Source organism: Aotus nancymaae, unplaced genomic scaffold (assembly GCF_030222135.1).
Source record: "Aotus nancymaae isolate 86718 unplaced genomic scaffold, 86718_ANA_hifiasm-v0.15.2.pri h1tg000016l, whole genome shotgun sequence".
Classification (NCBI taxonomy): domain Eukaryota; kingdom Metazoa; phylum Chordata; class Mammalia; order Primates; family Aotidae; genus Aotus; species Aotus nancymaae.
Genome location: NW_026988428.1, coordinates 18,748,980 through 19,037,337, shown reverse-complemented (window position 1 = coordinate 19,037,337; position 288,358 = coordinate 18,748,980). Strand labels below are relative to the sequence as shown.

Below are 288,358 nucleotides of genomic sequence, written 5' to 3'. Positions count from 1 at the left end.
TATCCTAGCTGATTATGATGAGCATATGCAATCAGTAACAACAGCGTAGAAGTTGCCCACTGTACCAACAGATATTGAACATAAATAATTAGGAGTTTCACTGGAATGTCTCTAGAGGGAGCCACCTATTTGAGCCCCTCCCGAATGGGCCTTTGTTATTTCAGAGCTTTCCTTGACTCTTGTCCTCCAGGTCATTTCTACCTTGAACAGAGGGTCCTGATAAGTATCCTCAGATTCCTGAATGATGCATGTTCTCTTTTCTTCTTTCTCTTAGTCTTACTGCTTAGAGACTGGCCTGTCCCCATTTTTCCCTTCTAGCTTTCAAAATGTCTATTATGGGTTGGGGATCTTTCCAATATTATCCTTCTAAAATCATCACGGTGTAGAAACTCAATCCCGAAAGTTCTACACCATTTTGACACTTCTCTGGAACCTTTATATTTGCCAGAAAATAGTCCAGAATTGACAAATACCTATTTAAATCAAGTAACATGATTAGCTCCTTCACTAGGATTACTGTTTCTGCCCTATTTTGTTCTACATTCTGTTAATTCCCCATTCTCTCTTGTTGAGCCATTCTTTACCTTAATTAAATGTAAAAAACAGTATAGAATACTAGTCAAGAGTTCCTGGGCTCAAATTCTGATGTGAACATTTACTATCTGTGGCTATGGGGAAATTTCTTAAGCAGTAACTATTTTCTTATCTGTAAAATGAGGACCGTGAGAACATCTAATTGATAGTGTTATTTGAAGAAGTCAATGAGTTAATAACTGCAAAGCTCATAGAAAATAATCTGGAATGTAGACAGTGCTCAATAATATTACTTATTAATAATTTAATATAACATGAAGCCACTTAAGACAAACCTAGGACAAAAAAGTCATAAAAATTATTTTTACTATGGGATACCCTTAGGAGAATAAGGAAAGAAAAAAGAGATTCCCAATGTATGTAACAGTGGCAAGAAAGGCAAGAAATGGGACAAGAAGTCAATAAGTTGAAATTCACCTATTGAAATTGTTGTTTTGCAGCTTAAATATTGATAATTTCTTATAGAACAATCAAGCCAAAATTAAGCCAAAAGAATGGCTGAAAGATTACTGAATAAAAATGTCACATTTATGCCCAAACCATTCTAAAACTAAATAAAGATTAAATGACAAACACCTGAGTGAGAAGAATTATGCTGATATAGTATAAAGAAAAAGAATTGTTAAATGCCTTAACTCCAATAAGACAAATAGAAATAGAAGGGAGGATGGTTAGCTGAATTCAGGTCTGAGTGCCACATTGTGGGTAAACATATGTAAGTTCTTGTTAGACTGTAAAATCACTGTTTGAGATTATAATTACTTCACTGATAAGGTGCTAGTAATGCAATTCTGTAATAAGCTAAAATATGATGCATAGTAAGCCTTTAGATGCAAAGTTTATTCTTACTAAACTTCTAATTAATTAAAAGTATTGGAAGAGTCTGGGAGAACATCATAATTACTGCCATTATTTTTTATGTTCAAACTAGAAACTTACTGTGTTAATAGAATATTCCAGGCATAGGTAAACTCAAACTTGGCTCAATTTCCTGCACTTCAAATTGGGAGAGAAATAGCTCTTCCCTAGTCTCTCTCTTCCATAGAATCAAAACCCCTTACCCTCACCTTCAGCATCCTTCATATTTTGGCTCCTGCCTCCCTCTCTTACTTTATTTCCCTGTCATTTACCACCATTAGTTGGAGAGACATCATCATTTATTATCTGAACTGAAGCAACTCCAACAAGATAAACATAGGTCTCTAAAATAAACTAGTATAAATATTTGAAATAATATTTATGTGGTAAAAGTTTGATTTTATTATACTGTGGACCTATACAATACATTTTCTTTTTTTTTTTTTTTCTTTTTTTGAGACGGAGTTTCGCTCTTGTTACCCAGGCTGGAGTGCAATGGCACGATCTCGGCTCACCGCAACCTCCGCCTCCTGGGTTCAGGCAATTCTCTTGCCTCAGCCTCCCGAGTAGCTGGGATTACAGGCACGTGCCACCATGCCCAGCTAACTTTTTGTATTTTTAGTAGAGACAGGGTTTCACCATGTTGACCAGGATGGTCTCGATCTCTTGACCTCGTGATTCACCCGCCTCGGCCTCCCAAAGTGCTGGGATTACAGGCGTGAGCCACCGCGCCTGGCAATATATTTTCATTTAAAACCAATTTTAAAATAAAATTCTACTTAGAAAGTAAAAATAACATATATAAATGTACAAAAAGGGGGAAAACTACTTTATCTTGGCTATCAGAATATTAAAAAATAACATAAGCAGTGTAAATCTTATTGGTACATATGCATGTAATTTTAATCAGCTTCTTAGTTGTGTCTGTCCCAAAACCATGTCACTGGCATTTTTCCAAATATTGTATTTCAATTGTCTTATATATCTATTTTTTTCATAAAATTCTCTGCCATCTTCTTCAAAACCAAATATAATGTGAATAATTTGAAATTGTTGATATCTTCAATAGAATATTTTCTGTAATTACAATGATTTTTATCAGAAAATATTCTTTTTACAGGGCTAGAACAACTGAAACACTCAAAGTAAATTCTACCAAATAAAGGATATTCTTAGTTCAATATTTTGTATTTAAATGAGTAATCATAAATATTTTGCAAGCACATCTTTTTTACCTGCAGTCAGAGAATTTGCTTTGAAAAATATTTTACATAAAAAACTGATGAAGTAAGTCATTGCTATTTATAATTGTTTTAGATGTTTTGCCAAATTTAGATCTTGCTAAATTATAGGCCTTCTTAAGCTTCATTCTATTCTTGTACAGAATCTAAATTAGTCCAAGAAAATGGGAGTTCCATCAAAATCGACTTATTCCAAACGCAATTCTAGAATTTCAAACTAAATCTTACATGCTGCTTGAACTCCTACTAACTTGTTCACTTATTCCTCTGCTTTTACATTGACAAATTTCCAAATGATCCTGCTTTAAAGCTTTATTTTCAATAATTCTGTTTAGAAGAATTATTTTCACTTATTCTTCAAAAGATGGAGACTCTTGGCTTTCCATTTGTTGAATATTTAATTCAAGATTTCTCATTGATTTTCAGGGAAATGCAACCAAGATTTAGAGAAGTCATTATTTAAAAGTTTGCTACCACAGTAAAATACTTAGGTTGCATGACAAGGCAGTTCCTCAAAGACTGAAACATTTCTAAAGTCTGTACAATGCTGGACAGCAAAGAGAAAAAAACTCATTGGCATGTTGAAGGATTTAATTGTATACAACACCAACTTTGTCACAGACATCTTATAGTTGTTACTCTAAGTGTTTATGCATTTAAAATATTCATCAAACTTTGACAAATTAATGTGTATCATAAAATCACCAGGTAAATTTTCATTTTGTAGTTTTCTTAATTTAGTTGTAGCTATCTTTTAATGACAATACTGTTCTCTACCCAAAAAAATTTAGTTACAGTATCGCTGCAATAACCATTTTAAATTGTTTCAAACTTATAAACTAAATTTACAATAGCAATATAATAATGTTAAGCATATCAATATCAAACATATCAACTTTGAGAGAATGAGTCTCCAAGAGATTTACTTTGAATCCATAAAATTGAGTTTCTTAAAAGGAAATCATTATGGAAATTAACTGATTTTAAGCATCTAATGACTTTATGTGAAAACCAGCATCGTTTAAATGCCTGCAAAATTCTGCCAAATGATCTGATACATTAACACCTACATTTCACTTTCTGTATATGAAAAAAAGCTTGGGATTAAAAGTAAGCAAACAGTTTAAAATAATAATTTTTAATCTAGATTTGCCTTCTGGAGCTTCAAATATCTAGTAAAGTTTTGAATACATGATAATTTACGTTTTTTCAGGATATTTAGATTTTCAAGTTTCCACTTAGTCATAGATATATTACAGCCTCCATGATGGATGATAAATATTGACAAATATTTGTATAACTTACATACTCTTTGTCAACTTTATTGAGAGACCATAAGATTTCATTATACATGTTCTTTCTTTCTTTTTTTTAGTTTATTGCTACTGATAATGTTATTCCGAAGTAAAAATGTCTCACCAAACAAAAAACTAGAGATATATACCATATGCTTAATGACAGAGGGTTATTGAGAGAAATCTGTATGCAAGGTATGTGAGGATACTCTTGGTGCTTTCAAGATAACTCCTTGGATGTACCAGAGACCTCCAAGTGGAATTTTGTAAAATTTTACTTCATATTACTCACAAGATCCAAGACAGATTGGCCTTTGTACTCAGTCAATGCTTGGTTAGAGGGAGGGAAAATATTACTGACATTTTTTAGTGTGTGTCTGTTGCCTATCTTATCTGTCACCAATTTAATCATGGTAAACTGTAAGAGTAAGACACCGTCAAGAACACAAGTCTCCCAATCCCTTTGAACAACTCCAGATAGGTTTCATATTGAGTTTTTAACGAATATTTAATATGTCCAGATCAGCGATTATTCTCAGGACGTAATGAAGGTGTTCCTCACCAAAGAACTGTGGCTCAGACAGTAGCACAAGTTAAACTAATATTATGTACCCAGCACGGGGAATTCCAACTTATCTCTCCAGTGATAAAAATATTCATTTCCTTGGGACTGTTATTATAGAACTTTAAAGTCTTTGCCACATAATTAAAAACTTTATGGTCTAGATCACTCTCAAACCTCAGGAAAGTAGAAAGTATTGGTATCTTTCTCTAAGTTTGGGAAGCACTCTCATACTATCCCTTTAAATAAACTTTCTACCCCTATCTCTTTTTCTACCCCTTTAAGGCCAGTAACTCTTAGATTTGCCTTTTTGAGACTATTTTATTAGATCCTGTAGTTGTACTTCATCGCTTTTTATTCTTTTTTCTTTTGTCTCCTCTAACTGTGTATTTTCAAATAGACTGTCTTCATGCTCACTAATTCTTTCTTCTGCTTGATCAATTCTGCTATTAAAAGACTCTGACGTGTTTTTCAGTATGCCAGTTGCATTTTTCAGCCAGAATTTCTGCTTGACTCTCTTTAATTATTAATCTTTTTGTTAAATTTATCTGATGGATATCTGTGTAGCCAGGTGTTAGGAGAATGGTGATGCCAGCACTTTCCTAGCCACCTTGACTGGCATCTCAGTAGGTCATGTGCTCCCTAATCCACTGTCTCTGGGCCCAGTTTAGGCCTAGGATTCAACTAGATGTTGCAGTCCTTGTGGCCTAGACTGCCTTTTAAGTTTATTTGGAGCCTCATAGCACTTTAACCTGCAGTGGTGAGGCTTGAGGGAACTCAAGTTTCAACAGCTGGTATCAGTGATTTCTCTCTGGCTGGGGCTAGTTTAACTTCTCGCTCCATGGCATGTATCAGTTGAGGTTGGTTTTGTTTTGCTTTCTGTTTTAAGGGCACTACTGAGTTCAAGCCTCACAACTGCTGCACTCTCCCTCGCCCCAGGACACAGAAATGCTTCCCTCCGTGACACTGCTGCTGCTGAGGGATGGAGGAGGGGTGGCATCAGCGATTCAAGACCATTTTCCTACCTCTTCAGTGCCTCTTTCAGCGATATAAAGGCAAAAGCAGGTACTGTGAGTGCTCACCTGATTTTTGGTTCTTACGGATGTGCTCTTTTTGTGTCAACAGTTGTTAAATTGGTGTCCTTGTGGAGGGGACAATCGGTGGAGCCTTCTATTCTGCCATCTTGCTTCACCTCTTTCCCCAAATTGCTTTACTTAAAAACAAACAAACCTAAAAGCAATGAAAATATAACTTCCACAGGCTCCCACCCCAAAATCTATCAGCGTACCTGAATTTAGACCCAAATGTTTTGCATTTGTCTGTTTTCTTTATTAGAGCAAACCATCTACTTTTTCTTCCCAGCCAACTCCTCCACATATGCGCTGGAGATCATCTCATCTCATGGAATTAAGAACGTTCCATCTATAATTGTTTCCTTTCTCTTCCTGCTTCATCAATACATCTCTCTCTAATGTCATTTTTCCATCTGTCCATATAAATGAGTGTCAAAGCAAAACTTGTGCCCAAGCAAGTCAAACGGAGGGTGGGGGGAGGGAAGACTTCATTCAGGGATATTATGATACGGGAGACAAATTCATTTAGACTAAACTCCCTGAAACGAAGGATGGTAGAATTTTTAAGACTTGGGCTGGGCAATTATAGGCCATTTGTGTTTGCTAACTGGCTTTGGTTAAAGGAAAATGAACTTTTTTGTATCTTCATAAAAGGAGCTAGTTTTATAACTTGAAACCGAGCTCTTTGAAGCTAGCCACTTATCCTTTAAAGACAGGGAGATAGGGATGCTCTCATCCTTGATGATTACATTACAACAGGACGCCCTGGTGGAAGGGGGAGCATATATTCAGGGCAACTTGGATCTATGTCTTCTCTTGGATTGCAGTCTTCAAACTTGGCTCAAATAAACTGTCTACTTATAATTTTTATGATAAAATAAAAATTATTTTTAAAAAGAATGCCCCCCTGGGTTCTTGTAAAAAGACATTTCTCAGTTGCAAAACTAGCTTAAAAAAAGTTTTAAAAAGTTTAAAAAGATGTACATTTTAAAGGAACCTCCCCTACAAAAAAATTTACATTCCCATGGGTGTGTGTTTGTTTTTAAGTAAAGGTATTGGGGTCACCACCTGCAGAGGTCTGTCCTACTGGCTATGGAAGAATAACGTACACTCACACACAGGATACAATTAAAGTGAAAGACTGAACTGGGGTGTCCAGGCCACTCATTGGAAGGACTTAATGGCAGACAGCTTCCAGCAGCCCCTACTCCAGGCTTTTATTTAGTATATCAGAGGACAAGGGTCTTTGGATAAACACCATTAGAGGGTAATTAACTTCTGGTGACCCCCTGAGTAGAAGGCAGTTAAGCACATGAGGATGATCAAAGGTTTTGCTAATGGAGGTGGGGATAAACAGACTCATCTGGAGAAACTTTTTTTACAATTTCTAGTTATTTACTCTACTGTCCTAATGCCCTAGGGTAAGAGAGGGTTGCCTTCGACCCATTCAATCATTACAAGCTCTGTAAAACTTTGGTATTCCAAAAAGGTTTGTGACTATACCCTAAAGCTGTTTCTATTATTTTTTCTTAAATATTTTTGCCACAACCGTGAGTGAACCCCGACATAAAGGCTCTAAGAAAAGGGAGGTCAGGGACCCAGAGTCAAAAGTTTGTCAAGTATAAGGAAGTATTAAGGTCATCTTCTTCATGAGCCAAGATATTTAGCATTATCCAAAACTCTTCCAAACATCCTCATTAACCTTCAGTGTCACCAGCTATGTTTCCCTGCTCTGCTTTAAAATGTCTCAAGCCTTATACTCAGTGTCTCCACATTCTCTTAACTCCTTTTCTCCTTGTTACTTTTTCATTGAAATATTTCAAACACACAGAAGAATGTATAAATTATAAATAAATATATAAAGAGCAATAAAACCTTTCTGCTCACCATAAATTTTAAGAAATAGAACATTACAAATAATTTTTAAGCCCTCTTTTGAAGTTCTCCATCTCACTGATTTGGCTCTAATGAGTGGAGGAACACCAGGTTCTTCATCTCAAGTGAAATTAGAAAAACTGACATGGACACACATGGAGTAGTTTTAAAGCGCAGAGAGTTTAATAGGCAAGAAAGCAGGGGGAAGAAAGAATCAGATCCCTTGTACAGAGACAGTGCAGGGGGGGTGCTCCAAAGTTAAGAGACAGAACGCGCTTTCAGAAAATATCAGCCAACTATATTCGATGGCTAGAGAAGGTAGAGTCTGATCTGCATAAGGCTCGGGATTGGTTTGACCAGGCATGTCATTGACGTAGCCCACAAAAAAAACTGGCACTCCCATCCTAGTCTTTTAATATGCAAATACAGGGCACCATGATGTTCCATATACGTGAGGATATGTGGAGGCAGCCATGTTGCCAGGCATATGTGGGGGCAAAGGCAAGAGGAAAATGGTGGGAATCACCATATTGGGTGGACCCAGTTTCTAACAGTTGGTATTTGCATATCAAAATTTGTTGGCCCAGCTCTAAGACCCAGGGCTTTCATACTAGACAAGAGCTGTGAAAAATCTTCCAAGGACCCCTTTATGACTACCTGCCTAAAATAATTTCTTAATAACTCCTACCTCATCCCCTGCCTTCTTTTTGGCCCCAATCAGGGTAAGCATTATAATTATTATGTTTTTATAATTTACTTTTACCACAAATGTATGAATCACTAAATAATCCATTTTTTAAAATTATGTTTTTGGACAATAAAGTTCAAATGATATTAAGCCATATATATTATTCCACATATTACTTGTTTACAATCATAATTAGGTTTTCAGATTCACCCATCGAAATACATATATTATAGTTTAATTAGTTTTACTGAACATTTTTGTACTTGTCTCCTTTGACATTTGTGCAAGATTTTCTCTAAAAGGAAACTGCTGATTCTTAGAGAACTCTCATTTTTAACTATATTAAATAATGCCAAATGATTTACAAAAGTGATTGCTGCCTCACATGTAGTGTAAAAGTGTTTAGATTATTGTACATGCTTGTCATCATTTGCTATTACAGTTGACCCTTGAACAACTTGGATTTATACTGCACGAGTCCACTTATATGCATATTTTCTACCACCTTTGCCACCCAGAGGCATCAAGACTTTGAACTGTAAGTATCTGAGGCAGGACTCAGTTAATTTACTTTTTTGTTTGTTTGTTTGTTTCATTTTTGCCAAGGTTGAGGGTGCATGCCCATAACAGAGCCTCAGGAATCCTGACAACATCTGTCCTAGGTAGTCAGAGCACAGTTTAGTGTTAGACATTTTAGGGAGACATGAGAAGTCAGTCAATATATGTAAGATGTACATTGGTTCCATCCAGAAAAGCAGGACAACTGAAAGCAGAGAGAGGGCTTCCAGGTCACAGGTAGGTGAAAGACAAATGGTTGCATTCGTTTGGGTTTCTAATTAGCCTTTCCAAAGAAGGCAATTAGATATGCATCTATCTCAGTGAGCATAGGGATGACTTTAACTAGAATGGCAAGCAGGTTTGCCCTGAGCAGTTTTCAGCTTGACTTTTCCCTTTAGCTTAGTGATTTGGGGTCCTAAGATTTATTTTCCTTTCACAAGACCAATGGTTCCTCTTATTCCTCCTCCTCCTCAGCCTACTCAACATGAGGATGATGAGGATAAAGACCTTTGTGATGATTCACTTCCACTTAATAAATATTAAATATATTTTATCTTCCTTATGGTTGTCTTAATGGCATTTTTCTACCTTATTTTATTGTAACAATACAGTATTTAACACATACAACATACAAAATGTGTGTTAATCAACTGTTTATGTAGTTGGTAAGGCTTCCAATCAACACTAGACTATTAGCAGTTAAGTTTCCGAGAAGTCAAAACAATTATGCAATTTTTCAGCTGTGTAGGGTGTTGTTACCACTAGCCCCTGCATTTTTCAAGGGCCAATTAGCATTTTAATTTTCACAAATTTGACCAAAATAAGGTGTCTGATTTGCATAGGGCCCAGGAGATTGATTTGACCACCAGTGCCATTCACATAGCCCATTAAACACCTGACCCTCCCACTTTAGCCTTTTAATATGCAAATATGGGTCACCCTGATGTCCTGCACACTTGGTGACAAGGTTAAGAGGGTGGGAACCACCACACTGAGTGGACCTAGATTCTAATTGTCAGCATTGCATATCAATGCTTATGGGTCTGGTTTTTCAAGTCACATTTTCTGTTAGAAAATAAATGTTCAGGCCATGTGAGGTGGCTCACACCTGTAATCCCAACACTTTGGGAGGCTGAGGCAGGCAGATCACCTGAGGTCAGGAGTTCAAGACCAGCCTGGCCAACATGGCAAAACCTCATCAATACTAAAATATACAAGAAAATGAGCCAGGCATGGTGGCGGGTGCCTGTAATTCCAGCTACTTGGGAGGCTGAGGCAGTGAGAATTGCTTGAACCTGGGAGGCAGCGGTTGCAGTGAGCCAAGATTACACCACTGCACTACAGCCTAGATGACAGAGTGAGATTCTGTTTCAAAAAAAAAAAAAAAGAAAGAAAGAAAGAAAACAAAGAAAAAAAGAAATGTTTGGGGATTACTTAAAAAAAAAAAAAATCCTCTGAGGACTTTCACTCTAACTGCCTAAAAATTATTTCCTAATAACTCCTGTATTAACTATATAATGAGACTGCTGGCAAGATGGTGGAATAGAATTTGCCAGTGATCATCCCCTTCCAAAAACATCAATCTGAACAACTATCCACACACACAATAAATACACATGCTAGGGAAACAAGATAAGAGGTTATGGTGCCTAGATGTAGCAAAAAAGTAAAAAAACCCATTGAAGAGGGTAAAAAGGAGAATTTTACTTAAGTAACTCCTTCTGCAACCCCAGGCAGCACGATGCAGAGTGAGATTCTGTTGATTGCTGGAAAGAAAGGGAAGTGAGCACAGGACTTTGCCTTGGACCCCAATATCACACGGTAAAATCCAGCACCAGGTCAACCCCATTGGCCTCAGACTCTAGATGGTACATGCAGACTAAACTTCCATGCCCACAATAACACCAGGCTGAAATCCACAGCCACTGGCTTCAGGTCAAGTGCAGCAGATTTAATCTCTGGACTAGACCACTGCCAAATTAACGTTTTCTGCCGCCTCTGGTTTTAGACATTCCTTGGCAGCAGGCTTACTTCACAAGCTCTGGACTTATGGACCTCCCCAATGCCATGCAAGCCTCAAAGGACACAGGCTTCAGATTGGCCCCCAGGGATACAGGCTTTAGGTACACCCCAGAATGCTTAATCAGCAGGTCCACTCAAGTTGGTCCAGGTTCTAGGTCCACCCATCTGCTGACACAGGCACCAGGCCAGCCTCTTCAAGGAATCTAGGAGCAAGCCTACCCATGGACCATGCCAGACAGCCTGTTTAGAATCTCTGGGCTTTCCTAGAGAATGACATATGTAGAGATGGAAATAAGTACCAACTTTTTCAAATGTGCAGGCACCAACATACAGCCACAGATTCAAGAACAATCAGGGAAACATAATATTGTGAAAAGGACAAAATAAAGTGCCAGTGACTGACCCTAGAGAAAAAGAGATATATTAAATGCCTGCCAAATAATTCAAAATAACTGTTTTAACAAAGCTCAATGAACTTCAAGAAAATATAAAGAAACAATTCAGTGAAATGAGGGAAACAATAGATGACTAGAGTAGGAACTTTAAGAAAGAGATTGAAATGATAATTTTAAAGAATACAAATTTTGGAGCTGAAAAATTTATTGAGAAAAATAAAAAATACAATAGAGAACATCAACAGCAAAACAGATCAGTTAGAGGATGGAATCTGTAAACTTAAAGATAGGTTTTTGAAAATATACAGTCAGAGGGAGAAAAGAAAAAAGCATAAAAAGTCATGAAAAAAATAGAGACTTTATGAGAAAGCAACAAATAGCAAATGTATGAGTCATAGGTGTTTCAGAAGAAGATAAAGGGGTAGAAAGTTTATTCAAAGAAAAAAATAGCATGAAACTTTTCAAACCAGATGAAAGAGATACAATTCAGTGCATCTACACCTTAAACTAAAGTAAAAACTTTAAAAGACTGAAAAAGAAGTTAAATTATTTCTGTTTGCTGGCATTATTTGGGAGAGGGGTTTGGGGAAATGTTTGTCAATGATACAAAATTTCAGTTAGGAGGAGTTAGGTAGGAGGAGTAAGTTCAAAAGATTTATTATACAACATGGTGACTGTAATAGCAATATATGATATTCTTAAAACATGTTAAAAGTAGATTTTAAGTGTTCACACAATAAAAATGATAACTATGAGATAATGTACATGTTAATTGGCTATATTTAGCCATTACACAAGGTACAAATATTTCAAAACATCATGTTGTACATGGCAAATACATACAGTTTTGTTTGTCATGTGAAAGGAAAATATCTCTGGCCCCCAAATTACTAAGCTGAAAGGAAAATTCAGGCTGGAAACTGCTCAGGGCAAAACTGTCTCCTATTCAAAGTCATCCCTCTGCTCACTGAGATAGATGCATATTCTGATGGCCTCCTTTGGAAAGGCTTATCAGAAACTCCAAAGAATGCAACTATTTGTCTCTCACCTACCTCTGATCTGGAAGCCCCCTCCCTGCTTCAACTTGTCCCACCTCTCTGGACTAATCCAATACACTTCTTATACATATTGATTGATGTCTCATGTCTCCCTAAAATATATAAAACCAAGCTGTGCCCCAACCACCTTGGACACATGTGGTCAGGACCTCCTGAGGCTGTATCACAGGCACATGTCCTTAAACCTCCTCAAGTGATTAAGACTTGTCTTGTCATTTTTCTCAATTGACAGTCAAAGTAAAATAAAATAAATTGTTATATAATTAATTGGCAAATGTTTTCCTACTAGCAAAGTTAAAGAAACTTTTTCTTTGTTCCATCTATTTGTTAAGAGAACAATAAAGAGAAATTATTTTCTAATTATTTTAAAGAGTCTGAGATTGTGACTGTGAAGGGCCTGAGATTTACCCATTTGCAAGCCAGCAAGTTTGCCCCTTAGAATCACAGATGCTGACATAAGACATAAGATCCCTGATCAGAGACAAAGGTTTTTGTTGCTCACAGAAATGTCAAAATGAAAATAACAATATTTGAGCCAGTTCTCTAAACCTCAGTTTCTACAGAGCGACATGAAATGGGCCACCAAGTGTCTCCACATCATTAGTGTATTGCACTACAGAAAAGAAAAGCTTAGAGACCTTGAATTTCTTTTATTTATTTTTTTGTTTACTTTTTTTTTTTTTAACTTTAAGTTCTGGGTTACATGTGCAGAATGTGAAGGTTTGTTACATATACATGTGCCATGGTGGTTTGCTGCATCCACCACTCCATCATCTACATGGGGTATTTCTCCTAATGCTATCTTAACCTTAGCCCCCACCCCCGACAGGCCCTGATGTGTGACATTCCCCTCCCGATGTCCATGTGTTCTCATTTTTCAACTTCCATTTATGAGTGCGAATATGTGATGTTTGGTTTTCTGTTCTTTTGTTGGTTTTCTGTTCTTTTTTTTAGTTTTCTGAGAATGATGGTTTCCAGCTTCATCCATATCCCTGCAAATGACATGAACTCATCGTTTTTTATGGCTGCATAGTATCCCATGGTGTATATGTGCCACATTTCCTTTATCTAGTCTATCATTGATGGGTATTTGGGTTGATTCCAAGTCTTTGCTATTGTGAACAGTGCTGCAATAAACATACATGTGCATGTGTGTTTATAATAGAATGATTTATAATCCTTTGGGTATATACCCAGTAATAGGATTGCTGGGTCAAATGGTATTTTTAGTTCTAGATCCTTGAGAAATTGCCACACTGTCTTCCAAAATGGTTGAACTAATTTACACTCCCACCAACAGTGTAAAAGCATTCCTATTTCTCCACATTCTGTCCAGTATCTGTTGTTCCCTGACATTTTAGTGATCGCCATTCTAACTGGCATGAGGTGGTATCTCATTGTGGTTTTGATTTGTATTTCTCTAATGACCAGTGCTGCTGAGCTTTTCTTTTTATGTTTTTTTGGCCACATAAATGTCTCCTTTGAGAAGTGTCTATTCATATCCTTCACCCACTTTTTGATCAGGTTGTTTTTTTTTTTTTTTTTGTAAATTTGTTTAAGTTCTTTATAGATTCTGGATATTAATTAGCCCCTTGTCAGATGGGTAGATTGCAAAAATGTTCTGCCATTCTGTAGGTTGCCTGTACACTCTAATGCATGTTTGTTTGTTTGTTTGTTTGTTTCCTGTGCAGAAGCTCTTTGGTTTAATTAGATCCCATTTGTCTATTTTTGCTTTTGTTGCCACTGCTTTTGGTGTTTTAGTTGTGAATTTCCTGGCCATGCCTATGTCCTGAATGGTATTTCCTAGGTTTTCTTCTAGGGTTTTTATGGTTTTAGGTCTTACATTTAAATCTTTATTCCATCTTGAGTTAATTTTTGTATAAGGTATAAGGAAGGAATCCAGGTTCAGCTTTCTGCATATGGCTGGCCAGTTTTCCCAACACCATTTATTGAATAGGGAATCCATTTCCCATTGCTTGTTTTTGTCAGGTTTGTCAAAGATCAGATGGTTGTAGATGTGTGGCATTATTTCTGAGGCCTCTGTTTTGTTCCATTGGTCTAGATCTCTTTTGGTACCAGTACCATGCAGTGTTGATTACTATAGCCTTGTAATATAGTTTGAAGTCAGGTAGTGTGATGCCTTCAGCTTTGTTTTTTGGTTTTTGGATTTTTTGTTGTTGTTGTTTTTTTTTTTGTTTGTTTTTTTGTTTTTGTTTAGGATTGTCTTGGCTATACAGTCTCTTTTTGGTTCCACATAAAATTTAAGGTGCTTTTTTCCCACTTCTGTGAAGAAAGTCAATGGTAGGTTGATGGGGATAGCATTGAATATAGAAATTACTTTGGGTAGTATGGTCATTTTCACAATATTGATTCTTCCTAACCATGAGGATGGAATGTTTTTGCATTGTTTGTGTCTTCTCTTATTTCCTTGAGTAGTGGTTTGTAATTCTCCTTGAAGACATCCTTCACATTCCTAGTTAGTTATATTCCTAGGTATTTTTCTCTCTTTGTAGCAATTATGAATGGGAGTTTGCTCATGATTTGGCTCTCTGTTTGTCTGTCTTTGGTGTATAGGAATGCTTGTGATTTCTGCAAGTTGATTTTGTATCCTGAGACTTTGCTGAAGTTTCTTATCAGCTTAAGGAGATTTTGGCTGAGGCAATGGGGTCCTCAAAATATACAATCTTGTCAACTGAAAATAGAGACAATTTGACTTCCTCTTTTCCTAATTGAATGAACTTCATTTCTTTTTCTTGCCTGATTGCCCTGGCCAGAACTTCCAATACTATGTTGAATAGGAGTGGCGAGTGAGGGCATGCTTGTCTTGTGACAGTTTTCAAAGGGAATGCTTCCAATTTTTGCCTAGTGAGTATGATATTGGCTGTGAGTTTGTCATAAATAGCTCTTATTAATTTGAGATACATCCTATCAATACCTAGCTTATTGAGAGTTTTTAGCATAAAGGGCCATTGAATTTTGTCAAAGATCTTCTCTGCATCTATTGAGATAATCATGTGGTTTTTGTCTTTAGTTCTGTTTATGTGATGGGTACATTTATTGATTTCCATATGTTGAGCCAGCCTTCCATCATAGCAATGAAACCAACTTGATCTTGGTGGATAAGCCTTTGATGTGCTGCTGTATACAGTTTGCCAATATTTTATTGTGGACTTTCACATAGATATTTATCAGGAATATTGCCCTGAAGTTTTCTTTTTTAGTTATCTCTCTGCCAGGTTTTGGTATCAGGATGATGGTGGCCTCATAAAATGAGTTAGGGAGAATTACCTGTTTTTCTACTATTTGAAATAGTTTCAGAAGGAATGGTACCAGCTCCTCTTTGTGCCTCTGGTAGAATTCAGCTATGAACCCTGCTGGTCCTGGACTTTTTTTGACTGGTAGGCTATTAATTGCTGCCTCAATTTCAGACCTTGTTATTGGTTTATTCAGGGATTCAACTTCTTTCTAGTTTATTCTTGGGAGTGTGCATGTGTCCAGGAATTTATCCATTTCTTCTAGATGTTCTGGTTTATTTGCATAGAGGTGTTTATAGTATTCTCTGATGGTCATTTGTATTTCTGTGGGATTGCTGGTGATATCCCCTTTATCATTTTTCATTCCATCTATTTGATTCTTCTCCCTTTTCTTCTTTATTAGTCTGGCTAGCAGTCTATCTATTTTGTTGATCTTTTAAAAAAAACAGCTCCTGGATTCATTGATTTTTTGAAGGGTTTTTTAATGCCTCTATCTCTTTCAGTTCTGCTCTGATATTAGCTATTTCTTGTCTTCTGCTCACTTTTGAATTTGTTTGTGCTTGCTCCTCTAGTTCTTTTAATTGTGACATTAGGGTGTCAATTTTAGATCTTTCCTCATTTCTCTTGTGGGCATTTAGTGCTTCTAAACACTGCTTTAGCTATGTCCCAGAGATTCTGGTACATTGTGTCTTTGTTCTCATTAGTTTCAAAGAACATATTTGTTTCTTCCTTCCTTACATTATTTATCCAATAATCATTCAGGAGCAGATTGTTCAGTTTCCATGCAGTTGTCCAGTTTTGAGTGCGTTTCTTAGTCCTGAGTTCTAATTTGATAGCACTGTGGTCTGAGAGAGTGTTTGTTATGATTTCCATTCTTTTGCATTTGCTGAGGAGTGTTTCACTTTCAATTATGTGGTCAATTTTAGAATAAGTGCAATGTGATGTTGAGAAGACTGTATATTCTGTTTATTTGAGTGGAGAGTTCTGTAGATGTCTATTAGGTCCGCTTGGTCCAGATCTGAGTCCAAGTCCTGGATACCTTGTTAATTTTCTGTCTCATTGATCTGTCTATTATTGACTGTGGGGTGTTAAAGTCTCCCACTATTATTGTGTGGGAGTCTAAGTCTCTTTCTAGGTCTCTAAGAACTTGCTTTATGAATTTGCATGCTCTTGTATTGGGTGCATATATATTTAGAATATTTAGCTCTTCTTCTTGTACCATTATGAATGTCCTTGTTTGTCTCTTTTGATCTTTGTTGGTATAAAGTCTGTTTTATCCGAGACTGGGATAGCAACCCCTGCTATTTTTTTTTTTGCTTTCCATTTGCTTGGTAAAAATTCCTGCATTCCTTTATTTTGAGCCTATGTATCTTTGCACATGAGATGGATCTCCTGAATACAGCACACTGATGGGTCTTGACCCTTTATCATCCAGTTTGCCAGTCTGTGTCTTTTAATTGGGCATTTAACCCATTTACATTTAAAGTTAATATTGTTATGTGTGGATTTGGTCCTGCCATTATGATGCTAGCTGGTAATTTTGCCCATTAGTTGATGCAGTTTCTTCATAGTGTCAGTGGTTGTTTTTGCAGTGGCTGGTACTGGTTGTTCCTTTCCATGTTTAGTGCTTCCTTTAGGAGCTCTTGTAAGACAGGCCTGGTGTTGACAACATCTCTCAGCAGTTGCTGAGTCATAAAGGGTTTTATTTCTCCTTTTCTTATGAAGCTTAGTTTGGCTAGATATGAAATTCTGGGTTGAAAATTATTTTCTTTAAGGAGTGTATTGGTCTCCACTCTCTTCTGGATTGTTGGGTTTCTGTTGAGAGATCCTCTGTGAGTCTTATGGGCTTTCCTTTGTGGGCAACCCAACCTTTCTCTCTGGCTGCCCTTAGTAGTTTTTCCTTCATTTCAACCCTGGTGAATCTGACGATTACGTGTCTTGGGGTTGCTCTTCTCAAGGATTATCTTTGTGGTGTTCTCCATATTTTCTGAATTTGAATGTTGGCCTGCCTTCCTAGGTTGGGAAAGTTCTCCTGAATACCATCCAGTAGGATGTTTCCAACTTGGTTTCATTCTCCCTGTCACTTTCAGGTACACTGATCAAATGTAGATTTGCTCGTTTCACATAATCCCATATTTCTTGGAGGCTTTGTTCATTTCTTATCACTCTTTTTTCTCTAATCTTGTCTTCTCACTTTATTTCATTGAGTTGATCTTCAATCTCTGATGTCCTTTCTTCCGCTTGATTGATTTGGCCATTGAAACTTTATGTATGCTTCACAAAGTTCTCGTACTGTGTTTTTCATCTTCATTAGGTCATTTATGTTCTTCTCTAAGCTGGTTATTATAATTAGCATTTCATCTAACCTTTTTTTCAAGATTCTTAGCTTCCTTGCATTGGGTTAGAACATGCTCCTTTAGTTTGGAGAAGTTTGTTATTATCCACTTTCTGAAGTCTGTTTCTATCAATTCATCAAACTCATTCTCTGTCCAGTTTTGTTCCCTTGCTGGCGAGGAGTTGTGATCCCTTAGAGGTAAAGAGGTGTTCTGGTTTTTGGAATTTTCAGCCTTTTTGCATTTATTTCTTCCCATTTTTGTGGATTTATCTACCTGTAGTCTTTGAAGTCTGTGACCTTTAGATGGGGTCTCTGAGTGGATATCCTTTGTATTGATGTTGAGACTATTTATTTCTGTTTGTTAGTTTTCCTTCTAACAGGCCTCTCTGCTCCAGGTCTGCTGGAATTTGCTGGAGGTCCACTTCAGACCCTGCTTGCTTAGGAATCACCAGCAGGGGTTGCAGAACAGCTAAGATTGTTGTCTGTTTCTTCCTCTGGTAGCTTCTTCCCAGAAGGGTACTCACCAGGTGCCAGCCAGCTCTCTCCTGTATGAGGTGTTTCTTGGTCCCTACTGGGAGGTGTCTCCTAGTCAGGATATACAGGAATCAAGGAGCCACTTGGGGAGGCAATATGTTTCTTATCCGAGCTGGAACACTGTGCTGGGAGATCCACTGTTCTTTTCGGAGCTGCCAGGCAGGGACTTTTAAGTTTGCTAAAACTGTACCCACAGCAGCCTCTTTTCCCAGGTGCGCTGTCCCGGGTAGGTGTGGGTTTTATTTATAAGTCCCTGATGGGCTGCTTCCTTTTTTCAGAGATGCCCTTCCCAGTGTGGAGGGAGTCTAGTGACACAGTCTGCCTTCAGAGGCCTTGCTGACCTGCTGTGGGTTCCACCCAGTTTGAACTTCCCAGTGATTTTGTTTACACTGTGATGTTATAACCGCCTACTCAAGCCTCAGCAATGGTGGATGCCCCTCCCCACATGGAGCTCAAATGTCCCAGGTCGAGCTCAGACTGCTGTGTTGGCTGTAAGAATTTCAAGCCAGTGGATCTTAGCTTGCTCATCTTCGTGGGAGTGCGACCCACTGCACTTGGCTCCCTGGTTTCAGCCCCCTTTCCAGGGGAATGAACTGTTCTGTCTTGCTGGTGTTCCAGGTGCCACTATCAAAAAAATAATTGCTGTGGCTAGCTCAGTGTCTTCCCAAATGGGTGCCCAGCTTTGTGCTGGAAACCCAGGGTACTGGTATTGTAAGCACTGGAGGGAATCTCCTGGTCTGTGGGTTTTAAAGATTGTGGGAAAGCCAGAGTGCAGGGGACGATCCCTAATGGTTTCCCTTGGCTAGGAGAGGGAGTTCCCTAGCCCCTTGTGCTTCCCAAGTGAGGCAATGCCTCACCCTGCTTCAGCTCACCCTCCTGGGGCTGTACCCACTGTCCAACCAGTCCCAATGAGATGAACCAGATACCTCTATTGGAAATGTAGAGATCACCAACCTTCTGTGCAAATCTTCCTGGGAGCCTTCTCACCAGAGCTGTTCCTATTCAGTCATCTTGCCAGCAACCCCTGAGATCTTCAATTTTTTTATAATGGGCAGTAAATCTCTCTGACTTTTCTCCAAAGGGGAGGCATTATTATACTAGATAACAAACAAACCTGCCCTTTGCTCCAGAGGAAGACACCATCTCTATCTTTTGATGCTGCTCACCTTACATACATTCTTGAAAAGATAGACTAGAAATGGTAGTCAATGCATCTGCTTAGGAAATGTGCAGAAATATGAGAAACCTATAGAGAACTGACTCTCTACATGCACAGTCTTGATATTGATTTTTAAACACATGTGGAAACAAAGTTTTTAATGCACCTTGTGAGCTTGTCACCAAAGATCTTTATTTCCTTTTCCAGCACCCCTCCACCAGCACCATTTGCCTTTCTCCTGATTACATTTTAGAACTCAGCTTATAAATTGCCCCCTCTGGGACACCTTCCATCATGCATTGAGGTTAAAATAGGTATAGTTTATTTCCACAGAATTCTAAACATCATCTAACTACCATATCACTAATCACAGTGTTTAATGGCTCTTTTAATTATCTTTTTTCCCCTTTCAGCCATAAGCTTCTTGATAGCAGGAACTGATTTATTCATTAATGTACCACTGGAAATTTAACAGAGAGCTTGACCTATTGTTCATATCATAAAATATTAGATCTTGAGAGTTTTAAATATTTGATATTTTTATAAATTATATATTTTTTAGTGCTTTGTTAGTGTGAGGCATTGTGTAGAATAATTTGTGACATGTATCTTCACAAAGAGGTGATATTTTGGTTAATTCAGAAAGAAAAAGTTTCCAAAAAATTAAAGAAACCTGGTAAAAATGATGTAACCAAATTAATTCTTCAGATTAGCTTAGTCAAACATCTTTTAATAATCTGTCATTATCTTCCATTAGGTATCTAGGAGCCCTAGACAAGCAAATATAGAGACTGAGAAAACTGACTTTCAACACTAGGAAAATGTGATTATTATTACATTAAGGGATAATCTGTTCAGGAACCAGCACCATAGGACAGTGTTATAATTATTAGGAATTACAAGGTAAAGGCGTATTTTGTCTCCCACTGCTTTGATATTTCAGCCAAGTCTAGGCAAATATTCTCTCTTTTTTTCTGTTTGTGTGTCTGCAAACAGAAATCTCATTAAAATGTCTACCAGAAATACTATGGAATTAGTTGCTATATTAAAGAAAAGAACATTGAATTCCTAAGTGCTGTGGAAGATAAAGTTTTAATAATAAAAGTAGACTCAAACCTATGACACATCTTATTTTATTTTTAAAAACTTAGGATACCATGACAACAAAGTAACCTGATGAATCCAGTAGTTCATTATTTCAATTAAGTTTTTTTTTCTTCCAAGAAAACAGAAGATTTTGTTCTTCTTCAAGAATTTATAAACTGCAGGGCAAAATCTGCCATAAAATCATTTAAAATGAAAATCTCCAATTAAAGCAGTGCATCTTTTAGAAACAACATCTGCCAGAAATTTCAAAATCCAACTGAGTCTTGAAATTATTAATTCCTCTATTTAATCCCTAGGCATCTGGAATTTCAATGATTTTAAATAATTTCTCTGACAATACCAAATAGAGCTAAGTGTAAAATGACAACAATTAGCTACGAATTAGCATTTTGAATGCCAATGTAAATGCTCAGTGTTATTTGGGATGCAGCCAAAATATTACAGGATAGAGAAGTGACGTTCTTTCTTTATTAATTAGGTGGTTCTAAGATTGCACACTATAGGATTTTGAATAATTATTTTTCTTTAAAATGTTCATGCAACTGCTAGTTTCTAAAGTTATTCCATCAATACTGCTTCAATAGCAAGATTATTCTTCAATCCAACCATGTTAAGTATTACATATAGCTTAAAATATAGTATATTTTAGCCTATCCATTTGTGTTCCTGACAACAAAACATAATGTGAAGGTCAATCAAATCATGACAACTGAGGAGAATATGAGAAAAATCATATTTTAAACATTTGTGTGATTCTCACTTAACTAGTTAAATACTATCTTATTTTATTTATTATAAACAAACTTTTAGGTTCAAGGAGCACATACACAGGTTTGTTACATGGGTAAATTATGTGTTGCTGGAGTTGGGTGTACAAATGACTTTATCACCCAGGTAGTTGCACAGGACCCAATAGTAGTTTCTCAACCTTACCTTCCTCTTACCCTCCACCCTGAAGTAGGCCCCGGTGTCTATTGTTCCCTTCTTTGTGTCAATGTGTTCTCATCATTTAGCTCACATTTGTAAATGAGAACATGTGTATATATGAGAAAAAATTTAAAAATTAATAGAACACACGCTTTTGGATGCTCTTTTCTTTTCTTTCTTTCCTTTTTTTTTTTTTTTTTTTTGAGAGGGAGTCTTACTCTGTCACCCTGGCTGGGGTGCAGTGGTGTGATCTCGACTCACTGCAACATCCACCTCCTGGGTTCAAGCAATTCTCCTGCCTCAGCCTCCAGAGTAGCTGGGACTGCAGGCAGGTGCCCCCACAGCTGGCTAATTTTTGTAGTTTTAGTAGAGACGGGGTTTTGCCTTGTTGACCAGACTGATTTCGAATTCCTGACCTCATGTGATCCACCTACCTTGGCCTCCCAACGTGCTAGGACTACATGTATGAGCCACCGGGCCCTGCCTCACTTGAAATTCTCTCTTTCCTTTGTGTATTATACTGCTTTTGCTGGGTTCTGCTATATTACAAACAACTGCAAAGTCTTATGACTTAAAAAAACTAATAACTACTTCTGACTCTAATTACTTGTTTTCTGTGCTTCATGTCTAGTTACAAAGTTTCTGTGCCCTGCCTGACATAGCTTTGCTCCAAATTATGCACTTGTTTCATACATACAGGGTCCCAGGATAAAGGAGCAGCTTCTCTCTGGGACAAACCCTTCTTTTGGCAGGGGAATCCAGAACAAAAACCCTGGTAGAAATTTGCAGTGCTTCTAAATCTGCTCATATATGGTGCGCATCATGCCTGCAGACGCTCCATCGGCCAAATCATGTGACTGAGCCCAAAGTCAATGGGGTATCAAAGTATGCTTCTCTGCAACTTACTTGGCAATAGGCAGGGATGAATATTATTCAAGATAGGGAGAGGTATTATGGACACAATATTAATATCACACTTGTAGCTTTTCTCCGTTCATTGGCTCCTTCTTTTTGATCTTTTTGGTTGTTGTTGTTCCTTCTCTATCTTTTTAATGTTGAAGGATTTCTCAAACTCCTGACCTCAGGTGATCCCAGCCTCCCAAAGTACTGGGATTATAGGCATGAGCCACTGTGCCTGGCCCTTAATGTTGAAGGAGTTCTGAGATTATTTCTAGACAGCTTTTTCTTCTTCTATATGTGTGCTCTCTTCCTACTTTATCTCAGCCATTCCAATTGTGAAAAACGTGCTCACATGTCCAAACCCAGGGAATGGACCAGAGGCATGAAGAACAGCAGAAGTGAGGCTTTTTAATAACAGTCTTGCAAGATCAGGTGTCTGGTGAGCAGGCACATCTCAGGCAGTCATAATAAGTAATTTACCTCCCAGCCTGCAAGGCCCTCCCTCAGTTCCTCATTGGTCAAGTACTATGGAGTTACAATTTTCCTGGACTTAGCCTAAGTTTCATTATTCCCCTTATAAGGTTATGCCTCTTCCCCACTTAAGTTTCGATTTCCGCATAACAAAACTTTCTTTCCTTTTATGAGCTGACTCCCCCTCTACATTCTGTTTGCCTATTGTGACCTTCTAGGTGCGTGAGCCATGTGATTTGTTACATTTGCAGGCTGGCTGCCAGTGCTTAGATTTATCATGCCTTGAAAATGGACCATTTAAAATGTTTTCTCACACAATCGTTCTTAAATATTAACTCCATTTTCATGACTCCCAAATGTACATTTTATTTTTGATTAACTTCTTTGAGATGCTTCAAGCAGAACTCTTGATTCATGCCACACACACACACACACACACACACACACACACACACACACAGAATCCCTTAAGTTTCCATATTGTGCTAGTCTAACTTGTGCTAGCCTAACTGACTCCATCTTAGCTGTAAACTCCATTTTAGCCTCTCTCTCCCTGCCATTTCTCCCTTGGGTACACAGCCGGGTCAGGCTGTACTCAGAGCCCTGTAGTTGTAACCAGATCCTGCTTGGCAAGCACACTTGCTATTGTGAATACCTCTCCTTGGACCCCGACTTTGATGATTTATTGTATGGAAAATCCCCGCTGATACCCGCCTTGATGATTGTATGGAAATACTCTTAGTAACCAGCAACTATGGGAACCTCCTGCCTCCTGGTTACCAGCTTTCCCCTACTAACTTGCTTGTTTTGCTTCTATAAAATTCTGCTTCAGCTAGATTCCCCCTCCCCTCTCTTCTAGGTTAGGTATAAAAGGAAATCACACCCCCCTCTTTGGGACTGAGAGATTTTGAGCATGAGCTGACTCTCGGTCACCAGCAATAAAGGACTCTCAATTGGAACTCAGAGTGTGGTGCTTTCCTTCTAACTTGCTCAGTTATAACAATATCACATTTTATTAGTCCATTCTCACACTGCCATAAAGAACTGCCCAAGGTTAGGTAATTTGTAATGAAAAGAGGTTTAATTTACTTATAGTTCTGCTAGGGAGGCCTCAGGACACTTATAATCATGGCAGAAGGGGAAGGGCATGTCTCACATGGCAGCAGGTGGGAGAGACTGTGTATTTGAAGGAGGAACTGTCAGACACTTATAAAACCATCAGATCTTATAAGAACTCACTCTCTATCATGAGAACAGCAAGGGGGAGAGGTATTATGGATACAATAATAATATCACACTTCTAGCTTTTCTCTTTTCATTGAAGCTCCAGTCACCTGCCACCAAGTCTTTCTCTCAACACATGGGGATTATGGGGATTACAATTCAAGATGAGATTTGTGTGGGGACACAAAACCTAATCATATCACTTGCTAAATAGTTCCAACTGTCCACACCAAAAACAAAAGTTCTGTTCTGTTGATCTATTTCTCTCATCTGTTACATTTAATCCATTAGCATTTTCCAACAATTTTGTCTTTATTATATATTAGAAATTGTTTTCTTTTCTTCATCTCTGCTACCTCAACCCCAATTTATCTACAAAGAACCAAAATCATGGGAGATTTGTTGCCTATATAAAAAAATAAATATAGTACCAAGCCTCAAAGAGCACAATTTAACAACATGAACCAACACATGCATTTTTAAAATGGTAAAGTCACATGACACATACTAAATTTAAGGAAAGTATTTTAGTTAAAAAATTCATGTAAGAAAAAAATTCTTGTAGAGAAAACCATAAATTAATTATGGTTTTGGTAGTAACAGAAATTAACAAAAATGAGAAAATTCTCCCTCAGGTTTTTTTGAAAATGAGATTAGTGGCATTTTACCAGGCACACTCTGAAGATGAGTGCTTATATGTCAGTAGGGAAGATTTAGGGGAAGTGATTTTAACCTAAAGGACGGGAGAGAGAAGAAAAGGTTGAAAAGGCAGATAATCAGTTAGGAAGTTGGTGAGCAATTATGAGAACTGAATTTGAGTATCGAATGTGGAGATAAAGAAGACAGAAATTCTATAGTTTGGGAGTTCTTCTTTCACATAACTCAGTTTTAATTGTTGGAGGAAATGGGTGCTTGCTTTTACACTAAGATATAACAAAAAAGAAATCTCTCAGGACATTTATAAATTTTGGTGATGTTCTCTATGCTGAAATTATGCAATGTATTTCAATGTCTGTTATTAGCTAGATCTACCACACCCCAAAAAAGTGGGAAGTGAAAGCCAAAGTAATTTCCAGAAGGAAACAGATATATTGCTATTCTAGTATTATTGTATCCTCTTCTCATTTTTAGAAATATTTCAACATTTAAAAAAATGGAAATATGTCATTTAGGTATCACAACTATTTACTGAAGTAAGCATTATCTTAGTCTCAAAAACTCTTAGTTTTGTTTCAAATTAAAATCAATGAAAGCATTATTGATCTAGCCTCTTAATATAAAACATTGCACCTTCATCCAGGCTATAAATTCAAAACTCAGAGTCTGATTGCTCTATCAGTCCAAAGAAAAAGGCTGTTGGAGGAATTTAAAAATAAAATATAATGTATACAGACATCCAAGATATGACTTATTCATGCTTTTATATTTTTAGTGTCAGCAGTGAAACTAAGGTTTTCACTACTTTATGTTAGATTTATCTTGGATGCATTTTAAGCATTAAGAATGAAAGGACAGAGTGTATCACTTATATCAAGGTTACAATCTATAAAGTGCGCTGTGAGTTTCCAAATATGTCCATAGAGTAATACATTATGATAAGTATATATTACATATGATTCCCTATTGTCTTCTGCCAGTCCACTAAGCAGCTACATCTCTGATCCCAAGGGGCATATGTAAGGTGACATGTTTATATATGTCTGAAAGTTTCCATTTGGCAATCCTTTCTTTACACTTCTAGCCAGAGGACAGGTTGTGCAACTGGAAGGAGTAAAGCAGTGTGCTGAGATAAAATATGAATAAATCCCACAATAGCTCTCCTGATTAAATCCAGTTTCCTTTCCTGAAACTTTGCTTAAATGTTATTCATTCTGATGACAGAAGACATCTGTTTTTGTTTGGGCTTTTAAATAAACATTTATAGAGCCCTTACCATATGTTAGCCACTGTTCTAAGTGACTTATATGGATTATCTCATTTAATTTAATTCTTCTAAACACCTAGTCAAGTTTGCGCTATTATTATCCCCATTTTACTAGTAAAGAAATTAAAATTTAAAGAGTTAGGAAGTTCACAAACCTAGAACACAGAGGCTTTGGTTGAGACTATTTTTTACATAATAATTTTTAAATCAGAAGGGTCATGGAAACATATAATCAGGCATTCTTTTCTTCCAAAGCTAAATATTTTTCCCACTTAAGTTTAAGATTTACTTCTTTTCCAAGGAAACAGAGCTGGGTAAAGAGATAGAGTGGGAATTATATCTCTTTAATTTGAGCATTAGGCAATTGACATATTTCTTTTTCTTCATGGAAATAAGTCACCATCCCTTGAAACTGATGGGTCATCTTCATATTTTAGAAAAGACAATTTAATTTATGATGCAATTTACCAGACACTATACAGTCATTTCATATATTTTAACTATTTTATTTTTGTATTTAAGTCCTACTTTATCACACAAATAATTGAATTGTTCATACAATATTAATTATAAAATAAAACTACGTCCCTCCTAATATAACTATAAACTATAATGTTGAAAGAAACTTAGGCTATCATCTCTGCCAACTACACATAAAATATTTCAAACATTTATTGTATCCTATCTAGGTTTAAATATCTGGAGTAGGGAGAAACTCACCATGTACAGTGTCAGATTGTTCCATCAAAACTCATATACCTAGCTTTTTCACATATATTGAGACAAATAAGTCTTCCTGTGCATTCTATTTGTTGAACCTAATTGATCTCTTGGGGACATTCTTTTTTTTTTTTTTTTAACAGTTTATCAAGATTCACATACCATAAAATCCATCCTGTGTACAGTTCAAACTTTTTGAGTATATTCACAGAACTGAGCAACTATCACCACAATCAATTTTAGAACATTTTCATGACCCCAAAAAGAAACAAACACCCTTCCAATCACTCTCACCATTGCCCCAATCTCTCCAGCTCAGGAAACCACTAATCTACTTTCTGTCTCTATAGCTGTTCCTATTTTGAACATTTCGTATATATGAAATTACACAATCTGTAGTCTTTTTTGATTGGCTTCTTTTTCTTAGAATATGTTTTCAAGATTCAGCTGCATTGTAACATGTGTCAGTACTTTATTTCTTTTTATTGCAGAACAATATTACATTGTATGAATATGCCACATTTTATTTATCTATATCCCAGATGATTGATCAAGCTGTTTCAACTTTAACACTACACTGAATAATTCTGCGGCAAATGTTTATATACAAAGGTTTTTTGGGGTGAATGTATGTTTTCAATTATCTTGAAATTTCATATCTAGGAGTGGAATTGATGGGTAATATGGAAACTCTACCTGTAACATTTTGGGGAACTGCCAAACTGTTTTCCATAAAACATAAAGTGGCTGCACCATTTTATGTTCCCACCAGCAATATGTGTGAGGGTTCCAAATTCTCCACATATTCATCAGAGATAATCTACCTTTTTTTAATTTTATTTTTTGAAGCCATTCTTGTAGAAGTGGATTAGTATCTCATTGGTTTTGATTTCATTTCCTTAATGCCTGACAGTCTTGATCCTTTTTTCACGTGCTTTTGGCCATTTGTATATCATCTTTGAAGAAATGTCTACTTGACTCTTTTGCTCTTTTTAAAATTGGTTTATTTAATTGTTTTAAAGTTTTATTTGTATTGTCTATATTAAAGATGTGCAAGATGTTTTGAGATACACACACATAGAGAAATAATTACTACAGTAAAACAAATGTACATATCTGCCACCTACCATAGTTATCTGTTGTGGGGTGTGTGCATCTATGTGGTAAAAACACCTAACATCTAGTCTCTTAGCAGATTTTCAGTATACGGCAGAATATTATTAACTATAGTCTTCATACTGTACATTAGATCCCTGGATATATTCATTCTACCTAACTGCAAATTTGTACCCTTTGACCCACTTCTTCCTATTTCCTCCTCCTCCTATAATTACAGTTCTACTCTCTGTTTCTATTCATAAAACTTTATATTTTAGGGCATATAAGAAGGGTCATAGAATTGGCTTATTTTACTTAGCATAATGTTCTCCAGCTTTATCCATGTTGTCACAAATAGAAGTACAGTCAGTCCTCCCTTTCTGTGGGTTCTGCATATGCAGATTCAACAAACAGATATTAAATAGATAAATAAAAATCTATTTTTATATATCACAGATCATTAATTATTTAATATCTAAGATCACAGATATTAAATAGATAAATAAAAATTAATAATAACAAAAAATGCAACATAACTATTTATGTAGCATTTACATTGTATTAGGTACTATAAGTAACCTAGAGATGATTTAAAATATATGGGAAGATTTGCATAGATTATATGCAAATACTATGCCACTTTATTTAAGGGATTTAAGCATCCACAGATTTTGATATTTTCAAGGCATGCTAGAACCAATCCCCTGCAGATTCCAAAGGATGACTATATCCATTTTTTGAAAAATGGAATAATATTCTATTGTGTATGTGTGTGTATTTTTCATCCATTCATCTGTCAGTGGGCACGTAGGTTGTTTCCACATCTTTGCTACTGTAAATAATGCTGCTGCAATGAAAATGAAAACACAAATATCTATATGAAGTTCTGATTTCACTTCCTTTGGATATATTCTTAATAGTGGGAATACCTGATAACATGACCACTAAGAAAACACAGTGGAGAAGGATAATGTCTTCAAAAAGTGATGTGAAAATTAAATATGCACATGCAAAAAAAGTGAAACTGGACACTTGTGTGTGGTATCTTACACCATACACAAAAATTAATTCAAAATGGACAAATGACATAAACAAAAGACCTAAAACCATGAAACTCCTCAGAGAAAATATAGAGGGAAAGCTCCTTGACATTAGCCTTAGCAATGATATTTTGAGTATCACATCAAAGCTCAGGCAGCAAACCCAAAAGGAAACAAGAGGGACTACATCAAACTAAAAAGTTTCTGTACAGCAAAGGAAACAATAAAATGAAAATGCAACCTACAGATTGAGAGAAAATATTTGCAAACCATAAATCCGACATGAGAGTAATACATAAAATATGTGAAAAAATCAAGCAACCTCAATATTTTTTAAAAATGAATAATCCAATTTAAAAACCGGCAAAAGTCCTGAATAGAAATTTTTCCAAAGAAGATATAAAAATGACCAACAGGTTCATGAAAAGTGTTCAACATCACTAATCTATAGGGAAATGCAAAAAAACAAAGTGAGCTATCATTTCAAACCTGTTGGGATGGATATGTCAAAAACTCAATAGATAACAAGTGTTCCTGAGACTACTGAGGAAAGAAAACTCTTATACATTGTAGGTAGGGGTGTAAATAGTACAGCCATTTTGGAAAACAGTATGAAGTTTACTAAAAAAATTAAAAATAGAATTATCTTAAGGGTTACTTTTCAATTATTGAATTGGAAGAGTTTCATATATGCATACTCTAGATAAAGTCTTTTACCACATATGTGGTTTGAAAATATTTTCTCTCTCATTCTGTGGATTGTCTTTTTACTTTCTTGGTGGTATCATTTGCAGCACAAGAGTTTTTAATTTTAATATAGTCCAATTTATCTGTATGTTTCTTTGTGCTTTTGGTATTATTGGAGCCATTTTGACAATAATAAAAATAATTCCATATAATGGCCTTCAAATATTTGAAAACAACTCTTAGGCCTACATGAAATCCACACTGCACCTAATCCATATTTCTTTATTAAATATTCTAATGTCAAATCTTTTCAATATATTCATTGCTTTACTCTGTAATGGCCATTTTAAGCATGGAATGAAAAGTCTAGGTAAGACTAAAAATTTTATGTCCACATTATTTTTTTTTACTTCAAATACTAGTTCTTATTGGATCATGTTAATATTGTAGATATGTAAAATTTCTAAGTTTCATTACTGCTTTCTATATTTGTGTACAAAGCTCTGTAAGCAACATTGTTTTTAAGGTAATGCGTAGCACTCTATTGTGTATTTGTGTGCATGTATATAAAGTTTCACCATAATTTTTACAAATAATGAAACTAAGCATCATTTTAAAAATATTAAGTTATCTTTAATGGAGTTAAATATATTTTGATATCTTATATATTGAAACATTGAAATTTGCAACTTCAGACACAGGACAAGTAAGAAATACACAATAAGATAACAGTGGATATTTATTAATAGAAGTTTCAAATACCACTTTCAGTTTTTTCCCAACATCGATTTTAAAAATATACATTAAAATTACATAAAATATACCTGTATAAATATATAAACATACCTATATTAACAAAACAAATATGTCTTCCTCTGTAGCATCCATCTCCTGCCTTGAGATACCCAATATTGTAACTTTTATAACAATTAATTCTTGCTTTTTACAATGTTTTTTCTTGTTTTTAACTTCATATAATTAGAATAATTTATTATTTAGTAACTTGACACTTTTGCTTATCATTACATTTTATCAATGCTCTATGACTTTCCATTGTATGAGTATACCACAATTTTTGCCCATTTTCTTGTGGATGAATTTTATGTTGCTTTCTATTTGTGGTTATTTTAAAAATCTGATGCTGTAAAAATTCTTATAACTACCTCCTGGTACACACATGCAGGAGATTCTCTAAGGAGTATATTTGGAAAGAAATAACCAGTTTGCATATCTTCGACTTTACTAGATAATTTCATACTCTTTTCTAAAATATTTATTAAAACACCTGTACTTCTGATTCACATCAAATTTTTATTTATTTTTCAATTTCACATATCCCTCTAGTGAATAAGTAAGGATATCTAGCTATGATTTTAGTTTGTATTTCTTTAATAATAAATGAGAGGGATTAGCTTTTTATTTGATCAATGACCCCTTAGATTTTTTTGTTTTCTAAAGTACCTGTAAGAATATTTTGATTTCCTTAAATGATTTGTAGAAATTTGTACATATTAAGGATATGGATAAGCTATTGGTTATATGTACTGCAACTTCTATTCTGCATTTTTTATCTGGTGATTAAAAATTTATTAATTTTAATGTATTTGAACCCTTTTTCTTTAAGGATTTTCATGACTTAATGAAATCTTTCTACAGTCCAAGATTATAAAGACATTATCTTATTCTAAAATCTTAACCTGCCCTTCACTTTTGTATGTGATATGAGGAGTTTACAATATCCATTCATTTTTTATGAATATTCAATTAAGTCATTACCATTAATTTGAAAGCCCATCTTTTTCTTTCCTAGCTGCAGTGCTACCTCTGTTATATAGGCCTGATTCCGTTTCTGGACTCTGTGATCTGGTTCATTGGTCTATTTCTCTAAACCTGACCCAGTTCAGCACACTATTTTATAGCTTTATACACAGTCTTAATATCGTGTAGAATGCTTTCACCAACAATTATGTTTCTCTTTCAAGAATATTTTAATCTTTTGCTTTTCAATAAAAATTTTATAATTAACCTCTTAAATTGAACAATACCAACTCTATAGTGATCTCAATGGGAACTGCATCATAGCCACAGATCAATTTGATGACAGAAATGTCATCTTTTAATACTAAGTTTCCCAATCCATGATTATAATATATCAATCTTTGTTTATATATTTTATTGACCTTCAAAAATGCCATAATTTTATCCATAGAGATCTTACACACTTTTGTTAAACTTGTTCCAAGGCATTGACATTTTTGTTGCTATTGTGAATGTTATATTCTAAAGCTTGATTTTTGATTTGTAGCTCATATAGCATTGTACATTAATCTACTGTTGGGTATTAATTTTGTATCCAGAACCTTTACTGAACTGTCACTAATTTGCATAAGTAATGCATATAATGTTGAATAGAATTAGTATTATCAGCATCCAGGTTCAAAAGCCCAAGAGAAAGCTTTTAGTATCTACGGAAAATTGGTATCTTGGTAACAATACCACATGAGCCTTATCAAATAGCTAGGATACATAGTTTCTTTTCTATCCTCTGGAAGAGTTTGTATAAAATAAGAATTATTTCTTGTTGGATTATCTGGTAAAAGTCACAAGTGAAGCCATCCAGATCTGAAGTTTTTTTGTGTATGAAAAATTTTGATCACTCAATTTATTTTGTGTAGGACCATAGAATTCCCATTTTCTATTTTGCCTTGATTCGTTTTGGGTAAGTCATCATTTCCAAGGAATTTGAACATTTTTTTCCATATTTTCAAGTTTATTCACATAATTATAATACCATCTATCTATTTGCAATATGCGGTACCTGTAGTTATATATTTTTTTACATTCTTTATATGAATTATTTATGCCTCCTCTCTTTTTTTCATAATTAAGCCTGCCAGAGGTTTGTCAATTTTATTGTTCTTTTCCTTCCAAAATGCAGACTTTTGGCTTGGTTGAGGCTTTCTCTTATATATCTATTTTCTTTCTTTTTTATTATTTTTTTTTAATTTATACTTTAAGTTCTGGGGTACATGTGCAGATCGTGCAGGTTTATTACATAAGTATACATGTACCATGGTGGCGGTTTGCTACATCCATCAACCTGTCATCTACATTAGGTATTTCTCCTAATGCTATCCCTCCCCATCCTCCTACCCCCTGCAATTCCTCCCCTAGCATCCCACTCCCAGGCCCCAGTGTGTGATGTTCGCCTCCCTGTGTCCATGTGTTCTCATTGTTCAACACCCACTTAGGAGTGAGAACATGCAGTGTTTGGTTTTCTGTTCTTGTGTCAGTTTGCTGAAAATGATGGTTTCCAGTTTCATCCATGTCCCTGCAAAGGACATGAACTCATTGTTTTTTATGGCAGTGTAGTATTCCACAGTGTATATGTGCCACGTTTTCTTTGTCTAGTCTATCATTGATGGGTATTTGGGTTAGTTCCAAGTCCTTGCTATTGTGAACAGTGCTACAATAAACATATGTGTGCATGTGTCTTTATAATAGAATGATTTATAATCCTTTGGGTATATGCCCAGTAATGGGATTGCTGGGTCAAATGGTATTTCTATTTCTAGGTCCTTGAGGAATCTCCACACTGTCTTCCACAATGGTTGAACTAATTGACACTCCCACCAATAGTGTAAAAGTGTTCCTATTTCTCCACATCCTCTCCAGCATCTGTCTCCTGATTTTTTAATGATCACCATTCTAACTGGCGTGAAGTGATGTCTCAATGTGGTTTTGATTTGCATTTTTCTAATGACCAGTGATGCTGAGCTTTTATTCATATGTTTGTTGGCTGCATAAATGTCTTCTTTTGAAAAGTGTCTGTTCATGTCCTTTGCCCAGTTTTTGATGGGGTTGTTTGTTTTTTCTTATAAATTTGTTTAAATTCTTCATAGATTCTGGATAGTAGCCCTTTGTCAGATGGGTAGATTGCAAAACTATTTTTTCTGTTTGCTTGCCGGTTCACTCTAATGATAGTTTCTTTTGCTGTGCAGAAGCTCTTAAATTTAATTAGATCATTTCTGTCAATTTTGGCTTTTGTTGCCATTGCTTTTGGTGTTTTCTTCATGAAGACCTTGCCCCTGCCTATGTCCTGAATGATATTGCCTAGGTTTTTTTCTAGAGTTTTTATGGTATTAGGCCTCATGTTTAAATCTTTAATCCATCTAGAGTTCCTTTTTGTATAAGGTGTAAGGAAGGGATCCAGTTTTAGCTTTCCACATGTGGCTAGCCAGTTTTCCCAACACTGTTTATAAAAAGGGAATCCTTTCCCTGTTGCTTGTTTTTTTCAGGTTTGTCAAAGATCAGTTGGTTTTAGTTGTGTGGCATTCTTTCAGATGCCTCTGTTCTGTCCCATTGGTCTATATCTCTGTTTTGGTAGCAGTACCATGCTGTTTTGATTACTGTAGTCTTGTAATATAGTTTGAAATCAGGTAGTATGATGCCTCCAGCTCTGTTTCTGTTTTTTGTTTGTTTGTTTGTTTTTGCTTAGGATTGTCTTGGCTATGAGGGCCTTTTTTTGGTTCCATGTGAAGTTTAAGGTGGTTTTTTTCAATTCTGTGGATACAGTCATTGGTAGCTTGATAGGGATAGCATTGAATCTATAAAGTACTTTGGGCCATATGGCCATTTTCACAGTATTGATTCTTCCTAACCATAGCTTGGAATGTTTTTTCATCTCTTTGTGTCCTCTCTTATTTTTTGAATAGTGGTTTGTAGTTCTCCTTGAAGAGGTTCTTCACATCCCTTCTTAGTTGTATTCCTAGGTGTCTTATTCTCTTTGCAGCAATTGTGAATAGGAGTTCACTCATAATTTGGCTCTCTGCTTGTCTATTATTGGTGTATAGGAATGCTTGTGATTTTTGCACATTGATTTTATATCCTGAGACTTTGCTGAAGTTTCTTATCAGCTTAAGGAGACTTTGGGCTGAGACAACAAGGTTTTCTAAATATACAATCATGTCATCTGCAAACAGGGACAATTTGACATCCCCTCTTCCTATTCAAATACGTTTTATTTCTTTCTCTTGCCTGATGGCCCTAGTCAAAACTTCCAATACGATGTTGAATAGGAGTGGTGAGAGAGGGCACCCTTGTCTTGTGCCAGTTTTCAAAGGGAATGCTTTCAGGTTTTGCCCATTTAGTATGATATTGGCTGTGGGTCTGTCATAAATAGCTCTTATTATTTTGAGATATGATCCATTGATGCCTAGTTTATTGAGAGTTTTTAGCATAAAGTATTGTTGAATTTTGTCGAAGGCCTTCTCTGCATCTATTGAGATAATCATGTGGTTTTTGTCTTTGGTTCTGTTTATGTGATGGATTACATTTATAGATTTGCATATGTTGAACCAGCTTTGCATCCCTGGGATGAAGCTGACTTGATCATGATGGATAAGCTTTTTGATGTGCTGTTCAATCAGTTGGCCAGTATTTTATTGAAGATTTTTGTATCAATATTCATTATGGATATTGGCCTGAAAATTTTTTTAGTGGCGTCTCTGCCAGGTTTTGGTATCAGGATGATGCTGGTCCCATGAAATGAGTTAGGGAGGATTCCCTTTTTTTGTATTATTTGGAATAGTTTCAGAAGAAATGATATCAGCTCCTCCTTGTACCTCTGGTAGAATTTGGTTGTGAACCCATCTGTACCTGGACTTTTTTTAGTTGGTAAGCTATGAATTACTGCCTTAACTTGAGCCTTTGTTATTGGTCTTTTCAGGAATTCAACTTCTTCCTTGTTTGGTCTTAGGAGGGTGTAAGTGTCCAGGAATTTATGCATTTCTTCTAGATTTACTGGTTTATCTGCATAGAGGTGTTTGTAGTAATCTCTGATGGTAGTTTGTATTTCTGTGAGATTGGTGGTGATATCCCCTTTATCATTTTTTACTGCATCTATTTGAATCTTCTCTCTTTTCTTTTTATTAGTCTGGCTAGCATTCTCTTTTCAAAAAACCAGCTCCTGGGGTTGCAATCCTAGTTTCTGATAAAACAGACTTTAAACCAACAAAGATCAAAAGAGACAAAGAATGGCATTACATAATGGTAAAGGGATTAATGCAACAAGAAAAGCTAACTATCCTAAATATATATGCACCCAATACAGGAGTACCTAGATACATAAAGCAAGTTCTCAATGACCTACAAAGAGACTTACACACAAATATAAAGTCTCCCACAAAATAATAGTTGGAGACTTTAACAGCCCACTGTCAATATTAGACAGATCGATGAGACAGAAAATTAACAAGGATATCCAGGACTTGAACTCAGACCTGGACCAAGCAGACCTAATAGACATCTACAATAATATACATTATTCTCACCAACACATCACACTTGTTCTAAAATTGACCACATAATTGGAAGTAAAACACTCCTCAGCAAATGCAAAAGAATGGAAATCATAACAAACAGTCTCTCAGACCACAGTGCTATCAAATTAGAACTCAGGATTAAAAACTCACTCAAAACTGCACAACTACATGGAAATTGAACAACTGGCTCCTGAATGATGACTGGATAAACAATGAAATGAAGGCAGATATAAAGATGTTCTTCAAAACCAATGAGAATGAAGACACAATGTACCAGAATCTCTGGGACACATTTAAAGCAGTGTCTAGAGGAAAATTTACAGCACTAGATGCCCACATAAGAAGTGAGGAAAGCTCTAAAATTGACACCCTAACATCACAATTAAAAGAACTAGAGGAGCAAGATCAAACAATTTCAAAAATTAGCAGAAGACAAGAAATAACTAAGATCAGAGCAGAATTCAGGGAGATAAAGATCTGTTTTCTAGATCATTAATTTTTTCCTTACATTTATTATATCCTTCCACATATATTTTTGGGGTTTATTTTGCTGTACTTTTCTAAATGTTTGAGACAGATGGTTGACATTAATTATTCTTTAAGATAAATTAAGTCCACAAATACCTAATCATTGCTTTATCTCTGACCCTCAAATATCTATTTAGTTTTTTCACTATTATGTAAGTTAAAATATCTTCTAACTTCCAATATGATTTCTTCTTTTAACCATGGATTATAGATAACTGTGTGTAGTGAGTTCCCATCTTATTGGAGATTCTCTTTTTAACTGTTTTATTGATTTATATCCTCTCAAAATTAAAACGTAAATGCATTTTGATAAGCGAACATGTTTTATATAATTTCAAGTGTTCTTAAATTTTTTGAAGCTTTCTTTGTGGAACATAGTCAATACTTTTAAAGTTTTCCATATATTATATATATATATATAATATATATACATAAAAATAGGTATGTTCTTGAGTGTCTGAGTTCATTAAGTCAAGAATGCTGATTGTATTGTTCATACTATACTTACTTTTTGATGTCTTTGTTATATTAACTAATGAAATAATGATGCTAAAATTTACCACCACAACTGAAGATTTCTTTATTTATTTATTTTTATACTTCTGAATGTTTTCCTTTTATATATTTGAGGGTATGCTAGCAGGTATCCATATTTATATAAAATTTCTATCTTCCTTAGATATTGAACCATTTATCTATATGAAGTGACTCTGTATCTCTCATAAATCTTTTATACACTAAAGCCAATTTTGCCTAACAGTAATATAGGTGCACCTGTTTGATCGTTGCTCTTGTTGTTGTTAGTATTTCAGTAGTAAATTATTTATGGTTTGTGGGTTGTTGTTGTTTTTACTACCCAAGTGATAAGAATTTTTACCACAGTTCAATTCAAAATCTCACGTATCATGATAACTTCTCAAGGAACTTTTTTCTTTTCTCTTGCTCTGCTAAGTGCCAGAGAAACTTTTCTTACAAGATTCTAGGGATGAAGCGATGGGTAGGGACAGGTTTAACTTTTAGTTCATACATATCCTGAGATTGTAGTCCTTTGGGGGTCTCAGAATTCTGTTGGGGCCTCAACGTTTCTGCATTAGCACTGCCTCACACCCTTTTTATTCTGTCCCAGTCTTTAATTTCCACACACAATTTGTCACCAGGCCATCAAATCTGAAACTCTAGTTGGTCCAATCAACAAAATTCCCATGGAGCAAGAGCAGCTTCAATTCTTAGCCTCAGCATAGCTTTCAAAGTTCCAGGGATCTTTATTTGCCATTCAACACATTTGCTATCCCTCTAAAATCTTTATAATCATTTTTATTCTATATATTAATGGTAAAGTTTGTATGTTATCCTGGCTAAGAATGCAAATACTAAATGCATATATCTCAACTCTGCAGTTTACTGGCGCTATGATTTTGGCAAATCACTTCACCTGCCTCAGTTTACTTCCCAGTGAAGTGTAGATAAATATACTATTCACTTTATAGTGTTATTGAGGTATGTAAATAAGAGTCTGAGTTTAAGACATGTAGCACAGCTCAGGATACATTAGTTCAAATATTTTTGGTTGCAAGTTAAAAAATTTAAAAACCCTGCCTCAACTGTCACAGTAGTAGGAAGTTTTACATTACACAGACTTCTGAAGGGTGGAAAGCTCCAGGTTATTGTATTCACTGGTTCAAAGACATTATGAAGGAGTGGAGTCTTTCTATCTTTCCCTGCTATACTTAGCATGTTGACTTTTTCTCTTGGTGCTCTATAGATGATATTTGCCTCTTCAACCATTTTTTTCTTTAATGGAGAGTTTTGAAGACCTTAATAAACTTTCCCTTTCCTCTGTCTTTTAGAAACTTTCTCATTCTGGTTAACTTTCCTTAAAGGTCAGAATATTCTCCTGTCCATTTCTAAACTTACCAGTGTTAAAATGTTATAGGGGCATGATGATTGTCTTAAATCACTCATGACTCTGGAACTAGAGATGATATTTTCCCCCCTTGAACACATGCTACACAAAAGACAGTTAATAGCTGAACAAAATATGTGCTTTGTTAAGAGGAGAAGGAGAGGATTTGCTGTGGTTAGAAATAAATAGAATTTTCTAACATTTATATTATTATTCTTAATTGGGTAATTGATAAAACATATGCCACTGGGCACAGCCAAAGCTAGGCCTTTAAATGCATAGTTAGAAATTTTCTTACATGTTTACATTAATTCATTAATCAGAACATTTTGGACAAAGTTACTAAGCAATTATTTTTCTAATCAACTATTCAAATGTATGTCTTTTTTTTAATCTTGCTCACAAGTATAAGATGAAAGAGCTTGTCTACTGACTTACTACAGTTCAGAAACAAAATGCCTAATAATGTTTAGTGAGTGAGGTTGTTTCTCAGTCTAGTATTTCTGTCCAAATGAATTTAGACTGACATAATTCATTTGAAATGAATTCATCTTGGCTTTTGGTGGCCAATTATTCCTTTCCTAGCTGCTCATAAATTACTGTTTCAGTAATTCCTTCTTGGTTTTGGTCAAGAATCTACATCACAGATGTTGATCTTCCTCATGGACTATAAATATTAATAGAGGTGACAGTGATAACAGTACAGATAATATTTTGAAGGAATGTATGTGCTAGGCTTTTTGTTAGGGTCTTTAAATATATTAAATCATTTAATACTCATAGCAACTCTATAAATCTGAAACTGTGTGACAGAGTAGACAAGTTTCTTGACCCACATAAAAATGCACAGAATGTGGAGCCCACACTCTGGGCTACTGTACAGTAATGTAATATTGGTAGTTCTTTTACTTGTACTTAAGTCTCATAAGGCATATGATATGGTTTGGCTGTGTCCCCACCCAAATCTCATCTTGAATTATAGCTCCTACAATCCCCACATGTGGTAGGAGGGACCCAATGGGAAGTAATCAAATTATGGGGGCAGATATTCCTGTGCTGTTCTCATGATAGTGAATACATCCCATGAGATCTGATGGTTCTATAAAGGGCAGTTCCCCTGCACGCTCTGTCTTGCCTGTTGCCATATAAGACGTGCCTTTGCTCATCCTTTGCCTTCAGCCATGATTGTGAGGCCCTCCCTGCCATGTTAAACTGCAGTCCATTAAACCTCTTTTTCTTTATAATTTATTCAGTATCAGGTATTTCTGCATAGCAGTATGAAAATAAAATAATATAGCATAATGCAATATGTAGTAATTTTATTGTGAATTCTCAACAAGATCACATGAGGTTTCTACCATGTTATGTTTAATTACTCTGATTTCTTTTACCTGTCTAGCATCTCAGTCTTACTTGGATTGATAAATGAATTTTCAATTAATATTTTATCAATATAATTTGCTCCTATTAATCTGTAGTTTCATGTTTGGGGTCAGAATTAGCTCAAGTGATTGCCTCCTCCTGCCGGATTTTTCATAATTTCATGTTTGAAATCTCCTTAGAGCTATAATTTATTTTACCATCACTGCTTCCTAATCCTAAATAAGTACATCAGACATTATTTTTGTAAACAATTCATAAAACCTTCACATCAAGAAATATTGGCGTGTCAACAAAATGTGTTTGAAGATTTACTATAATTATACTATAAATAATCATTATTTTACAGTAACTAAAGTGAACATTTCAATCTTATTTTTCACACATATATGTAAGTCTATATGCAAAACAGAAACTATTTATTCACCTTTCCCTAAATAGAACAAAGATCTTTGCTAGTTTTAAGGGGAAAAAAAGTTTAATATCAACATATATAATTTTCTGTTAAATTCACACACATTTTGTTCATTGGCTTAGAATAATTTCTTAGGAAATGTTAATATAGCTCTTGACAATTATGTGAAATTATACTATCACTTTTTTCTAAAATTTAAAATGCTATCCATATATAATATATTGCATCACTGTAGTAACTTTGCAGTACAGCTGTGGTTTTCATTATAAATTGGTAGTCAGTGAGCTATATCACACGTCAGAGCCATCATTGATATTCCATCTGTAGCTTTCTCCAAGTCCAGAACATTTTTCATTCCCACCCTGATGTCAGTCCACAGCTGTACTTCCTCCTTATTTTCTCAGTTTATATAACTGCTTCTTGGTTCACTCTACTAAAACATACTGTATCAATATCCAAATATAGCAATGTTAGAAAATACAGATTAAATCTCAGATTTCATAGGCAGTAATGAAAATGACTTTGGGAGGGAATGTGTAACATACTGCACAACATTCTCAACTTTTGTGTCTTTCTAATTATTCTCCTGTCTTCCCCCCTCTTTAATTGGATTCCCTTAGTTTTCTGTCCCTGACTCTTCAGATAAGGCTATGTCTAGTTATTGGTGTGGTAGGGGAAGTGGTTGCAGGGGAGAAGGTTACAGGCATTTTTGAGATATGGTAAACTATGCATTATCTCTCTAGAAAAATGCCTGTATATACCTCACTATCTCTCTCTCACACACACACACACATCATGCACACACACACACACAACTAGGTAATCCAAATGGAAAAAATCATTTATATACTTTGATATCATGCATTCACAATACAAGTATTATTTTCTTACCTGCTAATAAGGAGTTATGATTACCTGCAGTTTGGCAAGCTGTTAAAAGAAAAAAGAAATAACCTCATTGCATAAAGTTCTCACATTTGGAGATTAAAAAGCATTTATACTCAACTTATTTTTATTACAGACTTTGAGGAAATTGATGAGGAAAGTTAAGTATTTTCATCTGAGGGCATAATAATTGGAGGCCCCTACTAATTAAACCATAAGACTTTTTCCCCTACAATGAAGGCACCATTACTCCGTCATGGGTCTCATTTTGATTTCAGATGGTGGCCTTATTACTGAACCAAGAAAAAGTATTGAATATTAATTATAGAGAAATACTTTCTCTGTTTTGTGTACCAATCTTAACATGTATTCTCTTTGCATTTATTAAAAAATCAACAACTACAGTAAATTCAGCATGAAAGTCAATATCAGATACAGTTCTAAATGTGGTTTACAAGCTTTCAAATGCTCTGATTTTCTGGGTTTGAAATTGGATCTTCTACATTCTTTTCCCTGTCTTCTAATGAGTTAAACTAAGAAAGTATATGAAAAACTACAGCATTTTGCATGCATTGCTACCAAAATTCCTTTCAAATCTCACCTCTTTTTTCTTAGTTGGTATAGTGCCTCTTAGATTCTGATGCACATATTCAGTCTCTGATTGTATACAGAAGGAGAAGAACTGGTGTGGCTAGAGGTTGACAGTACAAAGAGAACCTCAAAAATCAGTATCTGAAAATAGACAGGATGTAATGAAGGGATGAGAAAGGGAATGGTGTCTCAGGCAAAATATTAGAGCTGTGAATACAATGGTGACCAAAATCTGACCCAGTCCTGCCCTCATGGAACTTGCAGTCAAGTTGGATAAAAACACATTAATCAAATAATCATATATTAAAGGAAATGTACAGGATGGCTTGAGGGCCTGTAACTGGGAACATGAAATGGTCTGAAGGGCCAGACAGAGGGAGTTCCCTGTGGAAGTAAGACTTAAAATCTGATGGAAGAATGGTCTTAAGAGGGCCAGTGAACAGGGATCTTCCTTTTTTTTCCCGGGAAGCAGGAAGAGCTAATGGAGACACAGCTCATTTGGGCCAATGAAAGAAGTTCAGCATTAGAGCCTGGAAAAGAAGAGGTAGAGGTGGTGAGACCAAAAAGAATTATATAAATCATGATCAAGATTTTGGTTTTGAACCTGAAAGCAATAGGAAGCAATAAAGAGTTTTATTCAAAGTGATGACATTATTAAATTGGTGTTTTCAAAGATCATTCTGACTACAGTTTGGAATTCTGTTCTGCATAATTCTCATCCATGATCTCCCATCTCCCCTTTTTGGAGTCCAGAGATGCTGTTGCAAAGGATTAAGCAAATTACTCTTCCATCACACTGAATAAATAGGAGCAAATGATGACTTGTTTATCACATCTATATCAAATTTAAAGTGTTTATTCCCACCTCTGAAACCATTAAGCTGGTTTGTCTACATTCATACCATCACAGTATGTAGGCTTCTCTTGGTAATACCCGCCTCTGGAATTTATTAAATGAAATCTACATTTGCTTTGTTAGAAAAATAATTTAAACCCATATGTTCATTCTGACATCTGCCTGATTATTTCAGTTAATTATATGTAAAAGTCCCAGTTAATAGACATTTACAAATATAATAAGTTTATATTTTATTGCCATTTTGTATTGTTTTTTAAGATGCATTTTAATACATGAAAACAGAAATCACTCAAGATAATCCTCTTATCTGTAACACACTTAGGATTTTTTTTCTGAGATAAATATGATTGTCTGCTTAAGGCACGAGCTTAAAGCCATATATCTTGTTTTTTATTTTAGCATTATCCAATTTCTAATTTCTCTGAGCTATCTTATTTCCCTAATCCATTATCACTTTTCACAAATTCAGATAAAGGAAAAGCTGAAATCATATAATTTATGTGACTAGGAAATTAATAAATAAGCTAAGGAAATATGCCATCCAAACACAGTTAATTCTATAGCACTTTTTTCACCTCTTACTGTAAACTACACATTTAAAATAAAATAAGTTATTAATAGTACTGTCTAGATAAGTTTTGCCAACCTGTCATGTATATATACACCTCCTGAAGCCATTTTTCATCTCTTTTCAATTTATAGAGGTTCTAAAAATACCAAAAAAACTTTCTAAGAATAGTAGCATTGATATCTTGAAACAGCGTGACTATTTTTAACTGTTATTTTCTGTTGCTGTTTTCTGGTAAAACTAGCTCCATGCTTCCACCCAGTGGGATTTCTTCACAAAAGGATTAGAGAAAGAAGAGGATAAAGGAAGAAATGGGAAGGAGAAGAATAGAAATAGGAAGAGGAGAAAGAAAAGAAAGTAAGAACAGCAAGGAGAAGGAGGAGGAAGTTGAGGAAGAAAAAGAAAAAGCACTCTCATCTTTCATATTCCATGAGTGAAAAAAAAGTCTTACTTTTTTGTACACTCCAATACCATTTTTTTGGAGGATATCCACTACTGAGCTATACTCAAGTGTCCCACTTCTGTTTAGCAAAATGTGATTGTGCTATAGGCAGGAATGCAAATGTATAATTAACAACAGTATCAGGTTGGTACAAAAGTAATTGTGGTTTTCGCCATTACTTTAATGCAGAACTTGAAGTAATGGCGAAAACCACAATTACTTTTGCACCAACCTAATAGTCCAATATCTCATTTGACAGTATTTTATTCTAACTCAGCAATCTAGAAAATCATTTTAAGCTCCAGTGTAATACTACTTGAAAATATGTTCAAAATGAGGCCATGTTAGTGCCTTCATATGATAAAATTATTTTCAGAGGAATTATTTTGAAAAGAAACAAGTATTATATTTTATGTAACAAGATATATGAAGAAAAATAATAATGCATATAAAATCCCAAATCAGAGAACAATTTAAATAAATTTTTAGAATTAGTAAATCTGTAAATATCATTGATTTATTTATTTAACAAATATTTATTGAAAATCTACTAGGTATTAGGAATGGTGGATATAAAAATGATAAACAGAATGTCCTGTCATCAGAGACATTTCTTACTTACGAGAAGACCATAGGTAAGAATACAAATAAATAGATAACCTAATGCCAGATAGTAAAAAAAATTGAAGAAAATTATATCATGTTAAGGTGAATGTTACAAATAAGCCATCCAGAGAATGTTTGTCTAAGGAAGTAACATTTGAGCAGGAAACTAAACAACAGAGATAAGTAAGACCTTGTTTAAGAGCATTGCAAAATAAGTCAAGTGCAGGGGAAAGGGCTATGAGGTGGGCCTGTTTTCAAATAACAATAGTAGGTTGGACTTTTGTGAATTCTTCCAATTTATTTTCTACAAGCTTGTATGAGTTGGGGCTTATTATATGCAAACAAAATTACACACCTTACAAAAATACATTGGAATATTTGAATGCCTATTGGCAAACTTTGGTCTGAAAAAATGTACCCACAATTCTCCAAGGGTTGTTGTCCCCATTCAAATACACACACACACAAAGTCTCTCTCTCTCTCTCTCTCTCTCTCAATCTCTCAGGCACAGTGGTTCATCCCTGTAATCTCAGCACTTTGGGAGGCTGAGGTGAGTAGATCACCTCAGTCAGGAGTTTGAGACCAGCCTGACCAACATGATAAAACCCCATCTCTACTAAAAATACAAAAATTAGCCAGGCATCATGGCAGTTACCTCCCAGCTGCTCGGGAGGCTGAAAATTTTCACCTGGCATGAAAATCACTTGAACCCAGGAGGTAGAGGTTACAGTGAGCCAAGGTCATGCCACTGCGCTCCAGCCTGGGAGACGGAGTGAGACTCTGTATCAAAAAAAAAAAAAAAAAAAGACAATTTCAACCTATCTTCCATGGGTTAGTTATGTTAGCATCATTTGTATATAATACTTGGGCAAGATGAGTTTTATTTCCCTAGTGTTGAGTGTCATATCTGCTCCTTTAAGGGAGTTCAAACATTCCTTAAAAAATAAAAAAAAGTAGTGTTACAGTAATACGCTACCAGTGAATCTAGCCAGTGAGTCTAGCCAATGAATCTAGCCAATGAATCCAAAAATCTCTGGTTCCTCATGGGTCTATTTGCCAATTCTTGACACCATCCAGTTTCACAGACCTCTTAAAAAGAATCCATCATTTTAGTGATTCCTGTTGGCATAATATATTCTTCAGAATCTATAAATTTATTTTGAAAACTTTATCAGATACTTATGATTGTGATTGACATGATCATAGCTGTCTTAAAGACCCAGAAAGAAATTAATTATGGCTGTTAGTCCTGTGCATGTAATACTTGAAGGGGCTCAGTGTAACTCCTCACCTCATGTGAGTAATTAAACTTCAAGAACTGCATTTAAACTTCTTTACTAGAAGGATGGGGATATGTCATAAAATAACAAATGCAAACAACCATCATAGTTGAAAACAACTCCAGATAATTGTGAAATTAAAATGGTGACAAGGATGGTAATCACTGTTCTTTGTATATTTCAACTTCAAGATCATAAATAAGCCTGAAAGGCTGAACTACACCACAAATATCTAATTCAAAAGCAATATTTGACTGTACTAGGACTGTAAATCACTAAAAACAGTCTCCGCTCTATTTTTGAATGAGGAATTTATTATCACACAGCCCATCTTGAACCTCATCTTGCTCACCTGGCAGCAGTATAAACTGGTCTATTTGTCCAGCTGATTTGCTGATATTTACATGACCTCCTATTTGTACCCATAAACAGATTTCATTGTTGGCATTTGTAACTGCACTTCTGTCTGTATGTCCCTTCCAGGAAGGCCCATGAACACACTCTGGCTGTATTACAGCCTGTAGGGATTTCAAAATGCTGATTAGATTTTTTTTCACCTGTGTTTGCCATCTGGGAATTCAATATGTTTTAGGTGTAGTGGTCATGCCTGTAAAAAGAAACTACCCTGAAAAACTCCAAGTAGGTAAGTACTTATATAGCATATATAACTACTATACTATAGTAATCAAAACAGCATGAAGCAGACACATAGACCAATAGAACAGAACAGAGTACCCAAAAATAAATCTTGCATTTACAGCCAACTCATTTTTGACAAAGGCGCCAAGAACATACACTGGGGAAAGAACACCTTCTCCAGTAAATGCTCTGAGAAAACTAAATATTCATATGCAAAAGAATAAAACTAGATCCCTATCTCCCATTATATATATAAATCAAATCAAAATGGATTAAAGACAAAATGTAAAACCTGAAATTCTGAAACTATTAGAAGAAAACATTAGGAAAAAACTTTAGGACATCAGTCTGGGAAAAGATTTTTTGAGTAAGATCCCAAAAGCACAGACAGCCAAAGCAAAAATTGACAAATGGGCAAATTGGATTATATCAAGCTTAAAAGCTCTGCATAGCAAAAGAAACACAGTAAAGAGACAACCTATGAAATCAGTGAAAATATTTGCAAACTGTTCAACTGACAAGTAATTAGTAACAAAATAAAAGAAACATAACAACTCAATAGCAAAAAACCACAAATAATCTGATTTTTAATTGGGCAAAAGATTTGAATAGACATTTCTCAAAAGAAGACAAATGACCAACAGGTTTATGGAAAAAATGCTCAACATTAATAATCAGAGAAATACAAACAAAAGCCACAATGGGATATCATCTTACCCCAGTTAAATGGCTACCATCAAAAATAAAGTAACAAATTCTAGCAAGGATTTGGAGAAGGAAATGCTAGTACACTGCTGGTAAGAATGTATATCAGGGCAGCCAATATGGAAACGGTATAAAAGTTCCCCCAAAAAATTAAAATTGAAATACCATATGATTCAGCCATCCTACTTTTTTATCCAAAATAAGGAAAATCAGCATATTAAATAGATGTCTAGATGTCCATGTTTATTGTAGCACTGTTCACAATAGCCAAAATACAGAAACAAGCTAAATATTCCTTAGTGGATTAATGGATTTAAAAAATGTGATGATATATGCACAGTGGAATATTATTTGGCCATAAAAAAGAATGAATTCCTGTTACTTGCAGAAACGTGGGTGGAACTGGAGGATATTTTGTTAAGTGAAATAAGCCAAACATAGAAAGACAAATATTGCACGTTCTCACTCATATGTGGGAGCTAAAAAGATTGATCTCCTGGAGGTGGTGAATCTAACAGTAGTTACAATAGGGTAGCGAGAGTAGTGGGGGAAGGCTGAAGAGTGTCTTGTTAATGAGTACAAAATACAGTTCAATAGAAAGGAAAAGATTTAGTTTGATAGCACAATAGGGTGACTATAGTTAACAATAATCTACTGTCTATTTTAACATAACCATAGGAGTGGATTTGGAATGTTCTCAACACAATGATAAATGTTTTAGGTGATAGATATCCCAGTTTGATCATTACATATTGTATGCTTTTGTTAAAATATTACATTTGCCATAAATATATACAGCAATTATGTATCCATAAAAATAAAAAACAAAGTAGCCACCATAGTAAAAATGTTCTCCATGTGCTATATTACATCTGAATATACAACCTCCTAGACTAGATAATTAACATTACAGGACACAGGTCATTTTCCATTTGTAAAAATCTCTCATAAATAGCCCCCAATTAAGCTTTCTCTATAATACTATAATGCCTATAATTTTTATACAGTACTAACCACATAAGTGAAAGCTATTAACAATGATGATAAATATCATATTAATTGTAATTTGAAATATTCAGTAAGTATTTCCTAATTGATAAGTAATGTGCCATCATGCTAAGTTGTAGAAAATCAATGGTGAAGGAATCATTTTGGTGTAAATTTCCATGGAATTTATAGAATAGCAAAAATTAATCATTAAATTAGCAGTATAAATAAGAGTGATTATAGTGACATGACAGAAGAAAAGGAAGTACATGTGCTGTAGGAGTATATATTGAAGATGGGTGGGTGGGTACATGGGGGATGGTGACAAGAAAAACTCCCTAGAAGAAGTGACACTTAATTGAGACCTGAATAATATACAATCATCAACTGAGTCGTGGTGAAAGTGAGAGGTAGGAATGTTCTATATTTTTGAGAAGAAAGCAGAAGTTCCAATCTCTTTAAACTTTGGGTAAATATATATGTTAAATGTGAAAGGTAATACTTAAATGAATATAAACAGAATACATCATTTACAAATGAATAGAGAGCATAAAAGACATAAAGTAAATTCTATCAGTCTGATGAATTATGTCACAAGGAAAAGCAATCATAATAAAAATAGTGGAAATAAAATTAGCAATAATTACAATAAACATAATTTCTAAATATCAAAAACATATCAAACAAAAACAATTGCAGGTAAAAGGATTTTTTTTAAAGACAGTAAATACTGTTAAATACTAATAGAAACTATTCTTCCAAAAAAGGTGACATAAAACAATACAAAATTTATGAACAAAAGGGAAAATAGATTTATTATTAGGCAAAAAAAAAATCATTGAATGATAAAAGGAAAGATTTATTATAACTGTGAAAGATTTATTATAACAACAAAACTCTTTAAAAAATTTTTTGTAATGACCAGTGGGAGAAATGCCAGATATAGGTGATGGGAAGGAAGAGAGCAAATCACACTGCCATGTGTTTACCTATGCAACAATCTTGCATGTTCTTCACATGTACCCCAAAACCTAAAATGCAATTAAAAAAAAAAAAAAGAAGAAGTGGAAAAAAAATTTTTTATGTTTCCTTTTTGTGGGTACAGAATAGGAATATATATTTATGGGGTACATGAGATATTTTGATATAGGCATGCAATCTGTAATAATCACATAGTATTTATTCTTTGTGTTACAAACAAATTATACTCTTTTAGTTATTTTTATTTCTTGAGACAAGGTATCGCTCTGTCACCTAGGCTAGAGTGCAGTGGCATAATCATGGCTCACTGCAGCCTTGACTTCCTGAGCTCAAGCAATCCTCCCACCTCAATATCCCAAGTATCTTGGTCTACAGGCATGTGCCACCACAACCAGCTTTTTTAATTTTTTTGTAGAGACAGGGTCTCACTATATTGTTCAGGCTGGTATTTAACTCTTGGGCTTGAGCAATCCTCCTGCCTCAGCCTCCCACAGTGCTGGGATCATAGGTGTGAGCCACTGCACCCAGATCCTTTTATTTAAAAATGTATAATTAAATTATTATTCACTATATTTACCCTAATAATATGACTTTAAATACATAAAAAGCAATAGTAGGAAAGCTACAACTTCAGGGTCCCTTATCATTTTGGCTCTCAATTTCCTCCTCATTTTTTGTCCAGTGATTTCCTTTCTCATGCATTTAATTTTGTGTTTGAGAAATGTTTCTTGTATTTTAACCAGTCTTTCCAGATGTTAGTCAAGATACTTCTTCAGGATATCAATTCTTGTATATAGGCAAAATTGGAAACTTAATTTATGGTGTCTGGAAACCTACATATATCGTACGTAAAATATAAAAATATTCCTGGTGATGATTGACACCCAAAGGAAAACCTCAGGGGAAGGAGAAGTAGTGAAGTCGAGAGGATGAGAAAGACATAGTTATGTAGAAGAATTCAGAGGGGTTCCAAAGTTATCTGTAATGTTTTCTTTTTAAGATATCTGGTAGTACTTAGGAGGCTGAGGCAGGAGAATTGCTTGAACCCAGGAAGCAGACGTTGCAATGAGCTGAGATCTTACAACTGCACTCCAGCCTGGGCGACTGAGCGAGACTCTGTCTCAAAAAAAGAAAAAAAAACTGATTACCAAAAACATGTAAAAATATTTTTTTAATTCTCCTTTTGCCAGTCTTAGCTTATTTCCTGCCTGCACATTTTTCATTTTTTTCCACACAACAATTGAATGAGAAAACTGCAATAATTGATGGATTTAAAATAAAGCATGCCTGAAGAAACTTTCATACATAATACCATATATAAAACAGGTTAAAACTGGCTGTTTTTGAAAAATACGTCTGTCAGACTTTGTTGGATCAACTCAGATATGTTCCCCTCATTCCAATTTCCAGTTAGTTTGGCCATTTCCCTAGTTCTGAATCCTTGACTTCTTAATTATAACTTTCAACCATTTCCTATTTCCTGGTATTTTTACAATTTGCATTTCTAACATGGCTCTGCTTCTGAAATAATGGACTGAATTAGACGTCTTCTCTTAATTTCCTTTACTAACAATTTTTGCCATCAGTTTCAACAATGCCTAGAAAGCATTAATGATAAGAAGAAAGAAATACTGTATCAAATCAAACACCAGTAAGCTGAATCTAATCATCTTTGTTGCCAAGGGAAAAAAAATTAGCTCTCAGGCAGGAATAGACATAATTTCCTAGTAGTTAAAAATATGGCTGTAGAGTCAGATGGAGCTGAATTTATATCCACATCCAGATATGTAACCATAGGCAAGTTTCTTTTCCTCACCTAAAAAGTAGGTCTAAAAATGCTTCTCTTAAAAAGTTGTTATAAGAAGTACAAAAACATCAAAATTGAAAGAGCTAGAGGAGCAAGAAGACAAGAAATAACTAAGATCAGAGCAGAACCAGAAGCTGGTTTTTCAACAAAATAGACAGACTGCTAGCCAGATTAATAAAAAAGAAAAGGCAGAAGGATCAAATAAATGCAATAAAAAATGGTAAAGGGGTTATCACCACTGATTCCACAGAAATACAAACTATAATCAAATATTACTACAAACAACTCTATGCACATAAACCAGTAAACCTGGAAGAAATGGATAAATTACTGGACACTTGCCCCCTCACAAGCCTAAACCAGGAAGAAGTTAAAACCTTGAATAGAGCAATAACAAGGGCTGAAGTTGAGGCAGCAATTAATAGCCTACCAACCAAAACAAAGTCCAGGTCCAGATGGGTTCACAGCTGAATTCTACCATATGTACAAAGAATAGCTGGTACCATTCCTTCTGAAACTATTCTAAACAATACAAAAAGAAAGAAATCCTTCCCAAATCATTTTATAAGACCAAAATCATCCTGATACCAAAACCCAGCAGAGACTCAACAAGACAAGAAAACTTCAGGCCAATATCTATGATGAACATAGATGCAAAATCTTCAATAAAATACTGGCAAACCAATTGCAACAGCACATCAAAAAGTTTATCCATCACAATCAAGTAGGCTTCATTCCAGGATGCAAGGTGGGTTCAACATACGCAAGAGTATAAACATAATCCATCACATAAACAGAACCAAAGACAAAATCCACATGATTATCTCAATAGATGCAGAGAAGACCTTTGACAAAATTCAACAGCGCTTTATGCTAAAAATTCTTAATAAACTAGGTATTGAAGAAACATATCTCAAAACAATAAAACTATTTATGACAAACTACAACAAATATCATACTGAATGGGCAAAAACTGGAAGCATTCCCTTTGAAATCTGGCACTAGACAAGGATGCCCTCTCTCACCACTCCTATTCAATATAGTATTGGAAGTTCTAGCCAGATCAATTAGGCAAGAAAAAAAAATGAAGGGTATTCAATTAGGAAAAGAGGAAGTCAGATATTCTCTATTTGCAGATGACATGACTGTATATTTAGAAGACCCTATCATCTCAGCCCAAAATCTCCTTAAGCTGATAAGCAGCTTCAGCAAAGTCTTAGGATACGAAACCAATGTGCAGAAATCGCAAGCATTTCTATACACCAATAACAGACTAACAGAGCCAAATCATGAGCAAAATCCCATTCACAATTGCTGCAAAGAGAATAAAATACCTAGGAATACAACTAACAAAGGATGTAAGGACCTTTTCAAGGAGAACTACAAACTACTGCTCAACAAAATAAGAGAGGACACAAACAGATGGAGAAACATTCCATGCTCATGGTTAGGAAGAATCAATATCGTGAAAATAGCCATACTGCCCAAAGTAATTTATAGATTCAATGCTATCCCCATCAAGCTACCAATGACCTTCTTCACATAACTGGAAAAAACCACCTTAAACTTCATATGGAACCAAAAGACAGCCCACCTAGCCAAGACAATCCTAAGCAAAAAGAGCAAAGCTGAAGGCATCACGCTACCTGATTTCAAACTATACTACAAGACTACAGTAATCAAAACCGCATGGTACTGGTACCGAAACAGAGATATAGACCAATGGAACAGAACAGAGGCCCTGGAGGCAACACCACATATCTACAACCATCTGATCGTTGATGAACCTGGCAAAAACAAGCAATGGGAAAAAGAGTCCCTGTTTAATAAATGGTGTTGGGAAAATTGGCTAGCAGCATGCAGAAAGCAGAAACTGGACCTCTTCCTGACACCTTACACTAAAATTCACTCCAGATGGATTAAAGAGTTAAACATAAGACCTAACAGCATAAAAACCCTAGAAGAAAACCTAGGCAAAGCCATTCAGGACACAGGCATAGACAAGGACTTCATGACTAAAACACCAAAAGCATTGGCAACAAAAGCCAAAATCGACAAATGGGACCTAATTACACTCCAGAGCTTCTGTCCAGCAAAAGAAACAATCATTAGAGTGAATCGGCAACCAACAGAATGGGAAAAAATTTTTGCTATCTACCCATCTGACAAAGGGCTAATATCCAGAATCTACAAAGAACCAAAACAGATTTACAAGAAAAAAACGAACAAACCCATCCAGAAGTGGGTGAAGTATATGAATAGACACTTTTCAAAAGAAGAAATATATGAGGCCAACAAACACATTTAAAAATGCTCATCATCACTGATTATTAGAGAAATGCAAATCAAAATCACATTGAGATACCACCTGATGCCAGTTAGAATGGCGACTATTAAGAAATCTGGAGACAACAGATGCTGGAGAGGATGTGTAGAAATAGGAACATTTTTACAGCAATCCCATTACTGGGTATATACCCAAAGGATTATAAATCATTCTATTATAAAGACACATGCACACATATGTTCATAGAGGCACTGCCTACAATAGCAAAGTCCTGGAACCAACCCAAATGCCCATCGACAATAGACTGGGCAAGGAAAATGTGGCACATATCCACCATGGAATACTATGCAGCCATAAAAAATGATGAGTTTGCATCCTTTGTAGAGACATGGATGAATCTGGAAACCATCATTCTCAGCAAACTGACACAAGAACAGAAAATCAAACACTGCATGTTCTCACTCATAGGCGGGTGTTGAACAATGAGAACACATGGATACAGGGAGGGGAGCATCACACACTGGGGTCTGTTGGGAGGAGCCAAGGGAGGGATAACATGGGGAGAAATGACAGATTTAGGTGATGGGGGGATGGAGGCAGCAAAACCACATTGCCACGTATGTACCTATGCAACAATCCTGCATGATCTGCATATGTACCCCAGAACCTAAAGTACAATTAAAAAAAAAAAAGAATTACAAAAACAAAGTATAAAAGTGCTTAACCATTGACCGGGCGCGGTAGCTCACACCTGTATTCCTAGCACTTTGGGAGGCCAAGGTGGGTAGATCACAAGGTCAAGAGATTGAGACCATCCTGGCCAAAATAGTGAAAACCCCTCTCTCCTAAAACACAAAAATTAGCTGGGTGAGGTGGCGGGTGCCTGTAGTCCCTGCTACTCAAGAGGCTGAAGCAGGAGAATTGCTTGAAGCCAGGAGGCGGAGGTTGCAGTGAGCCAAGATTGCACCACGGCACTCCAGCCTGGAGCCTGGCAAAAGAGCAAGATGCTATCTCAAAAAAAAAAAAAAAAAGTGCTTAACCATTAATTAACATTAAAGTACGCATTTATGAAAAGATACCTTATAGTTAGGACAATCACGAAGCTATCAATTGCTTCTGTGACCACTTTTTAAAGTACAGTAACTTCCTGCTGCTCAGAACTCTGAGATTGAGTATTCTTTTTATTTGGATGTCATATATATATATAATGCAATATATATAATATTTACCTGTGACTATTTAATGTTTATTGTGTCTCCTCTGCTCCCTGACAGACTGTAACTTTGACAAGGACAAAGATTTTTTTCTTGTTTTTTCATTCTTTTTTTTCTAAGCACATGAATCATTGCCTCCATATAGTAAATGCTCAATAAATACTCACTGAATTTAATTTCATTGATTTTGTGAGTGCATGTGTAATCACATCCCATGCAAACACAAATTCTATTATAATTCTAACCATGTTAACACCAATCTAACTTTAACTTCTTTTATGATCATAAAGTCTATTTTTGAAACATTTATATAATGCTAAATTAAAATTTTCTAAGCTCTTATTTAATCATCATTCCTAGTTCTCATTTAATCATCACTATCAGGAATAGCACCCAGTTTATTTATTATCATAAACTGAGTGCCATTATTGAGTACATTTTACACATGGAGAAATCTAGGCATTAAAAAATAGTTGATTTGCATAGAATCCACTGTAGTACATGGCAGAGCTGGGTTGCACCCATTTGTTCCACAATCACTCAGTATTCAAAAAGTCATAAATACATAGAGCTCCTGCAATTTGTGACAAAAGCAGAAAAGTAGTAAATGAACATAGGCTTCCTGAATGTCAAGCTGCAACCTGAGGATTAGCGAACTCTCTCAGCTCCTGCAGCAATTATCTCCACTTCTTTTCTGCTACTTTAATGTTGCCTCATAAAATTAAACTTCTTAAATATGTTACAAGGTCTCTGAGTTCAGAAGCCACGGATTAGAAGTCTTGGAAGCATCCAGAGCACCTTATAGAATATATTACACATATAATACATTTAAATCTCCCACCAGTGCCTGACAAAGAGTAGTCAATAAATGTTAGGTCCCTGAATCTCACAGTGGGGTGGTAGGAAAGAGTATACAGGTCTGAGGAATAGGTTTGAGTGCTACATCTGTTACTTCTTAGCTGTGGGACATGATTAATATTCTTAACTTTTTGGAGACTTAGTTATCTCATTTCTTAAAAGTCACATAGTAATACCCACCTTATTGCTATCTGCATTGACAGTGGTGTATAAATAGATACTGACCTGGTTGGTGCTCAATAAATATTAGTTATGCTCCTCCTCCACCAGATGATTGACTTTATATGGTATTGATCTTAGGGTTTATTATAGACATCAGATCCCAGAATCAACAAAAGTACTACTCTTGAATCTTTCTGCATACAAAATGCAAAATGAAGACTTCATTGATAGTGCAGTCTTGGAACACCAGGAGTAGTCCATTATTGCTAAAATGACTTTCTAATCATAACTGCAATTAACAGGGCCTAAATTCAGAATGGATGAAAATAGTTATTGCAGCCACTACTTTTTGGCACACTGAAACTACTTAGATGATCATAAGCAGCTCAGACAGAAAAGAAGTACTTTAATAAATATGGGAGGAATAAGATACTGGAGAATGGCTTTAAAAAGCACACTATAACTCAATCAGATGAAAAGTATACTATTAGAAGACATTCCCTAGTGTGCTACATCAGAAATGGGAAATTTTCTGTGTGCATATATTTTAATTAGGTGCATTAGGCAGACAATGGATATTAAAGGTGGAATTGCCAACACTACAAATTCTACAAATAGTAACCTGCTTAAATTAAAAAAAAAAAAATTCCTCCAGTTTGGACCTCCCACAGGAAGACGACAGATTTTATTCAGAAAGAATAGGGTCCTAAGGCATTGAGACTTTTGACCTCTGCCTCTAGTACATCAGTCTAAAACCAAAGCCAGACAAGATTGTTGACTGTCCTGGAAAACAGAACTGAATTATTTTATGAAACATCTTTGCAATTGTGTTTGTGTCTCATACAGCTTTACCTCCAGTACCTGACATCATTTATAGTTTGGCTGTAGCTTCAATATTTCAGTGAATTAATATGATTATATTAAAAAATAAACCTCTTTTTTCACACCATTTAAAATTCAAGTCATAGATTGAAATTCACATTTCAACCAAGGACAAAAACCTTTGAACCCATCAAGCCAGTTGATTTATCAACCTGTCTAAACATTTCTCTTTGGTGTCTAATACTTGTTTTTCTCTGATTAATCCCAGATTCCAATCCTTCCCCTTTAAATATACTTCTATCAAAGTACAAGAGAAAGAAACAGTTACTTAGGGAAATCTTGGGTCAATGTTGCTTGAAAGGTTTTCTCCCAGTACCCAATAACAAGTAAGTTTGTTGTTCGCAACTTGCAGAGGTTGCTATGCAACCACAGGGAGATTTCAAGCCACAGAATATGGTCACATGAATTAAGGTGTTAGAATAAAATTAGTTGAATGTGTATGTGTGTGTAGGCAAATACTGTATAAATTATCAGACAGTAATAAGCTGTAAGTATAAAGCAGTTTTTCTGTGAGGAAAAAAAAATAGTGAGCCAGAAACAGCAGATTTTTTAGTTAGAAGCTTACAAAGTTCTTAGAGTTAATTAGGTCTATCATTTAATTTGATCATTCGAACTGCAGAATAAGCATAAGGTGCAAAGAAAAGAACAGTGGGTGGACAGTTAGTAACTAAATTGGGCAGGCAGCTCACACCAGTATAAGCCTCTTTTTCTTCCCTTCCACGTGGGTAGGAGGAACGTAAGAATATATAAAACTAGAGCATTGTACTGAATCATGTGTGACACTATTTATGACAAGATGGGATACATGATATTCACAACCTCCCACTTTTATGCAAACAAAAATGAGGATACACTAGAAATATATCTGAATGGAGCATTACCTCAAGCCTATGTGATCTGTAAAGCCAAAGGCATGCTGGAGATGTTCAAATTGTCTGTTAATGAAATAGTTTCCATTTTGGATGTCCTTTCTTCCTAAGCTTTATGAACCAAAAAGATCTTTATCACTTGAGAAAATAATAGTACTTGAAATGCCGGTAATGCTATTAATGCTAGTAACTAATATCTAGACTTTAGTTCGGCAATTGCAGTACTTTTGTCAATGCCCTTCAGCTAGAGACCACCAGAAACATACCTGTAGTTGAACAAGTTAAGTGTATTACAGTGAGGAAAGATACACATAAGAAACTATGGGACATCTCAGTAAGAGGTTTCATAGGCTGGATCATGTTTTCTCAAAATTCATATGTTGAAGCCCTGACTGTAGCACCTCACAATGTGATTACATTTGCAGTTAAGGCCTTTATAGGGATTACATTAAAATGAAACCTAGATGGGCCATATTCCAATCTGACTAGCTTTTTTTTTGTACTTTAAGTTCTGGAGTACATGTGCAGACCTTGAAGGATTGTTGCATAGGTACACACATGCCATGGTGGTTTGCTCTCTCCATCCCCCTGTCACCTACATCAGGCATTTCTCCCAGTGTTACTGCTCTTCAACCACCCCACCCCCAGCTGACCCTCCCCTACACCCCACCCCTCAACATACCCCAGTGTGTGATGTTCGCCTCCCTATGCCCATGTGTTCTCATTTTTCAAGACCTACCTATGAGTGAGAACATGCAGTGTTTGGTTTTCTGTTCTTGTGTCAGTTTGCTGAGAATGATGGTTTCCAGATTCATCCACGTCCCTACAGAGGACACAAACTCATTGTTTTTTATGGCTTCGTAGTATTCCATGGTGGATATGTGCCACATTTTCCTTGTACAGTCTATCATTGATGGACATTTGGGTTGATACCAGGTCTTTGCTATTGTAAACAGTGCCACAATGAACATACATGTGCATGTGTCTTTATGATAGAATGATTTATAATCTTTTGTGTATATACTCAGTAATGGGATTACTGGGTCAAATGGAATTTCTATTTCTAGATCCTTGAGGAATCGCCACACTGTCTTCCACAATGGTTGAACTAATTTACACTCCCACCAACAGTAGTAAAAGTGTTCCTATTTCTCCACATCCTCTGCAGCATCTGTTGTCTCCTGATTTTTTAATGATCACCGTTCTAACTGGCATGAGATGGTATCTCAGTGTGGTTTTGATTTGCATTTCTCTAATGACCAGTGATAATAAGTATTTTTTCATGTTTGTTGGCCTCATAAATGTCTTCTTTTGAAGAGTATCTGTGCATATCCTTTGCCCACTTTTGAGTAGGTTTGTTTGTTTTTTTCTTGTAAATCTCATTAGGTTCTTTGTAGATTCTGGGTTTTAGCCCTTTGTCAGATGGGTAGATTGCAAAAATTTTTTCCCATTCTGTTGGCTGCCAATTCACTCTAATGATAGTTTCTTTTGCTGTGCAGAAACTCTTAATCCTAAGATCCCCAATCAAAAGACATAGACTGGCAAATGGGATAAAAAGTTAAGATCCATCACTGTGCTGTATTCAGGAGACTCATCTCATGTGCAAAGACTCACATAGATTCAAAATAAAGGGATGGAAGAAGATTTGCCAAGCAAATGGAGAGGAAAAAGAAGCAGGGCTTGCAATCCTATTCTCTGATAAAACAGACTTTAAACCAACAAAGACCAAAAGAGACAAAGAAGGGCATTACATAATGGTAAAAGGATCAATGCAACAAGAAGAGCAAACTATCCTAAATATATATGCAGCAAATACAGTAGCACCCAGAAAAATAAAGCAAGTTCTTAATGACCTACAAAGAGACTTAGACTCCTGCACAATGATAGTGGGGGACTTTAACACTCCACTGTCAATATTAGACAGATCAACAAGACAGAAAATCGACAAGGATATCCAGGACTTGAACACAGATCTGCACCAAGTGGACCTAATAGACATCTACAGAACTCTCCACCCCAAATCCACAGACTATACATTCTTCTCAGCACCACCTAAAATTGACTCTAAAATTGACCACCTAATTGGAAGTAAATCACTCCTCAGCAAATACAAAAAAATGGAAATCATAACAAACAGTCTCTCAGACCACAGTGCAATCAAATTAGAACTCAGGATTAAGAAACTCACTCAAAACTACTTCTGAATGACGACTGGATAAACAATGAACTGAAGGCAGAAATAAAGATGTTCTTCAAAACCAATGAGAATGAAGACACAACGTACCAGAATCTCTGGACACATTTAAGCAGTGTTTAGAGAGAAATTTATAGCACTAAATGCCCACCAGAGAAGCAAGGAAAGATGGAAAATCGACACCCTATCATCAAAATTGAAAGAGCTAGAGGAGCAAGATCAAAAAAACTCAAAAGCTAGCAGAAGACAAGAAATAACTAAAATCAGAGCAGGACTGAAGGAGATGGAGACACAAAAGACCCTTCAAAAAAATCAATAAATCCAGGAGCTGGTTTTTTGAAAAGATCAACAAAATAGACAGACCACTAGCCAAACTAATAAAAAAGAAAAGAGAGAAGAATCAAATAGATGCAATAAGAAACGATAAAGGGATATCACTACCAATTCCACGTAAATACAAACTACCATCAGAGATTACTACAAACAGCTCTATGCACACAAATCAGTAAACCTAAAAGAAACAGATAAATTCCTGGACACTTGCACCCTCCCAAGACTAAACCAGGAAGAAGTTGAAACCCTGAATAGATGAATAACAAATTCTGAAGTTGAGGCAGCAATTAATAGCCTACCAACCAAAAAAAGTCCAGGTCCAGATGGGTTTACAGCCAAATTCTACCAGACAGACAAAGAGGAGCTGGTACCACTCCTTCTGAAACTATTCCAAACAATACAAAAAGAAGGAATCCTCCCTAACTCATTTTATGAGACCAACATCATCCTGATACCAAAACCCGGCAGAGACACAACTAAAAAAGAAAACTTCAGGCCAATATCCATGATGAATATCAATGCAGAAATCTTCAATAAAATACTGGCAAACTGAATGCAACAGCACATGAAAAAGCTTATCCACCACAATCAAGTTGGCTTCCTCCCGGGGATGCAAGGCTGGTTCAATGTACGCAAGTCTATAAACATAATCCATCACCTAAACAGAACCAAAGACAAAAACCACATGATTATCTCAATAGAGTCAGAGAAGGCCTTCAACAAAAATTATATAGCCCTTTATGCTAGAAACCCTCAATAAACTAGATATTGATAGAACATATCTCAAAATAATAAAAGCTATTTATGACAAACACTCAGCCAATATCATACTGAACGGGCAAAAACTAAAGGCACTCCCTTTGAAATCTGGCACCAGATAAGGATGCCCTCTCTTACCATTCCTATTCAATATAGTTTTGGAAGTTCTAGCCAAATCAGACTAGCTTTTTAATAATAAGAGATTTTGACACATTGAAAGACAGATGTTTTTATACAGAGAAAAGACCATATGTGGACACAGCAAGAAAACAGCTGTCTACGGGACATGGAGACTTTAGAATAAATTAAACCTGATAACACTTATGTTTGGGCTTCTAGCTTCCTTATAGCCTTGAATTGTGAGAAAATCAATTTCTACCACTTAACCCACTTAGCCTGTGATATTTTGTTATGGCAACCTTAGCAAACTAATATAGAAAGTGTTAGAAAAAAAAATCTACTATACAGTTTGTGCTTTGGTTGGGTGCTTTTGAGGAGAATCTAAGAAAGCAGGGGTTCACTCTTAGTGCTGAGAAAAAACAGGGGGCAATTCTGTGTTCTGATATCTCAATAAGTATCATCTATATGTAAGGCAGATGAGAATGAGACTAAAGCTGCAATTGGTAAAGAAGTAGCAGTCACTCATTTTAGCCATGAAAGGGGGATGTTTGCTGTTTTTCAGACGGCACAGTGACCTTGTTTTTGCTATGTTTAAAAAAATTTAGTGGCCTTTATGTGTCTTGCAGAACAGTCTCAGAGTGGCTCTGTCTGATGCTGGTGTTTGATGAGATTGCTTACATCCAATAGGCGAAAAACCAGCTACAAATTCCAGGCCAGCTTCAAATGACACTGGAGCCTAGAGCTTTGACACAACACTTCCTGGTTCTTTCTTTCTCACCTTTGAATGGTTTTAAAATAATAACTCTTTCACTTAATTGTAAAATTAGAATATAGACATGTACAAGGCTTGAGACTGTTTACTACCATGTGGAATTTACTAGAGGAGCCAAAAAGGATCACTGCCACACACAATATGATCTTCTTTCATCTATTTTGTCATAGATCTGTTTTCTCAACACAGTCCCATCTCAGCTGAGTAGCTAGGCTGCCATAAATATAAGTGGCAAACACACTCCTACTGATTAAATTACCGTAACTGTTGACATTTATATTGTATTTCTTATTTGCATAAGAGCTTTTCATCATCTTGTCAGTTTTTCCTCACAAAAAAATGAGGCTATGGATGACCCAAAGAGATTAGATGACTTTCCAAAAGGCATAGTTGGTTGAGTCAAAGCATGAAGTCATTTTCTGAGCTGGGAGTTCACTCTCAATATACTCAGCCTTCATTTGTCCAGTTAGCATAACACCATGGTGACTGAGAAAGCAGATCTGGGGCAGGCTACCTCCACTTATGCCCCTCTCTGCCACAAACTACCTTTGTGACTGCTAGAACATTGTTTACCATTTCTGTGCCTCAGTTTTCAAATCTGTAAAATGGAATTTGTAACAGTATCTAGCTCATAGGTTTGTTTCACAGATTAAACAAGTCAGCACATAAAAAATGTTTAGGACAATGCAGACTCATAGTTAGCATTTTTTGAACGCTGGCTACTGTTGTGGAAGAACTGTATCCCATCAACATTCATGTGATGAAGTTCTAACTCCCAGGGTCCCAGAACGTATGTGATGGTGTTAATATTGAATATCAACTTGATTGCATTGAAAGACGCAAAGTGTTAGTCCCGGGTGTGTCTGTGCAGATGTTGCCAAAGGAGATTAACATTTGAGTCAGTGGATTGAGAGAGGCAGACCCACCCTCAATGTGGATGGGTACCATTCAATCAGCTGCCAGCATGACTAGAATAAAGCAGGCAGAAGACGGATGAAAGAGCAGACTTTCCTCAGTTTCCCCCCCTTCATTATCTCCTATACTGGATGCTTCCTGCCCTGGAACATCAAACTCCAAGTTCTTTAGCTTTTGGACTCTTGGGCTTATGCCAGTGGTTAGCCAGAAGTCTTAGACGTTTGGCCACAGACTGAAGGTTGCACTGTTGGCTTTCCTACTTTTGAGGTTTGAGGACTCAGACTGGCTTCCCTTCTCCACAACTAACAGATGACATATTGTGGGACTTTACTTTGTGATCATGTGAGTCACTATTCCTTAGCAAATTCCCTTTCATAAATACATACATCTCGGTAGAGAACCCTGACTAATACAGATTTTGGTACCAGGAGAGGGGTACTGCTGTAAAGATACCCAAAAATGTGAAAGTGACTTCAGAACTGAATAACAGGCAGAAGTTGGAACAGATTGGAGGGCTCAGAAGAAGAGAGCAAAATGTGAGAAAGCTTGGAACTTCCTAGAGACTTGGAAGACTCAGAAGAAAGGAAGATGTGGGAAGGTTTGGAACTTCCTAGAGACTTGTTGAATGGCTTAGATGCTGATAGTTGTATGGACAATAAAGTCAGAGATGAGGTGGTCTCAGATGGAGATAAGGAAATTTTTGGGAACAGGAATAAATGTTACTCTTGCTATGAAAAGAGACTGACAGCATTTTGCCCTTGCCCTAGTGATCTGTAGAACTGTGATGTTGAGATTATTTAGGGTATCTGGAGGGAGAAAGTTCTAAGCAGCAAAGCATTCAAGAGGAAGCAGATGTAAACATTTGAAAAATTTTCAGCCTGATAATGTAAAGGAAGAAAAAAACATTTTTCTGGGGAGAAATTCAAGCTGGCTACAGAAATTTGCCTAAGTAATGAGGAGCCAAATGTTAATCACCAAGACAATGGGGAAGATGTCTCCAGGGCATGTCAGAGACCTTCACAGCAGCCTTTCCCATTGCAGGTCTGGAGGCCTAGGAGGGAAAAATGGTTTTCTGAGACAATTCCAGGGCTTCCTGCTGTGTGTAGACTTGGGACTTGGTGCCTTCTGTCCTAGCTGCTCCAGCCATTACTAAAAGGAGCAAAGGTAGAGCTCAGGCCATTGCTTCAGAGGGTGCAAGCCCCAACCTTTGGAAGCTTCCATGTGGTGTTGGTCCTGCAGGCACATAGAAGATAAGAATTGAGGTTTGGGAACATCTGCCTGGATTTCAGAAGATGTATGGTAATGCCTGGATGTCCAGGCAGAAGTTATCTGCAGGGGATGATTCCTTATGAACCTCTGCTATGGCAGTTCAGAAGGGAAATGTGGTCATAGCTCCAACACAGAGTCCTCACTAGGGCACTGCGTAGTAGAGCTATGACAAGAGGGCCACTGTCCTCCAGACCTGAGATTGGTAGATACACCAATGGCTTCCATCCTGCACCTGGAAAAGCCACAGACACTCAACACTAGCCAGTGAAAGCAGCCAGGAGGGAGGCTGTATCTGAAAAGCAATAGAGGTGGAGCTGTCGAAGGCCATGGGAGCCAACCTCTTGTATCAGCGTGACCTGAATGTAAAACATGGAGTCAAAGGAGAGCATTGCAAAGTTTGGTTGTCTTGCTGGATTTTGGACTTTTATGGACTCATGACCCCTTTGTTTTGGCCAATGTCTCCCTTTGAAATGGATGTATTTACCAACTGTCTGTACCCTCATTGTATCTAGGAAGTTACTAACTTGCTTTTGATTTTATGGGCTCATAGGTAGAAGGAACTTGCCTCGTTGCAGATGAGACTTTGGACTTGGACTTTTGAGTTAATACTGGAATGAGTTAATACTTTGGGGGACTGTTGGAAGGGCATGATTATGTTTTGAAATGTGAGGACATGAGATTTGGGAGTGGCCAGTGGTGGAATGATATGGTTTAACTGTATCCTCACCCAAGTCTCATCTTGAATTGTAGTTGCCATAATCCCCATATGTCATGGGAGGGACCTGATGGGAAGTAATTATTCATGGGTTTGGTTACCCTCATGCTGTTCTCATGATAGTGAGTGAGTTCCCATGAGATCTGATGGCTTTAATAGAGCTTTTCTCCCTTTAGCTCAGCACTTTTCCTTGCTGCCACCATGTGAAGAAGGATATGTTTGCTTCCCTTTCCACCATGATTGTGAATTTCACTAGGCCTCCCCAACCATGCTGAACTGTGAGTCAATTAAATCTCTTTCCTTTATAAATTGCCCAGTCTTGGGTATTTCTTTATTAGCAACGTGAAAATGGATTAATACAAAGTAGCTATATTTAAAATAGTAATTAAATTAAAATGGAGTCCTTAAGGTGAACTCTGACCCAATATGACTGGTGTCATTATAAGGAAACTACATGAGGGCACAGACAACACAGACATACAGGATGAACGTGTAAAGACACAGTGAGAAGGCAGCCAGCTGCAAGACAAAGGGAGAAACCTCAGAGTTAAACCAGCCCTGACAACCATTGATCTCACCTGACAACCATTGATCTCAGACTTCTAGTCCCTAAAACTGTGAAAAAATAAATTTCTACCATTTTTTTGCTGCTAATTTACCTTGAATTTGCATCTTGTCTTTTATTCTTCTTTTTGTGCTACTTTTATGATTATAGAAAGACATTTTTCATAGACTGGGTAAAATACACCTTTATTGTTTATATATATTGAGTAAGGTAGTTTCACAACTGATTTGATTCATTTAACTTCTTTTTCTTTTCTAAAGGTTAGTAGTCTTCATAATAGGTATCTTTTTGAAAAATTTATGTTGGTCAAACCACCCAGTATATGGTATTTTGTTATAGCAGCCTAATTAACCTAATATAGCTGTGTTTATAAATGTTAGCCACTGCTACTCACAGAATAATTTCAATAAATTCTTGTTGCCACTTCTTAATAAAGATATTGGTAAGATATTGAAAGAACACAAAACACATTTTTCACTTGTTAAAATATTTGACATCTTCTCTTAGATTTTTAATCTGTATTTTCTTTATTAATGTTTCTTGATATGGTTTGGCTGTTTCCCCCCACCCCACCATCTCAACTTGAATTATATCTCTCAGAATTCCCAGGGACCTGGGGGGAAGTAATTGAATCATCGGGGCCAGTATTTCCTGTGCTATTTTCATGATAGTGAATAAGTCTCATGAGATCTGAGGGTTTATCAGGGCTTTCTGCTTTTGCTTCTTCCTCATTTTTCTATTGCCACCATCATGTAAGAAGTGCTTTTCACCACCCACCATAATTCTAAGGCCTTCCCAGCCATGTGGAACTGTAAGTCCAATTAAATCTCTTTTTGTTCCCAGTTTCAGGAATGTCTTTATCAGCAGCTTGGAAATGAACTAACACAGTAAACTGGTACCAGGAGTGAGGTGTTGCTGAAAAGATACCCAAAAATGTGGAAGCAACTTTGGAACTGGGTAACAGGCAGAGGTTGGAACAGTTTGGAGGGCTCACAAGAAAACGGGAAAATGTGGGAAAGTTTGAAACTTCCTAGAGGCTTGTTGAATGACTGCCCAAAATGCTAATCGTGATATGGACAATAAGGTTCAGGCTGGGGTGGTCTCAGATGGAGATGAGAAACTTGTTGGGGACTGGAGCAAAAGTGACTCTTGTTATGTTTTAGCAAGAATGCTGGCAGCATTTTGCCCCATCCTAAGGATTTGTGGAACTTTGAACTTGAGAGAGATGATTTAGGGTATCTGGCAGAAGAAATTTCTAAGCAGCAAAGTATTCAAGAGGTGACTTGGATGCTGTTAAAAGCATTCCATTTTAAAAGGGAAACAGAGCATATAAGTTCAGAAAATTTGCACCCTGATGATGCAGTAGAAAAGAAATACCCATTTTTTGAGGAGAAATTTAAGCCAGTTGCAGAAATTTGCATAAGCAGCAAGAAGCCTAATGTTAATCTCGAAAACCATGGGGAAAATATCTCCAATCATGTCAGAGACCTTCACAGCAGCCCCTCCCATCATAGACATGCAGGTCCAGGAGGAAAAACTGGTTTTGTGGGCCAAGTCCATGGTCCCTATGCTGTGTGCAGCCTAGGGACTTGGTGCCCCATGTCCCAGCTGCTCCAGTCATAGCTGAAAGGGACCAACAAAGAGCTTGGGCTGTAGCTTCAGAGGGAGGAAGCCTCAAGCCTTGGCAGCTTCCACATGGTATTGATCCTGTGGGTGCACAGAAGTCAAGAATTGAGGTTTGGGAACCTCTGCCTAGATCTCAGAAGACGTATGGAAAAGCCTAGATGCCCAGGCAAAGGTTTGCTGCCAGGGTGGGGCCCTCATGGAGAATCTCTGCTAGGATAGTGTGGAAGGAAAATATGGTGTTGGAGCCCCCAAACAGAGTCCCTACTGGGGCACCACCTAGTGGGGCTGTGAGAAGTGGCCATTGTCCTTCAGGGCCCAGAATGGTAGATCCACTGGCAACTTACACTGTATGCCTAGAAAAGCCACAGACAACATCAACCTGTGAAAGCACCCAGGAGGGAGGCTGTACCCTGCAAAGCCACAGGGGTGGAGGTGCCCAAGACCATGGGAACCCACCTTTTACATCAGGATGACCTGAATGTGAGACTTGGTGTCAAGGGACATCATTTTGGAGCTTTAAAATTCGACTGCCATGCTGGATTTCGGACTTGGATTGGTCCTGCAACCCCTTTGTTTTGGCCAATTTCTCCTACTTTGAATGTCTGTATTTACCCAATACCTGTACCCCCATTGTATCTAGGAATAACTAGTTTGCTTTTGATTTACAGGCTCATAAGCAAAAGGGCCTTGCCTTGTCTCAGGTGAGACTTTGGCCTGTGGACTTTTGGGTTAATGCTGAAAGGAGTTATTTGGGGGAGTATTGGGAAGGCATGATTGGTTTGAAATGTGAGGACATGAGATTTAGAGGGGACAGAGGTGGAATGATATGATTTGGCCATGTTCCTACCCAAAGCTCAACTTGAATTGTATCTCCCAGAATTTTCATGTGTTGTATGAGAGACCCAGCGGGAGGTAATTATATCATGGGGGCCAGTCTTTTTCGTGCTAATCTCATGGTAGTGAATAAGTTTCATGACATCTGATGGGCTTATCAGGGGTTTCTACTTTTGCTTCTTCCTCATTTTTCTTTATCTGCTGCCATGTAAGAAGTGCTTTCCACCTCCCACCATTCTGAGAACTCCCCAGCCATGTGGAACTGAAGTCCAAATAAGCCTCTTTTTGTTCCCGGTTTGGGATATGTCTTTATCAGCAGCATGAAAACAAACTAATACAATTCTTGTACAGGTTTCCTTTTTTCTGTCCATACTGATACCACCTTAGTATAGCTTCATTACTTCACACATTCTAATTAGTATGTGGCAAAATCCACATAGGAAGAGTACAGAGTGATCAATTAAAGAGAAATAGGAAGATGATAAAGGCATATATAAGTCTGTAACTAAGGTAGAAATCAGAGCCAGATCATGGCCACTCACTAGGAAATACTTTTTTTTCTCTTAGTGCTTTCATTTTGGAAATTAGCCAGATGCAGTGAAGAGATTCTTATTAGTGTCTAGGAAACCTATGCCCCAAGCAGGGCTTCTACCTACACACAGCCACATACTTTAAGATACCCCTTAGCTGAGACCAGGATCCTTACCTCTGCTTTGGACATAAAAAGTTGGTTTATGACTGGCCAGTAGTAGTAATTAATATGTTTAATTCTAACACTTGGGAGGCCAAGGTGGAAGGATTGATTGAGACCAGCCTGGGCCATAAAGTGAGGCACTGCCTCTACAAAAAATAAAAAGTTAGATGCATACCTGTAGTCCCAGATACTAGCAGGCTAAAGTGAGAGGATTACTTGAGCCAAGGAGGTCGAGGCTGCAGTGAGCAGGATCCAGGCAATGCACTCCAGCCTAGGCAAGAGAGTGAGACACCCTGTCTCAAAAAAAGAAAAAGAAAAAGAAAAAAATTAGTCATTGAAGACAACTGGAAATGTTCAAGCTGTTCTGGTAAGAAAATTTTCTACCAGTCTTAAGATATTGAGAAGAATTGCTTCCAACTATGTTTCTCTACCCTGAAATTTCAAGTCACTAAAACGAGGCCAGCAAGGGAGAAACCACTGCCATGATCCAATTACCTCCCACCAGGTCCCTCCCCTGACACATTGGGATACAATTCCAGATGAGGTTTAGGTGGGGATGCAGAGTCAAACCATATCATTCTGCCTGAGCCCCTCCCAAATCTCATGTTCTTCTTACATTTAGAAATGCAATCATGCCTTCCCAACAATCACTGAAAGTCTTAACTCATTCCAGAATTAACTCAAAAGTCCAAGTCCAAAGTCTCATCTGAGACAAGTCAACTCCCTTCTGCCTATGAGCTGGTAAAGTACAAAACAAATTAGTTACTTCTATGATACAATGAAGGAAAAGGCATTAGGTAAATGCTCTCATTCCAAATGGGAGAAATTGGCCAAAACAAAGGGGTCAGAGGCTCCATGCAAGTCTGAAGCCCAGCAGGGTACTTATTCAATCTTAAAGCCCCAAAATAATCTTCTTTGACTCCATGTCTCCCATCCAGGGCATGCTGATGCAAGGAGTATGCTCCTATGGCCTTGGGAAGCTCCGCCCCAGTGGCTTTGCAAGATACAACCCCTGAAGTTGCTTTCACACACTGGCATGAGTTCCTGCAGCTTTTCCAAGTATGTAGTGCAAGCTGTTGGTGGGGATCTGTCATTCTCAGTCTGGAGAATAGTGGCCCTCTTCCCACAGCTCCACTAGGAAATTCCCCACAGGGGACTCTGTGTGAGTGCTCCAACTCCACATTTACCCTCTGTATTACTTTAATAGATGTTCTCCATGAGGGTTCTACTCATGGAGCAGACTTCTGCCTGGACATTCAGGCATTTCCATACAGGTGGAGGCTCCTAAAGCTCAATTATTGTCTTCTACACACCCACAGGCCCAACATTATATGGAGGCTGTGAAAGATTGGGGCTTATAACCTCTGAAGCAACAGCTTGAGCTGTACCTCGGCCACTTTTAGCCACAGCTGAAGCTGGAGTGGCTGGGATACAGGCCACCAAGTCCTGAGGCTGCACAGAGTAGTAGAGCCCTGGGACCTGCCCATGAAACCATTTCCCCCCGACCAGGTCTCCAGGCCTGTGATGGGAGGGTTTGCCACAAAGATCTCTGAGATGCCCTGAAGACATTTTTCCCATTGCCTTCATAGGTAACATTCAGTTCCTTGTTACTTATGCAAATTTCTGCAGCCAGCTTGAATTCCTCCCCAGAAAATGGGGAGTGCAGCTACTTGTATACCTGACCAAAGACCTGTCCTCCTCTATTGGGGATGATCGTCCTCTTCAACTGAGCACACAGCTTTGGGAGGGATGCACATGGAGTGGTGAGAAAGGGGACACCTGCCTAACCAATCAGATCAGCCAAATCAACCCTGACAATCAATGGAGTGACAGATGTCACAACCAAATTGCCTTCACATCTGAAAATGGGCATTTCTTTTCTACCACATGGTCAGGTTGCAAATTTTCCAAACTTTTATGCTCTGCTTCCCTTTTAAATATAAGTTCTAATTTTAGATCATCTCCTTGTGAATGCATATAACTGTATGCTTTCAGAAATAGGTTACATGTTGAATTCTTTGCCATTTAGAAATTTATTCTGCCAGATACCCTAAATCATCTCTCAAGGTCAAAGTTCCACAGATCTCCAGAGTAGAGGCAAAGTACCACCAGTCTCTTTGCTAAAGCCTAGCAAGAGTGACCTTTGTTTTATTTCCCCATAAGTTTCTCATCTCCATCTGAGACCACCTCAGCATGCACTTCATTGTACACACCACTATCAGAATTTTGGCCAAAGCCTTTCAACAGTCTCTAGGAAGTTCCAAACATTTGCACATCTTCGTGTCTTCCTCTGAGTCCACCAGACTATTCTAACCTCTGTCCAGTACCCAGATCTAAAGTCGCTTCCACATTTTCAGGTATCTTTATAATAGTCTCCCAAACTCCCGGTATCTATTTTCTGTATAAGTCTGTTTTCACACTGCTATAAAGAACTACCTGAGACTGCATAATTTATAAACAAAAGAGGTTTAATTGACTCACAGTTCCACATGGCTAGGGAAGCCTCAGGAAATTTACAATCATGCAGAAGTAAAGGGCAAAGCAAGGCACGACTTACATGGCAGTAGGAGAGAGAGAGGGCAAATGGGGAAGTTCTATACTTTAAAACCATCAACTCTCATGAAAACTCACTCACTATCAGGAGAACAGCATGGGGGAAATTGCCCCCATGATCCAGTCACCTCCCACCAGGTCCCTCCCTCAACATGTGGGGATTACAACTTGAGATGAGATTTGGGTGAGGACACAGAGCCAAATGATACCAATAGGCAATATAAATAAATATATATATAAGAAAAATATATACTATATACATTATATATATAAAAAAGCATCAAGTCATTAGATTGGTGTTTTCATCAGAATCTACGTTAATTCATCAGAGATAGAAAAATAAAACAAAGACAGAAAACAAGTATACTATTTAATATTTTGGACTCTGTTCATCACAAGAATAGGCCAAGAACACATAAGGAAACCACACAAATTGAGTTAAATGTCTCTTGCAAAATTGCAATATACATATTACTCTCCTAGTCATCCTGAAAACAGATATCATCCCCAGCCCCACTTATAGTGAAAAAAAAACTTAACCAAATTAAGCATTGATAAGAGGTAGAGCAAATTATTGTCTCCATGATAAAAGAGCAGGGGAGAGTGAGAAAGATCCTATCACTAAAACTGATGTCATTATGGGGTAGAATATGCATAAATGGGTTAACTTGAACCTGAGAACTTGAGAAAGCATTCTTCTCCTATTAAACTTGGCATCATCAGTGTCCATTATTTAGGCTACACTGCTGTAGGAAAGAAACTTAGCCATAAGTAAGCAGCTTAAAGAAGATATAAATTTATTTCCCTCTCATTTGATAGTCTAAAGTGAGCAGTCTGGGTTAATAGGCTACCTTATTTCATGAAGCCTATTTCATTTTCATTCATTCGAAAACCCAGGTTTCTTCTTTCACGTTCTCCCACCGTTGTTTACTGCCTTTCCTTTAACTGTATGAGTTTTGGGTCACTGACACATTAAGGCTGTATTCTCTAATAGGCAGAGGAGAGTGTTATGGGGCATAGCCAGAAGTAGGTCCAGAAGTGGCACACATTATTTCCATTCACATATTTTTTTAGACAGAATTTACTCACCACACTTAACTTGGAAAACTTGGAAATAGGACTAGTAGGTATAGGAGACAGGACAGGTGAGTGTAGATGGAGTTTGCCTCAATATTGAAGCAACATAATCATGCTAAAATAACTAACAAAAAAAGAGAAATGGGAATTAAGATGTATATTTTTCTACCATGGAATTTATAAAAACTTGTTAGGTGCTTTTTTTCCTCACTGAATGAAAATAAGTATAAATAAAAATGTCTATGAATAGCTAATTCACACAAAAAAATTTCAGAAATTAAAACATTTAATTATTTGTGGGAAAATGTAGAATAAAGTATAAATCATCACTATACAGTGTTTGAAATATTTAATTTAAATAAGTGTTGTAATTATGTTATATTTTCTAATGATGTAAAAATGTAATTTTAAAGCTATTTTACACAATTCTAAATCACTTTAAATTTTGTTCTCATTTTACATATGGCAATATCCTGAATTAAAAAAAAACCCTTTTCATTTAATAAATTCAAGATGATATATTTTTGTGGTTACCTAGGTAATTGTTGCCATAGCTCTGGAATGCATTATCAGTTTAACATTATATTCATAATAGGTCCTACACTGTAGATTCAGATCACTATTTTATAGACTGTCATAAGTAAATATGTTCATCATTGCATTATCCATCAATATCAAATAGGCTAACATGTTCCATTATTGTCAATATTTCAAATACCAATTTAAAACCTATTCCTCCCTGTCTATTCCCCTCAAGATAAAAAATTTTATACAATTTCATAATTGTATATTGTCCATATATTGATTTTAAAGCTGTTAACAGCTATATAATTGAACTGCTTCAAAAAAGGGAATATCAAGTACATTTCTATGCTAAAAACATACATATATAAAAGATATATAGAATATATATAATCCTGAAAAGATTTTTAACATGATATTCATTTCTACTAATTGTGTCAACTGTTATATGATTGTTTAGTCAATGACCCTCTCTCTTGAAAACCAAATAATTTGACTTCAATTTACATGTATAATTCCTGGATTTTTAATTATTAAATTGGAATCTGTTCTAAAATACTTAGAAGTTTTGATTGATGTCACACAGTGTATAAATTATTCCCCCTTTTAAGCTGTTTGGTCATTTTAAATCAGTAAGTAGCATTGCATACTAGAATAAGCTAGAGCTTACTATCAGACTTGCAATCAAATTTCATGTGTGAAATTAGCTACGTGATTTTGGGCAAGTTACCTGAAGCTCAGAGCCTCAGTATTCTCATTTTTAAAGGACTCATAGGATCATTTTTAGTATAAAGTGAGATAATTTATATGGAGACCATCTAATAATAATGGTATGTATGAGCTCAAAGCAATTACTGTAACATAACTACCAGTCAATTTCTCCTTTACTGGTTTAATTGTAAATGCAAAAATGCAAAGCAAATTGGATGTTGCTCCAAACACAAAAGATGTATATAATTTATATTTATTATTGATATATTTAGTGCTAGGTATCCAAGGTAGAAACTTCTTCATTACTGAAACTTTTCAAACTCTTTTTCCAAAACACAGTGTTTATAAACAGGTTAGCACTATCTATGTTCTAACTACAGCACCAAAGAATTCAACTAGTTTTACCAGCTCTCTCAACTATAACTCATATCCCTCATCTGTAAGAGGTATGAATATGATGAATATAGTCCAAAAAACAAAATGGCCCTCTATCTTGAAAACCAAATAATTTGACTTCAATTTACATGTATAACTCCTGTATTTTTAATTATTAAATTAAAATGATCCTTTCATAGGATCATTTTTAGTATAAAGTGAGATAATTTGTATGGAAACCATCTAAAAATAATGGTACGTATGAGCTCAAAGCAATTACTGTAACATATCTACCAGTCAGTTTCTCCTTTACCGGTTTAACTGTAGATGCAAAAATGCAAAGTAAATTGTACTACTATATTGTACCTTTTAGAAAATCAACCTATTCTAGGGATAAAATGTAAACACACACACACATACACACACACACACACTCTCTCTCCCTCTCTCTCTCTCTCTCTCTCTCACACACACACACACACACACACACACACACATTACTTCTCTTCTCTCAGGCTCGAATTCCCTTTTCCTTACCCTTGCTTTCCAACAAGGCTTTCATCCCTCCTATTCCAATGAAATTGTTCCTGTCAATATTGACTTCCATTTTATTGTTTCCAAAAATCAACACCAAGTCCTCATCTTAGATGACTTCTTCGAAGCATTTGACATTGTTGATTATTCCCTCCCCTCCTTTTATTTTAATAATTGGCTTTCCAGGATACCACGTCTCCTAATGTTCTTCCCACCTTTCTGACTGCTCCTTCACTGTCTCCTTTGCTACCGCCTCCTCTTCATACCTACTTTTAGATTTTGGAGTACCTGAGGGATTAATCAAAGGTATGCTTCTCTATTTATACTCACTTTTATAGGTGATCTCATCCAATTCCGTAGCTATAAATGCCATCTGTACATCAATGAGTCCTAAATTGAATTTTCACTCTACTTGTCCTATGACTTTTAAGAAACCTGTGTCTTGTAAATTTGAAGCTGGAAACCATCATTCTCAGCAAACGGACACAGGAAGAGAAAACCAAACACTGCATGTTCTCACTCATAAGTGGGTGTTGAACAATGAGAATACATGAACACAGGGAGAGGAACATTACACACCAGGGCCTCTTGGGGGGTAGGAGGGCTAGGAGAGGGATAACAGGGTGTGGGGGGATTGGGGAGGGATAACATTAGGAGAAATACCTAATGTAGATGATGGGGGGATGGATGCAGTAAACCACCATGGGATGTTTATACCTATGCAACAATCCTGCATGATCTGCACATGTACCCCAGAACTTAAAGTATAATTAAAAAGAAAAAAAAAAGAAATGAGAAAAAGAAAAAAAGAAACCCATATCACATTAACTGTTTACATGTCAACCAAGTAGCTCATGATCATCTTAAATTTCACATATCTAAAACAGAATTCTTATCTCCCCATAAGGACCACAAATCTGTTCCTCACTCAATTCCCCTCCATTCATACATTTCCCCAGGTTATAAGCTCTGGAGCCATCATTTATTTCTCTCTTTTCCTCATTTTCTGTATCCAACTCATCAGAAATCTGTGGTTTGAATATATGTCTGATCCCTACCTCTTCTCATGTCCTTACAATTAACGCTCTACTTAAAGGCACAGTCCTCCAGTGTGAATTTTCTAAAAATGTAAAACAGATCATGATACTCTCTAGTTCAAAGTTTCCGTGGGTTATCCATAATACTCAGAAAATATCCTAACCATAGCCCTTATGTTACTAGCCTATCTTCACAATCTCATCTCCTATCTCTTTCTGCTAACTTTCTTCACTTCAGCCATGACTTATTCTCATGTTATCACCTTCTCTCTTTCTGTCTCCTCTCCCAGAATGACTTTGCCCAGTTTGTCATGTGGACTAAAGCTAACTTTCAATTCTATGCTCAACTATCATATTATCAATGGCCTTTTGCACCATCTCATTTAAAATAAAATTCCCATATCACTTTCTCTTCTTACCTTACTTTCATCTGTAACAAATATAGTGAACAAAGAGATGTTGCTCTCAGACCCACTTCCAAGAAATAATCTGCTGCCCAGAAATGAGCAATGGAGTTTTCTGACAGTTCCCAGCCATTAACTCCTTCAGGATCTGCCTCAGTTTTGAGTATAAGTGATACTCTTGTCTGTGTGACATCAGCCAATGGCTGAGAAATGTGTTAATATAGAGACCAAACCATTTCTAATGGATATTTTTTGTTCTGGAGTGCCTCTGTGGACTGACAGATACATTGTCAATTACAGCATCATGACTGAACTCTGTTCATTCCCACCTCCTCTTTTTTCCTTCACTGGTTTCACTGGTTTGCATGCCAATAAAATTTTAAAATTCTACCCTCCATTTTAGTGCGTTCTTTCTAGAGGACCCAAATTATACAGCAAGCTATGTCACGTATTTGTTAACTATATGTCTCCCTCAATAGGATGCAAGTTTTATTAATGCAGTGAGTTTGTTAGTCTTTTTAACCATTATATTCTCAATTACCAAAAAAGAACCTAGGATAAAGTAGGTCCTTGATAATTATGTATGACTAAATGAAGAATGACTTTGAGTAAATGAATAACCTAGTGCATAAACATTATAGCATAATTAATAAAACATAAAAAAGGAAAAAATTCCAACCTAGAGTTTTGCCATCCCAATAAATCAAGCCTTTAATTATGTTTTCTTCTCTTCAGCCACATGCTTACAATATTGTACATAGTTTTATTTATAGCATGGCAAATATAATTTTTGGCCTATTGGTTATTTTAACACAAAATTTTTCTAGCTTTGTTACAGAGTATTCAAATTATCCATTTCTCATGGTGTTTATGTTTCATTGTATACATATACAACAATTTGGTAAATTGTTGGGATTTTTAAATCAAAATTTTTAGCATTAGCAGTTACAGCACAGCAAATTTTCTTTAAATGTCTACATTTTTTTAACAAGTAACAGAGCTAGATTAGGTGATTGTCAGAAATATTAGGTTAGCAATAGGGGATGTAAATTTTTAATTCTATACAATGAACAAAGAGGTATAGTTTGTTGCACTTTACCAAAGGCAATCAGACAGATGTTAGAAAAGGCTTTCACATTTTAGGTGGACCTGATAGAATATAAATTAAAGGGAGGATAAACTCAGAGTTTTGCCTGAGCTCTAGAATTGTTTCTGAATTATCTTTACACTTTACCTGACTTTAGATAAATTGTTTTCTAAATGGGCATGCAGACTTAGATTATGTCTTCAAGTTCTGTGCATAGATGCTTCAGATGCTAATAAGAAGTTGTAAATAGATGGTACCAGGTTTATAGCAATATAATTTGAAATGTTTGATCTTTAGAGCACAAGTTACTTAATTTGAATAGTAAGAGCATTTCTGTCAGTTTAGTAATCTGATAGTCATCTCAAAAACTGACAGTGTAACAAATGTATATTTTACCACATTTTGGTGATACACTGAGTGAAGTCTGGTTTGAAAAGGTATAATCTAATGCTACTTCCTAGTCCTTGATACATACAAGTAGAAGCTTTTTGACATATAAGGTAATGTAGCAGGAATATCAAGAACCTTTATGTATCTACTATAGACCATAAGATCAGAGTCACCAGCAGTATTAAATATTGTTTCACAAAAACCCTTAAATGCTTGCTCTTGTGCTCCAATTAATTCTTTGAGCTATTTGCAGCAAAGCTTATGAGGACTTCAGACTTAACTTGAAGTACAATACAAATTATTACATTAAATATAATCTTTTTAATTTTTTTCTTCAGATTACAAAAATAATATATATATTCATTGTATTAGTTAGATTACACTAAGCTATGGTAACAAATTCCAAAATTTCAGGGTCTTAACACACCAGAGTTTGTTTTCAGCTCATAAATCAGTTTGGTTCTCCTCGTGCCATAAATCGGAACCAAATTTCCTTCCATCTTATAGATTTACATTCTCAGTGGCCTCTGAAAGCAGCCAAAACTAGAGGAAAGAAATCGTGGAAGAGTCCTACACACTCTGTAAAAGCCTCAGATGAGAATAACACATTTCATTTCCATTCACATATTTAGCTGCATAACTATACTTTGTCCACAGGGAGTTAGAAATATATAGTCTCAACATGTTCATGATGATAATCCTATTAATATAAAAGGAGAGAATACAATTTTGAGGAAAAAGTCTGTTTCACATTTATACAAAATTGAAATATCATGAGAATATGATTTGAAAAGTAAAAATTTCTCTTAAAAACCGCCCTCAAAAACAACTACTGTCAAGAATTTGTTACATATTCCAACTCATTTTATTCATATGCTTGAATATATTTTTAAAAAGTTTAGAGTGTGCCTAATAGTTTAAACTTTAGAATAAACAAATACTTTTAATATGGATAATAAGATGTTAAACAGACTACAAAAGAACTTCATCTCCCCTTTCCTCACTGCACATCAGTAACATAATCTTTACTTCTGTTCAGGAAACATTCCCATTTGCTTTGTAATTTTCTCTGTCTGAAACCTTCCAATGTATTGCAGAATGAGAGCCTTATTCTTCAGGTCTCAACTCAGATGGCATCTCCTCAGAAAAGTCTTCCTTTAGCATTGATCTAAGATGGTCTCTTCTACTCGGCAACTCTAACTCAACAACAGTTTGAATTCCTTTTTACTACCAGAAATAATTTTCTTTACTTATCTCCCTTAAAATGTAATCTCCAAAAAAAAGGACCGTTTGCTCAGTGTATACAATGATTCCTGATGTTATAGGTGCTGGATGAATGAGTGAATGAATGGGTGTTTCTATGGTTATGTAACAAACCAGCTGAAAATGTAGTGGCTTAAAAAATTAATTTAAAAATGATTAGTTATTTTTCATGACTATCGATCAAGAATTCATGCAACGCTCTATTGAGTGGTTATACCTGATTATAGCTGGATTCACTCATATGTAGCTAGCTGCAGCCAGCTGGGAGGTCCCAATATACTAACCAAATGTACTAAGTTGATTTCTTATGCATCAGTGTCTCTCTATATTACTTCTAATTATCGAATAATCTAGCCTGGACTTCTTTCCATCATGGCAGCTGATATCCAAGAAGAAGGAATAAATTGCAGTATATCTTAAGGTCTAGTGTAGAAATCCAAGAATGTTACTTCCATGTATTCTGTTAGTTTAAGCAAGTGATAGTCCAGCCCAGGCTCAGGGAAAGAGAAAGTAGGCAACGTTTATTGGAGTCTGTGCATGTACAATGAGGGGAGGAATTATTGAAAGCTACTTATGGAGATTATATACCCCAGTCCCAATAACTGTGTCAGTCAGGACTCAATCAGTGAATCACTAATAGTTAATATTACAGTCATATAATTTGTAGAATAGTTATAGAGTAAGAATTTTTTTGTAGGAATTAAACCTTAAACAATTGTGGGAGAAGCTTGAAAATTAAAGTCTGAAAAGGGAGATTGGAAGATCAGAGGTGTTATCAACCATCAATCTGATACGCCACATAGATTCAACCACCAAAAACGGACCATTAAAGAGGAGTAGGTTAGAACACCTACAGGAAGGTGTTATCTTTATGGCTTCCCATGTAAGTAGATGGTGATGAACTTGGGGCCACGGATGGTCACTAGGGCCGGCAATTCGAGAGAATAACTAGACAGGCACCAGAGCAAAGCCAAGCAGCAACCTGCCAGCATTTGTGTACCTCTTGTCTTAGTCTGAGGCTGAGGGTCAGCAAGGCCAGCAGTCCAAAGGAAGAGCTGGACACACAGTTGAGATGCACAGGGAAAGCTAAAGCCCAACAGGCACCTCTGTATTTGTCATTTCAGATAACTGTGATGACTTTCAGAAAATGAAGCCGTTGCTTTGGTTCTGCTATCCAAACCTCAAGCAAATTGCTCTTTTGACCAACTATAACCTGAAATCATTCATGAAAAGAGTTGAGAGAACATAATTAAATTGATACTTCAGAAAACACAAAACTGTACTTAGTCTTTTCATTGTTCAACATAACCTGGATATCTTTCAAAATCAACACATGGACATCTCCCTTATTATTTTTAATAGCTGTATAATTTCTTTCCAAGGTCTGCTGCTGCAAGCAATGCTGCAGTGAATTGCCTTGAACAAGAATTCTTTTCAATGTGAGAGAGTTCTGTAGAATAACTTTCTAGAAGTGGAAATGCTAGCATAAAGGGTATATAAAATTTTAAAGCAGCTATTGCCAAAATGTCTTCAAATAGACTATAACTATATTGTTTTGGAGACTGCCATAATTGAGTCAGTGTCAGCCTCTCTCTCTCTCGGGTGGATCATATTGTGATTCTCATAATTGCAATGAAAAGGAAATTGCAAGGCACCGAAGAACAAAATGAAATTAAATGACTTCACCTGCCTTTTAGTCCTGGTTAAGCACAATGTACCCTAAAATGTTTGAATATTATCCACTCTGATTTTAGTCTTGTCTCTGAAGGTGAGAGTTTACTCCTTCGAAGAATCCTAAATTCCAGACATAGTGGAAGGTAAATAAGGAAAAAGAAAGACAGATGCTTTGATCCATGATCATTTTCCCTGGACAGAGATCAATGTCAACAATGAATGCCAACATCTCAGGATTATTCCCTTTAGGCCTCTGTTTAAGCAAAATCTCTTTAGACATGCTCAGCAAAGAGATAGAATACTTTTATCTCCATTAAGTTTAGCTAGCAAGTTTGCCAAACACTAGAGGCTCAAGAATGGGCTTTAGATACATTTTTTGCTCTCCCTAATAGGAAAGGTGAGGATAATAATGATAGAGATCTCAACCTAGTGCTTGTTAGAATCCCCTGGGAGTATTCTAAAAATTAGCAATATCTATGCTCCAGTTCCAGAGATTTTGAGTTGATTGGTTGGTGGTATGCAGCATTGGTATTGTCTAAATGATACCCAGGTGTTCCTCATGTGCAGCCAGAGTGAGAACCTCTACCTTAGAAAAGAACCACTACCTTCCAGGGACAAGTGGAAGACCTCATTTACAATGCTATCTGTAGGATGCATTTTCTCCAGTCCCATTAGAAGAAAAGAAATTACTCAACTTTCATTAATTGGAGATTTTTCTGAAAATTTCCCTATAACAAATGTTTGTCACTCCTGCTTACAGAGTTTGAAAGTGTCTGTTTCCCTATACCCTGGCAATAGTAGTTATTAGTAATTTACTTTTCTTTCTTTTTCTTAAATGAGTGGAGCCAACTCTTTCAACATAGTTTTAAACTATATATCCCTTGCATTATTGATGAGTTAAACATATTTTTAATAAGTTCATTGGACATCATGCCTATTGTGAATTGCCTGTTCATACTTTTTCAAATCTATTTTTTGTTCAACTGCTCATTTTTCTTTCATTTATTTGTGGAGGCTATTCAGGCAGATACTATCCACTTGTCTTTATATATGCTATATACATTTTCCTCAGTTAGTCACTTATTTTTTAACATTTGTATGGTGATTTTGAAAGAAAATTGTTTAGTCAAATCTGTCAATACTTTCCTTTCTTACTTTCTTTCATGTCATCCTCAATCCTATATTATTTTTTAAGAGACTACATTTTCTATTGTGTTTGCTTTAGTGTTTCATTCAATAATCTTTTGGAAATTAGCATAGTACAAGTAAAGTAGTCAACTATTTTACATTAATTAGCACAATACAATATATTAATTTATTATAGCACACTTCCATTTTTAGATATATTTTTACAAGTTATAAGTGTTTTTAGCCTGATTATTCTTAAAATCACTCATGTTGATTTTAAGAATCTTAAATGGTTAAATATAGATCATTCTAACTATTTTACTGTGGCACTCAGAAAAAAAGAATTAAATAGGCAACTATTTATACTTTTTCTCTCAGTCTAAAATACATTCTTTATGTCTGTAACTTTTGACACAAATACATTTTAGAGATATTTTATGTCTTCCAATGGAATTTTAGAACTAAAAAATCAGAAACATCACATTCTGTAGCCATCAATTGTTTATAGTGCTGAGGAGATTATCATTTTTCTGTGATTCAATTATGCAAATAAACTCTAAAAACAGAACTTAACATAAGTAAAATGCTACTTTAAAAGCAAAATTAAAAAAAAATACACACAATAATTATCTGCTTTAATTCTTTAGATTAAGACTGATGCTGTAACTCTCATGCTTGTGACAAAGCAATGTGACCTTAGACAGATGTCTATTCCCTTATCTCTAAATTGAAAATACATAATAATGTTGATTTTAAAGTGTTATTATAAGAATTAAATAAAATAATACATGAAAAGTGCTTAGCAAAATGTCAGGTGGAAAACTAACACCCATTAAATAATTACAGTTTTATTCAATTAGCAGTGTTATTACTACTACATATGTTATGAGGCACACATTATATTTAGATCTTTTCATTGTTTTCATAATGTCAGGAAAATTCACCCTAGTATGGCTTTGTCCTCATTGCTCCATTTGGTACAGTTTATGTCAAAGCCACCAACAACTTCCATGAAACCAAACCCCATGTTCACCTTTCTGTTTATATCTTACCTGTGTTTTTGTCTGCCTACCACATTAACTTTATTCTCTCCTCTTATCTCTTATTCTTCTTATTCTTTACTTCTGTCTTGCTACACTGCTCGTTTATGATCTTTGCTTCTCCACTGAACCGCTAAATGTTGGGATGCTTTGAGGCTCTGTTCTAAGTTACTCTCAGTATTCTCACAAGGTGTTATTTCTAGCTTATCTCATACAAAATTCATGGTTTAAATACCAACTAAATATCAAGGGCTCTAACCCTGACCTAGAACCTGTCTGGAGTCCTAGACAACAACTTTCCACCTGGTATCTCGACATGAATGTCAAACAAATATTTCAGACTTAGCTGTCCAATTTCTCCCGACAACATAACCTAGTACTTTTAAAACGTTAAAAATGTAAATGAGATCTTGTTTCTTTCTTCCTTAAACCTTCCAATGGATTCCCATTATACTTAAAAAAAATCCAAATTCTTTACCCCAGTTTACAAAGAACACTCCATAATCTCTCTCTTTGACATTATCTAATTAGCCCCTTCTCTAATTAGTAGTCCTTTATACTTCAGCAGCATTGGCCTTTTTTGATCTTAAAATTCAACATACTTAAGTTTACACTAACTAATACAGCTTCTGGTTTGCATGGACCTAGCTATTCCAGGTTCTTTGTCACCTCTTCAGAGAGGATGAGTCTAAAGTAGCTCCACAGTCACTGTATCACAAGGTTCTCTATATTCATTGGAATTATATATTGTGTAAGTGTTTGTTTGTTTCTGCTCACTAATGCAAGCTTCATGCAAGTAGAGTTCTTCTAACCTAGGTTCACATTTCAAAGAACAGACCCTAGTTATGAATTTGTTGGGTGCATAAACACATTCATAAATAAACACATTATCCCTCTTTACCAAAAAAGAACTAAAACTTGAAAAACTAGCGCCAAACTAACAGGAAAAAATGAGAAATCACTTTCCCTGAAACTTTGCCCACTTTCTTTAATTGCTTCTACAAAAATTCATTTGATCAAAGTTTATTAAATTGCTAATTAAGTGCTATCTGGAAACAACAAAACATTAGACATGATTCCTAAAATCAGAAGTTGTTCACTTAGATGAGGACACAACCGTATACACAAAAAGCTATGTAAATACTGGGTGGCAAATGACAGATGCTATAAAAATGCCTGATACACATAATAAGAACTGTTGTAATATTCAAATGTATTTATGTTACAAGATAATAATTGGCAACACTTATTTTTGTTTTCTTCATTATTGAAGTGTAATTGCATTTTAAAAAAATGTTGATTCCCAACTTGATATATAATCTGGTAACAAAACTTTGAGAAACGTTAAAGAACTATGTTAGACAATTCAAAAAATTTTTAATGTAAATGATAATTAAGAAAAGATCAGCCGGGCATTAAATAACTATTTATTTAAATAATTAAATAAATAGTTATTTAATGTAAATAATTATTATTTAAATTTAAAAATTTTTTAATGTAAATAATAATTAAGAAAAGATCAGTGGCTCTCGCTTGTAATCCCAGTACTTTGGGAGGCAGGAGGATCATGAGGTCAGGAGATCGAAACCATCCTAGCCAATATGGTGAAACTCCGTCTTTACTAAAAATACAAAAAATTAGCTGGGTGTAGTGTCACGCACCTGTGGTCCCAGCTACTCAGGAGGCTGACACAGGGGAATCACTTGAACCAGGAGGCGGAGGTTGCAGTGAGCCAAGATCGCACCACTGCACTCCAGCCTGGAGACAGAGCAAGACTCCATCTCAAAAAAAAAAAAAAAAAACAGATAATTAAACTTAAACTGAAGCCCTTTTCAAGTGGAATAAGTGGGACAGAGAAAAAACTGTTCCTTTTTGAGTAGAAATGGACATATTTGGTTTTTCTGGTATATATATACTGGGAATTATTGAAAATTAGTTATATGTTTTCTACAGTCATGTATTACATAATGACATTTTGATCAATGACAAACCATCTATACAGCATGTACGACAGAGGTCCCATAAGATTATAACACCATATTCTTACCAGACATTTTCTATATTTAGGTATGTTTACACACATAAATACTTACCACTGTGTTCCAACTGCCTACAGTGTTCAGTAGAATAACATGGTGTAAAGGTTTATAACCTAGGAGAAATAGGCTATGCCTAATGACCTAGGTGTGTAGCATAGGCTGTGCTATGTACGTTTTTATAAGTGTACTTTATGTTGTTAGGATGATGACTAGATTACCTAACAACACATTTCTCAAGCTGTGTACCTGTCATCAAGCAATGCATGATGGTAGTTGTAAATTAAAAGTAGTTTATTGCCTACTTTTAACTGCAGAGATTTCTACCACCAGTGTCACTTTCCAAAATATATATATATATATTTTCTCTAAAGTAACTCACTGTACAGTCATGATATCTAAGGTGAATCTACATAATGCAACTCAAATATAGTGATATGATTTTTATTTTTAAATCACAGTGTAAATGGGATTAATAGAGTCACATATTTCTTGTTAAAAAAGGTCTGAGGTATTATCAGGTCATCAAATGCCTAGAGAAAATGAATAATACTGTTGCTGGGGAAAAGGTCACAAAAACAGGAAAGTGTAAAGATTATAAACGTTACCTACTTTATGCTTTTGAAAACAGCCATCCTGGACATCTACTAACACCAAGTTCTTTAATTATTCTTAGAAGAAATGGCAGGGAGGGTCAAGTTTAAGTAGAGTCTATCAGCAAAAGACAACAGTTCTCAATTCTCCCTGAAAACCACTCAGCAAGATGTAGACTTGAAGTCATCGTGTATGACCATATCACCATGGTAACCTCCAGCTCAGGCTACTTGATGTCTGCAGAGCAGTAAAAGCATTCCTTTAAAGAGAAAAGAATGCATGTAGGTCACACACATGCACACACAGAAAATGAATGTGGGAGAAGAAAAGATTCATTTCCAGGGAAGTGCAAGGCAAATGTTGTGGGCATTAAATATTAGGACAATAAAATTGGGAGTATTTCTAATATGGCAAGAAGGAAATAGCCATAAAATAAAATTTTCCTGGCTACTTAATCTAGAAAATTTTCTCCACCTAAAACCAAGGTGGGAGAAATCCCACTTCTCCTCTGGAGATACAAAGTACTTTTGCAAAAGCCATGCACAACTATGTGAGGTATTATTACAGAAGGTATTAGTGAAATATATTTCCACATAAAGAAAGCTGTGCTTCTCTCTTTGATGACAATACACTTGTCTGCATTAGAAATAAGCATAGAAAAATTAACTGTGTAATACACATGTATAATGTATATTAACTGGTAGACAATTTATATGTATTCATTTTCTTAATTTTCCCATCAATCCTGAAGTATAGGTACTGTTACTTTTCCTACTTATATAAAGAATGTAAACTACAAATAAGAAATTTTCCCAAGGACACACATCTAATAAGCAACAAATGCAAAATTCAAACTGAGACAGTTTGACTCAAGTATCTGTATTCTTAACCATTGTGCTAAGACAAGACTGTAATACCAACACAGAATTTCATTCTCTTTATGTGCAAATGATAAAATGGCTTAATGCTTGAACTGATAAGCATTTATTACTATAAGCTTCTTTGCATTACGAATTCAAGAATAGCCAAAGTAAAAATTTCTGGCTTAAGGTTTCTTAACGAGGTTGTAATTAAGATGTTGGCTGAGGTTACAGTTATTTGAATGCATGACTGGGGCTAAAATTTCTGCTTTCAAAATGGCTCCTTCATGGCTATTGGAAAGAGACCTCACTTTTTGTCTCTTGGACTTCTGCAGAGAGCTGTTTGTGTTACCTTACAAAATGGCATCTGGCTTCCCTCAGAGTGACAGCTTCCTCAAGAAGTGAGGGTAAGGCAGTAGCTAAATTAGCACATGCCATCACTTTAGACATGTTCTACTGGTCATGGAATGGCATGCGTTTATGAATACCATATACAAAGCCGTGAATACTAGGAGGATGAGGCAGACTGATTAGCACAGCTGTAATCTGAATTTCTCGGATTACTGCAAAGTAGGACTGGGACCGGAGTGAGGCAAATGAAGCACTGAAAGGGCAAAATGTAAGGAGGTACTCATCCTCTTCTGCCAACTCTGAACATACATGACCCAGAGACAGAGTGCCTCGTTATTTTTGTGTCCTAGGTGCCTTGCTTGCTTTACCCTAGTTCCAGCCCTGGTACAAAAAATAAACAAATAAACATTTTTTCATGTTTTACTTCACTATTTCTTCTATTTATTACAAAATCAGAGTCATCACTTATCTATTGGAGTCTTTATCTTATGATTTGGATTATCTTTAAATTGTAAAGATATTAAGACTATATTTCTTATAATTTTTTGTGGTGCACTTTGTCTTTAACATATTTCCCATATTCCTACTTCTGTCACCTGTCTTAGAGGACAAAAGTGGAAACACTTTTTTTTAAAGTTAACATGGAGTCCCATGAGCATATTCCATGAATACCCAATATTATGACGTTTGGGTTATACTATACCAATTTTTTGAGGTTACGATTCATGATATTAACCCAAAAAAGTTTTAGAATCTACTGCTTACTTATGAATTACAATGTCATATTTGCGGACCTTGGTGTAGATGCTCTCATTTGTCCTACAACACTTATTTGTCACTTTAAATACAGGAATATGAGTTTCATTACTAATTATTGATTGGCAAAAAGAATGAGGGCTAGGACCAATTTCTGGAATTTCATTTTACTTAGGAGGAGATTTTAAGGAGAGATTTACATAAAACTTTTTAAATAGACTTAAAATTTTTATTTATTAAACAAGAAATAGTATGACTAAGGGCAATGCTAGAGGAAAGAATGTGTCCCTACTCTAAACATATGAACTCTTTAAACACATTTTTCTCTTAGTTATTTTTGGTTGCACACAGTAAGTCATAGTAGAGATATATTTGTTTTTACTTGTCATTCATATCCTAAGTATCTTTCAATGTACCTTGACACACAATTCTTATAATAATTATCATTTCATACCTTATTTTTAAAATGTTTTATTTCAGAAAATTTTAATTATATACCAATATAGAAAGACTGACAAAATAAGACCCTGGACTCAGCACCTATTTTTAAAAATGTCAATCACTTCCCAATCAATCCTAAATTAGAGACTTTTTTGCTGAGATGTGTTTTATCTCTTCAAACATTGTTAAATTATGAGCTTAAATCTTTAAGTTGCAGTCTAAATTTGTAAAGCTTTTCACACCTTCATGAAAGGCTTTCACTGCATTCCTGGTTCATCATGAGGTAGCCTAGATAGCCACAGAAGGATATTTTCCAAGGACCAGAGCTGACAACAGAAGCAAGAATGAACCATACATCTTTCAGTTGCCCAAGAGACTAGACTGTGTTAGAAAGTTCCACATTATTATATGCTTTTAATTGGATGTAAAGCATATTAGAAGAGATGGAAAATCATCCCAAGTTGATTTAAAAATAGCAAAGCTTCAAGAATAATCAATTAATGGCGAGTGTTTATTCTTTTCGATTGCTTTAATCGTTGTAGAAAGGAAAAGCAATTTTTAAAGAAAAAATCACGTTTGAGAAATGATAAATCTGGGGAAAAAATAAAAAGAAGAAACTAAAATGTGTTTTGTTATCCAAGACCTAGGGAGAGAAGCTATTGACTGCTGAGTTCAATTAAGTTTCAGAGAAGAAAGTCAGAATTAGCAAATCCTTAACAGGCCACGCTGGCAGGAAATTAATTTTTGATTAAATAACATGATTATAGAGTGAAGGAGTTTAATTCATAGGGATATATTGGATGACTTCCAAATATATTACTTCTTTCTAAGAAAGAATAACTCAAAATACCATGAAATCATGTTTTGAACAGCATAATAATAACCACTTAAAATTGGCAGCAACTAGTAATCTCTGGTTAATACTTAAATACTATGTTGAGTTTGGCAATATAATCATACTAGTGATTTTAAAAAAAACTTTTGTTCCAAATATGGCAAATTTTTATTGCTATTTGAACATGCACACATAAATAAAATATGTAATGATGAAACTCCAAAAAGATTTGGAGCAATAATGAAAAGATCACTGGAAAGGAGCATGGTAGTCAGCACTACATCCTAACAATAAGTAAAAAGCTGAACAAACTGAAAAATGAACAGCTCTTCTTAGATCTGTCAGAGAGGTGTGATCACAGGGCAAACTGCTGCCCCCAAAATTGTAGAGATAGACAAATAGAAGTGGAGAATCACAACTTTTCAAGCAAAAACTACCCAGAAGAAATTTCCATGAGAACCAGTGCTGGGGTAGGAAAACTTGAACTGTAATTGACAAATACCTGGAGGTTGACTATGGACAACACTGAGTGTTAAAAACTCCAGGAGGACACAGTCACAGAGGTGCCCCTTCTTTTGGTGAGTTTTACCTCTAGGAACTCTACCAGGCCCTCACAATTAATATTGGAGAAAAATTCCCTTATGCTTCCAGGAGAGGGAGGGAAAAAGTAACCATTTGAAAATACGAGAGCGCATTCTGGTTTTTGTTAACAAGACCTGTCCTCATGATAAACTATTTTACTACAGCCTAACATGCTAGGGTTTTATCAGAGCCTAACATACCTGGAGGAAAGGAAATACGCAATTTCAGTCCACTGTAGCCATCCTGTCCCACCTAAGCAAGGAAGAAAACTTAGAAGCACTGGTGAAGTTCAAAGTTCAGGAATACATGTTCATCAAAAGTCTGAAACATAATCGTAAGACTAATGCTTTCCCTTCCCTTAAAATATGCCATCACACCACTAACGGCCTATTTACTAGAGTTTTCTTAACCTAGTACATCATGTCTATCTTTCAGCAAAACATTACAAGCCATACTAAAAGGTAAAAACATACAGTTTGAAGAGATTTAACAATCATCAGAACTAGTGTCAGATGTGGCAAGTGTTAGAATAGTCAAATAAAGAATTAGAATTATATATATTAATGGCATGCTAAGGGAGAAAAAAATAACACGTGAGAACCAACATACAATGTAAATTGACAAATGGAAATTCTACAAAAGAACCAAAAAGAAATGTTAGAGGTCAAAGACACTGTAACAAAAAGAAATAATGCCTTTGGTGGGTTCCTTAGCAGACTGGATAAAGCTAAAGAAAGAATCGCTGAGCCTGTGGATGTAACAGTAAAAACTTCCAAAACTGTAAAGAAAAAAACTAAAATAGAACATAATATTCAAGAATTTGTGGAAAAACTACATAGGTGTGATGTATGTGTAATGGAAATGCAAGGAAGAAAGGAACAGAAACAATATTTGAAGCAATAATGACAGAAAATTCCCAACATTAAAGTCAGACACTGAAGCACAGATCCAGTAAGCTTAGAAAATATCAAGCCAGATAAATTCAAACAGAACAAAACAAAAACTACACATAGGCAAATTATATTTAAATTTCGGAATAGCAAAGATAAAGAAAAAATCTTGAAAAAAGCCAAAGGTGAAAAATAAAACAACCTTTACATATAGAGGAGCAAAGATAAGAATTACATATAACTTTCCCTCAGGAAACACACAAGTAAGAAGAGGGTAGAGTGAAATATTTAGTGTTGGGAGGGGAAAAAAAAGAAAACTAACCTAGAATTCCTTACCCTGAAAATTTTTTCATCAAGAGTGAAAGAGAAATAAAGAATTGAGGGAATTTGTTTTCAGTAGACTTACCTTGCAAGAAATGTTGAAAGATATTCCTCAGGGAGAATGAAAATGTACAGGTCAGAAACTCAAATTTATATAAAGAACAGAAGAGCATTAGAAAAGGAATTAAGTGAAGATTAAAAACTTTTATTTTTCTTATTCTTTTTTATTTTTTTTGAGATGGAGTTTCGCTCTTGTTACCCAGGCTGGAGTGCAATGGCGCAATCTCGGCTCACCGCAACCTCCGCCTCCTGGGTTCAGGCAATTCTCCTGCCTCAGCCTCCTGAGTAGCTGGGATTACAGGCACGCGCCACCATGCCCAGCTAATTTTTTGTATTAGTAGAGACGGGGTTTCACCATGTTGACCGGGATGGTCTCGATCTCTTGACCTCGTGATCCCCCGCCTCGGCCTCCCAGAGTGCCGGGATTACAGGCGTGAGCCACCGCGCCCGGCCTTATTTTTCTTATTCTTAATTGATCTATCAGATAATAGTTTGTTCAAGATGATAATAGCAGCAGTGTATTTAATTATGTATGTTTATGTACATGCTTTATGTGTACATATATGCTTATGTATGCTGATACATAAAAATTTTAGATATGAATGACAGCAATGATAAAAGGTAAGGGGAGAAGAAATTAAGAATATCTTGTTATTATAAGATAATCACAGTATTTGTGATGCGATACAGTGTTAGTTGAAGTGGATTTGGATAATTTGTAAATGTGCAGTATAAACTCCAAGGAAACCACTTTAAGAGTTTTAAGGCCAGCCATGGTGGCTCACGACTGTAATCCTAGAATTTTGGGAGGCCGAGGAATGCGGATCCTGAGTTCAGGAGTTTGAGACCAGCCTGACCAATATGGCAAAACGCTGTCTCTACTAAAATAATATAAAAATTAGCCAGGTGTGGTGATGCTCTCCTGTAATCCAAGCTACTCAAGAGGCTGAGGCTAGAGAATCACTTGAACCCGGTAGGCAGAGGTTGCAGTGAGCCAAGATCATGCCACAGTGCTCCAGCCTGAGTGACAAAGCGAGAATCCATCTCAAAAAAACAGAGTTTTAAAATAAGTATAATGAATATGCTAATAAAGGTTAGAAAATTGATTAAAACCAAGAAAAGGCAGGAAAAAAGTGAAAGACAAAAATAGGAACAAAATGCAAGGTTAACAAATAGAAAATAGTAACATACATGGTAGATATTAATCCAACTATATCAGTAATCACTTTGAAAGTCAGTGGTCTGAATGCACCAGTTAAAAGACAGAGAATGATTTTCAGAGGGGATCAAAACAAGATCCAACTTTTTTTTTTATTGTGTTTTAGGTTTTTTGGGTACATGTGAAGAACATGCAAGATTGTTGCATAGGTGCATACATGGCAGTGTGATTTGCTGCCTTCCTCCCCTTCACCTATATCTGGCATTTCTCCCCATGCTTTCTCTCCCCAACTCCCCACCCCCCACTGTCCCTCCCCTATTTCCCCCCACAGACCCCAGTGTATAGTGCTCCCCTCCCTGTGTCCATGTGTTCTCATTGTTCAACACCCGCCTATGAGTGAGAACATGCGGTGTTTGATTTTCTGTTCTTATGTCAGTTTGCTGAGAATGATGGTTTCCAGGTTCATCCATGTCCCTACAAAGGACGCGAACTCATCGTTTTTGATGGCTGCATAATATTCCATGGTGTATATGTGCCACATTTTCCCTGTCCAGTCTATCATCGATGGGCATTTGGGTTGGTTCCAGGTCTTTGCTATTGTAAACTGTGCTGCAATGAACATTCGTGTGCATGTGTCCTTATAGTAGCACGATTTATAATCCTTTCTATATGTACCCAGTAATGGGATTGCTGGGTCAAATGAAATTTCTATTTCTAGGTCCTTGAGGAATCGCCACACTGTCTTCCACAATGGTTGAACTAATTTACACTCCCACCAACAGTGTAAAAGTGTTCCTATTTCTCCACATCCTCTCCAGCATCTGTTGTCTCCAGATTTTTTTTTTTATTTTTTTTATTTTTTTTATTTTTATTGCATTTTAGGTTTTGGGGTACATGTGAAAAACATGCAAGGTTGTTGCATAGGTGCATACGTGGCAGTGTGATTTGCTGCCTTCCTCCCCTTCACCCATATCTGGCATTTCTCCCCATGCTATCCCTCCCCAACTCCCCACCCCCCCTGCTGTCCCCCCCACTCCCCCACAACAGACCCCCGTGTATAGTGCTCCCCTCCCTGTGTCCATGTGTTCTTTACAAAAGAAGACATACATGAGGCCAACAAGCATATGAAAAAATGCTCATCATCACTGGCCATTAGAGAAATGCAAATCAAAACTACATTGAGATACCATCTCACACCAGTTAGAATGGCGATCATTAAAAAATCTGGAGACAACAGATGCTGGAGAGGATGTGGAGAAATAGGAACACTTTTACACTGTTGGTGGGAGTGTAAATTAGTTCAACCATTGTGGAAGACAGTGTGGCAATTCCTCAAGGACCTAGAAATAGAAATTCCATTTGACCCAGCAATCCCATTACTCGGCATATATCCAAAGGATTATAAATCGTTCTACTCTAAGGACACATGCACACGAATGTTCATAGCAGCACAGTTTACAATAGCAAAGACCTGGAACCAACCCAAATGCCCATCGATGATAGACTGGACAGGAAAAATGTGGCACATATACATCATGGAATATTATGCAGCCATTAAAAACGAGGAGTTTGCGTCCTTTGTAGGGACATGGATGAACCTGGAAACCATCATTCTCAGCAAACTGACACAAGAACACAAAATCAAACACCACATGTTCTCACTCATAGGCGGGTGTTGTCTCCAGATTTTTTAATGATCGCCATTCTAACTGGCATGAGACGGTATCTCAATGTAGTTTTGATTTGCATTTCTCTAATGACCAGTGATGATGAGCATTTTTTCATATGTTTGTTGGCCTCCTGTATGTCTTCTTTTGTAAAGTATCTGTTCATATCCTTCGCCCACTTTTGAATGGGCTTGTTTGTTTTTTCTTGTAAATCTGTTTTAGTTCGTTGTAAATTCTGGATATCAGCCCTTTGTCATATGGGTAAGCTGCAAAAATTTTTTCCCATTCTGTTGGTTGCCAATTCACTCTAATGACTGTTTCTTTTGTCGTGCAGAAGCTCTGGAGTTTGATTAGGTCCCATTTGTCTATTTTGGCTTTTGTTGCCAATGCTTTTGGTGTTTTGGTCATGAAGGCCTTGCCTATGCTTATGTCCTGAATGGTTTTGCCTAGGTTTTCTTCTAGGGTTTTTATGGTATTAGGTCTTATGTTTAAGTCTTTAATCCATCTGGAGTTAATTTTAGTGTAAGGTGTCAGGAAGGGGTCCAGTTTCTGCTTTCTGCATATGGCTAGCCAGTTTTCCCAACACCACTTATTAAACAGGGAATCCTTTCCCCATTGCTTGTTTTTGTCATGTTTGTCAAGTAATTCACTATAAACATAAAGACATATAGATTAAGAATAAGGGGATGGAGGAAGATATACCATGCTAACACAAAGAAAGCAAAAGTAGCATTATTAACCTCAGACAGAGCAGTTTTATGAACAAGGAAAGTTATCAGTGATAAATTATAAGGGATAAAGAATGGCATTACATAATGATAAGGTAGCTAATACTCCAAGATGACATAACAACCCTTAATATGTATGCACCTAAGTACAGGAATCAAAATATATGAGGCTCAGAATACATGATATATTTGAAAAGTGAAATAGATAAATTCACTATTACATAATTGAATAATTTAATATTCCTTAATTAGACATGGAGATATGCATAAGGCAGAAAATCAGTAAGGGCATAGTCAAACTCAACAGAACCATCAATCACCTGGATATAATTGACATACCTACTTTATCCAGCAACAGCATAATATACATTCTTCTCAAGCGCACCTGGAATATTCACAAAGAGGGAACAGATTCTAGGCCATAAAGCACAATTTAACAAATTTAAACAAATATAACAAATTTATGATAATTTTTAAAAAAATTCTTTAAAAGTCAAAAAGATAGAAATTATGCAATGGTTGCCTTCATACCACAACAGAATTAAACTAGAAATCAATAACCAGAAGGTAGCCAGAAAATTCCAAAATACTTAAACAATACACTTCTAAATAACAAATGAAATAAAGATGAAATCTCAGGATGAATTTAAACATTTTAAGCTGAATAAAAATGAAAGCAAAACTTATCAAAATTTGTAGGGCACAGCAGTGCATAGAGAGAAACAGCATTGAAAGCATCTATTAGAAAAGAGCAGTGATCTAAAATCAATAGTCAAAGCTTTCTACTTTAGGAAACTACAAGAAGAAGAGTAGCACTAAGGTAAGCAGAAGAAAATAAATAATAATAATCAGGGCAAAGATCAATAAAATTGGAAACAGGAAATCAATAGAGATAGACAATGTAAATAACTGGTAGGTTTTGTATAAGACCAATGGAATCAATAAGCCTCTATACAGGCTAAGAAAATAGAAAAGAGACAGAAGGCACAAACTACTAATATCAGAATTGAAAGAGGGGATATCATCACAGCTCCCATGGACATTAAGATGGTAATAAAGGATTCAATAAGCAACTCTATGCCCACAAATTTGATAGCCTAGATGAAATAGATTGATTTTTTAAAAGATACAATCTGCCAAAATTTACACAAAAAGAGATTGAATTGTTTCTCAGTCTGTCTCAAATTGTTTCTATTATGTCTAATAGAAATTCAACAAATTCAATTGTTTCACAATCTGAATAAGGCCATGTCTATTAAAGAAATTGCAAACATAATAAGCTTCCAAAAGAGAAAGCACACAGCCCAGATGGGTTCACTGTTGAATTCTACCAAACATTTAATAAAGAAATTATACCACTTCGCTACAATTTCTTCCAGAAGATAGAAACAGAAGAAATGCCTTCTAACTTATTCTATAAGGCCAGTATTAATCTAATACCAAACCCAGACAAAGACATTACAAGAAAAGAAAACTACAGACCATTATCTCTCATAAACATAGATGCAGAAATCCTAAACAAAATATTAGTACACCAAATTCATCAAGGTATAAAAAGAACTATGCACCATAACCAAGTGGGATTTTTCTCATGCATGCAGACTGGTTCAAAATTCAAAAATAAGCTAATCATATAACCAGGTGAAAGAAGAAAAATCACATGATGGTATCAATAGATGCAAAAAAAGCACTGACAAAATTTAACAACCATTCATGATAAAAATTCTCAGTGAACTAGGGATAAAGGTGAACTTCTTCAACTTGATAAAGAACATCTGCCAAAGAAAATCTATAGTTACCCCCATACTTTCTGGTGAGAAACATCAAGTTTTCTCAGTAAAATCAGGAAAAAGGCAAAGGTGTCCTTTTATCACTGATTTTTCAGCATTATACTGGAAGTACTAGCTAATGCAATAATAAAAAAATAAGAGGTAGACACATTGGGAAATAAAAAGTGAGTATTTGTCTTTGTTTGTAGATGACATGATTGTCTATGTAGAAAATCTGAAATAATTGAAAAAAAAATACTCTTAGAACTAAAAAGTGATCATAGCAAAGTTATAGAATACAAGATTAATAAGTCAATCACTTTCCTATGTACCACCAATGAGCAAGTGAAATTTGAAGTTAAAATATAATATTATTTACATTAAGACTACCAAAAATTAAATACTTAGATGTAAATTTTATAAAATATATATAGTATCTATATGAAGACAACTAGAAAGTCTGAAGAAAGATACCAAAGAAGAAAATAAATGGAGAGAGATTTCTTGATTTGGATAGGAAGGCTCAGTATTGTGTCAGTTTCTTTTCAAATTGATCTATAATGAAAACTCAACCAAAATCTCAGAAAAGTATTTTGTGAATATAGACAAACCGATTCTAAAGTTTATACGGAAAGGCAAAAAACCCAGAGTAACCAAAGCAATATTGAAGAAGAACAAAGTTAGAAGACTGACACTACCTGACTTCAAGACTTGCTGTAAAGCTACTGTCATCAAGAGCATGGCTTTAGTGAAATAATAAGAAAACAGGTCAATGAAGATGAATAGAAGACCCAGAAATAGACCCACAGAAATATAATCAAATACTCTTTGGCAAAGAGGAAAAGTAATACAATGGAAAAATATAGTCTCAAGAAATGGTCTGGGAAACTATATATCAACATGCAAATAATAATAATAATAATCTAAGACACAGACCTTATACTCTTCACAAAACTTAATGCAAAATGCATCATAGACCTAAATATAAGTGACAAAACTAAACTATAAAATTTTTAGAAGATAACAGAGGAGAAAAGAAGAGAAAACCTAGATGAATTTGGTTATGGTAATGACTTTGTGAAGTGATGATTCATGAAAGAGATAATTTATAAGCTAGACTTTTTAAAAAGGAAAAATTTTTACTCTACAAAAGGCAATGTGAAGAGAATGAGAAAGCAAGTCACAGTCTGGGAGGAAATGTTTGCAAAAGACAAATTTGATAAGGCACTGTTATCTAAAATATACAAAGAATTTTTTAAATTTCACAATAAGAAAGCAAACAATTCAAAAAAAAAAGAAAGCAAACAACTCATATTACAAAATGGGTAAAACGTGAACAGCAAAGAGAAGATATATAGATGGTATGTAAGCATAGGAAAATATTTTCAGCATCATGAGTCATTAAAGATTTGCAAATTAAAATAATAGGATATCACTATGCACCCCTTAGAATGGTCAAAATCCAAAACACTGACAAAACTAAATCTTGATAATGATGTGGAGCAACAGGAACTCTCTCTCATTCATTGCTGGTGGAAAAAGCAAAATGGTACAGCCCCTTTGGAAGGCAGCTTGGGAGTTTCTTATGAAACTAAACATGCTCTTGCCATACAATCCATTAATCATTCTCCTAGATATTTACCCAATTGAATTGAAAACTTACGCCCACACGAAAATTTCCATGTGGATATTTACAGCAGCTTTATTTTTAATTACCAAAACATGGAAGCAGCCTAGATGTCCTTCAGTAGATGAAAGGATAAATAAACGAGGGTACATCCAGACAATGGAATATTATTCAACTCTAAAAAGAAATGAACTATCAACCTATAAAGAAACCTGGAGGAAACTTAAGTGCATATCACAAAGTAAAAGAAAACTATCTGAAATCATATAGTATATCTGTTGAAATACTATATGATTTCAACAGCATAACATCCTTAAAAGGCAAAACTGTGGAGGCAGTAAAATATCAGGGGTTGCCAGAATTTATGGGGGAAAGAGGGATGAATAGGTGGAGCACAGAGGATTTTAGGGCAGTGAAATTATTCTGTATGATTCCACAATGGTGGACACACGTCGTTATACTTTTGTCTAAACTCACAGTATGTACAACACCTAGAGCAAGCCCTAATGGAAACTATGATTTCGATGTTTCGATGTAGGTTCATCGATTGTAACAACTGTACAACTCTGATGTGGGATGTTGATAATGGGGAAAACTGTGTGTCTCAAGGGCTGACGTATATGAAAACTCTCTGTACTCTTTGCTGAATTCTTCTGTGAATCTAAAACTGCTCTAAAAATCACATTTATTAATTTTTAAATACTGGACTAGGTGTGGAAGGATTTAGTTTCTAGCTTCAACTCTTTCTCTAAGTGCTTATATCTTTGGATCTCAAAATCCTTATATAAAATGTATAGAGTTGAACTAAGTTAAAATATGATGATTAAACTAAAATCTAAAATAAGAATATTTACCATATATACAGTATAAAATGACAAAATTTTAAATGGTAGCTCTGTTTAAGTTTCTATTTTAAAAACAGAAATTATTAAAAATATCCATAGTGACAAAAATATTTCCTGTCTGAGCTTAATTCAGATAGGAGGAATATTAGGGGAGAAAAAGAAGTATATGTCACTGTATGATGCCATTACTGTACAACATCATCCAAACAAGCTTTATTTCAAAGAATAAAAATAAAAACATATACTCAACATAAGTAATTCTATAATACCTTAATGATGATTAAATCCATATTGAAACCTATTAATATACGTTTTGTTATAAATTCAATTAATAGTGTCCATTTGGGATGCAACACTTAATAATGAGCCCAATTATTGAATGTTTGAGAAATGGTTGTGTTTGGCCTAGATTATTGATACATCTGAGAACAAGGTCTATTTAATTACAGATTCTGATTAGGAACAGAAAATATTCTAAATTGATGATTCATCAAGTATGGTCTGTGATTCAGCAATCTGGGAACTTCTCATATAGCCATATTCTTGGATACTACTCCATGCCTAATAAATCAGAATTTTGGCAGTGGAGCCAGATAATATGATTTTTTAAAAGTCCACCACCTAATTCTGAGGCATATCAAGTAGTTTTAGAACTACTTCTCTAAATATTTCATGTAAGAATAAATTTAGGCTGGACATGGTGGCTCACACCTGTAATCCCAACATTTTGGGAGGCCGAGACAGGTGGATCACGAGGTCAGGAGTTCGAGACCAGCCTGGCCAATATGGTAAAACCCTGTCACTACTAAAAAAAAAATACAAATATTAGCCAGGTTTGCTGGCACACAACTGTAGTTCCAGCTACTTGGAAGGCTGAGGCAGGAGAATTGCTTGAACTTGGGAAGTGGAGGTTGCAATGAGTCAAGATCATGCCATTGCACTCCAACCTGGGCAACAGAGCGAGACTCCATCTCAAAAACAAAAACAAACAAACAAAAAAGGAATAAATTTAATACAGGTTACAAGATAGGTGCTTACGGTATCATTGAGAAAGCTACAAGAGCAACCTCTGATCTGGGCCTCCAAAAATATGGAACAAAAAAGAACTGACGTGCTAAAGTTATCTCCTCCTTATCTACTACTGGAACAATTGGTTTCAAGAACATAAGCTATAACTGCGAAGGGTCAGGATCAGCAAATTAAGAAGCTATTGTTATTTATGCCACGTATGTCCCTCTCTCAATACCAAAAGTTGAAGAATGGAGCCTGAAAAGTAGCTGCAGACAGACTTCACTTCTCTAGGACTTTGTTTCTCACAGAATGATAGTCAAAGAGGACAGAAAGACTGCTCCTGTCTTCCAAATTTCATACCACTGCTCTTGATTGATAGATCACAGTGTGCAATCAGAAACAGATGCAATGGTATAAATTTAGTGCTATCTATTGACACTCAATGGGCGACACAGTCAAATCTCCACCTAGACACAATCCATACTGTTTTGAAGTAAGTAACTAGAACTATCATTTGGTTTCATCCCTATATTCAAGTATAATTTCAAAAATAGTAAGGAAACAAAAGTTAGAAGCCATTACAATATTTTAAAGTAATTATCAATTTGTTACATGTCATTGTCATTATGTATGAATTTACATGCTTGTATATTTATTGGCTAAACTGAGCAAATTAAATAATTTCCAGCTAAAATTCTTAGGTGTATGTTACACCTTGGAAAAATACACCAAAGCAATTTAGATAAAGAAAAATAGATGATAGATACCTAGATTGATAGAAGACAATAGAACATATATTTGTATAATATAGTATGTTACTCTTTATACGCTCTGATTGAGGTAGGCAGAGTATAATCTATTTCTTTTATATGAAGAAACTGAATTCCCAAATTATAAAGTGTCACATGGTCACATGGCTGATAATGAGTAAAAGAATGTATGTATCTTAACTCACAGGTCAATGTTTGTTCCAATGCACTTTAATGCCTTTGTCTATATATCGTCTGAGAATTCTTACAACAGCAACATGGCATGACAGAAGAAAATGGGTACTGAGCTAAAGCCAGAAAATAGTGTGAATGCAGAGCAAACAGGAACAAAACAGTGGCCCAGGAATTTAAAATAACATATCAAATCCAAATTGCTAATATTGCAAATCTAACACAATTCCATGGATATGGATATGTTAATGAAAACAGCTAGGCTATATCTGCTAAAAAAACAAGCAATCCCCAAATCCCAGTGACTTTAAACAGTAAAGTTTATTTCTGGCTCCATTGAGGGATGGATGGGACCTTAATTTGCCTTGTCTTTACTCATGAACTCAGGCTGATAAAGCAGCCATTAACTGTAACATTACTGATGATCAAAACAGAGGAAAATCACGCTCTAGAAAGTCCCTTCCTGATATTTAAATGACACACATCACTACTGCTCACACTTCATTGACCAGAATGAGTCACATGGTCTCACCCACTACAAAGGAGCTAGGAAGTACAATCCTATCATGTGCATGCAAAGTGGAAACAAAGAAATATTTGGTGAATAGTATTACTGATGATTACCAGTGTCAAGGTCAAATTAAAAAAATAAAAGAAGGAAAAAAATTATCAAGAACTTGAAATTGAAGGTCAGAGATAGCCAATTTGTATAGATGAAACAATGTTGATAATGAGGTTGGTGTATGTGAGTAATTATTTTCCATCATGGATATGAAGAAGCAAAAGAAGTCTGCATACAAACATTTTTGTAGTGAGGCAGAGGTTCAGAGAAAAACAGAGCAAAGGGACAAAATATTATAGCTAGGAATCCTAATGATTTTCTTGATCTTGACTCTACTGAAGAGAGGCTCTGCTGTCCTTCAGTTCCTTTGGATAACTCAACATTTATTGTTAAATTTTCTATTTTTCTTAAATTCACTCTTATTAGTTTGTATTGTTTGCTGTCAACAGAGTTTTAATTAAGGCAATGGTACTAACTAATTCTGTAATATTTCTCTATCAAGTGAAATACAATATAGGTTCTAACATGGTATACTGAAGTAGTTTCTCTCAAAATTAGTGGGCCTTATTATATTTTCCCTGCATATTATAAACTGATAGGAATTATTTTAAAATTGGAATTAATATCATAGTATTAGATAAAAGAAGATGGTGATAAGGAATTTGGATATTTTCCTCTAGGTTGAAATATTGAATATCATTAGTTTAAGGGAACACCAATTAAAATAAGTTGTTAATTTTTAAGTTTTTTGCCCAAAAAGAAAAAAAAAACTGTAAGGGAATTTTTTTAAGAACTGAGAAAGTGCCAGTTGATCCAGCAACTCTCATCTAGAATTTAAATGCTAAAATAAATTTCATTATCAGAGAAGAACAAATTATTAAAATGTATAATGATATTCAGAGAGAAATGAAAGACATATTTAAAAAGTGTTCAAGTGAAATAAGCATAAATAAAATGTTCAAAGTCAGAATAAAATTTAAATTACCTCCACCAGAGAAAGTGGAATATAAAAGAAAAAGTTTCTAAAATCCTTAATATGATTCTTTCAGGAACATTTTATTTTATTTATTTATTTTTTTTAGGAACATTTTATATCAACTATACATGTCTTTGCATGTAGCTGTAATATTTCCATAAATTCTTAAATTGCAAAGCAACAACTGTAAGAAAAAACCTTCAACCTTTTTTTGTACTCTATATACAAGAAAATAATTTGGCTCACATTGTGAAAAAAGTAGACAATTGTGGATGAAGACTGTCAGATAATTCAAAGTGTCAGTTTGGTTTGAACATTTTTGAAAAGAGGAAATACTTTGACCAGAACTGCCAAAAATATGCCAGTCACTTTAGTGCATACTTGAATAAACATGAAACAATATTTGTACATGCTGATTAAAGATAAGGTTTTGTTATGGGTTATAAGATTCCACTCAAAAATGGTTTTTGTTAGTAGGAAAGCCAATAATGTTTTTAAACATAAAACAAATGCTGAAATCTGTTTCTTAGAAAATGTCACAAAATAGTATGATATTAATCACAAAAGGTTAAGTTTAATGATCTAAAGTAAAACATATATTGCCTGCCATACAACTGTGGTTTAATAATTTGTCTCCCTGCATAATCCTATAATTTTCAGCAGCAAAACATACGTCTTCAAACATAAGCTTTTAAAATATTTTTCTTTTCAATTTACATAAAATTTAAAAATTGCGATCTTAAAAATCACTCCTATTCTCCAGTCTCAAGAAGTTTCAAAACTACCGAGCAGACATAAACATTAGCAGACTGAGATCCAGTGGTGAGTGGTTCTCTGCAATGAAGTAGTATTGATTTATTTTAAAAATAGTTGAGAGTCTGCTGGGTGCCAGACGTTATTTTTAATCGCTCAGGATTCAGCTGGGAACATGGTAGGTAAGGTCTCTTCCTTAGTAAATGTTATTAACAAGTGAGAAAATATTTGAAACAAACAAGTAAATATGTGATTGAAGTGCTATGGAAAAAAATTAACTAGGGTATTATGACAAAAAAGTAGTATGCCAATGTTCCTTGTCAAAATTCAAATTGGGTATTCCAACAACTTCTTTTAACCTTGTCTCATAGCCTCAACATTACAGTATTTATTTATCTATAAACACCTGTAGCATGTAAAAACAGTAATTCTTTCCCCATACAATGCCATAGATAACATTAGCCTGTTTTTCCCTCAAAATGGAAAATAGCAGCTTCTTAAAACATTTATTTTACAGATGGAGAAAATGAACCTCAAGGAACTTAAATGGCTGGCTCACATTTATGTGACCCAGCAGGGACTTGAACCTAGGTACATTTAAGAAAAGTTTGTTGGAATTCTATGATATGTTAGGCACATGACAAATATTATGAAAATGAATATGGCACAGTCCTGACTTGAAAATGTTTCACAGAGAACATGCTTTGCTGTTTTTAATCCCTGGGCAGCAGCAATCATGCTTCTTCTAAAAATAACCAAGGAAAAAAATCAAATTTTCATAAGACACATGACACCAGAAGAAAGTCTGAGGCTTAGTGTCAGTCTTTCTTCTGGTTTGATGAACCTCATCTCCAGAAGCCATCAGAGGTTGGTTACCAGATATTTAGGTTACGTAGTTTAAAATGTAACCACCCCTTATGTATTACAAATGTTTTCTAAGGTAAACAGAAGAACCATAGATTACGATCAAGAAAGACCATTGGCAGGGACCTGGTTACTTTCCTCATGTGTAACTGACATGCTCACATTTGAAGGCTGAGGAGTGGGCTCCGCACAGCCCCAGTGGTCATCACCAGAGTGTACTCAGTATCACGTGCAAAATAGAGGAAGTGACTCTCTTCACCAGTTTAAATGCAATCTGATAATAGTTTCTCTGGATCATTGATGTGGTGCTAAATGGCTTTCAGAGAATTGGACTTAGAGGGCTAATTGAGAGACAATCCAGTAGATTTCCCTAGAGGTACACTGGATAGATTTTCAAAGTAAAGGGTTGCTGAACTCCTGAAGGTGTCATCTTTTGAATGAGATTCAAAATGGAAGTGTTCATTTTGGGGCTAAAAGGCCTAATATTGGCTAATGTCCACAGGAGGACAGAACAATTAGCAAATTTAGGAAATTGCTCTCATTTATGCCTCCAATAATATAGGTAATATTTGCAAATCAAGTTCTTCAATGAATTCATCCTTATTCAATGAATTCATATTTATTAATAAATATGAACATATTAAGCATATTTGACTTTATTGTACACGAGATATACATTTGGGAGATCTCTCACATACATATCACTAGAAAAAACATTGCACATTGCATTAAAAAATTTAATCATTAAAATTAAAATATTAAAACAGGACTAATTCACTAATCATTTTCCTTCCCTATATTTACCATCTTCCCAGGATTATCATATACACACCCAATTATCTTGGAAAATCTACTTCTACAGTTTTTTTGTTTTGTTTTGTTTTTGGCACATAAGAATTGGGTCAATCAAGGTTCAAATAAGTGAGAACAAAACCCCAGGAATCTCTGTGACATTTATATTCACAATTCCCTGCATGGCTCCCATCCAGTCCTGGCACAGACCAGACCCCTGTGTGGTGCCTAGGAAGTGACCTCGTATGTGCTATTAGTCGGGTAGATAGGGGAGACTAGTTGTTCAGACAGCCCAAATGCAAGCCTCCTGTGTAAGCACCTGCTCCCACATTCATGACTGATATGCTCCTAAATGCAAATTCAAACTCACTGGGTAAGGCAAGGGAAAAGGAAGAGAAATAGAGAGAGAACATGGAACGGTGACACTTATGATATTAATTAATCAATTAGGAAAGCAGATGAATTGAAGAAACTGAGTATAAAAGGTCAAATGTAAAAAGCAATCCAAAAAAGACAAGTTTAAAGAAAAGATGAGAACTTTTAATCTAATTAATATGCCTTTGGTAAAGCATACAAAGTATTTTGTGCTAAAACTGACTAAATCATAAGACGACAAGGGAGTCCAAGAGTGTGTTAGCTTCACTTCTTGTTCTCTGAAAGGCGAATTCCTAAACTTCACAACCAAATGTTTCTCTCATCTTTTCTTGAAAATCCCTAGGGACAAATGACTTTGTAGCCCCCTGAACAGATTTACATAAAACTTTCCTGAGGGTAAACCTGATGGTGTAAGATATAAAAGAAATGATTAATTGCTGTGCCGTTTTGAAAATTAATTTTTTCTATTTTTCTAATAAATCATTTTATGAGGACTGTTTTAATTTAGTTTTTATTTTTTTCATAGTAACAGAATTGCAAATATAAACATTAAAATCAGTTTTGTAATAGAAATTTTGGAAAATGCTAGAAATTATGAATAGAAAAATAAACCACCCACTTTGGAAGGCTGAGGTAAGCTGATCACGAAGTTTGGAGATCGAGAACATATTGGCCAACATGGTGAAAACCCATCTCTTAAAAATACAAAAATTAGCTGGGTGTTGTGGCACATGCCTGTAATCCCAGGTACTCTGGAGGCTGAGGTAGGAGAATCACTTGAACCTGGGAGGCAGAGGTTGCAGTGAGCCGAGATCGCGCCACTACACTCCAGCCTAGCAATAGAGTAAGATCCTGTCTCCAAAAAAAGAAAAATAAGCCACCTGTATTTCTACCAACCAGCATCCCAGAATTAGACTTTCTTTAATTTATTTGATATCCAACCAGCATCCCAGATTAGACTTTCTTTAAGTTATTTGGCATATTTCCTCCTTCACATTTTTTTTGTATGTGCATATGTGTGTCTGTATGTGTGTGTATGTGTGTGTGTGTGTGTGTGTGTGTGTGTATATATATATATGTGTACGGATATTTATATGTATTTTCAAACAGAGAAAATGATCCAAATTTTTACTTTTTGTTTTGTTTTGTTTTGAGATGGAGTCTTACTCTGTTGTTCAGGCTGGAATGCAATGGTGCAATCTCAATTTACTGCCACCTCTGCCTCTGCTATTCTCATGTCTCAGCCTCCCGAGTAGCTGGGATTACAGGTGCCTGCCACTACACCCAGCTAATTTTTGTATTTTTAGTAGAGGCAGGGCTTCACTATGTTGGTCAGGTTGGCCTCAAACTCCTAACCTCAGGTGATCCACCCACCTCGGCCTCCCAAAATGCTAGGGTTACAGGCGTGAGCCACTGTGCCAAGGCCCTCCTTCACATTACTAATTCAAAAATTTTGGCCAGGTGCCATTTCTCATGCCTGTAATCCCAGCACTTTGGGAGGCTGACGCAGGCAGATCATTTGAGGCCAGGAGTTCAAAACCAGCCTGGTCAACACAGTGAAACCTTGTCTCTACTAAAAATACCCAAATTAGCCAGTGATAGTGGTGTATGCCTGTAATCTTAGCTACTTGGGAGGCTGAGGCATGAGAATTGCTTGAACTCAAAAGGAGAGGTTGCAGTGAGCTGAGATCATGCCACTGCACTCCAGCTTGGGCAACAGAGTGAGACTCCATCTCAGAAGAGAAAAAAACTTAGTCAAAATTTGGATTATTTTCTCTACGTGAAAATACATATAAATATCTGTGTATATATATACACACACAGACACAAACATACACACACACATATGTACATACATATAAAGTTTTTTGTCCTCCTTTTATTCTTTTTCTTTCTTAGAGACAGGGTCTTGCTCTGTAGCCCAGGCTGGAGTCTATTGGCGCAATCACAGCTCACTGCAGCCTCAGATTTCTGGGTTCAAGTCCTCCCACCTCAACCTCCTCAGTAGCTAGGACTACAGGCACACACCACCCTACCCAGCTAATTTTTTATCTTTTGTAGAGACAGAGTTTCTCTATGTTGCCCAGTCAGGTCTTGAACTCCTGGCCTCAAGTGATCCTCTGGCCTCTCTCCCAAAGTGCTGGGATTACAAACATGAGCCACTGTGCTCAGCCTACTTTCTTAATTAAACATTACATCATGCACATTTTTAAATATTATAAATACTAACCAAACTAAGATTTTTAAATAGTTCTGTAACAATGTAACATATTATAGTCGGTTGAATGATGGCCCTCCAAAATATGTCTACATGGAATCTGTGACCTTATTTGGGAAAATAATCTTTGCAAATGTAATTAAGTTAAGGATCTTAAAATAAGATAATCCTGGATTAGGGTGGGCCATAAATCCAATGATACCTGACCTTATGAGAGTACAAAAGTGTCAAAAGACAGAGAAGGTGGTGTGAAGATTGCAGTGATATACCAAAGATTCCAGTTAGGAGTCATGGAACCCATTATATTTCAGAGATTGCAGAAGGAATCAACACCTCCATTGTAGATACTGGCCCACAGAACTGTGACACAATATGTTTTTTGTTGTCATAAATGACCCAGATTGTGGTAGTTTGTTATGACATCCCTAAAAAATAATACCGTAGATAGATCATGATTTACTGAACCATTCCCAGAGGAATTTTTTTCTTTTGTAAAAAATTTTGCTATCATAAATGATATTCATTTGTTCAACAAATATTTATTATAAACACCTATTACATGCTGGATACTGTTCCAGAAAATTGGGGAAATGAGATATCATGGAACAAGGCAAGGGTTTCACTCTTTGTTGAGCCTAAATTCAATGAGGAAAGACATAATAATCAATACACATGATAAGTACACAAATTATAAGTATGTTGGAAGATGTACTGTGCTATGGAATAAAAAAAAAAGCAGAATAAGGGAGTTTGAGTTGGAAGGATTGGATTTGCATTTTAAACAGATTAGTTAGGGAAGACCTTATCGAATAGTCGACATATGAGTAAAGACAGATGAGAAGACAGTGGGGAGTTGGCCATGTAACTATCTGAAGAAGAGCTTCCAGGAAAAGGGGAGAGTCCATGTAAAATGCCAGCAAGTATATCTTTAGGATAAATTCTCAGAAATGTAATTATCAGGTCAAAGTGTGTGGATATTTTTTAACTTCTTGATAAATGTCAAGAAATTTCCCAGAAGATTGCTTCAAATTAGACACTCTGAAAATGCACTTGATTTACTGCATCCCCAAATTTCAATACTGTATATTATTATTGTTTTTCTTAGCCAAATTGAAAGGCAAAAAACATAAATGAAAAACTTCATGGTTCAAATTTGCTTATTCTGGTGAGAATGTATCTTTTTCATGTATCTAGTAATCATTTTTATTTTTTTCTTTTAAGAAATACATATACTTGGAAACGCATGCTTTTAAAGAAAATATTGAATTGGGAAATTTTGTGAATCAGAAAAGTTTATTCTGTGAGCTATGGTCTTTAATATATTGTATACATGTCTTTTCCCAGTTTGAAGCTTGCCTTTTAACTGCTTATATTTACTTTAATACACAGAAATATTTTTAAGATTATATACTAAAAGGTATATAACTTTTTGCTTTATGACACTTTAAAGTAATACATTATTATTTCTTATCTCCAAGTAAAGATGGATAATCAAATATATTATTTCCAATTATTTTCTAAGCCTGTTTTAAAATGAGTGTATTTTACAAGAATACAACAACTTTTTGTGAAGTATGACTAGGAATTTAAAGGCATTATATTTGTGTTTCCTAGCAAAATTCAAAACTCAAATGCTCATTTTACGTAAAATATTTAAAATGAAAGCATGGAAAATTCAATAATGATACGAGTTTAAATACATCGTTCTGAATATTTTTTCAAAATTTAATTATGGCTATACTATGTACAGCACATATTTGAGAAATCTTAGTTTTAAAATAAATTTTAAACAACACATTATTGTACCTTTAAATATTCAATTTTATCTACAATCTATTGTCCTTCATAAAATAAATTTCACATCACAATATTATATACTTAAATACTTAAATAGATCTAATTAGACTTATTTCAGAGATACTGTATATTCAGTGCCAGATCACCATGTATATATGGTAATAAATATATACCAGTATATATGGTAACAAAGTGAGTCACATGAATCTTTTGGTTTCCCAGTGCATATAAAAATTATGTTTACACTATATTGTAGTCTATTAACTGTGCAAAGCATTATATCTAAAAACAAAAAACCCAATGTATATACCTTAATTTAAAAATACTCTATTGCTAAAAAAAAATGCTAGTGATTATCTGAGCCTTCAGGAAGTCATAATCTTTTTGTCAGTAGAGAGTCCTGCCTTGATGTTGATGGCTGCTGGCTAATCAGGGTGGTGGTTGCTAACTGGGATGGTTGTGGCAATTTCTCAAAATAAGACAATAGCAATGAAGTTTGCCTCACCAACTGATTTTTCTCTTCAGAAAAGATTTCTCTGTAGCCTGTAGCATGCAATGCTGTTTGATAGCGTTCTACCCACAGTAGAAGTACAATAAAGCAAAGGACAATAAAATGAGGTATGCCTGTATATACACACATACACACACAACAAATAACACATATAAAACCAGAACAAAATCTAGAACAAAAATGAAATGGATATCTCAAACTCAGAATAATAGAGTTACTCTGATAGAGCATTAAATTTAACACTAAGCTTCCTGACTTAAAGAATATCTGATACAACAAAATCAGGTCTACTTCTGCTATCACATAACAAGCAGCCCACAGGGCTTTTGTAACCTTTGCTTGATTGAATTACTGTCACTGGGAGGTTCAGTGAAGCATTTTCTGCTTCCTAGCAGTCTCTATCATTCTAATATTTATATAAATAGCAAAGAGCAGCAGGCCGGAAACAAAACCTTCCATGAGAATAACATACTCAAGATTAGCTCATTTATAAGTTCCTGCTAAATAGTCAATCCCCTTTTAGCTGATCATGTTTTCATTATTTTCTAATTTCCTACACTTGAAGGGAAAAAGCACTTAAAAATATTTTAGAGGTGTTATTCATTCAAGATTTTCTTCTGTTTCTATGTATATTCTTACATTTGAAGACTATGCTTGTGATTAAACAAGACAAAACATGTATTTTTAAAAATTTTTTCTGACTTTGATCATTAAAGATAAGTAAAAATCACATTAAATATATTCCTTAAATCATTTCAATTTTATGTTATCTGCATTGTGTACATAAACTAAATTTAAGCCAAAAATTTCTCTCCTTCAAAAAGAAATTTAGATTCATTCCTAAATTATTTGACTTTTAGAGAGCTATAAATATACAGGCACATTTTGATTACATATATGTAAATTTTGACCAATCAAGATATTTGAGTGAATATTTTGAATTCTTAAATTTATTCCATAAATCAGTAAAAGAATACATTCTTAAACAATTTGTAATTCCTCACTAGTAAAACACTGTCTTGAACTCCCTCTGCTGGCTTTATAAGGGTAGTTTAACTTTAAAAAGTCATTCACTTATTTGTAAAATAATCTAGCATAGAAAAACAAACACTTTATATGTTGTATAATGACTTCAATGATAATAAAAATTCAAGTCAAAATATACTTATCATCTTTCAACCCTAAAAAATACAATTTGTATCATAAAAAGTGATACTGAAAGGATATTGGTATGATATAAAATCACAGTAATCAAAATAGTTTGAGACCTGTAACTCCCAGCCTCAAGCAATCTTTCCACCTCCCCACCCTAAAGTGCTGGGATTATACACATTGTATGCTTGTATCAAAATATGTCATATACCCCATTACTACATACACCTATGTACCCACAGAAGTTAAAACTGAAGAATTGAAAAGAAAAAAAAATACAGTTTGAGGCAGGCAGGGGAAAAATAGAAGAAAGAAAAAGATTAGCGTAAAATGTAGAGCATCCAAAAGAATGTGTTAGGAATTTAAGGAATTGTTACAAGCATGACAGTTTAATCAAGTTGGGAATTAGGAGTTTATTAACAATGTATTCTTAAATAATTGGTCATATTTCTAAGATAAAACAAAGATATACATCTACTTCATACTCTAAACCAAAGTAAATTCCAGACAGAATTTTAAGTTTATATATAAATGATAAATCAATATAATCATTGCAACAGTATTTTGAAGAATTTCCTATCTTTAGATGGAAAAGTTCTTTGTAAATAAAACAGGAAGGAAAAAATAGTCATATTCAACTACTCGCATATTTTCATAAAAGGAAAACACCATAAACAACATCAAAGGCAAATGATTGGGGCAAATATTGCAACAGATATGATAGATAAAGGCATAACTTTTCTAATACATAAAAAGCTTCTATAAATTGGTGAGAAATAGAAAAGGAACTCAATAGAAAAATAAGCAAAGACTTATGCTAAGGAAATTCACAAAAGAAATCTAAATAGTCAATAAACACGTAAAATCCTGCTTGTCCTCACTAATAGTCAAGGAAAATAAAAGTAAAATGCACAGTGAGGATTGAAAGTCATTAATGGGATACTTAAGCCTTGGGCTAATTGGCAAACATTCAAAATATAACAACATCCAGTGCAAACTGCTGCAATCATTTAAAAAATATTTTGGCAATATCAATAAATCAAAGACACACACACACAGAGGCACAAAACTTTTACTGAAGTAATCTCACTTGGAGGGTCTCTCCAATATAAGCAAAGTACCAACACCAAAGGGCATTCCTCTAGTGACATGTAATGTGATATGTTTGTAATGGCAAAAACCAGGAAGCATTCTAATATTAATCAAAAATAAAATATTTGAATATATTTTAGTATAGTCATTTTAATATACAATTATTTAAATAAAATATATCATTATATATATATTTATCAGAAAGAAATCTGTATTGCTAATGATGAATCATTAACATGAACCATGATAACTAATTAAGAAAAGCAATCACAACAATATGGCATTTGTATGTGATTTTTCATGTTTGGGTGAGCATAAAAGAAGTTGTGGAAGGAAAGGACTTGGTCCTTTATAGTAGCTATCCACGAGGTAGGAATGGAGAGGGTGGGGGAAGATTTTTAACTTTTTATATATACACTTTTTAACTTTTTTACTACTTAAAATAGGTATTAATATTTTTATAATTTAAATCTTAAAACATAAAATTAGATGGCTAAAATGAGGTATTCATATACATCTTTCAGGACATAAGTTTTCTGTACATTTTAGGTCATAGGCTTGATCATAATTCCACTTTATTTTTCACTTATTACCCCCAAAAGGTGAAAGGTGTTAACCTTCTAACAGGAATGTCCATGAAATCCAGGTGAGGAGAGGGGAGAGGCAGCAGGGGAATTACCCAGCACTCATATTTTGGAATACTCCCCAAGGGATGTTGAAAGCCATATCTCCAAACCCACCCTGTGCTCAGAGGAACAGCTTTACAAATTAGGTAAATGATAAAACTTTCTCCCCACTTGTTTTCCACGCTTCATTGGGGAGCTGGCTGTGATCACCAGTGGCAGTGATACTGATTCCCAATATAGCTTCAAAATTATCCCAGGAAAGTAACGCAGTATTTTTTTCCTCAACCTTGGCTGCACCTTAGAATCAATGAAAGAATAAACAAACAAAACATGTTGTGCTCAAACTGATTGAATCAAAATCTCGGAGTTAGGCATTGGTTCTCCTGTGCTGGTATATATATATTTTTAAGTTCTTCAGGTGTTTCAGAAGCACAGTGAGGGTTGAGAACCATTAATAGGTAAGGGCCTCAAGCCTGGTGCTATGATGGTAACTGGAGTCTATGGCCCGCCTTAGCCAGGCAGCCTGAGGAGAGAAGAAGATGCAAGATGAAAATCCTGAAGCTCTATACCCAATGCTGTATTTTTTTCTTTCTATGTCATTTTTAAAACAGCCCTTAATGAAGTATAATTTACATGCCCCATACATGTATACAGTTTAAGTGCATAGTCTGGTAAGTTTTAATAACTTTATACAGTTATGTAACCATCACAATCAAGTTTTAGAACACTTTGAAGACTCCCAAAAAAGTTTCCTCCTGCCCATGTATAATCAATCCCAATCTCCAGTCACGGATTTGCGTTTTGTCTCTATAGTTTTGCCTTTCCAAGAAATTTTGTGTTGGACTTATACCTCATATAGTCTTAGCCCTCTGGCTTCTATTTTTAAGGGCTTCCACGTTGTTGCATATACTAGTGATTTGTTTTCTTTATTGTTGTTAATAGTCCACATTTTGTTTATCTACTTTCCAGTTGAGAGGCATTCAGACTTTCCAGTTTGGGGCTACTGTGAAGAATGTCACCATAAACATTCACATGGAAGTCTTTGTATGAACATATATTTTCATTGTTTTCTTACGTAGGTACCTAGGGATAGACTCACTGAGCTGTATCAAAAGTGTATGCATAACTTTTAAAAAGAATTGCCAAATTTTTCCAAAGTAGCCGTACCATTCATTCTACATTCTCAGCAGAAATGTGTGAGTGTGGTAAGAGACAATTCTCATTTTTTTTTCAAGTTTGTGCCCATTTTGGGACAAGAGGAATTAACTGTTCTTTTATTTCAGACTCTCTTTTTTTAAGGACTATTTGTATAGTGAACAGCATTGAGAGAGCTGAGAGTAGGTTTCTTTACTGTCTAATACAATAAAGATAACGGCTCCCTCTGGGTCAAAGGTTGGGCAAATCACAAAAGATTCAGATTTCCTAAGCTCAGAGTTCCCCTGCTGTGATAAAATCCCTCTGCATTTATAGCATCCACCTAGCCTTTATTGCAGAACCCTGTGGGGATCAGGTTTCAGGGAAATGATGCAAAAAAAAAAAAAAAGATAATACTCTGGCTACTGCTATTGCTGTAAATCATAAACTGTCTCTGAGTCAAGAATCTTGTCTCTTCTTCCAGCATTCATAAAATGTGGAGGCTACCTTGTTTGCTTGCAAGTTGGGTAAAATCTCAGAAAGTTCCGGTTTCTCCATAACCACATCTACCCTTCATATTGTCTCAGCCATTCTAAGAGATGAGGTTTTACTTCACATTTCCCTAATAACTAATGATACAAGGCATATTTTCCTGTGCTTATTGCCATCTATATATTTTCTTTGGTGACGTGTATCTTCCAATCTTTGGCCCCATTTTACATTGGATTGTTTGTTTTCTTATTATTGAGTTGTAAGCTTTATTTATATATTTTGGAAGCAAGTCCTTTGTCAGATACATAATTTACAAATAGCTTCTCCCAGTCTCTGGTTTGTATATTCATTTTCTTCATGATGCTTTTCAAAGAACAAAAAGTTTTTTTTATGTTGATAAAGTTATCAATGTTTTACTTTATGCATCATACTTTTTTTTTTTGACAGAGTCTTACTCTGTCACCAGGCTGGAGTGCAGTGGCATGATCTTGGCTCACTGCAACCTCCGCCTCCCAGATTCAAGTGATTCTCCTGCCTCAGCCTCCTGAGTAGCTGAGACTACAGGCACATACCACCACACCCAGCTACTTTTTGTATTTTTACTAGAGATAGGGTTTCACCATATTGATCAGGACGGTCTTGATCTCTTGATCTCTTGACCTCGTGATCCAACCACCTATACCTCCCAAAGTACTGGGATTAGAGGCATGAGCCACCGCACCCAGCCTATATATCATACTTTTATCTAAGTAACCTTTTCTTAAGTCAAAATCACGAAGATTCTTCTAGAAATATATTTTTAGCTTGTATATTTAGAACTATGAATCATTTTAAGTTTTATACAGGTCAAAGTTCTTTTATTTCTGCATATGAATATTGCAGAATTGAATATCTCTTATGAACATTGATTAACCACCATGCATTGAAAGGATAATGCTTTTCCTCTTAAATTACCTTGTTAACAATGAAAAAAATTGATTGCGTGTACATGCGTCTATTCTGGACTCAATGGTGTTTCATTCGTCTTTATGCCATTAGCACGCTGTCTTGATCAATATAACTTTGTGGCAAGTTTTGAAATCAAATAGCTAAATTTTCATTTTGTTTTCTTTTTTAAAAAAATTGTTTTGCATATTCTAGGTACTTTTTATTCTAGGCACACTATTTTATTAGGGCAGTTCAGGATGGCAGGTTAAAGTATAAATGGTGTTTAAAAGGGCTGAATAAAAAGAGAGTTCATAGAGTTTGTTGGACATTAAGACAAGGAACATGTGTACATAAATCTGGTTTGCCCAGGGTCAGTTAGTTATTTTCCATTTTTGGTATCAATGAATGGGAATCTGGTTTTATGGTCTGACTATTTCATGTCCTCTCTTCATTATGATATTTTTGGTTGCTCTAGTAAATTAACTGCTGTCATTTAGTCTTATCAACAATTGATAATTTCTTCTTTTATTTCATGTTTACGGGAAGGTTGTTATACACTACATGTAAAAGATTGAGTCAATCTCAGAGATTTGTTGAAAGGACTGTGCCAGGCAGTCATTCCTAAAATAAACTCATGGTTACAGGGTTTGGAGTTAATGTGACCATTGCTCAGACAACATTTAGACTCCACCAGAGGACCGGATTATGATTTCCAGGAATCATTTTAGTCCAGATGCAAGGTTCAAGAAAACATATCCAGAAGAACAGGAATTAATTACATAGAATCAAATACACTAGTAAAGCATATTTAATTGTGGTTATTTCTTTTGGCATGCTATTGGTATTATTTTTATAAATCTATTTTCTGATGCATTTTTAAGGAAATCTTTCCTTTTGTGACTAATTTTTCTCTAATGCCTAATTCAGCAGACTATGCTTTTGCAATTTGAAATGAAACTTTCAAAAATGATATTTGATTCTCAGTGACCTCTCCAAATTCAGAAACAGACAACTGTACTGAGCCTCATTATTCATGGCAATGCATTTATTTCATAGGTTCAATAAGAATCCATCCTTTTTTTTTTTTTTTACCAGGACACATTTGACAAATTGATAGTATCATCCAGGTCATATTATAGCATTATACTTGACCATAACTCTGTAGAACTCACCATTAAAAAATAAGTATTTCACTTCACATATGAAGCAAATACCCAGAACATCCTCACACCAAATTGGACTGTCACCTATCATATGACTTACAAAGTCTTAGTCTCGAAAATGATAAGAAAAGTCACTTCCTAGCCAGGAATCTAAGAATATTTGGATGATTGCAAAGAGAGAAAATTCACTCAAATTTATAGACACTGCAATAAATCTTGTATAAAAATACTTTCATTTTTTTGTTTTCTAGATTCAAAATAAAAGAACAAAAAAGAGAAATTTAAAAGTCTAATCCTATATTCCTTCTGAAATATTCAGATCAAAGTTAATTTTCTAACCGTAATTTGCTCAACCCTGTATGCTCTACGAGGTTTATATTAATTAATGCTTCTCAATATACCTATGTAAATAATCAGGTGAAAATATTATGAAACCAGCCAACTTTGTGATTTGGAACAACCTTTAGAAATTACTTATGATCATTATAAGGGGGCACTTAAGAAAAATTATCCAAAGTTTGGAAATAAGGCAAAAGGAGAGCAGCATATCCTTTTAATGTCAAATTCAAATATTGATCAGCTCTAGAAATAGTCCTTTATCTAGAGAAATAAATAATTCTATTGTTATGTTTAAAGAATTATCTACCATTAAAGACCCAGACTATGTAATTTTAATTTTACAGGTTAACTTGTGTCATTTTGTCTGGTATTTTTTAATAGAGAATATAATCCCAGAAATTATGGTTTTATTGCTTTATGGGATATTAACAAGTGTTATGTCTCACTGGCAAGCTCAATCAGTATTATGTCTTCAATGAGAATATAATTACTGTTTATTTAAACCAGCTTAGTCTTCCTGATAGTTATCTTATTAATGAGTTGAATAAATTTTGATAGATGTTCATTTGATATTGTATGATAATCATATATATGTACAGTATATATATATTTAAGAGATAGAGTCTTGTAATGTGATCAAGGAGTATACTGGAGTATAATAGCTACCCACAGACATGATCATGGTGTGCTACATTCTTGAACTCCTAGGCTTAAGCAGTCCTCCTGCCTCAGTCTCCCAAATAGCTGGGACTACAGGTGCAGGCCACCATATATGCATCTGTATTCAATCTGTCACAATAATAACACATTTCTTAGTGCCTTGAGAAGGAAGTATCCTCAATTGCCCCACATTAAGGTAAAGTAAAAAGGACCTGAGCAGATTAATTCAAACATTTCCATCTTTTGGGGCATTTGGACTTCATCCTTTAGAGAATGCCAGCAAAGTTCAGGTATTTCCACCTTTTAAAACATGGATTATTGATGAGTCCACACTTCAATTAGTAAACTTATCAAGTTATGAATGTCTTTTTACATACTTCAGTCAAAATATTAAATTCAGTATTCTGGGTGAATGCCTCCATGACAATGAGTTCAACACAATTGCACCTTACAATTTATCTTCCTTGGTGTATATAATCCCTTAAAATCCACTCCCACACACATTGTCTTGCCAATACAGATTGGTGAAGTGCTGAAATTCTTGCACTGCTTTTCATCCGTTCTCAGTCTGGAAGAAATTACAGGTGCACTGTGAGAAGAATGAGTTTGTGAGGCAAGTCTATTCATTCAAAGATTTTTATACAGAAGAGATTTGTTCCTTTTTTAACTACTTGTCTTCTAATTGACGAAATTGATGGTGGCACTAGGAAGAACATGAAAATTTTCAGCCTTATCTATGCTGCTCAAATGTCTCTGTCTTGTGATTTAAAACTGCACCCCTTTTCCATCAGTACTTTTCTATCAGCATAAGAGACCTAGAGGTGTTGAGAATTTATTTGAATTAAAACTTTACAACTGTCACAATGAAATCTTGGATTTAGTTCTCTTCTATATCTTCCCGCTGGCCATAGGAAATGAGGGGCTCATTCAAATCTAGTCTTGAGGCTTTGTGTTCATCCATGCCAAATATTTTAAATTTTCAATAGCACAATTTCTACATCTACACTCTCTGGTGTTATCAGAAGAAGCCAGGTGACACCAAAAAGTTTATAATTACTGTGTTAGCCATTGCAACTAAGTCTCATAATCACTTGATATCCCAATGCCTCAGCCTGTTCATGTATTTCATCCCATGACAAAAGCTATAATCAGCTGAGTAATAGTATTGTAACTACACATAATGAATTATCCATATCTCATTCCTTCCCAGTACTCCTGAAATACATGAACAATTTATTTCCCAAATTTGAAGTTCTGTTTCCCGGGGCTGCTTCTGATAACAATTATTGTACCAATCATTGTTATTTGTCAGGTTCCTGGCAGAAAACAGATGATACAAATCAACTAGAGAAGAGGTTCATAAAGAAACCATTTACACAGGTACAGATGAGGTACAGGAAAATGACAGGGATTGTGCAGAATCCTGAATATGGTAACATTTCCAGGTTCTTACTCTCCACTTTCCCAGATACATGTAGACTCTGCCAACAACTTTATTTTACTGTTTCTGACAAAAAAATAAATTGGGAAGTAACCCAAGATTCTCCCTTGTCTACTGCATCCCACTTCAGTTAATTAAATACCAAGTCCCATCCATTTCACCTCCTAAATATACATCTAACATATCTTCTAAACACAGTGACCCCTTGCAGTGTGGAATCATCATTCAATGTATACTGAGTCATGAGAATTTTAGTATAACATTCATTGTATACACCGGAGCTGCAGAAGAAGTTCTGTAATAAGGAACTAAGTTGTGTAGATTCTTCTATGTCATAATAAGAAGTTCATTTTTCTTTAAATTACAACAACAGAAAAAAATAGGGGTAGCAGAGCCCTTTGTATGTCGGTAATATTTTTGTTTTTGCAATTAAATGCTCAGCTTTGGAAAAAGCATTAATACATCAGCACAGAAGACATAGATTTTAATATGTAGCACATTCAGTTATAGCACTACAAAGAGAATAAGGAAAGAAGAAACTATCAACATCCAGCTGCAGAGTTTAAGCAGTCTCATGCTGTGACTACAGAGAGTACAAATTATATATTCTCATCTCATTTTAGAGACCAAAATGTATTATATTAAAGCCTCATTTATGTTACAACCTGGGTATCATTAAGTTTAACACAATTTAGGTAGCATATAAACTTATTGAATTCTTTATTTTGATTAATATCACTGAATAAATGTTAAAATACATTACATGAAATAAATAGAGTCAACATATCCAAAAGTCTCTCTACCTGAACTACTGCACCTTTTTTTTTATATTATTTTGGAGACAGGGTTTCACTCTGCCACCCAAGCTGGAATGCAGTGGTGTGACCATAGCTTGCTATAGCCTCAAACTCCTGGGCTTCAGACATCCTCTCACCTCAGCCTCCCAAGTAGTTAGGACTACAGGGGTGCACAACTGCCCCTGGCTAATTTGACTTTTTTTTTTTTTTTTGGTAGAGACAGCATCTTGCTATGTTGCCCAGGCTGGTCTGGAACTCCTTGCCTCAAGTGATCCTCCTGTCTTGACCTCCCAAAGTACTAGAATTACAAGCATGAGCCACTCTCCCCAGCTCCTGCATCACTTATTGACTGTAAGTGTCAAGACAAAGCATGTCTATAGTTCTCTCTGCTTATGTTATGTTACCTACATAATCTGTGTTGTAGTAATATGTATTAATATGAAGTGTGGGTTGCTGCATTACTTGCAAATTCAGTATAAGCTAAATTCATGGCTTTTAGTCTTTTTGGTCATCTAAAAAGATCTAGAAGGCATCATTTTATTGATTTTATTTTCATTTTTTAAAATAAAATATGATAAAGAAGTAACCTATGAGACCTCTATAAGAAAAACTAAGTAATATCTATGTACATGATGTCCCACTCCTATATTTATTTATTCTGTTTTTCTTCACTCGACAACCTCTCTCTGGCTTACCTTAATCCAAAAACGTAAGACATACTTATTTCTGAAGAACAATTTTCACTATGGGATAGAACAGACAACTCTCAGAACACTTGACACACCTTCACCATGTTAAACACTCTTCAATTGCTAGAAAAAAATAGACCATGGACTCTTGAGTCTTTATAAAGCAGTACAGAAGACATTTGTAAAATAAGAATAAATGCTAGGTAGAAAGATCAATTTGCCTTTCTTTTCTAAACCCCATAAAGATTTCTTCAGGCCAGACAGGCTTTAATAACTGTCTAGCTTTGGTTCAAAGAGTACGTATCTAGTAGAAAGAGAGAACAAATATCATGTGTTCCAAGGAAAGGATTCCTTTTTAAATGTCAGGGTAATAGCTCAAGTTTTCTGCTATTCCGAAATTAATCACTACAATATTAATGGTTCTTTCTGTGCACAGGAAGTGGGGAAAAGCAGAATTAACCAATGCATAGTCCAGGGCCCTAATCTCCCTATAACCTCTGTTTCTCAAACCCACATTCTTGGGTTTCTCAATACAGGTTTCCTTTTTCTGTTTTTTAAGGCTTAGGGACATAACTCAAAATGTTAATATCTAATGCTCATCTCCTTAAATGAAAAAATACAATTATTTTATGAAAGCATATTTCCTTCATGAAACATCTGAATAAAACAAAACCCTCTAGAGAACTAAAAATTTCTAGGAGCATACTACAATATATCAGATATTATTGAAAAGAAATATGGCAGCTATTTTGCTTAAGTTAATTAGGAAAATAAAATACGTTTTATCTTAAAAATCATGGAAATTGTTGTAACTTTTTGATAATTAGGCACTTTTATATTTCAATAAACCTAAATAAAGGATTGGAAAAATAATTATTTTTTTCTCTTGCTCTCTTTCAGAACTATGCAATATCATTTTTCTACATTTCCTTTTCAGTAAAACTGATAATTTGGGCTATCCAGGGGAGTTTTTTAAAATGGTCAAAATGGAATACTTTGCAACACATACTTGACATATATTTATGATGATAGTTAATATGCTAAAGCTTCCCAAATAGTTAGTTGAACATGACATGTAATATAAATTTCTTTAGAGTTATTTAGTAAAAAACAGAAATATTGAAAGGAAAACTCATTAGAAGAATATTAAAGATTTATATACACAAATTTCATGATGTTGTCTTTTATTTTGGGATAGTCATAATTTAAAAGTTGAAATTTGGAATTAATTATAAGATTATGGCACAAAATTATATAAAATATTATTCAACTATGAATCATTAGAATGGTGATTTTGAATAGTTGAGGATGTAAAAATATGTTTTTAATATAGTAAGAAGAATAAAAAACACTATACTATTGGGAAGATGTATACCAATGCACTAATCATTCATAATTCTAAATCATTTTTCCTTTAAAAAAACTCCATTTCTATCTATGATACTAACATTTATATTTTTCCAGATATAATATTTATATGCATATGCATCCTAAAATTATTCTGCTATTCAGTTTATTCATTGGCAGAATTAATACTGTGTGAAATTTTCTTGGTCATCAGATAACTGGGAGAATCATTTTGCATATACCTTTGATACTAGAAAACAAGACAAGTATGTATAGCTGTTTTTTTAGTTATAGTTTCTTTGGAAACATATACCAGTTTGCTATGTTTTGAATATCTCGTTTTCACTTTTACAATTGTGAAATGAATTACTGGCTTACAAAAACTTTTATTAATAGATAATGAATATCATTCCTATTTGGAAACAAAATGCTTGAATCAAGTAGGGTACTAAGTTGGAAAATTCTGTACACAAAACAAATACTGAGTAATTTAATTTGGATGCATAATATTCTATGCATGAAGCATGTGGATCCTGGATTGCACATAAGTTAATTTATAAAATATAATTAAGGGACACAAAGCATGATAATTTTCTCAACCGAGAAATGACAGCAATAATAGTATCTATTGAAGAATTGTTAGGAAGATTAAATGAGACAATGCAGTATTGGATAATTTTAATATTACTATTTTATAATTTTCATATTATTATTCAACCAGTGATAGGATTAAGTCAAATTATAGGGTTCACTGGGAGATTAAATGAGATAATATTCATAAATCTGTTACTCAATGCAAGTACTTATATGAATAACAATAAAAATAGTAATTTATTCCCTAAATATGTATAGTACCAGATTAATGGTGTCTCAATATCTACAGATTCCTCTAACATTTACTTCTTTCATGATCACCAATTACTAATTTGCTATTAATTGGCCTCAAGATGTCTACCTATCTCTCATGTGGAAATATTTGGTAATTGTGTGATGAGAGGGAAAATAATGTGCTTAACATTCAGCAAAGTACTTCCAAAGTCTAGAATGTCCAAGCTCTTAGCTTATATTAATATGAAAATATGTTTCGAAATCTACTTTTGAAAATGGACATTTCCAGTGGAAAATCATTATTACCCTTTTAGTGGTGCCTACATTAGTCTACTTAAAGAGGTATCTGCAATTAAATTGAGAAGAATATAAGTTTAATTTGTATCATATACCTAAAACATTTATTATTATTTTCATTATTTTGAGACATGGTCTTGCTCTGCCACCCTTGCTAGAGTGGACTGGCATTAACATGACTCACTGCAGACTTGAAATCCTGGGCTCAAGTGATTCTCCTGCTTCAACTCCCATGTAGGTGGGACCATGGCCACATGCCACCAAACCTGGCTGATTGGTTGACTGATTGATTGATTGATTGATTGTAGAGGTAGGATCTGAGTTTTGTTGCCCAGGCTGTTCTCAAACTCCTGGGCTCAAACGATCAACCCTCCTCCCCCTCCCAAAGTGCTGGGATTATAGGCATGAGCCACCACGCCCAGCCAAATATTATTTTTTAAGTAACATTAAAAGTTTTCAGAAATAAGCAGACAAGAGTAAGTAATTAAAATATTGTCAGATATTATTTGTAAGGCATCCAGCACTCTTAAGTGTCATTTGAGAATTTTTTTATTCTCCTTCAATGGTTATAATTGCCGTTATTGATTGAACAAGTTTATACCCTGTGACAATGACAACCCTGCATGATAATATAAAAATGTTATTAAAGATTATTACTGCTGCCTCCCTGGGGTATGAGGAAAAGCCTATTGATATGAAATATAATGTAATTAAGATCTAAAATATTACAGAGAAAGAAATTGCAATTACAGGTGCTTCGTGTTGACACATAGCGGCTTTTTTCTAAAGCAGTTATTATTTTTGGCCTTTAATCTTTTCCTTACAACACAAATGTTATCAGTGAACCTGCCAAATCTATCCATGATGCATTAGGTGGAAAACTGTTGCTAACTAACTGTACTTCATTGCAAACAATATAAAATTGATGTATATTAGAATTAAAATAATAATAGCTGACATATATGTGCATTTATCATGTGCCAGTTGCTGTTCTAAGTGAGTTGCATGAAACACTGTATTTAACCACTTAAGTTACCTTATGATGTATATATCACTTCAGGTCTACAATTTCTTATCCATTATTCTGAAAGCCAAAAATCTCTGAAAACTTTGTTTCATTTATTCTCACACAGGTAGAAATCTGACTTGAATTGATATGAAGCTATTTATATTCTTGAATTACGTCTCTTAGTTTGAAAATTTATTTTGCTGAAGCAATTTTTATATGCCTGAGACTCTGCTGTGACTGTTATATAAATGTATGCTATCCACTGAACTATTTTTTAAATCCTAAAAATCCAGAACTCTGAATCACCCCCAGACCCCAGAGTTTTGGGGGGAAAAAGTTATGAATCTATATCATGCTCATTTTACAGAGGGGTAAACTGGGGCATAGAGAAGGAAAATGATTTTGCAAAATTGCACTGCTAGTAAGCAGTTGAAATGTGATCCATTTCCATGTAAACATTTAATATGATTTTAAATGTTTCTTCCATCTGCCTTCCTCTTTCCTTTACTACAAAATCTCAGAAATGGAATGCTAGAAGCACACCTGTAGATGAATGTCATTTTAAGAAGGAAAAACTACCTATAGGATACTATACTTACTAACTAGGTGACAAAATAATCTATATACCAAACCCCCATGACTCACAATTGAGCTACATAACAAACTTGCGCATGTACCCCTGAACCTAAAAGTTTTAAAAAGTAAATAAAAATAAAAATAACAGGCCAGGCTAGGTGGTAGTCCCAGCACTTGGAAGGCAGAGGCAGGTGGATCACTAGGTCAGGAGATCAAGATCATCCTGGCTAACACGGTGAAACCCCATCTCTACTAAGAAATATACAAAAAAATTAGCCAGGCGTCGTGGCACGTGCCTGTAGTCCCAACTACTCAGGAGGCTGAGGCAGGAGAATCACTTGAACCCAGAAGTCGGAGGTTGTAGTGAGCCAAGAACGCGCCATTGCACTACAGCCTGACAACAGAGCAAGACTCTGTCTCGAAACACACACACACACACACACACACTCACACACACACACACGTTTACTACTCCCAATGTTGCTAGCTTAAAAATAAAAAAGTCGTTTATCTTGAGAAGATCATTGGGCTTGAGAAGCCCAAATGAGTTGGTTGAAGCTGGGACATTAATTAATTTCGATGTGCATGTGTGTCACGGTTGAGCCGACAGGGTGCCAAGTGCTGTGCCAGATTTTACTGTCCAAAAACCCCACCGTGAATTACTGTATAATAATCAGTCTGAAATGTACAATTACAGAACAAGCAAAGCCTTCAAACTGCTTAATGACATCTGTCTTGGTTGAAATTTCACAGATGGAATTTCTAGAGATATCTATATAGCAGCTTTGGATGGGTGTTAGGAAACTGAGTTTCTGTTTCTAGCTCAGAAAGCAGATTATTATGTGACCTTGAATAAATAACTAAGAAGTATTTTACTTCATCTCTTTCCATTTGTAATTTGGAAACTAAACTCATGTATAGTTTATTTAGAATTCTAAATGAAAGAAATATACATGAGTTTAGTTATTTGAGCTAAATACATAATAAATATTATGTATATTTGAAATATACATGAGTTTAGTTATAGAATTGGAAATTCTAAATGAAAGAAATATACATGAGTTTAGTTATTTGAGCCATTTTTAGGAAGGCCTTAGAGTAGTATTTATTATTACTTCAGAGCCTAATCTTGAAGCTGTGTGTCCCAGATTCAGTGTCAGAAGGCAAAGTGAGATTTGTCATTTCTGCAGTGTGTTCCAAGATAAAACATTAAAGCTGGTTCTCAAAAAGTCTTTAATAGCTTTTTTAAAGTGACAACTGAATAATAATTTTGTAATCACAACTCTAAACATAGATTCCAAGCTTAGCCAGACTGTAAATATGTAAGTTAATAATTCAAACATATTTGTTCCTTCACATTCTACATAAATCATTAATGATGTATCTCAATTTTAGTAATTATTGGAACAGCAGAATACTGCATACTGATAAGCTATTTCAACCAACAGCAAAGAACCGTTGTCACTTTTCATATTAGATTAGTGGTTTCTAATCTCCTAGAACAGTACATATGTCATTACTGCTTAAATTTCTATGTAAACAAAGGGTTGTAGGCATGAATCATGTGAGTGGTCCACTTTTTAGGCCACAAATGTAAAAACATCTCTATAAAATTGAAGAGTGCAGATAAGACCTTAGAATTGATGGTAGAGCATACATTCTTTAAAGAATGTCCATAATTATAGATAATAATTATTCATATTGCAGAATATGTCTCAAAAATTTTAAGGGGCTAGCCATGGGTTATTGTAAATTCTAACTTTCTCTTCTCTGATTCAAAACTTTGATTTTTTTCTTACTCCATTAATAAAACATACCAAAAATAAATTTGCCTTGAAATGCAGTTTGGGAGTAAGAATCTAATGAATGAATTTATCAGTAGTTTATCACATTTTACTAGGGAAAAACAGTTATTGTAAATGTTTATAACTTAAGATGATACATTAGTGCCAAATTGTACATAGATGACAATAAAAGAAATCCAAAATACCATTTGCAACATGCAAGCATAAAATGCTAGTCACATAAAAATGCCAATGCTTTTAAAATAAATTCACTTTTTAATCTACATTTAAAAGCACAAAAATAACCTTCAAAATATATAGCCATGGCAACTCAAGTAGAATTTCCAAAAGATTTTTTCCTAAGGGTGGGAAGAGGGAATGAATGGTATTAAAGAGGCACTTGACTTTCTCCATTGCTGCGAACAGATAATCTGAGGCCTACTCAGATGTAAATCTAACAAACTCAACACCTTTTAACCTAAGCAAGGTTCCGCTACTAGTTTTTCTATTCCTGTTGTAAAATTTTATATATATTACATTAAACATATATTTTATGTGGTGTGTTATATATACATATATGTGTGTTTAATATTGGAGGCTCCCACAAAAAAAACTTGGAGGAGAAATAGAGTAGATAGATCCTCTATATTCCCAAGATCCTGAACCATCTCTGTTCTGTATTAGGTAAGTAAAGTTTCTCAGTGATGTTCTGCGGATGGCTATCTCTGAGTTTGTGGATTAAGTAAATACTGAACTGTTTGGATTGTTTGTGTGGTATATTAGACCATCTAAGCTCCTCTGCTGAGGGAGTTCCCTAATTTGGAATTACAGCATTTGGCTGACTCTGCTTTGTAGGTGATGTTTCCAAGGGGCCAAAGTTCATCAGTTTCTTCTTGTACTTTTTCCTCTATCCCAGAGGAAAAGATGTGACAACAAGTAATTCAGTCAACTCTGGGATATATCATCATTTAGATGACACCATATATCAGAGGTTCAGCCATTGAGTTGTTTCATTGAGATAGTAATTTTCTGAAACCTGTATGTCGACATTGTATTGGTAGAACTAGCCAACCCACCTGGCCAGTGATGAACTATTTTTGATGGATGAAATATTTCCTTGCCATTTCTAATAGATCCTGTCAATCTGCAAGATTGACATAAGGAAGGCTAAATGGCTGTCTCGTAATGATCTTATAGAAAGTGTCTTGTAATAATCTTTCTATATAAGGTCATTACAAGACACCTTGTAATGATCTTATAGAAAGTCTGTGTGAGTCCTGAGAGGACTGCATGGTTATTAATGATAGTGGCAAAATGTAGACCAGGGAAAATTATGTTTATGAAAATTTGGACAGTGTCATCTTTAGTGTCTCATTTACTCTTTCTACTTCTCTTTAAGACAGGGGTAATGCTAAAAGTGAATTTTCTGGGTTAGTGGAAAGATCTAACAGAGTTTCTTTATGCTTATTCTCACAAAATGAGTGTTTCCATTTGGGAACATGATTTAATAGTATTTTAACAACTGTGACAGTGTTAGCTCTCTGGCAAGGAAAAGCAACTATCCAGCCAGAATTTTTTTACCAACAATAACTAATGTGTATACATAGCCTAAATATTTGCGCAGTTGTATAAAGCCCATTTGTAAATCCTCAAAAGAGTCTTGAGTAGAGGAACTGAACCATGCCTCATCTTAACAGATGTACCTGGGGTATGCTTGTTATCTACCATTACTTATTTAATAAAAAAGGTAGGTTTTTTTTAAATTCTATAATGTTAACAATATTAGAATAATTTGACCTGGTTTCATTGATGGGATTGTGGTGTACAGGGCACTAAATCCCCAAATAGCCAAAATCTATTTCTATCGAGAGAGGATCTTTGTGATGGCCAACTTTGCCTTTCAGAAGGTTGAGCTAATCATTGTAAGTCAACTATAGCCAGTTAAAATTGAGACATTTCTTCTTCTGAAAGTTTGGTGGAGATAAATGTCCATTGTAAAGCTTTCCTTTTAGTTCGGATGTGAAAAGCAGCTCATTTAGCATGTAACTTTGCAAAGGCATTGCCCTCAGATTTTGATCTGCGTATGCACTTCTATCTTAATAACCATGATCTCCTTGTGAGTTTTTAATCACTTCTATTAAGTCACTAATATTTTTCCTCTGGTAGTCAAAATATCTGAAAAGGTCATAAATCCTTCCAGTTTTCATAACATTCCAAAATAATGAAAAATTCTTAAAAGCACATCTATTCTCTTTTCTCTTTTGCCACGATACAAGCTTTAGTGAGAGCTATTAATTCTGCTACCTGGGAAGACAGAATACAATGTAATGAGCTTTAATGGCTGCATTTTCAGTAGATACCAAAAGAAGGGGATGCCATTGTTATTTTCTAAACTAAAAAACCATCTATAAACTATATTAAATCAGAATTAACTAAAAAGTTCTTTGTAAGGTCTGAGCTGGGTATGCTTAACTCCTGAGTTATTGCTATAATCCTGTTTTCCCTTTATCTTGAAGAAGAATTCAAGTTAATTTGAACAATGGTAAATAGTGACACACGAAGATAATAAAAGGGATTAATAAATGTAAAAGTTGTTGACAGAGAAATGTTGAGTGTGGTCTAGAAGTAACAGTGATTGCCCAGTACATGCAAACCACAGAGTTAGTGAAAAGCAAATGCCACATTGGCAGAAGCTTTCACAGGTTTGGCAGCTGCTGTCACCTCCTGCAAACATGAAAATTGGGTTAGGTCTTAGTTACCAAACCAATGGATATGCTAAGAGAGACAATAAACAGGCTTCTCTTGAGTTAATACTAGCCATGCATCATCTTGTCTTTCTTGAACAAAAGAGAGAAGTTTTTAGAGGATTAGGGATACCTAAACTGGGGCATTGTTAAAGAGAAGAATTCAAAGATGAGACAGCTTTTTCTACTTTTATATCACATGGGAAAGGCTCAGCAATTGTCTTAGTAAGTTCATGAGAGGACTAAGCAACTTTAAAAAAAAATAAGTATTTATTGCTTGCACCTAAAAGTCTTTTCATTGTCTTTTAATTTAGAGCTTTAGTAAAATGGAATTTTCTTTGTTCTAGTGTAGGAAAGAAAATACCCATGTACTGACAGATCATGACTCAACTAATGTTTTCAGTTTCTTGGCAAAATCACGACTTTTCTCTAGATTCCTTATGCCTCTTTTCAGTTAATCTTGAAAAGAAATATGGAGTCTCTGTGAAGTTAGATCAAGAGGACACTGCAAAAAATTATCTACATATTGTATGGCAATGGATCCTCAAAGAAAAGTCATTTTGTTTAGATTGAAAAAAAATCAATGAGGAGTCCATAAATCCAATATGTGGTATAGTAGTCCCCTCTTACTAGTGGGGGATGTGTTTCAAGACTCCTAGAGGATGCATGAAGCCATGGATAGTACCAAACTGTATATACATATTATATTTTTTTGATCTGATAACTCAGATGGCTACTAAGTGACTAAGACAGCATACACTGCTGGGATATGCTGGATATGATTCACATTTCAGGGAGGACAGAATGAGATGGTATGAGATTTCATCATGCTACTCACAACATACAATTTAAAGCAGCAATTTTTTATTTCTAGAATTTTCCATTTAATATTTTTGGATCACAGTTGACTACACATAACTGAAACTTTGGAAAGCAAAACCAGGGATGCAGGGGATGGGGAGATGTAGAGCAGCTATGGTATAACTCTCCACATATGCTGTTAATTTTCCCACAAAAATAGTGAACAAACATTAACTGTTTTTATCTACATGTCTACTAAAGCATGCTGCACATACATCTACCACTATGTAACATTTACTTCTTCAGCAATTGGATGGCAAGACAGAGTCATATTAGAAACTACCAGGAATCTAGAAATCATAACTTTATTGCTTACCCTGAGTTCTTGAATAAATGTGTATCCTTTCCTGATAGGCTCCTTAACTGGCTATATAGGAGGACTGCAAGGACTGAGATATGGCTGTCCTCATTCTTATAAGGACACAATCATAGATTTTATTCCTGTGATTTAGTCAGGTTTGTGTAAATATGGGAATGACTTTGGTGGGGGATTATAAGGATTTATTTGAACCTTAGTAGGTCAACTGCAAATATTCCTCTCATCAGTACAATCTTTAGCCTGAAGACTAGAAGTAGTCTGATTTAACAGTGTACAAGGAGAGTCCAGTAGATGCAAAGTAAATGCTGTAATTTGAGTTGTTCCAATGTGCTGCCTTCTGGTGTACTTTAATTTCATAATGTCATTACAGAGTAAGTCTTAATAAGTTAGTTGGAGCAGAGGCACACAACTGAAATTGTGAAAAGTTAGAAGTCTGGTAAAATAGCCTATCAGTGTTTGCTGGAAACACCCTCTCCAGTTATTTTATTGGTTCTCTGAAGAACAGACTGAGATAAAGTAGTGAAATTTAAGGTAGAAAATACAGCATGCATATCCTCTAGGAATTGGAAGGCCAAATCTGCAAACAGATAAAACACAGAGCAGACAATGGGGTATTATTGAGGTCCTCAGAGGAATGTCATTGTTATACCACTAATTTGACTTCACAGCCTGTTTCTCAGTTTTACCAGGAAGCTCCTTTTCCACTACACAATCATTTTACAGATGATGTCCTATTTCCCAAAAAGTTAAATACCTAACTACCATGTGTCTCAGTCATTCTACTCCTAGGTAGTTACCTAAGAAAAATTAAAGTATATACCCATACAAGACATACACAAATGTTCATAGTAGCTTTATTTTTAAGAGCCAGGTCAGGCATGGTGGCTCACACCTGTAATTTCAGCACTTTGGGAGGCTAAGGTGGGTAAATCACTTGAGGTCAGAAGTTCGAGACCAGCCTGGCCAACATGGCAAAACCCTGTCTCCACTAAAAATACAAAGATTAGTCAGGTGTGGTGGTGTGCATCTGTAATCCCAACCTCTTGAGATGCTGAAGAAGGAGAATCACTTGAACCTGGGCAGCAAAGGTTGCAGTGAGCTGAGATTGCACCACTGCACTCCAGCCTGGGCAACAGAGACTCGGTTTCAAAAGAAACAACCTGAATGCCTATCAGCAGGTGAATGCATAAGCAAATTGTATATATCCATACAATAGTCATACAGTAGAACACTCAGCAATACAAAGGAGCAAACTTTTGATAAATCCAACAACATGGATGAATCTCCAAATAATTATGCTGACTAAAAGAAGCCAGACAAAAATAGTTTATAGCATATGATCCTAATTAAATAAAATTTCTGAAAATGCGTATTAGTGACAGAGAGCAGATTAGTGGCTTCCATGAGATTGATTACAACAGGCCATGAGGAAATGTTAGGAAGTGATGGTGATAGGTGGGTGATTGCTGTGATGGTTTCATGAGTATATACATGCGTCAAAAGTCACCAAATTGAACATTTTATGTATGTTCAGTCAATTATACCTCAATAAATCTTTTTGTAAAACCCAGGGTCATCAAGCCTGTAAGTAGCATTTCCACCATAGGGCTCTCTAGCAGCTCCATGGGCGATTCAATCAAGCGTTCCCAATGGGAATTACCCAAATACATAAAGAGCATCCAATGTTAAGATGCAAGTAAAATGCAGATGTCCCACCTTCCAGTATAAATCTTTCCTCTTATCAAACTCTTAGTGAGAAAATTAAGTCTATATATTAAGTTACCTTTCAAGTTAATGTACAAAGACAAAAATAATCAAACTCTCTCACTGTAATCAGGTAAAAGTTTAATAAAATTAAAGTCCTTCCCAGTTTCTTATTGTATTCACTCACAGGCACAAATGTTCTTAATGCCTCTGAGCATTCCTTCAGTAGCTGCCACCTGGGTGTCTTTTATGGATATGGATACAACACATTCATTTAGCACCTCAGTTAAATTTAACAACTCTATGGTATGCCTCAACTTACAAAAGGTCTGGAAATTTAATAAAACACCTAAGATAAGAACAATACTTGCCTTATACTCACCAAATTTAAAAGGCAGTTATCCTATACAAAATTATGCTCCCAGAACTCAGTAGTATTTACTGCCAAAGACAACATGTAGCAGAAACTCTATAGCAGGAACTCATGAATCTGTAGAGGGAGGATAACCAGCAATTGCTTTAGCCTCATCAAAATGCCAGTCACGTGAGCTGCACACTTAAACTAAGTTGGAAGAAATTTGTCATCAAGAAGTTAAACTTTTCACCATGCATTTAGCATGGCACACTGTATCTTCTCTTTCAGAAAGTGTCATTTGAAACACTGATGCTATCTTAGAAAGTATAGAATTTGCAGTGGTGCAGTCCCAATCACCAAATCAAAGGAAACCTGATCTTTCCCCAGTATGTTCAAATCTCTTCATAATCAAAAAATTTTTTACACTGCATTTCAATGACTCTCAGAGCAACTTAAACCTTGAGCTTTTCTAGAACTTTATCCTGCATCCAAGGAACATCTGCCTTTAAGTTTAAAAGTAGCAAATACTGATAGTCATTAACATCTAGCATAGCTATGAATATTCCTTTTTCTATCATTAAATCATTGCCTCGAATAAAATTGTTTTCTGGTGTCTTAGCAGCATCTGATGAGGACCCTGCTGCTCATACATGCATATTTAATGTAGGCCAAGGTCAAGCTGCAGCAGCCTGCATGAGACCACCTGCACATGCCAGTGCCTTTGTTGATGCCAGCACCACTAGAGTAGCCTGCTAAGCCTCACCTTGGGCTGGCATCTGGTGAGGACATTCATGAGGCCGGTGTTTGAGTGAGCCCCACTTCCACATTCTGTCTTTGCCGAAGCCAGTGTCTCCATTCCCCCGAATCAAATTCTGCTCCATTGAGGCCTGCATAGATGTGCTTAAAGCCCTGTATTACAGTCTCTATAGAAATTACCAATTTCTCTGGACAAAGATACACTAAACTTTTAGGTCAAAATCCCATGTGCCTTAAGTCTTAAAGCTTCTTGCTGAAACTGCAACTAAAAGCCTACTTCAAACAAAATCAAATAGCCCTAATAAAAGCCTCTACAAACTACCAAGATCAAAGCTCCCTATGTACACATTAAGATCTGAAACCAGAAACCATCAGCTCTGGCCACAATTAAGCCTCTCTACTTCTATGTTGTGCTCCTTCAAATTTTCTATTTCTTGATGTACTTACCCATACAACACAATTTTCTAGATACTTTTTCCAAAACAGGCCTCTTCCCTGCCATGTCCAAACCCCTTCTACTCCTCATCAATAGCGCCTGTTCTTCACTTATGGTATTAGAATAGCTATTAAGAGTATATGCACTCTGCTGACAGCCGACGTCCTCCTCCCAAACATCTATTTTTTACTTTACCTCCACTGGGTGGAACAAGTGGGACAAGAAGAGAAGATACTATAAGTGTTAGGATGATGGTGTCTTCTCCATATGGAAGAAACAATAGGAACTGATAGGAAGTATTACCTCCATCAGTAATAATATACATATTCTTTGTAACTATTTATTAAATATTTAAATACATACCAAGTTTGCTTCCCTTTGAAACTTTCCTCATGCTCTTTCACTTCTTTTTAGTCTTGAAGGCTTTCCTCAAATGCTATTTTACACATGAAACTTTCTCGAAATTTCTTAAACCAAACAAAATCTCTTTCTTCTCTGAGGCCCTGGTCCAACATTTTTGAAGTGTGGCGAGGAGCAACCACAGCAGAATCACCCGTGTTGCCTGTTAAAACATCTATTACTAAGCCCATCTACAGTATCCAAATTTCTTAGTGCAGGGTCCTCAAACATGCCTCTTAAGAAGCCTCTAAGCCAGGCACAGTGGTTCACACCTATAATCTCAGTACTTTGTGGCCAAGATTGAGACAGGAGGATCCCTGAGGCCAGTTCAAAACCAGCCTGGGCAAGTCTGAACATGGCGAGACTTCATCTCTAAAGAAAAATGTTAGCCAGGTATGGTGGCATGAATCTGTAGACCCAGCTACTCACGAGGCTGAGCAGGATCACTTGAGCCCAGGAGTTTGAGGCTGCAGTGAGCCATGATCACACCACTGCACTCCAGCTTGGGCAAGAGACCGTTTCTAAAATAAAAAAAAAAAAATGTAAAGTTTCCTGGGTGCTTCATTGATGCACTAAAATCTAAACCTTTTGCTTTATCTGATTGTCCCTGATTACTTTTTCCCCTACTATATCTTACTTGGCATTTATTCCTCTACAAAAACTTTGGAATTTCTCTTGGAAGAACTCCTTAACATAAACCTTGCATAAAGTGGCTGTTTAACAAAATTGTTAAACTGAACATAACTTTCACTTGTCTCTCCAAAGGACTAGATCTCCTTCCATGTTTTGTTATAATAAAGTGTCTAAATGTGAAAATGCACACAAATTATAAAGCAATTTATTGAAATAATTTATCCTGGGTCATGATGTACTGTCTTCACCAATGTAGCCAAATTTAGGTTTTCTAGGCTGCTTATTTTAAATGCAATATCGTGCAATGCAAATTTCTAAGCATTGCTTTTCTGTGCAATAAAAAGTTCAGTGTTATCTAAGCACTTCCTATTGATCTTTAAATATATAATTTTTTACATAGAAATTACCATATATTTTTATTATATAGAAATATAGTGCAAGAGCTCCCTAAAACCTTAATGCAATTTTCAGACTCTATTTGCTATCATTTATACAATTTTATCATTCAGTATTTGGCAAGTATTATTGGTCAGTTCTTTTTACTTACAATGACTAAATATAGCCAAGACTTTCTCATTCTACTGCAATTTCCAAAGCATGAGAAGCAGTTATCTCAGTGGTTAACCTTAGTTCACAAGGGTACCAACAAAGGAGACACAGAGATAATGTTCTTAATGCATAGGGTCCACAGGAACTGCAAAGCTTAATTCTTGCTGTGACACTGCAGGGTTTCTGTCATCATTTAAAAGACCTTACACTAATAAGCCATGTACTTCAATTTAAGGGAATGTTTTTATAAATATCAGACTGTAAGTTCACTGATTTATCAAGGTCACTTTGTTATATGGTGAGGGCAGTTTATTTCAGCACCCATTCACCTGCAACATGTACTTAATTTAAAATAAATAGTCCAAGGGAAGTCTTTGCCTCCCTCATCATTAAAATGAGTTTTAAAACCACATAACTGATTACTAAATCGAAACATTCCAATGAAATGCTTCATTGATAGCTCTGATTCCTTATTTTTAAAACATTTTATTTCCTATAAATTTCATATGGAAACAGAAGTATTACATGCTTGTGACTGTCTTGCAAATAGGAGGCTCTTTCAGTTCTTCAGGCCAACCTTCCTTCAGAGGCAAATAAATAAGACACATATGTAGAACATATATAGAAAGTTTTTTTACCAGAATAAAAATATGTGAACATTTTCTATTTAGGATAGTTTAGTAATCCAGTTTATGCTGACAAATTTAGTTCATTGCTGGAAGGCACCTGTCACAGAAGAACATAATAAGCAGCAGATATTTTAACTTGTAAGAACAAAATGTTTAACTTTTTTCTTGAATTTTTTGAAGAAGGTACTCCATTTGTAAATTCAAGTTTGGTTGGCCCTTTTTAGTCTTTTTGTTCAATATTTTAAACACTTCCATTTTCTTCTTTTTGTACCGCCTTTGGGCTTCCTCTCTCTCCTGTTTTCTCCTCTCGAATTCCTAAAATTATTAACATATGTAACTTTCATTAGTGACAAACAGTAGATACAGTTCAGAAACTGTTTTGAAATAGCTATTACTAAGCAAACACTCTAAGGTTTGTCTGTTTTGCAAGATGTGCACTGTTTCCCATAATTGAAGCAAAGTACCCTCTTTGCCTTCACATTATAACAATACATGGTATAACAGGAAATTTTCATGATCACAAAGGCCCAGCTCTATATAAATGAAATTTTAAGAGGACACTAAATGTTTTACAGCATAATGGTCATTACCACACTTCATCCAATATACTTTTTCCAAAGGTGGCAAATGGTTAGAAAAAAGCATAAAGCTGTGCTAGTTAATACTGGTCTAGTATTCCCATGGAGAAATTTTTTGCTTTCTCCTTATCTGCCAACAGCTTAAGAACAATGAAAACATTTTAGATGTGAAGATTTCTTAATTACAGATAATCTGTAAAAACAAGCAAAAACAAGCAAAATTCTGAGGTGTTTTTGACTGATAACACTATCCTTTTTAAAGTTACAGATTAATAAAACTTCAATGCAAAAACAAGAACTACCACAGTTTCAACAAAATGTGAATTTTGTTGAGGCTGTGGGTAATTTTATTGTATTCACTTGAAAAAACGTCTAATTCTGTTCTACAATTCTGGTTTTCTAAATGATAACAAAGTGCTAACTTTTGCTAAGTTAAAACAGTAGTTTTTTTTTACAGACAAAAGCAACTCTTTATATAGTAAAGAAGTATTTTATTCTAACACCTCCCCTTTTGCTTTTAGTTGCTTCAATACAATGTTATAAAAAACATCCATATTTTTATTATGTGAGTGGTTCTCAAGTTTTATCATACATAAAATTATACACAAAAATTTCTTGAGGTGCTTGTTAACACCATACTGGACCATACTTAGACAAACTTTGTTCCAGATGTTCATATTATTAACCTATAAACAATGTGTTTAAAATCATGTCTTGACCTGCTAGCATGGCTTGAGATAATTAATACAAGCAAGGAATTTGAATATGATGCAATCCTCAACCTTTGCTCAGATCACTCATTCATTCAACAAACATTTACAGAGAGAATACAGCACCAAGAAGCACAACTGGTGTAGTATACATATTTAGGATAAACAAGAAAAATTATACTAAATATTTTTAAAGTAGAACTTACTTGTTTCTTAGCAGCACGTTTAGCTTGTATCTGTTCATATTCTTCTTGTGCTTTTTGATTTGATGTTTTCTTTTTATTTTTCTTTGGAACTGTGAAGGAGCTTTTAATTGGGGGACAAAGAAGACTTTATTAGTAAAATGTCTGAAAAGGTATTAAAAACACAGTTGTAGCTTTTAAGAGTACACATTAACTAAAAGGCACAAATGTGGATTCTTACAGAAATATTTCAACTAGGAAAAAATATAGAAAGCTATGAAAGATCATAAAATGTTTAAAAAAAATTTAAAACAAATGAAACCAGTATACGAATGACAGAAATGCCAGACTGAAAAAGGAATTAAACTCAAGGATGTTAAGAAAATTATGTGTATATATGAACTTTAATCTCAAAGTTTTCTGACCCCCTCCGCTCTATTCCATTTCATCTACTTAGTCATGAATCACCATTATCTTGGACCTAGACACCATTTCCAACTGTTCTATCTTTAAGTACTTCTCACCTCTCTGAAGGTTTCCCTTTTGCCAAGGCTAATTCAACTACTTGGAATTCCATGCATTTCCTCAGTATCTTTGATTCAGTAATAACTTTCCTTTCCTCCGTCACTCAACTTTTCACTATACTCTATAAACTACAATATAGTATTTTAATAGCCACCTCCTTAAACAAATGAATTACCCATCATCAGATTTTCATGTCCCCTTTTAACTATCAATTTTGTTTCCTGACCTTTGTAGTCAAGTTTCTAGAAAGATTAGTGAACAGACTATGATTGTCACTTCCCATTTGCTCCTTGATTTTTTGATACCTGATTTCTGCTTCTCACTACTCTAATCAAACTGCCCATGCCAAGACAGTGATGACCTTCTAGCAGCCAAATATGATGATCAATGGGAACTTTTTAAGTCTTTTTTAATGGACTACTCACTTTACTTCTGAAAATTCCACTCTCTCTGTGTGAGTCACATTCTTTTCTCCTGATCTGTTCTAATTGTTCCTTCTTAGTTTGTCAAGCTAGAGCCTCTTTGTCTTCCTCAATGCAGATTTTCCCCCCAAGATGTTTCTCTTCTTAGTCTCCATACTCTACTTGTGTTTGAGCTGTCAGATCTATGACCATGACTTCAGATGCCACATGTATGTATGACTGAAAGCTTAACCAGGGACTATCTATAGAAAATCTCTCCAAAGTCACTAGTGACTGCCTAGTCCACAAATCCAGGGACCTGTTCTCAGTCCTATTCACCTTAAACTTTACAGTACAGTAGCACACCCCTTATCCATGGTTTCCCTGCTCCATGGTTTGTTACTATCAGTCAATAGAGGTACAAAAATATTAAATGGAAAAATTCCAGAAATAATTCATATGTTTTAAATTGTACACCATTCTGACTGTTTGCTTTAAGTGAAAAGGTAAAAGCTCTTGACTTAAGGAAAGAAAAAAGTCATGTGCTGAAGTTGCTAAGATCTATGGTTAAAAAAAAAATCTTATATCCATCAAATTGCGAAGAAGAAATCATGCTAGTTTTGCTGTCACACTTCAAACTGCAAAAGTTATGGACACAGTGCATGATTTAAGATGGAAAAGTCATTAAATTTGCACGTAAAAGACATTAACAGAAACATATTCTAATTGACAGAAATTGGGTTTGGTATCATTTGCAGTTTCAGGCATCCACTAGGGTCTTGGAACATCTTCCAAACAGATAACAGAGGACCACGATATTTAATAGCTGATTAATCCATACATCTCACAACTTTTTTCTGTGAACTTAGCTGTCACTGTATTTCTAATTCTTCAATTCTGAAAAGCTTACTTAACTTATTCAATGATGACATTTTCCCTGTTTCCACTCCAAAATAAATAGTAATCTTTAAAAGCATAATTTACCTTCTTTTCTCATGATTTAAACTTCTTCACTTCAATTATCAGAAAATAACTCAAATCTACATTTCTAGTGCTAATCTTTTCCCTGAGCTTTACACTGATTATTTAACAATATAATAATCAAGTCTACCAAAAGTAAACTTTCTGTGTCTCTGCCTTCATCCCCAATTACATTCCTCCTGCCTGTGGTCCCATTTCCTGTTATTTTTAGCAAGAATAGCTCATAACTTTAAAAGACAAGGTCTTAATGAAGTAAAAAGTTATGCTCCCAAGTTAACACCTAGCTTCTTGCAATTTTAGATTTTAGCATGGTTTAAGTTGAAGTATGTGCAGTAATAGTTTTTTGTAAGTTAACTCTGATAAAACCAAAGTGTCATGGAGCTGTGCATTTGTTTTATAATTGCAACCCATTTCTGGTCCTCTGCAGAAAATCCAGATTAACAGTAGCAGCTAACACTCAAGAGCATTAACCATGTATTATATATACCCTTTTAAGATCCTCATATACATTAACTCACTGAGTCTTCACAACGTCATGAAACACTTTAGGAACACCGGAGTTTATGTGAGTAATCCATTCTGCAGCTGTGCAACATGGCAACTATGAAGTATGTATTCATTACAGTATTATCTTTCCCAATTTAAAGAGGACATAGTATTATTTTTCCCATTTTAGAGAAGAGGCCACTGGGGCACTTAACATGTTAAGTCTGGCTCTAGGACCCATACTGTTAATGACTAAACTTGTAACATCTCTCAGAAGTTATTTTTCAAAAATATATTCATAACATATGGCCCCATCAAGTTATCACCTATACTTGAGAGGAAGAAATCTAAATCCCAGACCTCTTAATTCCCATTCCATTACTTCGTCAATTAAACTAAAAACAGCGTAATAATTTAGTTACTTAAGCTAAAAACAGAGCCTCCATGAAAATGTTTACCTAACTGAACTGTGACTTCTAAAATGTGTTAAATAAGAAAAATTCCAATTCCTATATAAATTATCCTATAGTACTTTTAAACAATAAAACACCACTTGAAGGATTTCATACTAAGAAAATACTTACTTTACTGTTTTACTACATTGTTCTTCTAGCTGAGACTGGTCAAAGCTACGCTGATCTTCAAACAAAGCCTGGTGAATGCTACACTGTTCTTCAAGCAAAGGCTGGTCAACTTGTTCTGACAAAGGAAGATGAACTTTTCTTGGTTGCTTCCTAAGTCTTTCCTCTTCAGCTAAATAGAGATGTTTCAGATTATCTGGGTACCGATCTGTGAATTGAGACTCCAGTGATGTTTGAGCCTTCTTTTCCTTCCGTAGTAATTTCTTATAACTTTTCTGAATTCTCAGTTTTCTTCGAAAGGCAAAGCCTTGTCCTACGGTGAGGAATATGATCCAAAATTACTTTCAGAGAAAAGAAGAGGTTGAGCAAACAATGAAGCTGTTAATTACAAACGAAAACCATTTTTTTTACATCGTTACATTCAGATGCTAGGATTGTTTTGTTTTAAAAGATTATTTCAAGCAACAAATGTAAGCTGATGGATTCCATAGCAAGTTGGTCCTTTGCAAAAAGACCGGGCAGATGTCGTGCAGACATCGAAGAATCTCAAAGAAAAACTGGCCAGTTCAGACTGTTGCACAACTTGAGTTTATAGCTGTATTCACAAATTAAAACAAAATCCTTAGTTCATTTAAAACATTTAATCTGTGCCTTCAATACTTAAAATAGAAAAAAAAAAGCCACATCTAGTATTTTATCTTGGACAAACTACTACATTTGTTTTCGAAAATATTTCAACGCGAAAGAAAAAGACAGTTTTTGGTTGTCTGAAAAGCTAGCAATTATCAGAAGACTGAATTTACTTAACATTTATATATTCCGAGTGGGATCTGAGGGACTTTACAGACAGCAAGACAAAAGGCTAAATACAAATTAAAGCAAAGGAGAGGAAGATAGGTAAGAGAAGACTTGAGGGCCACTAGGTTATTTGTAATAAGGAAGGATTCGGAGCAGTATGTTTCTAGCCCAGTCCTCTCTACCCCAAAGTATATACATACTACGTTCACAGGGGACCTGAAGACTCGCTCTGCTCAGTTTCTCAAGAAAAATACAGAAAAAAAGTTCTGTTGAAACACAGAATTAAGTCGGGGAAGGCGTTTAAACTAATTAAAGTTACCTACACTGCTCCGTTTTCCTATCCAGACCTCTACGAAGCTCACAGCTTCAGCGGGCTAAGGAATGGCTTCCCCTGCCCCAAGTGGGACCGGATCTGGTTCCCAAATCCTACAAAGCTTCGGCGGGTCTGGTATCCTAAGACAAGAGAAAGCCTGAGGACTTGCGAATAGTTGCCTTCTTACATACCCTCGCGAACACTCCCCACGAAGGTTTGCGGATGGTTAGGCCGCCATGTCTTCCGTTTTACATTCTTATTCCTGTACCCGACAGGTGAAAGTCCTTCACCACGCGCCTCAAAACCACCAGGCCGCCACTTCCCTGACCGCCTCACCGGCGCCATTGCAGCCGACCAACTGCGTCTCCAGAAAACCACAATAGACGCCCACAAAATACGTCACCAAGCCGAAGCAATCAATCGCTCAGCAGGAATCCAGCTCGGAGCTCTACTGAGCCTGCCTGTACTAATATGGGCCGAGCTGGCGCCTCACGGCCATGTTTGCGCCACCTACAGCCTGGGAGGGTGAGCGTCATGGCGGCTTCTTGCCCTCTCCCGGTGACCCCGGACCTGCCCACGCTGCGTGCGAAGTTGCAGGGACTGCTGCGGTTCCTGAGGGACACCCTGTCCATTTCCAGTGCACACACCGTGGATTTCTACACAGAATCCGTGTGGGAGGAGCTGGTCGACTTGCCTCCGGAGACAGTGCTAGCTGCACTGAGGAAGTCAGCTTCGGAGGCGGAGGCCCGGCCCTCAGAGTCGCGCCCCCTACTGGAAGCAGAGGGGGAAACAGGTGGGTGGTGGGGTAGGCGGGGCGGGAAGGGAGGCGGAGGAGAAGGTCCCAGCCGGCGAAGCGAGCCCCCTGGTGGAAACCTGCAGAACCGGGTGCGCGGCGGCGGAGTCGGGGTGACCGCGGCCGAGGCGGGGCGGGGCGGCCCTCTGGGAAACCGAGGAGGGGTCGGATTAGTTGAGGGTGAGGCAGGGATGTCGTTTGGAATCAGGATCTCTCTTTCTTTGGGTGATTGTGTATTTCTACAATTTAAAGAAAGCAGGAAACAGGGCAGGGGAGTTCCTTCGTCTAGTAATTCGTTAATAGTTGACGCGAGGGAAACTAGGGGAGCAGTGCTCTCACGGGGTTTATGAAGTCTAGGTGGAATCCTCCACCAAGTGGTAGAAGATTACTCAACAGTTAATGAAGTAAAGATAATTTCAGATGGTGGTAATGAAGTAGAAAATAAAAACAGTGTAATGTGGTAGGGATTGTATAAGGAGGCTGCCTGAATTTAGGAGGTTGGGAACACGGGAAGGCACCAGCCTGCAGAGCCACAGGAAGGGGTGGCGGGTGGCGGGTGGCGGGTGGCGGGAACCGCAGGCTACACTTGGCTTTAGCCAGGTGAGGGGCTGCAGGTGCAGGCCGGGAGGCAAGCAGAGGCCAGTGGCACAAGCCTTTCTAGGCCTTGGAAGGATTTTGGATTTGAAGTGTGATTGGAAACCTTTGGGGTTATTTAGACAACATAGTGATCTAATTGACATTTGAAAAGATATCTGAATTATTTGAAGAATAGACTAGTGGGGTAAAAGCTTAAGCTGAGAGGCCAGTGAGGAGACTATTTCAGTAGTTAGGAGACTATTTCAGATGATTGTTATCTTGGACTAGGATGGTATTCGAATATTCACTGTTTCATTTAAAAGCTATTTTAAAGTATCTAATATGTGTCATGAATTTTTGTAGGCTCTAGGTTTTCCTGCCCTGAAGAAATTTAGATTCTTCTAAGGCAAGTGTATTTTGGAAGTAGAATGATGGACACCAAGAGGTTCCTGGGATTTTTACTTTCCTTCTAACCAAACTTACCCTTGTTAGTGAACTTTATCCACTGAGCATTCTCTGAATGCAAAGCATCACTAGAGGGACCTCTTATAATAGCACTTGGTAAATACTGGTTTCTTTAAAGTCATTGTTATTGAAAAATTAGGCATTTCTTCAGTTTGCTTTCATAATAAATATATGGCACTTATGATAACATGACAATTCTACTTAAACTCCAAAAGAGCAGAGTCTGTGTCCGACTTGTCAACTGATGTATTCCCAGCACTTGGTAAAATACTTGGCAAACATTCAATACTGGATAAATATTTGTTGAATGAAGGAATTTATGAATTACTCATGTTAGTTTTAAATAAATAAATAAATGAAACTACTCTCAAGGTTAGAGGCTAAGACTTTCATATGTGTTTATAAGCTTGGTCTCCATACAACAGTAGAGTTAGATTGTCTTACATATCGTAATAATAATAATTGGATTAATTGATATTTAGTATATACCCTGTAGTGTGATAAGTGTCTTCATGTATATTTTCTCTTTTAATCTTTACATCAGCCTTGCAAGATAGGTTCTGTTATTTTCTCTTTGTGAAATTATAACAAGGAGTTAATTTGCAAGGGACACAGCTTTATAATGGAAGATTCAAACCTCATCATTTGACTTTAATCTGAGCTCATCAACGGCATCATAAAAATCTACTCTGAATTGTTTAGCAATTAATTACCAAGTCCATTTATTATCATAATCAGTATTTAATGACACACATTCCTTGTTTATATTTTTACTGTTTATTCCTCCCTTTAAGAATATAGGAATTGTTTTGTTCATTGCTGTATCTTTAGTGCCTAGAACAATTAGATCAATGCCTCATTAGATTAGGTGGTTAATAAATACTTAGCAACGAGTAATTGAATAATACCACTTATTTGTTCTCTTAAGCTAGGAATAAAGTGCTAACATCTTTTGGGAAAACCTTACAACCAATTTTGTATCTATCCAACAACAATGGAATTTAGGTTAGTTTGTGCACCGGTGGAATATCTGTGGTCCTGCAAACTTTTTTGTACAAAATATTCTATTGTAAAAATGGTCAGCTGCTTGTAATATTAAAAAGAGTTGAGTTTTTATCATTTGTGCTTGTCAGATATCTTCATTTTTCTTTATGTGAAGATGGACATTTTTCCCCATTACTATATGAGATTGATTGTTCCTATCAGAAGAGATATTAGAATCCTATGAGCAGATTTGTATCCTATTGAATAACTATTAGCTATTATGGACAGTGTATTTAGTAGTTAAATATGGAGTCAAATAGGGTTCAAATTCCAGTTCTGCCTCTTCCAGTTCTGTGATCTTGGGGAATTTCATTTATTCATTCAGTCAGCAAACATTTACCAAGTGTCAACTATGTGCCAGGCACTTTTCAAGGAGTTAGGAAAACAGCAGTGCATAAAACAAAATCCCCTACCTTCATCTTGCTTGCGTTCTAGTGGAAGAAGATAGTCAAAATTATTTTAGTGCTCTAGAGAAAAAGAAAGTTTAATAGGTAAGGGTGGAGTAAATAAGGGGAAGAAGAGGAAAATACGTTTGCAATTTTAAGTAAGTTGTCCTGGCAAGACTTCATTAAGGTAACTCTGACTCTGGAAAGATAAGAAAAATGAGGTATGAAGATATCTGGAGGGAAAGTATTCCATAGAGTGAGAACAGGGAACAGAAATGCACTGAGGAGGGAGCCTGCATGGTGTGTTTTAGGAGCTGCATGGAGACTGAAACAGATTTCCACTAGGGACTCACAAGGAGTATGGTCTTCTGCTGATATTGTATGAGGAGTTACAAGTAAATGTAATTCCCAGAGCTGCATGCACAGTTTGGAAAAGTACACTAACAGATGTTCAGCACAATCATTTGGTGTTTTATGGAACAAAGTTGTTTCTAAAAGTCCTCAGTGTATACATTTCAGTAGATTTCTTGTGCCAGGTGATCTTCTTGTCTGGTTAGAGTCCTAAAAGTTTCTTCTTCTTTGTTCATCTAAAAAGAACTGGAAGAATAAAGTTTAATTCTCCAAAATAAAAAAGAAATTTGTTGGAAATTATCTTTTCAGGGCATAAATTATGGCTTTCCAGACAGACTGCTTGGGTTCAAATCTTGACTCCAACACTTACTAGTTGTGCTAACTTGGACAGTTTGCTTCAACTCCTTGTGCATTAGCTACTCATCTGTAAACTGGGGGTGACTTCAGTACCTACCTGATGGGATACTGTGAAAGGTAGTTTAGCTGATAGATAGAAAGGGATATCTTTAAGATGTTATGAACAGCAGATGCCCAAGCTGGAGCACGCTTGGTGCATTGTAAACACAGCAGAGCGGTCCTGGTGAGACTGGAAAGAGATGGGGTTTGGAGGTGGTCTAGGACAACTTCACATGAAGCTTGTAGGCTGTATTCAGTACTTGCCTTTTATTCTGGGTGAAATGCAAAGCTCTCTGAGGATTTTGTGTGGTGATGTGATACAGTGTGGTTTATGTTTCAAAGTCTGGTTTCTCTGTGTGGAGAAGAGAGGGTAAGAAAGGTGAAGGAAGGTAAGGGAAGAAACAGGATTACAATATAAGAGGCTATTAAAATAAGTCCAGGGACATTTCAAGGAATGGCAGCTCGAAGAGGTCAGATTCTCCAGCAGATAACAATGATGAAAACTAGCCAGATTATTAAAAATGACTATAAGATTCTGGAAAATGACCAAAGGCAGAAAAATAAAAAGAGGTTGCTATTGAAAGACTGTTACTGATTGTATAGGAAGTGAGAGTTTATGGCTTTCTTGCTAGGGATGCTCCCCGCCCCTATAGATCTAGCAGTGGAATACCACATCCTTACTAGCTTAAGGTGGCGATGGCTAAATTCGGAGATCAGAGCAGGTGGAAATTTAAGAGGTACATTCTGGAAACAGGAGAGATACAAAAGGTCTGAGATCTAAATCTGAGTAGAAACTCTGCCTGAATCCCTGAATGATCTCTTATCTGCACATGCCTGGAAAACCCAGAGATCCTAGCAAAAACACTGGCAAAACAAGGAGGGTGTTGAACTTTTGAGAGACAGAGCTTTCCCCTAGCTAGAGATTTACAAGTTTGCTGCACCTTCAACAGAGTGTATTCCCTAAAGTACACACAACTTGGGTGGTAAATATCAGAAGCCTTATTGAATTCTTGTATGAAAGGGCAAAATTCAAGTTTGTCAGAACAACTGGAAATTTAGGCTAGGGAGTCTTCGAATTGGAAACAAAGGAACCACAGAAAGATTGAGCCTCAAAATCTGACTAGAAAAGCTACCCAAATCTTTATCTGACTGCTAAAGTCTGTAGGTTCAGGTATACTGCCAGCCAGTGGGCAGATAAAGCAGCAACAAAGCAGAGACAGCAGCTGCTGCACTCTGGAAGGGGGATAGTTTTCACAGTTTGAGTCAAAGCAAGTTGAAATAGAACAACCACCACAAATCTTTAGGAAAACAAAATAGATTCACTACAATAAATTATCTGCCATTCCACTTTGCAACTTAAAAAAACTACTAGATGTGAAAAAAAAAAAGGAAAGAGTGACTCTAACTTAAGAAACTGCTTCCCAGTAAGTTACAATGCTGGATTTTAGTACTTGTGATGAAAGAATTAAAGGATAGTGTGACCCATATTTAGGAAGAAAAGAGTAAGTCAATAAATGCCGATCCTAATTGGGCTAAGATGTTGGATTTAAGTGGCTGTTATAAATATGTTCAAAGAACTCAAAGAAAATGTACTGGAAGAATTAAAGGAAACTATGGTATTAAGGAATATTTAATTATAGTACCTACTTTATGCCCCTTTTAAATAGAAAAGTACACACTCACTGACACACAATTGTATTAATGTTAGGTATTATCTATTACTGCATAACGAGTGGCTTAAACCTATACCATATCATCAGTTTCTGTGGGTCAGGAATTCAGGAGCAGATTAATTGGGTGGATCTGGTTTGGGATCTTATGAGGTCACAGTCAAGATGTTGGCTGGGTCTGTAGTTGCTGAAGGCTTGATCGAGACTGAATTATTTGTCTCTCTGATATCTCATTCACATAAATGGCCATAATATTTCATTCACATAGGTGGCCTTAATATCTCATTTACAGAGGTGGCTAGTTGGTGCTTGCTCCTGGCATAAGGTCTCAGTTTCATACCATGTGAACTTTTCCTGTGGCGCTGCTTTTGGGGATTCTTTTGTGTTTGCATGATATTCTTGTTTTTGTCTGCGCTCAGACATGATTATGAAGTTGACATGGTCACAAACCTTGTCTGATGTTGGTGTACTGAGAAATTTTTGATGTTTAGTAGGAAAGACTGTGGCCTACATGTTAGTTCAAAGTCAGCTATGAGCTGACATCTGTCTGTTACATCTGCGGTTATTTTTCTTCCTTTTTAAAAGTAGAGATGATATTACCTACCTTGTAGGACAGTAAAGATTAAAGATGAGGTGTACATAGCACCTAGCATAGAACTGAGAATATAGCATGCGTTTAATAAATTGTGGCTAATAAATTATTATGATGGTTGTGATGATGCTGATTGGTAGTGATGGTATAATTAGGTCTTTCCTTGAAAGAAATAAATTGTCAAGAGCTCCTGGAAGTGTATATTCTAAACAAATACACTTTTTTGCCATATTAACAAATAACATACTATTGCTATTGTCTGTTGGCTTGACTGTATCTGCAGCTAAATTATAAATTATCAAAAAAAGTCAATGTTTGTCTTTTTTACTGTTTTCAGCATCATAAACCGGTTCTGTTTATAGATGAGTAAATTAAATGATTCTTTTTTTACATTAAAATTATTTATTTTTAATTGGCAAATAAATTATATATGTTTATTGTGTACAACATCATGTTTAAATAATTCTTGAAGAAAGAATGAAGTGAAACATAGATCTAATAAAGAGTCTTATTGAAGGCACTACTTTCACATTTATAGGACTAAACTTGACATTTATTATTTCTGGTTGATCCCTAAGTTATATTTATTATCATTGTGTATGATAATAAGTATTGATTATATGATCCATCTAATAGATTTTTAACTTTATTTGAAGAGATACAAATCAATAACTATTCTTTCCTTATGTGGAAATATAGTACTTTATTGAGTACATTACAGATTACAATAAAATACCCTAGGAATTTGGAGATAAAATCAGAACAAGTATTACTTCAGGTTAAAATGTCTAAAAGTTAGTACATAGTATAGGTGAGATTAACCATCTCCAGCAAAAAAGCCAGTAGAGATAGCTTCTAAATGTTTTCTGATAGAATAAATATGACCTATATCTTATTTTGATGATTAAGATTTTGTTATAGCTCCTTCAAGGAACCCAGACTATGTCCTTAGGAAGTAATGACTGCACGTATAAATCTGTAACATTCTCAGCTGAATCATCATTGATCTTCAGAAATTAATTGCTGTTTAATGGAATCTAGAAAATTCTTCTGAAAAGCAAGAGGGAAGAGATAATCTACGTCAGGATAGCCAAAATATTTTATGAAACAGAAATAGATCAATACAAACAACCAACTACTTAGCTTGCTGAAAATTTTAAGAATATCTGGCCTCGTTTGTTCTAAGTATAATTCTAAAATTAGGAGACTGTCTTAACAAATTAATGTTACAGATCATTGTTATAGGCATGTTTCTCAAAGGAAATTAATAAACTTGTATTTCCAAGTCGGTATCTTATAATGTTATTTATAATTAGTGTGGAAAGCCTAATGAGCTCTCAGGAAATCCAGATTCTGTGCCTGCCGAAGCTTAGGGACCCTTTAAGGCCCTGAGCCTCCAGGGTCTTTCTCTTGACATTTTTTTCAGTTTCTTGAGGCCATATGCTGCTTCTCCTGTTTCGTATTATTACTCAAATGATTGGGTGCTGAATAAGTGTATCTAGAATCAGTTCCTTTTGGTGATCATCTGGTATAATTATTTGACTACCATTTTAATTGAACAACACAGAAAAGTGTTTTTCTATTATAGATTGATTATTCTTTTATCAAGTTTTTCTTTCTTTCTTTTCTTTTTCTTTTTTTTTTTTTTTGCGTCTTAATAGATTAAATATTTTCTTGGCCATCCTAAGTAGTTTTTACTGTTGTTGATGGTAATAATTGGAATGCATTGAAATTGCACTCATATTTAATTTGAAACACATGAAAACAGAAAGCCTGTTGTTGGAAACAGAAAGTGAGTGCACAGTGGAGAAATAATTAGTGTGTTCTGTATTACTCTTATGGTAACTTCTATTCATTCACTTTCCTTATACATTTCTCTGAATTTTATTTTCTCTTTTTCAGCTTTTCTGAGTCATTTTAGATTCAAATGTAAAACTAATATCACATAATAACAAGATAGTGGCCAGTATCAACCCCATTTCTGGAGAGCTTCTCTAATCATAAGTAAGCAAGAACCACAATGCAAACAAATCTTAGAGAACCAAGGAATTTTTCTGGTTGTCTATTTGATGTACGGAAGGTGTTTTCAGATTTTCCTTTTAGATAAAACCATTTAGAGCTTAAATTCATATTCTGATTTGTAGTGGTATCTCCTCCGCTACTTCCCCCTCTCCCCATATCTTTCACTTAGAAGTTCAGTAAAACAGAGTTCATGGAGATTCCTTTTATCTGTTGCATTTTTCCTCAATCTACTTATACTGTTTTCCTGTGTTTAGCCAATCATTGTATATTTGGTTGCCTCTATTAGTTTAGATTTTTAAAATTTTACATCAAAACATTAAACTTTCCTTGGAAGCTTATAGTTATGGTTACCTGTTATCATCATTTATCCTAATATAAATTATTTCCTTGGTTTAAAAAAACAAAAACTTGCCTACATGGTTTCAAGATTTCCGGCATCTGTATTTATTTTGTTTACCCCTCCTCAGTGGTTTAAGCATTCCTTCTATAAATGACATTATTATTCGGCCTGTTACCCCAGTTCATAATCTGCCAACTCTTCTTCCTCCATTACTCTTGCATTGCTGTTTTCCATTTTTATAGGAAATAGTTCAGTGTCACCTCTTCTTTTTAAATCTTGCAACAGAATTTTTGCAATGGCTACCAACCTGTTGATCTTGTCTTTAGACTATATTTCAGTTGTGTCACCACTCAACAGCTTTCAGATTTATTGTCCAAAATCATCGTTCTGATCTTGTCATTCTTCTGCTCAAAATCCATTAGTAGGTCTTCATTTCCTACAAAATATAGTTTTTCACCTTTGGCCTTATCTTGTGTCTGCTCTTCAGCTGGAACTTGGCTATAATATAAACAAATAGGAGACAGCATAGAATGTAGGTTTTAAAGTCAGTCCACATAGTTTTGAATCCTGGCTCTGATACTTTAGTACTGCATAATCTTGTGCAATTTAGTTAAGGTATTGTAGCACAGTTTCACCTTTTGAAAAATGGGAATCCTAATTCTTGCCTGAAAGGTCTCCATAAAAGTAAATGAGAGATATGTTAAAACATACCATACAAATGGGTAGTTATCGAATAAATGATAACCACCTTCTTCTGATTCTGATCCCCTAAGATGGAGGCAGATTAGAAGCAGAGTCAGAAGACTTGATTCTAATACATCTCTAACTTATTAGCTGTGTTATCTTACACTAGACATTTAACTGTAGGGCTCAGTTTTCTCATCTAAGAAGTAACTGCATAAGTTGTTCACCTATGACAGAGGTAGAAAAATAGCCGCTGTCAGACTCATGTAGCTTAGAAACTTGGCTCATTTAACCAATATGGTGCTTACATCTTCTTAACCAACATTACAAGATTGACAGATTTCAGATTTAACACACACACATACTCACACATCTCTGAAATTGCAGCTTCTATGGAAAAAATTAGATCTGGCCATTTTGTTACATATCTTTGTGTGGCAGACAGCTTCCTTTTGGGGGATATATCTGTTTCCTCTAGCTAGCTTCATGAATAGAAGTAATCTGGCTGGCCCCCAAAGGAACTGGAGGTTCAGCTCTTAGGTTGTGGCCTCCAATCAGTTCCCTCGTACCCCCCTGAAAATGAATTCAGGAGTTTGTTTAACCTTCTCAAAGGAGACTGAAAACCAAAAATAGTTATAAGTCAGTTGGATAAAAGATAACTAGGGTTTCTTCCAGTTCTCAAATCCTAGGGAAATACAATGATTTAAATTTTTTATTTTCAGACCTTATTAGTCCCTACTGTTAACACTATGGTCATGTTGAAGGGCTGGGTTAATCTGGATCTTGAAATGAAAAAGTCTATAACCAGTCATTAGTGGGTCACCTAAATAATAAGTGATTCAACTTCCTACATGATCTGACCCTCCAAATCAACTTTGACTATGAAGATGGCTGAAATAATTTTATGTTAGTTCTTAATTTTTAAGATATATTTTCAGCCAAAGCAGAAGGGAGGAAGTATGAGGAAATAGTTTAGTGTTAACAATACTTCTCTTGGAATTTGCCCTCTACTTTAGCTGCCTTGTTCTCTGAATGTACCATGCATTTTTCTCTCTCTGATTTTTTTCAAGCTATCCTGTTTGCTTGGAGCTTTCCTACTCCCGTCTATATAATAAATATCTATTTATTTCATATCTTCTTTCAAAACCGAAATCAAATTATGCTAAATTAGTAACAAAGCTACTCATTGTATATTATTTTATTCATATCTTTATTAGAGCACTTAGTCCACTGTGTTATAATGATTTGTTTTCTTTAACTCTCCTACTCAGTGTGTCCTGGTGTTTAGGATATTGTAAGTGACACATAGTAGACACAAATGTAATGCTTGTTGAATTTAATATGGTTAAGAAGAGAGTATGTGGGCATTCCAAGTATATAGAACAGTGTAAGCAAAAGGCTGAATCTGGAAAATTATAAAGTATATTTCAGGACAGTGAGAAACATGGAGCAAAGTATTAATATTATTTTTGAGTAGCTAAAAATAAGGTCAGAAAAATATTGCAGATATGTTTTGGAGGCTTAAACTGTTTGAAATCATCCTTCCATTTGGACAGTAATAGTAGTCTACAGATGAAGGATATGTGCTGGGACAAGGTGATGGCAGTGAAATAGAAAGGAAGTGATAGTTTTGAAAGGTGTTGTACAGTGAAAGTTGGTTATTCTTGGTGACTGATTTATATGAACTTTAGAAAAAAGAAAGATTGAAAGGTAATTCCAAGATTTTGATTGTGAACTTACACAAAACAATGAATGAATGGCATCACTAGCAAAATTAGGAAAATCAGCAGAGGAAGCTGGGGAAATAATGTATTGGATTTCAGATATATGTTGCTGTGGTCTGAATGTGTTCCTCTAAATTCATATGTTAAATATTAATTACCAGTGTGATGGTATTAAGAAGTAGGACCGTTGGTGATTGAGTAATGAGGGTAGAACCCTCATGAACGAGATTAGTGCCCATATAAAAGAGGTAGAAGGAAGCTGACCGCCCCTGCTGCATGTGAAGATGTAGTAAGGGGCCCTATCTTGGAAGCAGAGAGCAACCCTCACTATACACCAAATATGCTGGTGATTAGTTTGATCCAGCCTCTAGAACTGTGAAAAAAAAAAATTTATGTTCTTTATAAATTACCCAGTCTCAAGTGTTTTGTTATAGCAGGAAAGGACTGAAACAATTGTGTTTGAGGTCTTCCATGTAGAGATATTTAAGAAGTCCCATTCATTGCCTCCCAATCACTCACCTACTACCTTAAGTTTTTAGAAATAATGGAGGTGTTTCAAGTGTAAACTATCACTACTCTGGTCAGTAGGCTGAATTAGTGAGGTCCAGAAGTGATTAAAATGAATTTAAATTTACTGATGTTTGAGAAGAAGGAATAGGCAACCTTTGAACATCTCTTTTATGACCTTTGAAAGATCAGTATTCTTCAATACTGTGATCATTAATGGAATTAAGAATAATCCATGGAATTTATCCCTTACGACCTCAGAATGCCTGGTTACCCTTATATCCCAATTTAGTTTTGCAAAAATTACTTAGCATTTTATCCATATAACATTGTAGTTGTGGTGAATACAACAAGTATAATCTCTGCCTTCAAAGATGTACATTGAATAAGGAAGATAACAGATATCAGTAATTGCATTACAAAACAAAATGGAAGATGAATGAATTATACCTTTCTAAGCAGAATTTTATTCATTTCTTCCCATTTAATGTAGTCTGATAATTTTACTTTTTCTAGATTAATATATGGAAATTCATGCTGTGAGCATTGCCCAAGAAATGGTTTTCAATCTTTTTATTTTTTAAATTATTGAATTTCCAACAATATGACAGTACTTTTATTGAAAACTAGTTTATTTAATTTTCCGGATAAATTTTTCAACTCATACACATTTTTAAACTCATACATTCACCCCTCTTTTTCAACGTTCTTTATCTTCAAAATTAAAATCATGTACATCTCTCAATCATTGTATTGCTTTCATGAGTTAGTTTTGGTAGTTCCGTGCAAGAAATTTTAGTCCCTCTGCTTCTGCAAGTCAAGCTGTTCTTCATTTGTAATTTTATTCTTCTCCATGTGTTTCTTAAAAATTTCAATGCCATTTTATTGGGAACTGAAGTAATCTTCCATGACAATTATTTTTTAATTTAAATTATAACAATATTTTTTCAATTTATTCAGTTTCACCACAGATGGCTCTATGTTTGACAACAGTTGTTTCTCAAAGTTTATCTTTGTTTACTATCTGTATCTATTGACTATAAAAGTATTATCCAAACACAGGGAACCTGTCCTTTTGTCTGGAACACCTTCATTTATAAACTTTTAATACTGCTTACTACTTTATAATATTTCCTAAAAAAGACAAATGTGGAAGCATAATTTTATTGTTAAATTATCTCTACTTTTTGGAGATGGTGAGTCATTTTTAATCTTCTTTGCAAACTTAATATTTTAATTTATTAGCTGGACACTGTGGCTCATACCTGTAATCCCAGCATTTAGGGAGGCGAAGGCAGGCAGATCATGAGGTTAGAAGTTTGACACCAGCCTGGCCAACATGGCGAAACCCCATCTCTACTAAAAATATAAAAATTAGCCAGGTGTGGTGGTGGATGCCTGTAATCCCAGCTACTCTGGAGGCTGAGGCAGGAGAATCCCTTGAACCCTGGAGGCAGATGTTGCAGTGAGCCAAGATTGTCCCATCACACTCCAGCCTGGGTGACAAAAGCAAGACTCCATCTCAAAAAATAAAAAGAAAATATTATAATTGATTTGTTTGTTTTCAGTCTTATTTTTCTGTTCATCTAGTATATGAATTTTTAAAAAATTTTAGTCATAAAAGTAAATATCTTATGTTGCTGATTCTTCTCTGGATCAAATGGTTGCATGTGTTACTTAGCGTATCTCTAGGATTATGCAAAAAGACAATAAACTTGTCTTTATTGTAGATTTAAGCCTGGATCATGCAAATTTATTATTACCATTTACTGTTATGAACATATTTTGTCAAATGGAGTACATTAACCTGTATGTTTGATATCTTAAATTATTTCTAGTTTTTTGTTAGCTGGGTGTTATCTAAAAATTTCAGCTTAGTAATTTAAATTGTGAAGAATGAAAGAACTGTTTAATAATAAAAATACTGGAGAGGTCAAAGTTAGACTAATTTTAGAAATATGAAATTTAATCTACCAGTTGTAGGGCTGTTGGGCCCCACAGGGTTGTGGGGTGTCCCGTATGCTGTGCTGGGGTGGAGAATCCGAGAAGTAAAGAGACAGGACACTGAAGAACTGGTGAAGAGCAGCTGGACTTGGGGGACCACACAACCTATGAGCAGAGATCAGTGAGAGCCCGAACGCCCAGAAGCGTTTGTGTTTATTAGGTACAAGCAGGGAGAAGGGTCGTGGGTGAGGTCATCATCTATAGGCTTAGTGATAGGGCATACATAATCACGTGAGTCACAAGGGAGGGGGCCACCCCATTATGTCACCTGGGCAGAGAGGTGGGCCATGCACAGTAGGGGGCGGTGCCTTGTGCAGTAGTAGAGGGTCGTGTACAGAAAAGGGTTCCACCCCCATTAGGTCACCGAGGCAAGGAGGTGGGCTGTGTGCAACAGGTGTTATGTGCAACACTTCTTATCTGGGGGCTGGAGACTTCAAAGGATTTGTAATAGAAGGATACTGTAAGCCAATGCAGTAGGAGCTGACAGACTTGTGCTCTTCTCTTAAGATATTTATGGGAGGATGATTTGAGCTACCACAGAAGCAAGAAAAGACTGATGGGGTGTACAGCTGCCGTGACTGGTCACACCAGAGGGGTTCTTCTCCCTCAGTTATTTGCATGCTCTCGGGCCCGAGGCCTACTTTCCACACGAACTGGATGCAAGGTACTGCAACTCCTTTTTCAGGAGGACAGGCTCTTGCTCCAAGCCTGCCATACACTGTATGCCCTTTAAGGCAAGGACGCCACCACCTGGGTCTTTGGTTCTTGTCCTGGTCTGGCTGTTTTCCCATGTAATGTTTCTGCTTTGCGACTGCTCTAAGCATTCCTCCTACTACAAACTACTATCTGGTTATATAGAAGGATTATGTAAATCAGCACTAAATGTGTCAGTACAGCTCTGACTACAATACCTATATGATTATATAGAAAGATTATATGGAACTAAGTATGATTATATATATAAGCTAGATATAGCAAGCAGTAAGTTATACTTCAGGCACTAATTCTGTAAACTAATATATGATTATATATAAAGGATTATATAAAGGAAATAGCTGAGTAATAACACTATAAACTAAGATATTCTTCAGGCACTAATTGTGCCTGGGGTCTGGACAGTTCTCCTTCCTTGGTGCCCATGGCGGGTGTTACCCACACCAGTGAAAAAAGAATAATCCCAGATTGTTTAGCAGGTAAAACACTACTTAGTTTTTCTGCTTTGAATGTTTAAAATAATCTCTAGGAACAAGAAGAAAAACACTTAATTGAATTGTCATATTTTAACATTGTGTGAGATGAAAGATAAGGAAACTGTGAAAGATAGTAATCTCAATATCTTAGGTTTCAAATCGAATTAAATAGCTGGTTTAAGTGAATGCTATAGAACCTCTGCCTCAAAATAAGGCTTTTAAGTATGCACAAATATTCACAAAAGTTTACATACAGTTTTAGGTGATTCATAGCCCTCATAAACTCTTAGACATCAGAATAAGAACTGCTGGTTGAAAACATTATTAGTATTACAAATTGGTTGAATTAATCTTGATTTAGACCAACACTTGTCCCTTTTCATCTTTTTTTTTTTTATAACTTTTGATTTCTTGTTAAGAAACATTCCATTTTCAAACATTTATTTAACTAATTTTTATCAAGTTCTGAAAATTGTTCGTTCTCTTCTGAGTAAACACTGCATTTCAGGTTCAACCAGAGTATAAGATCAGTGTCTTTAGGCTGATACCAATGACAGTCACTGAAGCTTAATTCTTCCCTTTTACATAATGATTGCAATCAAATGGGGAATTTAAATTTAATATTTAGGTTGGTGTTGTACTTATTTTCCATATAGCAATTACCTTGAATAATGGCCTGTAAAGAATAAAATTGACCTAAATTTTATGAATTATACACATCATTACAAAAACTAAGGAAATAGTAAAGAACAAGATCTGGTGAAGAGAGGCTAGGAGCTAGGTAGAAAAAAGTATGTATTTACTCCAAAGACCTTTTGTTTGTTCCTTTTACTTTGCAAATGATTATAACTAAATTCAGTTAAGAGAGTACAGAATAAACACACATCTATTTTGCATTAATGTTGAAATGGAGCTTAGAATAAGAACGGAAGATGAAATTGAACTCAAATTAATGAAATGCACAATGAGAAAGGAAAAATACAGTTTTAAGAGAGGAGTTTGACTTAATTCTACTCCCTCAAAATCCCTTATTAGTAATTTATTATGTTTAAGTTTACAGTTTCCCTGAGACAAAGAGTCCTTTACGTGCCTTGCCTCAATAATAAACAAACTGGCCAGATGTAGTAGCTCACACTTGTAATCCCAGCGTTTGGGAAGGCTGAGGTGGGAGGATTGCTTGAGCCCAGGAGTTTGAGACCAGCCTGAGTAACATAGTGAGACCCTGTCTCTAGAAAAAAATAAATTTTAAAAATTAGCTGGCCACAGTGACGCATGCCCTTATCCCAGCTACTTGGGAGGCTGAGGTGAGAGGATTGCTTGAGCTTAGGAGATCGAGGCTGCAGTGAGCCATGATCATGCTGCTGCACTCTAGCTTGGGCGACAGAGTGAGACTTTTCCTTAAAAAACAAAAACAAAGACAATAATAATAAACAAATTGACAAGTCTTTATTATTTTTGGAAGCCCAAAAGTCTAGGGCCGGACCAAGATATAAAAAGAGGTATTGGTCTTCTCAGTAAATGGACACTGGCAATGGCAGTGACTAAGGTAGTGAGATTTTGAGTTGCTGCGAGGCAGTGGAGGCTACAGTGGTGTTCAGAAGTGAAGACCTAAGTAAGAAATGATATGTCTTTGGTGGGAAAAAGAGAAGAACAGAGGTTGATATCAATTCAAAGCAATTACTGTACTGAAATAAATATATTTTTTAGTATAGTTTACAACTGCATCACTTTTTGACATTTTACAATTTTGAATTTATTTTGTATTTTGCTAACAAAATTATATTTGATTTATCAAATTTGAATTTATTATTCAAAAAGTATACATATTTAATTTATTCTTAAATGCTTCTAATTTTAAATGGAATTTAAAGTTTATTGGATTTCTGAGAATTTAGTATCTCTTGTTTTTTGTTCTTTTTTTGAAAACAGTTTGAGATTATGAGAAATTAAAACATTCTGGTGAAGCAAGCTTGAAACTTTATTCCAGGTATTTAAGGTATAGCTGAGATTGTATCTACCATATTTCACATCAAATTTAGTAAGAAGTCTTATTAATACTGAAACTCTCTCCAACACTTTAAAGTTGATCCTAGGACATGACTCCAGTGCTAACCAGTGGATTAGCAGACACTGAATAATTCTTGCTTTCATCTTACCTAGAGTGTAGTACCCAGTGTTAACTATTGGACTACCATGTTGTTTCTCAAGGTGCAGTTCATCCATCCTTAGTCATGCCTTCATTCTACTGATGGAGATCTTGCACTCAAGTTCCAGAGCCTAAGTCTCTTTTCTCCTAGCAGGTCCCACATTTAAAAGCTAAGTGTGCATATTGATCTTTCTCTTAATTTCTTCTTTAGTAGCCTATAAGATGTTCTGGCCCTAAATATTTGAGGTTTTAAAAATTCCATATTCCAATGAATTTGGAAAATTAATCCAAGTGTTAGGACACTCAGTGACTTAATTTGGACTTAATGGTTTGAGAGTTGCCTATTTATGTTCTAGACTGTGTGTTAGGACTATATATTAAAGTATAGGTTAATTGTTCCCCTCTATGTGTCCGTATGTTCTTGTCATTTATTTCCCACTTATGAGTGATAACATGGTATTTGTTCTTGTGTTAGTTTGCTAAGGATAATGACCTCCAGCTCCATCCATGTCCTTGCAAAGCATATGAGCTCATTCTTTTTTATGGTTGCATAGTATTCCATGTTGTATATAATCTGTACAATAAACCCCATAGCACAGGTTTACCTATGTAACAAACCTGTACATATATCCTGACCTTAAAAGTTTTTATATATATATATATATAGTTAAGTACATAATTGTATACATGTATATGAATGTACATGTATATACCTGTACATATGTATATGTTTATGTGTGAGAATTACATAAAACAACTCTATAAAATATATATTGTTCCCCATTTTATAGATGAAGAAATTGAATCTTAGAGTAGGTAAATAAATTGCCTATGGCCACATGGATAGACATTGTGAGAACTAGAACTCAAACCCTAGTGCTTGCTCATTCAATTCATTCATTGAGTATCTACTATGTACTGGGCATTATTGTAGGTTCTGAGGATACAGCAGTAAATAAAAATTCTTGTCATCTTGGATCTTTCATACTATACTAGATGGTGATAAGTGCTTTAAAATAGTAAAGGATCAGAGAGTGATGAGAGTTCAATGGGAATGTAATTAATAAATTAAATGGGACTGTCAAGTTTTCACGAAATGGTAACATTTGAGCAAACACTTGAAAGAAGTAAGAGTGGGCCATGAAAATTCATGAGGGACGGTGATCTCAGACAGAGGTAAAAACAAGTGCAAAGGCCTGAGTAAGCTCATTCCACGTGACATCCAATAGAATTCTAACTGGGAATTGCTGAACCCCCTTCAATCCATATTGAACATTTGTTGTCTGCATACACTATAAATAGTAAAACACTGTATCTCATAGACAATCATAAGTTGTAACAAAGTAGCTTTATTCAAGTTTACTTTTTATCTTATACATGGTAGGTACCCCTGAATTGTTTATTTTTTATTTAGCAAATCAATTTCTAAATTTTTGTTTATTTGCATATTTTTGTTTTCTCTCAAATTATGGAAAGAGTCTGTTGGAGTTAAAATACTGTGGTTACATTTTTCTATTTTTACATTTAATTTCATTTTTATGAGTAATGTCGTTAAATGTGAAATTGCTTTAGGAATGGTTAAATGTACTTTATACATTCAATGTGATGTGAATATTGGTACAATAAGGACATGCATGTCAATTTCTTACTAATTTTATTCCTTTTAAGAGCATGGTTTGCATGTTTATATAGCATATTTGTTCATTTCATATGCAACTATAAAGTAAGCTGAAATAGCTTAGGCAAAATGTTTTCTAGCACATAATTGGGTGATGTAAATTGATTTCTTTTGAAAGCAATAGTATATATTCTATTTTTTTCCGTTGGTAGATTATAGGATTATGAACAGACTCAAACGTTCGTAAAACTTAACTCATCCCATCTTTAATTTTCAAAGTTTAATAAGACAGACTTTAGCTTTTGGTTAAGCTGTATTAAATGATTATCAAAGATTTAAGTCAAAAGTCAACTGTTGTAGAAGGCAAAATCTTAAAATGTTTAAATTTGTATTGAATAAGTCAGTTTCTATTTTAGAAAACATGTTCGATTCAGCTCAACTGTATTGAGCATTGTCTGTCAGAGTTTTATTGATAAGGGAGAAAAATCAACTATGAAACTATTGCAGTAGTGTTGGAGAACATTAACAAGGCTTGAAATATAGTAGTAATGGGGGAGGGGGTTTTCAAATGAAGGACATTTTTACATCAGGGTTGATGGATGGCTTACCATGTGGATTGAGGGCACAAGAAGCATTTCAGATAATGTAAAGCCTTTTAACTTTGCCACTGGGTGAGTGATAAGGCTATTAAACAAGTTAGAAAATAGAAGGGAAAGGTTTTGGGAGCATGAAAGTGTTGAGTTGAGTTCTGAACCTTTTGAATTGAAGACATCTGTAGGACATTTATGCAGGAATGAATACAAAATACTTCTGTGTCATTGTGAAGATTGTAATTAAGAAGACTGTTGATTTCTTCTTGAAATTCTGGGCCATAAGACAGATCTAGGCTATGTGATAATGATAATAGTGACCTTTCCCCAATCCCTTTAACAGCAAAATCTCAAATTTAGTACATAATTGCATTTCTAAATTTTCTAAATCACCTTTTTCTCATCTGAGATTATAAACATTCACTGGTGCTGTTGAAGTCCTTGTAGTGTCCTCAGTAATTACTATTACCATAGAGACTTAGGAGAGTTTATTTTCCTTTTGTAGTTGATGGTGCTACAGTAGTAAGTGTATTGCGGGATTGCTGTCATTCATGCATTCATTCATACTGTGTGCAAAGTATTGTTGCTTTACAACTGGGCATAAAACATAGGGTTAATGTGTTTCTGTAAATAGATATCACAATAACATTTTATAAAGTTATTTCTTTTTCAGAGACATTATTTTATATGTAAAAATTACTTTTTAATTTCGTGAAACCTTTATTTTTTTTCGAGGCAAGGTCTTGCTTGTTGCCCAGGCTGGAGTGCAGTGGCATGATGATGGTTTGTTATAACTGAGCAAGTTAGAGAAAGTGCCACACTCTTGAGTTCTGACTGAGAGTCCTTTATTGCTGGCAACCAAGAGTCAGCTTACGCTCAAAAATCTCTCAGCCCCAAAGAAGAGGCTTAATTCCTTTTTATATCTTGCTTAGAGAAGGGGAGGGTGAGCCTAGCTGAAGCAGAATTTACAAAAGCAGAACATGCAAGTTATATGGGGAGGCTGGTGACCGGGAGGCAGGAGGTTCCCATGATTGTTGATTACTAAGGAGAGTATACACAAGCGGTTCCCATGATTGCTGGTTACCAAGGGGTATATTCAGTACTTGTCATACAATCAATCAAGGGGATATTCACAATAACAAGTGGGCTTGCCAAGCAGAATATGGTTACAATGGTTATATGTTTCTATAGTTCTAAGTACAGCATGACCCAGCACAGTAGCATGACCCAGGTATGCACTCAAGGGGGAAATGGCAGGAGGGGTGAGGAGGAGGTTAAAATGGAGTCTGTCTGGCTCTCAGCAAGATGGAGTATGTCTGACTAATATAGAGAAGGTTAGCACAGGTTCACTGTAGCCTTGACTTCCCAGGCTCAAGCAATCCTCCAACCTCAATCCCTCAAGTAGCTGGGACTACAGGTGTATGCTACTGTACCCAGCTAATTTTTATAAATTTTTGTAGAGATGAGATCTTGTTATGTTGCCCAGGTTGGTCTCAAATTCCTGAGCTTAAGCAGTCCTCCTGTCTTGGCCTCCCAGACTGCTGGGATTACAGACATGAGCCACAATGTCCAGCTAATTTCTTCAAACCTTAAAATTACTTTTGGTGGAGAGGGAGGTGTAGAGGGGAATGAAGAAAGTGAAATAAGAAGATAAAATGAATATACAGTATGTTAGGATGTCACTGTATATTGATCTCTGCCAGAGGGAATGCTTACCAGAGAGTCAGGGCTCCCTAATGCTTTTCTTTACTGCTGTCTTATTGATTTCCTATGTTGTCCACTGTACTTACTACTGTGGCATGCTAATGGAATGTGGGAATTAAGACCAAGGTCTGAAGTCAGACTGCATTGGATTCACATGCCCTGCCACCTAGTGTCTATACAAACTTGGATACATTACAGCCTCCCTACGTCTCAGTGATTTCCTCTGTAAATGGGGATAGGAGCACTATGTAACTCCCTTATAAAACTATCACCTGAAAGGTAAAGTGCTTAGCATAGTGCCTGACCCATAGTATACATGCAGTAAATGTTAAAATAATAGGAATGAGTTATGGTAAGCCATGTCTGTATTCTGTTTTCCTTAAAGTGCTGTATAACATTCAAGTAGGACAACAGACATTTATTTTTATTTACTAAGTATAAATACTATACATTTAGTGATTGTGTTACTTTATTTTTATTTTTAAAACTTTATACATTTTTCTAACTTGCAAATTTTATAATCCAAGATGTATACATATGTCTCTTCTATCTTTGTCCTTGTACATTGGTTCCTTGTATACCAAACAAACAGTTGAAAAAAAAAAATAAACAGATATATCCTGGTCTCATATTTGTAGAAAATAATCTCCCCTGACTCTTTCCTTCCCTTCTTCCCTCATGACCAATTAGTCTGTCTTCTAAGAACCCATCTTATAACCTATCTTATCAGAAACCTCTGTGGAATAGTGATATGGGGTACATAAAAAGTAAAAGTAAAGATAAGCATAAATAAAGCAGAACAAGGACTTCCAGTAGAGGGAGATGTAGGCCAAGTAATCAAGCCACATACCATGCAGGTGTGATAAGCAGCAAATTTCAAGTTTTCCCTGCTTAAAAAATCTAAGTAGTAATTAATTTACTAAATATAAGTTAAGTAACACTGGAATTTCTGTTTTGTTAGTTGCCAAATCCAAAGTGATTATATAAGTACCTAGGGAAGAACTATGAGGACTATATGTATGTATTGACATTGCCCCGTAACTTTCTCACATACTGTTTCAGAGATGGAGTCAAGACTAGATCATCAACACCTCTCTTTCTCTCTCTCTTTCTAAATCTTTAAAAATAGCAAGTAATGGAAGTTACAGGCTGGATAACTTGAAAACGAAGGAAGTATAGCAGCTATATTTTTATAATTCAAAAAAAAATTTTTTCATGGAGTTCTAGACTATCTGAGTAAACTAGGGTTAGCCCTACATACCATAAACTATTGGACTGAATTAGAACACTGTCATTTTTTTAAAAATTATTTTTGAAAAAATAATATCATAATTTAGATCTTTAAATTTCTGAAATTGCTGAGACCTGTAATTAAATAAAAATTTTCAAGTTTTTTCAGTAGGATAGTTAGGTTGATTTTAACGTTTACTTTTCCAACAGAAACATCACAATTCTTTCTTTTGGCAACATTGTCCAATAGCTAACTATTATAATGGTCCCTCTGCACTTTGAGATTTAATACTCTTATTCTATCACACTCTAAGAAATTACTGCCTTGGAACCTGGGGATGTTGAGACTCCCCTTAAACCTGAGAGTTTCACTTAATAGTTGACTGAGTTTTCCACTTTGTATGATGGCTAAATATTTTGATGTGGATTTTATTACTTTTGGCTGAGTTTGTAAATTCAGTTTATAAAATATCCACAGAAATTTACATCATGCACAGCATATATCTTAAATGAATTTACTCTAATAATTTTAATTTCTGGCTAGTTGATTCAGAAATGGAAGGTACATATCTCTGCTGATTTTATTCATATTAATGAATTTGCTAAACATTACTACCACCAACTTAATAGATATTAGCTTAATATGTAGTTTTTATTTAGAATTCTGCAAACCCTCATGACTTATCTTGCTTTAAGTTTTGTCAGATAGCATCATTATTCTTTGTGTTTAAGAATTTTTTTAATTTAATAAGTAACTACAGAAGATCAGCTGTGCTAGAGAAGACTTTATAGCCTACAGTATGGATTTTTTTTTGGTAGAACTAAACTTCTTCCCTGGATTGCAGCATGGTTTCGTGAGGTGAACATTTTGCATACTTCATGTAAGCATAAGATGTGTATTTTTTTGAATTATTCAAAATAGTTTTCAATGAATGGGCCTGATTGGACTTTCCCATCTAATGAGTATCGTTGAACCACTACAGACAAATTGGAAGGCTTTCTTTTAACTCTTTTAAATAAATTAACATGCCTTGAAAATGACCTTAGAACAGTGAGATTGAGCTTATCTGTCAGTGTGCCTATGTGCATCCATCAGAATAAGCAGGGGTGTGCTGCAGTAATAAGCTTAAAACTCACTGACTGAAAGCAATGAAGTTTAATTTTTATATATACTCCATGTTCATTGTAGTTTGACAGTAATGCTGTCCTTGTAGTCACTCAAGAATTCAGGCTGAGGAATGTTCCATCTTGACACATGCTTCCATTACAGAGCTGAAAAAAAAAAAAAAAAAAAAAGAGTACTGAATCTTCTGATACTCTTAAAACTTTTGCCTGAAAATGGTATGGTTCACCTTGGCAAGATGCGGCCACATCTGAGTTCAACAAGGTTCATGATCCTCCTACAGAGGGGGCACTGGATATTTGCAAACAGTACAATGGTTGTTCATTCTAGTCTAAACTAGTATTTGGAAACTACTGACAGTTACACACTAAACTTATAGAATGTCTGGTTTAAAACTGGCCATGGGAAGAAAATTAGTTGTTTTCACCAGGTTATAATCTGATTAGTTCGTATTGACAGTGCATTGAGCACATGCACTCTACCCCTCTGCCACAAGTCTGCATCATACAAATCATGCAAGAACTGTTTTACAGGGACATTTATATACCACTGGGGATATTACCATTGTTCCTCATACAGTGTGGACGGGGAGTAACAGTGTTGCACAGGCTGACTACCTTTAAATGCATGGTTATAGGCCAGCCAGGACAGTTCATAAATTTAATAAATACATTACTCCAGATTTTCACCCTCCCCTTCTCTCCCTTCCCCTCCCCTTCTCTCCCTTCCCCTCCCCTTCTCTCCCTTCCCCTCCCCTTCTCTCCCTTCCCCTCTCCTCCCTTCCTCTCTCCTCCCTTCCTCTCCCCTTCTCTCCCTTCCCCTCCCCTTCTCTCCCTTCCCCTCCCCTTCTCTCCCTTCCCCCTCCTCCCTTCCTCTCCCCTTCTCTCCCTTCCCCTCCCCTTCTCTCCCTTCCCCTCCCCTTCTCTCCCTTCCCCTCCCCTCCCTTCCCCTTCCCTCCCTTCCCCTTCCCTTCCCCTCCTTCCCTTCACCTCCCCTCCCCTCCCTTCTGCTCCCCTCCCCTCTTCGTTCCCTCCCTCCTTCCCTCCCTCCCTCCCTCCCTCCCTCCCTCCCTTCCTTCCTTCCTTCTTTCTCTGCCTCTGTCTCTGTTTCTTTCTTTCCATTAAAAAAGGCCTGACTGTAATTTGGAGTTTAAATTTTTAATTGCACAAAACATTAACAGAAAACTGGGGTTCCATATAGCTAATTGTTTAAATAGTAAATATAAATGGAGCCAATAGATATAGTGCCAAAATTCACAACAAGATGAAAGTGTTGGAATTGGTTATAAAAATAAAGTGGTGTTCATTTACTGTTTATTAATATCACACAAATTAACCATTAATTAATGCTGAAGACTTTTTTTATCTTCACTTTTTTAGGTACGACTGATTTTCCCAAAATATTTTGTGAAACTTCTCAGAAGCTGGTGAGTGTGGAAGCCTTTGCTCTGGCTGCGAAATACTATTCCATACAAAACTTGGAAATATGTACCCCTTTTGAACAGCTGCTGGTAGCCCTTCAAGGAAATCAAAACCAGAGAATTGGTATGTCTATTTATGTGTGTGTGAGTGTGCCTGTTAGGTACTTAGAAGCAATAGTTTGTTCATATATGTGTATATTTCCAAAATATTAATTTATTGTTAAACTTTAATTTATAAGCCCTGACAAATCAGCTTTTGTTTAGAAAACTAGGTTTTCCCTTGTACTATATTAAACAGAACAACTTATAGATCTCCACATTTTTTTTCTACGTTAACCCTTTACTTCAGATAGTTTCTGCCCCTCAAACACAGATCATAGTGAGCTACTACTAATTCCAAAATCTTCATTATTTTTGTTACAGCAGGTTAATGTTCTCTATGGGAAGAGGGTGGGAAGAGTGGAAGGGGACCTTTGGAGAGGTGGAGAGAAGCATGAGTGTCAGAAAGTGGGGATGGTACAAATTAAAAAAACAAATATGGTAATGTGGTAGATTAAAACTCAGCCATATCAATAATTATATTCAATGTAAATTGATTTTATGTCCTAATTAAAAGGCAGAGATCAGAAAGAAGGCTGTGGTTAAAAAAAAAAAACTCAGGTTATTTTATCTTACACAAACCTCTTTTATATCTTTTATCACATTTGATCCTCATTGTTTCCCTGCCTTTTTATTTTGAAAACATCCAAACCTACAGAAAAGTAATAAGAATAGTACAATAGACCCTGTATACTTTTCACCTAGGTTCACCATGTGTTCACATTTTGCCACATTTGTTATAGTTCTCTTCTACACACACACACACTCTCTCTCTCTCTCCCCCCCCTCTTTTTCTGAATCTTTTGAATATAAGTTGTAGATATCATCGCACTTTACTCTCAGACACTTCACTCTATCTCAAAAGAAAAAGAGCATTCTCCTACATAACCCATAGTTTATTAGCACAGTCAGGAGTTTAACATTGTTAGAGTAGTATTGTCTAATAAACAGTCTGTATTCAAGTTTTTTTAATTTTTCCAAGAATATCTTTTATAGCCATGTTTTTTTCTTCATACAGGAGTCAGACTAAGTTCATACCTGACGTTTAGCTGTCATGTCTGTTGAGTCTCTTCAATCTGAAATAGTTTCTTACCCTTTCTTTTGTTTTTCCTGACACCAATACTTTTGATACCTATAGGCAGGTTTATTTTATTGTTTCTCCATGATTATATTCAAGTTATACATTTTTGATAGGAATACTACTTAACCGATTCCTTTTTCAGATACCAGATTAGGAAGCACATATAATTTTGTCACATTATTGGTGATACTAAGTTTACTCACTTGGTAAAGGTGGATCTATTGGAGTTCTCCATTGTAAAATGACCCTTTTATCTTTGAGTTCAATTCTTTTATTATTTTAACTTCTTTTTTTTAAAATCTCTCTAACCACTTTAAGCAAAATTATTTCATAGTTCTCCCTGGAACAAGAGAGGGACTGTTTGGTGAATTATGGCTCTTGGTAAGAACCATTAGAGCTGCACATGAGTTCACCAGCAACATTACTATGGGGACTGTAGTTAACTGGCAAGGAAAACTCTAAGGAGAACACTCTATCCCATATGCTACTGACTGGCAATAAATGAGTGTACCTCTGTGTCAAGGGTTTCATCTTTGGCCCCTCCCCCGATTTATAAAGTTTAAGGGCCACATTTTGAGCATCAAAGTGAGTAAAGATGTTGTATCCTAGGCAAGAACAAACAGCAAAACCACCATTCAAGGTTGGGATGCACTCTGTTGTGTCCAGCATAAGAAAGAGTTGACTTAGCCATGTAGAGATGCATGCTGGTGATAGCTGAGAGAGGAGGGGCTATATCCCCCATCCTGCAGTAATCAGCGTATTTGTTTACTAGGTTAGTATCTGCCAGCAGAATGACATTGTTGAATTAAGACGTCTCTGTTGGAGACCATGTCCTAAAGTGCCCTCAGAATGTTGCCAAGAAAGTATTACCTTTCATCTATAGGACCATGAGTAACCAGCACGCATATCTGGAAAGACCTCATTAAAACCCAGTATTCCAATGTGGTAATCCCAGATTAAGCTTATACCAGAGCATTCACAAATGTGAACATTGTCATGCCATAATAACCATTCCAGCCCTACATTTCAGTTCCCCACCACCCAACTCCCACATGACTGATGATGTTGACTACCTTGTCATATGCCCTTTGGCCATTTTAATGTACTTTATAATGGTGTAGCATACAGTATTATACTCCGAAGTACAGTTCTAGAGTTCTGCTGGAAATGTTCTGTGCTTGTGCTGCTCAGTACAGTAAAAACTAGCCACATGTGGCTGTTAAGTACTTCACCTGTGGCTAGTGCAGCGTAGAATCTTAATTTTCAATTTTATTTGATTTAAGTATAAATTGCAATAATCACATGTGGTTAAGTAGCTACTATATTAGACAGTACAGGTAATGAAATGACTAAGTTTTTTTCCTCACTTTTCTATTGGGTGATTCTTTTCATCTTGACTTGTAGGAGTTTGTTTCATTTTATTCTTAGGTACAAATTCTCTGGAAGTATATGTGTTGGAATTATCTTCTTCCATTTGAGACTTGCCTTTTTACTCTCATAATGTTGTCTTTTGATGAAAAATGCCCTTTGTAGTCCAATTTACCAGTCTTTTTTGTTATAGTTAATTGTTAAGGAATACTTTCAATGTTCTATGGATTTTTATATTTATTTTATTATTCAAATTTGATTTATAGTGGCCAAGCTAGTGGAGGTCTATCATCCAGAAACCACAGTAGAATCTCTATATTATTTTCATACTTAATTCAAAAAATATGAATATCAACCGGTAATTCCTACTAAATTTTGATTCTTTAATAGCAGTATTTTACTTTTATTTTCATTAGGTAAAACTCTGAAGGCAGTTGAGTTTATGAATATGAAGAAATCTCATGAAGTTCAGGCAATGTCAGAGCTGATCAGCAGTATTGCTGACTACTATGGACTAAAGCAGGTGAGAATATTTCCCTATATTTTTAGGTATTAAAATTATTGCCACTTTTTGGTATTATTCAAATTTCACTTTTTTACTGTCATCTAGCTTTAAAATGTCATTTAATAGTAGCATCATTTAAACATCAGATCATTTAAACATCAGATTCTTTAAGCGTACACTGTTATTTTCTAGTAAATTATAGAAAATTTATAGTAAGATCAAGACATGACTGTTAATGTTTTGCCACAAATTTCATTCTTTTCAGAGTGTACAGAAGTTAAGGTTAATTCTCTTTGATAAATTGTCACTCCAGCTTGAGGCAGCATTATGAAGATGACATTCTGCAAAGCTGTTTGCTGCTAGATGTTTTCAGGAGATGGGTTACCAAGCTGTGGTCTGGGATACCTGCATCATTATAGTAACACAAAGTAGTTATGTTTTTAAGACGTGGATTATTTCATAGTGTTTGATTCATGATGCATTCCTGTTTTGAAAAATAGTTCTTATGATAAGTGGTGATGTTGGAAAGTAGATGTTAAAATGAGATTAATGATTGTACACATTGGCCTATAAAAACAGTAAGTGATTTTTCTTATTCCTGTTTTATAAAAACTGCAAGTCTTTTCCTTAGCTCTCAAAGAAAATCAGTGGTGGCAATAGAGATTTTCCTTTCTTAATTTTTATTAGGTATTAGATTCTTTCCATAAATTCACCAAAATTTGAGAATTTGAGTATGATTAGAAAACTATGAAAGTTTGGCTTAGGCATGCAGAGCCACTGTGGCAACATAGATCTCTAGGGTGGGGTATAGAGTAAAAGCTAAGGTAATACTAGTTTTCAACCTTTTCTCCAGATTATCATACCTGAGCAATAACTATCAGTATCAGTAACAGGCTTACTATGGCAATGATACTTAGCTGAAGTAGAAGAGGCAAGTCCTTTCCCATGGTGCCATATCAGAATCTTGGGGATTGAGTGCTGTTTCTAAATATCCTTCAGGTGGCAGCCACCATCTATTAAGAGCAGTAATAATGGGAATGGTCTCTAGAGGAATAAATGCATAGTTTAGTTAGAATTAAAAGGGGCATAACAAGCTCAAGCTTAAGGCATCAATTAATAACAGCAAGTGCACTGGAGACTACAAAGCCCTAAAGACAGAAAATTTAGATAACTAGTAGTCAGGTAAGCCGGATAGAAGTTCTGTATGTGGATGGTACGAATCCAGTTACAGCATAGGATAATGGAATAAAGGTCCAGTCTTGAGTGGAAATCTGGTCTGAATGAGGCGAAACAACGACAACTGGACTCAGATTTCACATAGAAACCAAGGCAAAGACACCCAGTCTTTTAGTTTGGGAATACAAAGCAGAAGCAGGAAAATATAAAAGTGGCCAAAACATAATGTGTACTGTGTGAAAGGGATTTTAGTCAGGATCCTTGTGGGTTGATTTACAGATTTTTTTTATTACAAATATAATGACGTACACTGTGTAAGATTTATACACTCTTTAAATATAATTCAGTCTTATTCAGTCTTAATCACGTTCTAGCCAATGTGCAAAAATTTGTCCATAACCCTAACTTTATTGAAATAATACATGAACTCATTTATTAATGTTAATTGTACAGTGTGATGTTTTGTTACTATGTGTATATTTATATACACACACATATATACACACACACATATGCATAAATGCATATATACATAAGCACACACACTCATGTAACCTCTGTAATCAAGATACATGTTTCCATCACCCCAAAAAATTTCCTCATGTCTTTTTGCAAAGGACATACTTATGCACTCTAGGCTAGAGTGTATATTGGTATAACCACTTTGAAAAACAATTTGACATTATTTTGTAAACTTGAACAATCATATACCCTATTACTCATCAATTCAACTTTAGGTGTATACCCCCACCTAGAGAGATTTTGCACACAAGCATCAGTAGTTATATATAGTATAAGAATGTTCCTAAAAGCAGAAAGCTAGTAATAAACCAAATACTTATCCACAGGAGATTGGATAAACTGTGGTATATTTACATATTGAACATAATACACCAGGAAAGCTTAAACTACTACAGTATATATATGGATGAATATTAGAAACATAAAATAGAATAGGAAAAAGCAAGTTACAGAAGATTGCATATTTTATGGTACCATTTTAAATAGTTATTAAGGGAAATAATGGTATATTTTAATATAAAAATTATATGCAAAAACCTATTAAAGAAGAAAGAGAATTATAAACAATAATTTGGTAGCAGTTGTTGCCTGGTAGAAGCAGGGAGACAGAATATGGAAGGAAAACATAGTTATATGCAGTATAAATATTAACATTCTAGGTATTAAGATGGTTGTTGGGTTCATGGACATAGCAGATGCTGCAGGATGCCTGATCTAAATACTCTCAGACCTTTTGTTTCATGGTGTGCCAGACTGGCTTCTACCGGGCAGTGTCTGTATTTCTTCCTTGTGGGTTTTCCTCTGACTGTGGAGCAAGCACTGCCTGCATACAAGTCCTGGGAATTAATTCTTCCCAGTGAGCCGCTCTGAAGCAGTAATTGATGCAGCATTTCAAGTAGGATGATTCTGAGGTATGGTATGTATGTATTCTACACTTCATTCTCAGAATTTCCCAGTAGGATTAAACCCAGGTTGCCTGAATGTGGTATCTTGCTTAATAGCGCAAATTTTATTGGGCTGCTTTTTTTTTTTCTCTTTTCTACTTCATTAACAGCGTCCTTTAACCTCTCAAATAAAACATATATAATATTTCATCGTGCATATGTACCACGTTTTTTTAATCCATAAATTCATTGATGGGCACTTAGGTTGTTTCCATATCTTGGCTATTATGAATTGTGCTACAGTAAACATGGGTGTGCAGATATCTCTTCAGTATACAGATTTCCTTTTTTTTTTTTTTAGATATATACCCAGTAGTGGAATTGCTAGATCATATTGCATTTCTATTTTTGTTTATTGAAGAACCCATAATGGCTATACTAATTTACGTTCCCACCAACAGTATATGAGTTCTCTTTTCTCTACATTCTTGCCAATACCTATCTTAATGCTTTTTGATAATAGCCATTCTAACTGGGATGAGATGATACTATAGTTTTTATTTGCATTTCTCTAATGCTTAGTGATGTTTAGCATTTTTTCATAGACCTGTTGGCCATTTGTATGTCTTCATTTGAAAATGTCTATTCAGATCTTTTGCCCATTTTTAAATCATATTATTTGCTTTTATTCCATTGAGTTGTTTGTGTTCCTTATGAATTCTGGTTGTTAATCCCTTGTCAAGAGGGTAGTTTGCACATATTTTCTCCCAATCTGTGTGTGTCTCTTCACTCTGTTTGTTAACTTTGCTGTGCAGAAGCTTCTTAGCTTGATGGGATCCCATTTTTGTTCATTGCCCATTTTTCCGTGGTTGCGTATGCTTTTGAGGTCCTACTCAAGAAATCTTTGCCTAGACCAGTGTCCTGGAATGTTTCCCCAATGTTTTCTTCTAGTAGTTTCATAGATTCAGGTCTTAGATTTAAGTCTTTAATCCATTTTGTTTGATTTTTGTATATGGTAAGAGATAGGGAGGTCTTTCATTCTTCTGCTTATGGATATCCAGTTTTACCATTTGTTGAAGAGACTGTGCTTACCTAATGTATCTTCTTGGCACCTTTGTTGAAAATGAGTTGACTGTTCTAATTAGAAAAGATTAATAATAACCCAGCAAAAACAAGCAATGGGGAAAGGACTCCATGTTTAATAAATGGTGTTGGGAAAACTGGCTAGCAATGTGCAGGAAGCAGAAACTGGATCCCTACCTGTCACCTTACACTAAAATTAACTCCAGTTGGATCAAAGATTTAAACATAAAACCTAACACCATAAAAACACTAGAAGAAAACATAGGCAAAACCATCCAGGACATAGGCAGAGGCAAGGACTTCATGACTAAAACAAAAGCAATGGCAATAAAAGCCAGGATAGAAAAATGGGATCTAATTAAACTCCAGAGCTGCTGTACAGCAAAAGAAATCATCATTACAGTGAATCGGCAACCAACAGAATGAGAAAAAATTTTTGCAATCTACCCATCTGACAAAGGGCTAATATCCAGAATCTACAAAGAGCTAAAACAGATATACAAGAAAAAAACAAACAACGCCATTCAAAAGTGGGCGAAGGATATGAACAGACACTTTTCAAAAGAGGACATATATGAGGCCAACAAACATATGAAAAAATGCAGAGAGAGATCCAAGATGGCCGGTTAGGAGGAGCTCAGGATTGCAGGTCCGAGTGAAAGCACAGAGGGTGAGTGGACACCACATTTCCAGACAGATTTTTACTGCTCACAGACCAGGACATTCACAGACGAAGGAACCCCACAGGTCACCAGCGTGGCTGTTTAGGCTGGCACAGCTGTTTGGCCTGCGCCCTGGCTCAGCAGTTCCCAGTGCAGAGTAAACGAGACTGTGTCCCCTCTTAGCCAGCGAGGGGAGCTGAAACAGGGAGCCAGGCCAGGAGATTCCTGGGCAAAAAAGCACCATGAATCTCACAGCCGCGGTTTCAGCCAGCGCAGTGGGTCACCACACGGGAAATCACACAGATCCCGGTACCTATTCAACAGGCGACCAGGTCACCTGGTAGAGAGCCGACCGTTCAACTAAAAAACAAAAGACTCTGAGGCAGGGAGCCAGGTGACCAGGCCCGTCTGGTCGCACCCCAACAAAAACAAAAACAAAAAACAAAAAAACAGCAATTGGAAACACATGAAAAAATGCTCATCATCACTGGTCATTAGAGAAATGCAAATCAAAACTACATTGAGATACCATCTCACGCCAGTTAGAATGGCGATCATTAAAAAATCTGGAGTAAACAAATGCTGGAGAGGATGTGGAGAAATAGGAACACTCTTACACTGTTGGTGGGAGTGTAAATTAGTTCAACCACTGTGGAAGACAGTGTGGCGATTCCTCAGGGACCTAGAAATAGAAATTCCATTTGACCCAGCAATCCCATTACTGATATATCCAAAGGATTATAAATCATTCTACTATAAGGACACATGCACATGAATGTTCATTGCAGCACAGTTTACAATAGCAAAGACCTGAAACCAACCCAAATGCCCATCGATGGTTGACTGGACAGGAAAATTGTGGCACATATACACCATGGAATATTACGCAGCCATCAAAAACGATGAGTTCGCATCCTTTGTAGGGACATGGATGAACCTGGAAACCATCATTCTCAGCAAACTGACACAAGAACACAAAATCAAACATCGCATGTTCTCACTCATAGACGGGTGTTGAACAATGGGAACACATGGACACAGGGAGGGGAGCACTATACACTGGGGTCTGTTGGTGGGGAGTGGCGGGGGACAGCAGGGGGTGGGGAGTTGGGGAGAGAGAGCATGGGGAGAAATGCCACATATAGGTGAAGGGGAGGAAGGCAGCAAATCACACTGCCATGTATGCACCTATGCAGCAAATAAAAAAAAAAAAGAAAGAAAAGTCAAAGCCAATGTTGAGAAAAAAAAAAAAAGAAAGAAAAAAGAAAAAATGCTCATCATCACTGGTCGTTAGAGAAATGCAAATCAAAACCACACTGAGATATCATCTCACGCCAGTTAGAATGGCAATCATTAAAAAATCTGGAGACAACAGACGGTGGAGAGGATGTGGAGAAATAGGAACACTCTTACACAGTTGGTGGGAGTGTAAATTAGTTCAACCATTGTGGAAGACAGTGTGGCAGTTTCTCAAGAATCTAGAAATAGAAATTCCATTTGACCTAGCAATCCCACTATTGGGTATATACTCAAAGAACTATCAATCGTTCTACTATAAAGACACATGCACACATATGTTTATTGCAGCCCTGTGTACAATAGCAAAGACCTGGAACCAACCCAAATGCCCATCAATGATAGACTGGACAAAGAAAATATGGTATATATACACCATGGAATACTATGCAGCCATAAAAACCAATGAGTTCGTGTCCTTTGTAGGGCCTTGGATGAATCTGGAAACCATCATTCTCAGCAAACTGACCCAAGAACAGAAAGCCAAGCACTGTATGTTCTCACTCATAGGTGGGTGTTGAACAACGAGAACACATGGACTCAGGGAGAGGATCATCACACACATGGGACAGTTAGGGGGGTAGGGGAGAGACAATGGGGGGTGGGAAGGGAGGGGAGGGTGGGGAGGGATAACATGGGGAGAAATGCCAGATATAGTATGCACCTAAAGTAAAATAAATAAATTTAAAAAAAAGATTATAAGTGTATTTTAATGTGTATGTTGATATATTTTAAAGATAAAAAATTAAAACAAAAGGGAGGACCTTACCTGGGGATAGTTCATTAAAGTTTTTGATACAGAGGGGAAGGACAAGTAATACATCATTGTAAGGATAATAGAGTTAAAACTTTCAGGAGATAAGAGAGCTATTCATTGGATAATCTAGAGAAAAAACTTTTTGTATAGAGGGAACAACAGATTCAGTGGCCCTGAACATGCCTACTTTGTTTCTAAAACATCCAGGAAGTCAGATTGAACAAGCAAAAAGTAGTAGGAGCTGAGGTTGGGGTGGAAGAGGAAAGTTGGAGTGTCTTGGGAGTCATTGTGATAATTTGGATTTTTTTTATCCTGAATGAGATTGGAAGCCATTGGAGCCACTGGATCATTCTTTCTACTCTGTTGGGTTGTATTATGAAATAGTTATTTCCAGTATATTTGCCTCTTTCTTTATCATAGTCTTTGTGAATTTATCTAGCTGGTTACTTTTCAAAATTAGCTCCTATCTAATCAGGAACTTCCAGAGTTGAAGCAAAAAAACTCAGCAACCATAGGAGTTAACAGTATGAGATAAAGCCAAAGAGGCAGTGAGAGATTTGCTAAGAGTAGTGATATGATCAGACTTTGTTTTTCCCTGTTGAAAATAGAGTGAAAGGGGAAATTTGAGAGCAGGAAGATCACTGAGAAAGCCATTACAGTTAACCAGGCTCAGGATGGAGTTAGTATGAAGTAGCTCTGGTAAGTGAGGTGATCATGGATTTGTCCACAATTCAAACGATGCTTATAAGAGACAGGAGGAGTCCTGTTCTCCACCTGGAGGTATATAGATACCATTAACTGTGATGGAGAAAATTAACTGGAGTTAATTTTAGTGTAAGGTGTCAGGAAGGGGTCCAGTTTCTGCTTTCTGCACATGGCTAGCCAGTTTTCCCAACACCATTTATTAAACAGGGAATCCTTTCCCCATTGCTTGTTTTTGTCAGGTTTGTCAAAGATTGGATGGTTGTAGATGTGTTGTGTTGCCTCCGAGGCCTCTGTTCTGTTCCATTGATCTATATCTCTGTTTTGGTACCAGTACCATGCTGTTTTGATTACTGTAGCCTTGTAGTCTTAAACTCTTGGTTTCAAGCAGTCCTCCCTCCTTGGGATTATAGGTGTGAGCCACCAAGCTTGACTCCTAATTGGTTTTTGCTGCTATATTATATATGTTCTGATGATTCATTGTTAATTCTATTGACTTTGTATCCTGACATGTTACTAAATTCACTTACTATTTCTATTAGCTTTTTGTATATTTTTTAGGATATTCTGCAGACGTAATAATGTCATCTATGTATACAGAATTTCTTCCCTTACATTATTTATTTATTTTACTTCTTTTCCTTGACTGAGTATACTAGCTAGAACCTCCAGTAAAATGTTGAATAAAAATGAGTGGTTGGTTTTTCATAGGAATAAAAAAACTAAAATTTAAAATAATATTTAAGTTATATAATTCATTTGTTTGGTTACTTTAAAAAAATCTACAATGCTTTCTATTACCATTTGTCTAAAATTCTTTGTTCTTTTTTTCTAACTTTAGGTGATTGACTTGGGTTCCGGTAAAGGCTACCTAAGCTCCTTTTTGTCCTTGAAGTATGGCTTAAAAGTTTATGGAATTGATTCCTCAAATACCAATACTCATGGAGCTGAGGAGAGAAACAGAAAATTGAAGAAACATTGGAAACTGTGTCATGCTCAGTCAAGATTAGATGTCAGTGAACTGGCATTAAAAATGTCAAAAGAAAGGAAAGAGCAAAATGCAATTAAAAATAAAGCAGATATTGAGGAAGTTTTTAACAACAGTCTTACAAATCAAGAAAAGATGTCTACCTCAGATTTTTTACCTGATTTTTCTGGCTCTGTAATTTCTAATATCAGAAATCAGATGGAAACCCTACATTCTCAGCCACATCAGGAAGAAAATTTGTGTTTTGAAAATGTCTTTCCTCTTATGGACCTTTTGCCTATTAATGCTATAGAGCCTACTTCTTCACAGCAAAAACCCAACAGAGAAACATCTGAAGTCAATAAAGAGAGAAGAAAAATGACATCAAAATCAAGAGAATCAAATATATATTTACCTTTAACGTCTTTTATCACTGCTGATTCAGAACTCCATGACATTATCGAAGATTTGGAGGTGACTTTACTTTTGAATTATTTAATTCGATTTATGAAAACATTGAATTCAATTTTAATAGTAGCTTACTTAACATACATATCTCACTTGATCACATTAATCTGACAGACCAAGAAAATAAAATCATAAGTAGGCTTTCGTTATTCCCACACCTATCAAAATCTGGCATGAGCCTATTCAGAATAGAATATCCTCTACTCATTTCAAACCTCTTGAGTCAAATAGAAGTACTAGCACAAAAGCTAGTAAGTAAACTAAGTTCTGACTCTGCAGATTAGGAATTGCTACAATTCTAAACAAACAATTAAATTTTAATTTAAATTTGAAGTAAAGGGGTATCTAGTACAAAATAATGTTCAATGTTAGACTTACCAATATGGAATTTTCTTGAGCAAGAGTAGCTTCTAAGTGTTTTTCAAACCTTGAACTTTTTCTAAATTACAAGTATGTCAGTTTATGTAATTGAAAGACAGCAGAACTTAAAGGCAACCTTGCATGTTAAAACAGTATTATAGAGGAGCCTTTAGAGATCATCTGGCCTAATTCATTGTCTCAAAAAAGAACAAAAAAAGTAGCCTTGGGAGTTGTAGTACCCTTGTAACTTTTTTTTTTTTTAAGAAAGTCTTCCCTGAAGAAGTGTGTAAATAAAAGATACTAGAGTTCTTTATCAATTTAAATCCTTGTTTGATAGATGACCAGTGTTTTGCCATTTTTTAAATGGGAAATTTTTCTTTTTCACAGATATTTCTGGATTTAAAGGAATCTAGTGTACCTTCATTAATTCATTTTCTTATACATGAAATAAATAATTAAGCTATTTTAGACTTTCTCTTAGGGTTAAACAATCCCAATTACTTTAGCTTAACTCTAAAAAATGTCAGTTTCTAGTACATGTTATCACCTTCTAATTTTCTCAGTATCTTGCTGAAAGTTTGTGATCAAAACTGTATGCAAACTCTTGGAAGAATCATCTAAAATAAGATATGCTGGAAGAATGTTTCTTGGATCTGGTAGTGAATCACAATTTAATTACAGAATTAACTAACACCTCCTATTCCCTTCACCCTCTCAAAATACTTAAAATATGTTACTAGTAGGATAATACCGTGATTACATATTTTTGTCTCCTAGCTGCTACTTGGTAATATTTATTAATCCTATATGATAAATGCAATAAAGAATGAGTTTAAATGTTCTTGTATTTTTTTAGAGAGAGCTAAATTAAGCTTAAAAAGACAAATTTGTAGCTTTGTTACTCTACCCTTAATTAGCAATAAATCTTACATTTTTGAATTATTTTTACTTATTACATCATAATATCTAAATAAAACCTATGTAAACTAATCATGAAGACAAGCAGAGTAGCTACATAACCCTCTAAAAACTGTGCTTTGAAAAAGATAGTGCTTGAAGCAACTGAGTGTTCTATCAGGTCAAAAACCACTTTTCATTAGTAAGTTTGATTTCAGCTCTCTTTTATGTCTAGGATACATAGGCTAAAATAACATTTTTAGTAAAATAATTTTTTAAAATCTTTGAGACAGTTATATTCTGATGATAGTTATAAAAATGTACTTGAGACACAAGTTAATACTTACGTTGTTTTGAATTTGTAAAGTAAATTATAGTTATAAAAATGGACAATGTTTTCTGAATTTTATTATATGGTATGTACTAAGTCATTTACAGGGATTAGTTTACTTAAGTTTTGAAAGAACCTATTGAGATGAGGTACTGTTATCATCTCCATCTTACAGATGAGGAAACTAAAGCACTGAAAAGTTATGCTTTCTTAATCACACTGTGACGGAATTTGAATTTAAACAGTCTGTTTCCCAAGACTGTGCTCTTAATGATTGCACTACAGTTTATGTAATTAGTTCATTAATAATCAGTTCTTTAACATCTCTTAAGTAAACTCATGTATCTTTAATATTTTATTTAGAACTTTAAAATTAATTTTAGTTGGTATTGTAAAGGAATTCTGTTGGATGAGGAATACTTTAGAGAACACTTTGAGACACGTGGTGTTTTAATTTTAAAAAACTAGAAATTAATATACCTATATTCACAGATTTACATGAAAACATGACCTTTATATTATCAGAGTTTAAGAGTGTCATCTGGAAAAATGAGAGGGTGGTATTAGAAATTTTTTAGTTACAAATGTGAAAGTATTTGATTCTAATAGGGTACAAGTTTTCTGTATAAATTTTTTTTCTATACAAATTTCTTTTTACTCCTTCTTTAACTAAATTTCTATGAATCACGTCAAAGATAGAAAAGTGTTATAGTAAATTCAACTTTAAAATGATTGTTATATTGAACAAGATTCCTTGCATATTTACATTTGCACCCATTGTGTATATGTGTGTATACATTTAAATTAGACTTTGGATAATTAGAATAAACATTTCATAGGAAAATTCTAAGTAAAATGTTGTTATAACATTTGAAAAAAATGTTTCAAGTAAATGTTATATTGTCATATTTGATGCAGTGAATAAACTAAGCTTTTTGTTGTTAAAGTAGAAATACCAAGTTTACAACAGTTATATTTATTTTTTCTAGCAATATTTTATAAGGTTTTTGATGGGCAATCTGAGAAGTGAAATTAATTTTAAAAATTAATGCTATGGTCAAAGTGTGATATAAATATATATGAAAGCACAGGTTTGGTCTAGTTATACATGTTACATTCGATTAGTCCAATTGTTGCTTTGTCTAGTTGTTAAGCAAATATTAGTTGTAAAATGAGACAAAATATAAAGAGGTAAATAAATGAAATCACTGAAAAAATTCAAAAGTTGTAAATATATCACAGTTATTTTACTTATAAAGAAATAATTACTTATGAAAATAAAAGCATAGAATACTTTCTAGGTATAATTTGATAATTATTAACACCTTTACATATTTTAATGGACATTTAAAATCTTCACCTCATGCTGGAGGTGGTACAAGTGCCTGTAGTCCCTGCTACTTGGGAGGCTGAAGTGGGAGGATCATTTGAAGCCAGTAATTTGAGTCTGTACCACATGATGTTCATGCCTGTGAATAGCCACCACACTGCAGCCTGGGCAACATTGCAAGATCCCATATGTAAAATAAAAGAAAGAAAAATTTTAAACAACCCTCTTTTTAATTGCTAAATTTATTTTTCTTCTTGTCTTTTAAAGGATTGTTTGATGGTAGGTCTACACACTTGCGGTGATCTGGCTCCAAATACTTTGCGAATATTTACTTCCAACTCTGAAATCAAGGGAGTTTGCAGCGTGGGTTGTTGCTACCACCTCTTATCTGAAGAATTTGAAAACCAGCATAAAGGTACAAGTCCCCCATGTGTCATAATTTTTATTCATTTGAGCATAATGACTGTTTTCTATTCCTCCTCTTTTTGGCCATTACCGTGATTTGTATCAACATTTAAGATAACATCTGACTGACTTGCACTTTTAGTGTTACAGTGTTATTGAAATTTAATGCATCATCACATGTAGGTTTGTTATAGTTTCTTTGGGTTTAATGAGTGCTGAAGCCTTTGCAAATATTTGAAAATATTATGTGGTATATATTTTAAGAGAACTTCCATTTCCAACTACTTGTGAAGTATACATTTACTGAGATAGTAAAACTGAGTTGTTATGAATATTGATTTTCAAAGTTTGCTTTTGTTTCCAAAGCCTTTTTCAATTCTAAAGGAATACTGATATTTAAAAAAGAAAAAGTTCTTTACTGTATTTTGAAGAGTCAGCATACCAAAATTTTAGAAAACTGCAAAACTGTGTGATTGCATTAAAATAATAGTATTCAAACTATGCTACCTGTACATAGAAGGTGCCTGATGAGCAAAGTGTGGAGTAGGTTTGCAAAATTTGAAACACCCCACGTCTTCATTCAGAGCAGCTTCTGAAGTACCTCTGTTTGCTCCATTTTACATGTTAAATTTTTCCATAAGATATTGTAAGATACGATTTCAAAACCTCTGGTTCAAATTAGATGATTTTTTAGTATACTAATATTAGCAGTTTGTTTTTATGTTAGTTTAATGATATCTTTATCTGTGTCCAAAATTCCTTGCTGAGAGTTTTAGATCAGGAATTTTTAGGTTACCAACTTGTGTATGCATTAAGATAGTATTGGTTGGTCTTTTCTTAGTTTTAAAACCCAGTTGAATATATTTTAATTATTTCTTATTTTGTCATGTCCAGGAGGTAAATATTGTAATTGTTTAATTTTCTTGAAATGTAACAAGGTGAAACAGAAGCAATTTTTAGAATTGGCAAAGATTTTTATGAAATAGAGTTAATCAAATTGGAATTATTTTATGTCAGTGTTTTGACATTCTTATTTTAGGAAAAGTATGAAATAGTGAAATTATGACTATACAGAGATAGAATGAAGGAAAGCAAATTGGCCAAAAATTAACACTAGTTTAATTTAGATGGAGAATATATGATTGTCATGCTATTATTACCAACTCATTTTTTTTCTAAGTACAGAAATTTTCAAGATCAAAAATCAGGGGAAAACAACGAACTTAAAAACAGAAAAAGAATTATTTCTACTAAACTGTATACCCACATATTTATATTATGTTATAGTATTTTTATGTATCTTTTCTGAAACAAATTAAAAAATTATGTAATCACAGTTCTACAGCTTTTTAAATATGAAATGTATGATATTTTCCTTAATTGGCAATAAGGTAGGATTTATGTAGGGAAGCACTTACTTTTGGGGTGTATTATTTGGTTCTTAGTTCAAGAGTTTCCTGTTCTGTAGGTACAATGAAATTAAATTAATAAATGGCTCAATTTGGGACATGTGTAGACACTTTGTGTGTTGTTAAATTTGAAGATACTAATCTGAGCACTTTGGGAGGCTGAGGCGGGTGGATCACCTGAGGTCGGGAGTTCAAGACCAGCCTGGCCAACACGGTGAAACCCTGTCTTTACTAAAAGTTCAAAAAATTAGCTGGGCCTGGTGACAGGTGCCTGTAATCCCAGCTACTCAGGAGGCTGAGGCAGGAGAATCACTTGAACCCAGGAGGCAGAGGTTGCAATGAACAGAGATTGTGCCATTGCACTCTTGCCTGGGCAACAAGAACAGAACTCCATCTCAAAAAAAAAAAAATTAGAGTTACTACCCTACTTTTTAAATATCTTTAATTTCAGTTGCCTGCTTCCTTCTTTCACTTCATCATCATTGCCCCCAAGGATGCCTTCCCATTCCAAGGGGCCTCCTTCTCCTCTTCAGGCAGTACCTTCTTAAGACTGCCATCTCTGATCTTGCTGGACCTTAGGAGCCATCGCTTTGTACCGTGACGTCTCCGAGCTAGTCTCAGTATTTTCCCACCAAAGATGGATTCTGTCTTTTTTGGCAGTGTACTCTACTCTCTATCACCTCTTTTCTGCACAGTTGCACCTTACGCTTTCTCCAGAGTGATCCCCAGAGCTCATTCTGTTGGTTTAGGATAGTGTCTTTCCTAACATATTTAAATTAAAATTTGTTGTGTTGCTGTGGATTGTGAGTAATTTTATCTCTCTTTTGTCAGTTTTTTTGTAAAATATGTAAAGAGATTCAGATTTAAGTGACTATCATTATTTTATGGGAACCAGAAGATGTCATTAGTGCATTTTTTTTTAATCTAATGTTGGATTCTTCAATCCTGTACTTAAAAAAAATTAGCAGAAGTTACTTGCCAGTTTTGAAAATAATTAAGAGATTTAGTTACTCCTGGCTAATCCATTTTAAATAGTCTTCCAGTACCTTTTCTAATAGATTATTACTTTAAACTCTTAGCAAGTATTCATTGGCCACGTATTCTAACTAAAATGAATTTAAATAGGGCATGTTAGGAGAGAGGGCTTTGAAAAACCTAAAGGGAGAAAGAAGCAAGATTAGTGAGTGCATCCACATATTGTCATTCCCATTTCTTTCCTGCAAATGAAAAATTGGTAGATTCGTTAGTCTTGAGAGGCACCAGATTCCATTCACTTTTGTATCTTGAGTACTAAAAATATTCACTCAAACATGATTGATATAGATGGATGTTTGTATAATGTGTGTTAAAAGCAAGTAATTAAGAGTAGAAAAAACAATCACTGTTTTCCTTCCTTGGCAGCTGCATTTTACACACATAAGAGACTATGTGATTGCACTGAACAAATATTTATTGAGCAGCTACTATTTTCAAGACACTGTACTTTGTACTTTATGTAAAATAATGGGAAATGGGGGAGAGGCTCCTACAAAGTCAATAGTTATGGAAAGAGATAGGAAAAATAGATAACAAGCAGAGTTCAATTCAACATTAATCAATGCTGTGTTCAACTCTGTGTTTAGTGATGAAGATGCAAAAATATGTGAGATATCATCTTCACCCTTAAATAATTTCTTTAAAAAGCCCTCAATCCTAAGAACCAGATAATCCTTAGTAATTTTTTAAAATCTTGTTTATTGTAAAAATTATTTAGAATAGAAAATTCAAATAACAAAGAGAAAGAAAATACAAAGTCCCCATACCTATATTAGTTTCTTATGTATCTTTCCAGAAAAAAAAAAGTACATATACACATTCTATATTCTTATATGTTTTAGGCAAACAAATGTGTAAACTGTTCATCCCATTTTTTCACTAATATATTTTGATAGTCTTTCTATATCAGCACAGAGAATGTTGCCTTAGTCTTTTTAATTTGCAAGGTATTTAATATACTGTATTTTATTTATTCAGTGCTAAATAGTTAATATGTGCTTATGGCAGTGACACTCTTCTTTTAATAAACCAAAATTTAATGAACAGTTAATCAGTTCAATGTAGAGTTTAGAGAACATAAAATATGGCACTAGTGTTCATCTTTGTTTTCTTTATCATCAAACGTTAGTTTCAAAATCATATAGTAATTGCTATAAGACAGGGTATTACATCTTTTGTTTTACAGCAGAGTAGCATGTAGCTCAGTCTGTGAGGGGTTGAGGGTATGTTCCCCTGTGGTGATACCCACTGAGTCTTGAAAGATTCAGTAGAAGTTAATCAGAAAAGGAAGAAGGAAGGGTATTGCAGGCAGAATAAACAAAGATATGGGGCGATAGATGTTTAAAATCAAGTTTTTTTTTCTCTTTGACTTTCATAGTCACTCCTTCTCATTGTAATTGTCTTTTCTCTCATCTTATTCCTGCTCATATCTTTCATAGGAAGAATTATAATGATAGTCCTAGTATCCATTTCAGTCGGTAAAAAGGCATGATTTTTATTGATCTCCTTTCACATTTAGGATTATTCCATAACATATTTTCCCAAAATCTCTTCTTGGTTCACTTAGTTTCTTTCTTTAGTACTTGGTCATTCGTAAAATAATCTTTGAGTCTTCTAAGGAAATTAGCTGAAGAGAATAGCTCCAAATTTTTGCACACTAGAAATGAAAGTGTCTCTGTTAACAGATTCTCAAGCATTGGTCTTGTATCCTGCCTGGGTAAAGGCAGTTTTGTCTTCTCTTTTCAAGTTACTGTTGTTCACTGTATGTTTGCAGGACATTTTGGTCCCAGGATTTAAATAAGAAAAAGTGTAGGAAAGGTTTGTCAGAACCATGACCAGCAGCCATATACTCTGAATAGGCATAGTAAACTTGGAGAGGCCTTCCTGTCAAAAATATCTTACTCATCAAGAATCATTGATATTATCAGATGAACAATGCTAGGCTTCAATGGGGAAAGCTAATAGTAATATCTTAGTGTTACTTAATTTCCTGATACATACTTGAAATGAACAGACAGTTGGGAGTTTTGCTTGTCAGGAAAGCAAAGAATAAACAGGAAGAAACAGGACTGAGGGTTATGACGAAAGGGGTGGGAATGTATGTAATGTGAGTACCCTCAAATACTTTGGAGGTCAAGAAAACAGTTGGAAAGCCAAGAGATAAGAGAAAAACGTGGAAAAGTAAGTGATAGGAATAATGAAAGTAAACTTGGTTTATATTGCAGTTTTGCCTAGCCCTGGACTGCCACATTTTCTCATCTCAAAAACCAGATGGAAAAGGTAACTTACTCCCTTTTCTCTTTCCAACACCCCATCTCCATTTTTCTCACTTTATCTTTGCTGTAGTAAAATAGAGAAGACATGAACCATCCCATACAATTTTTATAACAGTATTTCTCAATTCTAGCTGCCTGAGTCGAATTTGACACTTTTAATATATGGATGCCTGGACCTGCCTCTTACCTTCTGAATGATAATCTCTAGACGTAGGACTTAAATATAAGTATGATTAAGAAGTTCCATAGGTAATTCTGCTACACAATATGGTTGAAAACAAGGTATGTATTATGATTATATAAGAAGACATGAAGAATTCTATAGGATGACTGATAGAAATACGTTCAAGGTGGGCTGGGTGCAGTGGCTCACTCCTGTAATTCCAGCATTTTGGGAGGCCGAGGTGGTGGATCACCTGAGGTCAGAAGTTCAAGACCAGCCTGGTCAACCTGGTGAAACCCCATCTCTACTAAATGTACAAAAATTAGCCGGGCGTGGTGGCGGGTGCCTGTAATCCCAGCTACTCAGGAGGCTGAAGCAGGAGAATTGCTTGAACCCAGAAGGCATTGGTTGCAGTAAGCCAAGTTCGCGCCGTTGCACTCTAGCCTGGGCAACAAGAGCGAAACTTTGTCTCAATTAAAAAAAAAAAAGAAACATGTTCAAGATTATTTATAGTTATTGTTCTTCCATGCAGAGACTTAGATGGGCCCTAGTCAGGTGCCAATTTGCAGATTCATATGACAGGTTGAACTTTTTCAAAAGGGCCTAGGAGTGTGTATCAGGCTCCAAAGTGCAGAGAGCTGGAGTAATTAAACCCAAAAAAAGTCCTTGAAGTATAGAGTTCAGAGTAAAAACCTGGGGAAAACAAACACAGATGCAAGAGGGCATAAATAGGGAATGAAGTTAAGTGATTAGCAGCTAGACAAATTCAAGGAGAAAAATCTAGAACAAAGTATGTTTGGGATAATTATGGGTATGCCTAGATTTTTTATAGCTTACCTTTATCGATGAACAGATATGAGTGTGTGTGTGTGTGTGTGTGTGTGTGTGTGTGTGTAGGCAGACAGTGGCAAACCGAGTTTGTTCTGGGCTGTTTAGCAGAAACTATTTTGATAAATGGCATATGAACATAGCCTTATTTTATTTATACATAGCCTTTTTTATTTATACAGTGTATGCTATGGAGTCCTAACATTCCATACTAAAATAGAAATCTGCCACTATATAGTTTGATTATTGTGCTAAAGTATCTGACTTATAGGGAAAGAAGTTTATGTGCACAAGGTTAGCATGTTTCCTGTAATATATCAAGCACTAGGTTCCATGGAGTTATATCTCTGAATGGTCAAATATGTCATGTGGCCTTCTCTTCATATCTTACACACCTTCACCCTCACTTTATTTGCACAGCTGTTTTTAAGTTTGAATTGGGGCAGTGTTGCCCTTTGGGATGTAAATTTGAGTTATTAATAGTCTAACATAGTACAGTAGAAAATTTTGATATGTACATTGCTACTTTTTATCATGTTATTTACTATGTAAACAATATGTGTTTTACATGAACGTGTTTACCCAATGCAATGTGGTAGACCATAGAGGTAGTCTGTCATGAATGTCAGTTTTCAAAAATACCACAAAGCTCTATGAGCCATTGTGAATACTGAATTTATACCATATGTTTTAAAACTACTTTTAAATATTTTTATATTATAAGCCAGTCGTCCCTAGGAGAACAAGAAATACCAGAAACATTTTTATTGCAGTCCTTTATAGCATATCTGTTTACCAAGCTTTACTAATGTGTCAATATTTTGACCTAATGTTGATTATTACCATAATTAATTTGAAGTGTTTGCATTATTTATTCTCGTAGAAGTTGGAAAGAGAACTTCTTTGGGTAAATCTCAGTATTACTTGGTTGTTTTCCTGATGAAGGTATAAACAGAGGAAGCACTACTAGTTACCAGTTCAGATCCCCACATTTTTTCTTCTTTGCTAACTGAACCATGATTTTGTTAAGGAATCATCAGTTGCTACGGGGAGCAACCCTTACCAGTGCACAAATTTGTGACTGATCTCCTTCCCCACCTTCTCCCAGCCTAGTACCAAGGCATCTTCTAGTATTATTAGTGCACTCCATATTTGCACTGTCAAATATCAGTGGTGTAACCCTCAAAAGCCTGCAGACTTAACTTCCTGTTTACCCTTAGCCATATTATGACATGGGATAATGAGGTGATTCTTCCATTTACGTTTTTTAAAAACAAATGAAAAACACTAGAGGGCTACAAATCTGGGAGATTATCTGATTGGAGCCTTTCTATAGCCTCAAAAATAAATGAATCTAAATCATTTATGGCAATTACATTGATTTAAAAATGGATGTGAGACATAATTTTTACTGATGAGGCATGAGGGAAATGTCTCCTAGGGAGTTTCTGGGAATTGATTGATTGATTGTTCTTACAACTGAAAGCAAGACAGAAACATCACTTTTTTTTTTCTGCCTCTGGATTTTGCCATCTATGTGTGTTTGTTCAGTCTAAGTTATCTTTATCTACTATTTGCTTAAAGTGGACTCTCTTAGAATTGGTGTTAGTGTTCTAACTGAACCCTTCAGGTCCAGCCTGAAGGATGAAAGGTAATTTGTTTTTACTGTAAGTTTATGTGATCTTTTCAGAAACTTAGGAGGGCAGGAGGAGTAGAGAAAGAGCTGGGACTCCAGAGAATCACATCACAGAACTTCTTTCCTGGCCTTATTAGAGTTCCTACTGGGAGCAGCCCTTGCCGGGGCACAAATTTATGACTTATCTGCTCCTTCCCAACCTCCTCCCAGCCTAGTACCAAGGCGTCTTCTAATATTGTTAGTGCAATCCAGATTGTATAGTCAAATAGTGGTGTAACCCTCAAAATCCTGCAGGTTTAACTTTATGTTTACCCTCAACCTTAATATGATATGGGATAATGGGGTGATTCTCCCATAGATTCCTCCATTTACTTTAAAAAAAAAAAAGTGGAGGGTCACATATCTTTTGGTGGTGTCTTTCAATCTGATGCTGCCATTTCTGTATCAAACAGAAATTTGTCAAGGGTATATATACCTATCCTAGTGTACATTGTTTTTCAAGTTGTATCATCTCTAGGAATTGTAAGGGAGGAGGCCACATATGTAGATAATCATCTTTACTGTTGTTGAGGCTTAAAGATTGTTCCTTTGCTTTAAATTTAGAGATACTTCATCTGAAAAGGTGTCCAGAGGCTGAAGAAAAACATGGTGATCAGATTGTTTGACTATATAACATACTGTTTAAATAAGCTTATCTTACATTTCTAGATTTGTCAAATATTCAATATATGATACAAAACTCCTAAGATAACATTAACCAGTTAATATCAGCACGAAGTCATGTCTTCTATCATAGAGAAATGTATGACCAATGTCTTAGTCCAGTAAATGGCAATGAATTAATCTTATCATTGCAACAGTACAAACAATTGCTGTCTTTTCAATAAAGACCTGACAATATTTTCTATCTCATACAATATGGATTTTATTAAATAAGACTGTTTACTGCTATGAGCTTTTAATGCTGGAAGTTTGGAGGATATTGAGGAATAAAGCATCGTTTCTCTTTTCAAAACAGGATGAATTTGACTTCTATTTCCAGCAGCATGGGAGATGAGATTTTTCTGAGAGTTCCTCCTGCTACAGTTCAGCTAGATCCTGGCTAAATTAGAACGTGTATTTTTTAGGCATTACTGAGTCCACAAAAAATAAGGGAAATCTCTGTGGATCAAGAAAAATCAAAACCAAAAATTTGAAAGGAGAGCAAGGAAGAGCAAGGAAGAGGAGTTGAGATGAAAGGAGGGAACTATGAGCCGTAAAATGATAGATAGTATTGTTCTGAGATAAATACTGGTTACAGTGAGATCCAAAGACTAATAGTGGGCCCCAACTAATGGGGAAGCTGACCGTGAAATGTCCATAACCTTGAATGAGACAAAGCAGTCTTCAATCTGTTCCATGCATAAGCAAATTGAAATCCTTGTAGGGAAATACTTCTTAAATTCAGTCCCTTAGAATTTCAACAGATTAAAATTATTAAATATGAGCTAAAATCTTTAAAAATCTCAACTAAATCATAAGATACATGTGGCTAGATATCTTGGCTGAACTTCCTATTATAACTAAAAATACTGAATACAATTAATTTTTCCTAGAAGCATTGAAATACTGGAAACATATATCCAGTCAATATATAGAAGAATGCTGAAGTCCTCAAAGATATTGGAAACACTGAAGCTACTGAGGGTATTTGTGTACTATGGCAAATTTGAGCTTTAATAATTTCATAATTTGAAACCACAAAGGTGAGGACTGAAATAAGGGTAGCAGTAGTAGGACTAGAGCAAATTTGAAAAATTCAAGAAGCATTTAAGATTTGTTTAAAGGAGCGTGAGATAAAGGAAAAGGGATTATCAAGGATTATTATCAGGTTTCTGTCTTCTGAGCAGCCGGGTAGGTGATAGCACAATGTATATGATAGGAAACACTAAGGAAGAATCAAGTTTTGGGGCAAAGTTGGAACATGTTTCTTTAATGTTTTCTTTCATTCTTAACATTCACCATAAAGTGATGTATATAGCAAGCAGCCAATAAAGGAATACCATATGAAATAAGATTATAAATGGTAAAAAACAAAAACAAAAGATGACTCAGCACTGGTCAAAACTAAAGAATAAACAAAAGTATTTGATGAGATATCTCCAGAAGAAATAATATGTTGACATAAGTAATTTGAGAATTCAAGGTTCTCGTTTGACTTTGCTCTTCTTCACAAAGATAAGAAACAGAAGAAGGTTAGAGAATGTTTACATTCCATCAACCACTGGAGCAAAATAATCAAAGCACACTACTCTGGTGAGACAGAAGTCTTACTTAACTTTAAATCTACCAAATTCAGATTCTTTTATGATCATAAATTATGCTTCCACTCTTCTGTATTCCTTGAGAAGGAACAAGATGCTTCCAAATTAACTAATTAATCTTTAATTAATAATTTAATTATTCCATTTAATAATTAAGAGGCTTCCTATTAGTTATGCAAGTTTCTTTCCTCTTCCAAACAAGTGATCTTTAACCACAAAGTATATAATGACCACAGAAGTTACTAAACATGTTTATGGAAGAACATTATATTTGTTCTCTTGGTTATTGTAGTAGTTTCACATTTTTTTGAGTCAGACTCACATTAAGAAACACATTTTGCAACACTACCTGTTATATATAGAATTAAATAAAACTAGTACTTAAATTTTACAAAAAAAAAAAACAAAAACCTGAACTCTTTTTCTTTTTGGTTAGTATTTGTTCCTTAATAGGTACTTAATCTTACAACACATGCATTCCTGTTGACAATCTTATTCAGTTCCTTCTTTCAAATTTTATAAAATATTGGTCACAGTCTACTCAGTTGATTTCATGACCCCTTAATGGGTTTTGACCAGCTGTGTGATGATAAATGTTTAATGGTTGGTTCTGCCTCTGAATAAAAGCCCTAATGTGTAGCATTTCCTAATTTCCATTGTGTAAGTATACCTAACTTGGTCAATTTCAAACTACCAACCTTATGTCAGTAAATGCAGAGATGGGAAGAGATGCACACAGTCAGCTCCCTCTGGACCCATTAAGAGCCAGCCATTCCACTGGCTTTCACCTACAGTTTGTAAAACAGTGCTATATAAATTTATGTTTGTTCTGACTAACTGAGTTTGCTTGTTTAAGCTGCAAATCACCTTATCTGTGTTATAGTAAGTATACCAAATAGTATCTGGCATATATCAGATGCTAAATATATTATTTGTTAAAAGAATGAGTTTACTTTCTTTTGACAAATACAAAAGAATATTTATGCCTTCTAGGTTTGTTTCTGTTTCAGACTTTGAACTTTTCATATAAAGGCTCCAATTTGTCAGTGGAATCTCACAGGGATTTTCCAGATTCATAAACTTCTTCTAAGTTGAAGAGAAAATATTTTACTTTATTTACTTACTATGATGCCCTAGTGCATTGCATGTTTATTATTAGAATTTTTTTCTATTAATTTTAACATAAAATTTGAAAAAAATAAAGCTTTAAAACAAATTTTGTGATTGATTATACTTTAAAATAAGTCCGAGAAGAAAAGAAAGATTTAAAAAACAATTGCATGTGATTGATTATATTTTAAATTAATTATTTTCAATGACTCTCTTTGACCTTCCTATGAATCATTAGTATTTTATCAAGAATCTGGAGATTGAGGCATGAACAGTTTTTAGCAACTCCTACTTTAAACTGTGAAACTAAAATGAAGACTTTGAAATTATGAGAACATAAGAGCCAATTTAGTAACAACAATATTGAGCCATAAGTATCAATAAATATGTATTCAACACAGAGTATGCTGAGATTTAGGAGACACTCAGCAAACTAAGTATACACCCACTGCCCACTTTGCTAGATACTGAGGATATCTAAATGAAACATTTTAAAGTAATATATAATGTAATAGGTTTTGTTACAGATAAAGCAATTGTAATACAGTTTGATAGGTACTGTATTAGAGTTATGTATAAGTTACATTCCAAGCATAGAGAGAGTGATTTCTAGATGTCCAAGGGTGTGCAAAAGAAAAGATGCTTTGACTCACTAGAGTGCTCCTCTATCTCTGCAGTATTGTGACCTGGATGAATCAGTTAGCCTTTGTGGGTCATCTGTAAATTAGTGAAGCAAAAGAGGGGTCTCTGTGTCTTCTGGCTCTAATGATATCATTCTATGACGAAGGTAGCTTCCCGAAACATGCATATTATTTAAATTTAACCTTATTTATTTTTATCGAGACATTTAGTTTTAGTATTTTTTTCTTAATTATATTGGATTTGCATAAATAAATATTCTACTTTCCTGCTATGATTCTGCATTTGGATATAATAAGAAATTTTTTTAAATTATACTTTTACATTTATACCAGTATAATAATGGCCATAAATGTTGTTTCTCTGAGTTTTATATGTTTGGGTTTTAAGAAGTAAAGCTAGCACTAATTTATAGCAAATGTATATATATTTATTTTCTTAATTATATCAGTATTAATAGTGTATTAGTTTGTTCAGTAATTCAGCGAGAAGCAATCAGAATCTATCTCAGCTTAAGTTTCTGTTGTTGCTAGTCTAGGGATTGTTCTTTGCAATTGTATGGCAGATGAGTAGACTTTTCTGCCAGCCTTATAGATTCAGCTGTTTATAAGCTTTTGTTACAATATCACATTACTCCTCACTGTTCAGCTGGACCTGTGTCTCAGAAACATTCTTGCCAATTAATGTGGGATGAATACAGAGATTTCTAGATGTACTTGGCATTCTGTGCACAGTTACCTCACTCTGACAGCTGTATGTGATCTTCAGTCAACTGTATGTTTTCTAGAATACTGGCACTGATTTTATTTTTGCCATGGGGCATCTTCTTGCTGCCTAGAAATAGTTAGAAATGGAACTTTAATATATTTTGCTTATTTCTTTCTTTAGCTTGCACCTCATTATTTTTTGTGACTAATAGAAAGTGGCTTTTGAAGCTCATGCAGATTGGATTTATTCAGCATAAAGAAGTTCTTCCTGTGTTCATGGTAAAGAAAAGAAGCCAATAATGTGTTTAAATCCAAAATAGAAAATGAATATGTCCACTTAAAAGAAGTAGTAAAGAGGAAGAGTTTATATTTTACATATAAAGTAATATGAAAGCAAAACTGACAAATTCTTGTTAGAGAGTTGACAGTCAAATTAACATAAAACAAGTTTTAAAAAAACTAGATTACAGTCTACTCATTTTATATATAAAACTATAAAACTAGATTTTGATACTGATACTTTGATACTCATTTTATATATAAATCTAGATTTTGATACTTGAAAAATATTTTGTTATAGTGTTCTCATTTCCCATGGTAAATAAATTACCAGAAAGTTGTTTAAATTTTTTTTGTTATCATCCATCTGACACAGTGTGTGAAATTTTTATAGGTATGAAGTTACAACATCATCTGTGATAGCAGTATAAAGATCATCTCAGGTGTTCCGTATGTATCTCATTGTACATTATTTTATCAAGGGTAGAGTTTTGCAGCAGAGGGAACCTGTTATACATAGTGAGAAACTCCATTGGAAGCAGCTGTCACAGTGTTTGCCAAACTAACACAATGTTTTCTCTCAACACCTGGGTTTTGCCATTGTACAGTCATGCGTAAAAATACCAGGACAGTAGTATCTGGACTGAGTCATTAATAAAAAATATTTTAATGTAGATATGGCTCCATTAAAGTAATATACATATCTTTTAAAACTGGGTGTTTATTTTCTTTTTTATATACATCACACTTTATATACATATACCTTGAAATTACATTTTCAGCCTGCACTTTTAGCCAAAGGATAAGTGAAATACTAGTCCATTGATCATATAATGGAACTAGCAGTGCAGATGAGAAGTAGAAAATAAAGGATATTGTAAAGAGGGCTATATATACCTGGTATACTAGGCAGAGTATTCATACACACACATGTAATTAGATTTATTATTAAGAATGGGGCTGACACAATTATGGAGGCTGAGAAGTTCCACAATATGCTCTCTATAGGCTGGAGACCCAGGAAAGCCAGTGGTGTACATTCCTGTGTGAGACTAAAGGTCTGAGAACTAGGCCGACGGTATAAATCCCGGTCCAAAGGCAAGAAAAGACGGATGTCTCAGGTTATGCAATGCGGTAGCGAGGGAGAGAATTCAACCTTCCCCTAACTTTTCAGTGGGTTTAATCATGCCCACCCATATTAGGGAGGGCAGTCTGCTTTATTCAGACCATCAATTACAACACTGATTTCTTCCCAAAACTCCCCCACAGGCCATCCAGAAATCATGTTTAACCAGATATCTGGGCATCCTGTGACTCTATCAAGTTAACACATAAAATTAACCTTCAAGCTTGGCTGGCATGGCCCAGTAGGAAACAAATTAGAAATAATAAATTTAATCATTTTATTATAATCATTACCATTTTACCATTACCAATGCTCTCCATTTTTATTTTCTGTGAAACAAAAATTCATATTACAGAGTCTGTGTCTCAGTGACTTAAATTGAAGGTACAGTCTGGTGAAGGCAGAAAGAAAGGAGTAGTAGAGGCTCAGTCCATATTTATGAAATAAATAAATTAATCCCATGAACATATAATCATTGTGCTGTGATTTTCATTAAATGTCTTGAATTCTAGAATCTTTCCATAAGTATCTCCTCTACAACTTAAATCATTGTTGACAACTGCCCATAAACATTATCTTTTTAAATTACTAATTTCTACACCCACATTTTTTCTAATTTTAAGAGCAGAGCAATTTTTAGAGCTTGCCTACTTTTAAATTGTCTTCTATATTATGATTATTCTGGTTATACTATTTTAAATTTATTCTTCATTTTTTATTAATGCTGAAGAGTAAGTCTGATTTACATAATTATTTAATTATATTTATCCTTTAGGCTTTGTGTGTGTGTGTGTGTGTGTGTGTGTGTGTGTGTGTGTGTGTGTGTGTGTGTATGTTTGAGACAGGTTCTCACTCTGTTGTCTAGCCTACAGTGCAGTATCATGATCATAGCTCATTGTAGCCTCCACCTGGGCTCTGGCAATCCTCCCTCCCCAACCTCCCAAGTAGCTGGGACTACTGGCTCATGACACCATACCTGGCTAATTTTGTATTGTTATTTTTTTTTTTTGGTCATAAAGATAGCATTTCATCATGTTGCTCAGGCTGGTGTTGAACTCATAGGCTCAAGTACTCTGCCCACCTCAGGCTCCCAAAATGCTGGGATTATGGGTGCAAGCCACCATGCTGGGCCTATGCTTTTATTTTTAATGTATTTTAGAAACCAGTAATAAGTATGTACTTCATAAATCTTGATAGTTCAGTATAATGTTTAATACACCTTTTATCCTTAAGCAATATTTTGAATATCATACATATGTGGCCTTGTTTAAAATCTGAAATGAAAATCAAGAAAACTTTATAGAATTGTCCTGTAATCTCTGATGCTAATTATAAAGCTATAAAATTCTAAGATGGGAAATGAGTTTCTAAACTTGAAACTAAAACTGAGATGTCATGTTTACTTGAGAGTATGTCAATCTACATGGCAATTCTTCAGATATCCTTGAAGAATATTTTTAAGGAAACCTGAGGAGTTTTAGTCAATCCTTAAAGAAAATAACATGGAACAGACTAAGGTTTAAAATCAAGGTAAAATGGCTGGTAAATGATAAATATTTGACCTTTTTTAAAAAAAAAACAACCACCATATTTTGTGGGAGAGTATAAGATACCTATCTCCCAAATTTTACTTTATTGTTTCAAAGCATTATAATAGTGACATAGATGCATGTGACACACAAAAAGGAAGCTTTAGTAAAGGACTTTCATCTATGAATGAACTCAAAATATAAAACAGCATTTATTTCTGTATTTACCTTTCAACATAAGTAACAAATATATTCTCATAAGTTCTGAAAGTATGCAAGCATATATGTTAAAAAGTAAAAGTTTGTTAGGCATCACATGTGACACTCCCTTCACATGTTTCTGGCTGTGCACATACATATACAAATGTGCACATGTACAAATATTATTTTCTGACAAAAGGATTCAAACTGAATGTAATCATTCATACATTTATATATTCTTTCAAAAATATTTATTGAGTGTCTACAATGTGTCATATACTTTTGAATGAGAAGTGAAAAAAAGGTCTCTGCACCCATGTCATTTACCTCCTAGTAGGTAGAGACAACAGAGTAACAAGCAGATATATATCTAGTATATCAGATGGTGATAAATACTATGGAGAAAAATAAAGCAATGTGAGTGAGTTTGAAGGTATGCTGTTTTATATAGAGTAGACAGGAGAGGCCTTGTTGTTAAGATGACATTTAGCAGAGAGTTGAAGGATGAGGGAGCAAGCCATGCAGCTATCTTGGAGACATAGTGTTCTAGCCAGAGGGAGCAGCAAGTAAAAACCCTAAAGCAGGAGCATTTTGGCCCTTTCAAGGAAGGACGGAGACCAGCATGGCTTAAACAGTGTTGTGACAAAAAGCAGGGAAATTTCTTAGGGAACTGTGGCTGGAATCTAGATGAAAGATGGTGATTAGTGCAGGTCAGAGAAGAACTTTGGAAGAGATGGTTAAATTCTGAATATATTTTATATGTATTCCTACTTAATATGAAAGTGCAAAAGAGAAAAGCAAAGTATGTATCAATGGCTTTTGACCTAAAATAATGGAAGAATGGAGCTGTCATTTATTGATCTGGATATAACTGCAGAAAGGGCAGAACTGAGATGAGAGTTGTTCAATTTTGAACAGGTTTGAGTTTGTGTGTATGTATGTTTTGATAAATATATTGTATGTGGCACTATTTGCAGTACATGGAAATGTAAAGGAACATCAAACATAAAGATGCAGAATTAAATCTTGACTGCGTAAGATTAACTGTAATGCATACTATTCTGCTGTAACAATTTTGTAGCCACCTCCTGTTGCTATTTCATGAGGTCTAATGTTTCAAATACCCACTTTAAAAAACGTGTGACACTAATCATCTCCACTTGAGCGGTTAGTCTCTTCAGTAAGTTGCATATTGCAGTAAAAAGTGGTCTTCCACAGTTCTAGCATATTTCTCATCTTGTTTAATATAATACCGTAAGCCTGGAATAACACCATGGCATCTATACTAAGTGCCACTCGTGATGTAGGAAGTGCTCCCAAGAAGGTAAGTCATGACAAGAAAACTTGAGTTGCTTAGTATGTACCATAGTTGAGGTCTGCAGCTGCAGTTGACCACCATTTCAAGATAAATGAATCCATCATAAGGACTACTGTAAAAAAGAAAAGAAAATTATGAAGCTGTCTATGAAACTATGCCAGCAGACACAAAAAGTGCAAGGTTTGAAATACGGTTTTATGTGGGTACATGATTGCTAAAAGAAAGGCCTATCTATGAACACTAATTTGATGTGAGAAGAAGTGAAGTCTTTATATGACAAGTTAAAGCAAAAGGATCTAAATCTACATCAATAAAGGATTTAAAGCTGGAGAATTTAATGTCAATGGGGATGGTGCGATGATTTTAGAAAGATATTTGGCATGAAACAAATTGTCAAGATAATAGGAGAAGCAGCTTATGCTGACCAAGAGGCAACAGAAAAGTTCCCAGATGCCATTAAGAAAATTATTGAAAAGAGAGGGTATCTTCCTGAACAAATTTTTAGTGCAGATAAAAGTGCCCCATTCTGAATTTTAAATGCCACAAAGAACACTTAATGAGAAAGAGAAGCAGTCACCAGGATTTAAGGCAGGAAGAGATAGGCTAAGTCTACTGTTTTGTACAAAATTCAATCAAGTTTATCATCAGGAATGCTCTTATCTCTGAAACTACTAACCCCGGAGCCTTGAAGGGAAAAGATAAGCATCGGTTGCCTGCTTTTCAGTTGTACAATAAGAAGGCCTGGACAAGAACCCTTTTTCTGGATTGATTTCATCAATGCTATGTCTGAAGTAATGAAGTACCTTTCCCTAAGGGGCTGCTTATTAAGTTGTTTTGATGTGATACTGGACAATGTGCCTGGCCACCCAGAACCCCATAAGTTCAACACTGCTTTAAAGAAGATGTACAGACAGCTAACAAATATATGGAAAGGTGCTCAACATTATTGATCATCAGGGAAAGGCAAATTAAAACCACAATGAAGTATCACTCATACCTGTTAAAATGACTTATTAAAAAAAAATCGACAAGTCTTGACAAGGATATAAAGGGAACTCTTTTATCTTGTTGGTAGGAATGTAAATTGGTGCAGTCACCCATGGAAAACAATATGAAGGCTCCTCAAAAAATTAAAAGTAGAATTACTATTTGATTCAGCCTTCTGACTTTTGAGTATGTATCTAAAGGAAGTGAAATCCAGATTTCAAAGAGATCTGTATTCCTATATTTATTACAGCATTATTCACAGTGGCCCAAGATATGGAATCGGTCCACTCCATTAATGAATAGATAGATAAAGAAAATGTGGCACATACATGCAATGGATTATTATTCAGCCTTTAAAAAGAAACAAGTCCTGCCAATTTCTTCAATATATGAATGGACCCGGAGAAAATTATCTTAAGTGAATTAAGCCAGGCAAAGAAAAATACTGCCTGATCTCCCTTGTATGTGAAATCTAAAATAGTTGAACACAGAAGCAAGAGCAGGGACTGGGTGAGAGAGAAATAGGGAAGTATTGGTCAAAGAGTATGAAGTTTTGATTATACAAAATAAAATTTGAAAATCTAGTATATGTATAATATAGGGCCTATGATTCACAGTACTGTATTGTATACTTAAAAATTGCTAAAAGGGTAGATCTTATAGTAAGTGCTTTTACTACAAAAGAAGAAAAAAAAACAGGGAGGAGTAAACTTTTAGAGGTAATGAACAAGTTTTTGGCATTGTTAATGATGATAGGTTGATGGTTTTACAGGTGTTGACTTATCTCCAAACACATAAAGTTGTATACATTACATAACTACAGCTTTTTATATATCAACCATACCTCAATAAAACAATTTTAAGAAGAAAAAGGGAGGGGAAAAATGCATATCAGGTATGAATTGTTCATTGAAACTAAAGAATATTTAGCCATGAATTGAATGACTGGCCCAAGTTAAATACTCAATAAATATGTATCAAATAAAAAATCCAAATTAAAAGTGGGAACAGCAAAGCATGAAATGCAGCTGACAAACTAGGCACAAGCAGATCATGTAGGATTTTGTTAATCATATTAAGGAATGGAGTCTTAAAAGGAGAAAAATGATTTGTTAAGGAGAAGAAGGATTTGTTAAACAGGAAAGTGAACTGATGAGGTTTAAATTTATTTATTTTTTATTTTTATTTTTTAAATTTATTTTTTGGAGACGGAGTCTCATTCTGTTGCCCAGTGGTGTAATCTCCAGGGTTCAAGTGATTCTCCTGCCTCAGCCTCCCGAGTAGCTGGGATTACAGGCGTGTGCCACCATGCCCAGATAATTTTTGTATTTTTGGTAGAGACAGGGTTTCACCATGTTGGCCAGGTTGACCTGACCTCAGGTGATCTGCCCACCTTGGCCTCTTAAAGTGCTGGGATTACAGGGTGAGCCACCTTGTCCAGCCCTGATGAGGTTTACACAGTTTTAAAATATCATCGTGGTTGCAGAATTGAGGTTGGAATAAAAGGGTGCAAGAGTGGATGTTGGCACACCTATCAAGAGACTGTTGTAGCACAACAGGTAGTTTGGGACTGGTGGAAATAGAGAATTTATAGATTTGAGGAATATTTAGGAAATAAACGGGAATTTCTAAAACAAACTATGAATGAGAAAGTGTCAAAGACATCTGAATTTTTTGACTTGTGTAAGTGAATAAATATTAATGCCAGTTACTATGAAACTTCATGAGATCTAGATTTGTATTATGAAGTTAGTTTTATTTTGGACATGTTGATTTTAAGATGCCAGTGAAATATCTATTTGGAAATGGTGGTTAGGGTATTGATAATGCAAAACTAGATCTCACAGAAGAGTATAGGAATGTAGATACAATTTAGGAGTGGTAGTAGGTTGATTAATGTCTCCCAAAAAGTCACATTCATGAACTTCAGAATATGACTTTATTTGAAAACCAAGTCTTTGCAAATTTAATTAGTTAAGATGGGATCATCATACTGGATTGGGTGTGCCCTAAATCCAATGATTAATATCCTAGGAGAGAGCACACAGAGACACACAGAGAGAAAACTGCCATGTAAAGACAGGTAGAAAATGACAGGGATTACCAGTAATCACCAGAAACCAGGTAATGGAAGAGACGATGAAGTATTTTTCCCTAGAAACTTCAAAGGGTCTGTGGCCTAGCCAACAGCTTGATTTTGGACTTCTGGCATCCAGATTTGTGAGAGAATAAATTTCTGTTGTCTTAAGCTACCCAATTTATGGCTATTTGTTACTGCAGCCTGAGAAATCTAATACAATAATTATCATTGTGTATTGAGGTATAGATAAGTTATCCTAGAGAAAGAATATAGCTAGGGAAAGAGTATAGATAGTGCAAGTGTTGCAAATTGGCTGTCACTGACAAAGGGTGCTCACATACTAATTTTGGGCAATTTGGGTAGTCTTATTATGCCCACCTTGTGCTTTACGAAGCAGTAGGACCCAGAAGATGTGATACTTGGTTACCAAACAAATGGCTTCATACCTATTACAGTCTACCTACCACTTTATACATGTGTTTAACCACTGCAGGTATTTGAGTTTGTGAGCCTTTGTTCAAAGAAAGTATTAAAACTATGTGGGAGTGGCAGGACAAAACCACAGGAACACTTCATAGCCAGATAGAAAGTAATGAGTCAGCAAGGGAGTATAAAGAGAATTAAGGCCACAAATAACAGAGAGTGATATTACAGAAGCCAGATGAAGAGATTGTTTAAGGAGGGGGTACCAAAATTTCCAGAAATCTACAGTGAGTATTTTTTAACCCATTGGGTTTGTTATCATACATTACAGTGTTGGGGGAAACAAGGGCTGCTGTTGACAAGGTTAATGTGTGTGTTTTAGAAAGATAATATTGCTCTTAGTATGAAGGACGGGCAAGAAGACCAAAACAATGCAACATAATTTAATGAGTGAATATTGCATTACCAACTTAGTAGCTCATGAAGACTGAATATGACAAAGAAATATCATTAAGAAGATGTATGCATAAGAGTTTAGAATAATGCGAAATGGTTCTAGAGTTTAAGCTTGTTTAATTAGGTGGATAACGATATTAACACAAGAAGGAATAACTAGTACAGTCTTTAAAATGAAGAGATTATTGTTTCTAAAGCTTGCAAGAAATACTAAGCAATAGGATAGAAAACAAGAGACTTCATCTATTCCAAAACTATGGAAGTGAGGCTAGAGGAAAGCAGCTTGATTCATGGATAAAGGATGATTAATGCTCAATTTGATTAGATTTGAATATGAGTATATGAACACAAAGAGAAGACTGATACATCAAAGTAGTATATGAAAGAGCTTCAGTCTTCACTGCAGTCAGAATGAAACTAATGAAACAGATTCTGAAGATAATATTGAAGATCTACATAAAAGGCTTTGACATTGAGGATTTACTGCCTCTTTATCAGTTGTTTGCACTTAACTCCATTAGTAAAAGAGCAAAGGTATGAGGCCACTGTGATCTCAACCACAGAGGAAACTGTTAAGGCAGATTCAGAAAACTTCAAGATGGTTATGTAGCCTCATGGTGTCCAGAGGAGTGATGTGTTTTAATATAGCCTTGAGCCAAGGCTGGCATTTCCTGTAAACTGCACTAGTATCTTGAAAGTTCCTAGGTTTTAAGTTTCCTTAGAAAACTTAAAAGTTTCCTAGGAATATCAGGGAGCCAGCTGCATCAAGTAAGACTGCCCTTTTGTGCTTCATGCATTGTTAAATATGTAAGAGGAACCTCTCTTACACATGGGTTGAGTACCCTCTGTCAGCCTTTGTTGTGGTGGTAGTCACTTTATGAGCTCTAAGAAAGACCATAACCCTCCTTCAGCCTAATAATCTTCACCACAAGTCAGGAAACATACTTGAAGTAAGACCATCTTTTATTATGCTCCACTTCTCCAATGACAGCCTCATGAGCTCCATGTGTGATGACTCCCTTGCTGGCTTCCATCAGTATCATCTGGATACAACAGGGAATCCAGGAATCCTGTGTTTCTCTGCCCATATCTTCCCTTTATCACCAGAAATCAATTGGGAAGCCCAGAACTCTGTTCCCCTGGAAAAATTTTCACCTCACCCTCCCTCCACCACAACGCTTACAGCTTCACCACTTTGTCTCTAGAATCTGAGGGCTAATCCCATCATGCCTTTAATCCCCATTCATATCAGCTACCACCAGACCCCGAGGACTTGCAGCTCATTTCTTCCTTCCAGGACCCTAATCAAAGGTATCTCCATAAGCTCCTGGTTTGACTTAAGTGTCCCATTTTCTGGAATTCACAGTCAGTCATTATCAAAATTGCCTATATATTTTGCCTCTTCTCTGAAAGTTTCTTTATTTTCTCACATAATCAAAACCTAACTCTTGTAATGAAGCACACTACCCATACTCTTCAAGCAGTGGATGTTTTTCCCACATTCCTTGTATGGAATAAACCTCCTTACTTCTCATTGCTAACTGTAGACTGTATGGGTTATCTAATGCTGTGAAAGAAATCACCCCAAAACTCAATGGCTTATCGTCACAATAATTATTTATTATCTCTTATAGTTTCTGTGGATCAAGAATTTGGAAGTATACTTGGCTGTGGGTTTCTTATATTAGTTTTTTTTCTTCTAATAATATACCCTTTCCAGTATAGTATATTTTTTAGATATACTGTACCCCTTTCAATCTAATATTCAGTAGTATTTTTTCCAGTCCAAGTTTTCTTTAGATTATCACTGAGGGAAAACTTCTCTGCCTATTTTCAAAAAGTAGACAAGCCTTTTTCCTGGCAGCCTAAGGTAAATCACAGAGCAGTGATGGCCTACTAATTATACCTTTCATTACACATCAAGTGTTTTTTGGATTTCTTTCATATTCTGCACTATGTTGACTTTCATCTCTTTTTCTTCAAGTGTTACAGATTTGTTTGTAGGTATTTGGTTAAGATATTAGAAGAAGTTAAAAAAGTTGCAACCTATCCATCTGACAAAGGGCTAATATCCAGAATCTACAAAGAACTTAAACAAATTTACAAGAAAAAAAAACCCCATCAAAAAGTGGGCAAAGGATATGAACAGATACTTTTCAAAAGAAGGCATTTATGCAGCCAACAAACTTATGAAAAAAGACTCATTATCACTCGTCATTAGAGAAGTACAAATCAAAACCACATTTAGATACCATCTCACACCAATTACAATGGTGATCATTTAAAAATCTGGAGATAACAGATGCTGGAGAGGATGTGGAGAAATAGGAACGCTTTTACACTGTTGGTGAGAGTGTAAATTAGTTCAACCATTGTGGAAGACAGTGTGGCGATTCCTTAAGGATCTAGAAATAGAAATATCATTTGACCCAGCAATCCCATTACTGGGTATATACCCAAAGGATTATAAAGCATTCTGTTTTAAAGACACATGCACACGTATGTTCATTGTGGCACTGTTTACCATAGCAAAAACCTGGAACCAACCCAAATGCCCATCAATGATAGACTAGATAAAGAAAATGTGGCACATATACACCATGGAATACTATGCAGCCATAAAAAAGGATGAGTTCATGTCCTTTGCAGGGACATGGATGAGGCTGGAAACAATCATTCTCAACAAACTGACACAAGAACAGAAAACCAAATACCACTTGTTCTCATAAGTGGGTGTTGAACAATGAAAACACATGGACACAGGGAGGAGAACCTCACATACTGGGGCCTGTTGGGGGGTTGGGGGAGCTAGGGGAGGGATAGCAGGGGGTAGAGGGATTGGGGAGGGATAACATTCTGAGAAATACCTAATGTAGATAACAGGAGGATGCAGCAAACCACCATGACATGTGTATACCTATGTAACAATTCTGCACGATCTGCACATGTACTCCAGAACTTGAAGTATAATTAAAAAAAAAAAAAAAAAAAGAAAAAAGATAAAGCATACCTAAAAAAAATTGCTAGTCAATTTTCATTTTAAGTTGTGAGATATTCTCTATTTTGTTTTTGGAGAATAACTATATCCTACTGGAAGCTCAGTTTTTACATTTTGTTTCATATTTCATTAAATCTTTTTCTCATGGCATGCTTCTTTATTAGATTTAAATCTCTACTCAAATAGCACATCCTCAGAAAAAGACTTCTGTATTAATTAGAACAGAGGTATTTAAGTACTGTGCCATGAATGTTTTATGGTCATTCCTGAGATACTGTTTCCTTTGTTCTCTGGGTTTTGCCTGTGACCACAATCATCCTCATCTGTTTATTCTAGTGTGACATACAAATTTTGCTATGCTCCAAGAGTGCTGAGCTATAAAAAGTTTGGCAAACATTAGGTTAAGATGAAGATTTAAATGTAAAATAGATTTAGAACCAAAGTAACAGTGACTTATACAAGACACAGAAACTGTATATTTCAATCCAGAGGCCAACAAGTAGAGCTGCTGTAGAAGCTCTGAACCAAAAAGTCTTATAGGAATCTAAGAGTCTTCTATTTCTTTGCGCTACTCTCTACTGCTCTTATGTGCATTGTCTTAGTTCGCTTGGTACCATGAACACATTCCAGACAGAAAAGAAACGAAGTAAGCAGGTAGGGGTGGAAAGTGTGGGTGGAAGAGCATACCCCCCATCCCTTTTAAGTATATGATCTAGAATTTGCACATAGGATTTCTGCCCGCATTCAATTGGCTACAACCTAGTCTTGCAGCTATCCTAGTAGTTGCATGGAAATCTGAGAATTGCAGCCTCTAATCTCAACATTTGAGTGCTCTGTTACTACAAGGAACAAGGAGAGAATGGATGGGGAAAGGGGGATCTAGCAGTTTTATTGCTTAGTAATAAAACAGTTTGAATAAAATAGCACAGCCCCATCTCTCTAGCTCTTCACTTTTTACAGTGAGATCAGTTTTTTCTTTTTATTTGTCAGAAAAATAATAAAATACTTATTGTAACCCTTTCATTTAACAATAATCATGTCTCAGTTAAATCATAAAACCTTCAATAAAACCCAAACCACTGTTTGAAGTCATCTTGGAAATAGAAGTAGCCCAGAATCCCTAGAACTTGGATTGGCTGCAAGGGCTCTATGAGTCCTATGCAACCGTAAGTGAAATTGTTTGTTAATGCTCATTTATATAGCTTGGTGGTTAAGAGTATGAGTTCTGGAGTCAGATTGCCTGAGTTTAAATTCCAGCACTGCCTGGTGCTAGATTTGTAAGTAAGGCAATTTATCTAACCTGTCTGTTCTCAGTTTCCCTGTCTGGAACATGAGAATAATACTTCACAGAATTGTTTTAGGAACTGAAGCTAGTTAATACATTTAAAGGACTTACAATAGTGTCTCAACATTAAGTGCTGTGTATATACTAGCATTTTCATTGATAAATAATATTTGTACATATTTATGGGGTATGTGTAGTATTTTGATAAATGCATAGAATGTATAATGATCAAGACAGGGTATTCAAGATACCCATCACCTCAAGCCTTTATCATTTTTGTGTACTTGGAACATTTCAAATCTTTTCTAGCTATTTTTAAATATACAATATATTGTTGTTAACTATAACCACCTACTGTGCTATTGAATATTAAAACTTATTCCTTTAATTCAATTGTATGTTTGTACCAGCTAATCTGCCTTTCTTCATCCACCTCTCCCCGAAACACACATACTCCTCCCAGACTCTGGTAACTATCATTCTACTCCCTGTCTCCATGAGGTAACATTTTTAGCTGTCATATATGAGTGAAAATGTGTGATATTTGCCTTTCTGTGCCTAGCGTATTTCATTTAATACAATGACTTCCATTTCTACCCATATTGCTGCAAATGTAGGAATTTTTTGGGACCAGATGGTATTCTATTGTGTTTATAATACCACATTTTCTTTATCTATATCTATTCATCTTTTGATGGATACTTAGGATGATTTCATCTTTGCTATTGTGAATAGTACAGCAATAAACGGGATTGTAGATACCCCTTTGAGATATTGATTATTTTCCTTTGGATAAATATTCAGTAATGGGATTTCTCGATTGTATGTATGGTAGTTCTGTTTTTTGGTGTTTTTTTTTTATAAACCTCCATACTGTTTTTCATATGGCTATATGATTTGCGTTTCCCTGATGATTAGTGATATTCAGCATTTTTTCATATAGCTGTTGGCCATTTGTATGCCATCTTTTCAGAAATGTCTATTCAGATCCTTTGGCTATATTTTAATTTCATTATTGAGTTGTTTTGCTGTTGAGTTGTTTATTTGTATTATTATTTATATTCCTGGGGGGGATGGTCCATATCTTACATCTGATTTTCAGTAGGGTCTATTATAAATTTTAATTTAATACCTGAAAGAAACCTCTTTCACAGGCTGTGGTTGTAAAATTTAAACTTGTTCTGTTTTAATAAAAATTTATCTGATCAGATGTTTATTATCTGGTACAGACATTTATTTAGTTGAATCTATCCCAATTGCATTTTCTTATAAAGCACTTTTTTGTTTTTATTTTATTTTACCTTTTATAATATAATAGAAATTTATATTTATGTTTATCTCAACTTTCTTTTGTCAGTTTTTTAAAAAAATTAAATTTTCCAGACTTTAATTTAAAATTGAAATTGCTTTCTTTTCCTTTTCAAAAACCCTATGGAACTAATAGTTCTACATCAGGCATTTGAACATCACCACATTGCATGTGTAACTGTATAAGTTAGGCAGTAGATATGTGATTAAGTAATGAACATTGAATTTTGTTCTTATTGTAAAATATAGGTGCAATTGAGCCAAACTGGGTCATAGTTGAAAATATTGCAGTTTCTTAATATAATGAAAAAATAGCCTGTACAGCTGTTCTTTTTCTGAAATGGGAACATAGTGGCTAAAAAAATTCTGATGCTTCAACATTGTTAGGAATGAATTTATATTGTTCTATAATAAATTGCCAAATGTCAATGTAAGTCACTTTTTTAAAACAAGTCCGGTTGGCAATAGATTTTCAGTATCTCATTGCTTGTCTCCAGTAGTTAACTGAATATCAAGAGTATTTGCATTTTAAATTGCTAAATCTTAGAGAAATTGTTTTGACAAATTGGTTGGTACCAGACTTGGAACTTAAACACAAAGCAGCTGTGTTGAGCAAATACCATTTTCATAACATTAGTATGCTTTCAATTAACAAACTGGAATGAACTGTTAAACATCACCATTTCCATGTTTAACTACTGTTTAACTTTCTCAGTGACTGATTTGCTTTCTCAGTAGATTATTTATCTTAACTGAAAATGGAAGAATTTCATTTAAATAATTCATATTTTTCCTGCATCTGCAGAATGTACTCAGGAAAAGTGGGGGTTTCCAATGTGCCGCTATTTAAAGGAAGAGAGATGGTGCTGTGGTCGTAATGCCAGAATGTCAGCATGTTTGGTATGGTTATATTTTTTCCTGGAATAACAGCTTTATCCAGATGTTGCAGAATTTATTATTTTGGGCAAGTATCATATATTCAATGCCAAATTTTGCAGGACAGCATCATTAATGCTTTTGTGCATTGGAGATTATAAGAAAAAAATAGCTTGCCCTTTAAACAATATCCACTCTATATGTAGTGTCATAACAAAAGTTATATATAATTATTCCAATTATTATATACAAATAACGTAAAGTGTTCAGTACTTTATCTGTGGTTTGTGTTTCTTTATAGCAGATCATTTTGTTTCCTAAATCTTTGTAGAATGGGAAAAATATTAAGCTAACTGGGAGATGAAGTAACTATCTAATTAAATGAAACATTTATTATGCTGCATTTGACTAGTGCCCTCAGATCTAGAACACTCTAGCCCATAATGTTCTCTGTTCATGGCTCTGTGTCACTTTACAAAGAAATAATTTGAATAATGTAAGTGATTTTTGTGTTTTCAGAAATTTAAAATGCTGTAGCTAAGTAGGATTAATAAATTTAGAGATCTAAAGTACAACATAAGGACTATAGTTAATATTGTATTATATAATGGAAATCTATGAGTAGATTTTAGGTGCTCTTATTGTGCATATACACAAAAGGTAATTATGTAAGATGGTGGATATGTTATTAATAACATATCTATCTAGATACAGATGCTGCTCAGCTTATGATGGGGTTATAGCCTAGTAAACCCTTCATACATTGAAACTATCTTGACACAAAAATGCACTTAATACACATAACTTACCAAGTATCATAGCTTAACTTAGACTACTTTAAACATGGTCAGAACACTTACATTAACCTACAGTTGGGCAAAATCATCTAACACAATAATAAAGTATTGAAAATCTCATGCAATTTATTGAAAACTATATGAAAAGTGAAGAATAGAATGGTTCTATGAGTAGTCAAAGTATAGTATCTACTGAATGCATATCACTTTTACACTATCACAAAATTGAAAGTTGGGAACTGTCCATCTATCTATCTATCTAGACATTTATATATGTAAACATATATTTTTATATATTTAAAAAATCACATTGTACACTTTAAATTTATACAATAAAAATTTAAGAAAATAAAAAATAAAATACAGTTGATTAAATAATATGTTTAATGTCCAACTGCAAAGTAAACTAATTCTTTTAGAGTCCATTATTTCTATGTTTTTGTTACATAGCTATATAAGAAATAGTGTGCCAGTGTTCTAAGTTATATTTACTAGAATTATCTTAGAAATGTATTTATGCTAACATAATAGTTTCCTTTTGTAGCCCCATTTTCTTTTCTGGAAATTTGTCTTGTTCTCTCACTCTTTAGTAAATAGTACTTGTTCAAGGTCTTGTTAGAATGACAGGTTCTTCTTGTGGTAACTTGAGCATCAGAATGCTGTAGGTAGTGTTAGACCCTTGATGTAATAAATTGAAATAGTCTTTTTAAAGTGAATTTAACTAGCCTCAGAGAAAAGATCTCAAGATATTGGCATCAGGGACTTTACAGTGTAACAAGATAGATCTATCCCTTTGTGGTGAGACCCACAACTATTAGTCTTCACTTGTAAGCCAAGTACTTCTAATCAGATTTATGTCATCCTCATTTTAATTACTAACAGAAAACCAAGAGTCAATAGATATCTAAGGGAAGTCCAACAAAAAAATAGAGATTAGATTTTAAAGAAAGAAAAAAAAAAGCAACTGGGAAGAAATGTAGATGATCTAAAAGGAAAGAACTGTGTAATATTCCTTAGAAAGTCAAAATAATATATTGTATCCATAAAAAAAATGATTTCTATTAAGCATTCAAAGAACCAAAAAGAAGACTTTGGAAAATAAATTCTGTAAATATAGAATTAGCAGACCATGCTGGTCTTAACTTGTCCTGACCAATGTCAGCTGCCCATGGAATGCCCTACTCCTTAGCCCCATCTCAACCCATGTCCACCTTGACTTATTTTTTTGATTCCAAAGTAATGCTGGAAAGTGTAAGAACAAATCTTTTAATATATCTTATTTTATTATCTTTTGCATCATAACTGACATTTTTGACAAATATTCAAAGCTTAAACAGTACTCAGAAATTGTTTTGGCAATTTCTTAGTTAAACCTTTTTTAAAAAAAAAAAAAAAGATACTTTTCTGGGGAATGCTTTCAAATAAACAGTTATGGATACTAACCAGACACAAAATATTAATTAAATTTGAGCGATCTTGTTAGCATAACTTAAGCCTGATAAAACTTCTAAATTATTCCAGACTAGTATGAAATGAATACTTACATGTTTTCTTCATCCTCTTTGTCAGTGTTCAAGAACAGTATTAATGTTTGAGAAACACTTTTTACCACCTACCTGATTATCTCTTATTATGTAATAAAAATTTCTTATTTCTATTTCTAAATTAAGCTCATCGGTAACACATACCAAAAGCAGTCCTGGGGTATATGATATTTTTATTGACACCAAATCACCTTTTTAAAGACTCTTTTTTTTTTTTAAATTCAGTTCAGCCTTTAGGAAAATTTATAACAAAAATTTAATCTGAAATTGGCACAAGGAATACCATAAATGAAAACTCCTTATTATCTTCAGTGATAAATCTGTTCTGAACCTATTGCTGTTTAACATAATATGAAAATTATCTAATAGCTGTCTACTGTATTTGTAACATTCTACTTGACTCTAGATGTTCAGTGAAGGTATTCTTCAAGTAAATGGGAAAATTACATTTTTTTTCTTCAAACCATTTCTGTGAAGCCAGTTTTCATGCAGTGAACTCTTTTTCCCACTAACTCTACGTGGTGTGAGGACATGAGAATAAAGCAGGATTCAAAGAACAAGTTTTTAGTTGTTCAGTTTTTTGCTAACTAGCCATGCAACTTGAGGAAAGTTACTTGTCAGTGATCTTGTGTATCTGCAAAAATTGCTCTTATAAAAAGATGATCTGTAAATTATCTTTTCATTTGAAAAGTGTATGATTTAGCTATAAGTTAACAGTTTCATTTATAAAAATCTAAAGAACTGAAGCAAATATGGGTATTTTAAATTTGAGTAGCAAGTATATGCACATCTCTTATACATGTATTACTTTTCTGTGTTTGAAATATTTTCTAATTTAAATTTTTTAGATTAAATTTTACATTTGGAAAATCAAATTTAGTTTAAAAATTATATATGTGTAGAATTATATCTAAAAACTCAAATTTTCAGAAGACTGTTCCTTATTTAAATTATGACAAATCTTTCATACATTTTGAATTATGAGTACTTATTAGAAATGTTAGGAAATATTTTGTAAAAAATGTTTTGGATTTTAAATAAATGCAAATGTAAAAACTGGTATATATAAAATTGTAACAATACATGTTACTTTCTCTTCTACCTGGCACTTGATCATATGTGAATTTGATGTGAATTGTAGATCACACAGACCAAAAATACATATAGTTTTCTAAAATAGGTTTTTGATTGTAGTCGAGGTTACTTTGTTTACTAAAAGATGAAATCATATGTTTATTAAAATTATGAGAAAATATGTTAAAATATGTAAATATATCTGTGTCTGTATATGTGCATAATAATAGTTTTGGATTTCAAAATGAGTCAAGAATGTGTCATTTCCTTGCTTTCCTGTTTTCTAATTACTTCTGAAATTCAAGGACTGTGTATAATTAGAATTGGCATTCAAGGATATGTGTTTGTGTATATGACACACATCCATTATAAATTAGCTCTAAATTACACAAGCATACTAGTTAACATTCTTTAATGATATTAACACTGTTAAGTGCATAAACTTACATGTTATCACATAATTAATCTTTCTAAATGTCAGTTTTACAAACTCTTATACAGTGTGTTTATAAATCTTAAAAGATAAGACTCAATATATCAGCAGTCTGTTTTGTTTTTTTCCCTTTAAGGCATTGGAGCGGGTTGCAGTTGGCCAAGGGGTAAGTGAGAGTGTTTAACTGATGAACACTATAATTTTTCTCTCAAGTACTCTTCATACTTGACCTGCTGGTGAACTTAAAACCTGATGGAATTTAATAAATATCTTGTCCCAGATGCATATTCAAATTTGTGTATTTTCTGTAAGTTTGCTTTAAAAGCAAAATGAACTTTTCAGAACTTTTGAGCTTTTAGGAAAATTTCTGCATTATGCTGTTATACTAACTTCTCATTTTTTCATATTATACTAAACCATAAATATTTTTAAAGAATGCTGTTGTTGACAATTAGGCTTTTATCTGCTTAGTTCAAGCAAAGATAATCTATATTATTCAGTACATTATTTTAACTACAGTCCAGTACACATACTTCAGTTGATTGTTTGATAACTTTTTTCTTTACTGACTTGATTAGCCATTAGCTGCAGAGCCAAATGGGTTTGCACTTAGAAATAAAAGTTAAATATAATCCTCAAAGTATCCATGTAATTGTCTTATCGTTTACCTTGTGTTCAGGAAACATTAAGAATTTTTTAACAGTTTCTTAACCCTTTCATAAAATTTTTAAATTTAACCTAAAGTTTAGAAATCTTTCTTTTGCTTTTGTTTAAGGAACATTAATATGTCAATTTGAATTGTGTAAAGTATAATTTTAAAAATAATTTTAATAACAAGTATTTACTGAGTGATTACTCTGGACCAGGAACTTCGATAAGCATTTTGTATGTAGTTTTCTTTTTAATATAGTCACTTTGCCTATCTTAAAATTGATAAAATCTGGTTCTTTTGAAGGCATTAGCATTAGAGCATATCATTTGAGTTTGAGGACTTTAAGTGTGTGGGACTTTAGTTACAAACTGCTGGTTTGCATCATGCCTTTATTACTTACTAGTTAATGACCTTGGACACATGTCATAATTTCTCTGTAGCTTAATTTCTTTATCTGTAAAATAGGAAAAAAAAATAGGAGTAATAATAATACCTTTCTATAGGGTTGTGAAGATTAAATGAATGAAAAATATAAAATGCTTAAAACAATATCTAGCATATAGTAAATGTTCAATAAATGTCAACTGTTGTTGCTGTTATAGATAATTAATAATTATGATCATGAAAATAATAGCCAAATTTGACACAGAGCTTAAAAGTACTGTTTAAAGTACTATTTAGAAGATTTTCTCATCAATTGAGGTAGTAAATACATAGCATCATATAGTATGTACTCTTATTATCCCATTATACACATGAGAGATTGTAAGGTAACAAAGACTGAGACTTGAATCTGAGTCTGGAGTTCAAGCTCTTAACTACTGTACTACATATTAACTTAATGGTCTTCTAGAGGTCTAGGAAAAAAGAAAGAGCTTTTATCATCATACTCCAATGCATTAGTGTGGTGTTTTTTAATTTTACAAGTGTTTGCTCATACTTACACTCATCAGTTGGGTATTATCCTAAACCTACATGAGAATTATATGTAGCAAAAGTTTAATAGTGTGTTCTCGTTCCCTTAATTAATTGCAGAGCCCTGACTTCCAACTTAGTGCCCTTTCCACTAGACCTGTAAAATGCGTGCGTGATACACATGCTTTAAGGGTGTACAGTTTGTGTTCTCCCTCATTTTAAGAATGCATTAAAGTGTAAGTTAATGTATTACTTAAGTGAAATAAACTCTGAGCCATATCTAGTTTATTCTTGAAATAGTCAGGCACAGACTGTTCAGGAGATACTGATTCACTTCCCACTTACCCATCTGTATTTACCAGGATAGATGGTCCTAGTTATTCCAGGAATGCACATTTGAAGGCATTTTATAACCTCTTCCCTTTCTCTTAAGAAACAGCTGTAAAGCTCTTATTTACTCAGAGTAACTTGGGAATGATGACTTACTCTGTTCTGTTGTATTTTTTTGTGTGCATTCCATTTTTTTATGTTCTCTTGTTTAAAATGCACTTTTTGTTCTTTTTGGTTGTATTTTACAATCATTTTAATAACAACGTAACTATTTATTTCTAAATCTTGATACCATTTAATGTAATTTGTTCAAAGGCATGAGAAAGAAGAGTTTTTAACTATTTTTAGGTGTTTCATATAAAATTAAACTTATTATAGTTAGTCAAACAAAAAGTTAAGAACGTTGTAAGCCATTTATAGTACTAATATTTCAATTCATGCAAGAGTAGATTTTCCAAAGTGGCTTTGAATTTCAATAAAATGTTAGAATAGGTGTTAATATATGAAAATGTATTTCAGCATTTTTGTGAGATAAATGAAATGATTTTTAAGGAAATGGGGGACAGATGATAAGGTAGAGATTTTGGTGCTGTAGAAAAGAGTTACTCAAGATGAGAAAATCGCAAATGGAAAATATATCCAGAGATTAAGAAATTCTAAATGAAATATCTTGGTGTAATTTTAAGTAAAGGAAAGCTTTGAAATCAATAGTTGTTGTCTCAAGTGAAGACATTTGTGACAATTTTGGAAAGAGATTTGATTGATTGATTGATTGATTGAGACAGAGTCTCACTCTTGTCCAGGCTGGAATGCAGTGGCAAAATCGTGGGTCACTGCAACCTTCGCCTCCCAGGTTCAAATGATTCTCCCTGCCTCACCCTCCTGAGTAGCTGGGATTACAGGCGCCCACCACCACACCCAGCTAATTTTTGTGTTTTTGGTAGAGACAGGGTTTCTCCATGTTAGCAGGCTGGTCTCGAACTCCTGACCTCAGGTGATCCACCCACCTTTGCCTCCCAAAGTGCTGGGATTACAGGCACCACGCCTGGCCAGAAAGAGATTTTATATAAGAATTGTGCCTTTGAAAAGTTACAGATTTTAGTGTGGGTGCTCAAGCATATATATGAGTCTACCTTCAGTGAATTATTTTAGCAGTTATTTGGGGATTGCAACATTTGTTACACCACCCCACTATTCCCACTTTCCAGCGGTAGAACCTGTATTCTTTCACAATGCTCTATGAGTCTACAAGTCTGATGTTCTCTAGTGACTTCAGAGGGCAATGCCATCAGGGGAAGATGTAAGAAAAATGATTGACCATCAGCTCCCAAGCTGTAGTCTCAACAGCACAGTATGGGAAGTTAATGTTAAATGAGGGAGAGTGTAGAGTAACTTTTCTGCCTGAGCATGAAAAATTTATTTTGCTATGAACTCCATCTGAATTCAAACATATTTATTCTAGTTGAAAACATGTGAAAATAACAGTTTTGGACTCCAAAGGATAATAAATGTTACAAAAGGATAACTCCATGGATATACACATTCCACTGAATTATATCTTTAAAACTTTACCAGTCATTGGACAGTTTTGAGTTTTACCTTGTTTAACTTCTTAAAAGCATTCAGTACTGTTGACCTACTTCTATTTCTACTCATTTAAAAAAAAAAAAAAAAACTGCATGCAAGCTGGGTTGTTGCTGCTGACATTATTTTGTGTTTGATGTCCCGTACTGTCAATATCAAGATCTGTGGGGATGTGGATAGGGTTTTAGTGACTTTTGTGGTTTCTTAGTTTGAGCACTTCTATTCTGCAGTGAAGTGCTCTTTATAAATAGCAGTATTTTACTTTCTGCTCCTTTGAAACAATCATACTTCATTGGAACCCTTCTCTTCAGCTATTCCTTCTTTCCATTCAAAAACCTTTGAACCTTTATAGGACATCTCTCATATTTCTGCAAGAAGTGAAGCATTGCCAAGAGTGCAGTCCCTTATCCTGTGTTCTTTCCCAGGCTCTACTTTTCAACTTTGTGATAGCCAATGCTGTCTTTCAGACCTCAGATATATCTTTATATTTCTTTACTTAGGGTAGGATCTTTCTTTCTTGGTGTGACTCCTAGCTGTTATTATCTTTATTCCACCTCCATTAAGACAGATCTACATTCTCTTCTTTTTCACACATATCCTTCCTGATTCTTAAATGCTCAAGAGCTGACTTGGCTGGTCTTGAGAGTATTTTTCATTTTTAACTGATAATGGCTCCATTTGGACATTAACTTATTGTTCATTGATTATAACTTTTCTTTCTTATTCACTGCTGTTTCTTTTATTGTTCCTTCTCCTCTCTCTCTTTTTTTTTTTTTTAGAATTAACTTTCACAAAGAATTAGCCTAAGGTAACACTTTCACTTGAAATAGAAAAATTATAAAGTCATCCTCTGTGTTTAGCAACAAAGTCAGGTTTCTGACATTCGCTAATGGTTCTCACATTCTGGCATTTATTTTATTTCTGTTTTTTATTTGTTTCTTGATCTTATATATGTCTATGTTTTTTTCAGCTGCCTACTGAATCACTCTTCTATCGTGCTGTTCTTCAGGATATTATTAAAGATTGTTATGGCATCACCAAATGGTATGAGGATTTTATTTTAATAAGAATAACTATGTTATATTGTAAGTAAACTGACGTTTAGTCTTCAGGTGAATTTATGCAGAGTCACTGTTATTAGTAGAAGAAACTTTGAGCATAATGTCAATAACAAGTAAACAATTGTATCTTAGGTTAATTATCATTACTTGTCCTGAAAGCTCGTTGTAATGATAATGTAATCTATGCAAAATGTGCTTTAGAATTTTTGAAGTATTTAGATGTTATAATAAGTAGTTGAGTGATGGTATTATAAGAGCAAGAATTATATTTAGAATGTTTCACCTCCAGTAAGGCATAAGCACTTAATTCTAATTAGAACAGATATTGATCATGAACAACTATGATAGCCCTTCAGGTCTCTGCTAGTAGAATGCTATCACTGCATATGTTTTGTTTTGTTCCCGTTGCCCCCCAAATAATGCACTATTTATACAGAGAAGTAAGGGGTGGGAGAATTTTTCATAATATTGGTTCAACAACTGTTGTATTCAAGCATACATTTGTAATTCTGGCAGGTTTTATGAATGTTCTCTTGCTAATTAGAACTGTAGGATTCTAATTGTTATTTGGTGTTATAGGATTATTCTACAAATTAAAATAAGGCAATTTTCAGGTTCTCAAAAATCAATCTACAATTTATTAAAAGATATAAAAGGGATTTTTAGGTTAGCTATTATTTCTCTGTAAGAAAAAATATCCACTTTTTACTGATAGAAGTTACTGAATACAAGTACTTACATAGACTGTTTTCAACTATCATTTCTATGTCAATAACTCCCAAATCTGTATCTCAGTCACCATTCTCTTTTTTATTCTTCAAAATCTCTAAAACTGAATTTTTCATGTCCTCCTTCTCTTATATTTACCCCAAGATGCTAACCTTGTTGAAAAAAGCCATAAAATTGTGCAAATTCATGTCCACTCAAATATTTACTACCCACCTTCTTTAAAGACCTCAAATCTGTACTACCTGCCTCCTTTAAAGACCTCAAATCTGTTCATTTATTGTCTTATAACTCATTAAATTTTTTTCTATCCTTTTCTAAACCTTACTTCTCACTTAAAAACTCAACACTTTCCAACCGTCCACATTCCTGCCTTCCATTAGTACTCAGAAGATAGCTGCTATTTTTATAAGACTTTTATTCCTGAGCGTCATGGACCTTTCTGCCACACTTGACCATGTTAGTCATTGTTTGTCCTCTAAAATATCTTCCTCATTATCTTCCATTTTTCTGTCTTCTCTGGCTTTCATTTTTCTACTCTAGCACTCATCTGTTTTCTTCACAGTGTCTTAATTATTATTCCGTCTCCTAGGTATATCTAGCCATTCTTTCATGTCTTATATGCAGCTCCTGTCTCTTTATATTTCCTCTTTCTTTTAGGATCCTTACCACAAACGACTCTTTTTTTTTTCTTTTTTTTTGTCAAAGAAAATTTATTGCCATCAAATTATTTTATTTGTATATACTCATGGGATACAAGTACAATTTTGCTACGTCGACATTGCGTTTTGGGGAAGTCAGGGCCTTCAGTGCATCCATCACTGGAGCAGCACACATTGTACTCATCAAGCAACCTCCCATCTACCCCCCTCCCACTCCCCTTAACCCTTTGAGTCTGTGTCCATTATTCCATACTCTGCTTCCATGTGTACACATTGTTTAGCTCCCACTTATGAGAACATGCAGTATTTCTCTGTATCTGAGTTTCATTTCACTTAAGACAATGGCCTCCAGTTCCATTCATGTTGCTGCAAAAGACATGATTTTCACTTAACATAATGTCCACCAAACTCATCTATGATGCTGTGATAGAATTTTATTCTTTTCTATGGCTAATAGTATTCCATTGTGTATTTACCACATTTTCTTTATCCAGTCCTCCACTGATGGACATCTAAGTTGATGCCCTATCACTGCTGTTGTGAACAGTGCTGCAATGTAGATTTTTTTTTTTTTGGTAATATGTTTTTCTTTGTGTAGATACCCAGTTGTATAATTGCTGGATCATACGATAGTTATCTTGAGATATGTAGTTAGTTCTCACCTCTTTTTAGAAGTCCACATCCGCTTTCTCGTTTTCATCTGAATAACTTTACTTAAGTACCTCACAAATATATCAATCAGCTACATCCAGAACCAATGTTCTCTTCCCACCAATTCTATTCTTTGTCTTGATATTATTTCTGGAAATGGCGTGACCATTATCAAACATTAGAAGTCTAGAAATGATATTTGATTCTACTTTTATCATCAAACCACATATTCTAATTAGTTATCAAGATTTGTATATGTTATTTTTTTTAATACAGCAATTACTTATTGTGTGACAGACAACATGTTAGGTTCTGGGGATTCTGGATGCATAGGTAATGGTTTCCACACAGGAGCAATTTATGTTCTAGTCAGGATGGCTTATATGAAAACCAAACAGAATGATTGAAGCCTGCTTTCAATAACAGACTAAATAATTAGGACTAACTTCACTTCTGAGGAAACTAAAAAATGCTGCAGAGGTATGTGCACATGCATGAGTGTGTATGTGTGTTTAAATTTGTTTTTAATTGGTTTGAGAACATCAGAGACCCATTGAAGAAGCGAAGAATTCTAGGACAAAAATCTAAGAGGAAATGGGATTTCAAGAGAAGCAAGCCCAGCTCTTATGGCTGCACTTTGCCGAGAAGCATCTGTCAGTTCTGGAATAGGCAACTGTCCACCTGTCAACAGAAAGGGTGAGCACAGCTTTCAATAGAAAGACAGTTCTAGTGAAACCAAAGTTAGAGTTCATAGTCTGGTGAGGACTCAGGAGCAGTCCAGGTAAACCACTCATACATTGAGTTAGGTCCCTAAAGGTTCATACTGTTAAGAGTAAGAGTGAACTAGAAATAGAACAGTCCTAAAATGACTAAAGCCCCATTTTGAATTATCTCAAGCTGTGATTAAAGTATTTCAGATTATTGCTTCTGCTAGCTGGATACAAGAAATAAATTCCCTCTGGAAAAAATAATATAAATCTAAGCCTCAAATTATCATTAATCTTTTTATATGTATAGTACCTTACAAAAGCAATCCAAAATAATCAGCTATGTGATGAAACAAGACAATATGACCAAAATCCAAGATAAACTACAGTCAACAGAAATGTACCTTTAAGAAAGCCAGAGAAAGGCTTAAAATAACTATACTTGAGAGACTTCAACTCTGGAAATATTGGATAGATGTACTTTTCTCTATTTGTGCTGCTAAGTACAACTAAATCCCTGAACATTATATATGAAGTGAATACAAGAAGACAAAAAGTAGAGAGAATAGGGCAGAAGACCAGGAAGTGGGCAGGCCTAGAAAAACTTTTATGCATAATTGCCATACTATAGCAAAATAAAAACAGAAAAACCTGTGGCTCCACTCTTACCTATGCCAGCAAAGGCCACATAAAAAACCTACACTTGCATCCTTGCCAGGCTGTAATGAAACTTCCTTATAACCCCTTTGTGGAGTGGTATTAGAGAAGGCTGAGTAGGAAACTCTAGGACTTTTATCCAACTGTGATAACAATAACCGAGTACCACTACCACAGTGTCATAGAGACCATGTGAGAAGCCTGCACTCCCTACCCACCCAGCTGTACTATGACACCCCTTTTTCTCCCCACTAGGGTGGTTTGTATCAAGGAAGGCATAGTAGAGGATCAGGAAGTTCACCATCACTCAGCAGTAACAAGGTAACCCCTATCATGGTGTCAGTGGAGATCACATGGGAATCTGGAAGTCCCAGCAATAACAAAGTCCTTTATGTATCAATAGAGACTGACTTATCTTTACAAAAAAACTTGTACGCAAATGTTTATAGCAACTTTATTCCTGGTTGTCCAAACTGAAAACAAACCAGACGTCCTTCAGTGAGTGAGTATTTAAGCAAACTATAATAATCCATACCATGAAATACTAAGCATAAAACAAAGAGGATTGTGGATACACACAACAACCTGAGTGAATCTCCAGAGATTTATACTGAATGAATAAAAGCCAATACCAAAAGGTTATGTACTATGTGATTCTATTTATACACATTCTTGAAATGATGAAATTATAGAATGGCAAGATAGTGGTTGCTGAGTTAGGAAAAGAGGGTAGGGTAGGCAGGAAGTGGATATGGCTGTAAAACCGCAACATGAGGGATTCTTGTGGTGATAGAGGTGTTCTGTATCTTGGCTGCATCCAAATCAGTATCCTGAATATGACCATCCTGAGACATTGTAGAAAACTAAATGAAGAGTACACCAATCCTTATTCTGTCCTACAACTGCATATGATTTTATAATTCTCTTAAAATTAAAAGCTTAATTTAAAAACTATGCTCAATATGCATATTGAAATAAAATATTTTTGTGAGAGAGCCAAAACATTAAAAAAATCCAAATGAAAATTCTGGAACTGAACAATAAAATGACTAAAATCAAGAAATCAATGGATAGTCTTAATAGCATTTTAGACACAGCTAAAGAAATAATTAATGAACTAAAAGACAAATCAGAAGAAAATATCTATAATGATGCATCAAAAAACAGAAACATAAAGAGTAGAAAACAAAGACTAAAAGCTATATGGAATACAAGGACTAGATTTCATGTATATGTTAACTGCAGTCTGAGAAGAAGATGAGACAGTGGATAGGGCAATAGCAATATTAAGAATTTTCCAATCCTGACAAAAAGATATCAATCTTCAGATTTGGGAGGTACACAAATGTTATGCTGAAGTACAAAGAAAACAAATTCTAGATGCAAAAGAGTAAAATTGCTGAAAATAAAGGGAAAAATCTTAAAGCAGCCAGAGGTGAGAGGAGTGAAAGTGGAAAGCAGAATACCCACAAAGGAACTAAATTAGTCTAACAGCTGAATTCTTAGCATAAACAGTGGAAGCCGGAAGTCAGTGATATCTTCAAAGTGCTGAAAGAAAGTAGCTTACAGCCTGTTTGAAAATACACTGTCAGAGGCAAAAAGCAAAAGAATGAAGTATGCCTTGAGAATCTAGAAAATAACCTCAAAAGAGTAAATTTAAGTCATGGCCTTTACCTTAGTTCATTTCTATGTTACTATAAAAGAATAACTGAGGCTGAGTAATATATAAAGAAAATAGGTTTATTTGGCTCACAGTTATGCAGACTATACAGAAGAATGGTCCCAATATTTCCTTGGCTTCTGGAGAGGAGGGCCTCAGCTGCTTTCACTGATGACAAAAGGCAAAGTGTAGTAGACAGCATATGCAGAAATCACATGGCAAGAGAGGAAGCAAAAGAGAGGGGAGGTGTCAGTCTCTTTTTAACAACCAGGTCTTGTGGAAACTAATCGAGCAAGAACTCACTCACTGTCCCCCAACCTAGGAGGGCAATAACTCATTCACAAAAGATCTGCCCCTATGACCTAAACTTTTCCCATTAGGCCCCACCTCCAACATTGGGGATCACATTTCAACATGAGGTTTGGAAGGGTCAAATATTCAGATTATAGCAGACTTCACAAGAGATTTGAAAAAGTGCAAAGGATAGAGAGCTTATTCAAGGAAATAATACAGAAAACTTTTTAAACTCAGGAAATAATACAAATACTCTGATATAGGAAGGCCAAAGACTTTTGAACTCAACTCAAATAAGGCTACTCTAAGACATGTAATAATCAAAATCTCAAAGGTAAAAGACAAAGCAAGGATCAAAAAAACAGCAAGGGAAAAGCAGCTTTAATTCATCTGGCAACAGAATTCTCAGTAGAAAATTCAGGCCCGGAGGGAGTGGGAGGACGTTCATAGTGCTGAAGAAACTCAACCAATAATATGGTGGCCAGCAAAGCTATCTTTCAAATATAAAGGGAGATACTTTCCCAGATAAACAGAAGCTGAAGAAATGTATTACCACCAGAAGTGTCTTACAAGAAATGCTAAAGGGAGTTCTTCAATCTGAAAGAAAAGGATGCTAACATGCAACAAAATCAGCTCAAGATATAAAACTCATTGGTAAAAGTAAGTGCACAGACAAAAATTCAGAAGATTCTTAATACTGTAAATGTGGTATGCATGCAATTCATATCTCTAGTATAAAGACAAAAAGACATCAAAAATAATAATCATAACATTTGTTTAGAGATAGGCATAGCCAGGCTCGGTGGCTCATCACTTTGGGAGGCCTTGGCAGGTGGATCACCTGAGGTCAGGAGTTCAAGATAGGCATAAAAAATAGACATCAAAAAGTCAAAATGTAGGAGTGATGGAGTTAAAAGTATAGAGTTTTTTTTAACTTTTTCATGGTAACAAAATGGCAGTAGTAAATCCTTACCTATCAGTAATAACATTGAAAGTAAATGGACAAAATTATTAAAAGATACAGAGTAGCTAAATGGATCAAAAAAACACCCAACTACTATTATATGCCACCTACAGGAAGCTCACTGCACCTATAAAGACAGCACACATAGACCAAAAGTACAGAGATGGAAGAAAGATATTCCATTCAAATGGAAACCAAAGAAGAATAGGTATTGCTATAGGTACCCTTGAGCAACACAGATTTGAACATACCAGACTCTACAGAATTCAGCAAAAGAAATATTAAGAGCAAAATATATAGCAATAAGCACCTACATCAAGAAAAGTAGAAAAACTTGAGATAAATGACCTAATAGTATACCTCAAGGAACTAGAAAAGCAAAAACCCACTGCAGGTCCACTTACATGCAGTTTTCTAAAGAGATTTGTGACAATTGAATAAACTTGCATACAAACCATGTAGCCTAAAAATATCAAAAAATTAAGAAAATGAGGTATATCTTGAATGCATAAAATATATATATATTGTTTCTCATTTACTACCATAAAATACATGCAAATCTATAATAAAAGTCAAAAATTATATAAAAACTTATGCAGACAAACATAGACCATATGTGGCACTATTCATGGTCAAGATAAATGTAAACTAATGTAAATATGAAGTTTTAAATCATAACCACATTAAATTAGCTATACTATATAGTGTAATAATTTTATAGCCACCTTTTGTTGGCATTGCCATGAACTCAAGTGTTGTATTTGTTTAAAACACTGCGTGTTGCAAATCTCAGTTTGAGCAATTTGTTTCTCCAGTGAATTGTGTATCACAGTAAAAAGTGATCTCTCACAGTTCTCGTGTATTTTTCATTGTCTTTAGTGCAGTACCATAAACCTTGAATAACAACACCATGATATGCATAGTAAGTACCACTAGTGATGCTGGAAGTGTTCCTGATAGGCAGAGAAAAGTCATGACATTACAAGAAAAAGTTGAATTACTTGATATGTACTGTAGATTGAAATCTGCAGCTGTGGTTGCCCACCATTTCAAGATAAATGAATCCAGCGTAAGGACTGCTGTAAAAAGAGAAAAGGAAATTCCGAACTTGTTTGCTGCAGCTATAACAGCAAGTGTGAAAAACTTGTACTTTCTGTGAAATACAAACATGTTTTAATTGACTATGATACTGGTAAAGCTTCCAGTCAAAATGGACTATTAGTCGTTAAGCTTTGGGGCAGTCAGAAGTTACATGCAAATTTTTTACTGCACAGGATGTCAGCACCCCTAATCCCCATGTTGTTTAAGGGTCAGCTGTACTTACATCACATAGAATAGACTTCAAGCCAAAAGAGGCAAAGAGGGTCATTATATAACGATAAGCAGGTAAGTTCAGCAGGATGTAACAATTGTAAATGTATATGCACCCAGCACCAGAGAATGAAAATTTATAAAGCAAATATTAATAGATCTAAAGGGAGAGATAGATTGCAGTACAATAATAGCAGGGGACTTGAACACCTCACTTTTAGTAATGTGCTGATTATGGAGACAGAAATATACCAAAGAAACTTTGTGTTAAACTACACTGTAGAACAACTGGACCTAACTGACATTTATAGGACATGTCATCCAATTGCTGCAGCATATATGTTCTTTTCATCACCACATGGATCATTACTCAGGATCACATGTTAGGCCACAAAACAAGTCTCAACCAATTCAAAAAAGCAGAAATCATATCAAGTATTGTTTCTGACTACAATGGAATAAACCTAGAAATTAATAACAAGAGGACCTTTGGAAACTGTACAAATACATGGAAATTAAACAGCATGATGCTGAATGACCAATGGGTCAGTTAAGAAGTTAAAGAGGAAATTTTTAAAATCTATTGAAACAAACGAAAATGAAGACAACATACCAGACTCTATAGGATTCAGCAAAAGAAATATTAAGAGCAAAATATATAGCAATAAACACCTACATCATAAAAGTAGAAAAACTTGAAATAAGTGACCCAATAGTATACATCAAGGAACTAGAAAAGCAAACCCGAAATTTGAAAGAATAAAGATCAGAGCATATATAAATAAAATTGAGGGAAAACCCACAGAAGATGAATGAAATGAAAACAAGTTAGCATTATCTAATAAAGTGGAAAATAAATATACATGTCTCAGCAGTTTTACACCTAAGTATATATATTACACAAAATCTTATTGTATGCTCTTAGAAACTTTTATAAGAATAATCAATAGCAACAATGTTTATAAGAGGAAAAATCCAGAAACAAGAAGCTCATTAATAGAAGAATGGATAAATTGTATTATACTCATGTATATAGTGAAGTACTTTATATACCACAGTGAAAATGTATGAATTACAGCTACATGCATCATTGTGGTTGAATCTTGAGAATATCATTTTAACTGAAATCTCAGAAAAACTCCTATAAAATGGTTCCACTTATATAATTCAGAAAAGAGCAAAACAATAATAATTTAGGAGTATGAATATGTGGTAAACAGGCAAGAACAACATAAGAATGGTAAACGCAAGATTCAGTGTCATAGTTTCCTCTGGGAGTGGTGGGGGGCAGTGAATTATTAGGCAAAGTGATGAGGTAGGGAAGAAGAGGAGCACATACAGAAATCTAGGTGTTTAATACTAGCAATGTATTTCTAAAGTTTGGCATTGGGTACAAGGGTTTGTTTTATTTACATTCTTTATGCCTTACGCATATTTTATAAATGCTTATTGTTTGTATTCAGTATCACTAAAATACTAATCTTTTGTCAGGCTATATGCCAGAGTCAGTTGAGCCACATATTGTACTCCTAATATCTAGTATAGGCACCTTATAATGATAAGAAAAATTTAAGTGATTAAAAGCTTGTCTAAAGTCATATAGCCCGAAAGAACCAGGATCAGGACTAAATTCATAGTCCAGAAATGTTTTCACTATCCCATTCTTACTTGTTTATTTTTATTATTATACTTTTAAGTGCTGGGGTGCATGTGCAGAACATGCAGGTTTCTTACATAGGTATATATGTGCCATGGTGATTTGCTGCACCCATCAACCTATTATTTACATTCCTTATTTTTAATGGTAAAGTCTCTTTGAGATATTTTTAATATGAGTTAAGTTGCAAGGCTTTTTGTATTAGCATTGTAAATCAAGGTTAACTTGATTGGAATTACTGGCCAGCAATAGTACTAAAGACAGAAAATAAGGTCACTTAATTACTTCTTTTGCATTTTTAAAATTTTTCTTCCCAGCTAAAATAAATAATCTTCCAGTAATAGTACTGTTTTAGAATAATTGAAACATTGCTCTGAAAGTTCTTTAAGTATAATTGTTTATATAGCCTAAGATTAGAAGTAAACCTTTTTCAGGGACTTAAGGATAACATTTTAACTTTATAATTGTGATTTAGCTCATTTATGTTAAAACTCAATAATTTATAGAAAATTATTTATAATTAGTCCTTATCTATAATAGAAACTTTCTAAGGGGAATAAAATGCCAAGAAAGGAATTTCATGGATTAAAAATATCTTTTTAAACATTTGGAAAGAGAACAGGGAAAATCCAATTTGTACACTTTTTTCACTTTATTATTCTCTTGCATAATAAGAAATATATATAAATACATTTACAAGAAATATATAGCAATATATAGAGAAATATATGCAAGAAATATATAGTATTTTACTACCTATAATTATGTAACGTTTAATTTTAATTGTGATTTTGCTATAATCAAATAGGAAAGTGAAAACTCAGACCTTACAAACTATCACACAATATTAAAGGTAATCATTTAATTCATAATGTGTGGTCAAGTTGAAATTAAAAGGTCTGTATCTTTTAAACTGAAAAGTAACTTGAAGATTATTTGGAGCTCCCTTAAGTGATTGCTATTTACGGCAAAATTTTATGTTGTTTTTCTTTTAAGTATTTCAATATGTATTAGCATACAAAAGGCACAAAATAATAATGTTACAATAATTTAATAAATATTTTGTGATTATGGAGAAACTGAATTTTTGTACAATCTGTCCTGTATGCATTTGTTTTCATTTATTTAGTATATCTCTGCTTCACGTTTTTCTAAAATCTCCCACAAAAATACTGTTTTCTTGGAAAGTGTTACAAGTAAACCATGTTCTTACAATTGCATTTTTGGAGAAGCATGTGGGTGTTGTTGGATTCACTTGAGTAGAATTTTAATTAGATCCAGTGCATTCACTTTTATTAAAAGAAAGTGTACTGATTCCTTTTTAGCATGCTAACCATGCTTTATTCTGACAGAGGGGCCCTTTTTAATCTGTTCTTAACTTCTCATCATTTATCTTTCAGAAAGTCATGTCAGTTTTCTAACTTTCAAATGTTTGCTAATAGTTTTTTATGCCCCAAACTAAACTATTATTGTGGCATTCAAGGGCATTTTAAATCTGTTATTAATTTTCATTCCAGCCTAATCCATCATCCCATTCTTCCTGTGCACCGTGAGCAGCTGCCCATGCACACTGTCCTGGCACACCAGATTATTCATCATTTCCCATGCAATTATTTTTATACTTTGCATTTTTTCTTGGAGCTGTTCCTTCTACCTGGAATATTCTCCTCCCTATTTCTGCCATCCTTTCATTCCAGGACCTCTGGACGGTGAAATTCTGGGTTTTTAAAAATCCAGTTTAGAAGACATCTCTGTGATATCTTTCTTTTCTCCTTTGCATTCTTTTCTGTTCTTCTATAGTATTTAAGCTGTGATTCACTGTTCTTACTGAACCTGAACGGTACAATTGATTGTATTTTTACTCCTCTGCTACCTTCTGAGCTCCTTGATGACCAGTTTTTCAGTTTTACTAAATTAAATGGTGTATCGTAGTGGTTAAGAGTAAAAGTTCTAAAAATCCTCTTTATACCCAATTTTTCCCTCTAACTACTGTCCCATGTTGGTTCTTTCCTTTACAGCAAAATTCCTTGAAAGTGCTGGCAATTTCTTTTCCACTTCCCTTAAACATGTTTCAGTAAGATTTTATTTCCATCACAGCAGCAAACCACCCTTTTCTTGAACGTGAATGACTCTATGTTGTTAAATTGCATGCTCCATTCTCAGTCCTCTTACTTTGCCTGCCATCAGTATTGCACTCAATTTTACGTTCTTCATTAAACATTTCTTTCTCTCATATTCTAGGGAAAGACTCAGAAGATACTCACCTTTTTCTCTTGTTCTTTTTTCAGTTTTCTTGCTGATTTCTCTTTTTCAAACCTCTAATTGTTGAGGTGGCTTTTTTTTTTTCTGTCTGTACCTACTAAGTAGATGATTTCATTCCATCTGGTGGCTTTAAGTGTCATTTATACTGGTGAATCCCAGATTTGTAGTCCTGTTAATGACAATCGTATTCTTCCAGGTACTCAGACCAGAAATCCTGAAGGCATCCCTGACTCTTTTCTCTCACTGCCTAGGTTCAATCCTTTAGCAACTTTATACTCTCTCCCTTAAGAATGTATCTAAATTTGTTTTTATCACTTTTCACAATGCTCAAGACCATCCCTCTGGTCCAAGCCACCATGATATTTCACCCAGATTATTGTAATAAGTTCCTACATGGTCTCTCTCTTCTACTTTTGCTCACTACAGCCTATTCTCTACACAATAGCTAGAGTGATCCCATTGATATTTTTAAGTGGGTTCATGCTCACAATCTTCCAGTGGCTTCTGCTTACTTCAGAGGTAAAGCTAATGTTTTTCCTGTGACCTGCAAAGCTTTATGTCATCTGGCTCCTCATTTTTTCTCTGACCTCATTTCTACTCTTCTTCCCTTAGTTTATGTCTGTGCCAGATACATTAATTTCCTTAATGTTCCTTGAAAATACCAGAAACACTTCTACTCAGGGCCTTTGATTATGCTGCATTCTCTGCTTGGAATATCCCCTTCCATTGATAGCCACTTGGTTCGCTCACTTTCTTCAGGTCTTTATTCAAAATTATTATCTCTGAGATATCCACTATTTACCATCACTCCTCTCTAACCTTTCATATCTGCTTTCTCTCCTCTATCACCAGGTTTTCATCAGCTCTTATTACTATCTAATATATTAATAGTACATGTTTTATTTATTGTGTTGTTGATTGTCTCCCAACTCAAATGATTTGTTTTCTTTCATTCACTTCAACTAATAGAGCCAAAGAACCTGACTCCAGAGTATTTTAGACAAGCTTTTGAAAGAGGAAATTTTGACTATTCTATACCAGTGTTCTCCAGATTGTTGTCCTAAAGTGCAGTTGATTCTGTTAAAATAGGGAGAAAAGAATTTCTTAAAAGTGAATACTCCATGCGGTATTCTCCTCTCTAAGACTTAAGTGCGTGTTCATATTTTAAAGATACCTAATAGTTTGGTGAGAGACAGCAGCATGTCACCATTAAGAACATAAGCACAGGAGCTCTACTGCATGGTTTCTAATGCCAGTATCCTCACTGCATCATTTCAGTATGGTCTTGGGCATATTATTTTATCTTTTTGCCTAAGTTTTTCCATCTGTAAACTGGGGTTAATAACAGTACCTACCTCAAAATGGTGTTTTGAAAATGAAGTTAATATCTATAAAGTGCTTACAACAATGCCTGGAACATATTGAGTGATACTCATTATTAAAAGAAATCTATTTCACTCTGTTGAAACCTATGCTTACTTGTTCATACTATCTTTCTTCTCCCAAACTGTATATAAATGCTTAATTAAATACTGTTTTGCAGAGCCCACTCTAAAAAACAGAAAATTCATGAAAATAATTATTCTGACTTCTAGTTTCTCATTTGGGATTTAAGTGATTATTTGCCTATCAATCAACTCCAAAGGAAATAACAATAACGAAATAAATATTTTGTCATAATTTTCTTTACTATCAGAAATGTTGATAGGGAACTATAAAATATTTTGGAGAATTCCTCTGAAATATTAATATTTTTAGATAATATTTCCTTTTAGCTACAGTAAACAGTTTACCTTAGGAACACAGTGTGACATATTTTCCCTTTGGTGAATGATTTTTGCTCTCTTTTTATTCTTTTCTATCATGTCTGTTTAATGACAGACGTTTCTCTGCCCATCAGGCTCTATGTGTTAAAAAAAATCTTCTAAACTGAGCTATTGTTACATTAATACTTCTACATGGAGGCAACATAAAGAAGTTATGTTTTTATTATAAATTATTAAATATGAAGAGTAAAACTTTATTGGACCGTAATACCATAAATAATACTCTCAAGAAACTATAAAGATTGTGAATCTTTTTCTATAGCAAGCTCTCTCATAAATAAGACTGCCATTACTTAAAAATATAACACACCCCATATTCCTTTTTTGAGTAATCCTATTCTGCCCTTTTATTTTCCATTTAAAGATTCTTTGGCCTACCTCCTTTCTATTTCTTAACTAATACAATTGCAGTATTTCACCGGGCGCACATACCTGTAGTCTCAGTTACTTACAACGCTGAAGCAGGAGAATTGCTTGAGCCAAGGAGTTTGAGGCTGCAGAGAGCTATGATTATGCCACTACACACCTGCCTGGTCAACAGAGCAAGACCCTGTTTCTAAATTAAATGAATGACTAAATAATTTTTTAATTGCAATATTTATCCTTACAACTATAGACTCTTTTAAATACTAATGAATAAAATATTTCCCTTTCTTTGCACCTACAAAAGAACAAATTATATTCTACATCATAAACTCACTTTGCAGATATTATTTTTAAGATTACTTTATGAAACACCAAGACTTCTAGAAATTGGTCTCATGTCCTACAAAAGTAACCTATAACTTCTAAAAGTTATAAAGTCTAATTCATTATACTTAATACTAGTAATAATACTATACCTGACATTTCTGTTTTCTGAAAAATATCCTTTTTTTCCTTGAGGCATGCACAGTATATTGAATATTTTATTTTATCCTCAGCCTTATAAGGTAGATTTAACACCATTCTACTGATAATCAAGAAGAGGCAAAGAGGTTAATTGTTTAGTAAGTGGTGGAGTGAGGATTCACGCCTGTTTCAGTCTTTAGTTCAAAACCTATACCAACCACTACATTATCATGCATATACAACATTTGAATACATGTTTTAAAATTAATAAGAAACCTGATGAACATGTATAACATTTAGAAATCATAGACATACTTTTGACTGATCGTAACTGCTAATGAGTTTGAGTGGTAAGTCTAGCAATAAATGACTTGGGAAGAACAAGTCTCCTCCTATGAAGTCCATTCCCTCATATAATTTTTTAATTGTTAGAATTATTTAGTTTCCCATGGTTGCACAAAACACTAAAATTCTGTTTCCTTGATTATAGCAGGAGGCTCTGCATAGCTTTTCTGTAAGAATATGTACTCATACTTTGTTATGGTATCATGGAATCTGTTTTGCTATTCACCTGTTACACAGAGGTGGCTGTTCCTTATCTGCAGTTTGACAGTATTGAGTATGAACTCTATTCAAGTACTATGCTGGAGGTAATATTGACTAATAGTTAATATCCAAGATTATGGAGTCGAATGTTGGAAAGTTTACTTAACCTCTCTCTACTTTAAAATCTTTAAAATGGGGATAATAATGGGACCTACCACATGGGGTTGTTGTACAGATTAAGTGAGTAAATACAGCAAAGGACATAAGAATCACTGGCACATAGTAAACACAATGAATATTAGCTGTTAATATTTGTATTGTTTACTTTGCACTCTTCTTACATCTTTCTTCAGTAGCTCACTCTTTTAAATTACACTTATTTGTATAACTAAGCCTGCCTATATGCTTGTCTATCATACTTGAATATAATAGATAGACCTATTTATTATATTAATGCATTTTTCTCTTACAGTGTAACTAGATGTATTTGTTTCTACTAGCTGGGAGATGATTTATTTAATTATTTAATTCATTAATGGAGATCTTGCTGTGTGAGGTACTATGCTTGGTTCTGGGGATATTATCATGAGCAAGACAGCTGTGTTCCGGCTGATTAGAGTAGCAGTCTTAAACATGTTTTTACATTTCACACCTCTGTCCTGAAACATTTCTGAGCGTGCATGCAAAAATCAATATTTATTTATAAGTGACATACATGTCTCTCCACTAGCATATTGTATAGATTTTACAATAAATTCAGAAACTGAAATTTAAAAGAGACAAAACAGAAATAAAAAATCTAATATTCTCTTTCCCTTTGGATGTGTTCACCCCCTTTGGAGAATTCACTGGCTTAAGATATCAAGGGAGAGACACAATCAGAGAAACAAAGAGGAGAGTATCTGAAGGAGAAGTTCTCTGTGTTAGGAGCCCAACTTCTGGAGGGCCCGAAAAGGCTTACCAGGAAGCAAGATTTGAGATAGGATCTGAAAGGCAGAGTTTGGTGTTTCCAAAGCAAGGGGATTGAGAGTATAGTGTTTGTAGCTAAAAGCATGATGTGTTCAAGAAACTAAGAGAATGCCAGTGTTGTTGAGGAGGCAGTGTCATAAGAGACGAAGTAATGATCACATCACCAACTTTGTAGTTCTAGTTGAGTGGTTTTTTTTCCCTATTATTGCTAAAAAGAGGTCTGAAATAGTACAGCTTAACAAAAAACTTAAAAGAAGTCTTATATAGCAAATTACTGCTTAACACACTAAAAGCAATCTTATAATAACCATACTGTGATATTTTGCAACAGTAAAAAAAAATAGTGTATTTTGAAAAGGAAAAGTAAAGGAAGGGAAAATAAATTGAAAATGTCTCTGTTTTTCAAGCAGTCTGAAGGATAACACCCAGGAAACAAATCAATACCACCTACATTTACAGTATATTCTCTCTTTAGCTTATAATGTTTAGTACTTATTTGGAAACATTTTACTCAGGGGATTTTTAACTGTATAATAAATGAAAAATCTAGACCATAATTCTAGTAATTATAAAAGCAATATTAATGAAAGTAACAACAATAGCTTACATCATGACTCACTTCTGAGCACCTTATATGTGTTATGTAATTTAAGCCTCATAGTGACTATCTGAAGTAAATGCTATTGATATCCCGTTTTAATGAACAAGAAACTCATAGATGATAGAACCAGTCTGACTGGAAGCCACCTTCTTATGTACTATTCTTTGGTTTTTCTCAAGAACTACTCCATAAGACAGTGAAGAATGGTATAAAATTGGAGCCAGACTAACTGGCTTATGGGAAAGACTTAAGTGCTTATCCTTTTGGATTAAAAAAAAAAATCAAAGCTTAACTTTTTTAAGCTGAGCAGCAGGGAGTTAATATTAAATGGCATATTTTCCTGGCTACACAGTTAAATCAATATTTTGTAATACATAATATATATATATATATATTTATTATATGGTATCTGTTACACCTAAGATGCATAGTATCTGAGAATGATGTGTATGTGTAGTATCTGAGAATGATACAGAAACCTGTAAAAAATATATTTTCTGCCTTCTGGAACCTATACCTGTTCAAGTGACTATTAAATCAAGGTGATAAAATAACAAATGAATAGAAGAATGAAAGGGGCTATAGAAATTCAAAATTAGAAAAAATTATTATTAGTCATGTTACCAAAAAGAACATGTACACATGCACTTTATCATAAAAAGGATGACTTCAGTTCAACTAAGTTGTAGAAGAGAGTGGGAATGGTATAATCCATTAAGAGGTAACTGCAGAGCAAATACATTTGCACTTTATCATAAAGGATGACTTCAGTTCAACTAAGTTGTAGAAGACAGTGGGAACGGTATAATCCATTAAGAGGTAACTGCGTGAGCAAATACACCAGGGCAGAAACGTGGAAGATAGTCTGAAACAATGAATACACTGATCTAAGGAGAAAAAGCTAAATACTGGAATGTAATGGGATATGTAGTTGAGAAATATGGTTATAGTGGGCCCTGATTGCTTAACTAAGGAGTTTCAGATTTATCCCAATAAATGGGAGAGGTATTGAAAGCTTTTGGAGCAGAAAGTGACAAAACAAAAATGCTCTTAGAAAATAACATGTAGAAAGAAGTGAAGAAGAGAAATTTCCATTTTAGAGGTCTTCATTAGGAAATAATTGGAATAATCAGGACATGATGTAATAAAAAGTGGAATTGAGATGCCATCTTGAAATTGAGCTGAAGGAATATGTTTTAAACATATTTTAAAGGAAGAATTGCTAAAACAGTATGTCTGATTAATCAGTTATTAATATTTATATTGCCAAGAATAAATAAGGCTTTATTCCTTGTTTTTGATAACTCATAGTTAATTTTTTCATCCTCTTGATTTTTACATTACACCTAAATTGTAACCAAAGTTGTGAGCTGTGGTAGTCTAGCATCGTATTGTTTAAATTTAAAAACCATCTCATGATACTTTGTTTAAATTATTTTGAGAATTTGCAAGGCATAAATGAGATCAAGTCAGATCCAACTCATTATATGGGGCTTGATCAGTGGCTGGTATTGAAGAAGTTCTCTTTGCATAGCTGTTGAATTATTGCATCTAGTAACAGATGTTGTCATGAGATGCACACTGTAATATTGAGCCAGTAAATCTCAAATGTGTTTCATAGCACAATGGAAACTTTTGAAAGACCAATAATTTCTTTTAAAAATGAGATTTTTTAATACTGTGTTTAAAACTTCTTTCTCAGAGTCTTCACTGCTGTATATTATAAGAATTGTCAGAAGGAGATTCTGAATACTTTGTGACATGTTACTTTAAAATGTTCTCAAAAGTATTACTACATTTTGATCACATTTGGATCTTGTGCCATATTCACAGAAAATATTTAAAAATATTTCATGATTGAATTTAAAACCATCTAAAATTTACATTGGAAAAACTAAAAATTTATTCAATTTTGTTTTACAGTGATCAGCATGTTGGTAAAATTTACTCCAAATGTTCTTCATTTCTGGATTATGTCAGAAGGTCTCTAAGGAAGCTTGGATTAGATGAGACTAAGGTCAGTATATGATGACTCATAATTTTCATAAAAGATGGAAGAACTTCTCTTTAGTAATGAATTGAGAGAATACAAAATAACTTCCCTTCTACTTTTCTCTCATTTGTGAAAACGTCCAAATTATATTGAAACCAGATCTGCATCATCTTTTTTCCAGCTTATCCTTCCTGTCATTGTAGAAAGTTTACTGTCATGTATCTTCACAGTTTCCCTCTTTTAGTTAGAGTTAAAAATGTGCCAGTTCACAAATCAAAATAGAGTTTAAAATCAAGACAGCAGTACAAATGAGAAATAGAAGTAAAGCAAGACAGAAAGGTTTTAATTTTGAAATGCATTTATTTATAGCTTATATAACTAATTGAAATTTAAAATCTTAAATTCAAAAGCCTTCAGATTGGAGAATCTTGAAAAGTTGTAATATCATAGGAGGCCCAAGTTAATAATTGATAACATATGATTGAAAGCAGAAGGGTAAACTTGTTGACTGGTATTAATAAATATTCTACCACTGAGGGAAAAAAAACAGCTTTCAACATTATTTAGATGAGCTATTAATACTAAAGTATTAAATAAACTTGGATTACTCAGGTATTTTGAATTGATTACAAATTGAAACAAAGAACAGAGTAGGTAGTTAAAGGAATGAAATGGATTTCTTGAAAATGTTAAAAGGACATAATGTTATATCAAAGCTAAAGGGTATTATTTAGTTATTCATTTAGTCCCCAGTTGCTTTATTACTTAAAGTAATTGAACTGGGACTAGTCAGTTTCCTCCTCTTTAAAATAGCTATAAGAAAGCCATAGGATTTAGGAAGGATTAAATTAGGTAATAGACATAAAGCTTTTAACACAGTGTATATAGTAAATGCTAACTATATGATATTCTTTTTAATTATTATAATCTCTTTATAGGTACTACAAGTAATAACACAATTGACATGACTCTTATAAATATTTTTATTTAGTCACTAATGAAGACTTTCCTAATTTTGTCATAAAGGAGAATAGACATGGTTACACTAATTAATTTATTTCTAGGTTCTTTTAAAAAAATGTTTTTCATTTATCTGACTGGTTTTCTTTTTTTTTTTTTTTTTTGGTTTTCTTTACAATTAGTCTTACCTAATGCAAACCTTTAGTGCATATCTCACTTCATGTCTTGTATTTAATATCAAGAACACTAACCTAAGCATTATTGTCACAAATTAAGAGCTACAGTTTTACTTAAACTTAATACATTTAAAAATTTATTATCTTTCCTTCTGGCTTTGTTTTCCCAGTTTAATAACCACAGCAAATGTTTCTTAATATATTTATTAGTATATAATTAATAAGATATTAATAGTTAATATTTACTGAACACTTACTCTGTGGTAGATATTATGCTATAGACATCACAAATTTACTTTATTTACTTTTCACAAAAACATTTATAGTGGATAGCTTCCAGTCCAGCATATAAAAGCTTGGAAATTGCCACTCAGTCTTAGGAAGACTTAAAAGCTAAAAAACACAGAAAAGTCCACAACTCTTTAGAGAAATGAGGTCACAGGGCAAACTGCTGCCTCCCACACTGGAAAGGCAGGCAAATGCAGAGATTTACAACTTACAGGAGCAGAAACCTCCACAGAAACCTGTGCCAGATAGGAAAAAACCTGAACTGTAATTGACAAATTATTGGAGGCTCAGTGTGGACAACTTTGGGAATTAAAAAATACAAAGGGAACCACTCATAAGGGACCACCCACACCTTTGTGAGTTTTACCTCAATGAGCTTAACCTGGTTTTAGAGAATAGTAGAGAAAAAATCCCCTCCTGCTTCCATCAAGGGGAGAAGAAAAATAACCATTTTGAAATATACCAGAGCATTCTACTCTTCTGAATAGTTTCTCAGAAGAAACTATTTAATCAGAGCTTAACCTGCTGGTGTTTTATTAGAGCCTAACTCACCTGAAGGAGGAAAATACCCAGCTCCAGCCAACTCTAACCTTCCATGGGGGAGAAGAAAATATCCAACTCTATCCTGCTCTAGCTATCCTGTGCCACCTAAGAAAGGGTAAAAATACTGAGAAGCACTGATAAAGTTTATAGTACAGAGACACAGGCTCACTAAAAGACTGAGACATAATTATAGGACTCAAACCATTGTAAATCATTACCCCTCCCCTCACACCTTACCATCAGATCACTAAAGGCTTACTTACCACAGTTACTTTTACCAAGTATTTTATATCTGGCCATTGAGAAAAAATTACAAGGCATACTAGAAGGCAAAAAACACAGATTAAAGAGGCAGATCAAGCATCAGAACCAAATTCAGATGTGGCAAAGATGTTAGAATTATCACACCAGAAATTTAAAACAATAATGAGTAATGTACTAAGTGTTCTAATGGACAGGGTAGATAGCCTGCAAGAACATACTGAAAATGTAAGGAAAGAAATGGAAGTTAAAAAAAAAAAAAAAAAATACTAAAAGGAAATGCTAGAGATCAAAAATTCTGCCATAGTGGACAGCCATGGTGTCTCACACCTGTAATCCCAACACTTTGGATGGTCAAGACGGGAGTATGATTTGAGTCCAGGAGTTTGAGGCTAGCCTGAGAAACGTGGTAAGATCCCATCTCAGCAAAGAATTCAGAAATTACCTGGTATGCTGGCATGCACCTCTATTCCCAGCTACTTGGGCAGCTGAGGCAGGTGGATTGCATGAGCCCAGGAGTTTGAGGCTGCAGTGAGCTATGATTGTGCCACTGCACTTCAGCCTGGATGACAGAGCAAGACTCTGCCTCCAAGAAAAGAAAAACAGAAAAAAAAATACTGGTATAGAAATGAAGAATGCTTTTGATAGGCTTTTTATTAGTCTGGACACAGCTGAGGAAAGAATCTCTGAACTTGAGGATCTGTCAATAGAAAACTTGAAAACTAAAAAGCAAAAAGCCCATATGTTTCAAACTTGGGAACATCAGTTACATGCAAAATGAAATCATACCTAAAAGTAATAACATACTGAGTCACCTTTGCTCTGTTTATTCCAGAAGATCACAGTGATACTAATCTTTGGATAACTTCCTCTGTCAACCTGAGAATATCAGGAACACTTCAGCCTCCTTGCCACTGGCTTTGTCTTCCCTGACTTCTTTGACAGGATCTGCTGATGCGTTCACCTTCACATACACTTACTTTAGTTCTTAAGCCAGTTACGTCCTAACCAAGAACCTTCAGTCCCACCATCAAGTGGTGAGAGCTATCTCAGTTGCTAACCCATCTTCTTATCACATATGCTGTGGGGAGGGTCTCTGAACAACTGTATCTGTCATCTACTCATCCAACCCATACTCCATAAAGTTATAGTATGTGGTTTACCTTTGCTTATCTACACCCCCCTTATATAGATTTATTTTTTAAAAATTGAATAAACAAATACATGGAGGAGAAGAGACAAATGTCCCATGGAAGAGAGCTCCAAATAATTTATATAGATATTTCCCCCTCGAGGAGATAGAGCAAAACTCCCCATTCTTTAAGTGTGGCCTATGCATAATGACTTTTTTCCAAAGAGCATAAGTATGTCAAGCGGGAAAAACGAGGAACTTTCCAGTGAAGAACCTGACAAACAGAATCTCAGCCAGATAATCAAGGTCAACATGAACAGTGATAATTCATGTTTAGTATGTACTGTTGTTATAAGGTAAGGAATATGGTGCTTTATTCCTATAGTATTTCTTTCAAAAACCTATCCCTAATCTGTATATGGGAAAAATATCTGAGAAATCCCAGTGGAGAAACATTCTACAGAATACATTATACAGAAAACATTCTACAAAGTACTGGTCAGCCAGTACTTCTCAAAACTGTCAAGGTCTGCAGAAACAAGGCAAGTCTGAGAAACTGTCAAAGCCAAGAGGACTAATTGCAGTGTGGTTTCCTGGATGGGATTCTAGACCTAGAAAAGGACGTTACATAAAAACTAAGGAAATTTGAATATAATATGGACTTTTGTTAATACTAATGTATTAAATATTGGTTTACTAATTATAACAAATATACCATATTGTAAAATGAGAAGAAAAGAGTATAGAGTATATGGAAATTCTCTGTCCTAGTCTCAAATTTTCTGTAAATCAAAACTATTATAAAATGTATTTATTTTTTAGGAACATCATGAGGTAACTAATGTTTACCAAACCTTTGCTTTATACCAGGCACTATGCTAAAAACTTTGTTTATATTATCTTATTGAATACTAAGGATGGCCTTATGAAATAAGTGACATTGTTATTGTTTTATAGATGAGGAAATTGAGACAGAAGTTAAGTGGATTTCTTTAGGCCAAAATCTAGGAAATTGGGGAGGAGGGATTCCAATCCAGATGCCTAACTCTAGAACTCATGCTTCTATTTGTCATACTTACATAACTTACTAACAGACTTGAGTACAAGAATGCTTGTTGGGCGTTTTTCCAAAACTAGCAATCGCCAGGCAAACAAACCTATGAGAAAAAATAAAGAGAAAATTCATGCTTGTCAACAGACAAAATAAATGTACTTCTAAAACAGATTAAGGAATTAAAGTTTGAAATAAAGACAGAAAAAAAAGCAAGAAATGATGAATCTTACTGAAGGGTTAAAGAAGACATGCTTGTATCCAGGACTTTAACTCATCAAAGTCTGGCTGATGGGATGAAACTGATCAAATAGATGAAACATTTTGGGTACTAAGAAATATACTGTCTAATGCACAGAATAATATCAGAGTTAAAATCACTGTCAACAAACTAAAAGGAAAGTGGGAAATAAAAAAAAAAAAACCTCAAGCACCTGAACATAATTTCCTATATATTTTCCCCCACTCCAGTTTCTCTTTAGGACTGGATATCTTCCTGTAGGTGACTCAGAGCTCACTAAGTAGGCCCTTCAAGGGCCCCACTGCACATCTTAACTCATGCTAGTTCCTTTTTCTAGAGACTAGGAGTTGAGCAGTATAGAGCAATGGCATTCATTACCAGTACTTTCAGCTGCCATTCAGTGTGTACTCTCAATTTACAAGTTTGCATGTCTGTTCTTGCCTAAGGATGATCTATGCCAGGCAGTGCTTCCGTTCCAGTGCCTTCTTTTTATCTTCAGGAAGTTGAAGAGGCTCGCACTGGCTTTAATACTCAAAAATGATGTCTATAATATGAGGCCATGAATATGTATTCATGAGACCATGGATATACAGTGCTATAGACCACTAGAACTTAATCCTCTTATCTAGCTATAATTTTGTATTCTTTAACAAATGTCTCTGTATACCCCATTTCACCCTACCCTTCCAAGCTTCTGCAATCCTCTGTACTACATTTTATTTCCATGAGATTAATGTTTTTTCCAACTTCTACATATGAGTGAGAACATACCATGTTTAACGTTCTGATCCTGGCTTATTTCACTCAACATAATGAATATACATGTCTATAACATGAGACTATGAATATACTTCTAACATCTATCTTTAAGGTGTGTATATACTGAGAGATACTCTCTTCATTTTAAAATTTTCTTATAATCTCTGTGATCTAATGAGACTCTTTTTTTTTTTTTTTTTTTTTTTTTTTTTTAGTCAGAGTCTCACTCTGTTGCCCAGGCTGGAGTGCAGTGGCACAATCTCACTGCAACCTCTGCCTCCTGGGTTCAAGTAATTCTCCTGCCTCAGCCTCCCAAGTAGCTGGGACTACAGGCGCACACCACCACATTCAGCTAATTTTTTTGCATTTTTAATAGAAATGGGGTTTCACCATGCTAGCCAGGATGGTCTCGATCTCCTGACCTCATGATCCACCCGCCTCAGCCTCCCAAAGTGCTGGGATTACAGGTGTGAGCCACCGCACCCAGCCAAGACTCATGTTTAAGTTTAATTTAAAAAGTTGATTAAAGCATGAAATCACTCTTTAAGCCCTGAAGTTTTCACTTAAAAACAAATACAGTCGTTCCTTGCTATCCTAAAAGGATTGGTTCCAGGACTCCGATGGATATCCAAATCCATGGATGCTCAAGTCCCTAGTGTCATAGTATTTGCATAGAACCTATGCATATCCTCCTGTATACTTTAGATAATCTCTAGACTACATATAATACCTAATACAGTGTAAATGCAATGTAAGTAGTTGTTGTATACTGTATTGTTTTTTCTTTTTTTCTTTTTTTAATATGTATTTTGTCTTTTATGTTTTTTAAATGGACACATTATTGTATATATTTATGATGTACATAGTGAGGTTGTAATATATTATGTGTATAGTGATTAGACTAGGATCATTAGCATGTCCATCATCTCAAACATTTATTATTCCTTTGTGTTGTGGGCATTCAGGGTCCTCCTTCCAGCTATTTGAAACTATATAGTATATTATTGTGAACTATAGTCATCCTACAGTGCTATAGACCACTAGAACTTAATCCTCTCATCTAGCTATAATTTTGTATTCTTTAACAAATCGCTCCCCATAATGCACTTCCCCCTACCCTTTCAAGCCTTTGGAATCCTCTGTGCTACATTCTACTTTTTTTTTTTCAGTTTCTGCATCTGAGTGAGAACATACTACATTCTACTTTTTTTTTTTCAGTTTCTGCATCTGAGTGAGAACATACTATGTTTTTAATGTTCTGATCCTGACTTATTTCATTTAACATAATGTTCTGCAGTTCTACACATGTTGCCAGGAATGAAGGATTTCATTATTTTTTATGGCTGAATCATATTTCATTGTTTATATATACCACATTTTCTTTGTCCCTGTTAATCTGTTGATGGACACCTAGGTTGATTCAATAACTTGGCTATTATAAATAGTGCTAAAGTAAACATAGGGATGCCAATGTGTCTTTGATATATTGATTTCTTTTCCTTTGGGTAAATGCCAAGCAGTGGGATTGCTGAATCATATGATAGTTCTATTTATAGTTCTTTCAGGAACCTCTATCCGCTTCTCCATAGTGGCTACACTAGTTTACATTCTCACCAACAGTATATAGGAGTTCCTTTTCTCTGCATCTTTGCCAACATTTTTTATTTTTTATCTTTTTCATAATAGCCATTCTAATTGGGTGAGATGATACATCATTGTGGTTTTGATTTGCATTTCCCTGATTATTAGTGATGTTGAACATTTTTTTCTGTGCTTTATGGCCATTTGTATGTGTTCTTTTGAGAAATGTCAGTTCAGATTATTTGTCCATTTTTTCCCTTAGATTTTGGGTTTGTTGTTGTTCTTGTTTTGCTGTTGAAATATTTGAGTTCCTTGTATATTCTGGATATTAATTACTAGTTGGATGAAAAGTTTGGAAATCTTTACCCCTAGTCTGTAGGTTGAATTCACTCTGATGATTGTTTTCTTTGCTCTGCAAAAGCTTTTTTAGTTTGATATAATCTTCTTTTCTTATTTTCTGCTTTACTTGCCTGTGCTTTTGAGGTCTTACTCAAAAATATTCTTCCAGAGCAATATCCTAAAGCATTTCTCCTTTGTTTTCTCCTAGGAGTTTTGTTGTTTTGGGTCTTATATTTAGGTCATGGATCCATTTTGAGTTGATTTTTGTATAGGATGAGAAGTGAGGTGTCTACTTTAATTCCTTAGCATGTAGATATCCAGTTTTCCCAGACATTTATGGAAGTGACTATTCTTTTTCCGATATATATTCTTGACATCTTTTCAAACATCAGTTGACTGGAGACATGTGAATTTATTTCTAGGTTCTCTATTCTATTGCATTTGTCTATGTTTCTGTTTTTATGCCAGTTTCATGTTGTTTTGATTACTACAGCTTTGTAAAATATTTTGAAGTCTAGTAATGTTGTGCTTCCAGCTTTGTTCTTTTTGTTCAAGATGGCTGTGGCTATTCTGGATCTTTTATAACTCCATACAAATTTTAATTTTATTTTCTAATTCTGTGTAGAATGTCATTGGTATTTTGATAGCGATTGCATTGAACCTGTACATTGCTTTGTGTAGTATGGTCATTTTAACATTATTAATTCTTTGGATCCGTGAGCATGGGATGTTTTTCCATTTTTTTTCTATCTTCTTCAGTTTCTTCAGTGTTTTATAGTTTTCCTTGTAGAGGTCTTTTACCTCCTTGGTTAAATTTATTCATATATATTTTATTTCCTTTATAGCTATTGTGAGTGGAATTGACTTCTTGATTTTTTTAATCTAGTTCATTATCTATAGAAATTCAACAATTTTTATATGTTGATTTTGTGTTCTGAAATTCTACTAAATTTGTTTATTCTACCAATTTTCTTGGTAGAATCTTTAGGTTTTTCTATCTATAATAAGATCATGTCATATGCAAACAGGGATAATTTTACTTTCTCCTTTCCAATTTGGATTTCTCTATTTCTTTCTCTTGCCTAGTTGCCCCGATTAGAACTTCCAGTACTGTGTTGCGTAAGAGTGGTAAGACTGGGCATCTTTGCCCTGTTAAAGTTCTTAGAGGAAAAGCTTTCAGTTTTTTCCCCTTTCAGTATGATGTTAGCTGTGGAATTGTCATATGTGGCCTTTATTATGTTGAAGTATGTTTCTCCTATGTCCAGGTTTTTTTAAGTTTTTATCATGAAGGGATATTGAATTTTATCCAATGTTTTTTCTACATCTATTGAAATAACAATATAGTTTTTGTCCTTCATTCTATTGATGTGATGTGTCACATTTATTTGTGTATGTTGAACCAGCCATGCATTCCTGAGATATATCTCACTTGATCATAGTGTATTATCTTTCTGATATTCTGTTGGATTCAGTTTGCTAGTATTTTGTTGATAATTTTTGTGTTTAATGTTTTTTAGAGGTATTGTCCTGTAGTTCTATGTTTTTGTTGTTGTGTCCTTATCTGGTTTTGGTATCAGTGTTATGCTGGCTTCGTATAATGAGTTAGTAAGAATTCCCTACACTTTAATTATTTGCAATAGTTCCAAAGTAATTGGTATTCATTCTATTTTAAAGTTTCAGTAGAATTCATCTGTGAAGCCATCCAATCCTGGTATTTTCTTTGTTTGAAAGACTTTTATTAATCACTGATTCAAATTTATTACTTGTTATTGGTCTATTCAGGTTTTCTGTTTCTTCCTGGTTCAATGCTGGTAGGTCATATGTGTCTCGGAACTTACCTATTTGCACTGCCTTTTCTAATTTTTTGGTGCATAGCTGTTCATAATAGTTTCTAATGATTCTTTGTATTCTGTGGTATTTGTTGTGACATCTCTGTTTTTGTTTTGGAGTTTTAAAAGTTGGTTCTTATTGCCTTTTTTTTTTTAGTTTGTCTTACTAATTGTTTGCAGATTTTGTTTATCTTTTCAAAACAACAATTTTTTGTTTTATTCTCTTTGTACTTATTTATTGCCATAAACTTACCCCTTAGTACTGCTTTTCGTGTGTTCAATAGGTTTTAGCATGTTATGTTTCTGTTTTCCATTGTTTTAAGGAATTTTTTAACTTCATTCTTAGTTTTGTTGTTTTTTTTATATCCATTGGTCATTCAGGAGCATGTTTTTTAATTTCCATGTATTTTTCATAGGTGTGAATTTTCCTCTTGTTATTAATGTTTAGTTGTATTCCATTGTGGCCAGATAAGATACTTGGTATGATTTTGATTTTTAAAATTTTTTGAGACTTTTTTGTGTCCTAACATACGGTTGATCCTGGAGAATATTCTGTGTGCTGATGAAAAGAATGTGTATTCTGCAGCTGCTGGGTGAAATATTCTATAAGTGTCTGTTCTGTTAGCTTCGCCTAATATGCAGTTTAAATCTAATGGGGTTTTTTGTGTTGTTGATCTTCTGTCTAGATGATTTATTCAATGCTGAGAGTGAGGTGTTGAAGTCCCCAACTATTACTATAGTTGGGTCTATCTATCTCTTTGGATCTAATAATACTTATTTTATATATCTAGGTACACCAGTATAAGTTGCATCTGTATTTAAAATTGTTATATTATCTTGCTAACGTAATCCCTTTATTATTACATAGTGTCTCTCTTTATAGTTATTGGCTTAAATTCTGTTCTGCCTAATCTACTCCTGCTCGGTTTTTCCATTAGCATAGAATATCTTTTCTTTTCTTTTCTTTTTTTATTTTTTTTTGAGATGGAATCTTGCTCTGAAACCCAGGCTGGAGAGCAGTGTGTGATCTTGGCTTCCAAGTGCTGAGGTAATGCGTGAGCCACAGCACCTGGCTGGAATATCATTTTGTAATCCCTTCACTTTAAGCCTATGAGTGTGTTTACAAGTGAGGTAAGTTTCCTACAGACTGCATATAGTTGGGTCTTTAAAAAAAAAATCTATTTTGCCAGTTTATATGTTTAAATTGGAGAATGTAGTCCATTTACCTTCAGGGCTATTATTGACAGGCGACGACTTACTTTTGGCATTTTTTAATTGTTTTCTGGTTGTTTTTTATATCATTTTTTTTTTCTTGCTTACCTCTTATTTATTTTTGTGATTGATTGGGTAGTTTTCTGCAGTGATAAAATTTGATTCCTTCCTTTTTCTCTTTTGTATATCACCTCTACCAGTGAGTTTTATTGTTTCATGCTTTGATAATGGTGATTGTTAGTTTTTCATTTCAGATGTAAGACTCAATTGAGCACTTTTAAAGGCCAGTCTAAGGATGATGAATTCTCTTAGGTTTTACTTATCCGTGATAAGTATCTACATTTCTGAAAGATAGCTTTTCTGGGTATCATCATCTTGGCTGGCAGTTTTTTGTTTTTTGTTTGTTTGTTTGTTTTTTTGAAACGGAGTTTCGCTCTTGTTACCCAGGCTGGAGTACAATGGTGCGATCTCGGTTCACTGCAACCTCTGCCTCCTGGGTTCAGGCAATTCTTCCTGCCTCAGCCTCCTGAGTAGCTGGGATTACAGGCACGCGCCGACATGCCCAGCTAATTTTTTGCATTTTTAGTAGAGACAGGGTTTCACCATGTTGACCAGGATGGTCTCAATCTCTTGACCTCGTGATCCACCCGCCTCGGCCTCCCAAAGTGCTGGGATTACAGGTGTGAGCCACCATGCCCGGCCAGTTTTTTTGTTTTATCTTTCAGTGCTTTGACTATATCATGCCATTCTTTCCTGGAAAATAAGCTTTCTGCTGAAAAATCCACTGTTAGTCTAATTGAGATTCCCTTATATGTGACTTGATGTTTTTCTGTTGGTGATTTTAGAATTCTTTATTTGCCTTGGAGAGGACCTGTTTGGGTTTAATCTATTTGGTGTCTTTGAGCTTCCTCGACATAGATGTTCATTTATCTTCCAAGACTTGGGAAGTTTTCAACTATTATTTCCTTAAGTATGTTTTCTATACCTTTTTCCTTCTGGAATACCCATAATGCAAATATTTGCTTGATAGCCTTAATGGTGTCCCATAAATCCTATAGGCTTTTTTCTTCATTTTTTAAAATTTCTTTTTGTCTGTCTGTATTATTTCAGAAGACCTGTCTTCAAGTTCAGAAATTCTTTCTCTCAAAGCCCTTTCCTACACCAGCATTCTCAAAGTCTCTATGATTTTTCAAGCCTAGTGTATGAACTAAAATTAAGATCTTTGCTGAATTTTTTAAAATAACCCAGCAGAAAACAAGTACTGTTCCAGTCCACTAATAATCTCCCTGTAATCTGTTCAACTTTGTAAATTGGTCAAATCTAGCAAAGAGATTGGCCAACTGGAAAAATTTGATTTTCAAATATACCTCTAAGTATTCTTATGAAAAGATGTGACAAAGAGATAATGGAATTCTGGGAGAAAGTTATATTTATTTATAAAGACCTTTGGAGGAAAGGTCAGCTAAGACATGAGGAGGCACTCTAAAGAAGAAGCTGGGAAACTACCTCCTAAATAACTGGCTGACCCCATCCTTGAGGATTCAAGGGACCATCTTAAGCCTCATCCTACTTGTGGCAGATACTGTACAAATGCGTAGAGCAGTGGGTTAGCTTGTCATGCTACCTTACAACTATGATGGAGAGGTGATATCTGTATGCTGGGGCTGAAAGATGTGTACTATATTTGGATGCTCAGATGAAATTGTCTGGGTTAATGTCACCTTTTAGAAGAAGATGCATTAAAGGGAATGGCATACCTTTTGAAAGGGATGCCTTCTTGACTATAGAAAATGCAACCAAGACTGACAGTGGCTTGTATTGCTATTTTGTGCACAGAGGGTGGTTCAGTGACATGAAAGTCGCCCTATCATTGGAGATTAAACCAGCCAGGAACACAAGTATTCCCATGTCGTCTAGAGTCTTCTACCTCTGCTCCTCCAATGCCATTACCCATGTAGAACCATGATCCAGTAGCAACTTCACCTTCTCCAACTCAGCCAGCAGAAACTCAGATTATAACATTACAGGAAACAAGGACACAACCCACCAACTCACCATTGTACTCCAACACAACAGATGGGAATGGCACCTACAGTGTACTCCTACACAACAAATGGGAATCTTCAGATGGCCTTTGACATAACAAACTCATGTCCCCAGCACAAAATCCACAGATGTCTACCACCTCTAAGGGAATCTCTGTGGGAATCTGTATTTCTGCCTTGGTATTTCTCACTTTTTTGGATGTCAGCATTACCATAAAGTATTTCTGTATCATATGCAAGATGCTGTACCTGCGTATAGTTTTGTTGAGTAACCTTCTGTATTAGTCTGTTCTTATTATAAAGAACTGCCCAAGACTGGGTAATTTATGAAGGAAAGAGGTTTAATTGACTTACAGTTCTGCAGGACTGGGGAGTATTCAGAAAACTTACGATCATGGCAGAAGGAAACAAACACATCCATCTTCACATGGCAGTAGGAAGGAGAAGAATGAGAGCTGAGGAAGCAGAGGAGGCCCTTATAAAACCATCAGATCTCATGAGCACTTACTATCATGAAAATAGCATGGGGGAAACTGCCTCCGTGATTCAATTAACTCCTACCAGGTCCCTCCCAGGCTATACGGGGATTATGGGAACTGCAATTCAAGATGAGATTTGAGTGGGGATACAGCCAAACCGTATCACCTTCAAATTGGAGCTTTGCAATGTGCAGGTGAAAGACAAGTGCAAGCAGCAGACAGTATCTACATTATTGAGGTTAATCTTTATGTTATGGAATAAAGTGGTGCTCTTTGAGGTCTTATGCCCATGACTGCAGAAGATAGTGACCAGATACTACCGTGTCAGACATATCTTAAACTCCAGGATTATTTTTCTGTTTTAGTTTCATCTAGCATTTCAACATGTCAGTAATATTGAGTAGAGTGAGTCTCTAGCTCTGAATTCTGTAGAGTCAGCTTCATTGTTAATATAGTTCTCATTTTTTATACTAAAACAGACTCAATCTTTCTGATCATTGCAGAGTTCCCTCTCAAACATGAACACTTTAGAATTGTATGTTCTCTTTAGACTCCATAAATCTTGTGTCCATCAAAGAGAATAATCACTGACAACATAGGAAATGAACTTCTATCTTGGCCACTAAAGCTGTCCAGAAGAAAGAAATAGGACTTAAAAATCAAATCTGATTTGAAACTTCATTTGGAAGAAATTTGTGGTTATTTCTTATTTCTATATTATAACTCCAAATGTTTCATTTCTTAGTTTCCCCCAAAGGTGCCCAGTGAACCCAGGCTTTTATTTCATCCATAGAAATAAAATAGGAGTGAATCTAATTTGACTGTAACAGGTATATCTGTTTCTCATGGCTCTGGAAATATGATTCTTTCAGTACTTGATCCCAGGATCAGGGTAGCTATTTTGCCAGTCAAAAGAAGCTGAGTATTTTACCAGTCAAAAGAAGTAAATATGGACCAAGCAGACACTAGGAGGAGAAAATCATTTGCCATGTGATTAAACACTTTTATGCTGTTTCTACTACATTTTTGCCACAATGCTAGGCACTATGGTAAATAACCATCAGGTTCTCAGAACTAATTTTTACAAGGCAGGGCAGAAATGAAAGGGAAAAGAGGAAAGAATAGGAAAAACCTTTCTGCCTTAGAAAAGTTACATTGCAAGTATTATAGTGTTTGAAACTGTCACTAGTTTCAACCCAAATTCTAAACTTGTAAATGCCTTCAAATCACTTATATATTTAAAATTGTTTCAGAAAGTTAAAGGATCTTTTTCATATCTAGTCAATTACAGTGTACAATACAATTGTGAGGCTTATTGTAAACATATCTTCAGTTACCAGTATAATTGTTTAGAAATACAGATTTGCAAGGGCTAGATTTGTCAGAAGAGAACCATTTCTACATTAACAGTTAAGGTTGAGTATTACTTTCTATTTCAATTTGAGTAAACCCTGAACAATTCACACTTGGTGTTTAGAGGTGCCCCAACCATAATGGTCTAGGAGGACAGGATGCTCGCTTTCAAAGGCAATATTTTCAACACTGTTCTGCAGAGGTCTAAGAAAGTAATAGATCCTTTGAATGAAAGTCCTATGGGAAGTAAAATTGTGATTCATGGTATTTCAGATTTTCTAAATGAGACCAGCCTGATCTGGCCTAAATATTTTTTTTCATACTACAGTGTTTGGTTTTTTAAAATTTGAAGCAACATGCATAAACCTGAGAATTTGAAATGAAAGCTCAGATTTGTAGCTTCTCTGAAAAGACATGGGTAGATTAGACTGCATTACTGTGTGGTCAGGGCCCCACTAGATGGGGCCACATTCTCTAGCCCCCAAGTCCTCATCTTCCCTGACTCTTCACTTTTGTTACCTGCCTGGTACCTGTAGGGATTTGAGTTTATGGCACCTGCCCTATTCTCCATACTCTTCCTGGAGAGTTATTATGCATGGTAAAGGCTCTGGGAATATGGTTAGCTTTGTTTAACAAGCATTGCCAAAACTTGCATGAACACATGAGCACAGTGACTAGTAGCATTCTGTGAAACAGAATATATAGGGACTTAGGATAGTAAACAGAATTAGGAATAGGGTGTGAGTTCTGATCCTAACTCTTAACAGTAACACCGTATGACATTAGGGCACATTATTCTTTATGTCTAAATCGTTTTTATCTGTTAGATGTAATCATTTCCATACAAGCTGTGTCATGTGATGATAACTCCAATAAACTGTTACTTGAAAAAATACATTACATATTCTGAAGCAGTGTGGAGAATTTATTTTAAAATACTATACGAATAAAAAGTGTTTCCTCAGAAAATTTCATAGTAATAGCAGACACAGCATTAGTGCTCAGTAAATAATTTCAATGGTGTTATATTCACAAGGCTCTTGGGAATATCTTTTTTCAATAGTTTATTTTTCAATAAGTTGATAAGAAATTTTGCTGTCCTCTTATACTATAAAAAGTTGTCAATAACTGAGAGAGAGAATAGATGAGAAGGGAGAAAAAGGGTGGAATCTACTTAATATGGGTTTTTCCTAAACATACATTAATCTTGCAGATTGCATCGAGTTTTGTTTTTTGTTTTTGATTCTTTGAGAAGCAGTTGAGATTCCATTACCTACAATCTGTCTTGGAATGTTGGGACATTGGTGTAATTAAGACTGTATATTTAAACTTAAAAAATTTTTCACATCTTTAAGAAATAGCAGAACCAATTGTTCACTTATGTCTATAAAGATTAAATAATTTTGTAAGTACATGAAAGTGTGAGGAACTCTTAGCGGTTTTCTAGGTTCATTTGTATGTGCACTCATCACTAACATTTTTTGTTTTTTTCGTTTTGAAAAAAAAGTCTTCTGCTTGGTCTAGTCTGTTATTGAAGCTTTCAATTGTATTTTTTATTTTGTTCCTTGAATTCTTCAGCTGCAGAATTTCTATTTGGTTCTTTTTTATATCTATCTCTTTAATTTCTAATTTCTGATTTCATTGATTTGTTAATCTGTACTAAGTTTTCTTAAGTTTTTTTTTTATTATTTCTCTGGCATTTTTTATCTTTCCTTATAGTTGGGTTCCACTACTAGAGAATTATTGTGTTCCTTTGGAGGTGTCATGTTTCCTTGCTTTTTCATGTTTGAGGTGTCCCTGCATTGGTTTCTGTGTACTTGGTGGAAAAGTCGCACCATCCAATTTTATGGAGTAGGTTTCATAAAGAAAGGCTTATTCATATGAGTGGGTTTTGGGACATTAGTTGGGTGGGGTGCATTGGCTGTGGTCCTAGGTGGATGCAGTAGTGTAGTATCCACATAGTTTCTTCTGATACAGTCCATGCTAGTGGCATTTGTGAGTGTTTCAGTGGCCCAGGCTGAGAGAGTTTGTGGACAGTGGTGGTACAGCTTTGCTAAGGGTGTCCTCACTGTGCCATTTCTCAGGTTGGAGGTGCATGCCTGCATATAATGGGTTAGCCAGCTTGGAACTGGCAAGGGGTTATGGGGAGTTACTCTGGCTGGGAGCATATGCACACAGTTGCTTGGCCACCTGAGGGTGTGACTGCCAAGAGCTGCCCACAGTGCTGTTTCTCAAGGCCTGGAATAGGGGTGCAAGGCTGTTGAGCTGACCTGGGGCATGTCATCCAGGGCTGTTCTGTGGGGGGCTGCTTCTCAAGTCTGGGATGTAGGTACACAGCCCCTTGGCTGGCATGGAGGCTTGTATACTGGGAAGGTCCCCAGAGCTATTTCTCAGGCCTGTGTCATGGGCCTACAGCTGCTCAGCCAGCCTGGGTGATTGCCCTCCAGAGACAGCCTGCAGGGCTCTTTCTCAGACTGTGATTGAGTGCATTGGGCCTTTGAGGGGCTCAGGGTGTGGGGCACTACAGGTCTGTTTGTACGTCCTTGGATGCAGGTGTGTAGTACTTCACCTGGCTCCAGAGCATATCAGTTGCTTGGAGGCTTCACGGACTGTCCCCCTCAGGAGAGGGTATGCCACAGTTTGGCCAGTTCAAGGGTAGGTGTACACTAGACAGGATTGTCAAACTGTTTTTGTGTCTGGAAGTTCGTTGGTTTCTCTACTATAGTACCAGAGTGACAGCCAATCCTGGACCCAGGCTCCATGCAGCTTAGGTGGCAGTCAGCCACCCATTTGGGCTTGGGAATGAAGATAGAGCCCCAGTGGTGTAGAGGTACAGTGTTAGTGACCTACAGAGAGGGTGCACTCCTGATGTTGCTCTGGTCTTAAGATGGCTCTGTGCTGTAGAAACTTGATGTACAAGGCTAGGTGGGAGTGAGGAGTGCACGCTGTGTGGATTCCTGGAAGCTCTCCAAACTGGGCTCACCACTTATGAAGACTATGAGATTCTCTTGCAGAAAGGATGATAGGTGTTTGTGGTAGCAATGGGTGCTGGTAGCGTTCTTCTGCTTACCTTTTCCCTGTAACAGGAAGTTTCTGCTGATTTGGGGCAGATTCTCATCCAATCAGAGAAGATAGAGCTACAGAGACTAGGTGTCTCCAAGCTGCTCTCCTGGACTTCTAATCACCACAGGTACATCTCCATCCACTTCCATGCTGTGCTCAGATGCTCTCCCTTCAACATTCCAATCAAATCTCATCTGTGTATTCATTGCCTTATCTCTTTCTTGTATGGGGGGACTAGCATCAGGCATCTGTAGTCAGTCTTCTTGCTGATGTCACTTTGTTTGTTATTTTTTTTTTCTGGATATTTCTAATCTGCAGATGATAGAGTTTGTTGGTACAGAAGGAGCAGTTATAAAAGGCCAACTGTACACGTCTTATGCTCTTGTAAGAACAGGCCATTTTTGTTTTGTTTTGGTTTTTTTTTTTTTTTTCATACAAATGTGCATATGGTTTTGCTGTTTGGAGTTATCCCTTGGCTTTTTTGCGTCAAACATACTTATAATGCATAGCCTATAATATCCAGTTTTGGATCTCTCAAAACAACAAACTTTTTTTTTAATATTAGAGGAAAATGGTGTTCTCACTTTTTCTCTCCAGAATACACTCCAAAGCAACAAACAGAATGAGAAAGAGAAACAAAACTCTCTTTGACAATATCAAATCTTAAACTATATATATTACAAAGTATAATGAAGGTAAAAGAGGGATTCAGAAAGATACCAAGAGGAAATACCCACAGTTACAGATCTCAGACAAAATCAACAGAACATAGTTATCTGAAGTGTCGTATCCTGAGGAACAAAATCAACAATCCCTAGTTTGAAACAAACACAACTGATGACCAGCATGGTGCTTCCCAATTTGACACAAAAGAAAAAAAAAGTAAATGGAACACCCAAGAAATCACACTGAAGAAACCTGTTTTTAGGAAGCAAAATAGGAAAGGTTATGAGTTCTGAGTTATCTTACAACTGCTGCTCTTCGGATGGTAGAGGAGAGAACTAAAGGCTATAATTGAACACACACAATTTTGTGAGATGAGAGTTTTTGTTGTCTTGAAGTTCAGGCCTGGATTTAGTCCAATATATTCTTCTGCAGAAGTTTTCTCCAGCAGGGACTCGTTTGATTCAAAAAAACGACAGACTTTTAAAAAGAATGAGGAGTGTGTAATCCGCATGGGTTCTGTACGAAAGGGGAAAGTTTTTCTGGAAGGCTTCACAAGAAATTGAATGAGACAAAGCCTTGCTTTCCACTACCCCTTGTACTTTTTTAAATTCAAAAGAAATTTAGTGCAATAATAAAAACAATAGAACTTTGAAACAAATAATAAATTCATTTAAACATTTGTAAATAAATCTGAGTACAAGTCCTTTCAGATTTTTTCTCATTTATCCAGCCTTTCATTTATTCTGACCACATCTAATTGACAGCAATTTCTCTAAGTGACTCTCCTTTATCAGACCTTTCACAAAGGCATTCAATTTATAGAATCAATTTTTCCTGTTGCTTTCATATTTCATTTGTTATATAATACTTATTTATATGATAGATTGAGTATTCCTTATCTAAAATGCCTCGGACCAGAGTGTTTCAGATTTCAGATTTTTTTTAAATATTTACCTTATATACTTACAAGTTGAGCATCCCTAATCTGAAAAATCCAAAATCTGAAATGCTCCAATGAACATTTCCTTTGAATGTCATGTTGGCACTCAAAAAGTTCAGGTTTTGGGGCATTTCAGGTTTTGGATTAGGTATATTCAACCTGTATGTTATGGCAATAATGTAGCTGGCATAGCAAGTTTAGAAATAAATACAATTCACCCTGTAACATAAAGCTTACCTAGAGGAGCATAAACACAATTGAACTAGAGAGAGGCCTGCTAAATACAGGAGTTCAACATACTGTAGGTATTTGTTTTAGAGAAAAAAAAAAAAAAGAAAAGTAATGCTCTTTAATGGATTTGTTAAGTGAATGTTAAAAGAAACTACCTTAAATATGGACATATGCTATTGTGTTTCTGTTGCCTTTGAATTTTGCTCAAAGATGTCTTGTTTTAGATACAGTGTTGTAAAATTTAATTTTAATCAAAAAGAGTTTGAACTCCTCCTATGTTCCCTAAGCATAATAACAAATGAAAGTAAATACTTCCTTTTTAGTTGTTGAAATTAAACAATATTAATAGGATGTTACTGGTGGTTTTAATTATGATGTGCTGCATACCCTGTATCAGTATAAAAGTTTTAAGTAATTTAGACTTATCTTGACTTACTTCATGAATATCCTTAGAGAGAGCTCTTCAGACACCTAAAGCTGTTTTAAATTGATGTCATGTTTATTTTACTTTAGGATATGTTTGACAAGGAAAACTATTTTTGAACTATTGTTAAATTTGTTGTTTTTTTTATCTTGAAGCTGCCAGAAAAAATTATAATGAACTACTATGAGAAGTATAAGCCTCGAATGAATGAGCTGGAAGCTTTTAATATGGTAAATCTCAGAGTTAAGCATATTAAATTGGATATGTTGCTAGACTTGAATAGGGTCCTATTAAATTTTATTATGGACCAAGCAATCTATGTTGTTTTTCTCTTACTGTAGAAAAACTGTTTGGGATCATTTCCTATTTCAGGATTATATTAGGTATCAGTAATGTAATAAAGAGAACACATGGTAGATTTCTCTTAAAAAAGTATTATAAATGCACAAAAAGTTTCAGAGTCCTTTGAACACATATTGGTCCCAATGCAGTTATTTCACAAGCATTCCTTTTAATGAATTTCATTCTTAGTACCCCTTTAAAAGCTTTCTATCACATCTGATTGCTTGGAGTCTACCTCACAGTCACCTAAAGGACATTGTTTTTCTATTATTAAAGAAAACCTTTTGATCTCTGAAATATTCATTTTCTGAAGATGTACATGGATACTGGAGATTGAGTCTATATAAACGTCTGTAGATACCTTTTCTTAAACATAAGTGTTAAGGAAATAAGCTAGTCTTTTTTTTTAAGTACCTCCAACCTACCTATCTAATTTTTATTTTAGTTGAAAGTTGTTCTGGCTCCTTGTATAGAGACTTTGATTCTTCTGGATCGACTTTGTTACCTGAAAGAGCAGGTAAATTATGTTATTTTAAAATACATAATAAATATTTTACTCAATACAGTAATATAGATCTACTTATATCTAGGATAAGGTTCTTTCACATAAAACTGGTAAGAAAATTTTTCTCATTATATTTTCATAGTTTAAATATTCATTCCATCTCTTTTTAAACATATACACATATGTACAACAGATGTTTTCAGCAAAGCTGCTATAGTAAAGTTTACATTCTTTTAATTGTATGGTAATTACTATACATAGGCAGTGAACGTAAACCACTATATATGAAATATTGTATAGCTGAAATTAATAAAGGCCAGACATAAAAGATATTGTGTATACATTTCATTTTGTAAGAATTTGTCTTTTAATTCACTTTTGGAGTGTTGGCCATATGGATTCCACAGAATAGAAACTTCTGATCAAGGAAGATTCCTTCTTTTTTTTTTTTTTTTTTTTTCACGATCTTATTTATCTATGTTGAATGACAAAAGTAGTGTCTTTTGGGTTATCTTTAAGGAAAACATTTTTTGCAGATTCTACTCTGAGCTATGGGTAAAATAAAGCTTGATGAACTGTTTAAATTAAACCCATTCGTGCACTCACCGAGTATTTCCACTATAAACTCTTTAACAATTTTATTGTGTCATATGATGAGCTTTACTTTCTTCTTTTTAACAAATGCTAATTGGAACAAATGGATATTTTAAAATGTTTGCTTTGTTCTAATTTGTATTTTTACGGAGAAAGGCAATTTTTAAATATGTAAATAATGATATACTTTCCTAAGCTGCCAGCTAACTTCAAATCACTGGAAAGCTTTAGTTCCTAAGTTAGTGGGTCATAAAATCAGTACCTATTTTACTAGATTCTCACATCTCTTTTCAAAGCAATCTCCATTGACCTATGTACAAGAGATAAGCAAAACAGTATGCACAAAGATTAACAGATTGTAATGAAATAACAGAAATTATATAAATGTTATTTTTAATATTTCAATTAATATAAAATGCACATTTATGTTAGAAAATTTTAAATACAGGATATATAATAAAATTAAGAGTAGTCATAATACTACCTTTTATTTAATAGCTTCAACTATTATATTTTTAGTATGCTTTCTATGGAATCTCTCAAATATATATGTGTTCTGTATATATATAGTTATGTGTGCACATTATTTGTACTTTGATTAAAATTAGAATCAAATTATAAATGCAGTTTTACATCTAATTTGTTTTATATATTTTATTCAGAATTTCCCACGGTATTAAATGTACTATAGAAAGTGAATAATATGTCATCATAAAATAATTTATTTAACTAATATCCATTTGTGATTGGCCACTTCTAGTTTTTCACAACCATAGCAAACAATAAACTCATAATTCGCTCTCTATGTACATCCTTGTTTCCTCAGCATAAATTTTCTTGAAGGTGTAATTGTGAATGTTAATTTTGTTTAACAAAGAATAAGAATTTTCTGTGGTATAGTTTGTTTTTATATATTTTTTATATTACAATACATAATCTGACTCATCTCTCATATTTTTCTTTAACAAATGATTGTATATCTAAATCACTCATCAATTTGCAGGAAGATATTGCGTGGTCTGCTCTTGTGAAGTTGTTTGATCCTGTGAAATCTCCCAGATGTTATGCTGTTATTGCTCTGAAGAAGCAGCAATGATTTCCACTGAAGCAAATTATTAGATGTGTTTCTCTGTGAGACCTGTTACTGAGACTGCTTTTCTAAACATTTATGTCCTGTTTTATAAAAATTTTAAAATGATTGCTCTATATTTTAAATAATAAAATAATGGCTAACAACAGAAGGTTAAAATCCATTTTTCCATTGTCAAAGCATACATTAATAAAATAAGAACCCATGATAATAATATAAAAGGGTTGACCTACATTCCTGAGTTAGTACACCAGTAGAAGATTGTAATCTACGTCTTAATTCCTGTTTGATATTTAAGACCCTCTATATTTGCTACAAATCACATTTTGATTTATTGAATTAAGCACAGATAAGAGGTAAAGGTAGTTGGTGCTGAAGATATTTGCAGTTTCATCCACATTTTGGAAGTGTTTTTCTTCTACCAGGAGGAAAAAAAGCTGCATTTAAAGGGAAGAAATATCCAGGAACCAGGTCAGAAACTTAAAAGTGCCTCATTTAAAGCACATTTTACACTGAGTTTTAATCTAAGTATATGGGATAATTCCCTTAAAGAAAGTTGTATCTTATAAGAAGATATTCTCTTTAGGGATTCTTGAGGCGATTTATCTTACAAAAGAAAGTGATGGGTTGACACTTAATGGAATTACCGTATAGTCTGTAAAAAGCCAATCTGAGTAAACCAAGGGTCAATGGAATGAGGCCAATGGAATGAGGCCAACACCCTGCCCATTGTGAAACAAGTCCTTTTTATTAGCAGAAAACTTGAGGATTCTAATGCATACCAAAAAGATGAACAACTGGAATAAAGCTTCCTTGATCCTCAACTAGAGAGATATTATAAAATTTTCCAAAGCAAAAAAAATAACTGCTTTTTTAAATATTGGCATCTATCCAACAAATAAGAATAATAATTATGTGTCTTTCTATTATAATATTAAGTTTACAGCCTATATATGTGTGTGTGTGTATACATATATATATATGTATACACACACACATATGGATAAACAGATTCTTTGTACAGATAGTACAATACTTGGAAAATAAGCCATTTTTAAGCTTTTTTTTCCTACACAATTTTTCACATATCTAGAAGTGGAGAGTGGAGTATAAGGAATTCCCATGTACTCATCACAAAATGCCATATAATTATCAACACTTTACCAATTTTGTTTCATCTATACCCACATAAACATGCACATGCACACCCTACCCACACATACCCTAGCTGGAGAACTTCAAAGCAAATTCCAGGAAGTTTGTTATTTCTAACAGTTAAGGGTTTTGTTTTGTTTGTTTGTAATTGTCTCATTCACATATCTGTGGCTGAAAAAGTCTTTATATCAGTTTCTTCAACTCAGAATCTAAACAAATTTAACACATTTGCATTTGCTTGATATGTCTGTTAGGTTGTTTTAAATATATAATGATTTCCCCTTCATTTTTTAAATTTCACTTCATTTTTATTTTTTTAAGAAACCAGGCAATTTATTCTATAAAATATGGATACATTCTATAGAATAAATTTCTAGATTTATCTGATTATACCCTCAGAGAGCCATTTAATACAACTTCCCAAGTATTTCCTAAAAGTTGTTAGATCTAGAAACTTAAGAGAGTCAAGTTGTTATTATGTGTTTGTTTTTGTCTTTTGGCAAAAATACTTCATAGTGTTATGTACTTTCTATTACATCATATCAAGAGACACGTCTTGTTTGGCTGTTCCATATTTAGTGATACTAAGATTGATCAGCAGCTTCAGTTGTTTTGAGTCTTATTTATTCAATATAAAGTTTTCCCATTAACCTTCCTTTGAATGGTTTTAGCAGACATTGGCAATGATAGAAAACAGAAAGAAAGAAAACCAGACTGTGAGTTCATTTGTCATATTCATACTGACTGCTTAAGAATCCTCCTCAGTTTCAATTTGTCAGTTGCATTCTTCCTCCTAAATAGCTTTCTTGTTTCAGCATGCTGTGATTTCCTCTTATTGTTGACTATATAGCTATTTCAGAAGGAGCAGAAAACCTTTTCAGCCAACTTTTTTCTTTTATAATTTTACTTTCCATATAAAAATTTAAAATTCTTTCCTCATACCCAAATATTTTTATAATATTTATTTCTCATTATAATAAAGAAAAATATTTTATATGTGTAAAACACCTTTTAGCATAGAGAAGTTATAACAGGCCAGGCACGGTGGCTCATGCCTGTAATCTTAGCACTTTGGGAGGCTGAGGTGTACAGATCAGCCAAGGTCAGGATTTCCAAACCAACCTGGCCATCATGGTGAAACCCTGTCTCTACTAAGAATACAAAATTAACTGGGCATGCTGGCACATTCCTGTAATCCCAGCTACTCAGGAGGCTAAGGCAGGAGAATCACTTGAACCCAGGAGGCAGAGGTTGCAGTGAGCCAAGATTGCATCATTGCATTCCAGCCTGGGCAACAAGAGCAAAATTCTGTCTCGAGGAAAAAAAGAAAAAAAAAAAGTAAATTACAACAGTTTCATCAGCAAGGCAACTTGATAGTAATTTCTCTGCTTTAAACAATTGTCAGAAATTGTATGCAGTCATTAATGGTTTCCATTTTTATGAATCAGTTAAATGTGTGATGCAAGCATCAAATCAATATGAGATAGCCTGCATTCGCCACACTGAGTGATAACATTTCCACAGAAAGCAAAGAAACAGAGTATTTTAGACTACAGCTTTGTACACATGAATCCCATTGCAATGGTTGTAGACTCTCATCTCATAAAAACTGCACTTTGGGAACTAGTTTAGAGTTTAGCCAAAGAATGTGGTGCCTTGGCATGAGCACAAATTCTGACAATTAAATTCTCAGTGAACTAAAGCATGACAGTGCTTAACATCTCAGAGCCTCATTTGTAAAATGGGGTTTTATTTACTTTCATTTTATAAACATTGAATGCTTACCACTTGTCAGAGATTATGGTAGGCATTGATAGTATGGAGACTATATGTCACTGTCTTCAAAGAGCCTACATACAGTCCAGTGAGAAAGATAAGCAATAAAATCACGATAGTTAACAATTGTCAAGATCAGAACTCAAGGGTTTAGGATATAGGCTTTTTAAGGGTGTCTTCAGAGCAATAGCCAAAGAGAACAGGGACTCAGTAATATTAGTAGTATAGTTTAGACTCAGGTGAGCTAAATTGTTTTGTATCATTGGGTAAGTCACTTAACTGTTTAGTGTGCCCCAGTTTTCTTATCTGTAAAAAGAACATAAGAATAGAACTCACTCATAAGATTGTTAGGAAGATTAAGTGTATGAATATGTAATTGAACTACCTAAAAATGCCTCCAAAAAACTGCTAATGAAATAAAGCTAAGTCTTTTGTAACTAACCACAGCAACAAGGGCACTGCCTTGACAGGCTTCACAGTGCATCTGAAGGGGGAAATTAGGGCAGAATATTTATAGGATTTGGAGGTCTGGGCTCAAAGGTAGAGAAAAAAACTGGGATTTGAAAAAGTTAATTACATAAGCGATTAGGATTAGCATATATAGCAATGCCAGGGTCTTGAAGCAAGTGTTAATAAGTAAATTGTTGCTTGATAAGTGAATTCTTTGAGAAGTTGAGAGGATTGAGATAAATTATTGTACAGGAATTTTCTAAAGCAAAGAAGTTATTTATTGGGGTACAGTCCTATTCCTACACAAAGTTTTCCTGTAAAAAACAGATAAATCATGTTAACACAGGTGGTTTCAGTTCTTAAACCTAATATCTTTGTCATGCAGATGCAGATGGTTGCAGTTCTCAATGTAAAGCACTTAATTCCACATAATGCATAGTATAAAAGTAATAGTTATGTTTGTTAAATATTCTAGACAGACTAACATGAATTTAACCATATTTATAGCAGCACTGATTTCATAGGAAAAATGTGTTATAAATTCCAGTTAAACAACTTACAAATGGATTTTTAGTATCCTCATTTAAAAGCTGAAGAATTCTTTACATTTAAAAGTGAAATTGCAAAGCCAACATCATACTGAATGGGCAAATGCTGGAAACATTCCTCTAAGAACAGAAACAAGACAAGGATGCCCACTTTGACTACTCCTGTTGAAAATAGTACTGAAAGTCTTGGCAAGAGGAATCAGTCAAGAGAAAGAAATAAAAGGTATCCAAATAGGAAAAGAACAAGTCAAGTTAGCTATGTTCACTGATGATATGATTCTACACCTAAAACACCCAAAGACACTGCAAAAAGGAGCCTACTACTGATAAATGACTTCAGGAAAGTTTCAGTACACAAAATAAATATACAAAAATCAGTAGCATTTCTATACACCAGTAATATTAAAGCTGACTAACAGCCAAATCAAGAGTGCAGTCCCATTTACAGTAGGCACCTAAATAAGTAAATAACACCTAGGGATACATCCAAACAAGGAAGTAAAATATCTCTACAAGGAGAACTACAAACACTGCTGAAAGAAATCATAGATGACACAAACAATGGAAAACCATCTCGTGCTCATGGATGGGAAGAATCAATATCATTAAAACAGCTATACTGCCCAAAGCAGTCTACAGATTCAATGCTATCCCTATGAAATGATCAATGTCATTTTTCACAGTATTAGAAAAATGTATTCTAAAATTTATGTGGAACCAAAAAGAGACCCTGAATAGACAAAGAACTCCAAAGCAAAAGGAACAAAGCCAGAGGCATCATATTACCTGACTTCAAACTATACTATAAAGCTACAGTAACCAAAAGAGCATGATACTACTTCAAAAACAGACACATAGACTAATGGAATAGAATAGAGAACCAGAAGTAAAGCCACACACCAATAACTACTTGATCTTTGCAAAAGTTGTCAAAAACAAGCAATGGGGAAAAGACTCCATACTCAATAAATGGTTCTGGGATAACTGGCTAGCCATATGCAGAAGAATGAGACTAGACCCCTAACTTTCACCATAAAAATTAACTCAAAATGGATTAAATATTTAAATGTAAGACTTCAAACTGTAAGAATACTGTAAGAAAACCCAGGAAACACCATTCTAGACTTTGATTTGGGGAAATAATTAATGACTATGCCCTCAAAAGCAATTTCAACAAAAAATTGGACAAGTGGAGCCTAACTGCACTAAAGTACTTCTGCACAACAAAGGACAGCACCCTATGGAATGGTAGAAAATATTTGCAAACTATGCATCTGACAAAGGTCTGATATCCAATATCTATAAGGAACTTAATGCAACAACCAAAAAACAAGTAACCATATTAAAACGTGGGCAAGTCACATGAACAGACTCTACCCAAAAGATTTACAAGTGGCCAACAAACATATTTAAAAATGTTCAACATTACTAATCACCAGAGAAATGTACATCAAAACCACAGTTAAACACCATCTCACACCAGTCAGAATGGTTCTCATTAAAAAGTCAAAAAGCAATAAATGGTTGTGAGGTCACAGGAAAAGGAAAACATTTATACATTGCTGGTGGGAGTTTAAGTTAGTTCAACCACTATGTAACGCAGTTTGGAAGTTTCTCAACTTAGAACTACCACTGGACCCAGTAATCCCATTACTGGGTATATACCCAAAAGAAAGTAAATAGTTCTACCAAAAGAACAATTGTACTTATATGTTTGTCGTAGCATTATTCATAATAGTAAAGACATGGAATCAACTTAGGTGCCCATCAATGGTGGAGTGCATAAGGAAAATGTTGTACATAAACACCATGGAATACTACGTAGCCATAAAAAGGAATAAAATCATGTCCTTTGCAGCAACCTGGATACAACTGGAGGCCATTATCCTAAGCAAATGAATGCAGGAACAGAAAACCAAATACTACATGTTCTTACTTGTAATTGGGAGCTTAACATTGGATATGCATGGACATAAAGATGGGAACCAGAGACACTACAAGAGGGATGAGAAACGGTGGAGGCAGGAGCTGAAAAACTACCTATTGGGTACTATGCTTATTACCTGAATGACAGGCTCATTCACACTCCAAATCTCAATGTTAGGCATTAAACCCCTGTAACAAACCTTTACATGTACCCAATGAATCTAAAATAAAAGTTGAAATTATTTTTAAAAAGAAATACAAAAATGGATACTTTTGTCCAATATTAATTAAAATATTAAAACCTGCTTTGATTTTGATTTAGCTTATTTTGATGAATATTTTCAAATATGCTTTTTTCTTTCCTATTAATTTTGAATGTTTTGTACTTACATGTTTTAGATATGTCTCGTCTAAACAGCATAGTGTTGGACCTTAGGTTTTCAGGAGTTCAGTCTTTCTTTTTTAATTGAAGGGTTTAATTTACACTTAGTGGAATTGCTGATACAGATTAATTGAAGTCTGCCATTCTATTTTTCGCTTTCTGTACGTTCTGCCTGTTCTATGTTTCTTGTTGTCTTTTATGGCCTTTTTTTTCCTTGAGAGATAGAATCATTATCACAGTTAGATGTGGGCAAGCAGAGCCTTCTGTTCTAAGCCCCACACATCAAAGGTCCTTGAACATTAAAGTCCTGTCTGGTGCCTGGGACCATCTGGCTTGACAATGCCATCTGGGCAGGGCAGCCCTCACAGCCCTAGTCCAGATTACAAACTGTTGCAGCCCTTCTTCCCTTTAAGCAACTCTTAAAGAGACACTCTTCATAATGAATATAGTTTCAATTTTTTCAGGAAGATATAATAATTCTAAATTTAATTAACATGTTTAGTTAACATAATCTCAAAATACATGAAACAAACATTAACACAACTACAGGAAGAAATAGATAAATCTGTGGTCATTCCAGAAGTATCTTTATGTTCTGATTTTATGGAAAAAGCAAACAAAATTATAAGGATATAAGATTTGAACAATGAAATAAGTAAAACTACCTTAATGTGCCAATACAGAACACTGTACCCAGTTACTACAGAGTACATAATTTTTTTAAGCACATAAGGGAACTTTCAGCAATTTGGCTATGTGCTGGGCTTTAAAGAAAATTTCAACACATTTCGAAACATTGACATCACATACAGTGTAGTATTTGATCACAATGTATTGAAGCTGAAAAAAATGCTTTAAAATGAGTCGAAAATATTCATTTGGTGTCAATTTTAAAATTATACAGTGAAATAATTTGGGAGTCAAGGAAATCACAGTAGACATCACATAATATTTTGAAATAAAAAATAAAAATAATTGAATGGAATCATCATGGAAAATTATGAATGAAAACCTATATGCTGAGCTAAAATCATGCTACAATTAAAATTCTACTTTTGCCACAAATATTAGAAGAGTACTGACAAATGATTATAATGAAAGAAAAACACATTCAGGGGTGATAAATGCATTCCAAAATCACTTCTTAGATAACTAACAAAATTGAAACAACTGTCAAAACTTACAATTTCTTTTAAAAAATAGAACATTTAACCAATATCAGGAATAAAAAAGGGAACATCACTATAGAACCTACAGAAATTAGAGCAACTCTTTGATGGCAGATTGATAAATTTGTATGAAATGGAAAAAAATTCTAAAAGAAATGCAATATAGCAAAACTGCCTCAAGAAGGAAAGTAAATCATAACATGTGACTGTTTAATTGAATCTGCAATTAAGTCTCTACCTTTCAGTGAAGGTACTTTGTTAATGTTGTATATAATTTTATTTTTATTTTTTTTATTGTATTTTAGGTTTTGGGGTACATGTGAAGAACATGCAAAATTGTTGCATAGGTACACACGTGGCAGTGTGATTTGCTGACTTCCTCCCCTTCACCTATATCTGGCATTTCTCCCCATGCTATCTCTCCCCACCTCCCAACCCCCCGCTGTCCCTCCCCTATTTCCCCACAACAGACCCCAGTGTGTAATGCTCCCCTCCATGTGTTCGTGTGTTCTCAGTGTTCAACACCTGCCTGTGAGTGAGAACATGTGGTGTTTGATTTTCTGTTCTTATGTCAGTTTGCTGAGAATGATGGTTTCCGGATTCATCCATGTCCCTACAAAGGACACGAACTCATCATTTTTGATGGCTGCATAATATTCCATGGTGTGTATGTGCCACATTTTCCCTATCCAGTCTATCATCGATGGGCATTTGGGTTGGTTCCAGGTCTTTGCTATTGTAAACTGTGCTGCATTGAACATTCATGTGCATGTGTCCTTATAGTAGAACGATTTATAATCCTTTGGCTATATACCCAGTAGTGAGATTGCTGGATCAAATGGAATTTCTATTTCTAGGTCCTTGAGAAATCGCCACACTGTCTTCCACAATGGTTGAACTAATTTACACTCCCACCAACAGTGTAAAAGTGTTCCTATTTCTCCACATCCTCTCCAGCATCTGTTGTCTCCTGTTGTTGTATATAATTTAATCGATCACCATCTCATAGCTGCTCTGTAACTAAGACCATGCTAGACACTAAAGGTGGAGAGAAAGATTTTAAAACTTTGACAGTTTCTAATTTCAAGAGTTTATAATCTAGTTCTTGAAACATATATGATAGGTATATTGAAGAGTTGAGATTTAGATAATGACTTCGAGAAGATTAAAAAAAATAAGTTGCTACATGAGCACACAATCCTTTACAATGAACTGTGTCCTAGTACTGTTCACTTCTGTTGCCAACTGTGAGTATGGTGCATTAGTCATAGTTTCCTTCATGCTGTTTTTCAATGTGTTCAGTACAATGGTTTATTTTCATGGAGAAGGACTGATTAAGAAATAATCTTCTATATGAAATATGTGCTGTGGTTAACCTGTGACCAAAGGAACTCCAAGCTCCCACACCTTCCTGGATGGCTTGTACTTGGCTACTGGCTGTATGCATTGTAATTTACTACTTGATGTATTTATGTCAGTGGTTTGCCTTATTCAGTTTGCAAATATTTTGTCATTGGAAGGCCTTTTTTAAAGTATATACTGTTTTCATTAGAATTTTCAAATGCACAATCTAGCAAAAAAGAGTTAACATATGCCAGCATAGAACAAAGTAGCATGTATTTAAATCTCATGGGAGGAAAAGCCATTAACTTACATTAAGTTATGATCGAATGCGGTCAATTTTAGAAAAATAGAGAAATTATGCAAATTCCAGCCTAAAATATGCCACATTGCCTTCTATTTGGTCAACATGGGATTTTGTGTACATCAGATGATCATGTTGAAGTAACTGCACATGTACTCTTAATTAGCTGCCCTCTCAGGAAAGGCACAATTTTGTAATACTGCTTCAAATTTTCTAAGAAAAATACTTGATCTGAATGGTGGTTTTCCCATCAAGCAAAATTTATTCAAATAGTGTGTTTCAAGAGCAAGATAAAACAATTCCAGATACCATTAGATTATAACAGACATATTTAGTGTTTGGGGGACTTAAGAATATTTTTAATTTTAGTAGATAATGTAATGCTGTGTAGTTAGACCACTGAATAAAGGCAAAAGAGACAAAATTTTAATCATGAAGAAAAAGTATTAATGCTCTACTTCCACTTAAACTAACTTAAAAGGATATAGCTAAAAAATAAAATAGAAATCAAAAGAGGGTTCACTTTTAATGTTGTAGGGTGTTAGACATTGTTCTGTGTATATAAGTAATGCCTTAAAAGTCCACATTTCCATTTACATTACTAGCTTATACTTGGTTTAGGAAGTTTAGGAAGCCATTCCTTAACAGCATGTTATGCTGAACTAAAGAATGATTTTTAAAGATCTTGAGGATCAATATTTAGGATGTAAGAACTAAAAGCTTTTGCAAGATAAATTATTTCATAGGTATCTTTTCTCTCATTAATAACAAGCACAGTTGTTTATCTTGCAGATAAACAAGTTTGAAATTCTTAAAAATATGATTCATATTTTTAGATATCTAGCACAATTTTAATATCTAATTTTTAAGGTGGTTATTGGTAATGTGTTTTTATTCTAATACATTAACTTTTCTCTCATTAATAGTGAGCACAGTTGTTTATCTTGCAGATAAACTGGTTTGAAATTCTTAAAAATATGACTCATATTTTTAGATATCTAGCAAAGTTTTAATATCTACTTTTTAAATGTGGTTATTGGCAATGTGTTTTCATTCTAATACATTGGTAGTAAATGCTTGGAGAATAATTAATATCGTTGCCATTAATAACATAGCTTCTAACCTTAATAAAACAAAGTAGGGGTAAATCAACTTAAATTTTCTTAACTTTTTTTAATTAAAATAAAATTAAGTCTCATAGCTGTGTTTAAAGTTAGGTAAATATTCTGATGTTGTAGAACTTCTGAAGACTGTAGTAGACTAATGAAGTCCCAACATATACACATTTAATATATGTCCTGATTTTTAGATTCTAACTTCTCTAAAAAATGCGAATTCATAAGGTGTATAGGATAGCTATTTTGAGGGACCAAAACAAAAATTCCTGAAAGACAGGAAACAAGAGACTAAATCTCTACAACTTTTCAAAAATTGATGTGTGTGCTTCGGATCAAGGAACACATTTAAATTCAATGAAACATCGTTGACCATTTATGAACTCGACACTGTACTAGGTGCTTTTACACTTATCTCTGTCCTCAGAACAATAAAGTAATTATTAAATTAATGCTATAGATAATATCAAAATATTCATTTACACTTAGGGAAAGTTTAAGGTAATATTTTAAACTACTTTATTCATTCCCCATTTACTTCAGGGTTTTAATTGTTTTCTTCTTTTTTTTTAATTGTACTTTAACTTCTGGGGTACATGTGCAGATCTTGCAGGATTGTTGCATAGGTATACACATGCCATGGTGCTTTGCTGTCTCCATCCCCCGGTCACCTACATCAGCCATTTCTCCCAGTGTTATCCCTCCCCTAACTCCCTACCCCCAGCTGTCCCTCCCCAGCCCCCCACCCCCTAAAATACCCCTGTGTGCAGTGTTCCCCTCCCTGTGTCCATGTGATCTCACTCTTCAACACCCGCCTATGAGTGAGAACATGCGGTATTTGATTTTCTGTTCTTGTGTCAGTTTGCTGAGAATGATGGTTTCCAGATTCATCAATGTCCCTAACAAAGGACATGAACTCCTTGTTTTTTACGGCTGCATAATATTGCATGGTGTATATGTGCCACATTTTCTTTGTCCAGTCTATCATTGATGGACATTTGGGTCGGTTCCAGGTCTTTGTTATTGTAAACAGTGCCGCACTGAACATACCTGTGCATGTGTTTTTATAGTAGAATGATTTATAATCCCTTGGGTATATACATAGTAATCAGATTTCTGGGTCAAATGGAATCTCTATTTCTAGGTCCTTGAGGAATCACCATACTGTCTTCCACAATAGTTGAACTAATTTACACTCCTACCAACAGTGCAAAAGTGTTCCTATTTCTTCATAAATAGCTTTTATTATTTTGAGATACATTCCATAGATACCTAGTTTGTTTTTTTTTAATAGCATAATGGGGATTACTGGCAAGATGGCCAAACAGGAACAGCTCCAGTGTACAGCTCCCAGTGAGAGAGAGGCAGAAGGCAGGTGATCTCCGCATTTCCAACAGAGTGGTGTCTGGAACGCCAGTGAGGCACAACCATTCACATCCTTGAAAAGGAGGGCTGAAGCCAGGGAGCCAAGTGATCTGGCTCAGAGGGTTCTACCCCCTCGAAGACCAGCAAGCTAAGATCCACTGGCTTGAAATTCTCATTGCCACCATAGCAGTCAAAGCTCTACCTGGGACATTGGAGCTCAGTGTGGGAAGGAGCATCCACCATTACTTAAGCTTGAATAGGTGGTTTTAACCTTGCCTGTGTAAACAAAGGCACCAGGAAGTCTGAACAGGGCAGAGCCCACAACAGCTCAGCAAGGCCTCTGCAGGCAGACTGTGTCACTAGACTCCGTCTTTGCTTGGCAGGGCATCTCTGAAAAAAGGCAGCAGCCCATCAGGGACTTATAAATAAAGACTTTACCTTCTTGGGACAGAGCACCTGGGAAAAGGGGCAGTTGTGGGTACAGCTTCAGCAGACTTAAACATCCCTACCTGGAAGCCCTGAAGAGAGCAGTGGATTTCCCAGCACAGAGTTTGAGCTCTGATAAAGGACAGACTGCCTCTTCAAGTGGCTCCCTGACCCCTGTGTGTCCTAACTGGAAGACACCTCCTAGCCAGGGCTGACAGACACCTCATACAGGAGAGCTCTGGCAGGCATCTGGTGGGTACCCTTCTGGGAAAAAGCTACCAGAGGAAGGAATAGGCATCAATCTTTGCTGTTCTGTAGCCACTGCTGGTGATTCCCAGGCAAGCAGAGTCTGGAATGGACCTTCAGCAAACTCCAGCAGACCTGCAGCAGAGGGGCCTATCAGAAGGAAAACTAACAGAAAAAAATAGTTTCAACATCAACAGAAAGGATGTCCACTCAGAGACCCCATCCAAAATTCACCAACTTCAAAGACCAAAGGTGGATAAATCCATGAAGATGGGAAGAAACCAGTGCAAAAAGGCTGAAAATTTCAAAAACCAGAATGCCTCTTCTCCTCCAAGGGATCACAACTCCTTACCAGCAAGGGAACAAAACTGGACAGAGAATGAGTTTGATGAATTGACAGAAGCAGACTTCAGAAGGTAGGTAATCACAAACTTCTCTGAGCTAAAGGAGCATGTTCTAACCCAATTCAAGGAAGCTAACAACCTTGAAAAAAGGTTAGACAAAATGCTAACTTAAATAATCAGAAGAGAAGAACATAAATGACCTGATGGAGCTGAAAAATACAGCACAAGAACTTCGTGAAGCACATCCAAGTTTCAGTAGCTGAATTCATCAAGTGGAAGAAAGGATATCAGTGATTGAAGGTTAGCTCAATGAAATAAAGCAAGAAGACAAGATTAGAGAAAAAAGAGTGAAAAGAAATGAACATAGCCTCCTCGAAATATGGGATTATGTGAAAAGACCAAATCTGCATTTGACCTGAAAGTGACAGGGTGAATGAAACCAAGTTGGAAAACACTCTTCAGGACATTATCCAGGAGAACTTCCCCAACCTAGCAAGGCAGGCCAACATACAAATCCAGGAAATACAGATAACACCACAAAGATACTCCTCAACAAGAGCAACCCCAAGATAATCATCAGATTCACCAGGGTTGAAATGAAGGAAAAAATGCTAAGGGCAGCCAGAGAGAAAGGTCAGGTTACCCACAAAGGGAGGGCCAATCAGACTAACAGTGGATCTCTTGGCAGAAACCCTACAAGCCAGAAGAGAGTGGGAGCCAGTATTCAGCATCCTTAAAGAAAAGAATTGTCAACCCAGAATTTCATATCCAGCCAAACTAAGCTTCATAAGCAAAGGAGAAATAAAATCCTTTATGGACAAGCAACTGCTGAGAGATTTTGTCACCACCAAACCTGCCTTACTAGAGCTCCTGAAAGAAGCACTAAACATGGAAAGGAACAACCAATAGTCACTACAAAAACATACAAAATTGTAAAGACCCATTCACACTATGAAGAAGCTGTATCAACTAATGGGCAAAACAACCAGCTAGTATCATAATGGCAGGATCAAGTTCACACATAACAATATTAACCTTAAATGTAAATGGGCTAAATGCCCCAATTAAAAGACACAGACTGGCAAATTGTATAAAGGGTCAAGACCCATTGGTATGCTATATTCAGGAAACCCATCTCACGTGCAAGGACACACATAGGCTCGAAATAAAGGGATGGAGGAAGATTTACCAAACAAATGGAGAGCAAAAAAAAGCAGGAGTTGCAGATCTAGTCTCCGTTAAAATGGACTTTAAACTAACAAAGATCAAAAGAGACAAAGAAGGGCATTACATAATGGTAAAGGGATCAATGCAACAAGAACAGCTAACTATCCTAAATATGTATGTTTCCAATACAGGAGCACCCAGATACTCAAAGCAAGTTCTTAAACACCTACAAAGAGGCTTAGACTCCCACACAATAATAGTGGAAGTCTTTGATACCCCACTGTCAATATTTGACAGATCAATGAGACAGAAAATTAACAAGAATATCTAGGAATTGAACTCAGATCTGGACCAAGCAGACCTAATAGACATCTTCAGAACTCTCCACCCTAAATCCACAGAATAGACATTCTTCTCAGCACCATATCGCACTTATTGTAAAATTGACCACATAATTGGAAGTAAACATGAAGTTTTCTCAACAAAATTAAAATTTGAACTACCATATGGTCTAACTCTTCCACTACTGAGTATATATCCCAAGGAATAGAAATCAGTGTGTTGAAGAGATATCTGCACTTCCATGTTATTGCAGCACTTTTCACAATAACCAAGATATAGAATCAGCCTAAGTGTCCATCAATGGATGAATGAATAAAGAAAATATGATAAATACACATAATGGAATACATATTCAGTAAGAAAAAAGGAAATCATTTGCAACAACATGGATAAGTCTGGAGGACATTATATTAAGTGAAATAAGACAGATATATTAAAAAAAAAAAACACATGGTTTCATTCATAGGTGGAATCTTAAAAAGTTGATCTCATAGGAGTAGAAAGTACAGTGGTGGCTACCAGGAGCTGGGTGGTTGGTGGGGACAGCGGGCTGGTTGGGGAGGTGCTGGTCAAAGGACAGAAAAATTCAGGTAGGTAGGAGTTATAAGCTTAAGACATCTATTGCACAAGTCAAGTGTAATATGTTTAAAAGATACATAATTAATATGATGCTGTATTCTTGAAAAATGCTGACAGTGGGTGTAAGGTGTTCTTTCCACAAAAATGATGCCTATGTGACATAATGCATATTTTAATTCACTGTATTTAGTCACTTTGCAATATTTATATACTTTAAATCATCATGTTACATGAAGTAAATACATACAATTTTGTCATTTAAGAAAACTTTTTAAAAAAAATTTGTGTTATCTATATATCAAAAACTCTAACTTCTAATATATATTGCAGTTTGGAAAACATAGCTCTTTAAAAGGTCTTTATAATTTTTTGGTAGATTCTGCACACCAAATTCTTTGCTTTTTCTGTTTCTCTCTTATTATGGCTGTCTTTTCACCCATGGGTTCTTTTCATGTTAATAAAGGTAGAATTGGAATTTACACAGAATTTTAAGAAAATCAGGATACGGTGAATTTACTGAGGCAAAGAAGTCAGGTTACTGCTCTAAAGCTCAAATTGCCTTAACATACAAGCTGCCATTTTTACAAATCCATGAAAAATGAGTAAGGAAATTGGTTCTTGAATAATAATGGTCATGCCATTTTAAACTTTTTGTTTTTTCTCTTTTTGCTAAGAAAAAATGAAGAAAATGTATTTAAATTACTCATAGTCCCACCACCAAGTGTAGATATTTTTCATTTGATTCAAATGCATTCATTATTTATATTTGCCTTAATAATGAACATATAATTTAATATTCTGCATCTTTTACTTAATATTATATAGTAAGCATTTTCTTATGATTCTGCATCACCCTTATGATAATTATATTTAAGATTCCATCTAATGAGGCATACACTATTTACCATAATTTTATTGTTGGATCTCCATGTTGTTTCTGATTTCTTGCTCTTATACCTAAGACTGATATGAATGCCTTGAGCTTAAAGCATTATTCCTTCTCTTCAATTATTTACTCTCCCAGAGCATATATTCCTAGAAATTTTCCATTTTTAAATATATATATTTAAAAAATATATTTAATTATGTTGTTCTTCAAAACGGCTGCCATCTTGGAGAGTTATTGATGGTTAAATACAAGATCCATAGACAGCTTCATGACAATGAAATGCAAGCTTTGAATATTCTCCTGCTTAGATATTTGTACATAAAAATACCAGAAATCATAGACAAGCAATCTACTAATGATTTGACAGAAGTTGATTCAAATGAAGTCTTTTACATAAATGTGCCAATAAACTTAATTCAAAAATATCACCCAAAATGCACAAATGACCAGTAACCAAATACATACATAGCATTTTCTATGCACCCCATATACTATAATTTTTAAACAGCCAATAACTTAATCTGTGTTGCAAACTGTTTTCTCTGCCCCAAAGAATCCACCTCTAATCTAGTAAATGCAAAGAGCACGTAGATTAAGTGAAATCACAAACAGACACAGAAGCTCAATTTAAACTGATGTCATAAAAAGAAAAAGTACCCCACTTACCTATATTAGTTAATAGATGTCGAAATGGCCAGCTCGACAGCAATAGAATGGGACCACTTCAGTAACAGATTTCATGGAATTCCCCTTAGAATTTCCATTTTTATTGGCCTCTTATATTCAGCCCAAAGGTGTTGCATAAGCCCCTTCCTGGCAAGCAAGAGTACATCATCAATTTTTTTGACAGTTTTGAAAGTCTACAATTTAAATTGCTGTTTCACCATTTCAGACTCCATGGAAAGTTCCAATATGTTAACATAATTCCAGATTCACTATTCTCAAGTGTGCTGGCAACTGAGCAGCCTTCTCTGAAGGAGTCTTCTTGAGTGGCCAGATCTGTTTTAAAAATTTTAGAGGTGACTCCAACTTTATATTTCTCTTATACACATACATACCATTCATACACAGTGTCCTTGGCAACTACTCAATTTTTAAAAGGTTTTTTAAACTCCAAATGGCATGATGGATTATAATAATCATGTCAACTAAATATTTATTGAGTGCCTATTCTGTGTTAGGTGCTGTTCTAAATTTATTATTTAATCCTAACAACAATATTAAGAAGAAGGGACTATTTTATTTCTGCTGCAGGAAATTGAGATACAGAGGTCAGGCAACTTGTTCCAAGTAGGAGTAGCTAGAGAGAACAATTGAATGGTAAAATCAGGATTTAAATTCAGGCATTCTGTCTTGAGAATTTAACAACTTAACCCCTACAGATACTCCCCTACCACTTGATTAAGGGTCTTCTGTGTTGGTCTTCTGGTTTTTCTTCTGCAAGCTTCTCAGCTTGCAGAAGGCCTGAGACTTCACCTTCTGATTGTGTGAGCCAATACTCATTAATAAACTCCCCTTCATATATACATCTATCCTATTAATTCTATCCCTCTAGAGAACCCTAACTTAATACAGAGTTCATCATTGGTATTTTTCCTCTTGAGAAAAGCAAGATATTACTGGACATATAGCCTTACAGACCTCAAGCACTTGATGGTACCTTGGTTGCCCTGCCTTTAAATAGGTAAGTCTCATAATCTGCCAAGGAATACAATGGATTTTACAAATGGGTAAAATAATATTTGACTTTTTCTTAGAAACCTAAAAAACGTCATTAGAAAAATATGTGTACAACTAAAATCATATATAAGTTGATTCTGAATTTTCTGTTTGAAATAATAGTAGGTACTCACTTTAATTTTTATATTGGAAAGTTAAAGCTGAAAGTTAACATCATTTTTTCCCAAAACTACCTAGCTAAAACTTGAAGATCCTAAAACTCAAATAACAATTATGGACAATGTTCAGACAAGGCCACTAGTGACATTTCTGAAACAAGACAGACAAGGTCATTCTCAACATCCTGCCTTCTTATTAACATGAGTGATTGCTACTTTTTTTAGCAGTAACTAGTCTGGGCTCACTTTAATCAACCTGCCTCATAGAGTAGAAAAGAAAAAAATTAAGACCAGCTTATTGATTATATTGACTTATACCAGCTTCTTAAGAACATCCAGTACAAAACTGGACTCCATGTTTTAAAATTCAACCTTCAACCATGCAATTCAAGGCCAAATCATGTAAGAAGTTCCTGCAAACTCTGTTTTACTAGGACAACTCACGGTTTCTCTGGAGTGCATTCTTACTGGCAGCAGTAAGCTATATAAATCTAACATGGATTACAAGTGTGTTCTTAGAGCTCTTTGGTTGGTGGCCCATAATAGTTTCTAGATTGTTTGGCTACATACAAGGTGGTATTTGGGAAAAAACTACAACTTTCCTATTTTGTATATGTTGAGTTCAGGATGCTTTTGAAACATTCAAACAATGTTAAAGAAATGCTATCACAAAGGGGAAGCTTGAATACATTTTTAGAAGTTACCAACACATAGATGGAAATGGAAGTCAGGGTATAGATGATATCACTCAGAGTAAAAAGCATAGGAAGGGAAGAATGGGTAACTATCACTGAATCTGGAATAATTCCAGTATGAAGCGGTATGAAGGTTCTGTAGAGAAGGACAGACAAGTAAGGCTGAGAAAGTTCATCCAAAAATCAAGTATAAAGACCAAGAGCATATCATCACATAAACCAAAGAAGATAATATGTCAGCACCTGTGGAGTGACCAATGATTGAAAGCATTTTAGAGAACAAGTAAGAAGACAATTGAAAAATGCCCTTTGGAGTTTGTGATATTAAGTGTTAATTTGATTGGGTTTAAGGATGCAAAGTACTGTTTCTGGGTGTATCTGTGAGGGTGTTGCCAAAGGAGATTAATATTTGAGTCAGTGGACTGGGAGAGGAACACCCACCCTCAATGTGGGTGAGCATCATCTAATAAACTGCCAGTGATAGCAGAAGAAGGTGGGAGAAGGTGACTTGCTGAGTCTTCTGGCCTTCAACTATCTTCTGTGCTGGATGTGTCCCACCCTAGAACATCAGACTCCACCAAATGAAGACACACAACTTAGAACCCGTAGGAAAATTTGAGCTCAAGATCTTTAATTATTATTTTAGTCATGAATGTTGAAATGGTTACTGAGGAAGACTAGAGAGGAAAACATGCTTGAAAAAAATGTTAGAAGAGTTAATTGAGGGAAATGATGGCAGTTGACAATAGACAAATGCCAAATCTTATTGAGAGTTTAGTAGAAGACAAATAATGACAACATCCATAGCTGCCTAACATCCTCAGATGAGGTTCTTTTATTCAACAGTGGAGACTAAGGATGAGTAATAACAATGGAGATCAAGAAGAAGCCTAGCCCCTCTTCCCCTCAGCCTCCCAGCTTCTCCTTGTGGTCCACGTTATGTGAGAAAAATAAGCATTGTGCATTGGAGAGAGTGGCAGGGGAAGAAGTGCCTGGAGAGCTAGCCACACTTGAGGGAAGTATATGCATGGTAAAAAGGTAGATGGTGTAGAGTAGTTGGTTTTCTCTAAATGGATACTTCCAGAGGACCTCTTTGGAAAGGACGGCAGCAGTAGTGGAGTGAGTGAGAAGAAGGAAGAACAGAGCAGTACAGTCAGAGCATAAAGAAGGCTAGATGATTGGAGGGGCATGTTTTGTCCACCGGTGATGGACAACAAGGTGAAGACACGTACTTCTGAATTTTTGGTTATTCAGACAAAGCCCCTGAGAGACCTCAGATGTTCACATTCTGTCCCTGAGGTACGGGGTATGATAATTCCTCAGCCCAGTTAGTAGCTGTTGCATACTTACCCCAAGTCAAACTCTTTTCCTTACCTTCTTCCTGGCATGCTGTGCTTACATCCCCAGACCCGCCTTAAATGTCATTCTCTCTAGAAATTTTCCCCAACTAACCTTAGCAGGAATAATTTTTCCTTCCTCTAAGTTTCCAGGGCTTTTGGTGTACCAAGGTGATTGTAAGTGAAGTATTCCCACTCTACGGTGGAAGTCAAAAGATGTACATGATTTGCCCAAGGTGATCCAGATTTTCTGACTCCAAGACCAGTGTTCCTTGTTTTATTTTGTTTTGTTATGTGTAGAGACTATGAGACCACTTACTGGTGGCTTGGTCTTTTAAAAACAGAAAGGTACCAAACTCTAATAATCTCCTAGATTTGTAGACAATAGCTCCATGCTTGCCAAGATGGCTAGTAGTCTTTGATTTTGCTCCAACACAGGGGGCATGTTGCCTTGCTTCTGACATGTAGGAAGAATGCAGAGAACATGTTCCTCATGGAAAAGGACTCATGAATGGACAACTCATGGAATCCAACATTATGGATTCCATGATTGGAAAGATATTTCTCTGTCAATCCATTCTGTGGATAAAATGACTTGCCATTTTCAATACATCACAACACCTTCGTTTTGTTCCTACAATATCTTTTTGTTTTGTTTTAAATTTTGCTTTACAAATAATAAGTGTATACATTTATGGAGTACAATGTCATGTTTTTATGTATGTATATACTATGGAATAATTAAATCAAACTAACATATTTATCACCTCAACTATATTTTGGGGTGAGAACATTTAAAATCTACTCTTTTATTAATTTTCAAATATATATTATTAACTGTGGTCACGGTGCTGTGCAATAGACCACTAAAACTTACTCATTATAACTGAAACTTTGTACTTTTTTTGTTGTTGTTAGATGGAGTCTAGCTCTGTCACCAGGCTGGAAGGCAGTAGCATGATCTCAGCTCACTGCAACCTCTGCCTCCCGGGTTCAAGCGATTCCTCTGCCTTAGCCTCTTGGAGTAGCTGGGATTACAGGCATGCACCACCACATCCAGCTAATTTTTGTATTTTTAGTAGAGACATGACTTTACCATGTTGGACAGGATGGTCTCAATCCCTCGACCTCGTGATTTGACCACCTTGGCCTCCCAAAGTGCTGGGATTACAGGCCTGAGCTACCACACCCTGCCAACTTTGTACCTTTTGCTGAGCATTTCCCCTTTTCTTATCCTCCCACTGCCCAATCCTCTGGTAGCAACTATTCTACTCTCTACTTCTATGAGCTCAACTTTTTTTAGATTTCACATATAAGTGAAATAATGCTGTATTTGCACCTCTGCGCCTGTCATTTCACTAGACATAATGTTTTCCAGGTTAATCAATGTTAGAGAAAAGAAGAAAAAGTTTTCCTTCTTTTTTAAGCCGACATGGTACTCCACTGTATATGTGCACCACATTTTCTTTATTCATCCACTGATGGACACTTAGGTTGCTTCTGTATCTTGGCTATTTGTGAGTAGTGTTTTGTTGTTGTTGTTGTTTGCTTTGGCTTTTTGTTTTTTGTTTTTGTTCTTGTTTTTGTTTTGAGCCAGCATCTCATTCTGTCACCCAGACTGGAGTGTAGTGGTGCAATCTTGGCTCACTACAACATCCACCTCCCAGGTTCCAGCGATTTTCCTGGCTCAGCCTCCTGAGTAGCTTTGATTACAGGTGTGCACCACCACATCTGGCTAATTTTTGTATTTTTAGTAGAGAAGGGGTTTCACCATGTTGACCAGGCTGGTCTTCCTCACCTGAGGTCTCAGGTGATCCACCCACCTCAGCCTCCCAAAATGCTGTGATTACAGGCGTGGAACACCTAGAGCGAGATTCCATCTCAAAAGAAAAAAAAAGAAGAGGAGAGGAGAAGTGGGGTGAAGAGGGGAGGGAAGAGGAGAGGACAGACGGGGTAGGGGAGAGAAGGGTTAGGGGAGAGGAGAAGGAAAGGAAAGAAACACCGTGGGGATAGAAACTGAAAGGTCACAGAATTATAAAGAAATTCCAGAGACAGTATTTGACCGTGTGAAGCCAATGTTATGAGGAATTAGCAAGTATATATGAAGATATTATGAGAGAGAAGAGATTAAGGCAATGGAGATGGAAAGACAGAAAGGTCCTAAGAAAAAAGGAGGTAGCGGGAACACCTGATGCCTGAATTGCTTTCTGGAAGCCAAAGAACCACCATTCCTATAGTTTTCCCTTTCCATTCACTATCTATTCTCTCCCAGCCTTCTTTGCAGACTCTTCTCTATTTTGCCTTTAAATATTAGTTTTCTTCATTGAGGGCTCTGAGCTTGGGCTTTCTTCCACCTATATGCTTTCCAAGGGGCATGGCCATGGCTTCCCATACTGCCTATATACTGATGAGGCCCAGATATTAATTTCTAGGGTCTCTCTCCTGAGTTCGAGTCCTGCTTATCCAGCTGCCTGGTGAACATTGCCACGCCCCAGATACATTTTACTAGCCCTCAAAATGAAATTATCTAATGGAAATTTCCTGTCAAAGCTGCCCTTTTCTAATACTTCTTTTTGGTGATGGAAACTCTCAGCTGAAACCCAAAAATCATCCTAGAAATGTCTCTTCTTTAAATTCACTTAAACATTGTTATATTCATTCTATCTTTTTCATTTTTTATTTTTTGACTCCCTCTTGTTCCAGTCCCTCTGCTACTGTCTACGCTTAGGGCCTCTGAACTGCCCTTTTAGTTTCCCAGCATCAGTCTCCTAACCCTGCTCATAACTCTACTGTGGCCACCCCATGTTCTTACAGGAGAGCCTAAACATTTTCACATGGCATTCAAATCCTCCATGAGGCTTCCCCTGGCTACTTCATCAACATAATATTTTGCTGCACTCCATCTAACCCCAGGTTTCAAGTTATCCAGACTGTCTTTGACTCCCACAACATCTCAAGTTGTTTTCCCCATCTGGACTTTGCTGTCCCTGGTCTCCCTTCCAGAAATGCTAAGTTCCCTTTCTCTTCCTGTCAACACTTTCCTATGCTGTCCTTTAATATTTATGATCTTGCCTCCACAGGAAATCGCTATCTTTTTATTATGTCCCAACTATACTCTGTACAGATGCCTATGACAACATCGATAGCACTTTATTATGCTTAATTTTAAAACTTTTGTATCCCTCTGTTTGACCTGTAGGGGCAGAAAATATATCATTTTAACTGTTTGTCCTACGCCTAGCCATGAAAGCATTCAGAATATGCTTTGGAGGAAAGGAAGGAAATTAACACACTGATTCTCTATGAGAAAAATAAATTAGCCCATCCTCTGAGAGAAAAGAATAATTCAAGGTAAGTGAAGTCATGAAATTTAGTGGTCATAATTCAAAATGCTCACACATACACGTACACACACACACACACACACACACACACCACCTCCACCACCACCACCACCACCACCACACAAAGCTTTCTTACAGAGGACAAAAAAGGATATCGTCTTCTTCCTCAGAAAGATGTAACATCTCTTCAGCAATTGGAAGCAGAAACCTTGAAAGGTAGGATAACAAAGCAAAGAACACAATTTTTAAACTAAATGGATAAATTCTCAGGTATATAAAGACTTTTTATTTACATACCTATCTTAGCAAGAATACTAGGTTATAGGAAAGTGGAATTTGCTCCATATTGATACTAATAAGGAGAAATTGGAGTCCTTCACAGAGATATGGTCCCAAGTATGCTGGCAGCAGGAAGGACTCTGTCACAGCTGATAACTGCTAAAGAGTCAATTAGTCCCTAATTAGCTGAGGAGAAGCTGCTGCTGCCGTTGCTGTGAGCCTAAAGAAATGTTTTAAGCACAGTTGAAATTGGAATGTAATAATCTCTGTTTAGAATGTAATTAATGATGCATTTAATCAAGGATGAGAGAGGACCTTCACTGCTCTAGTGCTAATCTGGATTACATGGGCTAAGGTACTGAATGAGAAATTGAGGTGTGAGTTAGTAGCCAGGTGTTCCTCCCATTTGTCCTGCAGTATTAAGTGCACAACATGTGACACCCTTCAGTCAAGGAGTGAAGGAAACTGTTAACACCGAGGAGGCACACTAAGTGTAGACTTCGAAAGAGCATAAGAAACAGGGAGGGGCCCTTGATGAATGGGCTACTTCATTCAACAGCTCTGTACCTTCTCGAAGGTTCTGGGGGAAAGGGACTGAGAGAAAGAACTTTTGCCTCCCAGAATGGAATGGTAAATGGCAAGCTGAATATTCTAGTCAAGAATGGGAACCCGCTTTGGATTCCACATTTTGAAAATGATTTCTTCCTTAATATAATGTATCCTGAGGGAACTGGGGGCAGACGATGCACAATTTCTCCCTTGGCAGTTCTTCTGCCCCTGAACTGTAGGCGCAGAGTTGAGTTTGATGCTTGCACATGTTTTCTTTGTGTGAAACATTCTCTTCCATCTCACTTAATATCTTCTTATTCTCCAGGAGTCCTCACACATCAATTCCTGTGGGAAGCATTTCCTGATACTCTGCCCACACCTCTACCACCACCCAAGAGAGGAGTAAGAACATTATCTAGGTCACTCTCACATGTGATTATTGAAGCACATAAACATTATAGTGCCATGGCCTGTTTATGTACCTACCTACAATACTGGATGTGAATTCTTCACAGGTAGGAACCATCTGATTCATCTTTGAATCCCCAGGTTCTGACATGAAGCATTGTCCAGTCTCACATGTTCAATTAAGGTTTATTGAACTAAACTATATGAGATAAGGCAAAGCTGCTTATAATGTAATATTCAAAATGAAAGCATCAAAGACATTTTAATGTACTTCCCAGGGTAAAGGACAACCTAAGGAATAGTAGGCCTGGGAAATAGAAATAAAAGGGGCATAGCTAAACTATTTCTGGACCACAGACCCTTTGACAGTCTGGAAATGCCTTTGAACTTCTTCTCTGGCAGTATTTTAAATACATAGCAAAATACATAATATGACAAACTAAAGTATTGAAGAAAATCTTTGTGATGTTTGGTTAAGAAAAGCTTTCTCAGAACACAAAAAGCACAAACCATAGCAAAAAATTTGATAAATTGGACTTAGTCAAAATTTTAAATAATTTTAAATGTCTGCTCTTCAAAAGAACTGTTAAGAAAATGAAATACAGGCCAGACACTGATAGAAAAATTGCGTAGCACACATCTGATAAAGAACTTGCATGAAGAATACATAAATGACAAAACATTAAACTCAGTAAAAAGAAAGGCAAAAAATTGAACGAATGTTCAGCAAAGAAGATGTACAGATGGCCAATAAACACATGGAAAAATATACAATATCAGTAATCATCGGGGGAAATAAGAATTAAAAGTACAAAGAGATATCACTATACTTCCAATAGAATGACTAAAATTAGAAGAATTGACAACATTAATCACTGGAGACAATCCAGAGCAATCAGAGCACTAACATGTTGTGGATGGGAATACAAATAATAGAGTTATTTTGGAGAACAATATGGCAGACTTTATAAAGTTAAACATATACTTACCCTATGACCCAACAATTCCACTCATAGATATTTACTCAAGAGGAATGAAAACATGTTCACACAGCAAATGTTAATAGTTGTTTCATTCATAGTGGCCGAAAATCCATTAACAGGAGAATGGCTAAAAATATTGTGGTATATTCATACAATGGAATACAGCTGAGCAGCAAAAAGGGACAGATTACCAATATGTGCAACAGCATGGGTGAAGTTCGAAATCTCATTATACTAAGTGACTAAGTAAAATAAGCCAGGCACAATAGACTACATGTTATATGGTTCACTTATGATATTCTAGAAAAGTCAAAACTGTGGAAACAGAAATCATCACTGGTTGCCTGTGGACTGTGAGGGAAGAGAGGCATTGTTTACAATGAAGCATGTGGGAACTTCCTGCAGTGATTGAAAATATCCCAAATCTTAATTTTGGTTGTAGACATACAACTTGTATGTTTGTTAAAACTCACTAAACTGTAAAAGGGGTCAGTATTATTGCATATAAATTATTTCTCAATAAAGTCTGAGTTTTTTTTAAAACTTAAAGTTTTATCAGAGAGAAATTATGAGTTACTAGTTACCATTGTTACTGGAGCTAAATTGCCCTTTTAGAGAATTCAAGCTCAGGTTCCCCCCTCTCCCTGATGCCCAAAGGAAAGGCATTTGTTCATGCTCTAAATACCGAGAGGAACAGATGCATTGGCTGAGCATCTCACTGAGTTTGTATGCTATTTGGAAATTGGATTGCTTTGATAAATTACTTGCTAGCCAGGAAAGCATTAATGGATTATTTGTCCACCATGATTTCAAATTTTTCCCTAATGATAAAATCATTTGAAATAAAAGAGTGGAGCCAAAGTAGTTTTACTCGGGAAGATATTATTTCATACGTAGACACGTCAGAAACAGTGTAAGCATGAAAAATAAATATATTCTAATGTTCCCTTTTTTACTTACTTTAAGTGTTATAAATAATAGCACCAAACAATTTCAATCCTAAATAGCACATACTTCAGAATTCTTTTTAAGTGCTTGTCATGTTAAAGACTAGAAATTATATGTGGATGTGGGTGTTGTAAACTTTACTCTTCAATTTGAATCTTTACCTCTCAGTTCATTTTAATACCTGCATTAATTCTACCATTTAGGGATAGTAACAGATTACAGCACTGTTTTGGCATGTTTATGTGCTCTAATATTTGCCTACTGCATTATAGAACATTTTGTTTTAATAGGACTCTATGTGTCTTAAGAGTTTCCTTGCAAATTATTGATATTTAAATCAATAATGCAAAGAAAAATGTTAAAATCTTTATGAAGTCAGTTTCTTTCATTTATTTGTTAATAGAACATTAACATTATCTGCCTTATCCAAAACAATTATTTTCTCATCTACAGTTTATAGAATGAAGAGCCACTGCTAATTTTAAATCAGTTCCTGTGTAACTATCAGATTAAATGAACCAGTTCTTACCTTTAGGCCTTTTCAACGTTTTGTCATAACATTAGTTGTTTTAATGAACTGGTGATAGATAATTTAGTTATTTCCATTTTTTTATTGTGAGAAAGACCAACTAACTGCCCAGTTAGCACATATTTTTACATTTTGCCTTGCATAGAGTTGAGCTGCAAGTAATTGTTTACTGTCTTTACATGAAGTCTATTCTTTTACATATCTAGATCTGCTGATGTCTGACACACTAGCTACTGGCCATAGAGAATTATTGAAATTAATTAAAATAAAATTAAAGGTGTGGTCAGCCTGGATAAATTTCATGTGCTCAATAACCACATGTGGTTTGTGGCTATCCTATTGCTCAGCAAAGATACACATTTTTATCACAACAGTTGTATTAGACAGTGCTTGTCTAGTCCAGGATCAGAAAACCTTTTCTTAAAGTATTAGATAGTAAATATTTTAGGATTTATGGGCCAACAGGCAAAATGGAGTCTATCATTTAGGTACTTATATAACCATGTGAAAACATCAACCTATTTAAACATGGAAAAACCATTCTTCACATGAGGGCTGTAAAAACAGGCAGTAGGCTGGATTTGAGCCATAATTTGCCTACTCGTGGTATAGTTCATTCAATCCCGTATTCATTAAGCACATCTTTATTGAACGCCTCTATGTTTTAAGCAGTGGCCTAAATGTTAAGCTTGGAGTAGTTAACAGGGAAACATAGTCCCAGCTCTCCTGGGGTTCAGAACATAACAGAAAAGACATATCAAAAGTTAGACAATTATTTAATTATCATAATTTGACAAGTACAATGAAAGAGATGTAAAGGATGTACGGGGAAACTAAATCAGCCTAAAAATTAACTTGACTGAAAATCATCTGCAACAAAAATTATTTTTTAATGTGTGACAAGTGCTGTTTATTTTAAACTTTCCAGCTGATCTATGTAAAAAAGTTGCTGTATACATTAATGAATCTAGATAATATTTTTAATGGATTTATGTTCAGATGTATAATGTTCTCATAAGCCATCTATTCTATAAATCTGAAATAATGGTACATCTAATGATATAAATTATGTTTGTAAAAATAATATTTGTTATTTATAATTTTCTTTTATTTTTCCTTATCTAGAATCTTTTGTAAGAATAAAAATGTATGAATTGAGTGTTTTCTTGTAATAAGAAAAACTTGCCATAGATTACTCCTAAAAGGACTCTTATTTTCTATTAATTGCTTTAATCAAAATTCAAATTGAGTTCCTAATTAAACAAAATATTGTGATGCACATAAAACCAGCCAACTTTGACAGATTTTTTTGAGGACGCATGACTTTCTTTTATTTATGAAAACTCAGTATACATAATCAGCAAAGCAAAATAAAAATATATGCTCTACTCTCTTTCCCTACACTAGCAATGTTGCTTAATATTTTATTGGATTTTCTGAGGCCTTTCTGGCATTTTGCAGTTTACTTAAATGCTGCCTTTTTATTGTTGGTATCAAAAATTTTAGGTAAATCTAAATATTTGATCACTGAGCATGTGTGTGTGTGAGAGAGAGACTTGAACAAGCAGAAACCATTTTAAATTGAGCACATCCCCTAAATGACAGACAAATAGGCCAAATTGAAATTGCTTTTAGGATTAAATCATGTGCCACATTTTGGCACAGTTTCTACTTGCATTTCCACCATTATCTTATGTCATTGAGGACCCTCAGTTTTCTTACTGAGTCTATCAGACCCACAGGAAAGCGCAAAAATTTGCCAGCATCTTTTTTCCCCAGCAGAAGCTCTCTGTTGGGTTAAGATTAATCCGCAGCCACTAAGGAAAATGACAACCAAAAATTGCCAGCTTATTTCAGAGTGATTCTCCTTTCCCTGGAATTTTTATTCGTACTATTTTCTTATTCTGATATCTTTAAAAATCTGTTTATTTCTGGTTTATTTGCCTTTTTCTGGTTGTTGCAGTATGTTGGCCTGTGGTGACCTGCCTGACAACAGACCTACTAATTTCATTTTAGCATGCTGATGTATGTCTACTGTACAAGGCCTCTGTCCTACAAAGCAAAAGGAAAACCTACCACAATGTATTTGATTCGGTGAAGAGATAGAACTTAGTTCAAAGTTGTGTTTTTTAGATTTTGGAAACAAACTATCATCATTTTTATTGATATATGTTTGAAGATACCACAGAGGCACAAAACTGTTTTTAAAAAATCAAGTGCACACAAAGAAACAAAAAAGTTGTTCACTTGTAACCTACCTTTTTAAAAGATAGTGCTAAAGAAAGGAATTCCTGGAAAAATAAATAAATATATATGTATTTGTTATATATATATTTATATTCTTGTTTTAGACAGAAATATTCAAATGCAGTTTTATTAATAAAATGTTTAGGAATTCACTTCCCACCCTCATTTCTGTGCTTTTAAATTTTGAGCATCAGGACCAACAAGTGAGGAAAACATCTAACTGTGTTGACTCTGCTCATACACCCTCATTTATCCCCCAGCAATACACATATGACCTACATGTATATACATAAATGGCACTTCATGGCATCTGAATTGTATCAGCCTGTCTATTCTGTTGGATGCTTTAAGGCACAGATTAATATTCTTACAAATGGTTTTGTAATTTTTAAATACACTTTTTACTTCAAGATAATTTTAGACTTACAGAAAAGTAGGTAAAAGAGTTCTCATATACTTCTTAGGCCAGTTTTCTCTAATGTTACACCTTATATTCCCACAACGTATTTGTCAAAATTCAAAAAGAAACATTGGAATATTAACATATTAACTCCAGACTTTATTTGGATTTCAACAGTTTTCCATTAATTTCTTCTTTCTCTTTTGTGACCTCATCCAGAATACTGCATTGTATTTAGTGTTTTGTGATTAAAAAAAAAAATGGATGTTTTATAAAGTTTCACCTTTTAAAATTTAGTGTCCTGTTTGTGCTACTATATAAGCATTTAATGCAATAGTGTTCATCTGAGTATTGCTTTTGAGTGCCAAAGTACCATGTTTTTCACACTCCAAGACTCTTAGGCAGGCTTCTGAAGACAACTTGCCTCTTATTTATGATACTATATATTAAAGTAACTGAAAATATTCAAAATAATGCTTACTTTGTGCACAGTCCATGAACTCTAACCAAAACACATAAATGTCAGATTTGAGCAATACATTTCGATTGATTTTTAAATTCCATTTGAGCCACTATTTTTCTGAATATATGCCCATGGAAAATATTTTTAAATATTGTTTTATTAAAAAATTGTTTCCCATAGAATCGGCAAAGTTCTTTAGGTAGATTTTTAGTAAAATGTTTGAACAATTTAAATGCTATTTCAGACTGTCAGAATGATGAATGTTTTTTAATTATTTTCATAATGATTTATCACTCCAGTTTACACTAATTGAAACATTTTTTTCACTTCACCCAAACAACTGAAATTTTTCTGTTATCTTCTTTTCCTTGTTGTATACTCTGCTCTGAAGCACCTTCAAATTTAAAAATGAAAAAGAAATAGTATTGTATTCTAGGGCCATTACTGAATGTGCATGAGCTATTATAGTCAATGAAATAAGTATTATATGGTTGAAGACTAAGGAAATAGATTATGGTGCCACTAAAAACACCAAGATAGGCTGGGTGTGGTGGCTCATTCCTGTAATCCCACATTTTGGGAGGCCAAGGCAGGCAGATTACCTGAGGTCAGGAGTTCAAGACCAGCATAGCCAACCTGGCAAAACCTTGTCTCTGTTAAAAATACAAAAATTAGCTGGGCTTGGTGGCAGGCATCTGTAGTCCCTACTACTTGGGAGGCTGAGGCAGAAGAATCACTTGAACCCAGGAGGAGAAGGTTGCAGTGAACCAAGATCGTGTTACTGCACTCCATCCTGGGCGACAAGAGCAAGACTCTGTCTCAAAACACAACAAAAACAAACAAAAACACCAAGGTATTCCTGGAAAAGCTACAAAAATATGCTTTTCAGTTAAGGAGAAGCATTTATCAATGCTGCCAGTCCTGGTAAAGATCCCTTGACTCTAATATACTATAAAGGAGACACTTCTTGTAATAAACATGAAGAGGATGCTAGCTTTGATTGTAGCATAACTATCTTCCAGGTAGGACTCTAGCTTCTGAAAGTAACTTTGTAATGCTCATCTCCTGAAGATGACTATAATGCTTGGCACCAGTTCATGGAGGCAGCCATGATTCTAATTAAAGTCTGATTAAAGTTTGAGACACCATCTCAAAACAAAGCAAAACAAAAAAACACACAAAAAAACCCACCAAGATATTCCTGGAAAAGCTATGAAAATATGCTTTTCAGTTAAGGAGAAGCACTTATCAGTGCTACCAATCCCAGTAAAGATTGTTGACTAATATAATATAAAGCAGACTTTTTTTGTAATAAACATGAAGAGGATGTTAGCTTTGATCATAGCATAACTATCTCCCAAGTAGGACTCCAGCTTCTGAAAGCAACTTTGTGATGCTCATCAACTGAAGATGACTGTAAAGTTTAGCACCAGTTCATGGAGGCAGCCATGATTCTGATTAAGTCTGGGTCTAGAGAGCTACCTGGAAAGGTTTGAAATAGAGGTGATTTAAACTGAAGAGAAAACTGCTAAAGCACGGGTTACACACTGCCAGCCTGTACTCCTATTTTGTTAGGCAGAGAGTGAGTTTTCTTTGTTTTTCATATTTGAATTAATTCTTGAATTCTTGAATATTGGCAGGTTACACTACAGGAATCTAAATTACTCTCATTTCTACATGTCATTAAAAAAGTAGAGATGAGTAGCAGGCCCCTTTTCCCTGGGGCATGCACTCCTCAGCTACACACACAGCATCCACCACCCCACAGAGTTTCCCTACCTGGCAACTACCAGTTATCATCACTCCTTAAGCAGCTGTTTTCTTATGGTGAACAAGCTCTGTTTCCATGGTGCTATCAAAAGTAGGAAAAGGAAATGTACTTTGAGTGGCTGTGTTCTCACTGATGCTCCTAATAGGCCCTGAAGATATTTGACCTTGTGACCATGTGTAATAAGGTGACATTGAAGGGTGGTGTCCTCCTCCTCTGACTTTCAAATGTAATTCAGATAAAATTATTACCCTTAAATTGCTCTTATCTTATTGCTCATGGTAACAGCTTAGTAGTTTTAAGCACAAACTCTACCTCTAAACTGCCTCAGTTCAAACTCTTTTACACTTATGCTACTTATAAGTACATGACCTGGGGCAAGTTTCTGGACCTCTCTATGCCTCACATTCCTCAACCATAAAAAGGGGATGAAAATAGTACCTACATCCTAGAGTTTTCAAAAGGATTACATGAGTTAATGTGTGGAAAGCACTGAAGATAGTGCCTGGTAAAAACAATGTACTGTATAAGTGTTCACTGTTGCAGTCCTCATTTATGTTCTGATTATACTGATGTTTCCTTTATTGTATTTGCTCATGTCACCTCCTAATTTGTAAGTGACTGGTAAAAGGAAACTTGTCGCAAGGATATCTGACCTTCACCCACTCTTTGCACCTCCATCAGTCTGCATCAGCTTTAGGGTCTGGAGGTATATTTGCATATTGAAGGAGGTAAATAACTACAGTGAAAGATAACCTCCAGAAATTGTGGACTGTGACCTTAGAGATCATCTAGTTCAGGAAGTGGCAAGCTTTTTCTGTGAAGGGCCAGATTGTAAATATTTTGGCTTTGTGGCCATGTTGTCTCCGTGGCAACTACTCAGTTCTGCTGGTGCAGTGCAAAAGCAGCCGTAGGGTATATGGAATGAATAGACGTGGCTGTGTTCCAATAACATTTTATTTCTAGACACTGAAATTTGAATTGCATATAATTTTCACATGTCATTAAATATTATTCTTCTTTTGATTATTTTTTTCAACCTTTTAAAAACGTAAAAACCATTCTTAGCTCTGGGCCATAAAAAACAAGTGGAAGGTTTCAGCCAGAGTTTCACCTGGGAATTTTTTGTTAAATAGTGAAGCTACCTGGGCCCCACTTCAAACCCATTGAATAAAAATCTCTGGGTGGTGGGGCAATGGAATCTGTACTGTGAACATGTGTGTAATCCCTAGCAGTGTAGCTCTCGTGACCACACTTTAAGAAGCTACCCAAGGCCTTCGAATGAGTGTGGAGACTTCATGGCTCTCTTCATAGATCTAGAAATGATTTATAAATGTTGGTTATAACAAGTACCACATTGCAATATGAATATGATCACTTTTGACTTCAAATACTTAAATTTACTCTTCACATTCTTTTATTTTTTATTATCAAAATTTCTTGTAGACAAAGGTCATTATTTTCCTCTACAATGTTTAAAGAATGTGGTAGCACCTTGAACTTACCCTAAAATAACTGTATATTAGAGAAATCCTATTTCATGTTTTCATCAGTGTAGGAATATGTGCATGTTTATTGGCATTGTTTGTAGTGACAAAAAGTAAAATCTGAAAAGAACGCTTTCCTGGTGAATAAATTCTGGTGCATACTTACTTAAATTATGGTGTCTGTATGTAAAAGAATGTGTTTAGCTACATGTACTGCCCTGGGGGAGGGAAGTCCATCACATACTGATAACAACAACAAAAAAGCAAAATCCAGAGTAATGTTTGCAATACAATTTCATTTTCATTAAAAAAGGAAATACATGGATAAAAAGCATTTAACTTTTTCTTTAAACACATCTTTATTCAGTTTTATAGTAATTATTTTTAAATAGAAAAATTTTAAGTGCAATTGGGAACAAAAACTCAACCTTTATAGTCTATTTGGTACAAAAATCCATTTCCCTGATAAGAAAGAAAATTCATTTAACTTATTTATAATGTGAATTCACTTGCAACATAACATCATCGTCATGTTTTCTTGCTAACTTAAATCATCAGCTTTTCAAGGGGAGTTACATTTATATAAAGCTCATCTAAAGTCAAGTAGAGTCCTGACTTTGAATAAGCCTTGCTTTGACTAAATAACTGAGAAAGAGGCAATCCATTCTGCTATTTTGGTCTTTATTTTCAATACACAGAGTATAATTTTCACAGTCTATGATTTGTTCCATTACAGAAAGTTTCTCAGAAAAGTAATCCATCTAAATAATTGCAAATTACACAGCTCATGTTAGACTTCCACTTTGCCCTCATATTTTTTCGGTAACAGATTTCATAAGAATTGTGGACAGCATGATTATCAAATGCTCAACTAAATTATTCTGTCTCATTTGGGCACAATTGTCATTTCTATTTAATTACATATGAGCATTAGGTGACTTATGCTTTCTAAAGTAAAGTAAGGAAAATAGATCAATCAGCCAGGCATCGTGGCTCATGCCTGTAATCCCAGTACTTTGGGAGGCCGAGGCAGGCAGATCACGAGGTCAGGAGATCAAGGCCATCCTGGTTAACATGGTGAAACCCTGTCTCTACCAAAAATACAAAAAAAATTATCTGGGCATGGTGGCACACACCTGTAGTTCAGCTACTCCAGAAACTGAGGCAGGAGAATCGCTTGAACTGGGGAGGCTGAGGTTTCAGTGAGCTGAGATCGTGCCACTACACTCCAGCCTGGACGACAAAGCGAGAGTCGAAAGAAAGAAAGAAAAGAAAGAAAGACAGATAGATAGATAGATCTAATAAATCTATTCACCATCCAAAATTAAATAT

General features: G+C 35.1%; 2 protein-coding genes across 5 annotated transcripts; one reads left to right on the top strand and one right to left on the bottom strand.

Moving 5' to 3' along the window:
* Positions 1-129,788: 129,788 nt before the first annotated feature.
* Positions 129,789-139,363, bottom strand: CCDC59 (coiled-coil domain containing 59). Its single transcript, XM_012442084.3, has 4 exons — positions 139,168-139,363; positions 137,869-138,178; positions 134,916-135,015; positions 129,789-133,736 (listed from the first exon to the last, which is right to left on the bottom strand). The coding sequence occupies exons 1-4, from the start codon at positions 139,319-139,321 to the stop codon at positions 133,575-133,577; spliced, it is 726 nt and encodes a 241-aa protein (XP_012297507.2). The 5' UTR covers positions 139,322-139,363; the 3' UTR covers positions 129,789-133,574.
* A 109-nt stretch (positions 139,364-139,472) lies between these two features.
* METTL25 (methyltransferase like 25) lies at positions 139,473-254,378 on the top strand. 4 transcript variants are annotated; one of them, XM_012442085.3, is made up of 12 exons: positions 139,473-139,769; positions 163,511-163,675; positions 166,516-166,622; positions 174,528-175,127; positions 178,307-178,454; positions 205,346-205,440; positions 209,401-209,430; positions 213,716-213,789; positions 232,054-232,147; positions 251,852-251,926; positions 252,484-252,555; positions 254,141-254,378. In XM_012442085.3, the coding sequence occupies exons 1-12, from the start codon at positions 139,511-139,513 to the stop codon at positions 254,231-254,233; spliced, it is 1,812 nt and encodes a 603-aa protein (XP_012297508.2). In that variant the 5' UTR covers positions 139,473-139,510; the 3' UTR covers positions 254,234-254,378. The 4 variants fall into 4 exon arrangements, 3 of the variants coding, with proteins under 3 accessions (XP_012297508.2, XP_064232992.1, XP_064232993.1); XM_064376923.1 differs by lacking the exon at positions 139,473-139,769 and adding an exon at positions 153,135-153,194; XR_010342962.1 differs by lacking the exons at positions 251,852-251,926; positions 252,484-252,555; positions 254,141-254,378 and adding exons at positions 235,187-235,388; positions 235,709-235,762 and having other exon boundaries at positions 139,492-139,769.
* The last annotated feature ends 33,980 nt before the right edge of the window (positions 254,379-288,358 follow it).

Excerpts from the sequence above, each read along its gene's own strand:
- METTL25 (XM_012442085.3), top strand. The coding sequence starts at position 139,511 with ATGGCGGCTTCTTGCCCTCTCCCGGTGACCCCGGACCTGCCCACGCTG. Across the intron at positions 175,128-178,306 it reads ACATTATCGAAGATTTGGAG|GATTGTTTGATGGTAGGTCT; the intron begins GTGACTTTACTT and ends TGTCTTTTAAAG. Across the intron at positions 205,441-209,400 it reads CCAGAATGTCAGCATGTTTG|GCATTGGAGCGGGTTGCAGT; the intron begins GTATGGTTATAT and ends TTTCCCTTTAAG.
- CCDC59 (XM_012442084.3), bottom strand. The coding sequence starts at position 139,321 with ATGGCGCCGGTGAGGCGGTCAGGGAAGTGGCGGCCTGGTGGTTTTGAG. Across the intron at positions 138,179-139,167 it reads CGTGGGGAGTGTTCGCGAGG|GACAAGGCTTTGCCTTTCGA; the intron begins GTATGTAAGAAG and ends TCCTCACCGTAG. Across the intron at positions 133,737-134,915 it reads AACGTGCTGCTAAGAAACAA|GAATTCGAGAGGAGAAAACA; the intron begins GTAAGTTCTACT and ends TAATAATTTTAG.